This window comes from Mauremys reevesii, linkage group 16 (assembly GCF_016161935.1).
Source record: "Mauremys reevesii isolate NIE-2019 linkage group 16, ASM1616193v1, whole genome shotgun sequence".
NCBI classification, from domain to species: domain Eukaryota; kingdom Metazoa; phylum Chordata; order Testudines; family Geoemydidae; genus Mauremys; species Mauremys reevesii.
Genome location: NC_052638.1, coordinates 24,883,087 through 25,171,444, shown reverse-complemented (window position 1 = coordinate 25,171,444; position 288,358 = coordinate 24,883,087). Strand labels below are relative to the sequence as shown.

General features: G+C 41.6%; 6 protein-coding genes, 2 long non-coding RNA genes and 1 other non-coding gene across 32 annotated transcripts; 3 read left to right on the top strand and 6 right to left on the bottom strand.

The window, feature by feature from the left end:
* Nucleotides 1-29,307: 29,307 nt before the first annotated feature.
* On the bottom strand, nucleotides 29,308-29,381 carry TRNAT-AGU. The gene has a single exon. It is a non-coding gene; the product is annotated as a tRNA-Thr (tRNA).
* A 3,693-nt stretch (nucleotides 29,382-33,074) lies between these two features.
* On the bottom strand, nucleotides 33,075-63,439 carry WDR88 (WD repeat domain 88). 2 transcript variants are annotated; one of them, XM_039503438.1, is made up of 11 exons: nucleotides 63,264-63,439; nucleotides 61,019-61,129; nucleotides 57,218-57,306; nucleotides 50,422-50,485; nucleotides 49,748-49,886; nucleotides 45,095-45,224; nucleotides 41,963-42,147; nucleotides 39,140-39,222; nucleotides 35,868-35,936; nucleotides 35,319-35,411; nucleotides 33,075-34,375 (listed from the first exon to the last, which is right to left on the bottom strand). In XM_039503438.1, the coding sequence occupies exons 1-11, from the start codon at nucleotides 63,369-63,371 to the stop codon at nucleotides 34,238-34,240; spliced, it is 1,209 nt and encodes a 402-aa protein (XP_039359372.1). In that variant the 5' UTR covers nucleotides 63,372-63,439; the 3' UTR covers nucleotides 33,075-34,237. The 2 variants fall into 2 exon arrangements, with proteins under 2 accessions (XP_039359372.1, XP_039359373.1); XM_039503439.1 differs by lacking the exon at nucleotides 61,019-61,129 and having other exon boundaries at nucleotides 63,264-63,438.
* Nucleotides 63,178-80,545, top strand: LOC120384566. 2 transcript variants are annotated; one of them, XR_005588953.1, is made up of 3 exons: nucleotides 63,178-63,386; nucleotides 65,319-65,391; nucleotides 80,428-80,545. It is a non-coding gene; the product is annotated as an uncharacterized LOC120384566 (long non-coding RNA). The 2 variants fall into 2 exon arrangements; XR_005588952.1 differs by lacking the exon at nucleotides 63,178-63,386 and adding an exon at nucleotides 63,490-63,915.
* GPATCH1 (G-patch domain containing 1) lies at nucleotides 66,041-94,727 on the bottom strand. 2 transcript variants are annotated; one of them, XM_039503436.1, is made up of 20 exons: nucleotides 94,572-94,727; nucleotides 91,017-91,151; nucleotides 90,568-90,653; nucleotides 89,698-89,858; nucleotides 89,245-89,342; nucleotides 89,005-89,063; nucleotides 88,300-88,545; nucleotides 86,567-86,714; nucleotides 85,299-85,378; nucleotides 83,849-84,053; nucleotides 80,175-80,453; nucleotides 77,678-77,856; nucleotides 77,280-77,407; nucleotides 76,735-76,871; nucleotides 76,202-76,368; nucleotides 73,704-73,917; nucleotides 72,046-72,153; nucleotides 69,671-69,795; nucleotides 68,676-68,824; nucleotides 66,041-67,139 (listed from the first exon to the last, which is right to left on the bottom strand). In XM_039503436.1, exons 1-20 carry the CDS (start codon nucleotides 94,648-94,650, stop codon nucleotides 67,109-67,111), a joined length of 2,814 nt encoding a protein of 937 aa, XP_039359370.1. In that variant the 5' UTR covers nucleotides 94,651-94,727; the 3' UTR covers nucleotides 66,041-67,108. The 2 variants fall into 2 exon arrangements, with proteins under 2 accessions (XP_039359370.1, XP_039359371.1); XM_039503437.1 differs by lacking the exons at nucleotides 66,041-67,139; nucleotides 68,676-68,824 and having other exon boundaries at nucleotides 69,677-69,795; nucleotides 72,046-72,103.
* Nucleotides 94,728-110,108: 15,381 nt separating this feature from the next.
* Nucleotides 110,109-159,164, top strand: RHPN2 (rhophilin Rho GTPase binding protein 2). Of its 2 annotated transcripts, XM_039503509.1 has the most exons (16): nucleotides 110,109-110,420; nucleotides 127,539-127,654; nucleotides 134,354-134,410; nucleotides 135,639-135,767; nucleotides 140,630-140,705; nucleotides 143,461-143,538; nucleotides 144,829-144,953; nucleotides 145,814-145,980; nucleotides 146,725-146,912; nucleotides 148,526-148,682; nucleotides 149,205-149,324; nucleotides 149,897-150,088; nucleotides 152,090-152,166; nucleotides 152,253-152,399; nucleotides 153,528-153,683; nucleotides 157,099-159,164. In XM_039503509.1, exons 1-16 carry the CDS (start codon nucleotides 110,352-110,354, stop codon nucleotides 157,351-157,353), a joined length of 2,109 nt encoding a protein of 702 aa, XP_039359443.1. In that variant the 5' UTR covers nucleotides 110,109-110,351; the 3' UTR covers nucleotides 157,354-159,164. The 2 variants fall into 2 exon arrangements, with proteins under 2 accessions (XP_039359443.1, XP_039359444.1); XM_039503510.1 differs by lacking the exon at nucleotides 134,354-134,410 and having other exon boundaries at nucleotides 110,111-110,420; nucleotides 157,099-157,353.
* A 51-nt stretch (nucleotides 159,165-159,215) lies between these two features.
* Nucleotides 159,216-178,991, bottom strand: FAAP24 (FA core complex associated protein 24). Of its 10 annotated transcripts, none has more exons than XM_039503518.1 (5): nucleotides 178,887-178,991; nucleotides 170,396-170,539; nucleotides 164,313-164,452; nucleotides 163,679-163,831; nucleotides 159,216-161,627 (listed from the first exon to the last, which is right to left on the bottom strand). In XM_039503518.1, exons 2-5 carry the CDS (start codon nucleotides 170,505-170,507, stop codon nucleotides 161,379-161,381), a joined length of 654 nt encoding a protein of 217 aa, XP_039359452.1. In that variant the 5' UTR covers nucleotides 170,508-170,539; nucleotides 178,887-178,991; the 3' UTR covers nucleotides 159,216-161,378. The 10 variants fall into 10 exon arrangements, with proteins under 10 accessions (XP_039359452.1, XP_039359457.1, XP_039359454.1 ...); XM_039503523.1 differs by having other exon boundaries at nucleotides 164,313-164,391; nucleotides 178,887-178,988; XM_039503520.1 differs by lacking the exon at nucleotides 178,887-178,991 and adding an exon at nucleotides 171,880-172,006.
* On the top strand, nucleotides 171,987-285,301 carry CEP89 (centrosomal protein 89). Of its 7 annotated transcripts, XR_005588956.1 has the most exons (20): nucleotides 171,987-172,120; nucleotides 174,161-174,267; nucleotides 177,080-177,238; nucleotides 177,912-178,113; nucleotides 182,624-182,729; nucleotides 188,467-188,495; nucleotides 198,181-198,235; nucleotides 202,237-202,455; nucleotides 203,882-204,024; nucleotides 207,527-207,577; nucleotides 209,248-209,331; nucleotides 211,217-211,320; nucleotides 217,691-217,806; nucleotides 220,729-220,909; nucleotides 222,817-222,984; nucleotides 224,509-224,650; nucleotides 237,908-237,997; nucleotides 258,871-259,040; nucleotides 281,522-281,698; nucleotides 283,058-283,191. XR_005588956.1 is itself a non-coding variant. In XM_039503504.1 (19 exons), exons 1-19 carry the CDS (start codon nucleotides 172,082-172,084, stop codon nucleotides 274,506-274,508), a joined length of 2,190 nt encoding a protein of 729 aa, XP_039359438.1. In that variant the 5' UTR covers nucleotides 171,987-172,081; the 3' UTR covers nucleotides 274,509-274,632. The 7 variants fall into 7 exon arrangements, 6 of the variants coding, with proteins under 6 accessions (XP_039359438.1, XP_039359439.1, XP_039359437.1 ...); XM_039503504.1 differs by lacking the exons at nucleotides 281,522-281,698; nucleotides 283,058-283,191 and adding an exon at nucleotides 274,484-274,632; XM_039503505.1 differs by lacking the exons at nucleotides 281,522-281,698; nucleotides 283,058-283,191 and adding an exon at nucleotides 259,448-259,541.
* On the bottom strand, nucleotides 228,962-241,221 carry LOC120384585. 2 transcript variants are annotated; one of them, XR_005588961.1, is made up of 4 exons: nucleotides 240,704-241,221; nucleotides 230,360-230,484; nucleotides 230,037-230,152; nucleotides 228,962-229,334 (listed from the first exon to the last, which is right to left on the bottom strand). It is a non-coding gene; the product is annotated as an uncharacterized LOC120384585 (long non-coding RNA). The 2 variants fall into 2 exon arrangements; XR_005588962.1 differs by having other exon boundaries at nucleotides 230,037-230,149.
* On the bottom strand, nucleotides 247,264-258,950 carry LOC120384582 (E3 ubiquitin-protein ligase RNF182-like). 4 transcript variants are annotated; one of them, XM_039503514.1, is made up of 3 exons: nucleotides 258,728-258,950; nucleotides 255,831-256,184; nucleotides 247,264-248,944 (listed from the first exon to the last, which is right to left on the bottom strand). In XM_039503514.1, exon 3 carries the CDS (start codon nucleotides 248,926-248,928, stop codon nucleotides 248,203-248,205), a length of 726 nt encoding a protein of 241 aa, XP_039359448.1. In that variant the 5' UTR covers nucleotides 248,929-248,944; nucleotides 255,831-256,184; nucleotides 258,728-258,950; the 3' UTR covers nucleotides 247,264-248,202. The 4 variants fall into 4 exon arrangements, 3 of the variants coding, with proteins under 3 accessions (XP_039359448.1, XP_039359447.1, XP_039359449.1); XM_039503513.1 differs by having other exon boundaries at nucleotides 256,003-256,184; XM_039503515.1 differs by lacking the exon at nucleotides 255,831-256,184.
* Nucleotides 285,302-288,358: the final 3,057 nt, after the last annotated feature.

Below are 288,358 nucleotides of genomic sequence, written 5' to 3'. Positions count from 1 at the left end.
CATAGGAGTAGTTGATCCAGACTATGCGTTTCATCCAAGGGGAAAACCACTGAGGGGAAGAAATCCGCCAATAAGCGCAGGACCTACTAGAGGAGAGGAGGAACTTTGCCACAACACATAGTTTTGGCTGCCACAAATTTCTTCAACACACTGCTCTCTCTCTTGCTAAATCAACCCGAGGGAATAACACATGTTGTGTTCTGCACATAAGACACAATCTGAAAACCCAAATGTGTTTTAGTCATGATTGCTCCCTTTTAAACACTTGGTACGTATTAAAGACAAGTTGGTTAGTTTATAAAGTAATAAACACTATTTGTCTCAACCTCACACAGTACGTTGTTGTCTGTTTTATTACTACAGACATTTATGGGCCCCCCCACTTACCACAGTATAGTCATGTAATTTATAACATTTACGTTTAGTAACAGCCAACCCATCCCTAGAAAGAAAGCAAATTCTCTATGACCCTCTGCAACCAATAGTTTCACACTATTCCTATCACGCATAGGTCATTACCAAACTATAGATTATTCTCTTGTCCTAGTTCAAGAACTGAATTATCCATGTGTGATAGAATGAATTGAAACTCTAATAATTCACGCTCACTGTGTGAAACAGGTGGAGAGTGGCAAAGAGTCCTGTGGCACCTTATAGACTAACAGACGTATTGGAGCATGAGCCTTCGTGGGTGAATACCCACTTCGTCGGATGCATGTAGGTGGAGAGTTAACGTGATCAAGTAGGTATGCCAAACAACTTGGTCAAGATGACACATAATTCATGGAGAAATATTATCACCGAGGTCAGCAATTTATCTGTATTTTTTGTGAAGAAACTAGACTAAAAAGCTTGTGTGATATCCTGAATATTCAATCTAGGCTAGAATTTATATTAAGCAGGCCAGATTTAAATTAGCAATTACTTTAGGGCAATTGCTTGAAAAAAGTTTAATTTCTCTCTTGAAAGGTTTCAATTGGCTTTATTAATTGTTATCCAGGCAGCATAAATCAATGTAATTTTTAGTACTTCTGACTTACCTAATCTTTATACACTTGAAGGCCTGTCTAGCTTGCTCACTATCTATGTACATCATGCTAGATTCTGATTTTAGTACAGAGTAACTCCACTGAAGTCAGTGGAGTTGCTTCAGATTAATACCAGTGAATGCAGATCAGAATCTTTTCCGTTTCCTCACTGTCTCATTTTGAAGTGTGTACAGCAGCGTGGTTTGGTGAGGAACCAAGACGGTCTCAGATTCTAATCCTGACAAAACTGGATCAAGGGATTTACACAAGATTACACAGAGACAAAATCAACTGAAGAACAGATGCTATATTGGAGCTATTTTGGTTAATTTTTTTTAATCCACCTGATAGTAGGCAAAGTGGAGCCCGTCTTTCGTCTCTCCTCTCTTTACTCATCTTTAAATTTTACAAGCACTAAATTCATTTAAAAGGTAGGGACTAATCGCACTGGTTTATGCCAGGAATAATGCATATTGTTTTGCAAGCTTCCATAAATACCCCGCTGCCAACATATATGTATCCTGTCCTGCAATACACTCTGCAATTCCAGTTCTTGGTATCATTTCAGCAGTGTGCCAGTCATGCCAAATTATGCAGTAGTCCTGTGACTTACAAATAGGATGAGCTCTTCATCATTAATTTTACTTGTGACCTAGAGGTGAAAAGCTAGTTCTACCCACTGAACCTCCTACATCCCCTGTCAACTTTTAACATTTAATAACTGTATATTTGGATTGATTTATACCATGGTTAAATGTTAATTTTTATTATCAACATATTGGAAAAGCATAATATGACAGTATTAAGAGACCCTGATCTACTAAGATGCTATATTGATTTTTAATTCTCTCTCTTCCCCCACATCTAATGGTGAACAGACTTTGGACAATTTAATTTAGTTTATGATAAAACCTTTTATTCTTCAGCTATGTAAATGTTTACTCTTTCTATTAGCTGGAGTCACTGAAAGATTTTCTATGGTCCTTGACATATAAAAACTGTAATAAATGAGCGTTAGAAATGACTCAGTAGCAATTCTCATCTGCTTGTAAATCAGAAAATAAAAAAAAATAAAAAACAAGAACATGGTTTAATTGGGTCTGAGGCATGTGTATATGAGAATTATCCTATACACAATAAAAATTCAAGCAGATAAGGATAACTTATTTCATAGATCTTAGGTCTCACTGAATGCATTATTGTTTTCCTGCTTTTAAGTCAGAAAAGAAGTTAAGAAGAAGATGTCATAGACCAGGGGTAGGTAACCTATGGCAGGCATGCCGAAGGCGAGCTGATTTTCAGTAGCACTCTCACTGCCCGTATCCTGGCCACCGGTCCAGGGGGCTCTGCATTTTAATTTAATTTTAAATAAGCTTAAGACATTTTAAAAACCTTATTTACTTTACATACAACAATAGTTTAGTTATATATTATAGACTTACAGAAAGAAACCTTCTAAAAACGTTAAAATGTATTACTGGAATGCGAAACCTTAAATTAGAGTGAATACATGAAGACTCGGCACATCACTTCTGAAAGGTTGCCAACCCCTGTCATAGACACTACCACCCACATAAACAAGCATAGCCAAACACCCGCTAATTGTGTGAATTACTATACATTTATTTTAAAATGTAAGTCAGAAACTAAACAGCTCAGGGTTTGGAAACAAGACCAAACTTTTCATCTTCAGGTCACAGGATGAACCTAGCGAATGCACATTAAAATGGTTCCTTAAGAAAGGGGGATATATTTTATTTGCTCAACATGTAAATCACTATCAGAGCACATGAAAAGTATCAACATCAGGTTGCTCAGCCGTTTTTATAAGAAAAAAAGGGAGAAATAAAAAGGTTACTTGCAAACAGAAATAAATAAAACTGAATATACCCAAAAAGCAAAGAAATATATAATTAAGACTTACAGCCATCTTTAAATATTATTAAAGTCCTCAACTAGTCAGTAATGTTACATATATACTTCAATCCCTTGACTCAATAGGGTTGTTTAAAGTCATATTCTACCATTATCATTACTGTATGCAGTGTTGTTGTAGCTGTGTTGGTCAATGATATTAGAGAGATGGGTTGGGTGAGGTAATATCTTTTGTTGGACCAACTTCTGTTGGTGAGAGAGACAAGCTTTCGAGCTTACACAATATACAAAATACTACCTCACCCACCCTGTCTCATTATATATCACTGAGAGTCCTCTGCAAAGGTTGAAATCTGTGATGCATATTGGTCAATAAATGAGGCACAACAGTGTAACTCTTACCAACCTGGAATTCAATAATTAAAAATGATTTGGTGCTATGTGGGGGCCAAATTTAATCTGGTATAAATAGGCACAACTTCTACTGAAGTCAGTGCTCAATTTGACTCTTAGAGTGCTGAGAATGGTTCAAGTATAAACCTGCCAAGAATAAGTTTAGGCTGGAAATTGGAAGGTTTCTAACCATCAAAGGCGTGAGGTTCTGGAACAGCCTTGCCCTAAGAGTAGTGGGGGAAAACAGCCTAACTAGTTTTAAGATGGAGCTTGGTAAATTTACTAATTAGATGATATGAAGCTGCCTGCAATAGCAGGGGACTGGACTCCATGACCCAAGAGGAACCATTTTAATATGCATTCACTGGGTTCATCCTGTGACCTGAAGATGAAAAGCTTGGTCCTGTTTCCAAACCCTGAGCTGTTTAGTCTCTCACTTACATTTTGAAATAAGTCTATAGTCCTATGTTCCCAAATGTAAGTTGAAGAAGAGGCTGCTTTATCTTGCATCCTATCATTAGTTCAGCAAGAAAATGAGGACACTGGATGAATACTAACCCCATTTTTGTTTTTTTTTTTTTTGTTTTTTTTTTTCCCCCTGCAGCTTTCCCCCAACAGCCCGCCGGAGGGAGGGGGAGGAGGGGAGGGAGGAGAGGTAGCCCGGAGTGGAGGAGGGAGGGCCCCGGCCGGCCTGCCTGCCGTCTCTCCCCGCGCGCCCCGGCCCCGCCGCCTCCCCCGCGCCCCCCCAGCCGCCCGCTCCCCCGCCGCCCCCCCCCCGCGCCCGGCCCCCCCCCCGCTCCCCTCCTCCCTCCCCCCCCCCCCCCCCCCCCGTCCCCCCTCCCCCGTCCCCCCCCCTCCCCCTCCTCCCCAGCCGCCCGCGCTCCCCCTCCCCCCCCAGCCTCGGCCCCCACCCCGCCCCCCCTCGCCCCCCCCCCGCCGCTGTGCCCCCGGCTCCTGGGGGGGGGGGGGGCGGGGGGGGGGGAGGGGGGGGGAGGGGAGGGGAGCCGCCCCCCCCCCCCCCCCGCCCCCCGCCCCCCCCCCCCCCACCCCCCCCCCCCGCCCCCCGACGCCCCCCCAGCGCCGCCACCACACCGTGTCCAGACCGCCGGCAGCAGGGGGGGGGGGGGGAGGGGGGAGCGCGGGCGGCTGGGAGCGGCTGCCCCCCTCCGCTCCCCTCCGCCCCCCCCCCCCCCCCCCCGCCCCCCAGCCGCCAGCCCCCCGCCCCGGCCCCCGGGCCGGGCGGCTGGGGCAGCGGGCGGGAGCCGGGAGCGGGCCGGCCGCCCCCCCCCCCCCCCCCCCGCTCCCCCCCCCCCCCCACCAGCCACCGCAGCGCCACCGAGACGGGGCCGGGGGCGGGGGGGAGGGGGAGCCGGGGAGCTGCCGAGCCAGGGAGCCCCTCCCCCCCCCGCCCCCCTCCCGGCCCCCCCCCCCCCGCAGCCCCCCGCCCGGCAGCCCCCGCAGGGCGGGGCCGGGGGGAGGGGGGCGGGAGGCGGGCCCGGGGGGGTGGGAGCTGCCTGCCTGCGCCGGCTCCTGCGGCCCCCCCCCCCCCCCAGCTGCCCGCCCCGCCCGTCCCCGGCGGTCCGCGCGGCGCGCGCCCACCCGCGACGGACCCCCCGCCCCTGCCCTGCCCCCCGCCGCCCCCGCCGCAGCCGCGGGATGATAGCAGCGCCAGCAGCAGCAGGCACAGCGCAGGGGGGGGGGGGGGGGGGTGGGGGAGAGGAGGGGGGGGGGGGGGGGGGGTGGGGGGGGGGGGGGGGGGGGGGGGGGGAGAAGGAGGCTTACTTCGTCATATAAGACTACTCAATTTTTAGGGCTAGGATTTTAGGAAAAGATGTTGTCGTCACTGATGAGGCCCAGAAAAAGATCATCCTTGTCGACGTCACGGTCTCCTTTGAGAACAGGACCCCGGCCTTTCGCAAAGCCCAAGCTCGTAAGCTGGAAAAGTACACTACCCTAGCCAACACCCTGAGAGCAAAGGGCTACCAGATGTAGATGGACGCCCTGATCGTCGGAGCCCTGGGCGACTGAGACTCCTGCAACGAGTGTGTGCTGTGGACCTGCGGGATAGGTTGACACTACGCACAGCTCATGCGGCGCCTCATGGTCTCAGACACCATCCGATCCAGGGACAGCTACACTGAACACATCACCAGCCACCGACAGTACCAGTAGGTGTGAGCCGGAGTGACATCGTGCATTGACTGAGACAGGGACCGAGAGACTTTTTCCATTGGACCATATGAATGAGAACCATAAACTCACTAAACATTAAATCTCACCAAAGAAGGGTTAATCCACACCTGAACATAGCCATCATATAAACATACCCTCATATCTCAATGTCTGTACTTTGACCCATTAATCTTTTGCCCCCAATCAGGAATATTGCAGATTATGTATTCCTCATGCCATCTGATCTTAAACCGAATGTCGCACCCCTTGATAATCTGTACATTATTCCCTGATAACCAGAAACTTCTATGCTTAAACTCTGTACCATTCACTTTTTAAAAACATCATCTTAATAAAATTTTTAAATCTGTTCTTCCTTCCCACCCACACCTACCTCAGGCCATCACTGGTATGTACATAAAGTTATTTTGCATACTCCTTCAGTGCCAAATCAGTAAAACTAACATTACCACTTACACCCAAAGTGTGGCTTACAGAGCCATTTACTTCTTCATTTAGTTTGGCCCAGAGACTGATTTACACTGTGGCTGCATTTGGTCCTAATGACAGGATACAGCTTAGCCTAGACCTACTGGAATGGATATAGTATAACACAGATTTTGTGATTTAGTTTCCTTTGTTTTTCCACATTCCACTAAAATAATATATTTTTAGAAGTTCCATTGATGAGTTCTGGGCTACGAGGCTCCTTTGTACCATTTTTCTTCTTGTATAAAGAATCTTGTGCTTTACTCTTAGGAGTATCCTCTATGGCTAGAAAGGAGTCCATTAAGTATATGCTATTAAGATGCCCTTTGCAGTTTCTCCATGTTTTTGTATTGTTCTCAATTCATATTCATAGCTAATTAATACTTGGATTCTTAACAGAGAAAATTGTAACTCATTTCCTAAACATATGCAAAACTATTAATATGCATAGAGAAGTGCTCAGAAATCTGGAACAATGCTTCAGTGACACTGCTCTACAGGGGTTAAAAAAAGGACTTCAAGGAATACACAGACTCACCTGCCTTTTACCAAGCACCTACAAATTCTTCACAAAATATTGGGATTTTTTTCACACATGTATAATACACAAAGGATCATGGCATAGACAATTTAACACCCAGCACATAAGCAGGACTTAGTGTAGTGTCCCATCAACCTGAAAATCAATCTGTTAATTTATATATTGAAAAAAAGGAATCCATAAAAAGGCATATGATGATAGAGAGTTAGGGGCTCTCATGAGACTATTAGGCCAAAAGTCACATCACGCTGCAGGCATCATACCAATACTAAGAATGGCTGGGACATAGGGCACACAATGAGCAACCACCATTAAAATGTCCATGAGGTAGAGTGCAGTGATATAAAAACCTTACCACCTCTGATGTTTCCTATTTCAATAGATAAAAGCATCACAGGATATGCACACTAACAGACATTTTCAGTGATTGTACCATTTATTATGTAAATATTTATATTACATAAGCAGTAAAAGGCCCCAGTTGAGAATTGGGACCACATCATGCTAGGTGCTGTGTAAATACAGAGAAGGGATAGCTGCCCTGAAAGGCTTTATCATTTTGCTTCTGTTCTTCATGGCGGAGGCTATTTTTGCATGTTGCACAAGGGAGAAAGACCTTACCAGAGTAAGAGTGGACCATTTGAAATTTGTAGATGACACTTAATATCAAAATGAGGGGGAAGAGAGAGACAGGCTGACTATAATAAAGAGAAAGATGAATGAGTAGTTTAATTATTAATATACGGTAGGCTAGTTATGACAAACCTGTATGATAAATGACAATAAATCACTGAAAGAACTGGAGAAAATGGGAACATTGGATAAGCACGAACCATGGAACAAAACTAATAAAGAGATTTACAAAACAATCAAACTCGTTGAAATCTTTCAAGGAAGCTTAAAAACATGAAAAGATGGCTTTTTTCTGCTTAAAGAGAACCATATCAATCCAATATACTCTTCTAACTATGAACAGACCTATGGATGCCATCCATACACACAGAGCAAAACATGCAAGTAATAAAGAATGGTGTGAATTGAATTATATGAAAAACATGGGGGAAAAAAATCACAGAAACAAATAACTGAGAGCGCTTCTGAATGAGCAAAATATTTATCCAGCAGGTACAATACACACTTAGCTCATACCAGATGAATGGCTGTATTCCCTCTCTGCAAACAGAGGGTATAAGGTTGTCATGTGTCCAGAGATTTACAAGATCAACCTCATATTAACAGAGCAATCCTATGTGTTTGCAGAGAGCTAGGGGGTGCCTATGATCACTTTCTGAGGCCTGTAAAATATACTACAATGCTGCAAAGCAACCTTATCGTCAGGTAAACATATCAGGTGGGAGAAACAGCAGCTTAGGTACAGGAGATAAAATAAACATTTTGACAAAAACGGAAGGAGGAAGATGCCATTGCCACTGAATAGTGGGTCTTCACCCATGCATGCCATTGTCATTGATGATGAGCAATATGGAAAGATTACTAACCTTGCACATCCGCTTTTCTGAAGATATCATCTTGCAGGATCCTCGTTCCTGTACATTAGCTCCTTAGCACAGGACTAGCAGTACTCCTTAAGGTTTACATGTATTTATTTACCTTTCAGTATAATTGTAGTGTCGTAGAATGCACTATTGGCCATTATATGCCACCCTTTCCCCATGTATACGAACATTCCGGTGTTTTCCCCAGAATGAGTGGGAGGCAAAGCTCCCAGAAAGAAAAGTCAATCTAAAATTATCTAAAAATACCCCTTGAAGGAAAGGAGAAAATAATGTGTGGGTGGGGAAGGGAAAGCACCTCAGAGAATGTGTGGGGAGGTGGGCACATGAGAGAGTCCTGTAAGACAAAAACCTTCAGAGAAGCAGAATTAGAGGTAGGTAATTTTCCCTTCTCAAAAGACATCCATGCAGGATTCTCTCTTCCTGGAAACTAAAAAACTCAACAGATGTTCCAAAAGAAAAACAAGAGGAAAGCTGCAACAATCAGCAACAATAACAAAAGCAAACAACAACAGTGAGTACAGTGAAAAGTATCTATTTTTAAGAATTCTCTTATAAAGGCAACATAAGACTGTAGAAAGAAACAGCAGTCAGAGACAAAATTCCAGTAAAAAGTAACTAACTGAAAGGAACTCTGCTCTTCATGGAGGTTTGAGAGTGGCACAGTTTTAGAGTAATGTAGTTCTTTCTTATACTATATACATACCAGTGATATCCCCATGGTACCCATCTTGACAAATGCATTCACAGTGATCAGTATTCAAATATCCTTTGTTGAAGCATATTTTCCTTGACAATACATTCTTGCACTTGTCACATTTTTAACAGGTGCTGTGAAGATTAAGTATATTTAAATTGATAGGTCAAAATTAAAGCATATATTTATGTTTGTATTTACTTTGTCAAAAGTATTTGGATACTCACTATACTTTGCTGTTTCAGTTGCTAAATCAAACAAGAATCTGCTTTGGGAAATTTTTATAAAGAGCTTTCATAACTTCTGCCATTACTCAAAGACCACCTTAAAAGAGTAGCCAACCCCCCCCCCCAAATATATGCATATATGCCTGTGTATATTGTGAAATGAAAAGAGAAGCAGCCTGTGTGTAATATACGTGGCTTTAGGACAGTATGCACATTCTAATATATTATTCTATTAAGACGTACTTGTTAATATTAGAAAGTAGAGAGACTATTATGACAATTACAGATCTCTTTACTAGTTAAATCAAATAACTGTCTTCCACCAGCTTTACAAAAGGCAGAAATCCAGAATGAATTTTCAGCTCCATAACAGGGGCATTATATTAACTTGAAAAAACAAGACTGAAGAGATTTCATTTAGTACTGTTGTTTCAATAACAGTACTAAATGTCAGCAACATGACATTGATCCATTTCTGTAGCTCTATTACAGCTAATTCTTCTCATTTCCTTTATCAGCATCAACTTTTGAATTCCATGAGTAGTTCATTTGGGGCTTGATGCTACACTCATTGAAGTCAGTGACCAACCTCCTGCTGACTTTAATGGTGCAGGATCAGAGACATAAATCACAGAGATTTCCTACTCCTTAAAGATGAGGCTCTGGTAAATATTTACCGGTAACTGCCAAGCAATTTTAAATATTTTATTCCACGTATATATATTTACATAAAGTACAGTAATCCCAATTGGAAACAATCACAGTTACTTACTACTTTGCTCATATTTAGCTCTGCACCCTTCTGGCTGTATTTGTGGACAGTTTACTTGATGCATCCCTATACAGAAGGTCTCCTTAGAGTTTCCACAAGCCGCTGTAACGTGTCCATAGTACACTGGAAACAAAATAGGTATGCAATAAAACATTTGTGATACATAAATCTTGGTGCACAAAAGCTCACAGCACTTTCAATTTACAACATAACTTTACATTAACTATTTATTAGTGTTTTCTTAACAAAGCCAAAGAATAATTTTCTTAAGCTCTGCCCTTTTCAGGCAATTTTTACCATACTAGACACACACCAATATTTTCACTGAAGTATCTAGTACTGGAGAAGATACATACAGAGTGGATAGATTTAGATCAACTTCAGCTTCACAGTACCTACCAATAGCTCTCCAGCCAAATTAGGCATGATCAGTATCAGGCATGAGGTCAATAATGCCAAGATAGAGCAGAAAAATAGATTTGGTGCTCTCAGGACCACCTTGTTCACGGTTGCAGAGCTATGGAAACTGGCAGCAACTATGTCATCAGTTTGAGTCTCTGATGTAAAAATCCCATGAAATTATTAGATCAGAAGGTCTACAAGATGGTACTAAAAGAGATGGCTAAATTCTGCTCTCATTTCCACTGGTGTAGATAAGAATTTGGCTCACAACATCTAACTAAAACATAAGAAGTTTTACTAGCATCTTACCAAAAGACAAGCTAAGACATAACAGTTTAGGGCACTATTCAGTCCAAATTTACATCTTCAACTGCTGGTCTACAGAGGCTCCAACATCCTCTCAGACTATGCTTTCACAAACTCTGACCCACCTGAGTGCCAGCATATATCGCAGTTAACCTCACGAGAATAATATTGAGAACCACAGATTTTTCCCATGGCAGCCAGGAAAGAATATTCATTTTGACCTACTGCACTGAACTAACTATTCCCCTGGACAGATTATTCTTTTGTGTAGTCAATATACATAGCACTTCATGACCTCAAAAGTCCACATATCATTTTGGCTGACTAGAGGCCTTAGCATCTTGAGATTTTGCATCAGCTAGGATAGCTTGATTCTCACTTTTTGAAAAGGAACATCACTTCTAAGAGGTACAACCTTATTGTAGCTTTAATGCAAGAGTTTGTAAGAAACAGCTTAAATAACCTTTATTTCTCAGCCAGTAGAATGAGAATCTTATGTAATCAAGATTTGTTGTGAATATATCTTTATTTACTTAAACCATAAAGCTGTAGCTGAACAGTCTGTATAATCCCATCCTTCATCACAGGCACATGTGCAATTATCAGGGGTAAGGAGCCACAATTCTTACATTTTAAAGGACATGCTATTAAAAAGAAGGGAGAAAAACAAAATGTTAGAACTCAGCTAGTGCAAGGAAAGCTGCTGTTTAAACTGAGCCTTTTTTGCTTTAAAGTTATGGAAATAATGGAACTCCAGTACTTTGGGTAGGGAATATTTGCCTAGTTACAGTAATGCATTCATGTACATCTTTTATTACATGAAATTTAGCAATTCAAACAGCCATGAAGGATTCAATACAACAGCACAACCCATGCCAGCAAAAGAAAAAACTTGCATTTGGACTGAGTAATTAGTTTTTGACTGAGATAGACATACAAATTAAAACAGTCATGAAAAACAGTGTAGTAGTGGAAATAGCAAGAGACCCTTCTCAATAACTAGAGTGAGCAGAATATTAGTTCTTTAATACATTATTTGACAACCTTTGCTGTTATTAATAGTCACATTATTTATTTGAAAATAAATTTTTGCAGGATTTGAACAGCTCTATATCTGGTTGAATACCCTTTGTCAAATGATTTAGTCAACAAATAAAAAAGTAAAGTTAATTGAATAATTTATATAATGAGTATTTTTCTGATATTCAACCAAATCAATAATATTTCATTACCAGCACTTATTTATAATATATTCTCTGTGCTAGGAATTTCCTGTACATAAATTCAGAGGGAAATATTACAATGAATTTAAAAAATGTAAATGCTCATAAATTATTTGCGCTTACCAGGGTTTTGATTATTACATGTTACTTTCATGAGGGGAAAAAAGAGAGGAAAAATTAAATATGAAAAAGTATATTCTGTTTAAGAAAAAACAAAGCATCAGAAAGAGCTATAATTTAATGAAGAGAAAAGTTTGAACTATTAGTTCTATTAAAAATGTTAGGACCAGATTTTCAAAAAAGCTCAGTACTCAACAGCTTTAACTGAAAATAGTGAAAATTTGTCCCTTAACATTTTCTTATGCACTGTGCAGTGTCTAATTGTTCTTGGTCCCATGTAACTAAAAAGTAATTATGAACACTACAGTAGATAGGATAGTTGTTGCTATCCTGAGACCCCTGCACAACTCACATGGACAAAAGTCTACCCTGTGATATAGGCACATACCTTCTGTTGACTCTGCTTTCCCTCCCTCAATTATTATACAAATTCTTTATCTTATTTTTATTGTGTAAAATCCTGGCCCCAGTACAGTCAATGGGAGTTTTGCCACTGTCGTCAATGAGGTCAATTCTGTTTTATCTTCCCAACTAAAGTTGCAGACATCCCCATACATGTATACCTTGACCACGACCTAACTACCATTATATAGTTTGAAGGAGTGAAAGTATCCATTGTAACAGAAATGGAGGAGGATTCCTTTTTCCTAATTCTTCAGCCATTATCTTCTGAATTCTGTAAAAGCAGAGATGGACTGTTCGTTTTTCTGTTGTTGCTGAATAAATTGTGGTCTGCACATTGCCCCTTGTAGGGTTCCCAGACTCATCTTTTGAATGTGTTGTGCAGGTTTCCTTTGAGGACGAGGACTGAGAGGTCAGATATGGAGTGATTGTTTTGTGAAAAGTGTTCTCCCATGGGTGCTATGGCAGTTCTGTCTTTTATCATTTTTCTGTGCAAGTTCATTCAAGAGTGTAGTGATTGTCTGGTTTCACCTACATAGTTATTGGTGCATTTGTTGTGCACTGGATGAGGTACACCACAGGCTGGGAGAGGCATGCGTAGGACCCAGATACCTTGAAAGGTGCATTGTGGGGATAGAACTTTGATCATCATAGCAGTGTAGATAGGTCTGCAGGTTTTGTGTCTGTTGTTATGGCAGGGTCTGGTGCCGCTTTGAGTTGTTGCGTCCTGGTCTGCGGGTAGTTTGTTTCTGATGATAAGCGTGGCAAGGTTGAGGGATTGTTTGAAGGCCAGAAGAAGGGATTCAGGAAAGATTTCTTTCAGGATGTGGTTCCCAACAAGTATTGGTTATAACTGTTTAATGATACTGTTTAATGGGTTCTAGTTTGGAGTGGTAGGTGACCAGTAGGGCTGTGTGGTCAGAGGGTTCATATTTCCTGTATTGAAGCAGGTTCTCTTGGGGTATGTAGTGGTCCCTCGCTTTCAAGTGGGGAGGGAGGCCACTCTGCCTCACTGCGTCAGTCAGCAGCACTCACACTCAGGTCCCGCTGGCAGGGCCAAGCAGTAAGCAGTTTGTAGTTCGTAGCCTCCTAGCAGGGACAAACAACAGTTAACAGTCTGGAGCTCTAGCCCGCTTGGGCAGGGCAGAGCAGTAAGCAGTCTTTAGCCCTGACTCTCACAACTAGGGCTGCCACCATTCAAGAGTCTAGGGCTCTGGCCCTCTAGGTGAGGCAGAGCACAAGCAGTAATTAATGGGGCAGACAGTAATTAACAGTCCATAAGGGAAGCTCTGGCTTTTGGGGAGGGGCAGAGCAGGGAGCAGGAGTTAGCCTAAGCTTCCTGGCTAAGGCAGCCCACAAACAGTCTTGGGCCTGCAGTCTCTGGCTGGGGCAAGCCACAAGCAACACACAGGCCTTCTGGCCTAGGAGTGAATGTCCCACCACACGGGGTAGGGTTGGTGGCAGGGGGTAGAAGGACCAGGGCCCACCCTACTCCACTGGGTCCCAGCCCAGGGCCCTAACAGTGGCAAATGGCAACAAAACCAGACTAAAGTCTGGTTTCCCTGGGCTACTTCCTACTACAATCTGGGGAGGGAGTCCCTAGTCTAAGTCTCCTCTGTCTCCTCTGGGTACACTGTGGACAGCAGTCCTGGCAACTCCTCTCTGGAGACTGTCTCCCCCAGGGGCAGGGCACTGCACAGCACAGGTTCAGCTTTGGAGTTCTGCAGTGGGCTGGAGACGTCTGTCTCTTTCCCTGGCTCCCGCTCAATTGATCTGCAGGGATCTCCCTTTATACTTCCTGCCATACCCCGGTACTTCCAACAAGGGATGTGGGGTGGGTTTGGCTCCACCCATCAGGGAGAGTGTAGTAGTCCCTCACTCTCAAGTCCAGAGGGAGGCCACTCGGCCTCACTACAGGGTATTTGGGTGACCTGTTCCATGATGTGATATACTTCTCTCCTCGGAACATATTCTATGATAGCTGAGTGCCTGGCTGTAGATAACAGATTTCTTGGTGTGTTTGAGGTAGTTACTGGATCTGTGAAGGAAAATGTGGTGATCCGGGGGCAACTTGTATACGGTTGTCTGTAGAGTTCCATTGTTGAAGTTGATCATGGTGTCCAGGAAGTTGATGCTGGTGCAGTGGTATTCTAGAGGGAGTTTGATGACTGGGGGGTGGTGGTTGAAGTTGTGATGGAAATTCATGAGGGAGTTTAGTTCATCTGTCCAGAGGATAAAAATATAATCAATGCATCTCAGGCATTGGTTTCATGGTGCATTTGTCCAGAAATTCTTCATCAAGGTAGCCCATTAAGAAGTTGGCATATTGGAGAATCATCCTAGTACCCACGATAGTTCCCATGGTTTGGACCAAGTGTTTGTTGTTGAATGTAGAATTGTTATGAGTGAGGATGAAATGGATGAATCTGGTGATGTGTTTGGGATGGAGATCAGAATATTGTCCATTGTCATGTAGATATCTGAGGCAGGCAGCGATGCCATCCTTGTGAGAAATGTTGGTGTACTGGGAGGTGACATCCATGGCAGCAAGAATGGTGTTCTGAGGGAGGTTGATAATATTCTGGAGTTCCTGGAGAAAGTCAGTTGTGTCCTGGAGAAAGCTGGCCCTTTTTTGTGGTGAGTGGTTTGAGGATGGTTTCTATGAGTCCTGATCTTCCTGGGAGCTTAAATTCATAACTTTGCTAAACACTACAAATCTTGGTCTTAATAAAGACACTGAATTTATGGCTTATTACAACAATCTGTAACCTTCTAGCCCCTTTTTTTTTGTCCTATGGCTCCAGAGGTTTTCACCTTGAACTTATGCTAAACAATCTGTTCCACTTTCTATTTAGCTCTGACACTCTAAGGCCAGGTCTACACTACAGACCTATATCAGTATAACTACGTCATTCAGGGGTGTGAAAAATCCACATCCCTGAGTGACACAGTTATATCAACCTAACCCCCCCCATGTAGACAGTGCTATGCCGACAAGAGAGCTTCTCCTGTCAGTACAGCTACCGTCTCTTGGAGAGATGGATTAACGGCATTGACAGAAGTTCTCCCGTCGGCGTAGGAGCATCTTCACTTGAGTGCTACAGTGGTTCAGCTGTGTTGATGCAGCATTTTAAGAGCAGACCTGCCCAAAGTACCTTTCCCAGACCTGAAGAAGAGCTGAGTGTAACTCAAAAGCTTGTTTTTCTTCCATCAACAGAAGTTGGTCCAATAAAAGATAATACTTCACCCTCCTTGTCTCTGAAACATTAATAACAATAATGACTGAATGCACACAGGAAACAGATCTTCTGAATAATAAGGAACAGGGCTGAATTAAGCTTTTGTGGGCCCTGGCACCCCGACAGTGGCCCCACCACCCCCTCTCCGCCCACAGGCCGCAACCGCGCTTGGCCTCTTCCCCCCTGAGGCAGCGTCCGCACTCCGCCCCAAGGCCCTGTCTCTACGTGGCCTCCTCCCTTGAGGCCCCGCCCACCACTCACACAGGGGATAAAAGAGGGAGAAGAGCAATCAGGGACCAAGGAGAAGAGAGGAGTGAGTGGCCGGCGGGGCCTGGGGGAAGAGACCAAGCAAGGCTGGGGTCTTGGGGGGGAGCACAGACTGAGCAGGGTTGTGGGGCCACTGTCTGGGTACCAGGGCCCCATCTGAGTGTGGGCCCAGTGCCACGGCACCACTGGTGCCATTGTTAAGGAACCATTTTTTACAGTCACTTTCCTGTCCATAACCACACTTTAATACTATTGTTTTACTTTGTAAGACAATACTCTGGAAACCTTGTAACACATCCACAAGTCATTTTTAACATTCCCATTAACAACATTCAAGTAGCAAACAACCATTTAAACTCTTTTCACAAACAGTAGAACCTTATTTTGTATGTTGACACCAAAGCAGTCAATGCAAAAAGACCTTGTTTTCTCAACTGCAAACTATGGGCTACAAAAAATTATTTTTTTCCCCTCTGAAGTTCAGAGCTGACATATTACATTCCAGCAAATCTTTTCATGATGTGTATATCACATCAAATTATATAAATACGACAATGTGTAACTGGACATGCCTGTCATAGTATGACACTTCACAAAACGGCATGCCAGGGAGTATGACCGAGAAGTCTTATAAACTGGGGTTAATAGGGGAAGAGACTTCAGTCAATATTTGCATCAAATGTTCTTACCCAAACCTCTGTGAGCAATAAGTGTGCAGCAACATTTGCTCTCCTAGGCAAACAAGAAAATATCCACCCCGACAACCTACAATCACTGCTACAATAAACAGCCACTAAACATTAGACTGGCCCTAAGACTTATCTTCTTTAGGCAGCCATCTGTATGACAAAGATGGCCCCAATGTGCAGATCTGTCTGCAGGAACTGTGTCACTTTTTTGCTACTCCTAGAAGCAGAGAGCTGAAAAATCAAGTTTGATCTGGTCCATGTTTGAGAGTTCAAGTGATGATGCACTTACAGGCATCTTCACCAAGCAAGGAGCATGAAGTCACCATACTGGGGTAAGTTTTGGATAAAGTTTGGAAGGACAAGATGGGCTTCAGTACTGAAAAATCTTCTGGGCAAATGTATTTGATATTATAATCTAGGATCTGAAGATCTTTTGGAGTAAATCCCTGTGGATGAGCATTTTCAAAAGCTCTGGCTGCATTTTTATTTATTTATTTTTGGCAAGGGCTACACAACATGAGACCTCACCTCACTGCTATGCTCTGCAGGCCATTCTTGGGAAGAGGGAGAAATTGGCTATGAGACTGTATATTTGGGACCTGGGAGAATGCTGAGGGCATGAGAGCAGCAAGAAGGGTTTTCTGGCTGCTGTCCCCAAGCCAGAGAGCCAGGGCTGGAGAGGGCTGAAGGAACTGTGGATGGACTTGGACCCTGAGAAACTGCGAGATGACCAGGGAGAGTGAAGGATGCTCCAAGCAGAGAGGCTGTGGGGACTCCTACTGTGAAGAGCAGAGTTGGCAGATCTGGAGTGTCTGTGCTGATAAAGGACAGGAGAGGGCTGCACTGGAGACCTGGGGTGTGGTGAAGACATCAGGGCTGCATGTTGCATGTACTTTTGGGACTATGAAAGGGAATTTTAAATTATGGTTGTGGGATTCTTATGATTTATCTGCATGGAACTTCAGTAATAAATGAACCCCACAAGGGTTATATTTATAGTTGAGAACACTCCATGGGGATTCAGAGAGAAACTGAGGCAGGCCTGCTGCAGGAGAGCACTCTGGGTGCAGCTGACCTATGACAGGGCCAGATACTCAGGTGGTATAAATTAGTATAGTTCCACTGGCTTCCCCACAGTTCTCATAAGTGATTATATATAATCATTAGGACAGAATCATCCCTGGTGTAATGCCACTGAAATCAATGCCATTACACCAAAGGTGAATTTGACGTAGTTTCTATATTATAAGTTATATATGAAAACGGTTCACTTCTCCTTTTCTCACCTACAGAAGCTAGACATTGCTAAGGCAAAAAATAATTTATCTGCACAGTCTTGCAAATTGTCATGAATATTTAATAGCCCAGGCCCAAATTTTATTCATGATTATTGTACTTAGTCATCCCACATGAATTTTGAAAGCTGCTACAAAACCAATAACGTTTGCCCCTATCTATTCCAGATGGCAAGCATTTTATCTATACATTGTATGTTATAACATTTTCTTTTAAACTCTGGTTCCATGAGTTCATGAATAAAGATTAAATAGGTTCATGCCAGAGGTACACTTGACCAAGTTGCTGTAATTTTAAGCAAAGCTTTCACTACTAAACAAGTTAAAAACTAATTATATGCAGGTGGCAGGATAATAATAATTATATAGTAATTAATACATCTAGCAGTGTAAAATGCAAGTTTCTAATTATTACAATATACTGTGTACTACTTACAGAGGACTATAGTTACAAACACCAGAGGTGAACAATCCAGGGCATTGCATACCATTCACATAACCACATCCGATATGCTTCATCCTTGCCCAGACAAGAAAGATATTTTTTTTAAATGTAAAAATCCACAGATGAGGACCAGGAGAATAATATGTACTTTATCAAATGTTAGAGAAGGACATTATCACATTACCTCTGTGTAATGTCTACAGAGAGGACCTGAGCAGTCACTGCTTTCAAAATTATACCAGCTTGCTTCATCCCACCACGTCTCCAAAGGTAAATAGATCCAAGTATCCAGCTTAAACAATAAGAGTGTATTTCTTCATTTCTGTACATTTCTTGGATATTCTATCTGTACATAACTTTAATGCGTCATCATCATTCTAGAAATGTTTATGTGAATGTTGTATATTCTGAGGTAGCCATCTTGGCCAGAAACAATATTTCTTAATATTACTCAATAGGCCTTTATTCACCATTATGTGCAGTTAAAAGTATCACTGTAGAATTTCCAGTCCTTACTATCCTGCTTGTACAGTGTCCTATATAGGCTGCAAGAGGGTCAAAGCTCTCAATATGGAGGCCAATTACACCTTGGTATGCATGAACAGATGGATCAAGTAGTCAGTATGATGCCCTCACAGATGATCATTGAGAAAGGTTAGTCAGTTCACCGTCTCTAAGTTAACTTTCAAGAATTACCTATCCTCAACCAAGCATTAATTTGTTCCATTTAAATAAGATTGCAACCAATCTAGGAAACTGTCATAAGAAATTGGGCATTTGTCTTTCTTGCACTGTGTCCACAGCCATCTTTCAGTGTGCTGGCTTTCAAAAGACTTGAGACATTTTTAAAGCAGCTTCTAACTATGCCATCACATGCTACATCCATTATATTTTTCTCTCCCTGTCAATATCAAATATATTTCACTAGCCCTTTCATGTAAAACTTTGAAATATTTTGAGACACAAAAATGAAAAAATTCCAGCCTGCAAAATATTTAAGTGTAAAATATGTGGTATATACATTGTCAAGCCCAATGCTCAATGAACATCTGCTAGTGATGTATGGAAAACTACACAGAATAAAAATCTTTAGGGCTAAATTTTCAAGGGACCTTTTCAATTAAGCCTCCAAAGAGTTACATTGCAAACAGAGGCGCCAATCCTGCAATCAGATCCAGGTGGGTAGACCCTGAACCCATGCAGAGCCCAAATAAACAGGTGGATTTTGCTGATGCCGATGAAGAGATGTGGCCTTTGTTACATGAGTACTGGGTTTATTAATAATACTTTGCACTAAAAAAGAGCTTTTATCTCGGAGCTCAGAGTGCTTCACAAAATATTAACTAACTCTCACAGCATCCCTGTGAAGTAAGATTATCGCCATTTTACAGGTAAGAAAATGCACTACAGAGAGTTAACTTGCCCAGGATCAAACAGCATGTTAGTACCAACCCTGGGACTAGAACCCAGCTCTTCTGACTTCCAGGGCTACTGTCTGACTATACAAGACCACCTTTCTAGCAGTACAGGTCTGTTGCATCTTACACACATTTAACATGCATGATTTCAGCTTTACGCAGTCGGCAAAAACAAAAACAAACAAACAAAAAAGAGAAAAATAACAATTTTAATACTGTACCTGTAGTACAGGCGATTCCGCCCGCCATTCAAGTCAATGTAATTTTGACTATACACATTTTTCGCTTTATGCGCAAACCGCAGAATGGAACCCCCGCGTAAGATGAGACTCGCCTCTATGTTGAAAAATCAAGCAGGTCTTGCTTGCCTATATCCTTTTTAAATAACACTGCTTGGCAGAACACATTTAACTTAATGAACACTTGCAAATGTTCATTAAGTTAAATATCTGGGTACACTGCCCTATGAGTAGGGCCCTAGCAAATTCATGGTCCATCTTGGTCAATTTCACAATCATAGGGTTTTAAAAATCGTGAATTTCATTATTTCAGCTATTTAAATCTGAAATTTCACAGTGTCATAATTGTAAGGGTCCTGACCCAAAAAGGAGTTGTGTGTGTGTGTGTGGGTCGCAAGGTTATTGGGGGGGAGGGGTTGCAGTACTGCTACCCTTACTTCTATGCTGCTGCTGGTGGCGGCTCTGTCTTCAGAGCTGGGCAGCTGGAGAGAGGCGGCTGCTGGCCGGGAGCCCAGCTCTGAAGGCAGAGCCGCAGCCAGCAGCAGCGTAGAAGTAAGGATGACATGGTATGGTATTGCCACCCTTACTTCTGCACTGCTGCCTGCAAAGCTGGGTCCTCAGTCAGCAGCTGCCACTCTCCGGCACCCAACTCTGAAGCACAGAAGTAAGGGTGGCATGGTATGTAATGGTATAGTATGGTACCTTCTGACCCCCCCGCATCTCCCTTTTGGGTCAGAACCCTCAATTTGAGAAACACTGGTCTCCCCCGTGAAATCTGTATAATATAGGGTAAATGAACACAAAAGACCAGATTTCACGGTCTGTGATGCATTTTCCATGGCCGGGAATTTGATAGGGCCCTACCTATGAGCACCACTTGCTGTAACCTAGAGCAATATAATGGTATAAACTGTACAATTTCTTTTTAAGTGACATGATGTTGCAAGTGCTGGGGGTGGGAAAACTCTACACACTTGCTGAAGTCCCTGTAAAACAAAAATGGAAATATTTGTAGGGAGACAGCTGCTCCAACCTGCTACTTGGCAGATGACATATGAACTTTAAGGATGTTTAAAAACTGGTAACTACACTCTTATGTTAAATATACGTGGCCTTCAACAGGCTACAGCAGTCCCCAGAGTGTTAATTAGCACTGCCACAGAATTTGGATCCTTTTTAAATTAACCTTTCTTTCCTCATCCTTTTCTGTTCTTTGTTCCCTGTCCCTTTTGCTGCTCCAGACTCTTTAAACTGTGCAGCAGGGAGGAGGAACCAAAGAGAAAGGGGTTTGGGGATGAAGGGTCCGAAAACAAACAAAAGCCCCAGAGACTTGGGAGTCAAATAACCCTATACAAATATAAAGAGAATATGCTCATACACATGCACACAAAAATGATTAAGATTAAATGTTAGCATTTGTTTCACATTTTCTAATTGCTTTATAAAACATTCTTCCATGGTATTTTACATGGCATAATATTTTTATAGAATCATTTTAGCATGAATAATTTTCCAAATTTTTTAAAAGAGAATATCAATTTTATGTTTGCATTAAAACACTTCAGAGTCACGCTGATTAATTCATTTCTTGAGGTTTGCTTTAAGTCCCAAGATACTGGCTAAATATTACCTAGATATAGGAAATAAATACTAGGAGAGAACTGGGATACCAATCCGGCAAACACTTATGCATGTGAGCAATTTTGAGCATGTGAATGGCCCCACTGAAGTCAATGGAACTACTCATACAAGTCAATGAATCAATGTTCCTTGGCACTGATCCTGCAAACACTTCTGTACATATTTAACTTGGATTTCAGTGGGCCTGCTCACAATTCATGTGTAAGTATTTGCAGAGTCAGGGCCTGGATATACCATCACATGGGTGTGCCCATGTATTTGATCCCTCTGAGACAAGGCTGAGTCCTGAATGATTTTTTGGATTTCAAGTCACCTTTGTCCCTCACAAAGTTGCACAAAACTTGGAAACAAGTGAATAAGAAATGGTTGTCTTCTTCAAACATTACAAATTGGAAATGCTTAATTCTTCCTTTCAAAGCAGAGTGGTTGCAAACCTTGGAAAATATATTGGATATGGAAAGACTGATACCGCAGCAGAATGGTGACTGAATACATCCAAGCAGGTTTCATATTATTTCAGGAATTTCTTTATAGCATTTAACAAATAGACCCATCCATACAAGACTCTTGACCCCCCTCCCACCTGAAGTCAATGGGAGTTTATGTACAGAGAGAACAGTTTGCCTGATTGGCTAGATTTAAAACACAGAAAAATATGTATGTGATGTATTTATTTTATGTTAATCTATCTATGGAAAGAAATCAGTGCCATGATTCATTCCAGGAGCATCAGCATTTTATAAACATAGTTTTAAAATATTAGTTATTTCTCACATAACATATCTGTTACAGCAGGCTGGGCTTCACTACTCTGGGTAGCCAAATTAAAAAAAAAAAAGAATCATTCTTACGGAGTCAAGACAAATTGGATCTGTGCTGCTGAATCTATTCAGATTTTGCCCCATTTCCTCAAATGTGTTAAAGTGTCTTTCAGACTGACCATGTTCAAAAGTGCATTTATCAGCCCTGAGCCATGCTGGCAAACTCACCATGCCATTCCTGTTGGTAAATTGTAAAAGAATATTCATTATTGGTTTTGATGTAATAAATCAAATACAACATACTTTACTGGTACCTCATCTAACAGATTCACTCTCATGTAGAAAGTGTTCATAAATGTCTGACTCACATAAGGATTTCTTCCTGTGTGCAGCATTTCTTCAAGCTGCGGGATATGTGTATCGACTGCACCACATTTAGCAAAAAAGATCCTGAATAATCATGTCCCCATAAAAGCAACAGTGCAGAGATTGATATAACACTTTATCCAAAACAGATCAACACAAAACCAACCTCCACTAGGGTTGCCAACTCTAACTGAAGTTATTCCGGGAGGTTGTTTTCCCCCAACATGACATAATGTCATTTTCTTAAAATATCCTATTAAAATCTCCCGGATTGCCGCCCCCATTGGCCCGGAGTGGCGAACCCGGCCAGTGGGAGCCGCGATCGGCTGAACCTGCGGACGCGGCAGGTAAACAAACCGGCCCAGCCCGCCAGGGTGCTTACCCTGGCAAGCCGCATGCCAAAGGTTGCCAACCCCTGGTGTAAGAGCTAGGAGCAAGTTGGTTTAGTTACATACAATATGTGAGAGAATTGCCAAAACACAGGATGTTCGTGCTCATTTTCCTAGTGCCTGAAAGGACTACTACACAATCTGGTGTAACACCACTAATACATTCCATAATTAAGGTTAAGATTTTATCACAATTATTTTTAGTAAAAGTCATGGACAGGTTGCGAGCAATAAACAAAAATTCATGGGAGTCCATGACCTATCTGTGATTTTTATAAAAAAATAGCCAGGAGGGAACAGGGCAGGGGGGAGAAGGGGAATGACAGCTGGAGTCCCATGGGGGAGGCACTAGCAGCCCAACCTCTTCTGTCAGGGGCCACACACCCCTGGCCCTGGCTGCAGCCAAGGGGCAGAGGTGCACACAGCTCTGGTTCTGGCTGCACCCACACAGCCCCAGCTCCAGCCATGTCCAAAGCCATGGGGCGGGGGCGCACACTCCCAGCTCCAGACGCAGCCACGGGGGCACACAGTCCCGGCTCTGGTCACAGCCACAGAGGGATAAGGGGTGCACAGCCCCAGCTCTGTCCCTGGCCACAACCACTGACAGCTGACGCTGAAGAAGTCATGGAGGTCCGGTAAAGTCAGGGACTCTGTGACTTCCAAGACCTCTGTGACTAAATCGTATCCTTATCCATAATAAAATTTCCTCTGATGTGGATTTGTGACCAGGGTTTTAGTTCAGAACCGATTCTAAGAAGTTGTGTAATTTTGTTCTTATCATACAATAAGATCAAAGAAGTAGAAAAATGCTTTATACAAGATTTTACTTTTTGTAAATCATTGTTTTCTATGCAGCTATGGATCTATACTCCAATAGTTAAAGATCAGCTGGAAGCATTATGGGCAGGCTCCTTAGTAGTTTCTTTTTCTTGGAGTTTTCTTTACAATACTAATCAGTAAACTATTGAAAAGTATCATAGTGTAATATGATAAATATGGACAATTTATTCTTTCGTTTGAATTTTTTCATCTTATAGTTCTTTTGTTCTCCTCCATACAATGTTTATATATAAAGTCTGTTCAAGGAAGTTTATTTCCAGGATACCCAGATGCTCCAAAATACATTTTTTCAGTTTTCAGTATAAAATTTGTTTAATGTCTGAAGTTTTCTTTTTGGATTATGCTTACTTTTTATATTGCTTATTATTAAATATTATTTATATAGTACCTTATAAATAAATACAGCTGAAAGATCCCTGTTTGAGCATCTTACAATCTGAAGCTCTGATCCTGTACATTAGATGCATATACTCTGCCCCAAAGGGATTTATCTGTATAGGCACAGGATTCTGCCCATGCAGATCTGATAGCCCTAGTTCTGCACACATGCAAATAAAGAACTTAAACAACCACAAACCAGAAGCTGACAATATGAATAAGGAACTGGGGGAAAGGAACCAATTTCAGTATCTTGTAACTTTATTCACACCAAGAGTGGTAATAGCTTATAGAATTTCACACATGACTACCGTTACTCACATGTATAAGCATGTGGATGGAACCTTAAGGCTCTAATACTTTACTTAGGGTGACCAGATAGCAGGTGTGAAAAACTGAGGCAGGGGTGGAGGGTAATAGGCGAGTATGTAAGACAAAGCCCTGACTATCGGGATTGTCCCTATAAAATCAAGACATCTGGTCACTTTAACTTTACTCCATTGAGGTTACTCACTACACCTGGTAATGTTTGCAGGATTTGGCCTTTTGCCATTAGATTTAGGGACAAATTTCTCTCTCATTTACACTGGTGTAAGTCTGGAATAACACTACTGAAGTCAATACAATGGCATAACTGAGGGCAGAATATTTTTGAAGGTTCAGATTTAAAATGTTACTTTTTTCCCCTATGCACCCAGCATTACTAACGGCACAGAGAACTTGTTTCTACTTTACACAGGAAACAGACAGTGATTTATTTGTGAAATCCTTCAGTAGGGGAAGCTAATAAAAAGTCCCAAAGCTGTTCAGTGATGTCAATACTTTTCTGTAATACATTTTACAAATATAAATGCCAAGTATAGGAAAAAAAGAGGAGAAAAGAATAAGTTCATTCCCTAACTAAGAAGCTATTGAAGATTTAGAGCAACGGAACAGAGAGTTTTCAGATGGGAATTTCCCTACCTTTTTGTAAATGAAAATCTCAAAAAACTGTTGAAAGGCTGAGGCCTTTGATACTATTTTCAACTCATCAAGGAATAGGCACCTCAAAATTCTGTTATAGAAAACTGAAATTGTCAACAGAACTTAAGCAGCCCAAACATACACCACCACAACTTATTTAACATTAAACATGGACTAGGCACTCTAAGCCTTTATAGTAAATATGATGTTCCTTCAATTTGATTCAAACTAACGTGCGCTTTAGCTATCTCTAAAGCACTTGTTTAAACATTCTAAAATACTGATTAAACCTACTATGAGAAGATATAGTAGGTTTATATTTTCAAAATATAAAAATAACCAATTACTCTGTATAACTTCAATTACAGCAACATGGGTCAACACAATATTCTATAGGACAAGAATAACCACAGATTTACAATGTGATAGGCATTGTAAATCTGTGGTTAAATAAACTGCCTAGTAGAAAACACCCTATTGAAATATTATTAAATCCCCACTATTAATCATCCTCAGGCTGGCAACGACCCAGAATAATGTATAACATGCACCATAAATAATAAGTAACCACTCTATCCATTACCCATTTGATGTTAAATTGATGCATTTAATAATACATGCTGCTTTGAAATTACTGAAATGGCACTAAACAAAGAAAACCCTGTTAACTCATTTAGACACCCTCCGGCCTCATTAAAGGCACTCTGGGAAGCAGTGTATAGAGGTAACTTTTCTTTCTATCCTTTTTTTCTGAACCTTGCTCTTCCGATCAAAAGAGAAGCTTAGTATCTCTTGTTCAAACAATTAGAAAAGTATTGAGTTCAGGACATATAAAACACATCAGCTAAATTTAATATGCTAAAATGTCATTTTTATTTGACCAAAAAAAAAAGGATCATGTCATACTCTCTAAACAGTTTGGTTATAGATACTCAGGATGGTTAAAATAAGCCCACTGGTACAAACCAGTAAATACTGAAGAACCACCACTACAGACTTTCTGCTAGTGAATGCATTAGCTCCTTCTCCTATAAAGGATGGAGCTATTGGTGGGACAAAAGCTTCCCAGAGAGCAGCTACCTACCAGCTTGAGCACATTGGCAGCTGGAGGATCCATCTTCTGCCTACAGGAGTTGTGTATGTTCAGCATCACAGCGGGAAGGGGGGTGCACTACGCAGGGCGCAGTACAGCAGGGAGGAGGGACCCACTACGCAGGGCGCAGCACAGCAGGCGGGGAGAGGGAGGGGGAAGGCACTATGTGGGGCACAGCAGGTGGGGGGCAGGGAGAGGAGAGGGGCAGGCAGGGCTGGTGTAACCACTAGGCGAACTAGGTGGCCGCCTAGGGCCCCAAGATTTGGGGACGCCAAAAAGCGGTGCCCTCAAATTTTTTTTTACACTATTGCTCCCGGCAGGGGGACGGGCCGCTCGCAGCAGCATTAGCACCTACCTCTGCAGGCGTCCTCTCCAACCACAGGCCCCGCCGTGCCCCACATCACTGCCCACCCGCATCCCCTGTCAGTCCACAGCTGCCTCCTCAGCAAGCCCCCAGGCTGCCACATCGCTCCCTAGCCCACTCCCTCCGGCTCTGGCAGTCCCAGACTCCCTGCCGCAGCAGTGGCTGCTGCCCAAAGCCTGCTGGCTGCAGATCAGAGCGGGTGAAATCAGCTCGCCTGCAGCTGGCCCTATTGACAGCAATGCAGCGGCGGGAGGGGGGTGCAGGGGAAAGGAAGAGAAGACCATGGCTACCTGCGGGAGTGGATCATGGCCCTGCGAGAGGATACAGGGTTTAAGAGCTGCAAAAGTGTAACCGTCCTCAGGATGTGCCACTCTCCAAGCATGTGCCATCCCCATCCATCCCTGCAGCCCTGTGGAGCTGGTAAATAGAGCTCCATTTTGGGGAAACTGAGGCAGAGAACAGGGACATGACTTGCCCATGGTCACCCGGGGAGTCATTGTCGGAGTCCTGTTTTGAACACAGGAGATTGAGACTCCTAGTTCTGCACTGGCTCAGACCATTAGACAAGAGGCCTTCAAGCCCCGAGCTCTGCATCTGCGCACACAAGGTATTAATCTGGGATTCAGGGGCAGCACAGTGCAAGTTTTCAGTGAAGAAACATGGCTGTCTCGAGCCCTTACGGCTACAAGGAAAATCTTCCAAAGGTGATGGGCGTCTAGCCAACACAGTTCTGTCTGCCTGAGTCTGCAGCCAGCCTGGGACAACAGCTCTAGGAAATGCGGCAGTAACTGTTAAGTCTAATTACGACACTGTCAGAGCCAGATTTTCACGTAACATGGGTGACCAGTTGCGTGGTGCACAACATTAGGGCCATATCCTCCCCACTCCCAGCATTGAGCCAACTGCCCCTCATCATTCTCCTGATTGCTTGTATTGTTATTGATGGGAGATCTACTGTGGATTGAGAGGTGTATATGGACCTGCCTTTGCAGGCTCGGTCCTGGCCCAGCATTCGAAATAAATTATCCTGAGTTTCAGAAGTACTGAGTACCCTGGAGTTCCCACAGAGATTGGGGGAACCGCAGGTGCTCAGCAGTTCTGAAAATCAGGCCCAGAATGACACTGATGCCGCTGCCCTGGGCCAGAGCTGAGTAAGGGGCTTCAGCAGCGACTGGCATGGGGCAGAGTAAAGCAACCAGGACGATCATGATGGAGGCTGGAACTCTGTTCTCACCTCACACCTGTGGGGAAGACAGGCCTTCGGACACCCCCTTCTGCCTGCATTGCACTTTCCAGCCCAGGAGCAAGGAACCATTTCACACCTTAGCACTGGGGGGAGCTGTAGCCCAGAACGGGGAAGTAACTTGCCTGAAGTCATCCAGTGAGTTGGTGCCAGGGTGGAGAATAGAAGCCAGAGCCTGACTCCCAGCTCTGTGCTGTGATCCCCAAAACAGCCCTTTCCAGATCCGAGGGTGGGGACAGGAGGGACTCTAGCCACGTGCAGGAGACCCAAGGCCATTTATTTTCATTAAATATGTAAACTAAATAATGAAATTAATAAATTTTCAAGCCAAACGTATATTAATTCTAATAAACAATGCACATTATGCAGTATTCATTTCTGAAAGTTTATCATAAGCGATGCTCTGGGGGTAGGGGAGGAGGCACCAGGTGGAAGTTTCGCCTAGGGCACAAAATATCCTTGCACTGGCCCTGGGGGCAGGCACTACGTGGGGTGCAGCACAGCGAGTGGGGGGGCAGGCGCTATGCGGGGGCAGCACAGCAGGGAGGGGGCAGGTTCTACGCAGGGGGCAGCACAGCGGGAAGGTGCTACGAGGTGGGGCAAGTACTACGCGGGGGCAGCACAGCAGGGGCAGGCGCTACGCGGGGGCAGCACAGCGGAGGGGCAGGTGCTACGCAGGGGGCAGCACAGCAGGAGGAGGAGGCGCTACGCGGGGCGCGGCACAGCGGGGAGGGGGCAGGCGCTACGTGGGGGCAGCACAGCAGGGAGGGGGCAGGTGCTACGAGGTGGGGCAAGTACTACGCGGGGGCAGCACAGCAGGGGAGGCAGGGGCTACGTGGGGGCAGCACATCAGACTGGGGCAGGGAGGGCAGGCGCTACGCGGGGGCAGCACAGCGGGGAAGGAGGGCAGGTGGTACGGGGGCAGCACAGCGGGGAGGGGGCAGGTGGTACGAGGGGGCAGCACAGCGGGGAGGGAGGGCAGGCGGTACGAGGGGGCAGCACAGCGGGGAGGGCAGGCGCTACGCGGGGGCAGCACAGCGGGGAGGGGGCAGGCGGTACGAGGGGGCAGCACAGCGGGGAGGGGGCAGGCGCTACGCGGGGGGGCAGCACAGCGGGGAGGGGAGGCAGGCGCTACGCGGGGGGGGCAGCACAGCGGGGAGGGGGGGCAGGCGCTACGCGGGGGGGGGCAGTACGCGGGTGGGCAGGCGCTACGCGGGGCGCGGCACAGCCAGCGGGGGCCAGGCCCTGTAGGGACTCTGGGAAGCGGCGCAGGGGCCGGGGAGGGCTCTAGGGGCAGGGCTCGGGTACCCGGGATCATGGCTGCGGGCAGGGCGTTCACTGGCTCCGGAAGGGGAGACCCGGCTCCATTGGCGGCGGCGGCGGCGGCGTCTCCAGCTGAACCACTGGCAGCGGCGGCCCCGCCGGACCGCGGCTCCGCTACGAGCCCCTGCCCTGGGGGACAAGCAGGGAGCGGAGATAAAAATAACCCGGGGCAAAAATACGGTCCCAGCCGCGCAGGCACCGCTGGGATTCGAACCCAGGATCTCCTGTTTACTAGACAGGCGCTTTAACCAACTAAGCCACGGCGCCAACTGCTCCTTTGTGCCGCGAGGCGGCCCCATCCCTGGCTCGGCAGCCCGGCGGCTGCTCCCCTCACACAAAAGGAGCTGCCCGCAGGCACCGCGTGGGGCTGGGGTGCCAGCGACACCCCCTAATGCCCTAGCGGTGCTGCGAGCCCCCGCATAATACTGCGCTCACTCCCCTCTCCCGCGCCTCAGCGGCACCCCCCCGACGGGGGTGGGGGCCTCATGCGGCTCTCACACGCTCTCCTCGCCTGCCACGCAGGCAGAGGCGCCCGCTCCAACCCGCACAGAGCGGGGGAGGGGGCCACCTTGCCCTTGCCACCCGGGGCTGCGGGACACTTAAAATGTAGGTCACCCTAGCTAGGGCCTTCAGGGGGGTGGCAAGTCCAAGGCCCGAGCACGGTAGCCTGCCAGGGTTTCCTGTGGCTGTCCAGCTTTGAACTGCACCTTTATGCCACTGTCCTGGCTGAAACAGAACATGTCTCACCTTCAGGGCCACCTGGTTGCGGAGAGGAGACAAAGGGGGCAGTTGCCCTGGGCTTCCCCACGTGCCAGCTTGCAACGTGTCACAGGGCCAGTCAGCCTTGGCCCGGCTGCCCCCCATCTCAGGAGCAGCAGCCGCACCAAATTTGAGTGGTGTTGCGACCCCATGTGCTACCTCTCGCCGCCAATCAAATTTGGGCTGGGTGGGAGGTATGCCGAGCCCATAGCTATGCCAACCTAAACCCCGGCATAGATTCAGCAAGGTTGATGGAAGAATGCTTCCATTGATTGGGACAGTCACTTGGAGAACTGGTGTTCCAACTGTGACAGAAAAAGACCTTTTGTCGCTGTAGACTGCATCTGTGCTTAGGGTTGCCAGGTGTCTGGTTTTCGACTGGAACATCCGGTCGGAAAGGGGACCCTGGCGGCTCCGGTCAGCACCGATAAAAGTCCAGTTGGCACAGGACTGGCAGGCTCCGTAGCCGGTTCTGTGCGGCTCCTGGGAAGCAGCCAGTGTAGTACCAGCATGTCCCTCTGGCTCCTCGGTGTAGGGGCAGCGCTCGGGTCGGGGGCAGTGTGCGGAGCCCCCATGGCCTCACCCCATGCCTAGGAGCCGGAGGGACACACCAGACACTTCCCAGCAGCCATCTGAGGTAAGCGCCACCCAGAGCTCACACCCCTCACCCCCTCCTGCACCCCAACTCCCTGCCCCAGCCTGAGCCCCCTCACACACCCAAACTCCCTCCCGGAGCCCCACCCCGTCCTGCACTCCAACCCCCTCCTGCACCCTGAACCTCTCGGCCCCAGACCAGTGAAAGTGAGCGAGTACGGGTGGGGGAGAGCAAGCAACAGAGGGAGGGGGGATAGAATGAGCAGGGATGGGGCCTTGGAGAAGGGGCAGGGCAAAGGTTTTCAGTTTTTTGCGATTAGAAAGTTGGCAACCCTATCCATGCTACGCGGATATGGCAGCATAGCTATGGCACCAGAGTCAGAACAGCAGGTTGGCAGGTCGCAGACATAGGCTATGTCTACACTACCACGGTAAGTCGACCTATGCTACGCAACTCCAGTCAATGTACCTTAGGTCAAGTTACTGCAGGGTCTACATCGCGAGGGGTCTTTCCCATCAACTTACCCTACTCTTTTCATCGGGGGTAGAGTACAGGGGTTGACTGGAGAGTGATCTGCAGTCGATTTGGTGGGTCTTTACTAGACCCGCTAGATCGACCGCTGGTGGATCGATCCCCGCTGTAGTGTAGACCTGCCCATACATGCAACTCACTGAGATGCACGAGAGTGTGTGCATGTACATACACTTTAGCATTGGCACAAAACGTTAAAATTGCCAGGGCAAACTTATTTAGGCCTGTAAAATTATACATGCTTAAGTTCCAAAACTTCCTAGGCACACATTCATACAGAGTCCCAGTGGGCACAGAGTCCATGCTAGCAGATCTCTGTAGAGGATCAGGATCCTAACATTTTAATTTAATTTTGTTTTAGACATTTGTAGTAAGTCATAATACCACTGATTATGTATTTGTGGGTATATGTATATTGTGATTTTTGTGTAGTACACACTATCCTAATGACTGAAAAGATCACATTACATACACAAATTTATATCATTTAAATTTTTTTCTAATTTAGATCTAAGTCTGATAAGCCCTCCACATGCAGAATGTCCATAGACATCAGTGGGAATTCCTCTCTCAGAGAGCTAAAACTTTACACTGTTAGCTTCTTGGGGACAAACTGTTTTGTGCTATGCCAAGCAAACTGATTACTTTAAAAATAGAAACAACAGCTAATGAATCTGTGGCTCCACTCCTGCAATCAGATCTGGAGGGGTATAAAGGTCCTCGTTTCCTCAACAGTAAAGCCAGGGATCACTATGCCAATTTACCAGGAATCCATGGGCCATGCTTAGAACCAATTCATGGCTGTCAGTATGCCTTTTCTTCTCCTATAGCAGACCCATAAGAGCAGACATAATTACCTGCAGAGAAATGCAAAAACACAGGAAGTCAGGCAGCAGTGCAGATGGTGCTAGTAGCTTAAGAGGGACAGAGTAGATTGTTTTGGGTAGTTCTTGAGCCGTTATTCATCAAACAAGTTTTTTTATGTAACTCTTGAATGCCCTATCTCAGGGGTGGCCAACCTGTGGCTCTGGAGCCACATGCGGCTCTTCAGAAGTTAATATGCGGCTCCTTGTATAGGCACCAACTCTGAGGCTGGAGCTACAGGCACCAACATTCCAATGGGCCAGGGGTGCTCACTGCTCAACCCCTGGCTCTGCCACAGGCCCTGCCCCCACTCCACCCCTTCCCCTGAGCGTGCTGTGCCCTCCCTCCTCCCCTGCCCCAGCCTCAAGCACACCACAAAGCAGCTGACCGGGAGGTGGGGGGAGGGAGGGGGAGATGCTGATCAGTGCTCACCATGCTATAAAAACTCCACTGGGGCACCTGGCATTGGCCTCTGTTTGAAGACAGGATACTGGGCTAGATAGACCTTTGGTCTGACCCAGTATGGCTGTTCTTAAGGTCTTATGTTCACTGCGCAGCTGTGTTACAACTGTTTTTCTGAATATAAAAGCCAGGGACAGCATCAGGGGGTAGCAAGCAGAGTAATTGCCTGGGGCCCATGGCACAGGGGCCCCTGCGAAGCTACATTTCTCAGGCTTCGGCTTCAGCCCCATGCAGTGGGACTTCGGCTTTCTGCCCTGGGCCATAGCAAGTTTAGTGCTGTCCCTGCTTGGCGGACCCCTGAAACCTGCTTGCGGCCCCCTAGGGGGCCCCGGACCCCTGGTTGAGAACCACTGGTCTATGATATAGTTGTCAAATTTCCTGTTCTCTCTATTCTTTGTCTTAATATATCAAATTGATTCTGTTAAATAAGCATTAAAATACAAACTGATTTAATAAGACTTATGTTTGCTAGAGCAAAGTATCTTTTTGATTTGTCTTTCTTAATTTGGGAAATAAAAGACCCTTTCAAAAGAAAATTTCCAACCTATTCGTCTCTGAATGTCACACTATTTTATGCACAAAAAAACCCTCTATAGAGTAATTGGCTTTGCTCCCTCAATGGAAAATCTTTGAGGTTTGATTTTTCAGCTAAATGGGACAGGAAGAGCAAATAAAGGACAATCCCAATCAAATATTATAAGATTATTATTTAATTAAACTGAGATTATTTTTAAACATGCAGAAATTAGTTCATTATTATTATTCATATTTAAGGGTAATTACTCCAACAATAAGACAGGCACATTTTATGTATTCTCCAAAAATAATTCCAGCACCATACAAACTGCATTTTTTTCAGCTTTTTACTGCAAACCAACAATATTTAATAAAGAGGACAGTGTCTGGGATATGTTGCAACTTGTCACCTCATGTTTTATTCAAAGCAGTAAATCTGGATAAAACATACTATATCTTAAAAAATCATTTTCTTTTCACCTTGGAGTCAAGTGCAACTGTAGCTACCAAGGCTAAACAAGTCACATGGCGTAAAAGAGAAAGACAGACCCATAATAGATTTCGATTTTATAGCTTAACATATTTTTTCTCCTTATAAATCCATTTTAAAATAATATAATCTGCTGAAACATGTTTTTGATGAATGAGGCCCCTACATCTTGAAACACTAATCTCATATTAATTGACATCCTCACAGAGCTAGTGCAGAGGTATAGACTTTTAGGGACCAATCTTGAGCGGTGCTGGAGTTGAGGGTGCACAACACCTTGCAGGATTGGGTCCTGAATATACGAGACTAGTTTGCCATATGTCATGTCAAACACAAATAATAATGTATTCTTGTGATTGAAAGTTCCTAGAAACATTTTGTAGGGGATGTTGGAAGCAAAATACAAATCTCATGGTCCAAATGCCTTCTCCACATTCAAATTTCAAAACCCTGTAGGATTTCAATTGAGGCAAATGTTTTTAATATTTCCGGTATACTCCACTCCAGAGTAGAAAAAGGAGGGTTTTATTTTAAACAATTTAAGGACAACTATCAGCAAGTTACATAGTCACATATTTTCTTTGTTACAACAACCTTTATTAAGTGCATTCACTTAAAGGGGATGGATGTAATTTTATTTTCTTGTACAATATGAATAGATTTAAAATCTTAGGACTTGATCCGGTCATCTGTTACACTGTAAAACTCAGTATGTATATTTCACATGTGTACAATGAATCAGCAGATTATTTTTTTAACATAGACATCACTGTATGGCACAGGGGTATGGAGGAAGTCCTTGCCTCTGTATGTATATGTAATATAATATACTGATAATCACAATTATGTATAGGCATATGCTTAAAAACTCAAATGTATTTGCACAAATAGTCTGTTGGGAAGACTTTAGAGATCAGGCGCTACAATAGGTGGTAATGGCAAAATATTTCTCGAAGGAGAAGCCAGTCGACAGAATACACACTTGGTTACCGCTTCAGAGTCATCACACTGTAGGAGTGAGAAAGGTTTTTCACATTCTTCACACTGATGTAAACATAAAATTAAAAAACAACAAAAAGGATGTTAGTTAATCATATGTGCCAGACATGAATCATTTTACCACTGATGCTCAACTATAAATATGCAGCCCTGATTTTCAGAGGTGCTGAGTACTTGCAGCTCTTATTAGCTTCAAATGAAGCAGTGGGTGCTCAATACTCTTCAAAATCAGGCCCATTCAGTCATTGTGCAGGAAGTTTTCCTAAATTTACTAGTATATTTTTGTAGTTTGATATATTGCCTTAGCAAATTTATTAGTAGTAGTTTATACAGCACTGGAGGTGTGATGAGTTTTACAAAACAAATAAAGATGGTTTCCCTTTCCCAATCTCACATGGTTTAGAACAAATTTTTTAATTGGAATTAAAACTGAATTGTCATCAAAATTTCTCCCTTCCCCCTCCTCTTAACGTCTGGCAGTGATTTCATACATTTTCTCTTCCTTCTTTTGTAAACTCAATATTTTTTATGTTTACTAGGGAGCCAAAAATGCCCATAAGTGCATGAATACCACTGCCTGAGGCCAGCAGTATTGTATGCACCCAATCATACTACTAAGCATCAGGTTTGGAAGCCAAAGGATTTTTTTACTTTAAAAATGTTTTATTTGGTTTGCTATTGTTTCTAAAAATACAATGGCATCTTTACATGAACTTCTGCATCCTTACCAAATACTTTTTAAAAAAAAGAAAGAAAAGCATTGATGCATTTGTTCTGAAATTCCCTCTTCTCCCTCCCCAACTCGCATATAAATAATTACATGAATTTTGCGAACAAAAGAGAAAAATAAGGTAAATCAATTTTTGAACCCAGCAATCTTGTTGACAATGTCTCTTCAGCCATTCATATTTTGATTTTGAACAGAGTGAGGTATAACTTGGAGACTAAAAGGACAGACCCATCAGCTGTAACTCCACATAATGCTTACTTGAGCTATTTTTGAGCCTCTTGTATTTCTGCTTTCTATTGCCGCATGAACATGATCAGCCTTTTCAATGTTCCATAATCTCAAAGTAGCATCCTAAAAGTCAGAAACTACAATTAGGACATGTATTTACATGTTATCACTGGTCAAGCACCACAGCAAGCTACAGTATTTGTCCAATGGATAAAGGCCTCATCAGTTGCACAAAGCACAAATAACTCTATTTATAAGCCAGGAAAACTTCTTGAATAAGAGATGGGCATTCTTTTTAAATCTGTCATTACTTTAAAAACAAAAATGTGTTTTACTTACCACAAATATTTAATAATCTTAGAAACTGAGTTTATGGGTCACACCAAACATGTACACCTACATATAAAATGCCTTTTAATATTTTCTGTAATTGCTTTTCAACTAATCATAAAACTAAAAATGAAAGACTGAGTCAACTGATACACTAAATTATAATTTTTCTAAAATAAAGATTGAAATATATAGTGAAATCTGTTTCCAAATTAGCTTCCTATACCACATCTGTAAGTTAGTTGTTACCTTTGAGGAAGAAAGGATCCATTTCTTGTTGTTGCTAACTGCAACATCCATCACCCAGTCTCCATGGCCCTGGAGCAAAGCAAATTGTAACTGTAGACCAAACGTAATAACTTTATTACTTTTATAATAAAGGAAATAGCTGTCTTCACCACAAATCCATTCTGGCAGCCCTTTCTACAGTAAGCAAAATCTCTGTGCATGCTCACTCGTCCCTGGTCAGAAGAACAACTGCTATTAGGTTAATCTTTTTCTACATATACTTGACATGGCCTGATCCTCTATCCAGGATTTGTGTAACAGCAGCATCTCAGTTAGAATTGTAGTTCTGGTGGATGCAGTGCTGGCAGATAGTGTGGTAGTTATTTTTGGTTCCAGTCCTCCTTGTGTGTGTTTGTGATTGATTGATTGATTGATTGTGTGTTTTCCTTTCTACATTTTAAAATAATTTAGCTAAATATATAGAGAGAGAGAGAGGGAAGGAGGGAGAGACGGAGAAAAGAAGACACGGAGAGAGTTGTTTTCTAGTGCACATAGTGTAGAGCAGTTTGAAGATGTGGGTCAGATGGCAAGGGGGAAGAGCTTTGAGGGCAGCCACCAGCCTTTCCCCCACTTCAAGGGAAGGGAGATGATTCAGAAGGCAGCCAGTTGCATTGGGTGGGCTGCTACAACAAGAAGAGAATCAAGCTAAAACCAAAAATGAAGAAGTAACCCACACAATGAGTGTATTAAAAAATTAATAGAATTAATGAGAAAACTCCTCGAGTTCAAAAAAAGGATGTTTTTCATTTTGATAGACAAACTTCACATAGGAAAAGTATGCATTAACATTTATCAAAAAGAAACACATTCATATTTTCTAAAATACAAGGAGAAAGGCAAAGACGTATTTAATAGGATATATGGTAAATTTGCCATTTTAGAGTCATGTATTTCTTTGATGCAATCGTTTTCATTTACAAAGCATGTTCACAAAGTCCTTGTTTCCCTGAACACAGTGGGTATCAAACAACAGGAGACAGTTTCTTTGCTCTGTGTTCAAAGCTTCTTTTCAGCTTGCACTCTACCCAATAAACTTCCTTTCCTTGCTTTCTTTCCCAGCAACATTTCCAGGGCTTCTCTTGCTGTTTGCTTGGCTTTTTGGCTGCTTCTCTCTGCCTGCTTCTGCCCACAGATGTGCACATCTACATCAAACAATACCCAGAGACCCACCCTTCTCCCCATACCCTCCTCCCACATAGCTCAGTTCCTGACTAGCCTTGCATTTGACCTGTGTTTTGGGGTGGTGCTCCTATTGTTTCAACTATCTTACTCCAAAAAGGAGCTTACCTGCTCCTTAGATTTATCCTGAATGAATGGCAGTTATCACACCCACCAGCTTCAATGAATTTTTACCCAACCTCCATCAAACCAATATTATGGCCCAACTTTATGCATATTGTGGCTGAACTTTACAAAATTGCATGTAAAATTACTATTATTGTGCATACAGTCATAGTACCTGCATGTGTAAATAATACAAGCACATCTTGCACACACAGATTTGAAAAGATGGGATTATAAGTATGCCAGAGGTACAAAAAAATAGCCTTACTGTCAACACCACTAATATTCTAAATTCACTGCTAGGTTCTACTGAAAGGTTTTAAAACCTAAATGCATTGGACACTAATATCAGATACCTAAATAACATTGGAAGTGACTGACTTATTGAATCATACTCTAGATCATAACAGTAACTTCCATATCAAAAGCAGTCCTTGTGGCGATGATAATCGGTCCTCTCAAGCTCTCTTCCACACCCAATCACTTGCAACAAGGATAATTCTTATTTTAGATTCTGGGTTCAGAGTGAGTTCTTTAAAACCAAAGAGTCAGTTCCAAGTGAGATGAACAAAAAGAATAGGACTGAAGAAACAAAATTCTGAAGGTAAATGTTTTAGCTAAATGTCTTTTTCAGCAATTAAGGTAGTTCACTGATGTTTTTTGTCATCAGAATTTTATTCAGATTTATAATACTGATCTTTTCTCATTTACAGTTCCAAAATGGGAACCCGAGCACAAGGAAGGCACCTGTAAGTTTCAGTCACTGTCTCTGAGGCCTTTTGAAAATGATACAGCTTACCATTCAAAATAAAACCTTAAACTCAGTTCTTGCACCAGCCAGCCAGCAAACTGCAGTGACTAGAGCAACAAATACCCTGAATCTCTCTGACCTCCCACAGTAACTGTGCAGCTACTGTATTCTTCACTTGCTACAAGCAAGGAGTGTGTTTCTTTGGCAGTCAATGTACAGCACATGGCAGCAGACCAACCTTAATGTCACCAAAACTGGATTAAGGACATCATATCAGAGCATGAAATTAAGAGCTGTACTCTTAAAAGGTAAAATCCATCATGTCCACAGTTAACATCTGGTCATTTCAAGTCAATAATCAAATTTTAATGGTACATTTTGGAGGGCCTTTGAAAATTTGTACCTAAACTTACTAGCTCCCATGTACCATAATGTAATTCCTCCACAGATGTACCACCTTGTTGCCTCAGGTATGAGGCAGTCGTACTGTGTGGAGTGAATGAGGAACAAGGGCTAACACTGAGTGATGAGGATAAAGTAACTATCACACAGCTGGGAGCTGACTCATTTACTAAGCACCATCTACCCCGAATACTGAATAAGAGAGTGGTTAAGCATGCACCTCTAACTAAAGATGTATTATAATACATATGAATGGGGAGCAGAGTTAAAGTTGAATGGACAACCTTAACTTCAGCATTTCCTGACTTTTGAGTGCATCTCCTTTGTGATCTTAACATTTTTTTTAATGTAGACGATTATATTATATAGATACATACATACATACAAAAGGGTATAGCATTTTTTAATTTATACACACACTGACCAGTCTCTTACTGGGGGAAAGTCATGATCTTCCAAGGTAAATATGCTGTTCTACACAATGCAGTTACTAACATAGCTGATGCAGTAAGATAGAAATCTAGTAGTATGTTAATAACACACCTGACAAAGAAAATAGTCGGTAATTATAAAAGAATAAATTGTCTCCAGGAAAATAAAGTCACATACAGTACATGACAGATTCTTGTCTATGTCTATGAGTGTTAGGGTGCGGGGAAGAGAGAGAAAAAGACACACGTCAGTTAATGTATTTGTCATCATCGGATCGATGGACTACCAAGATACACAATACTCATACTAGCTGTACATTTGTATAGCTTCTCACTAAACTAGTGAGCAAATAGGAATTTAGTACCTTTAACGCTAGCTTTTTATATCCTGCTCCTGCATCCCACAGAGCTATAGTTTTGTCATATGCTCCAGACACTAGAAGAGATGCTAAAATACAAAATTAGATGCCATATTATTTCTCTGGATTTTTTCATACAGACTAACAGAATAAGCCCCATCCAGACTTGAGTCAGACTGTTAACAGAATTTAAATAATGCACTGGTATTTGTTATGCTCTAGTAAGGTATGAAGGAAGGCTGAAAGAATTGGGTTTGTTTAGTTTGGAAAAGAGAAGACTGAGAGGGGACATGATAGCAGTTTTCAGGTATCTAAAAGGGTGTCATAAGGAGGAGGGAGAAAACCTGTTCACCTTAGCCTCTAAGGATAGAACAAGAAGCAATGGGCTTAAACTGCAGCAAGGGAGGTTTACGTTGGACATTAGGAAAAAGTTCCTAACTGTCAGGGTGGTTAAACACTGGAATAAATTGCCTAGGGAGGTTGTGGAATCTCCATCTCTGGAGATATTTAAGATTAGGTTAGATAAATGTCTATCAGGGATGGTCCAGACAGTATTTGGTCCTGCCATGAGGGCAGGGGACTGGACTCGATGAGCTCTCGAGGTCCCTTCCAGTTCTAGAATCTATGAATCTATAAGGTAATGAAAGTCCCTGGATTTTTTAAATGAGTATAAACATAGGCATAAAATTCAGTTATCAAAAATACAACGGAGCTTACAAAGTAAAAGAAAATGCTGATGACATGAAATTTGATGAGACATTTTATTTTAAAAGAGTTAAAATAGCAAAAACTTATTTTTAAAATTACTAAGCTTTGGCTAGCAAAACAACTACATTTATTCATTACTATAGCTTTTCTTTTACTGGTAAGTTTAGTACTTGCTGCAGTTGAGAACCAGTGGCTAAATTACACTTCATTCACTAGGACAGAGGTGGGCAAACTATGACAGACTGCAATCCCTGTGGTGCCGCGGGCCCTGCGCTGCTCCAGGAAGCGTCCAGCACCACATCCCTGCAACCCCTAGGGGAGGGGGGGGCAGAGGGCTTTGCTCACTGCCCTTGCCTGCGGGTACCACCCCCAAAGCTCCCATTGGCTGGGAACAGGGAACCGCGGCCAATGGGAGCTTCAAGGAAGATACCCACATGCAAGGGCACCACGCAGAGCCCTCTGGCCCCCCTCCCCAAGGGCCGCAGGGATATGGTGCCGGGAGCAGCGCAGGGCCAGGCCAGACAGGCAGGGAGCCTGCCCTGGCCCCGGTGTGCGCCGCTGCCACCCCAGAGCCGCTCCAGGTAAGCAGCACTGGGCTGGAGCCTGCACCCCGAACTCCTCCTGCACCCCAACCCCCTCCCACACTCCGTACCCCTTCCTGCACCACTGCCCTGAGCCTCCTCCTGCACTGTGCACCCCCTTCTGCACCCAACTCCCTTTCCCGAGCCCCCGCATACACCCCGCACCCCACATCTGCCCCAACCCCTTGCCCCAAATCCCTTTCTGCACACTGCACTCCCTCTTGCACCCCAACCCCCTGCCCCAGCCCTACATTCATGGCCCTGCAAGCAATTTCCCCACCCAGATGTGGCCCTCGGGCCAAAAAGTTTGCCCACGGCTGCATTAGGAGCTTCTCCAAAACCTTTCCTGAGGTAAATCTATTTCCTTAACTCCAAAGTAGAGCATATTCTTCTAACATGGGGCAGAGATAGTGGGAAAATGTCAAGAAAACTTTCTTGTAATGTTCTCCCTATCAGATTAGCTTTGAACAGAATGAACCACAATAAAGATTTTTGAACTAGAGGTGATACTTCCAAACACCAATATTTAGAGGTCTATCTGCAAGTTAGCTACTATCCCTATGAATGCTACTGCCAAACTACTTGGTACTACCACCTTCAACGTTTTCATTCCCAGAATTTTTTCCCCCCAAAGTGTGTAGTTTAGGATTGAAGTCACTGAACCGAGAAGACTGGGTTTAGATGGGATCACAAGGTGAAGAGGGGTCAGTACTTTAAAAGGCCATGTTTGTTATGGGTATAAAGATGGGAAGTTCTGAGAGCCAATGAAGGCATAAAGATTTGTAGTAGCCAAGCACAGCAAAGAAGCTAGATGCCATTTCAATATAACAAGTTGATGGTGTTTTCATTAACTTTGCAATAGCAATATCACAGGCAAATTAACATCTAAGCTTCAGCTTCAGAGATTATTTAGTCCAGGACACAGTTATTACCTGGGATACAAAAGTATTAAAATATCAACCATTTTATACAGAGGAGTCATAGTGCTCTTCTACTGTATCTCACAAAATATCACAAAGATGTTTTTTTGAAATATCACATTATTGGAAAATGTTAATTGAATCATGCAGAAACTTTACTCCTGGAGGTACTGACTAAAGATACAGTGACATCCTCTCTCTCATTCAATATACTTAACAATAATAATATATATCCTTATACTGTATATAGTGCTTTATATTTTCAGAGTGCCCTACAACCATTAACTAATACCAGGTGAGTAATAGCAAGCGTTCAGTCCATGAGGTGGCTCAGTAGTTTGTTTCTACTATATTCTCTCAATCATGATCTTTTTACAGAAAATCTTTAATTATATCAATTAAGCAGCATTTCAGATGTCTGAGTAAAGCAAAATACAGACCATCAGTTTCAATTTACTTACATTATGTGTGTAGCCATTTAATCAGAATGAAAAACCATTTAATTTTGGAATTGAGAAATAAATTAGTCATATGGTTGGCATGTGACCCCTCTGACTTATCTGAAATGTCCTACATGTATATACTTAAAGATGTGTATAATGGTATTTAACATAACTCACCATCTTTGCTAAAAACACAGGAACTAACAGAACCTTCATGACCTTGGTTTAAGCAAATAGGTCCATGATAACGAAACTCCCCTGTTTTTATATCCCATATTTTTAAGGTTTTGTCCCAAGATGCTGTGCACAAGTAATGACCATCTATGGTAAAGCAGCAGTCTGAGATGACATTGGTGTGTGCCCTGAAATACAAATGAAAATGACTGCACCAGGATACTGTGATTTTCAAAGCTATTAGAATGCTGTAAGGGCTTGATCTTGCAAGGTCTGAGCACTCTGGCCCCATCTAGTGAAGCACTTAAGCGCATTCTTAGCTTTTATCATCTGAGTAGTTCTGTAAAAGTCACTGGGACTGCTCATTTGCCAAAGGTTAAGCATGTGATTAAGTGCTTTTCTGGATGTGGTCAGAGTGTTTAACATCTCACAGGATTGAGTACTAACCGAGTTTTAAGTACAGCTTATCACCTGCATCTTGTCACCCACAGGGTAACAAAAAATCCTCTGATTACTACACTACACACAAGTTTAATTAAAAGCCAACATTGAAGGGTGAGCTATGGATGCCTTCAAATAAACAGTATCCATCTCCCTCTATATATGTCATGAAACTATATAGTGATTTGAATTCTAGAATGAACTCTAATTTTGAGAACAGGGGGTGGACTTCAAGAAAGAAATCTCAAAGTTCCAGAACCTGAAAGGACTTTAGCAATTCCTGCAATCCGCAATGGGGAAGGGATTACAAGCATCTCTGCAGGAAACAATGCTATATCCATTGCAATTTAAAAGAAGGATTAGTAAAATGTTCCAGCTCTGTGTCTCCCATTCTAAGTAAATTCCTAATCCTTTTAAGGGTAACTTTAATAGTACTTTTTTATACAATTTATGATTAATGCTTTTATGATTTAAAACCAGAAGCACTGAATTTGTTTAACGACATTGTTAATGTTTTTCAGTAGCTCATCTGATACCTTCATTTGTTGCATACTCCCTTCTTACACAGACAATAGCATTCTATCTTTATATAAGGATTTTCATGTATTATTGACTTCAGTGGGAGTTGTGGGGGCTTCTCTCAGGATCAGGATACATGCACATACACCAATAAAATGCAGCAACACACTCAATAACAGAAAGGTGGCCTGGATATCAGGGAAATCCCTAATATTAAGAATAGTGCTATAGGAACTTCACAGTCACTATGATCAGAATGGATGTCAGGTGTTATGTTCTCATCTGAAATGCCTCCAGCCAGTGCACAGAAGTCAATCTATTCACCTCAGAATGATGAAGGGACAGTTTGAACCTCTCAAGATTTGACCTTTTGGTTCCACCTGAGTTTCAGATTCATAAGCCATCAACTCTAGATTGTGAATTACCAGCTGTGAGTTTTCTCTCCAGATAAGTTTACTCTGATTCCACACTCAGATCAAGACCTATCCTTCTCCAAAAATATATCCTGTACTATGTATATGTTCCATTTTGCAGTCCTTTTTGAGACCTGTATCATGCTAAATAGTGTTTCATCTTCTTCACATTTGTTAATGTTATTATCTAGTGTTGCTAGTCCTGAGAAACATCAGCAACTAGCTTCCAGTTCAACAGCACATTCCCCATGCTATTGTTCTAGAAACTATGATGATTAGCTTTAGTTAATGCTTACAGATGGACAGATGCAGCTCATCTATCATTCACATCAAGAAGCTTGTATATAGCATATTATTTAACCTTTCCATGTGTAAGTGAACTATTCTCCCCTTACTAAAACTCAGTGGGGGTGTTTTGGTTGGCTAGCTCCCAGTACCAAAAGAAAGGGGAAGGATCGATGGGAAATCAGGACAGTCCCCAGGAACAATGGGGAGAGGCCAATGCTCCAGGTCGGCGTGACTGACAGGACGGGGAGGCTAATCAGGGAGTCAAGAGGCCAGGGGGGTCCGTCCTCCTGGTGAACTGGAATTGCCTGGGTCGACAGCGTGGGACCGAGCTAAGGAGAATGCAGGAGCCCAAGCTGAGCTGGGCAGCAGAGCTGTGCCAGATCCAAAGGGGCCAGAAAAGCAGCCCAGGAAGCAGGCCAGTGCTGGGAGCAGAGTCACAGAAGCAGCCCAAAGAGCAGACCTATGCTGGGAGCAGAGCTGCAGTAACCAGAGGCAAGGGGGCCAGAAAAGCAGCCCAGAGAGCTGGAGGCAGAGCAGCAGCAGCAGTGCTGAGGCAGAGTGGAGCTGGGGCTGGAGCAGTCTGCAGCCGGGTGCAGTGAGCAGCTGGCGAGAGCAAGGGGGACCCTGGGCAGCAGGCCCAGTGCAGGGAGACACCCCCAGCCAAGAGGCCTTGCAGGTCAGACTTGAAGGGGGATCATAACCCTGACAGGGTGGGGGCTACGCTGGGAAGAAGGGTCCTGCCACCTAGATCCTGAGAGCGTGGCCACTGCCAAAGCAAGCGTCTGACCTGCAGCATCCCTACAGCACAACCAGGGGCTCAGAAGGGGCCTGGGACTTGTGAGGAGCAGACTGAATTTCCCTTACATTCCAGAGAGTGCTGGTTGTGATGTCCCCATGCCACAGAGCAGCGTTATATGTTTTCCTTGGGCCTTTCCCATTTTTTCCTTATTTTTAAAAATTGATTGCTGTTTAATAAATTGTATTTGCTTTGAACTGTATGTAATGATCAGTGGGTCAGGGAAGCGTCCAGTGCAGAGAGAGCACCTCGGAGTGGGGACACCCTAGCCCCTGCCCTAAGTGACCACAACAAGGTTAGGGGTTGAGCCCCCCAGGAATCCTGGGCCTAGTCTTGTTGGGGTTACGAGGACTCTGCCACACAGGAGAGTGGAAGGGGAGCCCTTGAGGTCAGGCAGGCCTCTGGTAAAGGAAGTGGGAGCGAGGACTCAGATCCTTTCGCTAGCCCATTTCAATGGGGTAGTGTATAAACCAGGACAGTTCCCCATAATAGCGGGATCATTCCCCACTTACACATGTATTTAGATGGTATGTTAGTCAGCCTTTCCATGAGTATTATGCTATTTGGTTACATAATTACTGTTCATTTTCCCAGTATAAGTTGTAACACAAATTTCACTGATACTTTTTAAAAGTACATATAAATCTTGCCTACTATAGATATACTATTTTTTCTTACTCATCAATTGTGATAGTGGTAGATTGTGCTATAATATCCCAAAGCTTGATGGTCTTATCAGATGATACTGAAGAGACTCTCTCGTTATCAGGGTCAAAACAACATCTTGTGATTGTGCTTCTGTGATGACCTATAATAAAAACCAAAACAAGAATATTACCTACCTTGTAATTCTGCTTCCTTGAAGATGCTATTTTCAGGATTCTCACGTATGGGTCTCAGCTCTGTAGTTCAAGAAAGGCAGAACTCCTTAAATTCTTGATGGTTTTTTTCCCCACCGAGGGCAGTGAGTAGGAGCACAATCCCCCTTTCCTCCCCAACTGGTGTCATATAAAACACCTGAACTAACTTACTGCCCTTCAAACCATCCAGTCCTGATTAAGTAGAAAATGAAGGAAAAAAACAAACAAAAATTAGCCAATAACAAAACAAAATGTTTGAAAATGTAAGCTGGCAAAAGGTCGGACAATAAAATATCAAAGTAAGAAAAAATTCCCTTCTGAACTCTGAGAGGAGGTAAGTAGGTTGAGTGAATAAGAATATCATATAAAATGATACCCTCAGAGAAGCAGGTCAGTATTCCCCCTTCTCTAATGATATCTTCTAGCCAAGATTTTAATTTGTGGAGAGTAAGCAGCTCTAGGAATACCCCAAAAGAACAACCTCAACAGGCAACAAGAACAAGTCCAATAACAATAATGTGAACAAGCAATTAAACCTTGGGCATGAAACAACAGTGGAGGTGGTGCCTTGGATTCCCTACCTTTTACCACTAACCTTTTGTCTTAAAAACCATCAGACCTTGGGGAGATAGTTCCTCCTATTTTACACTAGGAGCTGGAGTCCAAGAGTGAGAATCCTGCACAAACATCATATTTTAAAAATACATTATTTCATGACATGTACTCCAAACTGATTTTAATTGGTAATTTATAACAATTCTTTTAAATATCCTAGAAAGAATGTCATGTCAAAATAGTCACTGATGACTTCAGCTAACTCACTCTAAGCCATTCTGGCTAACTGCCTGTGAAAGAAGTGAATTAGATTATATGCAGACAATCCAAATTTGCAACCCCTGGCAGGTCATGAAGTTGATATGCTAGTTCTTTAGAGGAGGGCACAACTCTTTGCTCCTTAAGTGCTGATTTTTGGCTAATATGAGGAATAGTGTAGGCAGCAGCTATCCTATTCTCCAATCAGGGAAAAGGGTGTTGTGATGCTGTCACTACATGAGAGAAGGATTAAGAGCCTATATCTAAGACAAAAGGAAATTTTGAAGTAAAAAGGTAAGCAATAATCTTGCAGACATCTGATTTAATTTGACGACATGCATTCCTCACGGATCTGGAGGGATAATTATACTAGACTGAAATATCATACAATAGAATGATTCATTAAGCAGTCTGTGATAAACGTACAGCTCAGGGTAGCATAAAATCCCTTCTTTACCTGTAAGGTTAAAAAGCTCAAATAACCTGGTTGGCACCTGACCAAAAGGACCAATAAGAGAAGAAGATCCTTTCAAATCTGTGTGGGGAGGTTTTGTTTGTGCTCTCTTTGTGTGCTCTCTCTCGGGACAGAGAGAGGGACCAGGCAGGGAAAAAACCTCTCCTAAAACCCTACCTGAAATGAGCATCTAAGATTACAATAATCGTAAGTAAAGCAAGGAAATGCGTTAGATTATCTTTCATTTTAGCTTGTGAATTTTCCCTATGCTACGAGGGAGTTTTATTCCTGTTTTTTGTAACTGTAAAATTAAGTCCAGAGGGGAGTCCTCTGTGTTTTAAATCTTTTATTACCCTGCAAAGTTACCTTCCATCCTGATTTTGCAGGTGTGATTCCTTTACTTTTTTCTTTATAATAAAGTTCTTCTTTTAAGAACCTGATTGATTTTTAGTGTCATAAAAACCAGGAATTTGGTCTGTGCTCACTTTGTTAACCTATCAGTTGGTATATTATTCTCAAGCCTCCCCAGGAAGGGGTGTGAAGGGGCTTGGAGGGATATTTTGGGGAAACAGGAACTCCAAGTGGTCCCTTTCCTGAATCTTTGTCTAACTCATTTAGTGGTGGCAGCAATACTGTCCAAGGACAAGGAAGAATTTGTGCCTTGGGGAAGTTTTTAACCTAAACTGGTAGAAATAAGCTTAGGGGTCTTTCATGCAGGTTCCCACATCTGTACCCCAGAGTTCAGAGTGGAGAGGGAACCCTGATACAGTCCTATGAAACTGTAGACTAGCAAATATAAATCTTATATTTACTATCAACATATTACCAATGTGAAATGCTATTATGAAAATATTGACTCCTCATTGTATTTGTTATATTAGTTGTCAGCTATTCTGAAATGAGAACGTGTAAACATGACACACAGTAAAACTTCATGACACATAGTAAAACAATTATCTTTGTAAATACTTCCTATCAACAAATAAACATCTATAGATGTTGAAATCATATTCAATCAATAGATTAAAGTCATATTAATCTAAACATTAATTTGCAATAGTCTCAACTATGGGATTAGAATTTGCATGAAAAGTAATAAATTGGAAAAAGTTAAAGGACATTTGAAGTACATGGTACAACTCAAAATCCAGTATATCATATGTGGGATTTTTTTTAGCCACTGTATCATCCAGTTTGTATACAAAACAAGCTCATGGAAGGGTCTTTTTTATAACAACACAAAAGTCCCCAACACACAGTTCAGTTGAAAGGATACAATAAACTCCAGCAAAAGCAACAGAGTGCATTGGAAAAGTTATGGGATACATTAAGTTTTCCTCAGTTATGGATAAATCTCAGCCATATTGTCTTTTGATCAATAACTTTATTAAAACATATCCTTATACTGTGCTTTAAATTAAAATTTAAAATTCAAAGGAGTAGTAGCTTTGTAGATTTTTCTTTTTTTGCTAATGAATCTAAAAATAAGCCACTAGCTCACCATTCCATTGATTTTTAAGCCTTCAGGCCCTAATCTAGCAAAGTACATGATTAAATTTTAAGCATGTAAGTAGCTCCATGAAAGTCAATGTAAACCAACTCTGATCTGACAGTGTCCCTTTAAAGAATAATGGAGCTGTTGTCCATCTTGAAACTACATTCAGCTGTAGTGTATGTCTGACTTTTAAGAACAAGCAGTTTCAGCAAAGCACTTAAATACATGTTTATATTTTAATTTATGAGATTGCTCATGTGTTTAGGGTTTGATTCTGCAACATGTTGAGTGAGCATCTTCAACTCCCAAAGGCTTCAATGGGAGTTGAAGGTGCTCTGCATATCCAAGAATCAAGTCCTTAAACATGTACTGATGTGCTTTTCTGGACTGCAGTCTCAGCACTGAAATTGCTTTCAAAGGGGAATTGTGCTTAAAAATCAAAACCACTGTCAGGCTAATTTTGGTCCACAACATAGTTTTTATAAAAACAAGTTCTTACAATGTCTAAGACAAATAAAAGATTTTCCATGAACTTTTTAAAAACAAACACAAAGTCACGGAAATATTCTTTTAAATCAAATAAACATGCCCTTGCAGTGTTTGCATCCCAAATATGTGTTACTGTGCCAATTTATGAAAACCAGAAACTGACTATAAACCAAAGTGATATTAAATCGTTGATTTTTTACAGGCCAAAGAGATGAAATTTAAAAAAAAAAGAAAAATTGAATAAATTGTGAAAAGTAAATTAGATTGTTAAAAACTGTAACAATCTGAAGTGATATTTGTAACAAATAATTGTAGTTAGTTTAGTTTGACAAGACAATACGTTTATGTACATATGGAGAGAAAATACACAAGCCTTCTTGGTTACTGCAAAGCAACCACTGGAATTCAGTCTTACATGTTTATCTATGCACAATGTTATCATTGATCTATCTCTTATCCCATCTTCCTCCAGTTCCTGATGCTTTTATGATAGCATAGTAGTTATCTCAGAGGTTTTGGGAAGAAAACAAAAGGAAATATTAACTCATGTCACTGGACTTGGGATACAACTTACCCAGAATGCACAGAGCCCATCCAAACCCTTTTACACCACTTAAAGAGCGCATAAGGCTTGTGCAGACCCAGGGGATTACATGGGCCTTATGTAATGCAGGAAGCTTAACCAGTTCTAGTGAACTGGGATAAATTCCATCATCAGTGCACCTCAAATTCAGCACTCACACCAGACAACACCAATCTACTGATCCTGAAAAAATCTAGAATTAAAAATCCTCTGAGGAGTCTATTACAGAAAACAAACTCTTCAAAAGGAGAGGAAAAAGATGGGAGAAAAGGAAGGGTGATATGCAAAATGCTAACCAACACATCTGGTTAAGATTCTTGCACACACTCATTTGAATACACATTGACAAAGCTGAACAAAGTGTAACTGGACAAAAACATCCTATAGAAATAAAATCCTGATGTTCCATATTCACTGGCACGTGGAGGGCATGTCTGTGATATGTCTTCTTAAATTCTGCTTCCCCTCCTCACACATTGGTTTGTTTCCCAACCTCACAAAAGATTGTTTGAATCCAACAGGTCTTGAATTTAATATTAATCTAGTTTTTATGACTTTCTTTATGCAATCAAAAATTATCTCATCAGATGCAAGACTCAAGAACGGAACTAAACAATGTGAAGTTTTAAAGTCTTACCTTGGACATATGCCACCGTTGTGGCATTTACTGCATCAGTAACACATATAGCATTTTCCATGTCCAAGCCAGATACCACATATTTACCATCACATGAAATATTACATGAAGTTACAAGGCCTTCTTGGTCTACAGTCCACTGAAGAAGAAAATAAACTGTTTTGAAAGTCATGCTTTTTGGGATTAGTTATGACATAGTTTCTTACCAGTTCTTCTATAATCAGTAAACAGGCTCAGAAGGAATAGTTTTTGCTACTGTTTGATATTTTAAATGAACTCTAATAGATGTGTATTTACAGTATTTCAATTTTTTTAAACCTACTTAACATTTTGCATTAGCAGGAAATTTAAAATTAGATAGCACCGGCCAGCTGAGTCATAAAATTGGCCAGAAATATTAAATGAATTCAACATCAAGGTAGCCTTCTGGGGTAGGTAATCATTCTTATATTATTTTACAGATAAGGTAACTGATGCATATCAAGAAATTCATTTGCCCTAGGTCACACAGTTAATCGCTCTCACAGCTGAACCTACAGACTCTAACTAGATCACATTACTGCCCAACGTGAGAATTGCATTTTTTATTGTACCTCCAACTTAAAAATCTTTATGAATTTGATGTTACCAATTTCTGCTAAAAGCTAAACTCATTGAAAAAAATCAATACATACAAGCATTTTTCCTGTTTCCATATCCCAAGCCTTTACTGTTTTATCATATGATGATGTTATCACTCTAAAAATTAAGCATATTAACAAAAACAACAATCAACATTTCCATTAAAAGAACTCAGACTTAAAATGCTGTTAGTGTAGAAACAATACAAAGTTGTCTTTGTGGGGGGAAAAGCAAACACCTTCAGTTTTCTGTTAAATTATTTTGTTCTCCCTACTTCCCAACAATTTAAGATAAATATATTTAGTTTTTATATTTTTGCAAAAACTATTGCCAAAAAAAGGAGTTAGTTGGAAATTTTGAAATAGAAGTTGGAATTTTTTGCACTAGAAATTAACAAAAGAATGCCTTCTATGTAATTTGGAGTGCAGACAGCCTATTCATTTTCATTTCATCCTATTACAAGTTATTTAATTATCACTAACTTTAAAATGCATGTCAAGCAATTATGGTGGGTTTGCTGTTATGAATGTGAAGTATCTTCATTGCCAGTTATTTGCATTTTCAGGAGTTGATATTGCTGCATAACACCACTGACCTTGCTATGCACAAATACAAAGCCACATTACACAACAAAGCCATTTAATAACGTTTACTGGAAACTGACAGGTTTTCTTAAAACATTCCCACATATTTGAAATACATTTATTCTGAATGTTAAAGAACATGATAATTATTCTTTATTACCATAATGGCTTTTCACTTGTTCAGTTTTTGACCAATTTATTACAGTGTCACTGAATATCATTTTATACAAGTTCAACATGAAAATGGATTTTAAATATATTAAAAGAATAAAAGGAACCTAGATGGCAAGGAATTTCATACATTAATCTTCTGACAATTGACAATGTATTTTCTGCTCTTCAATAGACATCATCTAATACATAAAGGCCATATCTAGTTTATGTATCAATGCTATTTTTGACTGGAAACAAACTATGAAACTCTGCTTGTCTGTTTAGCAATCTTCAAAAACTCAGGCAACAGCAAAAGGCACCATTAGCATATTTAAAGTGTGGTGACCAAAGTTTTTTCACTACTTAAATTTTTTTTTTGTCAATCTTCCAACTTGATTGGAATTGATCTAGACTATGCTCCACTGATAGCAAAACCAGGAATAATACCCTGAGAGACATTGCTTGACCTACACATTCAACTGTTTGTGTATTCCACAGCTCTTGTAGTGATTAATGTCCATGGCAGGACCTTAGATAAGATGCATCTCCTGACAAAATTATAACAGTTGACTGCAGAGATATAGAATGCTGATAAACAATACAGACAAGACAGAACTTTTTTGAATATATAAATTCCAGTGTCAGAAGAAACCCATGATCATAGGCTAGTTTACAAATTATTATTAATTTATACAATGACAAACATTTACATATCTCTAAATACATAGATCTTACAGTCTAATCTAGAAAAGTTGTGTGTCCTGAAGAGCTTGCTCTAACACTCACTGAAGTCAAATGAAAGGTTCCCATTCCTTAATGTGCATTGCATCAGGTTCTAAAATAGAAAGTTTTAAGAAGTGTAGGACAAGTTGTTGATGAGAATAAGATCAGAAGAATTCCTGGAAGAAGTGAGTTTTAAGGATCTGAAAGTAGAGAAGGAGCTTTGTAGACATGAGACTGTTCCAAGTGTAGGGCTAGCATGAATGAAGGCGCAAAAAAGAGGGAGGAAAAGAAAGAGATGCAGAGGATAAAGAAAATAGAGAACAAGGGGGAATGAGAAGACATAACAGCAGGGGCTAGTTTATGTTGGACCTTTAAGGTAAGGAAAAGAAGTTTGAATTCACTATAATAAAAGATAGGAAGTCAATGAAGAGACTCAAGGAGGGGATGATACAACTGGAACAGGAGGCGGCAAGATGAGTTCATCCACTTTGGCCTGGTCTACACTAGGCGTTTAAACCGGTTTTAGGAGCGTAAAACCGATTTAACGCCACAACCGTCCACACTAGAAGGCACCTTATATCGATTTTAATGGCTCTTTAAACCGGTTTCTGTACTCCTCCCTAACGAGAGGAGTAACGCTAGTATCGGTATTACCATATCGGATTAGGGTTAGTGTGGCCGCTGATCGACGGTATTGGCCTCCGGGCGGTATCCCACAGTTCACCAGTGACCGCTCTGGACAGCATTCTGAACTCGGATGCACTGGCCAGGTAGACAGGAAAAGCCCCGCGAACTTTTGAAATTCATTTCCTGCTTCCCCAGCGTGGAGATCTCATCAGCACAGGTGACCACGCACAGCTCATCAGCACAGTTAACAATGCAGTCTCCTGAGAATCGTAAAAGAGCCCCAGCATGGACTGCACGGGAGGTACTGGATCTGATCGCTATCTGGGGAGAGGATTCAGTGCTAACAGAACTGCGTTCCAAAAGACGAAATGAAAAAGTATTTGAAAGAATTTCTAAGGCTATGACGGATAAAGGCCACAGCAGGGACTCAGTGCAGTGCAGAGTGAAAGTTAAGGAGCTCAGACAAGCCTACCAGAAAACCAAAGAAGCAAACGGAAGGTCCGGGGCAGGTCGAAAAACATGCCGCTTCTATGCTGAGCTGCATGCAATTTTAGGGGGCTGCGCCACAAGTACCCCACCCCTGATCGTGGATTCCGAGGTGGGGGTTGTAATCTCTGCCATGGCTGAGGATTATGCAGACAGGGAAGATGAAGATGAGGAGGAAGACCTAGCAGAGAGCACACAGCACTCCATGAGCCCCAGCAGCCAGGAGCTTTTTATCACCCTGACGGAATTACCGTCCTCCCAGCCCTCACAAGCCACTATCCCAGACAATGACGCCATGGAAGGGAGCTCTGGTGAGTGTACCTTTGCAAATAGCAAACATTGTTTTTTAAGCAAGCCTTTTTTAATGATTGATTTGCCCTGAGGACTTGGGATGCATTCGCAGACAGTATAGTTACTTAGAAAAGTTTGTTAACATGTCCGGGGATTGAGAGGAAATCCTCCAGGGAAATCTCGATGAAGCGCTCCTGTAGGTACTCCAGAAGCCTTTGCAGAAGGTTTCTGGGCAAGGCAGCCTTGTTCCGCCCACCATGGTAGGACACTTTACCACGCCATGCATGTAGCAAGTAATCAGGTATCATTGCGTGGCAAAGCATAGCAGCGTATGGTCCCGGTGACTGCTGGCATTCAAGAAGCATCCGCTCTTTATCTTGTTCTGTTATCCTCAGCAAAGTGATATCGTTCAGGATAACCTGGTTAAAAATCAGGAATTTAAGTAAGGGGGGTGGCCATTTTTCTACTGGGTTCGTGGACTGCAGCAGCTTAAAAAAAAAACTTTCCTGCACGTAGCAAAGCGGGGGGAGGGGAGGAGTGAAATGCCGATGATCTTTTCTGTGTTTGGTCACCGGCGATCTTCCCCAAGCTACCAGACACGCAGTGGGTGGGGGGGTGGGAAGGTTGTTGATTAGCAGGGAGCTAGCGTGGTATTAGCCATGCGTTGGGGGGGAGGGGTAAATCACTACAGAAGCCGAAAGAGAGTGGCTTACCATGGCCGCATGCAAGCTGAATTCTGATCCCTGGACCTGTGTCTGTGAGATCCGTAACTCCAGAGCTGCAAGCACTCACTATTAAGATGAAAAATGCGACCTTGTAGGGAAATCACATGTGCTAGGTGAATAGTGCTGTTCACTGTGAAAGAGTATAACCATTGTTCTGTAAAATGTATCTTTCTAAATATTTATCTCCCTCATGCAGCTGCAAATTTTCTAACATCCCTCCTCCATCCCAAAGGCTAGCATTGATAAGGCGGAGGAAAAAGAAGACGCGAGATGAGATGTTCTCGGATATTATAGAAGTTACACGCAATGAAAGAGCTCATCTGAATGAGTGGAAGGACGTGGTTTCAAATTACAGGAAAGAGGCCAGTGAACGTGAGGACAGGAGGGATGAACGTGAGGACAGGAGGGACAACCGAGATGAGAGGTGGCGGCAGGAAGACCGGCAGGAAAATCAGCGGTGGCGGCAGGAAGATCAGCGGTGGCGGGATGCAACTCTGGGGCTGCTGCGTGATCAAACTGACATGCTCCGGCGTCTTGTGGAGCTTCAGGAACAGCAGCAGGATCACAGAGTGCCGCTGCAGCCCCTGTATAACCACCCTCAACCCTCACCATGTTCCACATCCTCCTCACCCAGACGTGTAAGAACACGTGGGGGGAGGCTCCGTGCACCCGCCCACTCCACCCCCGTGGACAGCCCAACCAGAAGGATGTCGTTACTGTGAATTTTTTATTTTTATGGCCTTCTCCATCCCTCCTATCCTCCTCCCAAACCACACCCTTACTTCTCTCCCTCTTTTTATAATGAATCAATAAAGAATTCATGCTTTTTAAATGAGAGTGGCTTTATTTGCATAAGTAAGCTGTACTCGAAGGGGGAGGGGGAGTTGCTTACAGGGACTGAGTCAATCAAGGGGGTTGGGTGTTCATCAACAAACACAGCAGTCAAACTGTACCCTGGCCATTGATGAAGCTCGTTTTCAAAGCTTCTCTGATGCGCACCGCTTCCTGGTGTGCTCTTCTAATCTCCCTGGTGTCTGGCTGCGCGTAATCAGCGGCCAGGTGATTTGCCTCAGCCTCCCACCCCGCCATAAAGGTCTCCCCATTACTCTCACAGAGATTGTGGAGAATACAGCAAGCAGTAATAACATAGGGGACATTGGTTTGGCTGAGGTCTGAGCGAGTCAGTAATGTCCGCCAGCGCGCCTTTAAATGGCCAAATGCACATTCCACCACCATTCTGCACTTGCTCAGCCTGTAATTGAACAGATCCTGACCACTGTCCAGGCTGCCTGTGTATGGCTTCATGAGCCATGGCATCAAGGGGTAGGCTGGGTCCCCCAGGATAACGACAGGCATTTCAACATCCCCAACTGTTATTTTCTGGTCTGGGTAATTCCCTTGCTGCAGCCGTTTAAACAGAGTAGTGCTTCTGAAGACGCGAGGCCATGAACCCTCCTGGCCATCCCACGTGGATGTTTGTGAAACGTCCCTTGTGATCTACCAGTGCTTGCAGCACCATTGAAAAGTACCCCTTCCGGTTTACGTACTGGGTGCCCTGGCGCTGCGGTGCCAAGATAGGGATATGGGTTCGATCTATCGCCCCCCCCACAGTTAGGGAATCCCAGTGCAGCAAAGCCAGCCACTATGGCCTGCACGTTTCCCAGAGTCACAACCTTCGTAGCAGCAGCTTAGTGATTGCTTTGGCTACTTGCATCACAGCAGCCCCCACAGTAGATTTTCCAACTCCAAATTGATTCCCGACTGACCAGTAGCTGTCTGGCGTTGCAAGCTTCCACAGGGCTATCGCCACTCGCTTCTCTACTGTGAGGGCTGCTCTCATCTTGGTATTATGGCGTTTCAGGGCAGGGGCAAGCAAGTCACAAAGTTCCATGAAAGTGCCCTTACGCATGCGAACGGTGCGCAGCCACTGGGAATCTGCCCACATCTGCAACACAACGCGGTCCCACCAGTCAGTGCTTGTTTCCCGGGCCCAAAATCGGCGTTCAATGGATAGAATCTGCCCCATTACCATCAGGATCTCCAAAGCGCAGGGGCCCGCGGTTTGAGAGAATTCTGTGTCTACGTCCTCATCACTGTCATCGCCGCTGCCGTATCCGCCTCCTCCTCGCCTCGGATTGAAGGTCCTGGTTCACCATAGACTGCACGAGTGCGAGGTGTTTAAAACATTCACGATTGCGGTATGGAGCTGAGCAGGGTCCATGCTTGCTGTGCTATGGCGTCTGCACAGTTCACCAAGCAAAAAAAGGCGCGAAACGGTTGTCTGCTGCTCAGGGAGGGAGGGGTGAGGCTGTACCCAGAACCACCCGCGACAATGATTTTTGCCCCATCAGGCACTGGGATCTCAACCCGGAAATGCCAAGGGGCGGGGGAGGCTGCGGGAACTATGGGATAGCTACGGGATAGCTACCCACTATTGAAATCATTCTTGAACCAGCAATCTGACTGTCTGCTATCTACACAGGGGGTTAGGTCAGAATAACTACATCGCTCGAGGGTATGGACTTCTCAAACCCTTTAGTGACAGTTATACCGATACAGGTCTATAGCATAGACCTGGCCAAAGTTTCTCTCCTTCATTCTGTCAGAGGAGTTTGCCACAATGTGACAAACACAGTTTGGCTGCTAGTGAACTTCTGTAGGGTCTCATAATTTAGGAACCTTTTGTCCAATTCACATCAAATTTGGAAGAAAAATTCTACTTTGGCCTCAGATCTAACATACCAGTTTTGAGGTAATGCCTTTTTTGTGGATTTGAGAGAGGAAACTAATACTGAGCTTAGAATGAGTGGACTGGAACTTTAACTACGTAGTGTAATCATCATAGTCATTTCTGTAAATGCTATTGCTCTAAATATAACAACAGAATACTGTTCCAATAATTTTGTGTCTAATTTCAAACACATCTGTTTACACCAAAACAATCATTAATTTTACTGCATTATGGAAGTAATATTAAATAGTCAAAGATAAGCTAACTAGCATAACAGTTTTTCTATCTGTACTTGTTTAACTTCTGTACTTCAACGAGCTGATTTCAGTGTATTTAGAAAAAATTAATTCAATTTCCTCTCTAACAAACTATCTATATGGAAGCATCAGAGCAATACTCAGTTTATTTGTTCTGTGTTTCATTCTGTTTTTTTTTTCATTTGCTGTAAAAATGTAACACCTAGCAGTCAAATAGCACCACTTTCTCCTCTCTATTTATACTTACATATGAACTACAAATGAAAGGTCACCTTTTGTTATCAGGAGTCAAGCTGCACTCAGAAATGGGAGCGGTGTGTTCTTCTTCAAAGACTTGAACAGGAACACCTTTTTCAACATCCTTAAATAAATCCAAAGGAGCTTGATTAATGATTTTGAAAAGATAAAATACAACATATAAAAGATCTTAAATCAGTGAACTTGGTCTCAGTTGTAGCATCTGATCTGAGAATTAGAATGATTATTACCTTTATCCATGAAAAAAATGACCTTTCACCTGTTCCACAAATCAATCATCAATATTGGTGTCCTGAGACCTGACGTGGTCCTGAGACCACCACCTGACATGCTGACCAATATTGTCTCATTATGTCCTTTTACTCCACTGTCTGTTTGTATCCACCTGTTGTCTCTTTTCTTATATTTTGACTTTAAGCTCTCTGAGTCAGGGAACACTTTTTGTACAGGGCCTAACACAATGAGAGCCATGAATCACAAATTTCTTCCCAGAGGAAATTGACAAAACACAATTTGACTTTCCCTCTCTGCTTAGCTCACCTTCTCATCCCCTCATACAAATTTCTCCTCCTTCTCTCCCTCACAGACATTTCTAGTCTGCTCTCCTCCTCTAAATCCTCCATTGCCCCTGTGATGCCATCCCATCCCCTACTTTCCCTTGTGCACACTCTAATCCCCTCCCTTCTCTTCTCCACAACCTCTCACTCTCCTCTAGCTCTTTTTTCTTACTATGCAAGCATGCTTTAGTCTCTCCTATCTTAAAGAAACCACCTTTGATCCCACTTGCCTCTCTAACTACCACCCCATCTCCATTTAATCTCTAACCTCATTAAACACACTGTTACAGTCACTGTCTGGAGTGCCTCTCCTCCAATTTCACAAGGTCCTCTCTAGCCCTCACATCCAAGCTATACATATTCTTTTTGCATAACTTCTCTGAAATACGGCTTTTCCTATCCATCCACACAGCTAAAACATTTATCCAGGCTCTCAGACCATCTCATGTCTCTTTTATTATAACATTTTTTTCTCTGTCCTTGACAAATGCAATCTGGCCCTGCTCATATCCATTCAGAATTCTGCTGCAATCATCTTCCTAGCTTTATTGCATCAAACATAGTTACTTGTTTCACTTTCAAGGCCCTTCATGTCCTATCCCCACCCTACATATCTCTCATAGGGTGACCAGACAGCAAGTGTGAAAAATTGGGATGGGAGGTGTGTGTGTGGGGGGGGGGGGGTAATAGGCACCTATATTAAGACAAAGCCCCAAATATTGGGACTGTCCGTATAAAACCAGGACCTCAGGTCACCCTAATCTGCTCCAGGCCAATGGGAGCTGCTGGAAGCAGCAGCCAGTAAGTCCCTCAAACCACACCGCTTCCAGCAGCTCCCATTGGCCCGGAGCAGCAATCCGTGGCCAGTGGGAACCGCGATCAGCCAGACCTGCGGACGGGGCAGGTAAACACACCGGCCCAGCCCATCAGGGGCTTTCCCTACACAAGTGTCGACCGCTGTTTGGGAAACCCTGCACTAGGCAAATATCTAGATGAATTGATGTACCCACTGGAAGAATCTCTGCATACCTTCAGGGTACATGTGCCTCTGGTTGAGAACCACTGATTTAGACCATGTGTACTGTGCCTTATTAATTTGTGTTTTCCAAAGGATGTGTGCACTGCCAGTGAAATACTTGCTAGTCACAAGAGGAATTCAAAATACTTTCTTAGATACACATTTGATACCTACTCCTTCAAAAGAAACAAAGAGACTTCAAAGTGGAATTGACAGTTTCCCTAGCTCTTTGTTATCAAACCCGGTCTTTTATGAATCCTAACTGGCCCAGCTACTCCTACAGAAGAAGGAAATCAAAGTTGTCCTGACAAAGTGTAAGTTATCAGGATAAATGAACCATTGTCTCTCTTATTTGTTGCTTATAAGGAAGCCCTCAACATTCAGGTAGATTCTCTTAGCTCCTGGCAAAAAATAATATCTCAGGAAGCGCTGAATAAAAATTTTCTTACACAACTATGCCCAAGATAAGCAAGTCACATCAGACAGTACTAATCTTCCATACTTGAAGAAAAAATATTCAATACATTATATTCTCTTTTCAATGAAAAGGCTTTCATGTGTCCCCTCCATCTAGTTTACTTAAGGAAGATTCCACAATTACCTTATTATTTTCTTGTTTTGATTTAAATCTCTTGACATACAAGTTTGATACCATAGGTTTTCACTAAAAATAGAAGAATCTATACTTTACAAATTCCAATTCTATGATAGGATGAGGAGTGAGTATGTAGTTTTGATAATGTGATGGAATTATCAACATTAAATTGTGAACATCTTAACGATCCACTTGGTTGGACACATTTATTTACTGTCTTGCCTCCTACAAATATTTTCTTAAACATCATCATTGTAATCATGATTATTTGCTTTGAAACCTATCAAAAAGGGAGCGGCTCTTCAGTTGTTTCATGGGAGGAGCTAAGGATGGAACGAGTCCTGTCTCTTGGATACTATGGAAGTGCTGAACACTGTGGATGCCTGAGCTGACCCCAAGTTAAGCTTTGTTCTTCATCTGTTCCCAAACTTTCATTAGAAAATTTCTTAACGTGTCATAATGGAAGCTAAGCATGATATCTGGATAAAAGTGCAGCACTAAAGATCTCTTTATAGCACCATAGCCTCTCCACCTGTATTCACAACATTAAGGCATTACCATCCCTTAATACCAGCTTCAGTAGGAAGTGTTTGAATCAAGTTACAAAGCAGTTCATATATGCCAGGCATAATGAATTGTCAGCTGCTCATATGAATGTCAGGTATAGTACTTATCTAAGAATAAGGATCTGGGCCATCTTTTAGAACAGACAGAAATAAATAACCTTCACATCACATCAGCCAGGGTTCCTGTGTGCCTCAGTTCAGGTAACCCTGGTTGCTGTAACCAATCTGGTTGGAATTTTGTGGAAACCCTAGGTAACTTCATAAAACTGGCTAAGGGCATCAGAACAGATAGACTCGACTTCATTGCAAACAAAAGGCAACGCATGAAAAGTGTAAAAAACATTACGCCCTTGCTGATAGCTAAATCTAGTGCCTATAGTGCATAACCCTTGATTCCCACTATTCTCTAAGAAAGACTGTACACATCAAACAATGTGATGGTGAGCAAAATGAACCTCCGGATCAAAAGAAACCAAAAATTGTGTAACAAGCCATTGTTGTGAAGTATTTTATTCAAAGAGCTAGAGCGCTGATCCAGCAAAACTCTTAAGCTTAAGTCCACAGCTATTCAGCACTTTAAATGCATGTCAAAGTCCTACTGAAGTCAATAGGGTCTACATACATACTTAAGTTCTTTGTTGAGTCAGAGACTAGGTTCAGGCAATTAATGAGGAAAAAACATGACAATTAGGAAAAAAACTCATTAACACTATAAAAGCAGCACAAGATGACATTCCCACTGAAAAAAGTCAAAACGGAATGTTTTTTTTCCAGAAAGAGTTGACATATTATATAATATTGTAGTAGAGCTCTCCTTCACTAGTGTGTAAGAACATTCATCTCCAGGTGCTTACATGGAGCACTGCTGAATGTCAAAGAATATGTTAAAAGTATGGAATAGGAGCATTGCCACTGTAATTGTACCTGTGAAACAGTTCAGTTATTTTACAGACTGAATAAAAAGCTGTTTAGAAGGTCAATTTATGACTCACTCAACCGCCATACTTATATGACATTTCTTGCTTGGTTTAGACATTATTATGGCGTGACTATTGAATTGTTTTAGATTCATAACATACCCAGAGTTTCACTGTTCTGTCATAAGAGCAAGAAAGAATTTTTGTATCTTCAAAGCAGAAATGGCAGGAGCTCACAGTATCACAGTGCCCTCTCAAAATTTTAAAGTGGATCTGTAAATGAACAGAACAAAGATAAAGTACGTTTTATCTTATATAATAAATCCTTCTTGTTGACAAGTTAGTCCTCAAGAGATAGTCTGAAAGTAATAACCCGATTAAAATATTTTAGTTCCTGCTGTTTGAGAGCATTCACACTCATCTTTCTCTGTTATTAGATTGCAGTTGATTTGGCAGATCACAGCAATACTTTTTTTAAGCACCTGTTTGTACATGACAATGATCTTGCTCTTCTTTAAGTTTCAAAAAAATCTATTTTGATTCTTGAAGTACCTTGTGTATGCTGTATGACTGAAATATGACCATTTATATAATTAATATTGCCACTGTTAGACAACTGCAGGAAACATATAAAGTATGTCATGTAAGGTATCAATGGAAAAGTTATAATCTATCAAATATGATTATCCTGTTTGTTTGCAAGTATCATCTTTGCATCTAAAAGTATGAATATTGACTAGTATCAGAGGGGTAGCCGTGTTAGTCTGGATCTGTAAAAGCAACAAAGAATCCTGTGGCACCTTATAGACTAACAGACGTTCTGCAGCATGAGCTTTCGTGGGTGAATACCCACTTCTTCAGATGCAAGAATATTGACTGTATTTCAAATGTGTTGATGGCCTATTAAGGAACAGTTAACTCTTAATGAGCCACAGATGAAGCTTGTCCCCATCCCATGAGCCTTTCTGTGGACACTTTAGCCAGAACATGGGTAATAGCCATTCCTATGAGTCATCGAAGCACGCAAGGGCATGTGACCAATGGTGGATTAGCCACTGGGGCTCTGGTGCCCATGCCCAAGGGCCCCGGAGCCCCAGACGGTGGGAAAAGCCCCACTGCCCTGACCCTGCTCCCAGGAAGCAGCACCGGGGGAGGCAGTGGGGGAAACCCCCAGAGCCCACCAACCCCATCAGCAGCCAGGAGCAGGGGTGAGGAAAGTCCCAGCATCAGGACTTCTGCTGCAGCCCCAGGACTGGAGTTCTCAGAGAGCTTATCTGGTTTTGGGGCCACAGTGGTGGAAGAGCAGAATGGGGAGACCCTGAGTGGAATAGGGGTGGGGCCCTGGGGGAACGGGCAGAAAGGGATGGGCCCATGGGCAGGGTCACATGTGGAGGGGGGAGGAACAGGGACAGGACCACAAGTGGAAGGGGTGGGGAGGGGCCCCCCACTTGCTCTGGCCCAGGACCCCAGGAAACCTTAATCTGCCTCTGTATGTGATCCTGGACTCCATCTTGTGCCTGTAATTTTCCACAAACTAAAACTGAGAAAAGTTCCTTCCACATGGGAGGAGGTATAAAAACCCCTGCTCTGATCTTTGGACTATGGACTTACACTAAAAGGAGCATTCCAACCAATGGACTAAGGACCTTCCAGTCTTTTGGAAGTTACCAGAGTCTTTACAAACCAGCAGTCTGTAATATCACTGCTTCAAACCTGATATAAAAACTTTGAAGATAGCATATATATTTATCTTCCTTAACCATTTTAACTCTGCCCCCTTCTTCTCTCTTACCTTTAGATATTAGATACTAAAGGATTGGCAACAGTGTGATTATTGGGTAAAAACTGAATTATACATTGACCTGGCTGTGTGGGCTGATCTCTTGGGAATAAAAGAACCCTTAAAGGAGCACATGGGCAGCCTGCTGGTAGCAAAGAGGGGTTAGGTTGGCGATACTTTCCACGGATAGGGGAAGGTGGTGGAAGAAAATATCTAGTCCCAGCTGTCCCCAACCAGCAGCCTCTGGCATGTATTGGCCCTATATGAACAGGGCAGTCTGCAGCTCATCCCAGTAGTGCTCCTACTGATTCTCCCCAACTCCTGAGGCACTGAGATACCCTCTCTCCCCCGCCCCCCAGACCTGCCTCTCCTGGCTCTCTCATATCCCTGCCTCAGGCACTGAGACACACACATCCCGTCTCTCACTCACCCTGCCCTTACCCACCTCCCCGCAGACACCCCGCCCCCAGCTGTCACACACACCCCCAGACACTGACACTCTCCCCCCGCCTCTCACCCACCCCCACCCCTGGGAGCCCTCTGGGCGGCCGGCCCCCGTCCCTCCCGGTCTCTCAGCCACGGCACCGCCTTCCCCCGGGCAGGAAGCCGTCCGCTTCCCGCCCCCACCTGCGCGAGCCTGTCCTGGCCGCCTAAGCGGCTCTCCGGCTGGGAGGGCCTGGGCTGGGGAGGCTCCTCCAACGCCAGCGGGTCCCCCCCGCCGCTGGCCCCGGCCATCGCCCCGGCTCTGAGGTAACCGCCGCTCACGGGAGCCCCTAGCGGTCACGCTGCCTCTGCGAGAGCCGGCAGCGGGTACCGCTCGCGCGCCCGCGCCTCGCGGGGATCCCGGCGCCTCCCCAACACTGACGCAATTAACCCACAGCCAGGACACCACGGGCCGCTTCTCGCCCCGCCCGGCCTCTGACCCTCAGCAGCGGCTGCTGGCCCCAGCCCGCAGGGCACCGGCTTCGACTCTCCCACGCAGCCAACAGCAGCGCCGCAGCCCGCCCGGCCGTCCCGCGTGCAGTCAGCGCAGTGCAGCTGTGACCTGGGGCTGATAGTCAGGGCAGCTGGATACGGGCTGGCGGCGCCGGGGGGGGGGGGCGCAAACCAGGCTGTCAAGGGGCCTCTAAACGGCCTGGAGCTCACCATCTCGGCTCTAGCTGTAAAGTCAAACCTTACAGGGCGAAGGGTTCCCACATACGCACCTGGGTGCTTGCTGCCTGGCTGGAGCCCTGGGCTTGAGCCGCTCACATATTCAAGAGCTGTACTGTTGGCCACGGTAACTACAAGCATCAGGCGTTACAGCCGCAAGCACTAAACGGTGCTATCCTTGTAAATAACTTCTAAATAAATATATATATTTTAAAGTGGGGAGTATTTAGATGAAGATACACAAAAAAAATGATTACATGGAGCATGGGGCCTAGAAGCTTTGTTGGCATAAATTTAGGATCGCTGCATAATTCACTTGTCCTCACCTCTTGGGTAGGGCATGTAACATCCCAAATTCAGTCCAATAACGTTCTTTCATCACACCATCATCTATTCTAATTTCTCAATAACAGGATCACAACCTCAATGCAGGCTACACCTGGATGTTGCCCAAGATCTCCCCCTCCTAAAAGGGCTTCAGCCTACTTGGTAAGTGGCTTCCTCTAGGACACTGTTTCCCAAGCTTGGTATGCCACTTATGTAGGGAAAGCCCCTGGCGGGCCAGGCCAGTTTGTTTACCTGCGCCGTCCACAGTTCTGGCTGATCGCGGCTCCCACTGGCCACGGTTTGCCGCTCCAGGCCAATGGGGGCTGCTGGAAGCGGCATGGGCCGAGGGACATACTGACTGCCGCTTCCAGCAGCCCCCATTGACCTGGAGTGGCCCACGCCGCTTCCAGCGGCCCTCGTTGGCCTGTGGGAGCCACAATTGGCCAGATCTGCAGATGCATCAGGTAAACAAGCTGGCCCGGCCTGCCAGGGGCTTTCCCTACACAAGCGGTGTTCCAAGTTTGGGAAACACTGCTCTAGGACTAGGGAAGCTCACTCCATCCCTTTTTATTGCTGTTCTGCCCTGCCTCCACTGCACCTTTTATACTCTCACCTGCACTGTGCTCTCAACTTTGGAAAAGTGCTGTTTAGAGTGGAGTTGGCTGCCAGGACCCACTGCTCACAACTCCCTGCGAGCTGCTTTGCCTTCTTTAAATGGAATTTCTGCAGACATAAGGAAAGAGGTACAGGGAAATGCATCAAGGCTCCCTTCACTTCTTATCTTGCAACTCCTTTCATCGTTGGGCATACTCATTGCTCCTTATTCAGAAGCATTTATTTGCCGTTAAATTTTTACAATATACTAACTAGAAATGTGTGGCCACAAAAGGTTACAGGGTTGGAGTCAGGACAAGCTGGTTTGGGGGTCAAGGGAAAAGAAAGATTGAAATCCCTGTTCTACTAATGCACTGTTGAAAATAGCTTCTTTGATTTACAAAGATGTACTTCTGCAAGAACAAGTTGGATATATAATGATTTAAGAAATTAAAGGGGCACTGTTAATTTGAAAACTCATTAATTTTAAAGACATTTAAAAAGTTTCAAATACCACACCTGCTCCTAAATCTTTCTGTCAATTTTCTACGATAGCAATCAGATTTTCCTTTCTCTTAAAATATTCTTCTCCTATATTTCTATATGTAGAGACCCACATGAACAAAACTAGGAACGGACTATACAGAGAAAGTAACTATACAAAGTGCTGTCAAATGTACAGGTAAACAAATTGAAAAAGTTTATATTTTTCTCTAATCCAGTCAAATTATACTAATCCAAGAAATTGTGTGTCACACTGGTGGATTAAAGAGACAGAAACAATGACTGTTTATCTTCATGGCCTTTTTAATTTTTTAAAATAATAAGTGAGAAGTAATTCTAAATGGAAAGGATTGAGAATTGGTGTCTGATTTTATAGGAGCCATTTTTTCCCCCTTCTGAGAGAAGCAGATCTTGAGGCACTGATTTTTATAACAATACTGTACTACTGGTAGTGTACCAAAAAAATCTGTTTACTATAATTAGGAGTTTACGTTACTTTTTAGTTAATTTTTTTTTATTCTGCTGCTTCATTTACCCATTCTTGTAATCCAGACAGCATTCCAAATCCACATTTGTTACTAACTTTTCTCCTTTCTATAAAGTTCCCTCTGAATTGCTAAATTTAAATTACAAAACCTAAATCAACACCATACCACCTTGCTCTAAATCCAATGACCTATTAAAAAGACTGAATGCTGAAAATTTACTTTATTTTTAGCTAGCCCAATACAACATCATCTACAACCTTGAGCTTGTTTGATTTTTTTTTGTTAGCAATTGCAAATGGAGAACATTCTTTTAGTCTCATAATAAATCATGATGAGCTGGTTTTAACAGCTTGTTCCATTCAAGGAGGTCAGAGACAGTGATGTGGTTCAGTATTATTTTATAGTTCACATCATAAACAACCCTGTAATTGTAATAGGACTTTACAAACTTATTTGGACTTAATGAAATTTTAACCTCCTTTTAAGTGTACAATATAGCACAGGTTTGTACTCAGAGCAAGCAAGAAAATTTTGAAGAATCTTTGGGTTTTTCAACATAATGTTTGTGTTAAATATAAACATGAATGTAGAATAATGCCGATACTGATGATGAAATTTTTTATGTAGGTAGTGTTCAAGATAATCCAGTGCTGTAATGCTATTTTAACATGCATCATGCCATTTGTTAATTTATTGAAAAAGCCATACTATGGTGATGGATAATATATAAAATACTAAGACAGAAAAAGTCTGAAAAGCAGATTAACACATTTAAAAATACAGAGAAATTCTGTATTCTGAATATCTACATGAGACACAGAATGACTTGTTTTCATGTAAATTATGCCTTTTTAACTTTCTAGCTTCACTTCTTTCAGCATTGACTTATATTCTTGTATATAATATTTTAAGAACTTTCACACAATGATTTAACACACCAGAAATACCATTTGTAATATACAGTTTATTAAAATATCTAAAGTCTCGTTTAAATTAAAGGTAGCTCCAACCAAACTATAATGGGTTCCTCAAAATAACCAAGAATTCACCGTTTTGAGCCTACCTTTTAAGTAGAACATTGGGGTGTAAAGGAGAAATCCTACTCTCATACACATCCATGCTTGCTACAGATAGCTCTCACATTAATTAAATGTAAAGCCTGAACTATTACTTTTGATAATGCATGCTAGCAGTTAAAAAAAAAAATAGAAAGATCTTTCCAACATTCCACAATTCATATAGTTTAAAATGGTAAAATATCACAAAACAAATGTATACATTTATGATTTCAAACATATATTCAGCATAAATACAACATTTACAGTGCAATCTATACATTACTGATCTTCCATCATGGAGGAGATCAAAGTTTCAGACCAAAAGTAATACAGTATTGAAGAAAGCAAGTTACTGCTTCATTGCAGGAAGATGTTTCAGTCTGGAAAAAAAGGCCATATTTAATAGTTATACACACCACCACCAGGGACATTTAATCACTTTAACAAGAATGAAAAGGTTTCTCAAATCCTCAATCTGAATTTAACCATAATGTGTTTTTGCCCTTTTAATAAAACAAAATTGGCAAATCTTCTAAGAACCTCCAACATGTCAGTTTTCACAAACAAGACAGGTCTGCCTGCAAATTTTGAGCTACCTGTTTGGAAGCCCCTTAAAAAGTACCCTTTTTAAAAAAAAAAAAAGAGAAAATGTTATACAGAAACAAAGCTTAATTTTTAAAAATAATTTTTAAATTGCGCTCATCAGGTTTTTGTTTGCTTGTTTTTTAATGAACAAAGGAGGGATGGGAATAGTCCTTTGGAATGCCTAGTTTTCCTATTTATATTCCCTTGTCCCACTAAGGTCCTATACCACAATGAGTTTCCTACATCAAGGAAGACAATGTGGTTGCTCTGCAGAACATGTTGAAGCCACTCCTTCAATCAGCCAGAGGGGTTAACTGGAGTGTGATGCAGTGATTCCTCCACCCAGAGCATGCTTGGAGCTGAAGTTACTTATGTTTAATTTGGCTGGTTTTTTTAGAAGTGTATGGAACATACTTTGAAAGGAGAATGAAGTCAGTGTTCTCTTCTACTGTTCATGGGCTTAATACTGGTTTGTTCAAGTCTATGGTTTATAAAATATTTAAGAGCACGCTGTCTAAAATTAGACCTACCACCTTCACTTCAGCTTGCTGAACAAATGCGCACTTGGTTCAAGCAGTTTCTCACTGTCTATTCAGTTCTGCCTGCCTGCTCCATATTTGTGAGCCAGCAGATTACTGACTTACAGTAACCTTCTATTCAAGCACAGAATGCTCTTAAAACTTCAATAACTTGCCATCTCACAAGAACAGAACCAGCAAGCAGTGAACGGTGTGATATTGACAAGCCCTGACTGAACCAAAATAAGCCCAGCAACCTGGGTCTGCTGGAGCTGGGTCATTCAGCTATGAAGGATTTTAGCCAGATTACAGCATTTATTTTGGATACTAAAAATCTATCAGGCAATACCCCATAGTTATCAGGGGAGGGATAAATTTTGTTAACCTTAACCACGTCTTCTGAACAAATGTAGTGGCAACACTTCTCACCATTTGCACTTCTCTTACCTACTCAGTATTTATTCCCATTTCTAGTAATTTACAATGACACCAAGATCTCACCCAAATTAACTTTCATTATCTAGTGCTTGCAAAGTTAGCTGCTCAACGCTCTTTTCCCTGGAGCACTTCATCTTAAAACTAGTTCTTATCTGGCACATTTAGATCCAAAAGCCTAGGATAAATTATCTTTTCTGAACTTGATTAGCAAAATAAGATGTATTCTAGGCACAAACATATTGTACCAGATCCACAGCTGATTTAAATTGGCGTAGTTCCACTGACTTCAGCGGAACTACACCAAGTTACACTAGCAAGGATCTGGCTCATTATTGCTGCCAGAGTTACCAAGATTTTGGTAAATTATCTGTTTACCTTCTTAGAAGTTCCTGGGATGACAAATTTGTGATCTCCTCTATGTCACTAAGGCTGTCACTGCTCTCAGCAGTGTCTGAGCTACTGTTTTTCTCTGATTTTTTATTCTTGTGTTTGCCTTTGTGCCCGTGCTTCTTATGTTTCTTTTTCTGTTAAAAAAAGAAATAGTTGAGTTTGCTATTCATGTATTTTTTTTTTTTGATTTTACAAAGAGAGTTGGTCAAATTAAAACAGAAGGTCACTAAAAAAGAGCAACTGGGATTACAGGAAACATATTTCAGTGTAAATTCCAAAGCTAACTGGAGCAGAGCAGTAACAACCGTACTTGCACATCTTCAGTTGTGTAAACTTTAAATAATACAAGCCACGGTCTTTAGGAGACAAGGACCAAATAAATTAAATTAACATATATTTAGAAACTTTATTATTATATTATATCATGGTTTTCTACAGCATTATGCAGTATCTAAGCAAACTATGCATACGGTCCCTAAGCACATAAAGAACAAGCAGCACCCTGTTCAGCCAATGTATCTTCTGTTCTAAGCTAGAAGTGCTAAGTGAGTCTAAGGCCTGGTCTACACTGGGGGGGAGTTCGAACTAAGGTACGCAAGTTCAGCTACGCGAATTGCGTAGCTGAACTCGAAGTACCTTAGTTCGAAGTACTTACCCGTCCTCATGGTGCGGGATCGAAGTCCGCGGCTCCCCCGTCGACTCCGCCACCGCCGTTCGCGGTGGTGGAGTTCCGGAGTCGATGGGAGCGCGTTCGGAGTTCAATATATCGCGTCTAGATGAGACGCGATATATCGAACTCCGAGAAGTCGATCGCTACCCGCCGACCCGGGCGGGTAGTATGGATGTACCCTAAGGGAGGGTGTCCACGCAGCCCAACTCTATTTCTGTTTTCCATAATCTAGCATATATCATGGTAGTTTTCACTTGACTGAGGAAATCAGTCCAAAGAAAGAAAGAACCAATTTATTTAAGTTGGTCACCTTTTCCTTTTTGTGTTTGTGCTCTCTCTTAGCCTTGTGTTTTTCTTTGTTCTTTTTAGGTTTCTCTTTCTGATTGGCTTCAAGAGAACTTGCTAGTGGTACTGGCTCATGCTTCTGAGTAGTGTCTAAAGCAAAAATCAAATATAGAGAAATAAATGCATTACCAAGTAAAAGACAAACACAATATTAAACTACACAAAAATTTAAATTCCCTAATATTCGGGCTGAGATTTCCAAAGCTACATAAGGGATTTGGGACTCCCAATTCCAATTCATTTGAAACTTCTCTACTCCATAGACATACCTTTGTAATCAGAGATAAAAAAACCATCATGCCAACCTTGGCCCCGATTTTGCATCAGGATCTGTTAGCACTGACTCTTGAGTCTGTGCAGAGCCCCAGTGAAATCAGTGGGAATCTTAACAAGCACAAAAGTCTGTGCTAGTGAATCCCAATGTAGGATCAAAGCTTTTGACGATATCACTTTAATTTACACAGGTGTATGGGGGGCTGGAGGGAAGAATGAAGGACCCCAGTGCTCTGATAGTTTCCAAGAAAGGGACCTGGATCTGAATTGAAATTATATGACATAAGAACACATACAGTATCTTTAATCTGTGCGCAAAAATTTCCACAGATGAAGTAACAATGCCTTGTTATTCACTCTAAATCTGTTGAACGTGGTTAAACAAATGGGATTAAAAACAACAACAAAAACCCTGTCCGTTCAACATTCAAGAGGAAATAGCAGCAGCATATGTTCTTCTACTGAAAGATCTGTAAGGTCTGATTCTGGGTAGAGAAAAGACAGTAACTACACATGAGTTCTGATTTTTAGTGACTTGAACACAATTTTACAGCCAGATTAAATGTATGTATGTGTATATATATACACTAATACACAAACATACACATTTATTGACCAATAATATCTCTGTACCAAAAATACCTTCTACTTGCATGGGGACAGCTGCTTAACAACTGTAGGCTTTAAGCTGGTGTAACATTCACTTGTATATCTATCTCTGCATAGTACCTAATTGCAGATCAAAAACCAGTCAATAAATTGCCCTCTCAAATACAAACAGTATAAAAAAAATGAAATTATCCTCATCTACATTACTGTAGCACCTAGGAACCCTAGTCATAAGACCAGGACCTCATTGTGCTAGGCACTGTACAAACACGGAACAAAAAGATGGTTCCTACCCTGAGGGGCTTACAATCAAGTAGAGCTCTGTGTAGGGACATGCTGGCTGCTGTTTCCCACAGATCCCATTGACCGGAACGGCAAACCACGGCCACTGGGAGCTGGCGGGGGGGCGTGCCTGCGGACGGTCAATGTAAACTAAATGTCTCACATCCCGCCATCTGATTACCCTGATGAGCCGAAGGCTGCCAACCCCTGGTATATTGGGTCTCAAAGGTAGGGAAGCATCTGTCTGCAGCTCAGCCTCTGAGGCTGCTTCCCCGCCTTCCAGATCCTCTTTGGCTATGAGCTGCAGACAGCTGCTTCTGATCTTTCCTCTCCTTTCTCTGTATACTGAGGAGAGGGAATATAGGATCTGGAAGGTGGGGAAGCAGCCTATATCCCTTTCCCCCACGTATATAGAGAAAGGGGAGGTGTTAGATCAAGACAGGCAGCAAAATTCACCATATTCCTATCGCTACGGTTTAAGCATCCAAGATATTTAGGAAACCTCTCCCAACTTCAAATTGCTGTGTCAGGTCAGTTAGAGAGGAAGGCAGCTGCTTCTGCAAAGTAAGTAAATGGGTGGGGGGGATATAGGCTCTGGAAGGTGGAGAAGCAGCTTCGTAGGCTATGAGCTGCAGACAGCTGCTTCCCCACCTTTAAGATCCTATATTTAGAGCCCTGCGTGCATACAAAATTTGTAGCCACATCCAGGAGTGCTGGAACAATTTTTATAGTGGCGGGTACTGAGAGCCATTGAACCAAACTGTAAACCCTGTATATAATGGAAACCACTTCAAGCCAGGGGGTGCGAAAGCACCTATGTCTGCATCTGATCTGCGATCTGCAAAAATGGTCCGCAGATATCTGCATCCAATATCCACGGATATAAAGCAGATATCCACAGATTTGCAGGGCTCTAACTATAAAAGACAAGAGACAACAGATGAAGGCAGAGAGACCAGGGACTACCAGGAAGTAATAAAACAATATTGGTTAGCATGATAGGCAGTGGTCTCAGCACACCAGATTTTTGTAGGCATCATGACAAAGGAGAGTTTTGAGAAGGGGATTTGAAGGTAGATAGGGAGGTAACTTTGAAGATATTTGGGGGAGCATAAATAAAATAACTGCAAACAACATACATTTTCAGTGTAAAAATTTAGAATCTTCAGTACTTACTAGAAAAGAAAACTGGAGGCAACCTCGGTCCAAATTCTTCTTCCTTATCCAGCTTCTCCTTCAAAAGAGGTGGCACACGGTCAGGCTCATTTGTAACAGCCATACATTCTAGAAAAACAAACATATGGGTAACTTAAAAGGAAAAAGTACTTCCCATACCCAAGACCGATGAGAATATATTCCATTAAAAAGGAAATATCAAATAAAGACAAGTTAATGGATTTTGCATCCTTGTTTAGATTTTGCACTTACTAGTTTTTCAAAGCAGAAGGTGATTCTCACCCTTTTCTTTTTTTATTAAAGAGATCCTCAGAAGCCCCCAATAATTACATAAATTCTTTAAAAAGGACTTCAGTTACATAAATATATGATTTCTTAAGCTTTTTTTTTGTACACAACCTTCTTAACTTTTAAAAAAATCTATATCAACAAAGAGAAGTTGATGCCTTTTCCTTTTGCACCCTCCTGTGCATTTCAAAGATTGGTTGCACTGGCTGGGATCACCAAATATTTGATCACAGTGCTACTGATTTTTAAATTAAAATTAAAAATGGCAGGCAACACAAGTATAAATATTAACAAAATAATCTATAACTTAAGGGCAAAAAACAATTCCCCCTTGCAAATTTTTCAAGAATTATGCAAAATTCCAGTATTGAAGATATGATAATAACCTAAAAGGTGATTTTAGACCTAGCAGTTTGAAAAGTTTCTCCATTAAAAAGTATATATACATTGGTATTTTTACTATGAAATAAGGCTACTTTACATTTGAATGGGGGGCATTAGCTTATTTTTATTTAGGAATTTATTACTCCATCTGCCATTTGCACTAATTAGATTAACTGGCACTAATTACTGGGAGAGCCACTGCATATTGCCTTTTTTTCTAGTTGGTAAGTAAGCACACAAAAGTCAATTTAAAAATTAAAGATACATCATCCCTAAATGTCAAAATAAATGTTATTTTGCTTACTAATATTTCCTACTAAACTATTAAATGTATTCTAGTACATTGTTACTTTAATTTCTAGTATGACAACTCCCTATAATACTCTGCTATTAAATCTTGCTAAATAATAGAACAAGACTGCTTTCCCCCCGCCCCGTGACTTTATTTGCTTTGTAGACCGATAGTGAAAACTGATGAGATACAGCTATATTACTATACTATTTAAAAATCCATTTCAATATTATATTAAATGATATCAAAATACAGAAAGGAAATTCCTTTTTCAAATAAATGCAAATTCTACTTATTTCCAGTCTGGTCAAAATTTCATCATTAAATATATATACTTTATCATATATCATACACCTTATTACAGGTGTATAAAATCACCCAATTTTGGGGCTCTCTTTACAGAGTAATACAGGATTTGTCCTCATCCCTCACTCTGTTTAGCAAACAAATGCATCTGACAGTGTATCTGTAAAAACTGTTATTGGCCTATGGCTATGTAGATAATATTTAAATAGCGAGCACTTAATTCAGCATTTCATTACTCCAGTTTTACACTGATGTTACTCTATTGAGAACAGTGTAGTTACACCAGTGTAAGACTGGTGTAAAGCATTTTTCTACTAGGCTCATAATGTTTTAATTTATTATAAAATTACTAGAACTTCATGAAACTGAACAAACTGTTAACTATTACCTTGTACATCAGCTGAGGAGGTATCTGGTAGATTAGCAGGCTTTGTACTTTCTGAGTTTGGCACAGAAGAAGGTGTCTGATGTGCCTCTTCATCACTATCTTCCTCAGATGAGGATGATTTTTCATCTGAGGAACTGGCAAAGATGGCTTTAAATAAGTCCATAGATGGTCTGCTTTCTTCTTCTTTTTCTTGATCTGTGCTTTCATTAACTGCCTGCATAACAGTGCCCATAAGGAAAAAAATTTAAACCCTGACAGAGGAAAGAAGTGTCTCTCCATTAAGATAAAATATTGTGACACTTTTAATGGTATTTTCCATTTTAAAATTACCAAATTTTACAGTAAATCTGAAGTCTATAAACTTGACAATGTTGATGCACAGTAGTACAGCTCAGATACTGCTAAATTAAGTCACTTTCCAATACAGGACACTGCATCCTGTGCCTTTTTCACACAGGCCAGAACAGCTCACTTGAAAGAATATAAAATATTAACACTTTATTTTTAAGTCAATAGACTCTAGATACTTTTTCCTTAGCTTAAGTTCACAACAAGCAAATCTATCATCTTCCTCAGAATAATATGTATCCGTCCCTGTACAAAGCAGAGAAAAGTGAACTTTGTGCAGGAAAATCAGTGGGTGTAGTAGATGGAATTAAACCTACCCATCTGCTGGAAGGCATCACAGCCTCTACAGCCATAATCCCAGACTATACTTGCAATCCTTGTGTCCTCTATGTATGAGCTATAGTCATACAATTCCTGTAAGCACAGATCTCATGTTTCCCTTTGCTCACCATGAATTGCACCAACTTCTTCTAGACTGTGCAGAACACTTAGGGATTACAAAGACTGTAGGGTGATTCTGTCTGCAACCTAGCTCCCCCCACAGTCCTTACGTGGACCACAGAGAGGCTTGCATACCCTTTCCAAAGAGTAAATTCCCCCCGACCCCTTTATTAAATGTGCCTTGTTCAAGCCCCCAAGTCCATTCACAATAAAATCAAGGTCAAGTGTGTGAGTCAACCAATGTTAGTTAATGCAAACAAAAGAACTATCCTGCTAACCTAAAAAAAAAAAAAAAAAAAAAAACTGATAACCCTTAACAAATTTCACTGTTAGGGCCAAATTTTCAAATGGCCTCCACCAGCATATCTGCTAAAACTGCAGAAGCAAAAGGGGTATTGTTATTTATGATAACTACCCAATTTGTGCTCTTTTTGTTAACCCCTGTAATTTCTCATGGTTGGAGCTACAGAAGGTCTCCACAATTTGTCCCCACATGTAATAGAATCACACTGCTCTCTATCGCAGATAGTACTCAAACAAAATAAATTTCCTACTTCGTATCAAGATCTACATGCCTGCAGAGTTTCATGTACATCAGATTACTGTTTTGCTTCTTCAGTAAAACAGCAAGAATTAGAAGTACAAGTGTTTTCCTTCATCTGAACTATACATTTCTCCATAGAAAGCAAGGATTGAGGTTCCCCCCACCTCCCCATTGTTTGGACTACTTCCCCTCCAACTTCTAGAAATGGACACAACCTTTCCTCAAACTCATTATCACATATTCCTGTGGCAACTACACCGACTTGCTTATGAGAGATCTGTTTTCAGCTGTCTTACTGAAACAAAGACTGCCAACACCCTGAGATCAGCCAGCTCTTCATGTACCACCAGCAGCACATGACCACAGGCTGAGAACCACTGATATTAAAATTATGTGCTTTATGTAGGAAATTCTAGGGCAAAATGATGTGAATAAAAATACAAAGCATTTCAATGCTAAATACTGTCATGGCAATATCCCAGATTCCCCATCAATGTATATGTTTCCCCATGCAGAAGACTAAAAATTTAATAGTTTACTGTTGCAGAATTTTTTCCCCATTTTCTGTCTTAGCAGGGGGGAAAATTGGTGTTTTTCCTCCCACTGCACACAATAGGGAGATTCAGGCCAAAGAACTCATGGAACTCCCAAGATAAATGCAGTGCCACTTATAGTCAACTGGTGCCTTCACACTGCCTCCTGGTTTCCTCATCTTCTTGACAACATGCTGCTGCAGGAACTATGGTGACCAGGACCCCGCCTCCCACTGCTCATCTTTCATGGGGATGGAAGCTTAAGTTCACAGTATGGGAACCTGAGTAATTTAGAGCCCATAGTGTACATTTGTGAATATATGACACTGCAGAGCAGCAAGATCTGCCGTGGGCCTGCAGCCTCTCCATTTGAGGAACCCAGTGCTTGCAGAGCCCCAGTAGAGGAGCTTCCATAGGAGACATATTGTGGAAAAGCAGCTTTCTTTCCCACAGGTGGAGGGCATAATTTGGCCTCAAGTACAGACATGTCTTTTCTACCTTAGCATGAGTTGCTAATACTGACTCTTTCCATGCACAAGGAAAGGCATTTCAAAACAAGATCAACAAAGAGAAGAGCAATATGCAATAGCATGAATGTTACTGAAAATGTCAAACCTTTGGAGATCATATACCTTATTGGGAAGGGGTTCATTTGTTCTACTTCTGTCTTCTATTACTGATTCTGGTTGTTGCTGCTGAATATCAACTTTTGATCTAGCAAGACTTATGAACTCACTAATAGAATCCTTTTTCTTCTTCTCTTTGTCAGATACATCCCATCTTGATGGTTTCTTTGGCTCTAAAAAAAAATGGTACAAGATCCCAAGCAGCATGGTTAATTAGCTTTATATTAACTACTACAGCATGTCATGGTCAGGTCAATTATTTACTAATACTTGCTTTACCATTACTGCCTATATTTTAAAAATAAAAAATCTTAAAACTAGAAGCTCTCTATTGGCCAGATTCTCAGTGCTATAAATCAGTATAACTCCACTGATTTCAACTGCTCTGGCCTTATATATGTAGCTCTGAGTTTTCAAACAGTTCCCTTTTATTTTTAAGGAAATTGCATCTTGGTATTATACATTCCATGACGAGTACATCAATGTTTTTTAAATTATTAATTACTGGGATTACACTAATAAAATGCTGACCCACTTACTGTTAGGATTGATATTCTGTTGTATTTTTTCATTTGTTGTTTGAGTTATAGTTGTTGTGGTAGACTCCGGTAGAGTTAAGAAATTGAATACAGAATACTTGTCACGTTTCACTTTGGGTAACCCAACAATCGATGAACTAGAGAAAAAATGAAATTATTTGTCAATCGTTGTTTTTAATGATGGGATGGATGGACAACATTGGAAAATGAAGTCTCAGATTATCCACAAAACAAGCAGAGTCCATGAATACAAACCCTAACAAAGGAGCATCCACTATGTTCTGGGGGGGGATCACCTATTTCCATTCAACGTATCTCTAATGAGGTGATCCTCCTAGTTTAGGTAAAAAGCAAATTGGCAAGTTATCAGAAGGAAGCCTGCCTGCTGTTCTACCTGGGTTGCATCTATTCTGAAGATAAAGAGAGGGTTTCAGCCTTCAGAGATATCAAGCTGGCATGTTCCCCAAACATTACACAAACATACATTTCAGAACAATTAAAAAAATTCTTTTGAAAGCATTAAGATATTTGATTAATCATCTTACTCAGAGTAGGGATCAGGAACATTAAATCTTTTACACAGTAGCTTCTCAGGATGCCACTCAAACTTATCTCTTGTGAGCTTGCCAAACATCTTCATCTTCACTGCAGATTCTTTGTCATCAATATCCATCTGTAAAATTCAAATGTTGATTATATACAGAATATAATCACCTTCTTAAAATGCCTGCTATTATGGTAATGGTGTCAACATTCAGTGAACTTAAAGGATAAATACTTTACAATACTGCTGTGCCAGCAGTATTGTATATTTCCTTTTGATTTCTTAAGGCAACAGAACACTATTATATTTATCTTCTACCATGATGTTTTAAATAAATTGGACTGTGCTACTGAGTGTTAACACAGGTAATCACAATAAAGGATTATTAACAGCATGAACCTCTTGGTCTCGAGGAACTTCCACTTTGTCGGTGTCATCTTCATGCTTGGCTCGAGTAAATCTTGATGACAGGACTGAGTTGGAGGATTTGTAAAGCACTGCTGCATGGAAGAACTCCTCTCGTTCCCTTCCTAGCTCCCATTCTGTCATACCTGGATCTGAATGACTCTCTGGTGTATCTATTGTAAGTTAAAGGATAGAAATGCTTAGCAGCCCTTAAAAGTTACTTTTAAGTATAAAATACACTTGTACGTTCGTTTAACTCATTTTGTGATTCTTTCACACAATGCCAGAAGTCAAGCTCATCTCCACAAAGGTCTGATGAATATGTAGTTGAATATAAATATGCCAAAAAAACGTCAGAAATAAAGAATAGGGGTAACCCCGGGTGTCTTGCTGGATACACTATTCTTCAGTAGCCAAAGATGATTGCCCAATATAGTGTCAGAATGACAATCTTTGACAAATGAATGGTGGCTACTTCATTTACCTAACCCATTACTGTACCATTGACACCTAGCTCACTGCTCTGTAATGCACACTGGAATATACAAAATATGAATTGCTCCATAGAAAACAAAACATCACACACAACTCCAACAAAATGCTTGAAATGTAAAGGTAAAAAACTCAATATGTGAACTTGCTAGTAAAGTTTAGATTTGCATTTGAGTATTCAAATTGGCTTTTTGGATGCATAAAATGTGCATGCTCATAAATGCAAATTCAGATATGCCAAGTAGCTTTACAAAAAAAAAATCATCCTTTCCTGTTTACAGATTTTGGTTCATATTTGCTTCTAGAGACAGGAACAAAATCAATACCAAGCCGAGCTTCTGATATGAGGTTTTTGACCTTCCACATTATTTCAAGATTTCCTGCATTTTCATCCTGTTCTACTAATAACTACATTTAAGTTGTTCCATTTTATACAAAGCAACAATCTATGTCCTAAGCAGATAAACTACCGGTCCAAAGACAGAGCTCAACATCAACGAACAGCCAAATGCACCTGAAATAACATAAAAAAACCAAAGTAGTAACATGCCTCCATCTCAGAGACACAAGGTGGGTTAAGTAACATCTTTTATTGGACCAACTTCTGATTCCGGGCTTTCCTTCATCTTAGTAAGAGACCTCATGGACTCCATAGATATGGCTTTTTTCAAAAATACCTCAAAAACAGCATTTTTGCCACAGAATTGCCCTTTTGCTGCAACTGGGCATCTGACATTTGTTTTCTGTTTCCCTGTCTTGTTGAGATCTGTCTCTCATTATCCAGTTTTCCACACCAAATGCAAGTCAACTGGATTACAGTACCTGCTCCCTACACTGATCCATGAAGCCCAGCAGAGCTGAAGCCCAGTTTGCAGATGGAAAGTGGGGGGAACCCAGATGCACAGGCTGGGTAGCTGATTTTCCTAGAGAACAGCACAGCCACTGAAGAACAGGGAGCCCTGGATATTAACTGATAAAGCCAACTACGAGCTCCCCATTTCCCTGGCATATTTGGGGAGCAGGGGGGAAGGTTTTAAGCTGGACCTGAAGAGTGGAGCAAGGCGGCCTGGAGAGCACAGCAAAAATACCCATCCTTGAAAATAATAACTATTGAAAATCATCATATTTTACATCAATGGGTATTCTGGAACATGAAACTGTTGTGTGGGGGTAGGGAATGAAGGATACTTCCTGGTGACAGACTAAATTAACATTACTATGGTCCCCCTGTACCCAAAGTACATATGGTCTTAATTACAAAAGAGAGATGAGTATTAAAAGCAGGTTGAAGGTATGGAGCTGGAAGGTAAACAAGAAGGAAACAAAAAAAAAACTGCAAGATCACAGTATGGTCCATGACAGTTGTTCTCAACGAGAAGTCCAGGGCCTCCCAGGGGGCCACAAGCAGGTTTCAGGGGGTCTGCCAAGCAGGGCCAGTGTTAGACTCTCTGCAAGCCAGGGCAGAGAGATGAAGTCTGACACCGCATGGGGTTGAAGCCCAGGGCCCTGAGCCCCACCACCTGGGGCAGAAGCTGAAGCCAGAGCAATGTAGCTTGGTGGGCAGTTGCCCTGCTTCCTATCCCCTAGCACCGGCCTTGGCTTTTATATGCAGAAAACCATTTGTTGTGGCACAGGTGGGCCGTGGAGTTCTTATAGCATGTTGGGGTGGGCCTCAGAAAGAAAAAGGTTGAAAACCCCTCATCTGTGAGGTTGTGAGCTATATTATGAGGGATCAGAGAAACTAAGATGAGTATGATCAAAGCCCCCAATCTTGCAAACATTTAAATTAATGTGTAGTCCTATTGACGTCAATGGGATTACTTATGTGCCTAAAGTTTGTAAGATTAGGGCCTCAGGAAACAGAAGGAAAAGTGCTATATATGGAATTCTGGAATCAAGCCTATGAGAAGCTTAAAATGAAATACTTAATCAAAATTGCAGAAATAACTTTTTCCAAATAAAAAAATGCAGAAGAGTTTCATGACCATTTGCTATTTACCTTTTTGTCCTTGTTTAAGACTCTCTACATAATCTTCATATCTTTTTTGTTTTTCTGGATTTTTTGCAAATGGTTTGAAGTCACTAGAACCAGGGGTGGCTAACTGCCCCCCGAACGCCATTTGCCATTTGTGATGAACACCATCTGAGGAAGATGACATATTCAGGGATTGCCGAGGCAAAGTTTGTGTTTTCATTTGTTGTTCAGCTGCCTGTTTTGCTTCTCTGATTCTCTCTTTGTCTTTCCCTGACAGATACTCCAAAACAGAAGGACATGGACCTGAGGATAGGAAAAAGCAATAAGGAGATATTTGAAAAAGAAAACGTCTTTGTAACTATCTCTACTGTCATGAATAAAACATATTACATGTATATTATTTCCCTATCTAAACAAAAATGTGTCTAAATATAGGATGTACATACATTCAGATACCCAAGCAATCATCAAAAATCAATACTCTAGTAGTGGTTAATTTTAAATGTCACAATTTTGCTGGAAACCCTGAGGAATATTTTTAAATGGTCATTTAAAGAGAGATTTCTTTCACCAAAAGTGGCTCTCACTGCAATTTTTACACTAGAATAAAAAATTATAGACAGACACACATCGTTTTTACAAGTTACATCTTTGGTGAACCTACTGCTGTTTGAGTGGATGCATCTTTTATGAAAGGAGCAGGATAGCGCCTCACACTCATTCATATGTATTGTGCCCCACCAGATCTCTGTACTGATAGATATATAGAGATACATATGATGAAAAACAAATCAACTGGCATACTATAAACCAGGGATGTCTACATTTGATAGTATAAAGATCTAGACTTCATAGAAATCTGGAATGTAAAATTTTGTAAAGCATATGTATATGCTCCATTTAAAAACAAAACAAAACAAAAAAAACCCCTTCAGAATCTAATACAGTAAAAGCTTTGTTATCGGCATGTTGGGGAAATGCACTGGTAAGTCAAAAACTCCGGTTAACTAAGAGGGAGGGAGTTTGGATGGGGGAAGAGGGCTCAGGGCGGGGGCGTGAAAGTGGGTGCAGGGCACGAATTCTGGTAGGGAGTTTGGGTGCTGGATCCGGGCAGTGCTCACCTCGGGTGGCTCCCCACAAGCAGCAACATGTCCCTGCTGTTCCTAAGCAGAGGTACAGGTAGGTGGCTCTGCGCGCTGCTTCCACCTCCAGGCGCCGCCCCTGCAACTCCCATTGGCCTGGGATGGAGTGGAGTCAGCGCGCAGAGCTGCCTAGCTGCATCTCTGCTTAGAAGCAGCAGGGACATATTGTGATGGATAACATAGCTTTTACTGTAGTTACATTAGTGGTTTGAAAGTATTGGACAATCCCATATATTTTCTTCTTTTATTATATAAACATGTGCATTATTATTAACTGCATATAATTTAGCTATTATATTAATCTATTATGCTGTTTTCAGTTATAATTTGCGCTTGGTTAGCCCAGTGGTCTCAGTGCCAAACTCTGCCATGTACAGTGCAACTCCTGGTCCCTGTCACTTGCTTCCCAAGTGAAGAAGGGCTGGGGATGCTACAGAAGTGTCATGCTCAGCCCTCAGGAGCAAGGGTGAGGGAATTATTCATATTACCCAACAACAACTATTCCTGTTGATTAAAAGTAGTACTGTTAGTTCGGAGGCTATCTCCAGTTCTCACGAGCCAGACAGTTAAAGGCCATGCCATGGAGCTTTGCCAGGTGGAATGCTTTAAAAGCTGACAAAATAGCATTATTGTAGCTATTATACAATCTTAATTTCTGTCTCAGCTATTTAAGAGAGACCTGTAATGGATATTTTTTTAAGTTATGTTTGTGCCATATGTTGCTTATTTATGATGTGTGGAAAAGGCTTGAAAGGCTAAAGACAAAAAGGAAGCGTTCTCCTTGGTTTTTATTGAGAAATGTGAAGTCTGACCTTTCCAGGTTTTGCGGGGGCCCCTTCTTCTGGGGGGGTCTCAGAGCAGGGTGGATAAAAATCTATTATTTAAAGAAAAAAATCAAAACAATCAGATGGCTTTTATTAAAATCAGATTTTTTTATTTAAATAAAATGCAGGTTTATTTTTTTTTTATAAATAAACCTATTTCAAGTTAAATTTGAAATGATGACAACCTATGTTAAGGCCTAAACTTTTTATAGTCTATTAAAATAATTTAAATTAAATAAATATTAAGCAGTACATGTTTGCTGCCAAGTTTTAAAGCAAGTCAAACCACTGCACTGGCGGGAAGTGCACTGGCTAAGCATCTGGAACCTGAGATTGTTCAAGTGCTAAATCAGCTTCTGGCAAGAGTAGCCTCTTCTGCATGCAAAGAAATAATGTTTTCTTCATCTCAGTTTATTCAACTAATTCAGTTCAATGACTAGTTCACTCAAAGTAAAAAACCCAATGGCTTTTCTTCTAATCTATTAATAAAACTATGTGAGAGAATGAGGCCTATTAGTTCTAAAATCTTGAAGGACATGATGATGAGAAACAAAGTTCAGTAACTACATATAATACTTCCTTTGTTTAATAAGTCAGTTTTAAATGAAAAACACATTTTGATAAACTAAGACTTGGGTTTTTTTTAATGTATCGCATACATTTGATAGTTTTATTTGTCTAATAAAATTTAAAATGCTTGTTTGTGCATTTTTAATTAAATTTCTATTCAGAGCTTGATACAAATCAAGTAAAAAATGAATAATCTAGTAAAGAAATGCATCATTTACCATATTCTAACAATGTAAATGTAAAAATTAAAAATCTGAATAAATGTAAATTAAATGATATACTTGCTTAAATAAATGTGTATAAAAATAGAATATCTTGATTAGAAAAAAAGGACCAAAATAAGTACAAAGGCTACATTTAGTTGCCAATCAACATATTTTAATGGTTACCAACCAATGAGAACCAATCTTTCTTTAGCATAATAACTCAAATGTACAAATACAAAGCAAGATTAAAATAGATTATTTTACTAAAGGTTACTTTCTTACGGATTAAAATCTGTGATTTAAATCAATTCACCCAGTTTTGCAGCATGAGTATTGTGGCCTCACAACTTAACTGAAGGGAAAGGCAATTAACCTGTTCTTTCTCCAGTATCCTTTACTGGTTGACATTAAACAGATGTCAATCCAAAAAAAAAAAAAGTTTTAAGAAGTCTAACATCCCCCTTCCCTCTTATTTGCTATTTTCTCTAGACTCATATAATGTCACAATAACACTAGTGACTAGAGAGCTATAAAATCTTCCAGGCTACACAAGATCTGAATTTCTAAGGTTTTAAAAACAAAAACAAAAAAAACCCCACAAGCAGAAATTTAAAGAAAAATAAATTTAGGCTTCATGGAAGTAAAAAATGAAATACCTTTACACACACACACACTTTTCTCCTTTAATTAGTGTTAGGAACTGAAAACACCTGTAGGTATTCCCAGTAATTGACATTTAGGGATCATATTGTCCAATATTTTGGCTAACATAAGGGGTGTTTTAGTTTTAGTTTTATGAAATTAGAAAATATATATATTCAAGATTGTAAACATTCAAGTCTGTAAACAAGTATTTCCTGTGCTAAAAATATTATGGGGATAACCATAGTCAGTGTTAAGTGAATCTACGTTATAATGAAACAAGGAGAAGTATGGTCACACACTATGTCACATACCTTTTAGAGCAGTCTCTCCTAGCAATTCCCTCCTCTGAGATGCATTCAGTGTGTGTCTGTTTTGCTGTGGAGTATCAGTCTCGCGTTTCCCAGTTGATTCAACTAATGCCTGAAGTAAAAGGGGGTTTTCATTTCTAGCTGTTATCACTGGTCGAAAGTAATGGACTGGTCTGTAATCCCTTGGCAGGTCAGGCGGTAGATAAGTCTTCCAAAACAAACAGAAAAACACAGTGAGAGATGTAGTTTCATATTTGTTATTTATAGATGAGATGTCCTTCACTAAAACCACTGGGCAGCGTACAAAAGTTAGTCTTACTATAGACTACTAGTATATACTGCTCAGACTTGCAGAAAAGGACATCCACAACCTGTATACTCCTTTAAGTACTGTCAACTTAATTTGTGAACATTAACAATAGAAAAGTAAGCTATATAACAAACAAACTGGACAGGCTCAATTAGTCTGAGTCAATAAATAAATGGCATTGTAATAAACAGGAACATTTGAAACTTGAAAAAAATAATTACCAAATTGTCAGTTTATAAACATTATACCATAGATCAAACAGCAAATCAAGAACTGCTTTTTAAAAAAAAAAAAATTTTCAGAAAATGCTTTGGATATTGCTTAAGAATTTACCTTCCTTAAAATGGGAATTACATGCACTTTCAAACGTTACATTTTAAAAGTTGAATAGTTTCCCTAAACTTCTAAAATACCTTCGTATCCTCCACTGAAATTCTGTTTTCATATCTCTTAAAAGAATAGTCCTCAATGAACAACAGATGTCCCAATGCCTCCTTATGGTAAAGTATACTAAGTGGATTTTTCTTTCTATTTCCTCTTTAGGAAAAGCATACTGTCACAAAATTTTATATATGCCAGGATTTTATCCCATTCTACACTTATACCAATACATCTTATACTTAAAATTAAGTCCTAAAAATAGGGTTAAAACAAATTTGTCACTATGAGTGAATTTGAGAGGTCTTGGTCACTAAGAAAATATGAGGTTATGTTTGAACAACAGACAAGCAGAATATATACGTTATTCTTGCTAAAACCAATTTTCCAAACTGCTGCCAAACAGTAGTGAGCAGCTCTGAATGCATTTAGTATGTCTAGTGGATGGACAAACTTCAGGTTTGTATTATCAACTTGAAAACCTATAGTTTTGACTATTTAGGATACCTTTGTTGCTTACCAACATGTTTTATTCCTATTACAAGACACAATATGAATGCAGTAGAATAGAGAAATAACCAAGCGTGCAGTCAAATTGCATATCACAGTATAGATCTATATTAGGCTTGTTTACATCTTTCCTTCATAAATTATTTGATTATTATTGACATATGAGTGATTACTTATTGTCTATATTTAAACACGTAAAGATGGCAAAATTATAATAGTTGTTTTTGCTAAGAGAAAAATTTATGTTTTATTTACCGTCTTTGGAGCTGATGATTTAGAAGCCAAGGAAAAGCCATCCAGAATTTTGCCAATATATCTAACTTCTTTCTCTATTCCTATAAAATTATTACAGAATTAGTCATAACTTTCAAAGCCAACAACTATAGAACTAACTTCATAGACAGGGATATTCAACTTTAATTTTTTAACTAAATAATTTCAAACAATTCTATTTTCTTATACTACATCCTTTAATTAGTATATCCTGATATGTTTAAATTCCTTATTAAAAACCTTTACAGTTTTCCTCAACTTGTGAATAATCAGCAATAACTAATATTACTATGCATTGTATAATATAAACAGAATATGCAAAAGTTACCACTGACTTTCATATCCTGCATAATTTTTGCTTAACAACAATCCCTGAGGCATGCCTATCCCATTTAGAATCCATCGAAGCCTCCACGGCTGTGACTGGTTATACACTATGTATGCTGATCGAACCAAATTCAAGCCAATGTTGATGGAATCAATTTCATTTTGAAAGAAATTCAGAAGTTTATGTATGTACATTAAACTAAATCCAAAGACTACCCATATTAGTAAGGGCTACAAAATCAGGCCCTATATTTGCAAGTAAATTACTGAAGGATTCTTAAATATTCATGCATCTTTTCTGACATTAAAACTACTGTGTAAGTTATCACAGCCTAGTATTAGTTCTAACCTAGTGCACACAGTATTTCTGAGATTTTTAACCATAACCACTAATGTTAGTGCTGAACTATTACCACTATTAGTGGTAATTATTTTCCTCTTACAACTGCCTTCTTTCATAGTAATTTTGAGCTGTATAAAGCTAACGTAGTTTCATATCTATTGCATTGGCAACTTTCATCCTGGCATTTCCTAACTTTTGAGTGCTTTTCAACCATGATATTTAACATTTTTTCCATATAATATTTTATACCTTGGCCACAGACACCTTTGGAATAAGCTCTCTTAATATCATCTGTATTTTTATAGTGGTGTTGCTTTTTATTTACTATTTTTTCTGCAGCAGAAAAAAAATGTTTTCAGATAAATACATGACTAAACTGAAGAAAGCAGAAGTTTTCATTTAATCTGCTTTTGAACTACAAGTAATGGTAATGGAAGAGACTAGGTGAAATATTGAGATCTCAGGGCTAGAAAATATCAATCCTTTATAAATGAACATATTTGGGAAATAGAGGTTAACATTCTTATATACATTTTAAGTATAATTATACTGAAACTTCAGATCTATCTATAATTCTTACCTTTCTTGTTTTTATACTGCTTAGGTGCAGTCCAACCATATAGCATATCTCCAGGTTCCTCATCTTTCAGAACTGTATCATATTTTGACAATGTTTCAGTAGCATATATATCGTCGTCTTCTTCTTCCAAAGCTCCTACACCAAAAGCCTAGAAAAAAATTTTAAATTACAAATGGTTAGAATTCTACAGTGTCAAAATATAACAGTTCTGTCTTGAAAAAAGTAACATGTCAGAATATGTATATTTTGTCTCTGAAATTAAAATTACATGTTTGGGACCAGTTTGATAACTTTCATGTAGGAAGTACTTTACCCTGCCAAATGGGAGACCAATGATCAAAACAGCAAGCGTGTCCTCCAGCTCCTCCAGCAGAGAGGGACTGGGACCGCTATGTCAGAGGCATGTTTGGTTTATAATTGGCAGGATTAGCTATATAACACTGAACAATGTATCCTGCCATCTAAATACGAACAGCACAAGTTGAGCTCTAAAGGAAGAAAATAATTATGCTGGCAGGAGGCCTTTAAAGAGGAGAAGAACAACGTAATGGGAATAAATACAACCATATTTGACCATATTTATTTTTTCCCAAAAATCACATAACTTGACAGTGTTTCTCTGTGTGAAAACATGAATCACAGGGGCATAGTGCTAAAGGAAAATTGAATGTGGCTGACAGAACCTAGAGTTGGAAGGAAATGGCCAAAAATTAAACATCTCTGGTTCACAAAAAGCTCATTTTACTCCAACTGGAGAAATTTAATGTTCATTTTCATTTTTACTTACACCACACTCATCATGATATTATTACATTACACTCATTAACTTACTAAGCCATATAGAAGCTTCATGGACTCAACCATGGCTTCATAGCAAGTCTATGTTAGCAAGTCTATGGGAACAGAAGCAAGGTAGCCTGCCTGCCTCCCAGTCCTGTTCTCAAACCACACTTAAAGTTTCTTGCGATCATTCTATCAGGCCTCATGGAGAAATAAATGTAGAAAGCTAGGAACAGTAGAAAAAAAAGAAAGAGACTACTTTATGAAAGGGAACATTTAATGAAAGCATTGCTTCACATTGATAAGGTAGTGTCATTTTTTTTCCTACTGTTCCTGGGTCTCTGAGAATGTGAAATAACACTGTAATAACAGAAATATCTATATTTACAGCAAAAATTGCCATTGACTTAAACAGAAGTGTTGCCTGATTATGGACTAGGAAGCATAGCATTTGGCCCTTGCAGATTCTACTGCAATTTTAAGAGTACTTTCAATGTATTAAAAAAAAAAAAGTATACGTTTGTTTTATTCCACTCTCTCACAATTTATTTCAATCACAATATTAATATTGGAATGTCATGCATATTGTAAAAGGAACCAATGATCCTTGCCTCTTTCAACCAATAAAAATATATTAAATTCAAGATTCAGGCTGACCCTGTTTATTAGTGTTTGGTCATTTTACCTATTTGTGCCTTAGTTTTCCATCTCAAATTTGGTATATTACTACTATCCCACATCACAAGGTATTATTAAGATTTAATTCATGTTCTCTTTCAGATTCTCAGAGAGAAGGGAGCAGAGTAGTACAAAGTATTATTTTTAATAACAGAAATGGTATTTTCAATTTGCGTTAAAACTTTGTTTTAATTCCATTTTAGAGAGATTTTAAGACAAATATATTTATTTCCTATAACTGGCACTTCAACACAGTATATACAGTAATGCTTTACCTGGCCTGAGATACCCAATTTTCTTCCTTTACTATGTCTCAGATCACCAAGTAGATCACTTGTCTTTTCAGAACCATCAGTAAAAAGACTGGGGTGTTCTCCTCCTGAAACCCCAAACAATGCTTTGGTGGGGTCTAGACCCTTGTAACCAAGTCCATGGACATTCTCTTTAGGAGTCAAGTCTACAGGCATTACATCTTTGGGTGCAAACGTCACATTCTCTGGCTGATATTCATCCTCTTCATCCTTTTACAAAGTTAAGTACATTACAATAAATAAACATTGAACTCTGTACAGCAGTATAAAAATGTAAGTTCCACAGCAACATTTAGTTACGATGAAGTCCAATTCTGAAAATGTTTAAGAGTTCTCTAAATACATACGGATATCACTGCACATGCCTGACTAGAAAAGGAGCTGTCCTAGGTTTACCTTAACCCAACCATTAATATTCAGAAAAAAAGCTCTGAGTAGCTTGAAAGCTTGTCATTTTCACCAACAGAACTTGGTCCAACAAAAGATATTACATCACCCACTTTGTCTCGCTAATGTCATGGGACCAACACTACAAATATTAGTATTCTAGAGTCAGATAATAGATTTTTTTTTGTTATACTTTTTTACATATATTGAAAGTTATACTTTAAATATAACTTACAAATACTGCTTTTATATAAAAAACAGAAACTTTTGCCTGCATAATACCTCAGATCCCTCAGATCCTTCAGGTGGTAGGGCACAGCCATATACTTTTACTTCAGGATCTGCAAAAACATAACAGCACCATACTATAAAGTTACAATTCTTCAGTAAGTTTCTCTTAGTTACCTTAAAAAAAAAATTTAACCACAGAGCAAATAAAAGGTTTTTACAAGATCTTCTCAATAGCACAGAGAAGACTAGAAACTTTTCATTTTCCATTACTCAAAACTTAATTGAACATACCAGGTTTTTCTTTGCGTGGCTTTCTCTTTACTCGAGGTCCAACTCCTTGTCCTTCTTTCCAGCCCATTTTTCGCAATAATTCAACACCAATAGTTATTCTAAGAGAAAATTAAGAACAAAACATTTATGCTGACAGACTAATTTAAAAGTATTCATGGTGAAGCTACTGAAAGCTATAAATAAATTCATAACAGTATGGGCCAAATTTTCCTAGTAGCTTTTTGTAAGCACAATTCTTCACGTATTATCATTTGTATATGTAGTTTGTGTGCAGAACTGCAAATTCAGTGCGCGCAAATTTGCATGTTCAAAACAAGAAGGCAGGTGGAGGTCCCTTTGAAAAGGCAATTTTATATATTTTGCAGTAATTTGCATTGACTGCAGTTGTCAGATATTCCTTTATTTGCTAATTCATCATAGGTGTTTTGGGGGTGATGCGCTATATCTACTCACTTTGCTGGTGCTATTAAATCATGCAGTGCAGTGGCTCCTGGAATGGATGCAGTTACCCCTGCAATCTGCCTAGCTTTTTCTTTTATTCTGTCTTTGGGTTTGGAAGCAAAGTCATCTGTCGTTGTAATTTCTTTAGGCGCTATCCCATATTCACTTAGATCCTGAGAAACACACACACAAAATGGAAAAATTCTAATTAGAAATAACTTTTCTTCAAATATAGACTAATATTAAAGATGATCATCCAAGGAAAACCTGGAATTTATGCCCTTTATTTTGGCTGGGTTTTCAAAGGCACCTACGTGAGTTAGGTGTCCAGCTCTAATTAAATTTCAATGGAATTGGGCACCTACCTCCCCTTATGCACCTTCAAAAATCACAGTCTTTATTTACATATGCTTCTTTATAATGGAGACCTAGAAAGTTTTGTTTGCTTTCTGTTTTTCTTTTTGTTTGTTTTAAACAGGTCCTACCTAGAAGACTCTTAGTTAAACAAAATAGGGTTTTTAAATTGCCTACAAACATTCAAAGGCTGAAACAGCTCCCAACTACACCCATCAGCCCTCAAAACTATGCCAGCAAATCTAGGAAGCTCATATTTTACATCCTGATATTCCCAAGCTCAGAAGTAAACAGAACCCACCACCACCAAATGCACACTTGTCCCTGACAAGATTAAATCAGTTATTTGATGAAAAATTAAAATAATGGATCATTCTTACAAATTTCTTATTAGTACTATCTACAATAAAAGTGATTTTATTATCTATATCTACATAAATTCATGCAACAATATACACAATGATAAAATGGCCAAACATCTGAAGTATTGTCATGCCGCAACTTTTTGTATATTTTTTGTAAATTTACCTCTTCATCCATAAAGTCTTCTGGTCCAAGGACTGTTTTGTCTGCTCTCTTCTGACGTGATGATACAAAAGTTGAAGGGGCCCATCCTTAAAAGAAAGCAAATCTTTAAGAAATGTATAAAAAGAAACTCTAATATAATGTATGAATGCAGCAAGGAAAGGTTATGTGTTTCCATTTTGCCATTCTATTAATCAGAAACACATTAAGGACACACCAACACAACGTGATGCATCCATAAGCAGAGCATTCCAAGGGTAACAGCTTCAATGATGTTCATTTTAATTGAAAAGTACTGTATAACTATTTACAGTGAACATCAGCAGAAAAAAATACATAATACCAATTTACATTTGTTTTCCCACAAATAAATGTAGTAGTGCTATGTTTTGATAAAGTATTACTGCAGTTCTTCTCCATGAGAGGAACTAGTTTCAGACACAATCTCTGACCTTCCTTTGAACCAACAGTGTTGAAATAGCCAGCAGAGAAACCACCACTAAATGCTCCATGAAAACGTTTGTATCGTCCCTTTTCGTCTTTAACAGTCTGCTCTTGAAGAGGAATTGGCTTCTTAATTCGTTCACCTACAATTATCAAAATACAAAAAAAACAGGAAACTGAGTTAACCTGAACAGAGAATCAAATCCCCACTCTTCTCAGTAACTATTTGTTCCCCACAGGAATAGCAACCAACTCTGAAGAGGAAAGTGACAGCAGTTCAACTGTGCATGCCAGTACTACATGCTGCTATTTCAAACAGGAACTGAGAGAATAAGAAAATAAAAACAGTGATGAAGAATTTCTAAATCCTAATCCCAGTTCTTACACCGACTTTTTCCATGGCTGTGGGCAAACCACAAACTGTCTGTCTCCTTAATGTCCCGATCTGTAAAATGCGACGAATAATATTTATTTTCCTATTTTAGAGGGTGCTCTAAGCACTGACTGTAAAGCATTATGAAAATTGCTAAGTGTTATTATCATAACAGAGGGCTTGCATAAGGGATAGCTCAGCAGTCTGAGTATTAACCTGCTAAATCCAGGGTTGTGAGTTCAAGCCTTGAGGATTTGGGGATTGGCCCTGCTTTAAGCAGGGGGTTGGACTAGATGACCTCCTGAGGTCCCTTCCAACCGTGATATCATCATCATATCCAACTGAAGCTTTAGGAATTTGGAAGGAAGAATATAACTATCCAATTTTGAAATTAATCAAGACAGAGGTTAACTAACAACACTATCATTGCAAACAGTCAACAGGATCTTTAAAAGTCAAGGCTATATTTAAGTGGTCAGAACCTCACTTGCAATAGCACCATCCCCCTAAGAGAAGTCAATGAGGCTCCATACAGGTGCAAACATCTGCTGCATGCAATCTATTGCAGGATCATGGACCTTGAAATATTTCATACAGCTGACTGTGCCGAAATCACGTAAGACGACTTCAAGGGAACAGGCGGATTTGCATAATAAGAAATTTTAAAGTGTATATATAATCTCCTTTTTGTGTAAACTCATTGTTGTGTGTAAACTCATTCTTATTTACTGAAAACCAAAAGTGTGCTTGGCTTGGCAAAAACATGTAAAATACTGTCATTTCTCCAAGAGATTTATAATCTCAGGGATAGACAATTGAAACATTGCTGTATGCAGTGCTTACTGCCCACTGATTTCACAGCAGTGAGCACTAAGCCCCACCATGAAGTGCTTGCAGGATCAGGCCTCTAAGGCCTCAAAACTCTTGTCCTGGCCTTTAAAGGGCAGGATCCTTACATTATGCAAATATTGACCATTGAAATATAATACTGTGCATATATAATACATGGCATGAAGGATAAACATTGTGGCCAGTGCACCTGTGCATGTACACGCATGCACACCCACCCACCCACAACTGGTTACATGCACTCTGTGCTTTTGATGGTAGGATGTATATTTACATCCAGCTGCAGGGCAGTTTTATGAAACTGGATATAAAAGAAAAAGTATTGACCCTGAACCTTGTAAGGCAATAAGAAACAGTATTAAAATGAGCAACATTGTATTTAATCCTTGGGTAAGACGCACTACAAACCACAGGGGGATTTTACTGTATAACTATAGAGACTAACTTTTACAACAATTAATTGCTTTCTACTTTTATCTAAGTAAATAACAATGAGGGCTTCCTTTGTTTACTTCCATCAGTTCTATTCCAACATTTATGAGAAATATAATTCTGTTATAGCAAAAGCCTTGTATCAGCCATGCACAGTGTTTTTGGTTATCTGAGTACAGACGTGAAAAAAAAAAGAGTCAATTTTAATAAATATAACTTCGCTTTATTTTTAAAAATCTGAACACCAACAACAAGGCCTTACAGAAATGCATGGAACTTCCAGGTTGCTGAAACAGTCTGAATGTACTGAGAACTGAAGCCTTAGTGCTTCAATGGTGCCAGGATTTTTCATGTTCCATTTAAGCACAGTCATTTGAGAACTTGGCCTAGCAATGACATTGTTAAAAGAGATATTGTCAACTTAGGCCTTGTTTACAGACAAAATTTGTACAGCTTTAACAACGCTGGTATTATTAAAGCGGTACAAGTGGTCTAGCTTATTCTTGTACATGAAGGGAAATAAACTATACTCACAAAAAGCATCTTTATACCACCATAACTCTGTCCACACTATGAGTTGCTCTAGTATAACTATTTTGATAAACAAAATCACAACCGTAATCGAATTTGTACAAAATCCTCGTGCAGACCCAGGCCTTAATCACACTTGTGTCTGAAAACTAAGGACCACCTACTGCAACAAGTAACACCTGAGATTTCAGTAACTGAGGGCTTGTCTACACTACTGTGCGGGGTTGATCTAAGATACGCAACTTCAGTTACATGTATAGCATAGCTGAAGTCGACGTACTTAGATCTACTTACTGTGGTGTCTTCGCTGCGGTAAGTTGACAGCTGACGCTCTCCCGTCGACTCCACTTGCACGTCTCGTTCTGGTGGAGTACCGGAGTCGATGGGAGAGCGCTCAGCGGTCAATTAATCACATCTATACTAGACACGATAAATTGACCCCCACTGGATCAATCGCTGCCTGCCAATCCCATGAGTACTGTAGATAAGACCTCAAAGATTAGAAGGGAATCCCCTGCACTCCCTCCAGTTTGTTTGTTTTGTACATTTGCCAGCTCTTGGCCTATCATCTGTACTACCCACTTCCCTCTAAAGCTATGTCTACACTACCGTAGTAAGTCGACCAATGCAACCCAACTCCAGCTACGTGAGTCGACGTACCTTAGGTAGAGTTACCACGGTGGGTTGACAGGAGAAACTCTACTATCAACTTATCTTACACTTCTCCTCAAGTACAGGGGTCGACTGGAGAGTGATCTGCTGTCCATTTGGCGGGTCTTCTGTAGACCCGCTAAATCAACCGCCGGTGGCATCCCAGCTGTAGTGTAGACCTGCCCTGGTACTGTGTTGACTGTGCAGTGTGCACTAATTGCTGCTACATCGAGCCTCCCCAACCACCAGGCCAAGCCCAGAGGTTTCTTCAACGCTGTCCTCCCCTATTAACACCCCGCAGCGCAACAGCCTCGGTGCGTTAGTATTCGCCCACCCAGCCCCGTCTCTCCCTCGCGGGCTAGGCGGAGGTGGCCGTGTTTACTGGGCCCTGACCAGGGAGAGCCGGGCGGGTCTCTCGCAGGCGCAGGGCAGGGACAGGCACTCGCGGGAGACAGGACGAGAAGGAAGCCGCAGACCAGGCGGCGGGCATGGAGAGGCGCTGGCTCGTCTCGCTCCCTGAAGCAGACAGGATGTGCGGCTGCCGAGACGGGGGCTACCCCGCTGGGTCTGGCTTCCAGGTGGCTCCCCCCGCCTCATGTGGGCAGAGCGCTCCGGGGAGACAAGGCCCCTCGCTCACCGCCCGCCCGCGGCGTTAGCCGGGCTACTTAGGGGGACACCTCCGCGCAAGCCGGGATTGGGGCGGCTGTGACCCCCCGAGCTCCCTTACCCTCCGGCAGGGGCTCCAGCGCGGTGCCATAGCCCGCCAGCTCCTCCTCCTCGCTGTCGCTGGCCTCCGGCGCCGCCATCTTCTGACCAGGGCGCCTGGCGCCGGGGCCAGGCCGCTGTCACGTGAGAGAGGCGGGGCGCTCGGCGGGCGCCGCCATCGCCGCATGGGGATGGAGCAGAACTACCTGCGGCCTGCTCGGACTTAGTCTGCTCTCGCCTGCTGGGGGTTGCGCTCAGGTGCCCAGAGCCAACAACCCCAGGGGGCTGCTGTAGCTCAGGGCCCGTCCCCCATTAAGCCCTTGGGGTGCTGAGGGACGGTGTGAAGTATCACATATTGTTTTCTCGGTTTATATTTCTGCCACCCTCAGGCATACAATGCAGTCGTCATCAACTTTCAATGTAATGGTTAAAATGTAACTTGTGATCAGTTTTAATACATTTCAGTACATCTTAAAATAAGGGATGGGTGGGCATCATACGGGACAAATCATTGACATACGGGACAGTGTCTTGAAATGAGGGATGGGTGGGCACCCTAATAATTCTAAACCTAATAATTTTAAATGTACCATTCATTGGCTCCTATTTTACATCTTGATATTTCCAAGTTAAGAAGCAAGCAGAACCACCACCAATACACACTTGCCCTTGACAAGATTAAATCTAGATGGGGCAATACAATAGAAAACATACTCAGAAAGAAACCCTGTACTTGCGGAGGGAGTAAGACTGCATTACCTAACAGGGCTTTTCCATTTCTAACGTCTGTGACCACATAAATGTTTGCAGGATGTAGGACTGCCACAGCAAAATCACAATGAACTTGGACATAACAGGACAGGTGTTTGAGATCCCTTTCATATTCCTGTGCCTGTTCTGAAATGGTGTGCGAGTGGGGTCAGGTTCCTCTGGGATTCCATCTTCAATTTCTTGTAGCTTCATCACACAGCAACACTAACACTTCCTCCATGAGGATGAATAGGCAGGATACGACTTTCTTCAGAGCTACATTTACTGGCCAAAAGAGGTCACTCAAGAGCAACTTTATTGATCCCAGTAGCTAGCCCCTTTGCCTTTACAGACCTTTTAACCTGGGGAGCGTGAGATGTACCCATATAAAAAATACTACAGTGTATTGTTCCAAATGAGTGGTCTGAAACACTGTAGTTAACCATGTTTAAGCATGATTCTTGCAAGAAAGGTGGTAATAGTTTCCAAACTCAGAGTTAACAAGGCCAACAAATCCCAGATATGATCCCACAACAGACATGGAAAGAATCTAGCACAGGGTACTAGTATTACTACTGCTGTCAGGATTGAAGAGTAATGGATAATAGTAACTGCAATTTTGTGAAATAGATCCACTTCCAGAATCAAAGTGTAAAACATACTCCATGTGTATTCAATGTGGAAAGGGGGAAACATGGATGTTACTGACTTACAGCTGATAAAACTCACAGAGCCAAATTTGGTCCAGTTTATTTAAAGTGCTGCTCTACTCAAAATGTGTTTGTGCAGAAACTGCATTATGGTACTTAGCAGAGCTGTTCTCTATTTTTCATTGAGTCATATCTGCTGATAGTGTCAAAAATAAGCTTTTACTACTTTTTTTTTCCTCTTAGCCCCGAAGAGTCAAACTCTAGCCACCCATGACAGGTCTAGACTGTTCTTAAAAACCTCCAAGGATGGGAATTCCACAGTCTCCCTAAGACCTTTTCCAGTGCTTAGCTATACTTAGAGAGATTTTCCTAATATCCAACCTAAATCTGCCTGGCTGCAAACTGCAATTGGTGGACATGGAGAACAACTGATCACCATCCACTAACAACCTTTTACATATTTGAAGACTGTTATGTGTATCCTCAGCTTTCTCTTCTCTAGATTAAAGATGCCCAGTTCTTTCAATCTTTTCCTCATAGGTCACATTTTCTAAACCTTTTATCATTTTTGTTGGTTTCCTCTAGATTCTCTCCAGTTTATTACAAGTTACATTTAAACAGTGGCATACACATTTTCTTAACATTCCTAGATATTTTACCATTAGTGATCACTCACATTTGCCTCCTTTAACCAAAGGACAGAAGACAGCCATGGGTGAATTAACTTGGTTCCACCCCTTAATGAAGGCCTACCAGGATATACTACAGATGGTCCTGAGCAGCAAAGTTTGGGACAGGGGTTTTACTTCACAACCATCTATAATATTAAATGAAACCCGTACAAGAAACCACCATTATTAGATAACCTTTTTCTTAAGAAACTGTTCCAGAGTATCACTAAAATGTACCTACAGCAATTCTGCCCCATCTTCATTAGAAGACCACTTCAGCTAAGCAACCAATTTTTGTCAGCCCCAAAAGTGTATTTTGTAGACTAGGTCTATTCCAGTGTTCCTTAATGAATGAGTTGACATGGTGAAAGAAGGGTGCCTCTACACGTCGGCTCAAAGAAGAAACCACTTTCAGAAACTTTCATGTTTTTCTGAAGAGTACCATATCATAGAACTAGTTCTCTAATGTATTTTGTATAAATATATGTTTAGGGTTTGTGAAAGGTGTCAGTTTCACAACCCTAGAGACTGTAGTCCTCTTTCTATGCACAGAGCTTCTCCAGTACAGAAAGTGGCAGTACAAATATCTCTGTTGTGGCTTGCCAGTATTCCTCAACCCTGACCTGAAGGGACAACTTCTAGGAGTAAGGGGCCAGTTCAGCTTCAGTGTCCATTTAGTTCTTGACTTTGGGGGAGACTCCCCAAAATGGAATCAGTATGAATTTGTAATGTGGATGTCTGTCCACTAAGAACTGGACTGAGACCACCAAATTTCATTTCACAAGACACCAAATTGCCTTCCAAAGACTCATTTAACTGAAACCAGGAAGATATAAGTTAAAGGCTCTAGGTGCTATTACTGGTCTCCTGAGGTATCCAATTACTTGTACAGACAGTTTTAAAGGAATTAGTGTACATGGTTAGAAGGGATGTCCAAAATTTTTTTTTTACTAAAAGATGTAGGGGGAAATAATTAGTTGTGATGTCAATTTTTTTCTAGTTCACATATGAAGAAGGTTTACTCTGTAAGGCAGTTATTGAGGCAGTGTTAGAAACAATTGTGAACTGGAAAGTCATGTCTGTTAGCTGCTGCAAATAAGCTCCACTTTTATAATATATACCCTAGGAAACTTTGAGCACATTCACATATGTACACAGGTTTTCTCTCTTTTTCTCTCAGTAAGTTTATTTCTGCATTAATAATTATACAAAGGAGAAAATACATTTTATTAAAAGAAAAAGCTGATGTCAACTCAGTCACCTTTGTTTACCTTTCATGTACAGTCTATACACAAGGTGTGTTGATAGGTCTTACCTGCCCTTTGGACCAGCACTGGGTGTGGCTCATTAGGCACCAGGTAGGAATCTAAAATGGTAACATCCACCCAACCTGTTCCTTCACTGTAGTCAAGGTCAACAAGCAGGGTTTGATTACGTACAGTATTTACCTTTCACCCTAATCATACCTAGTCACAGCTGTGTGATCAATTATTAGAATGTAAGTGGACAGCAAAAGCACTGCTATATGTTGTATGAGAGCTCAACTAGAGCTGTGCAAACCTGCCATTTTTGGTTTGTATGGGTGGAAACAAATGCTGGGCCTGCCCCAAAACCTTGGACCCAAATACATCCAGATGTTGGGCTGTTTCTGGATCCAGTTTTTGCAAACTGGCCTTTATATAATGAATACAAACAAACCTCTAGATCTGAAATCCTGCAACTTTTAATCTGTCTCTGCATTTTAATTTTGTGGCTTTACCCATTATTATCAGAGAGAAACTTTTATGTACATTTTGATTCAAGTGGTTTCCCAAACTTGCATTTTTCTTAAGATTCAGGTTAATTCAAGGTCAAGGTGCTGAATGCAAAACTTTATTAAAAACATCTGATGGTAAATTCTGTGCTGCAGGTGGGTTATTGAGGTTTCTTTTGATCCAGAAGATTTACCATATGAGCAGCTGTCACAAGTTTCTTTAAAACACTGAAAGGAAATCACAACACTCAAACTTGAGAAATTCCATTCTAATCCTAGATTGTAACATGTTTTGCTTTGAGTTTAAATCAAGTGCTCTTAGGACCAACAATATTTTGCACAGAGCTCAGCTGCTTTGATTTCTGTGTTCAAACTGAAACTAGCTGAGTTTCATATGGTTTCAGGCTTTCATGGGAAATATTTACACAGCTTTAAATAGAATCCTCCCTATCTACATAATTTGTGGCTTTAATCCAGCTTTAAAACTGTAAAGAAGGGAACAATGGATATTTACATATATTATCTTTTTTCTCATCATTGCTAATTACTTTGAGCAGTTGGCCAGAATACCTAATGGTAAAATGAGCTGTTAGTCATTAGTATGGTAGGAGGTTTCCTTTGATTCATAAATAATTGATCCTAAAGACTTTATAACCATCAAGACACATACACACAAGCTTGATTTTGCACTAAATGAACATTAATAACAAATCTCTTCCATGTCTTGTTTGGTACATACAGAGAGATGGGGTAATAAAGTCTCCAGCTCCTTCTTCAATCATACTGACTTTCCTTTACCAGATGAGAATTACATCTTGCATTATAGAGTTGCTCACTTTGTTCATAGTAAACTGTTATCTCCTCAAATCAATAAACAATTTGCATTCATTATATAAGTTGGTGGGAGAATATGTGATGATTTTGTTACATTCTATATATTTTTTGATACCACGCTCATCACATAGTATCTGAGCACTTTCCGGTAGTACATTAAGTAACATGACTACACATCTGTCACATGTTGTTTGTTGTCTCATCCTCTCCCCAGGTGGAGCAGCATTTGTAGTGGAATGTCTTATTTTTGTAGTTTTTTTATTATTAATAAATAAATATACATGTTGCTAATAGTGCCAGTTTTAAGGCAGGTAACCCACGCGACCACCTGGGGTGCCGGGCTTGGGGTGCTGTTTTTGTTGTTATGACAAAAGAGAAAATAGAATGTTTGAAGTAACATGTTTCAGGTACTCCATATTTGGATTCATTTTTCACTAACCTCCTAGAATGTTCTAGATCTTTGTAGAATCTTGTGGAACCTGCCAGACTTTCTGAGAACATTTTCCTCGAACCGCCTAGAATGTTGTCAGCCATCCCCTTGCAGGTATACAAGGGATGGGGACTCACCAGTCAGACAGTGAGATATAAGAATGAACTGAAGTGAAGTGAGTTCACAGTTGCAATATTGTGAACCTTGTTTTATTGTGTAATTTGAAAGTGTGCTTATGTTTTAAGACTTGAAGAGTGTAAGTAGTGACTAATAAAGAACATATTTAATGAGATGCCAGAGATATCTATCGAACTCCTAGCTATGGAACAATATAAAAGACTGAAATCACTTGTTATTTTATCACTTGTAAATGTCATTGGCCACTCTTTGAATCTCTTAGATGCTGTGGTTCAGTTCGCAAGGGTAAAGGCAAGAAAAGCAACTTTTTGAACTAAAAGACTAGAGTTAATATTCTAAGGCTGTTACCTACTGAGACACTATTTAATACTAGTCCACTCAATGTTGGTGCACAGTATAATTTCTTTATGTTAGTACATTTCAGATATTCTTAACATTAAAGTTTCTATAAGCTTAGGGGAAATGAAATTTTTTATTTGCTTAGATACAGCATGAATAAATACAGATTTACAGATCCTAGCATGCAAATTTATCATCTTATGTGACAGGGATAAATCATGCATGCAAATCGTGCATCAAACTCATGAAATGGGCTACAAATGCAATAAAAAATAAGGTATTCAAAGTTTAAGAAATGGAGGAGGAGGAGCCAAAAACGCTCCTTGCCTTGGACACCATTTGGCCTAGGGCCAGCCCTGGTTACTGTGTATTTATATTAGAGAAGGAAAGGCACTGGAATCATCACAAAACTCACAACTTTCCACTCCATTTGCAGGGCAAGGTCAAAGAAATGTGCCTTTCAACTGGAATGGAAAGTTGTGAGGTTTGTGATGACTCCAGGGCCTTTCTACAACAGTGACACATTCAGTGACAATGTGGCTCTCTAGATTCTACAACACTGAGGATCACTGATCTAATATATTACCCATCAATTAAGTAGTTCATTGTTAATAATGTAGGCATATATATTGTGAAAGCTTTTTGCCACAGATAGGCTAGGCTAGCAGAAACATCATAATTTTTATATGAAAGCTCAAATAGAGGAGGATACATCAAAACCAGGAAGAAGGCCCCAAACCCACAGACGGATTTAATTTTTGTTATAATTTTTAAGGGCAGAGTGAAGTTTGCCAGTACTTGTCAGTGCATTTGTTTTTAATTAAACATGTTAAAAGGGTGGACCAAATTAGGCTGCTTATTATATCTTTTGTGTAGAAGTAACCTTTCAAATAGGTAGTGTAATGTTTGGTTTTAAACTAAATGTGAGTCACTGACATGCCATGGTAACAAACACATTATAAACTTCTTAAGTAAATACATAAAATTAGTTGATTAATTGATGGGAGTATTTTAAACACGGTAGCAAAGAGATTAAAAACGTATCAACAAGAAGAACAGAAAACAATATTAAATCAACTAAAATCTCTTATTTTACCAAAATTATAGAAGAAATAAAGGCCTTGACTTAACTGCTGGTGCTTAACTCAGGTTCCACTGAAGGTTCTCTCTTACTACACTCCACATTCACACATCTACACTGTACCACACCGCAAAGCAGCCATCCCGCCCTGTGGCTTAGGACCAATTTTGCATCTTTGTCTTTACTGACACAAAGGGAGCTGTATGCAATGTAGTTATAGCCATGTTGGTCCCAGAATATTAGATAGAAAAGGTGGGTGAGGCCATATCTTTTATTGGAGCAACTTCTGTTGGTGGGAGAAAGAAGCTTTTGAGATAAACAGAAGTCTTCTTCAGGTCTGGGAAAGGTACTACCAGCAAAATGCAGGGTGGAACAGATTGTTTAGCATAACACAGACACTGGATTTATGGCTTATTACAACAACCTGTAATCACTAACCCTCTCTTTTTATCTTATGACTGCAGAGGTGATAATGGGTCAGTCTACCTTGAATGGTCCCTTACAATATGTGCTAACTACTTATGCTAAGCAATCTGTTCCACCTTGCATTTAGCTGTGATGCTGGGAGTACCTTTCCCAGACCTGAAGAAGAGCTCTGTGTGGCTTGAAAGTAGGGTGACCAGACAGCAAGTATGAAAAATCAGAACAGGGGATGAGGGGTAATAGGAGCCTATATAAGAAAAAGACCCCAAAATCGAGACTGTCCCTATAAAATTGGGACATCTGGTCACCCTACTTGAAAGCTTGTCTCTCTCACCAACAGAAGTTGCTCCAATAAAAGATATTACCTCACCTCCCCTTATCTCACAAAGGGAGTTGGTTTTTTACATCAAGATAACTAACATGCAATAGCTCTAGTGCTATGATCCTCTCTCTTCCCCCTTCCCCCATTTGTGGTTGACCTCATCTAGTTTGCCTTGCAGTAAAACTAAAACTATCCCTGGAAGAGAACGTCTTTACAAAGCTTCACAAAAGGCAGAAGTTTGCTAGCCAAGTGAATCAGCAAAGAGAACTGTTGTTCTTTTAAGATAAAAGTTGCTACTTTTTGATGCAGCTGTGTATGCTGAATAGGACATTGTAGGGAGTACTAGGCACTCCCAAAAAGTGAAGAAAGGAAGATAAGGAGTGTAAAGAGAAGCAAAGGAAGAAGGACAAGGATCCAAGGAAAAGCTGCTGACAGTATCTCTGCCAAGATCATGAGATAAGGGAGTGAAACATGGAGTTCAACGGCTATGTGTTTGAAAGACTGTATTTTGGATTATCTTCAGAGCACTCTGGCCTACTAGACAGAGCAAGTCACCCTCTGTGACTCAATTTCTCCATCTGTAACATGCAGATAATGATACTGGCCTCCTTTGTAAAGTGCTTTGAGATCTACTGGTGAAGAGTACAATATATGAGTTAGGTATTATTATTCAGGCTGATGAGCTGAGTGATCCATGAGGCAGATGAGCTGTGTGGATTTGCCTTTACCCTGTCCTACAACCTATGGTCATAAATGTCTGGATAAGTTAGTCAGTGAGCCATGGAACCCCCACATCATCAGTGGTGTCCGATGCACTCTAAACCTGCTCTAGTACAGGGGAAGAGAACTGATGCAGTCATGAGTGGCGGGTATCATAGGCTGGGGAGGCTAAGCCTCCCCAAACAGCCAGGTGTGGCCCTGCCCACACTCTGCCCCCAGGTCCCCTCCTGCTTCCCACGCTCTGCAGGCAGCTCTTCCCCTATGTCATCATGGCCCCAGCGGGCGCAGGCACTGGTCCATGCTGCCAGGCCTCCTGACATTCCGGGTCCTGGAGAGAGGAGCAGGGGCCAGCAGCCATGCGGGGGGTAGGGGTTGGGCTCTGGGTGTGTGTAGAAGGGGTGGGGCTGAGGGGGATTAGCATCCCTGAACCTACGGCTCACCCACTGCCCATGGATACAGTGATGATGTACATTTTCCTTATTTGTGACAAGGGTTTATATTTTGTCTTATGTTTGCACACATTTGAACCATGTTAGGGCAGCTGGTCTGCTCACATTTTTAGTGTCAATAAACTTCAATAAAGGTAAAGAAAAAGGAATATATATTGTTTTAATACATGCATTAAAAACTTCATTTAATTTCAAGTCAATAGTCCAGTGTGTAGGGTCACCATATTTCCCAAAGTGAAAATGGGACATTGCGTGAGGCTAACCCCAGCTGTTCACCCGAACCCCCCCCCTACTCCCACGTGAGGCTGGTCCGAGTCACTCGCCCATGCCCTGCCATGAAGGGCTGGCTTTATTGCTTATTCCCCAAAATGTTCCTCTGCACCCCCATTAGGGAAGCACACCCCACGTTTTTGGCAAAACTGGGTATTTGTCTCATTTGCTCTTGCCAATAGGACAAATGCCCAGTTCTGCCAAAAAAGGCAGGATGTGCAGGACAGGACTTAAAAAGGGGACTGTCCCAGCCACAATGGGACATATGGTCACCCTGCCAATGTGCCATGAAAAATAGCATTGGCTAGTCCATGCCTCCATCTCCACATGGTCCCATTTTATTGTGCTTCTGCTTGTATGCTGCTGCCTTAATGAAAAATTACATCTGTTATTAGGAAAGAAGGAATAACACAGTATAGGCAGGGAACTGTACAGCCTAGAAAACTTGGTCAGGAGGAAGAGAGGCACAGGTCTCCACGCAAGAGAGGTGATGGCTGAGGACTTGGGAGCCTAAAGTGTGTGCCCTTGATGGACCACTGAAGCAGAAAGCAGGTGCAGTTTCTCTGAACTATGACAAATGAGACATTTGCTCTTGACTGCAATGGAAGAGGGATCGCAGACTTTTAGACCAAGTTGTCTTCTTTTAAGTGCTTTCATCTCACTGGTATTCTACAGGAATAATAAAACACAGTTCACCAAAAGGCACCGTGGGGGGTTATCATTAAATTGCATTAGTGTCCATACTGAAATATAACTGACTCAATACCTTTTTGGTTAGAGAAAAATCAATTTAGGAGCTTGTTTGTAAATATGTTAACAGTTTATTGTAAGCATTTATTGTCATGGATTGTAATGTGTTTAATGCTGTGATCCATTTAAAGTGATAATTTACAGTAATTACCTCGCTAACTGTAACTCATTAACTGTTACTACTCCTGTAAAGTTAATCAAGATTAACTAAGGGCATATCTACACTTACCTCCAGAGTGATCGATCCAGCAGGGGTCGATTTATTGCATCTAGTGAAGATATGATAAATCGACTGCCGAGCGCTCTCCTGTCAACTCCGGTACTCCACCAGAAGGAGAGGCGGAGGTGGAGTCAACAGGGGAGCATCAGCAGTTGACTTACCGCAGTGAAGACACTGCTGTAAGCAGGTCTAAGTACGTCGACTTCAGCTACATTATTCACGTAGCTGAAGTTGCATAACTTAGATCAGTGGTTCCCAAACTTTAACAGCCCATGAACTCCCTTCATGAAATTGTGAAATTTCGTGAACCCCCTCCTAAAAATTAATATTTCCAGGGATTTAAGTTTAAAGTTCCTCACTGTGATGGACGCACTTGCTTTGCTCTGCATAGCTTTTGGAAGTCCGGAACCACTGGAGAAAGATGAAGTCTCAGGTCTGGTAACACAGACTGCTAACAACCAACAAACTAGAAAATGAGAAGATTCACTCAAGCCTCACTGAAGCAAAACAGCACTCCAGAGAGAATGACAATTACTGAGGCACCTTAACACTGCTACGCTGGCTACAACATGCTTCTGGCTGTTTTTGATCACAAACAACTTTACTTCCACCACAAGGGTTCCCTGTGAGGGACAAATTAGCTTCGACCATCCCACACGTGCAGCATGGCCCCTGCTCACTCTGCCCTCGATTCCAACTTCCCCTGTCTGACAAGGACAGGTGTCTGAGCTGCCACCTGTGCATCTGGGGTCTCAGCTGCCGCCCTGCTCACCACAGGGCTCAGGCTACTGGCCCTGTGCCAGGGTCTGGGCTGCCGGCTCTGCATTCCATCGGGCTCCTGCTAGATGACCCCATTGACCGCTCCGGTCCACTGAGCTTGGGCTGCAGGTCCCACTGACTACCAGACCTTGGGGGAGGGATAGCTCAGTGGTTTGAGCATTGGCCTGCTAAACCCAGGGTTGTGAGTTCAATCCTTAAGGGGACCTAGGACAAAAATTGGTCCTGCTAGTGAAGGCAGGGGGCTGGACTTTATGACCTTTCAAGGTCCCTTCCAGTTCTAGGAGATTGGTATATCTCCAGTTATTACCTTTTTTATTACCAGGCTTCTGGCCCCAACTGCCCAGCCCAGCCCAGCTCTTCCTGGGGCTCAGGCTGCCAGCCCCGCTCGGAGCACTGGGGTTCGAGCTGCCGGCTCCGCCGCTGACAGGGGCAGGGTTCGGGCTGCCGGCCCCAACTGCCCGGCCCTGCTCGTCCTGGGGCTAGGGCTGCCAGCCCCACTCGGAGCACTGGGGTTTGGGCTGCCGGCTCTCCCGCTGACAGGGGCAGGGCTCAGGCTGCTGACCCTGTGCGGAGCATTGGGGTTTGGGCTGCCAGCTCCCCTGCTGAGAGGGGCGGGGCTTGGGCTGCCGGCCCCAACTGCCTGACCTCGCTCTTCCTGGGGCTCGGGCTGCCAGCCCCGCGCAGAGCGCTGGGGTTTGGGCTACTGGCTCCCCCGCTGACGGGGGCAGGGCTTGGGCTGCCAGCCCCATGCGGAGCACTGGGGTTTGGGCTGCTGGCCCCAACTGCCCGGCCCCACTCTCCCTGGGGCCCGCTTGGGCTGTCTTCCCTGGAACTGGGTCCCACCTGCTGCCTCCAATCCCACGGTCCTCTGGCTGCAATTAGTGAATTTTTTCCGGCAAACCCCCTGTAATATTCGGCGAACCCCCAGGGGTTTGCAAACCCCAGTTTGGGAACCACTGACTTAGATTGACACTCCCCCCGCAACTGTAGACCAGGCCTAAGATGATTGAACAGGAAGGTACCCAGCCCAGAGAGTAAAGGCTAGAGCTTCACATATTCATGGGGCAGATGTTCAGAAAGAACACATTGGGCTATTGGGTGACACCAACGTCACAGAAGAAAATTTGACCTACTATATGTAACGCACATAGGATTTTGTGTCTGTGGTGATGTTGCTCAAATCCTGGTCCCATTACATAGACTTCAGTGAGACCAGGTTTGGGCCCTTTGTTTTAAAGCTTTGCAATTCTGTGCCTATTTTTCATGTAGACTTTGTTTTGATTAAGTGGTAGGTTCGTCTGTAAACATAAATAAAATCAACTAGTACAGTGATCTTTAAAGAGACAAAGGGGAATATTTATTTTGATTCAGAGCTAGATTCAGTGCTTTCTAGTTTTTATTTTAACCAAAAGATACCAAATGTTTCTTTAGAGCCAAACCTGTGAGTAGCAAAGAAATGTTGTTTTGGTAAAGAAAGCCCAATGTCAAGTGTAGCAGTTTGCTATAGTTTCTCTCTCCTAATAATAGAGGTGGCCTTGAACCAAGATCCTACATCCATACACCCCAAACTTTGAGGACAGATCCATACTTTACTCTTGCTTCTATTTTTATAATGGAGCAAACCCACAACATCGATCACTGCCTATTTGGAACCCTGCAGAGTTTGTGGCTTGGGTCCACGTCTACCTAAGATTTCTAATAGCAAGGAAACAGATATAATAATGTGTAGCTGGTAATAGATGAGGGATGCTTGGCCATCTGGTTCCAAGAAAGATCAGAAATTTGACTATCTGAGAGTAAATCAGCTCTTGGAAAGTACAAACTTGTGATTTACATTCCATGGGCATGGAGCTTTCCTACCCAGTCATTACACAGCTCAACTATAGCTACTGAAATTATACAATCAACATGTTGCATGTTCTTGGGGAGAAAAGTTGCTAAGGGCTTGATCATGTACTCTTTATGTAGATAAAACTCCCATCGATTTATGTAAGGAATATATGATCAAACCCTACACATATAGTATGTTATTATGGTCAAGTAGCCTTTATCAGTGTCAGGGATCATTTTAAAGTAGTCTAATCTAGTAAATAAAAGTGCCCGGTAGGAAACATGCAGGACAGTGAGAATGGGATAAAAGTCCCTCAGATTTAAGAGAATCAAAGCTGGTATATAATTAATATCTATTTCCAATCTCCTCTGCATGAATGTTTCACCAACTTCCTGATCCAGATTCTGAAATGCACTGCTAAAAATTTCCTGACTGATACCACTGAAATCACTGGCGTCAACTCAAAATAATTTTTTTTCTGAGTTTGTTTCAACAAAAACTCAGTGAAAAAAAGATTTCAGTTCAAATTTAACTGACATTTTTTTGGGTCAGGAGACTCCGAACTGAAAAATCCATTATTTGCTCAGCTCTACTATCCACTGGATAACATATTAAAACATCAGAGGGGTAGCCGTGTTAGTCTGGATCTGTAAAAGCAGCAAAGAATCCTGTGGCACCTTATAGACTAACAGACGTTTTGGAGCATGAGCTTTCGTGGGTGAGCTCATGCTCCAAAATGTCTGTTAGTCTATAAGGTGCCACAGGATTCTTTGCTGCTTTTACATATTAAAACAGTGATCCCCAGCCTTGCAGAACTAGAAAGTAATTTTGTCAATGAATGGGGTCTCACAAAAGCTACAGGAAGGATTATCCTGATTATGCTGCAATCTTTGCATATTGATACTGCATTGTCATGACACAGTATCATCATGTACTGATGTAATACTATGACAAACTTCTGAAAATAATTCCCACACATCTCATCACCATTATTTTATGACTGCCTTTGACACAGGCTTTGTTTTTTCTTTTCCCTCTTATCTTTTGTTGAGAAAGTGTGATGGGTGATTCTCCAAAGGTGCACTTTTCAAATTTGTGACCTCCACAAGAAATGCAGACTCAAAAGACTTGCAGAGCTCAGAGATTGAAAATTACTATATTAGTTATATTCATCATTTAAATTTGTCACATTCCAGTAGTAGTCAGTCAATTGAATGGAAAGTGCTTCTGGAAGTCACACACATTTTAAAAGCAGCAAAGACAGTTAAAAAGATTAAACAGCTGGGTCTGGCTTTGCTTTTGACTTGGATGGGACCTATAACTGACAGATTAGTTTCTAACATACCTCAGTTCCATGGGAACAGAATAGATGTGCAGCCTTTCAGACTACAACTCATAAATAACTCTACAAACATTGGTATCTTAAAAAAATGCAGCTGCAGTAAAAGAAGAGAGAACGCCAAAGATATTTTCTCTAGATAATGGGGAGTTGCCTCCACAGATTTTCTTTCCTCTTTCTGAAGACTGTGGTTACCAGACACTTTAAACTTACAGAGCATTTCTTGGAAAAAAACAAGAAACACCAACACTCACTTCTACTAATGGAAAGTTAATTATAAAGTATTTTGATATATTGCATCTTTAATCAGTACATTTCCACAGATCTCTTTAGGTCAGGACTGCGCAGTAATGAGCACATTATTTTGGTATCTAATATTTAAACTTCTTTATATGATTAACAAAAATACCTACAAAACCAGTTATACAATGGAACTTTTTTTGAAGGATGAGAGGTTTTAATTTAAAGCTCTGCAGATTTGTGCAATTTTGAGGAAAACTTTCTAAAATATTTTGGGTCCAATCTTGCATTGTTTACTTAGTTTTTTTGTCATTGACTTAAGAGGACTTTAGTCTGTGTAAAGCCTGCAGAACTAGGCTCTTTGAGTAATACAGATTTTGTGAAAATTGTTCCCAGACTTCTGCTGCCTCTGGGTGATAAAGGGCTGAGATGTAGGTTACAATTTATTATATCGATTGGGAAGAATTTTTTTTTAAAAGTGTAATGTGTAACCATTTCCAAAGGTGTACTAAAACTAATGCATTAGTCTAAATAGCGAATAATAATAAATAATGGAGCCTGATTGTACAAGAACAAATAAAAACAGTTCCTTCCCCCCTAGCTGCTGAGTTATCATTTGTATTATTTTGCTGTACAATGGTCTTTAACAGGAAAACAACAGAGTGCGTAAGTGCACAGCACATACAGTAATTCTTTCCTGCTATTAATTATCTTGACCAGCATTTTGTAAATACTCCCCCAAGCGCTGAAGAATGAATCACTCATGGAGAAGAGTAATGAGCCATGGTGACCATATTATCTCTTGAGTTGAAAGCTTCAAATACAGAGAAATCAGAGGAAATAAACGGCCTCAGGAAGACTGGTATGACAATGTGTATTTGAAAACAAAGACAGCACCTCCCGGCGCCAGAGAGAGAGTGCTCCCTGCAGGGACAATTTCCAGGCAAATGGAAGGCATTGTCTCCAACTACGCGAGCTGATGAAATAGACGCACCTGCAAGCTTTCAAGGCTGGTATTGAACACGATTGCATGGGAAGGAAAATGCACCAGGGGAAATACATCAACCATGAATAAAGTCTTCTGAGGCCACATAATAATATGCCATCACCACAGATTAGTCGTTTGACAGCAGAGCTGTCCAGACAGCAGCAGACTGAGTGCCTGTATGCAACTAGTTGCAAAACGGGAGGGTTGCACAATGTGTCGTCACACCTGCCATAAGGAAGGTTGAGGGGGGGCACAAAGGGTCCGGGGTTTTACTAAACAGAATCACAGGAGCCTGCTTCTTACTAGGGGAAGAGGGGAACGAGGCAAACGGCACCCACCGGTCCAGTACAACGAGGCAGCGGGCTGGGCGCTGCCCTGTTAATCAAGCGGGAGGGAGGCTCTGGGAGAGGGCACTTGTGTTGCCCGTTCCCTATAGCCTGCGTGCACACAACGCGCCCGGGGTAGGTGTGGCGGCACAAGGGCACACGCAGAAAGTCGCAGCGAAGGAAACCAGGGGGCAACGAAATGAGCAGGCCGCGCCCACAGCCCCTCAGGGCCTCCATTCCGTCCCGCCCTCAGGGCACCACTCGGACAGCCCGGGGCAGGGCGAATCCCGCGCCTGGAGGGAACAGCGGCTTGTCGCGGCCCCCGGCCCCAACACACCCTGGGCAGGGCAGGGCGGCGCGGCGCGGCGGCTGGCTCGGGGGCTGACTCAGCCGCCCCGCCCCGTGCGGGGGGTGGAGCTGGGCTGCGGGACGGGATTCACTCCGGCCGGGCATCGCTCCGCGCACACTGCCGGGCGAGCGCGGCACAGCGGGCGGGACATGACGGACACCTTGGTGCCCCGGGGCTGCGGGGCGGCGCGGCAAGCGGAGGGCGGCTATTTCCGAAAGGTAAGGGCGGGCCGCTCCGCGGGGACCCCGAGCCTGCAAGGCGGGAGGAAGAACAGGAGGACTTGCGGCACCTTAGGCGAGAGAGCGGCAGCGCAGTTAAATAGCCCCTTAGCCCGAGCCCGCTGTCTCGGTACAGCCGCCGGTGAGGTGTCCAACCAGACGTACCCAGAGAGCGGGGCCAGCGGCAGCCTTCTCCCACCCAGCTTCTGCTGGCGGGACGGGAGCCTCCTCCCCCCCCCCCCCACCTTGCCAGGGGCTCCTGCCCCAGGCTCAGCCTCTCCCGCACCAATAGGGTGACTAGCAAGTGCGAACAACCAGGACACTTTTTTGGGGGTGGGGGAGGATAGTTGCCTATATAAGACAAAGCCCCGAATATGGGCTGTCTTGTCTCCCTACACACCAGTCCCCTTTCTTTACTGTAAAACAGACTGACTGTAATGGTCTGCGGCAAGTGCCCCCCCAGGGCCAGATTGATTAACCTTTGGTGGGCCCAGGGCCAAACATATTTGTGGGCCCCCATGGGGGCAGTGGGGCCTGGTGTGGAGGGGCGGGGTCCCTGGAGCGAGGCGCCGGCTTGGGGCAATGGGGCATGACACAAATGCCCAGCCCAGTGCGAGGTCACATTACAAACCGACAGCACCCGACGCACACTGGGCTGGCCTGCTGCGTTGCCAGGGTGCCCCTTCCCCTCGGGAGCAGCCTGCGCTGTCACAGTGCTCCCCACACGCCTTAGTGCCCTCCCACCCCCTGCCCAGAGACCCCCCCACAGACCCCTAGGCCCAGCATCCCCCTGCCTGGAGATCCCCCACAGACCTCATGCCCCACTGCTGAGACCCCTGTTGACCCCATGCCCAGCCCCCCCTAACTGCAGAGCGCCCTGCACACCATCTCCCCACCCACAGAGCCCCCAGGGCCCTCCCTCTATAGCCCCTCCCACAACTGCACAGATCCCCCACTGCCCAGCACCCCAACACACACAGACTTCCTCCATGATCCCCCAACGCCCAGCACCCAAAACATACAAACCACCTCCACTACCCAGCATCCCCTATCCCCTTACTGCCCAGTGCCCCTCTACAGACTCCCCAGAGACCCACTCCTCCACACCCTGCCCTCTCCTCCCCCCACCTGTCTGCTGGGCTGAGCCAGCAGTGCCTCAGGGCTGGTCTCCGGGCAGGGCGGGTTTTGCATAGCACTGCTCCTGAGGGACCAGAGCAATCAGCCACACTGGAGCAGGATCCACTTGCCTGGTGGGACCTGCCTCCCTCCCCAGCTCTTCCTTCCCCCCACTGGCCAAGACCAGCCCAGCCTCTGCACAGGTCCCAGCCAACTTGGCCCCCTGGGGAGGCAGCTGGGGGCCCTGCAGGTGCTGGGCAGCAGAGACCGCTGGGAACTGGAGCCACACTGGGGAATGGGGCAGGTCCCTGGGACAACTCCCGAGAGCCCACTGGCCCTGCAGCATGGTGAAGCGTGGCTGCTGGGTGGCAAGTCCCCCATAGGCGAGCAGGATCTGCTGGCTGTGAGCCACTCACACAGCAAGACCTGGTGCTGGACTGCCCAGCGTGAGGGTCCAGACCTGGCCTTGTGGATGGGTTAGAGGGGTCCATAATAAGCCCCTTCCCAGTGTGGACCTGGTGACACTTGAACTTTTGTTAACCCAGTACTAGTGCCTCCAACCCTGCATATCTTCTGTCTTTTACCACCAGTGCAGAGGATAGGGCATTGAAAAGATCTGGAGGGTCTCCAAGACTCCCCCTATCTTTAATATTAAACCACATTTGTTATTAATGTTACTTCAGATAGTACCTGCAGTCTGTTAATCCATTTAGGGTCTACATTTCATGAATACTGGTTAGGGTCTAACTTATTTACTTCTCTTTTTACTCTTTGCAAAACATTGTGAGCTGTTTCCTTACATATAGATGATCTGATTTAAAGCTGAGTTAACGTTAATTAAAAGCAACCGATAAAGGGAGCTGGCCCAGGAACTGCAAAGGAAATGTGATAGGGGATTTAGATTAGAGCTGAGCATTTTTAGCTTGCCAAAGACTTGACAGTAGGACCAGTGCTCAAAACTAAGCAAAGCTCTTTCTGGGTATTAGATTACATATTGAACTTAGGGCACCTTTTACTTTGAGAGTTCTTTAGAGTGCTCCCATGTATATAGGTTTCATCGGGTGCCTCTTCAGAAAGTTCTGATCCTGCCTATTCTGACCAAGCTTCCTGGCAAGGCAAAATTCTCCATGGAACGTTGGCTTCCTCACAGGGCTCAGCCATGAACACTTCAGCTCTTGTGCTGTTTTTCTTTAAAATAATAGAATACACTGTCACCGTGTGCATTAATGTAAAAGCTCAAAGCTCTTTCCCCATTGCATGCCCACTACAACTGCTTATCCACATTTTAATATTTGTTCTAATTTTGTTATGTATGTATGTTGCATCTGACTGGAAATAAGACACTCATCAATGGCTTCATACTGGAATATCTAATACACATCTCTATAACTACTTTTTAAACAGAGTGGGTGGTTTATGCAGTGATCCACACCTGCATTACTTTTACATGGCAGAGGTTCTAATATTAAAATGTCACTGAGGATTCAGTCCTGTAAGGTGCTGGCTCCTATTAACTTTGATGGCATTCAGGGCCATCTTCAAGCAGCTGTGATTCAGTTTGTAGTTATTAAATCCCATCCACTCACTCCCCTCACCTCCTCTCTTCTCTGTGGAGAAACCTCTGTGTCTCTGTGGAGCTTCACTAACTTCAATGCGGGGGCATGGGTGCAGGGATGCATCACTGCGGTGCTCAGTGCAAAATCAGGGTCTAAGGCTGTAGCCATATTTTAAACAAATTAAGGCTCTGTCTAAAAACTGGCATGTTAACCACCTTGTAGCCCCCCTAGTACAACTGTACACACATCACATCCACCCATGCAGAAGTGTCCTCTACAGTGCATTTACAACCACCATTTGGACTAGATTGGCTTTAGGAGGTGCAAATACCTTGCTCTGCCATGTGCCGTGAAAGAGCTTTTGTCTGTAGTAGTTCATCTCCACATCACTAAAGTTCCAGATTAGATAGGATTGGTGGTTTTTGCTCAGGAAAGACTCAAGGCTGACATTATAATAATGTTTCAGGTGCATCTTCTAGCACAGGCATGGGCAAACTACGACCTGGGGGCCGTATCTGGCCCTTCAGACGTTTTAATCAGGCCCTCGAGTTCCTGGCAGAGAGCGGGGTCTGGGCCTTGCCTCGCTCCAGTGCTCCAGCCGAGGAGTGGGATCGGGGGCTTGCCCCGCTACACATGTGCCATGGCTCCGTACGGCTGCTGCAGCTCCCATTGGCTGGCAGCCGCGGCCAATGGGATCTGCAGGGACAGCATGCAGAGACGCCTGGCTGCACCTCCGCGTAGGAGCCGGAGGGGTGCGGACATGCCACTGCTTCTGGGAGCTGCTTGAAGCAAGCACTGCCCAGAGCCTGCACCCCTGGCCTCTTCCCATGCCCCAACCCCCTCCCCCAGCCCTGATCCCCATCCCGCCCTCCGAATCCCTCGGTCCCAGCCTGAAGCCTCCTCCTGCATCCCGGAGCCTGCATCCCCAGCTGGAGCCCTCCCCCCTGCACCACAACCCCAAATTTTGTGAGCATTCATGGCCCACTATACAATTTCCATACCCAGATGTGTTCCTTGGGCCAAAAAGTTTGCCCACCCCTGTTCTAGCACCATGGGGATGCTCATACTGCCATATAAGTAGCTAGACAGACAAAAAACAAACTTTGGCTCAAATCCTGTTTGCTGTTCTAATTTGAAAAGTGTCACTGAAGTCACTGGTAAGTGATTGCCCTTTGGTTTGTTTTTTAGTGTGGCTTGTATTAGATTTGCTTAGTTCTCCAGCAACTTTTCTACAGTATTGCACATCTGGTTATCTCATGGGCTGTACTTTAATCGAGACTGCTAGAAAAATGAAGCTTAAGAACTTGAAGAAAGGTTACAAATAAGTCAGGCAGTATTTTTTACAAGTTAAATAAAAATAAATGTGTTAGAGTAGTGCCTGATTTATCTCAGTGTTTCAGTTAGCTCTCAACCTTCTTAAGGAAATATATGTTCTTTAGGCAAACTTTAAAAAAGTGGAACTGATTTTTCTTTCAGTTACACTGGTGTAAATCAGGAGAACTCCCCAGAAATCAGTGGTGTTACACTGATGTAAGACTCAAGTAAAAGGAAAAATATAGTTTACTTTAAATATAAATAGGCATAATTTTAATTTGTTACTTCAGATTTACGGTTAGACCAAAGTCTTGTCCATTGTTTCAAAACTAGAAAGAAAGAAGTCTGATCAGTTTGCCTTCACTTTGTCCACGGTACATTTTGATGGACCAGATAAGATATCTTTTATGCACCCAAGACTTCCACTTACGCCAAAAGAAGTTTGGGGTTACAAAACTAGGGTTAAAACAACAAGGAGTCCTTGTGGCATCTTAGAGACTAACAAATTTATTTGGGCATAAGCTTTCGTGGGCTAAAACCTATGAAAGCTTATGCCCAAATAAATTTGTTAGTCTCTAGTCTCTACGGTGCCATAAGAACTCCTCGTTTTTGCTGATATAGACTAACACGGCTACCGCTCTAAAACTAGGGTTAGAAATGCAGCTCAAACAAAACCTGGATTATACATTTTTGGCTGGGTATCTAGGTTTGGAATGAGCTATTACAATGGCGCTTCCACCCATCTACTCTAGATTTTTTGAGGAGTTTAGATTAGTCCAATAAACAAGTTTTTGAAAAACTGTCAACTTTAACGTGTTTGGCTGAAAGTATAAAGTCTTCAGTCCTCAACAAGTATGTAAATGTAAGTGAGGAAACAATACTTCCTGTTATGCATTGGTAGATAATACTGTCAAAGATCAGAGCCTCAGTTCCACGAAATCATTACAAATAAACCCTCCTTTTAGATTTTGGAACAGGATTAGGCTCTAAAGCAGTCAAGCCATGGAACCCTGTGGCTGTATATATGGTCTGAAGTGTGGAAATCAAATTTCAGCCTGAACAGAGCCCTAGAGGACTCTACATAATTGAACTGGCGATTGCATTGTTTGTTTGTACCCTTAGGCTTATCCTGAAATGTTTAAAGTAAAGATCTTAATTTTACACAGTGCTTTTTTCTTCTAAGGCTTTAAGGACTATTTTACAAATTTTGTTGGTGTATGCACATGTACATTCCCAAGGATATCTTTCAAGGATACTTCCTTTATGTTAAGATCAGAAAACCACTTAATTAAATAGCTGACTTTTAAAATCTCAAGACAGTGGAGCAAATAGGAACATTTATTTTCTGTTCAATACCACCTTTCATGAATGGATCTCAAAGCACTTTTCAAACAATGAATTTAGCCTCACACTATCTTTTTGAAGTGCAGAAGTATTTTTCCTTATTTTAAGGTACAGATTGCTTCAGGGACCTGCCCAAGAACACCCAGGAAGTCTGACAGAGCTAGGAATAAAGATCAGATCTCCTGATACCAATCAAAGGTCTTTAATCATTTTAAGAACAAGTTTACTATACAAACAGTGAAACTTTTAATATAGATCAGTTTACACCCTACGTAAACATTTGTGGGGTTTCTGATTTTGGCAACTCTTTTGTCATTACCACAGAAAGCAACTTATTTGCATCATTTGAGAGAAATTGATATATCTTATTTTAATATGGACAGTGTCCTTTTACTACTAACAGGTATAAACTTAATCCTGCTTCTCTCAGGCTATGGCTACATTAGCGCTTCAAAGCGCTGCCGCGGCAGCGCTCCCGCGGCAGCGCTTTGAAGCGCTAAGTGTAGTCAAAGCCCCAGCGCTGGGAGAAAGCTCTCCCAGCGCTGTCCGTACTCCACCTCCCTGTGGGGAATAACGGACAGCGCTGGGAGCCGCGCTCCCAGCGCTGGGGCTTTGACTACACTGGCGCTTTGTAGCGCCGCAATTTGCAGCGCTGCAGAGGGTGTTTTTTCACACCCTTCTGCAGCGCTGCAAATTTGCAAGTGTAGCCATACCCTCAGCCTACCAATGCTAATCTAGCATTCTTGCTTAATTAATATTTTGTTCTATGGAGGGTTCTCAGAACCTCTCTTAGCTCTGAGGCTTCTGTTTTGTTTGTTTGTGCTACCTTAATCTTCATTTGTTGACAAAACTTTCTTAAACCAAAGTATTATTTATTTTACAGTAGGAACAAAGCATTTAGGGAGAGGATTTTAAAGCAACAAACTGCCCACACACGTCTATTTTACCTAAAGATCCCTTGATGGTAATGGTACTTCTTCAGACACCCCAATGGGTGCCTTGTGTCCCACTCTAGTTTCCCCAAACAACAACACCCCTCTAGAGAGAGTATTTCCTCTTAAACCTACCTCGCTTCTTTTGATCTCCTGGGTTCATGGACCTTTTCCTCTTCTCACAGCATCTCAACTCTCAAGTTTTTGTGGAGAAGTGGCTTATCTTGAGCCATTCTTTTTCCTCCTGCTTGTTTTTCCTTACACCCCCCTATTAAACTACACCAATATATTCAGACATCCCAATAACCATGTCAGTATACAGTATTCATGGATTATTACAGAACAGCTCCAATTCAGTCCCAGACACAACATCCTGTACTTGCAGAGTCAGTTATCTAGTATTAGGACTGGCTAAACATTTTCTATTAACTGTTTTTCATTGGAACATTAATTTTTCAGCCCCATTGCCCTCCAGAACAAAAAAAATCTGAACTTTCCACAGACATTTTTTTCTGACCAACTCCATCTAGTAGACCTTTCCCATCCACAATTTATAATAATCTTACTCTAGGTGGACTATCATCACTTACTCCCAAAGCTATCAGGAAGGTTGAAATAGAGTGATTTAAAATGCTTCTTTAACCCATTTACTGAGCATACCACTTTTGCAGCATTCCAAGCTTCTGCCGGCCTGGGAGTGACTGACCAACCTTGAGTCTTGAATTTAGATTCCTTTGTAGGATATATATTGTGCTATGGCTGAACTAAAAGGGTAGCCAGTGTAATGAATTTGTAAGTCCTGGTCAGTTTGATGTGTTCATCCTGCTTCTCTCTTTCTTAGCATTATGTCTCTGTAAACTACTCTGGCTTGATCTGATTGGATATTTGCCATACAGACCAAACAGCTGGGTCAGCTCATAAAGAAAAGGGTGCTGCAGACCAGTCAGGGTAAAAGAAATCAGAACTTGTTAATCCTCCCTATTTTGAGGAAAGGGACAAAAACCAACCAACCAAAACTCCATAATAAAAAAGTTATTGTCAATAAAGATATTAGGATCTTGATCTAAAATATTAGGCTTATTATTTGTAAGGTTTGGGGTGTTATCCTGTTTCCTGTGCCTAAGGTTTCCATTTGCTAACCTGCTACAGCTGTGCCTCCAGCAGGGTTGGTGGGGCTCTTCCAGTGATTAGTAGTCAGGCAACCATCATTACCTTTTACATAGGAATATTCATTTGCCTGTTTGTCTTTTTTTCTTCTTTCTTGGGAAAGAGAGAAAGAATGTTGCAATGATTAGACAGAAAGAATTTACTACCTTTCACATTCTGTATCACAGTCACTCACATGCTCATTCCCCTATGTCAGGAACACCCCAACAGGAAAAAGAACTGAATCTCAAAGAGTGAACTAACCAACCCAGACTGTCTCTTCGAGAAACTGACTTCTGTGATGCATTATTACTATTTTTGGTTTTGTTTGGCAAATATTATGTTGTGGCTGGTTGCTACAGTATAGTGTAGATCAGTGCTTCTCAAAGTCGGGCCACTTCTTGTTCAGGGAAAGCCCCAGGTGGTCCAGGCTGGTTTGTTTACCTGCTGCATCCGCAGGTTCAGCTGATTGCGGCTCCCACTGGTTGCGGTTCGCCGCTCCAGGCCAATGGGGGCTGTGGGAAGCGGCACGGGCCGAGGGATGTGCTGGCCGCCCTTCCTGCAGCCCCCATTGGCCTGGAGCGGCAAACCATGGCAAGTGGGAGCCGCGATTGGCCAAACCTGCAGACACGGCAGGTAAACAAACCGGCCCGGACTGCCAGGGGCTTTCCCTGCACAAGCGGCGGACCGGCTTTGAGAAGCACTGGTGTAGATTATATTATAGCTATTTTAAAAATCTGTAACTAATGTATTAACTTTTGTATTAAACATTTGTTTCACTTTTTTAAAGTGCCTGGAGTTAAAAAAAAATTAACTAAAGTAAACAATTATTTGTAAGTGCCATAACTGTTCATGTGCAATTACACTAGATCTTAAGGTTCCCTTTTTTCCCTGTTATAGACTTATAACAGTCATCAATAGGTTGGCTGGAAAATTCTAGTAAATAGTGTGAACAAGAATGTAGTCTTTTCTTCTCTTGAAAGGGAGTATATTATTGGTTTGATGTTTCTAGCTAGCTCTGTAAAACAATTATTCTGTCTTAACATTTAGATAACAATACACAATCACTTGCAATTGGCCATTTCTTATTTGATAGCAAAGCCTAGAAGCAATTGACAATTGGAGTATTGTGTCCAGTTCTGGGCACCACATTTCAGGAAAGATGTGGACAAATTGGAGAAAGTCCAGAGAAGAGCAACAAAAATGATTAAAGGTCTAGAAAATATGATCTATGAGGGAAGATTGAAAACATTGGGTTAGTTTAGTCTGGAGAAGAGAAGACTGAGAGGGGAGAAAATAGTTTTCAAGTACATAAAAGGTTGTTACAAGGTTAAGGTAGAGGGAAAAAATGTTCTCCTTAACGCTGAGGATAGGACAAGAAGCAAAGGGTGGTTTAGGTTGGACATTAAGAAAAAACTTCTTAACTGTCTGGGTAGTTGAGCACTGGAATAAACTGCCTAGGGAGGTTGTGGAATCTCCATCACTGGAGATTTTTAAGAGCAGATTAGACAAATACCTGTCAGGGATGGTCTTCTAGACAATACTTAGTCCTTCCATGAATGCAGGGGACTGAACTAGATCACGCCTCGAGGTCCCTTCCAGTTCTATGATTCTATATTGTCAACATGAAGTGTTAAAAAAAAATGTGAGCCTGGCCCCAAAAAGTCATGATTCATGACTTTATAGAGAGAATTATTTGTTTTTAGTTCTCTATTTTCCTACTGTCTTTTGAGCTTTTAGAGTTCATATTTTTCAGCTTTTCTATGCAACCTGCTTTTTTAAAATGAAAGCTGAGATTCTCACGACTCTAAGAACTGTAGCTTCAAGAAAAACACCAAGTAACAAAAGATACATATAATAAAATCACAGAGTTGACAACACTGAACTGATAAAATATCAAGAGAAACTTTTGGTATTTTTAGCAGGACAAGATATTATATTTATGATGTTCATTCTGGCAGACTTTGGTCTGAGTGCTACAAATACTTACTCAAATTAATAACTTTACTCAGAAATGTAGTCCTACTTAAGTCAATTAAACAACTTGTGTAAGTAAAGTTACACACATGTGTAAGTATTTGCAGGATCAGGCCCTTTGCCTCCACTATGGCTTCACAAGCAGTACAGGTTACACTGGGTGGAGAAGAATGTTCTCCTTTAAGCAAGGACGCACACCCAGTTTCAACTCTGCATCACCATCTCTAATTAGCATATCATGACTCACCCTCAGTTCAAATACCTACTATGCATCATATTCACTGACATTAATACCTCTTCTGATTGCCAAACAGTTGAGTAATCATTATTTTGTGTACGTCACAGCTGAATTTCTGACGCTGAAAAAGAAATCTATTTTTAAGTAAAGTGCTCTGGCGTCCAGCCAAATGAAGGATACGATCTGCTTTTTCATTTGGGGACCAGACCACATTTTCCTTTCTGTGCTCTGGACAACTATTTTCCATTTGTAAGGATGGGCTATGTATTATATCTTCCTAGTCTACAAAGAAACTACCAGTATCTCATAGATTGGGGATCAAAAGGGACAGCTCACATTTTTTGCTCCAGATATCCAATGTCTTTTCCTGGTGCTGTGTTAATAAAGCCATATTATGCATGGACTACCAATATGGGCAAAGGTAGTGTTACAGGGATTCCCCATTTCAAGATTATCATGACACTAGGCAACCACTTAATGCTCAGGATATGAGTGTATTCAGCCTGAGTGCTGTGTTACATTCAACATCAGCTTCTCTAATTTGGCATAGTTGCTTTAAAGTTGATTTTTGCTGAGTCATTCTGGGCCAGAAATATAGTAATTGGCAGTGCAGGGCATCAAGGGGAAGAAGAAAAGGCGTGAAGAAAATTGCTAAGTGTTTGGGGACATCCAATAGGGACCCTCCAGGGGAAAAGAAATAAAGTAGATTGTTGGTATTTGGTTCCACCAGTGAAGAGCAAGAGCATGCCACTGTCAAAAACAATATGCCATGGCACTTTTGTATGAAAATAATGTGAACCCGTGGAAACAATGCAACCTCAAATTCCTTTTCTGGTGTTAAGCTCCCTTTTAAAGCCTTTTGTTGTTCAGAAGAACATTAAGATCACGACTTTGCTGTAAATTGGGATTTGCTGCTAGATTTTTATATTAGGGCTATCAAGCAATTAAAAAAAGTAATCACGATTAATCACACTGTAAAACAATAATAGAATACCATTTATTTAAATATTTTTGAATGTTTTCCATATTTTCAAATATATTGATTTCAATTTCAACACAGAATACAAAGTATACAATGCTCATTTTATATTTATTTTTATTATAAATATTTGCACTAAAAATGAGAGTATTTTTTAATTCACTTAATACAAGTACTGTACTGCAGTCTCTTTATCATGAAAGTTGAACTTACAAATGTAGAATTACACACAAAAAAAACTGCATTCAAAAATAAAACAATGTAAAACTTTAGAGCCTACAAGTCTACTCAGTCCTACTTCTTGTTCAGCCAATTGCTGAGACAAACAAGTTTGTTTACATGTGCAGGAGACAATGCTGCCCACTTCTTGTTTATAATGTCACCTGAAAGTGAGAACAGGTGTTCACATGGCACTGTTGTAGCCGGCGTTACAAGATATTTATGTGCCAGATGTGCTAAAGAGTCATATGTCCTTTTATGGTTCAACCGCCATTCCAGAGGATATGCATCCATGCTGATGATGGATTCTGCTCAGTAACAATCCAGAGCAGTGCAGATCGATGCATGTTCATTTTCATTATCTCAGTCAGATGCTACCAGCGGAAGGTTGTTTTTCTTTTTTAGTGATTCGGGTTATGTAGTTCCTGCATCAGAGTGTTGCTCCTTTAAGACTTCTGAAAGCATGCTCCACACTCTGTCCCTCTCAGATTTTGGAAGGCACTTCAGATTCTTAAACCTTGGGTCGAGTGCTGTAGCTATCTTTAGAAATGTCACATTAGTACCTTCTTTGCATTTTTTGTCAAATCTGCAGTGAAAGTGTTCTTAAAATGAACAACGTGCTGGGTCATCATCCGAGATTGCTATAACATTAAATATACTGCAGAATGCAGGTAAAACACAGAGCAGGAGAAATACAATTCTCCCCCAAGGAGTTCAGTCACAAATTTAATTAACACATTATTTTTTTAATGAGCATCATCAGCATGGAAGCATGTCCTCCGGAATGGTGGCCAAAGCATGAAGGGGCATATAAATGTTTAGCATATCTGGAATGTAAAACTTTGCAATGCGGACTACAAAAATGTCATGCGAATGACTGTTCTCACTTTCAAGGGATACTGTAAATAAGAAGCGGGCATCTCCCGTAAATGTAAACAAACTTGTTTGCCTTAGCAATTGGCTAAACAAGAAGTAGGACTGAGTGGACTTGTAGGCTCTAAAGTTTTACATTGTTTTGTTTTTGAGTGCAGTTTTGTAACAAAATCTACATTTGTAAGTTGCACTTTCATGATAAAGAGACTGCACTACAGTACTTGTATGAAGTGAATTGAAAAATACTATTTCTTTTGTTTATCATTTTTGCAGTGCAAATATTTGTAATAAAAATAATATAAAGTGAGCACTGTACGCTTTGTATTCTGTGTTGTAATTGAAATCAATATATTTGAAAATGTAGAAAAACATCCAAAATATTTCATACATTTCAATTAGTATTCCATTGTTTAACAGTATGATTAAAACTGTGATTAATCATGATTAATTTTTTAAATCACAATTAATTTTTTGAGTTAATTGCGTGAGTTAACTACAATTAATCGATAGCCCTATTTAGTATAGATTGTTTTAGAAATTATGATAACAGCTAGAGTGTGGATTAAGTGTTTTTAATATATATGAACTAAAATAAATAAAACTATAGCTATCCATTTCCAGTGTGGTTCTCCAAAGGTTTTAGGAGACACAGTCAGACAAAAGCTCTTCACTTATTGTCCAACTTTCAAGTCAAAACATTTTTGGTAAACCCGAAGTATGGGTAGTCTGGTTAACAGATTCAGATACTCCATAACAGAAACTGATCATGTGAGTGCCATTGTGTATATTAAATACATAAATATAGTTAAATAAATCAAAAATATATTTATTTTAACTTTTTTCATATTGCTGGTATCCAAACTATTAGTTAAGTACTAGCAGTGCTGTGACTGCTCTGTTTGCTTACATAATCTGCATACTTTCAAGAGTAGTTCACACCCTAGGTTTGAATGTTGGAATCTATTTTGCAGAGGGAGGTATTGTACCATCGACCAGGACATTAGGGTTATCCTATACTGTTAATGAAACATGCCAGAGAAACTTTAATTTTCATTTGGGCAAAGGGCAGAAATAGGAAGATGGTGGTGCAGGTGTGTCCTAAAACTGAACTGCAAATCTGGGTCCCTGTCATGATGTGGAACTTGAATGACGATCTGGCCCGCAGAGGAGAGTATTATCAGCTGCGTCACCTTGAGACTATTGACTGTCAAGTTTTATGTTGAACCAGGTAGTGCGCTGCTTGCTTAGAGGTCTCACTGCCAACACAAATTGTGTGTTAAAGGGACAAAGTTCTGAAAGCTAACTGTTTTCAGTTTCAAAATCAGCCACGTCAGCGAGTGCCATGATGGCCTCAACACACAGAGTAAAAATGGTGTGTCTCAATTCATGATCATCTCTCAGGCTGAATATTTCTGTGTGCTGCAGTATGTTCGAAGCCACAACCTATTAGCTCTCTGCATTTCCTTCATTCTCTTACTGAAACAAGGACATGATAATCAGCTTTCCCAAATGTAGAGAGAATACAATTTAATCTGGGATCATCTCCACAATATGCTCTTATATCAGATATTCTTAAACTTTGATAAAGCTGTCTGGATACAAAATTATGCAAATTGAGACTAATTTATCAACAGGTGATTAGGCTTGTATTCTCCTGGATGTCATGAGCAACAGGAGAGACCTGCACAATTTTTAGGAAAATAAGAAAAAAGGGGTTCAGCTCTTCTATCCCTACTCCCCTTAGTCTTACACATCCCTGACAGAGCACTGAGGAACCCCCACTTTCCTCCTTTAAAAGTCTCCTAAATCATAAATACAAGAACTAGACAGAAATCTGTCTGCATTGTTAATTAATTAGCCAATGGATTGCTATCAAACAAGCTAGCAACCTGCACTGGCATACTGTAATTAATTAGCCAATGGATTGCTATCCATTGGCTAATTACCAACACTATTCAACCAAGCAGGAAGTTACAGTTTCAGAGCTATATGTTGGCTCTGCAGAACCAACAGGAGTACAAGGAAGTTATGTAACACATCTAAACAGATATGACTATTGCCGGTACACACAAGGAACAGATCTGTTGAATAAGAAGTTTCCATTTTTATGCAGCCACTTTTCTAATCAGTTGCACTTTAATGAACATCTATTGAAAAGGAAACATTTGAGAGTAATTTTCATAGTTACTGTAAGACATGAAGTATTGTGCATTAAGACCAGACAGAAGCGAAAGAAGCAGGTGTGAAATTCACATTGAGATCTGGATCCCAGCTATGTCATGAGCATTAACAATGTTCTTGGCATTTTACAAACATGGAACCAAAGTTTACTTTCCTGCAAAAAGACCTGTTTGTGAATGTGTGAGACATGGTGGAGGTGGAGATCTACAGGGAGTAAAATATAGTTTAGTTCCCTTCATGGAGATTTATATGCCCACCCACCTTGCAGATGGAGAGGAAATTCACCCCAAACTGCACAGATCCCCGACATCTGCTGGAGATACAGGTTATCCGCATGAGGGCACTGATCTCCATGCTGACTCCTGTGCACCAGTTCTCTGGCATCCTGATTCTAGTGGAGCCAGCTTGCCAGTGAATCCTACATAGGGCTTGTCTACACTTAAAATGTGGCAGCATTTCAGTGAAGACACTACCTATGCCAGTGGGAGGAGTTCTCCCATTGGCAATGGTACTCCACTTCCCCAAAAGCTTGTAGCTAGATTGAGGGGAGAATTCTCCTGTCAGCCTAGCGCTGTCTACACTGGGGGTTTGGTCAGTTTAATTGCGTCGCTTGAGAGTGTGGATTTTTTACACCCCTGAGCAACATAGTTATACTGACTTAATTTCCTAGTGTAGACCAGGGCATAGTCAGCTACCCCAGGACTCTGTACAGAAGGGGTCCTACAGCAACTTTCCCCAGAAACAGACACCTGGTCCCAAGAGACCCCTCCATCAGGGAGACAAAAGTGCAGAACAGACAGAGAGGAAGCACATCCAATCCTAAGTCTTGTATTTACTGGAGTAGTTAGATCAAGTTAGTACACTTGAGCTACTGCAGTAGTTCTCAATCAGGGGTACGCGTACCTCTGGGGGTTCACAGAGGTCTTCCAGGGGTGCATCAACTCATTGAGATATTTGCCTAGTTTTACAACAGGCTACATAAAAAGCACTAGTGAAGTCATTAAAACTAAAATTTCATACAATGACTTGCTTATACTGTTATATATACTATACACTGAGAAGTAAGTACAATGTTTATATTCCAATTGATTTATTTTATGATAATGAGCAGCTATAGCAGAGGCAGAGATTATACAATACAAAATGGAATATAGGCAGTGCAAGAGGAGAGGGGACAGCATAGCAGGCTAAGGGTAGATCAGCATCAAAGAGATCAGGGAACCATTTAGACATAGAATCATAGGACTGGAAGGGATACCATGCCATCCTGTTGGGTATATGTTATGATTAGGAATGGATGGGTGAGGTTCTATAGTCAGCAATGTGCAGGATGTCACACTAGATGATCATGATGGTCCCTCTGACCTTAAAGTCTATGAGCATAAGAACCCTCCACAGATATCTCTGAATGCATATAAAACAGTATAGAATTCTCCAGAACTCTTCCTCTTCCTGGCGCTAGGCTGCAGATATCCAGAGATAACTATCCTACTGTCCTTAAATTAATGCACGAGTCTGCTACATATGGCTGCTTTCTCCAGTAAATCCCCCACTATACTTGACAAAGAAGGACATTTACTATGCACCAAAGCTTTGAATTTCAGGCCTCCACTATAATTGGCTTCAGTGCCGAAGCTCATCAGTAACTAGAGAGTAATGTAACTTGACATGTTTTTCAAGCAATCTGGCAAACTTTGTGCTGCTGTAGATGGTTACACATGTTCTCCTGCTACTTTACCTACTTAGTAGATACCGTGTAAAATGTAAACTTTTCAAACTTAAATATTGCAATGAGAACTTTTAAATTAATTATAATAGGCTAGATGAAATCATAACATAGGCCTTGATCCAATAAATGCTGAACAAGTTGTGAAGACAAGATACCTAAGAAATATTAAATAGGTATGGTTGGGTTAGGTTACATTGTGCTAAGTGTTGCCCCTACTTGTTTCAAAATCAAGTAGCTAAGGTTGCATGCGTATATCGGTGGTGAGAGTGCATATTACCGTCAAGAACATATGAAAAAAATAATTAGAAACCCAAGACATCCATAGATAAGGTTGCATTTCTCAAACAAGGCACTCAAACAGCCTTACTTCTGCCTCCTTAGAAAAGCCCTGTAAACTTCAGAAAAACGTACTTATCCATCCACAACAGTTTCATTTTATCAGTGACCACAAAAACCAGAATGGCTCAGTCTTAATCATATACTAGTTGTGCTGTCTTATGGTCTGCTTTATACTCCTATGCAGAGCACATACAAAAATTTTAGATATTGCTGGCTGGACAAATAACATTGAAGGCAGTTATTCCATACACTTTTATAACGGCCAGACCTTGTGAGCTGTTGAAGGCACTCAGTGTCTCACAAAATCGGGCCTGTCATTCCACATGGTAGCCAATTTTTCAAGTGTCATTTGATGCTGAGCTAGCTAGTATCTCCATAAACAAACATCATACAGCCAGCTCATGCTATTAAATCACTTCCATTAAAAGAACAGAAGTTAGTATGATGACAAACCATCACACTTAGTACTGGAGACACGTACATGTGAAGCAAATTATAAAATCCAGTGTTTTATGGTGCACATTTTTAGTATTTTGTATGGAAAGAAGATAGTAGTGTGGAATTCTACAAGGTAGATTTCAAGAGCTGGGCATCCTTGCTATGTGTATTTGGCACATGCCTGAAACTAGGGCCTAGACCTCTAGACAGAGAAGACTAGGGAATAAGTTAAACTGAAGAGTCCCAGGCCTTTTCAGTTACCCTTAAAAATCACTTTTGTTCTTTTAAAAAACAATTGATTTTAATTAAAAAAACCCTGGCCATGATCTGTGACTTTTCATTCCTTTTACCATCATATTAGGATTTTTATCATAACAATACAACATCTCTTCTCTCAGGCACACTGTTGTGTAACTTTGGAGTAACTCTATGGACATCAGTGTAGTTGCTCAAGATTCACACAAACTCTATTAACATCAAGGAAGTAACTGTAAATTTACTGCAGGGTAACTGAGAAATCGTCAGCCTGAGCTGAGTTTTTTTTTTTTTTTTTTTTAAATTTGGGAATAAATTTTCTTAGGTTTAAAATAAAGAACACTCTTTAATCAAATGGCTTTATGTGTCATGCTTTATAGGTTAAGATTTTCATATCCATGTCTTTGAAATCAATGCTATTCACTTTTTTCTTTTGCTCCTGTTGTAAGCTTCTTAAAAATAATTTGCTTCCTTTATTCTAGGGATGTAACCCCTTGGCTGAGACTGGCCGAAGCAAACTGCAAAATCAAAGAGCTGCCCTAAACCAACAGATCCTGAAAGCAGTAAGGTTGAGAACTGGTGCTGAAAATCTTTTACGGTATGTTCCCATCACTTTACTATTTTTCTGTCTAAAGCAGGGGTAGGCAACCTGTGGCATGCGTGCTGAAGGTGACACGCAAGCTGATTTTCGGTGGCATTCACACTGCCTGGGTCCTGGCCACCGGTCCAAGGGGCTTTTAATTTTCATTTAATTTTAAATGAAGCATCTTAAACATTTAAAAAACCTATTTACTTTACATACAACAATAGTTTAGTTATATATTATAGACTTATAGAAAGAGACCTTCTAAAAACGTTAAAATGTATTACTGGCACGCAAAACCTTAAATTAGAGTGAATAAATGAAGACTCAGCACACCACTTCCGAAAGGTTGCCGACCCCTGGTCTAAAGCAACAAAATGTTTTTTGTTCTTTCAGCAGGGGTGTCCTTCAGTTCTCAGATAGCTGCCTCGCTGCTCCCATAATTTGCTGAATAAACTGCAGCTGGATGTTCTGCTAACAGCCTTATGTAATGCCCCATCTCTATAAAGTCATTAACTGTTATACAGTAACTCCTCGTTTAACATTGTAGTTATGTTCCTGAAAAATGTGACTTTAAGTGAAACGATGTTAAGCAAATCCAATTTCCCCATAAGAATTAATGTAAATAGGGTTAGGTTCCAGAGAAATTTTTTTCACTAGATATATATTTATATCTATCTATCTATCTATATACACACACACACACTATTAAGTTTTAAACAAACAATTTAATACTGTACACAGCGATGATGATTGTGAAGCTTGGTTGAGGTGGTGAAGTCAGAGGGTGGAAGAGGGTGAGATATTTCCCAGGGAATGCCTTACTGCTAAATGATGAACTAGCTTTTGGCTGAGCCCTCAAGGGTTAACCCATTGTTGTTAATGTAGCCTCACACTCTACAAGGCAGCACTAATAGAGGGAGGGGAGACAGCATGACAGAGAGACACCCTGTGTGTGAGAGAGAGATTGCCCCTTTAAGTAGGCTGACCACACTCTAAGTAAACTGCCTTTTTAAGTAGATCAGAAAGTTGAGACAGCAGCTGCTTTCAGGAAGCTCTCTCCATCCTGAGCCCTTTCATGTCATGTCCTATCCTCCCTCTCCCCATGGAGATGGGGTAAGTGGGGTGCAGGAGCAGGGGGGAGGGGGACACCCTGACATTAGTCCCCCTTTTTCCCCCCCGGATAGCAAGCAGGAGGCTCCCGTGAGCAGCTCCAAGGCAGAGGGCAGGAGTAACACATGGCAGTGGGGGGAGGGACAGCTGAACTACGGGCAATTGATAGCCTGCTGGGTGGTTGCTGCACAGGGAACTTAGAGAAGCAGGGAGCGGATAGGGGGGCTGCCATTCCACCCTGGTTCCACGCCCCCACCAGCTATCTCCAATGGGCTGCTCTCTCTGCAAGCAGTGGACAAAGCAGGTGGCTGCCAAACGATATTATAAAGGAGCATTGCACAACTTTAAACGAGCATGTTCCCTAATTTATCAGCAATGTAACAACGAAACAATGTTACCGGTAACTGGGAAGACTTTAAGTGAGGAGTTACTGTATTATGTTTTCAAAGTGAATTTTGAAAGCCACTGTATTGCAGAAAAGGGCATTGCACTAGACTCAAGTTCTTAAATGACTTTGTTTGAAGACTGTTGAAATTATCCTAATTCAGTTTTTCCTGGAGTCTTTCTTTAGATAGTGGTTGTTAGCATGATGCCTGCTTGTAAAGGAAACAAGTGAACATTTTTCTGAATATTAATTGTCTAAGAGTGAGATTCCCACAAAACAGATCTTCCCAAGATCCTTCAGTTCTGTGGCCCACTGGCAGAGGGGCTCACCAGCGGAATAGTGAGTTAGTGAGCAGCAGGCAGTGTGGCACATGGCTGATTGCTGCTAGCTGTTGCTCATGCAGGACCTATGCCATTGTGCCCCTTTTAATTCCTTAGGCTTCATTATGACATGACCTGAAAGAAGAGGGTGGAGTAGACTGCATTTGAGAGGCATGTGACTGACTTGGTCAGCAGGCTGGATGTCGCAGTGGGCCAGATTTTTTGAGGGTTGAAGGCAAAATTTTCCTGGACCTGGGCCCCATGGTAAAATTTTCAAAAGTACCTGAATGACTTACCTAAGTCCCGTTTTCAGAAGTCACTTAGATATTTAGGAGCTTAAGTCCCATTGACTTTCAATGAGACTAAGGGCTTGTCTACACATAAACCACTCCAGCGGTACAGGTGCACTGCTGCAGCACTTGAGTGAAGATGCTGTCTATGCCGTTGGGAGGGGTTCTCCCATTGGTGTAGGTACTCCACCTCCCAAGAGGCAGTAGCTAAGTTAACAGGAGAATTCTCCCTCTGACCTAGTGCTGTCTATACTGGAGGTTAGGTTGGTTTAACTGTGTCACTCAGGGAAGTGGATTTTTCACATCCCTGAGTAACATAGTTATACCAACCTAATTTCCTAGTGTAGACCAGGCCTTAGACTCCTAAGAGCGTAAGTGACTTTTGAAAATTGGACTTAGGAAAATCAATAGGAGCGTTTAAAAATTGTACCCCATTACAGACTTAATCCACTTCTGGAGTTTTTGCAGGTGCGTGATATATAGGCTCACTTGTCTGTAATGCCAGTTTCTGATTCTGAAAGGAAAAAATGCTTCCTATCTTGATGGCATAAAATGATCTCTGGATCTCTGGGCTTCCTCTGGTTTGTGTGAAACCCCATGTGCTATCTAGAGTAAAGTGTCAGGTTGCCACAGAACTAAAACAACCTCCCAACTTCACATCTGTAAAGCATGAACTTCCTTCCTTTTGTGCACTTGCTTTTTGAGATTCTGTCTTTCCACTTTGGTATCCTTTAGTTCTCTGAGTTATTTATCTTAAAAATCTGACCTTGCAGTGTTTACGGGGAAACCCCATAGCTGGTCTGTGGTGGGGAGGGGATTTCTCTTTCATTTGCCTGCTGCTGAAAGGCTTTTTTACGTATTAAAAAAAGAAAAAACAAACAAACCATTTATGTAGACCCCTACCTCTATCTACCTTGCAGTATAAGCCTTATATTGTCCCACAATAAGGACCATCTAACCCAGAGGTTCTCAAACGGGGGGTCGGGACGCCTCAGGGGGTTGCGAGGTTATTACATAAGGGGGTCGCGAGCTGTCACCCTCCACCCCAAACCCCGCTTTGCCTCCAGCATTTATAATGGTGTTAAATATATAAAAAAGTGTTTTTAATGTATAAGGGGGATCGCACTCAGAGGCTTGCTGTGTGAAAGGGGTCACCAGTACAAAAGTTTAAGAACCCCTGATCTAACCCTTACCACTTAGTCGCTAATTTCCCCCAACAGCTCTCCCTCCTGTTATTTGTGGATGTGGATTTCTCCTTGGTATTTAAAAGTGCTTCATATGGTGTCTTTAATCTGCCATGACTGGAGAATCTGTGGGTTTGTGGAGAGTTTTCAGTGTCCAAGAGCAAGAATCCAGTCAATGTGATTTCTTCAGAGAAAATTACTCATGTAACTTTACTTCTCTGAAGCATGACTTCTTTGACTAGATTCCCACTTGCCTGCGCACCTGCCTTACCCCTCAGATGTTGGAAGTGACAGACACTCAGGGGCATATTCTTAGCTGATGTAAATCATCCTAACTCCTTTGACTTTCATGGAGCTAGACAATTTACACTAGTTGGGGATTTTTTGCCTCTCAGTGACTGACTTTTATTTTGGTGCTCATCTTGCCATAGAGATATTTTTTGGTTATTTATTTTGCTTAAAATTTGTAGATCTCTCTGTTTCATGCTCACCAAAGAGCTGTTCTATAGGCCACTGAGGTAAGGGCATTGAGTTGCAGAATGGGGCTCTCTGACTTTACATGTTATATGTAACCTGCACAGCTCCTGAGTGTGGTGTTCTGTCCCCTCTAGTGGCACTGAGACCACTTAGAGATTAATGAGTCTGCTACAGCCTCAGCAAAGAGCCATGTGACTTTTAGCTCATGCAGTAGAGCAGTGGTTCCCAAACTTGTTCTGCCGCTTGTGCAGGGAAAGCCCCTGGTGGGCTGGGCCGGTTTGTGTACCTGCTGCGTCTGCAGGTTCAGCTGATTGCGGCTCCCAGTGGCTGCGGTTCGCTGCTCCAGGTCAATGGTTGCTGCTGGAAGCAGTGGCCAGCACGTCCCTCGGCCCGCAGCTCCCATTGGCCTGGAGCAGCGAACTGCGGCCACTGGGAGCCGCGATCAGCAGAACCAGCCCGGCCCACCAAACCAGCCCGGCCCACCAGGGGCTTTCCCTGCACAAGCGGCAGAACAAGTTTGGGAACCACTGCAGTAGAGGCTCATGCATTTAGCTCCAGAAGTCCCAGGTTCAATCTCGCCCACAGACAATCGGGGTCTGTCTGTGTTACATGTATATACAAATACCTCCATTGAAATGCACTCACTTCATGGGAAATATTAACCTTTTGGCTTCCTGGCACCTCTCTACATCTCCTTGGCTAACCCCCCTATTCACTTTGGGTTGCACCTCCTTTAAAACAACCCGGTGGGTGGCTGACACTCAATGAGCCAGGAGTAAATCTGTCTCAAATTAGGGCTTCAGGGAACTCACTATGTTGATCAGGTGGAATGGTGGCCGCGTCTTCCTCTGAGAAGAGGATGACAGTGGATCCCAGAAAGGACATTATTCCCCCTTACAACAGGAAAAACCTGCATTCACTATGGAGCTCAGGAGGCCTGTGATGCACCCATTGGGCGGCAGCCATGCTGGCTATTTCCTGCTGCCCACAGAAGTAACTGTTTCTAAATATATTTGAAAAGAGTTTTATTAAAAGGGAAAGAATCTGGGATCAGTTACCCTGATAGAGACATTCGGCAGAATAATTAAAATATAGTTTCCTGTTTACTTTTATCTATAAAGAATCCTCGGTGAAAATTCAAATCTAAAGGGGACACAGTCAGTACTGACAGGCTGGCCCAACATTTTATCTGCTCTTTTTTGTACAGGTTTTGAAATGCCATGTAAATCTTCGAGTCTCTTTCTTCCAAAGCAAAATGATAAGAGAAGCAGTGCTAGAAGTCCAGCCTCACACCTAATGCAGTCTCACAGCAACAAATTAACAGCACAGGCAGTGACACAATGGAGCAAATGATTTTTAAGTTTTAAGCTTACAAGTGTTAAGAGCTCTGTGTAGCTTGAAAACTTGCCTCTTTCAGCAACAGAAGTCCACTAAAAGATATAGAAGTCCAATAAAAGATAATAGAAGTCCAATAAACAGATATACAAGTTCAATAAAAGATATTACCTCACCCACCTTATCTCTCTAATATCCTTGGACCAACATGGCTACAACAACACTGCAAAGAAGAGTTACTAAAAAACAACAGTGAGGAAAAGTGATTGTAAAATGAGGGGAAACACACCTTTCAAATACTCTGGTGGGTCTGAGCAGGTTTCCCTTTAATTTTTTCCACGCATGTGCAGAATGGATTTTGTTATGTGCACCAATAAGGAGGTGATGTTATTGGTGCACATAACAAAATTCATGTGGTGGAGGTGGGACCGAGGGGTTTGGAGTGTGGGATAGGGCTCAGAGCTGGGGCAAAGGGTTAGGGTGCAGGGGGGGAGGGTGTGAGGGCTCTGGCTGGGGGTGCAGACTCTGGGGTGGGGCTGGGGATGAGAGGCTCAGGGCTGAGGCAGAGGGTTAGGGTGCGGGGGGGGAGGGGGGTGAGGGCTCCGGCTGGGGGTGCAGACTCTGTGGTGGGGCTGAGGATGAGAGGCTCAGGGCTGGGGCAGAGGGTTGGGATGCAGGGGGGTGAGGGATTTGGGGTGGGGCCAGCGATGAGGGGTTTAGGGTACAGGCTGCCCCGGTGCTATGGCAGGGAGAGAGAACTTCCCCCAGCTCTCTCTTGCCGCAGAGGCACCTGGCCTTGGGGGGAAGGCGCCTCTCCCCATCACAGCAGCTCTGGGGCTGGGGCCACGGGACAGGCGCTTCTTCCCCAGCTCCGGCAGGTCTGGGCTGGGGCTGGGGAAAGGGCGCCTCTCCCCTGGCCGCAGCAGGTCCTGGCCGGGCTGGGGGAGAGGCATCTCTCCCCACCGCAGCCCTGAGTGTCTGCACGGCACTTAATAGACTGCTGCATGGCCACACAGCTTAGAGGGAACTTAGGGTATGAGTTTTCATCCACTTTCTTATACCACCCTCTTCTTCACCGTGGAATCGGATTGCTTAATTTCTCTTAATTCTATTGCTTAATAACCAGCCTTATAATTTGCAGAGTCATTTAAATAAAAGTTACAAATTTGCCACATTTCTTTTCTGAATTAAGATGTGTTAAATTGTTGTTAATGCTGATTTCAAAGTAACATCTCTCATATTTATTAACATGAGTAATTGAAACCTTACTGAAAAGGACCTGGGCCTGCATTCCTTACCCAAGCAGAACTCTTAGGCCAATGTCTTTAAAAACAGCCACTGAATTTGGTTGTGTTAATTTCTGGGTGCCCAACTTGGGGCTAATTTTCAGAAGAGCTGGGATCCCAAAAAGAGGCACCCAAAATCAGTGTCTACTTTTTGAAAATGCAACTGCTGCTGACTTCAGTAGGAGCTCTGGCTAAGTAAGGAGTGTAGGATCAGACCTAATTCTGGTGTGTGTGCGCCATGTAATTAAAGTCCAAGTACATCTCTAAAATCAAATTGCATCAAAACATATTCAATTAAACTATTTAAATGTATGTCATTTGTAGGTGCTGTGAAGTAAACAACTGCTCCCAGGGCAAACTGTGTTTCAGACTCATTTCTAGGTATGCCGCTGGGTGATAGATCACATAGTTGGACTAACTCAAAGTACTCCTCAAGCGAAAAGAAACGAAATCAAAGATTGAGATTTTATTTGCATTTCAGCAGACTCCAGAAGCAGCAAGCCAGTCTTTTGTCCACAGAGAGCCTCTCTTAACGTAGTTTGAGAAAAACTGGAAATGCTGGTTCCTTTATTACTGGCTGAAACACAAGTAAAATAATGAGACTTATACTTCCACAGAGAATTATGGGTTAGCAGGTGTGTCCTAATCTAAGTTGGAATGTTTATATAGCAAATACTGATCTTGTTAACTAATAATTCTATAGGGCTGTTGACTATTTGGTTATATGAACCAAAGTTCAGAGTATCAATCCATAAGCAAATAAGCAATTGTTCAATCTTAACTTTTTAATGGACTTTTGTGTTGCCAGCTAATTGTTTATCTTAAAACAGCATTTACGATAAATAACATGAGATTTCTAGGTACCACACAGTATTGGGTTGCTTATATGATGATTCATGCTAGAAGCAGGTGTTAATATAGTGACACCCAGAAATACTCAAATAGAAACGTGCAGAAATGCTTTTGGGGCTACATTTCCAGACATATCTATTATGCTAAGGGTATAAAAGGTGCTACACCTATACATGAATTGCAAATGGAAGAAAATGATTATCCAGACACATCAGGAAAACAGAACTAAAGGGACATTCTACTTGTGAGAAGAAAAGTGTCTGGTTTTTGTTTTTAAAGAAAATAGTACTAACAGTAATCATACCAGATGATTAATGAATTGTCCAGTGACCCTAAGGGCATGGGGGAGGGGGTTTAACCAAAGTTAGACATGTACTTTTTTCTTTACAGCTCATTTTAGTAGAAAGCCCTGTAATCAACTCAGATTTTTATTATCAGAATATAATTAAGATGTAAACCCGTCTGTTTCACTGTTAATTTGTCCTCAAAGTTAAATCTTAAAATCAGTCCAAAAAGATCAGCACATAGCAAACCTGTTAAGTTTGTCTGCATGCTGTTTTGTATCTGAAACCTATTCCAAGTTCTATCTTGGCAGCAAACTAAGTAAATTCTGAAACTTGAGTTCTCATATCATCTCTTAAGAAAAAAATCTTAAAAATGATGGGAATGCCAGTAAGGGGGCTCAATGAAGCTGGTGTACAATACAGAGCCTGTTCTCTGGGAAGTCACAGAGGTGCATATCTCTTTCTCTTTGCAGAGCAACCACCAACAACAAAGTGCGAGAGCAGGCACTTCTGGAACTGAGTTTTGTAAACTCAGACCTACAAATCTTAAAGGAGGAATTAGAAGGACTTAATATCTCAGTGGAAGTTTATCAGAATATAGAGTAAGTGAAAATCTATTCTATTATCAACCCATCTTTTGTTTACCAACTGGAAATAAAACTGGTGCTGGATGAACGTGAATGCTGGTCAGTAATTACATGAAAAAAATAGTGAATAAAGAACATGATAGAAGGAGAATATACTGTTAGTCAACAGTCTGACCACATAGTCTGTATATTAGTCGCTCTTTGTGCATCCGCCTGAGCTGCTGCAGTACTTTATGGGAGTTATAGTTCAAGGTCCCTCATGCCTCCATTCTCCAATATGGACCTTGCTCCAGGCCTGACTACATCTCACATGATGCATCACTGTCTCTCCCTTGTAGCTAAGCTGCCACTGTGGTGCATGAGGCACTGCAGAGGTTCAGCCCCAGGTAGAGAGCAGGGGAGCAAGGCCCACAGAGCAGGGTTTCTCAAACAGGGGTTGCCAGTAAGTCCCTCAGCCGCGCCGCTTCCAGCAGCTCCCATTGGCCTGAAGCAGCGATCCGCGGCCAGTGGGAGCCGTGATCGACCGGACCTGCGGACGGGGCAGGTAAATACACCAGCCGGCCCACCAGGGGCTTTCCCTACACAAGCAACGATCCCTGTTTGAGAAACCCTGCCATAGAGGAAAATGGGGGCAGCTCCCATTAGACACCGCAGCAACTCAGGCGGACACAAAGATTAATATTGTCCTGATGTGAAATGAAACATTGTTTTTCCCAAAGGAAAATTCTGCCAAAAACAAGTTTCCCATAGAAAATTTTCACACACAAATCTCATTTTCTGAGAAAATGTTTTGTTCAGAATTTTTCCACCTCTCAAACATGCACAGGGAGTGCAGTAGGGAAGATGAAAGTGACAGCTGCTGTAGTGACAGAAGGGGAAGCAGGTTTGTGACAGTCTCCAGAAGCACATACGTACCCCACCTCTCCAACCTCCCTACAAGTCCTTGAGAAAATAATTTAAAACATTTTGCTCTTTGATGGTGAAGACCAGTGTTACTTCTAATTTTTCCCACCCATGTGCAGAATGAATTTTGTTATGTGTGACACATCACCTTCATATTGGTGCATATAACAAAATTCATGTGGTGGGGGTGGGGACAAGGGGTTTGGAGTGTGGGAGGAGGCTCAGGGCTGGGGCAGAGGGGTAGGATGCAGGGGTGTGAGGGCTCTGGCTGGGGGCATGGGCTCTGGGGTGGGGCCAGGGATGAGGGGCTCACGGCTGGGGCAGAGGGTAAGGTGCAGGGGTGTGAAGGCTCCGGCTGGGGGCGTGGGCTCTGGGGTGGGGCCGGGGATTAGGGGCTCACGGCTGGGGCAGAGGGGTAGGGTGCAGGGGTGTGAAGGCTCTGGCTGCGGATGCAGGCTCTGGGGTGGGGCCGGGGATGAAGGGTTTGGGGTGCAGGAGGGTACTCTGGGGCTATGGTGAGGAGAGAGGGCTCCCCCCAGCACTCTCTCCCTCCAGCAGCATCTAGGCTGGGGAGGAAAAGTGCCTCTCCCCGCCATGGGAGCTCTGGAGCTGGGGCTGCAGGATAGGCTGGGTCTGAGCCGCTCCGGGGCTGGTCTGCCCTGGCTACGCCTGGGTCTGGGCTGCACTGCCCTGGCCAGGGCTGGTCTGGGCTGCGCTTCCCTGGCTGTGGCTGGGCCACTCCAGGGCTGGTCCGGGCCGTGTTGCCCAGGCTGCACCTGAGGCTGGGCCCGATCCGGCCATGCTGCCCTGGCCATGACAGGTCCGGGCTGCAGACTGAGTTGGGGCTGGAGGAGGGGCGCCCCTCCCGTGGCAGGCTGGGGGTTGTGGGGGGTGCCCCTCTCCTGGCCGCAGCAGGTCCCCGCTTCTGGCCACACAGCTTACAGGGGACTTAGGTGAAGATCCAGGTTTTGGTGAAGATCTTGTGGCTGGAGAGTGTTGGAACAGTGGCCCTTGTGACTGTCATTTTAGTTGACCGCCTTTGAACTATTTCCTACATTTCCAATGCTGTTCATATAATAAAGAACCCAAAACTGCAGGTATTATGTTATGTACAGTCTAACCTAGTCTGCATAAAGGACACATCAATATTTTCTGTGTCAAAGAGTGGCACTCTTTCTCCATATCTATAGACCGTATACTCCCCTCCATTTACGCAGTGCAGAGAAAAGGGGAAAGTCCCAAATAGTGTTAAGAAGAGGGAAGCCATATAGGGGAAAAGGGGGTTTAGGGATATTACTACCTCAGTGACAACCTGTCTCCCCGCAGTGATTGCTACAGAGAGAGAGAGCAGAGCTCTGAGACCTGTACTTTTTAGGAGGGCTATATGCCCTTCTCTCCTGTTTTAGGCATGATGTGAACCATATGTTCGCCAGTTGACAGGGATCTCCTGTTGATCAAAGGATATAATAATGTGTCTTTATACAACTCTGGTAAGACCATCCTTGAAGAATGGATACAACTTTGGGCACTTTTTGACACTTTTTTAGACACCAGAAAGTGAGATAAGACAGATAAACCTGTCAAGCAAATCTGCTTCTAAACAGAGGGCCATATTCTCCCTCCACTCAGACCCGTGCAACCCTCACAGCAAAAACTGAGGGCAAAATTTGGCCCAGAAAGTTTCTGAGGTGGAGACAGGAATCCTGAAAATGCAAATACCACTTGTTTCTTTTGTCTTCCTATTGAATATTATACACTTATTCAGGAGGTGGGAGGAGAGTTTGCCCTGAGCATGTACATGACAATAATCCTGTAGCCATAAAAATACTCCTATGTGCCTGTGGGCCAATCCTTACGGCGTGGTCAAAGGATATTTTTCAAAACTGAGTGTTATACACCCAGTATATAAGACTAGAGAAGTCTAGTACTTAATCTGTGGGTTTGGCACTTCAGTAGCTAAAAATAGATACTGAATGTCTTTACATTCATCTTAGAATTGGCAGAAACACTGGTGTCCATGGAAATTGTACACAAGCTTGGCTGCTTAATGAAGATGGATCATGAAAGAACATATTAAATCAATGTATAGTATTTTTAGTACCTTGGCTTTTATCAGATTATTTTTCAAAGGTAACTGCTGTAAAAGCATTGAAATAACAGTTCTTTCCAATATTTGGTTGCATTAGACGTGTTGCACCCTCAAGTGTGTGTATGAGTGTGTGTGGGTGTATTTGTGCCTCACTACCAGGAAGAATAGTTTTAACTCCATTGGGGCTCCACAGGAGCCCCTTGCAGAGGCTGCCCAGTAGGTGAACTGAATAAGCACTGCTCCTTGGGGCCCTGGCTCTTCTCCTCCTCAACTGGCTCGGCCTACTTTCTGGATTGCGCCAGCCAGCTCTAGGGACCTTCTTATGCTAAGCTGGAGTTGTGAGTAGATTGCACTGCTGCTCCCCTGGCAGACTTTTCACCACCAGGGACATGCATCCCAGGTTCTGCTGGCTTTGCTGATAGAAACCTGTGAGTGAATCACTCCCACAGTATTTCATAGTGAAAATAGGTCACTATGAACAATTATTAGAAAGTCATTTAAGTGTTTGCTGGAAAAAGAAAATATCAGATAAACATATCCAGCTGCCAAGGACACTTTTTTTTTTTTAAACAAACAGACACTATTCCATCTTTCCCACTCAACACGTTGTAAATAATAACTGGAAGAAATCCTGACATCTCTGTTTGAAATGTGACATTTTGCTTAGGAAAAGAGTGGTACAGTCAGATTTCAGAGTTGGGACCAAATGCTCATGATCTCCTTATTCATATGAGTAGTCCCACTAGCAAACAATAGGATTACTCTTATAATGTGATCAAGAGTTGATCAAGAGTTTTATTTTCCTTGTGGATCAAGGGTTTTTTGCTTTTGTTTTTTTTAACATTGCCATCTTTTACCTCCTCACCCTCCGTGGAGATGCTTCTCAGGGTTGAATTCTTCCCCCACCCTAACATTTTCTAAAAGTTAAATACACATGATGCAGTGGTTCTCAAACTTTTTTACTATCAGGCTCCACTTATATCAAAACCAGTGAGCTCAGGCCTTACTTTCCAATGTGCTAGAGACAATTTATATATATCAGACATTGATGGAATACTAGAATATTGAAGCATATGGAATTATCATAGCCCTTACCTGTGTATGTCTCCCTGCAGTGGCTGGTTTCTGCACATGTGGTTTATCCAGATGTGGAAAGATTGATACAGACAAGTGATCTGTCAGTCCCCACTTTCTGTTTCCTTGGCCCCCTCTTCCTCTGGGGGAACAATGGCTCAAGGGCAACTCTCATTCCCTTCAGACTCTTTCCCTTTGAGCTTCCATCCCTATGCCTATTCCCCGATTCTGCCCCTCTCACCACACTGACAAATGCAGCTGGTGTCTGCCTCCTCCTCCCCCAATGTCTCATTCTGGCTGGGCACCAGCAGGGGAGCTAGAGGAAGGAAGAAGAGACCAGACAATTTTCCTTCACTCCTTACTCACATCACAGAGGCCCCTGGTGGCCAGAAGGAGTAATTGTACATTGTAATTGAGACTTGAAGGCAGAATAAACTCTTGGGGAATCAAGAGCTCCCTGTCCACAAAAAAAGTTATTGGAGTCTCCTGATAAAATCTCTTACACTGCAGCTGTTTACTTCACTTCTGTCATTCCTGAAATGGGAGCATTCATTTTTGGGTTTTATAATAATAATTATTTTTTTTAAATATGGAAAATAACTTGTGTGGGACAGAACAGTTTGTGTAAAGGGAGCGTTACACAATTCTGGAATGCTTAAAGCCTCCTAGTGCAAATAAAAAGGTGCATGTTACATATGCTGTCATCAAGAGACACAGCTCCTTCTCTCTATGGTCACATGGAACAACACAGGTAATTTTGCCAATAGAAAATAAGGAGTTAAATTTCTGTTTGTCTTTTCTTTTGCCACAGAGAGACTTTTAGCATTCCCCTGATACCACTTGGCCTGAAGGAGACTAAAGAAGGGGACTTTACAATCCCTCTTAAGGTAAGTTTCGAAGATACAGATTTTAGAATCAATATTTAACATGTAACACTGCTGTATGGTTGAAGGTGCGCAGCACTGTGTGCAAATTCTAAACATATTTTTATGCCTTATTTGCACTAATCTGATCAAGAACCAAGAATTTAGCACAACAAGAATTATCAAGGATTTGAGATCAGTTATGTCCTTCAGAAGATCTTTCCCAGAGACTTCAATGGATTGACTGTTGATTTACATTTGTGTGAAAGCGAAATCAGGCCCACTGTCATGGGCGGTGGGTATTGAAGGCTGGGGGTGCTAAGCCTTCCCAACCCAGGCAGTGACCCCACCCACGCCCTGGCTTGAGGCTCCACCCTTGCTCCCTTTCTTGCCCAAAGCTGTCAGGGTCTCAGCCAGAGGCGGCTTGGGCTGGCTGGGTTAGGGCAGGCTGGCATGGGGCGGCTGGAAGGGGTGAGCCGGGGCTCCTCTGGTCGTGCTGGGGCAGGGCCTCGGGCAGAAGGGTCAGGGCTGGGGGAATATTGGGGTTCACCCACTACCCATGCCCACTGTTCTATGGCCCAGCTAGTGATGATGATGACGACGACGACGACAACCACCACCATTTATTGTTTGTACACTGCCCAAATTTGTCCTTGGTGCTCTACAATACAAATTAAACAAGGTCCCTGTCCAGATGTTACAGTCTAAATAAGGACTAATTAGATATACTGGGTGTACTCACCTTTTTCGCCCCCTACCACGAGGGCAGTTGGGGGATGGTTTGGCACCCAGGAAGGTAGTCCAAGTGTATTCAAGTGATTCTGATTTAGACTAAGATTTTCTGCTGGGGAGGAAACGTGGCCAGAGCATGCTATGCCTGGGGGCAGGAAGAGGCTATGGTGCAGAGGCAGCTATGGCAGCTCTGCACTAGGGGAATACCCAGCTAGGACAGAGGAAGCCCCAGTTATCTCTGTGTGCCAGTTTTAAGGGGGCTTTAATGGTGCAAAATAGTTTTATTGGGTCCAGGGATCAGACCATAGAGTGGATCCAATTTGCTCCCAGTTACATAGGTGTAGCTGCCAGTGCAGTCACATGAAATTGCATTTGACAGAACTGAGAGCAGAATTTGGCTCCTATAGAAAATGTAGTCTTTAACATTTTTTCAATTAAAAGGTCTTTATTACTTCTATGTTTTGATTAATTATGTGATATAATTTTCTGTGAACATTATAAAGATCATCCTTGGGGCACGCAAAGTCTATGCCTGTTATGGATATTTATTCAGGTGAGCTCAGCTGTGTTCAGCATATTTGTATTTGAATTAGATAATAAAATCCATGGAAGAAGGCTTTCTTTGCCAGAGGCAGGGAAATAAAACAATCGGGAATAATTCTCCATCGAGCAAGTAAACAGCAACAGTTTTACCAAGCCAAGAGCCACTTGGATTCAGAGCTTCACAAGGGACTTTAATCTGCATTCTTTCAAGCAAAACTCTTACTGACTTTAATGGGAGTTCTGTCTTAGAAATGAGTATATGTTTGGAATCAAGGAGAATTCTCTTTGGGTTTTCATTGACAGCTACTGTACAAGTTCTACATGCTACTTAGTGGGAAATAGTGAGAAAGAGCTTTCTTCTGATTGAAACAGCTACTACTTTGGATCCTTTTTTAACTTTATAGCTCAAATTCAGAGGATGAATTGTAAAGCTGCTGTAAGCAGGGCCGGCGCTTCCATTTAGGTGACCTAGGCGGTCGCCTAGGGCACCAGGATTTGGGGGGGTGGCATTTTGCCACCCTCGGCGGCAATTTGGCGGCGGGGGGGTCCTTCCGCGCTCTGGGTCTTTGGCGGCAATTCGGCGGCGGGTCTTTCACTCGCTCCGGGACCTGCCACCGAAGTGCCCCGAAGACCGGGAGCGCGGAAGGACCCCCACGCCGCAGAATTGCTGCCAACGACCGGCAGCGCGGAAGGACCTCCGCCTAGGGCGCCAAAAACCCTGGCGCCGCTCCTGGGTGTAAGCTAAACTCCCTTACACTAATTGAGACTCCCACATACAGACTCCCTTAGCTCTGTATACCCCCTCATCTCCTACTTTGGGAGTCTAAGTTGGTGCATCTAACCATGACAAGGAGCCAGAAGAAGGTGTACGTTGAAAAAAACCCACATCCTACTTTAACTTACCCCTCGGAGTCAATGGAGTTACACTGAAGTAAAACGAGAGAATCAGCTCCCCTTCTACTAACTTATACTCCCTTAGACATCACTTAAGAATTTGGTCCCACTTCTTCATCTGTAGGTTATTCTTGATTGGCGATATTCTGCTGCCATTTATACCAGTGTAGTTTCATTAAACTCAGTGGAGTTTCACCAATATAAGTAAGAGCAGAATTTGGCACAATATCTCTATTAATGAATTTTCATGATCATTTGATTCCCTTGTTGTTTTGTATTTAATAGGTTCAGGTGTCAATTTCAAAACTATTAACTCAGTTTGAAAAAAAAGCAGAAAAAATATTATAGCTGTTTAGATTCCGCTATGCAAGATTGGAGTTTCTTATATTTGATACAAGATGAAGATATTACCTTGAAATCTTGTCTGTTACAGTTTCCCCCCTTTTTTGCAAATCTGACATATATAAATACAAACACCATTTATTACTACTGAGTAGAAACTTTGCAAATCATGAGATTTTTAAATATTCAGGACACTGTTCATATTTGCAGAGAAATCAAAAACTTTGACCTGGAAGAGTAAGGGTATTCCACATTTTATTTTGTTTAGGACTTTATCCTGGAACATTACAGTGAAGACAGTTCTGACTATGAAGATGAAATAGCTGATCTTATGGATTTGAGACAAGTAGGTTTGATTTTGCATGTTAATTCTCTTTGTGACTGTGCCACCATATCCAATTTTAATCTTGCAGATTTTTATTAATAATGTTCATATATGGTTAGATTGTGGCACTCTTAATGACTAATACTTTGCTCCAGGTTACCTTTCTTCCATTGGTTTTAGCTCCCAAGATATATAAAATGACAGCCTCCATATCCCAAGGACTCTATAATGCAACATTTCCATCAGTGATTTGTAAGTCTCACTGATAAAATTTGCAAATGACAAAGATTGGCAGAATGGTAAATAATGAGGACAGGGTAGTCATGTGGTGTGATTTGTATCACTTGGCAGCGGGGGCTCATTCAAACAAAATGGAAGAGTACAGCTGTATGCAGAGTTGTACATCTAGGAATAAGGAATGCAGACCATACCTATAGAATGAGGGGAGTGGGAGGACTGAAATATGGAAAACAGTATCAGAGGGGTAGCCATGTTAGTCTGGATCTGTAAAAGCAGCAAAGAGTCTCAGCAAGATTCTTTGCTGCTTTTGATGGAAAACAGTGACTTTGAAAAGGATTTAGGGGGTCATAGTGGACAAATACCTCTGTATGAGCTCCCAGTGCAGTGGTGTGGGGAAAAAGGGCTATTTCTCACATATAATCCTGCATTTTGGCAAGGGTTTAGACTAGATGACCTTGTGGTCCCCTCTAATTCTATGATGCTATGATATAGATAAAACAGGTGATGAAATGCTTGGGGTGATAAAATGATGTAACAGGAAAGCAAAGTAACTGAGCAGTTTAACACAACTTGTAAATTCAAAAGTATTGTTTGTTTTTTAAATATTATTGTTTAAATTGTAATGGGGGAATAAACTAAAGAGTTTGAAGTGAGGCATGAAAGCAGGAGTGGAGTAAATAGTAGGGATCTGTAGCACAATACTAGTAATTTCTATTTACTAGATGTTGTTTGTTCAAATGTTCTTCTATAGTTCACACAATACCTACTGTCCAACATTGTATTTCAACATGTGAGAGATTTTCCTGTCACACACTGTCTCCCATGTGTCTCCTTAGGGCCACGTACAGCCTTCTCTCCAGCACAACTCTATTATTCAGAGTTGGGTGCACATATCAAGGGCAGGCTATGCCCCTATGCTTCTAATTCCTACATACCAGACACTTATATTATGCGAAAGTCCCGTTGATTTTAGTTGAGCAGAACTGTGTTCTCAGTGTGTTACATTATTCACACTGAAACTAAAAAGAATGCATTGTGTGAATGTATGTTTTTACATATCTGAACTTTAAGGCCTGCCGTACTCCCAGCAGAGATGAATCTGGCATTGAGATGTTGATGAGCTATTTCATTCAACTTGGCTTTGTAGAGAACAGATTTTTTCCACCTACCAGACAAATGGGGGTTTTATTTACCTGGTAAGTTTGGTTTGTTTTTTTTAGAACGCTGTTAATCTTGAACTAGCTCTATGTAACTTGAAACACATTTTTCTTGGACAGTGTGCTTTCATATTTATACTGATATGCACTCTCTTTAGTTTGTACAGTAAAGTTCTAAAGAGTTTCTACACTGGGAGTAAGGTCTATGAAGGGCCATAAGAATTCTCTTTAAAACATCTACACATCCTACCTGGATTTTGGGTCTTGGTGCACATGAGCACATAGGAGCAGGTGGGGAATGAGCAGAGCCTTGACTACATCCTTACTACTTGCTAGGCAGCATGATGAAAATGGGGGGAGTATTGTGATTTGCTGCTGATACTCCTTGGGTGGTGCAATTTACACCTCACCCCTTGCTCGGGTTGTAGTATGGAACACAATCTAGTCCTGTGTTATTGGAACTACAAAATTTATAGGCTAAGAGTATCTACTACTGTCTATCTTAATTTGTAATGAATAGGCAACACTACATAGTTGAAAATATCAGAGCACTGTAGAAAGACTTCTGCACTGGCTCAGAACGGCAAGTGCTATGATATACTGCACCATTATCAACGGGAGAAGAATGTGACTCAGTGAATTTAAATCTTGTGTTTGTAAATAGAACAGGAAACTCCTACCATTTGGTCAAGAAAAGCTATTTGAGTTCCAGTCAAGCATTGCAAGAAGGGAAACATTGCTTTTAAGAAAGCTCAATAAATCCACTCACTAGCTCCTGGAGCTCAGGGATATATTTGCATTACATGAACAATAAAATGAAAACATTGGTAACTCTGTGCTCGCTTGTCTTTTTATGCTTATTTCATTTTGCTTTCCTCTCCCTTCCCTTCCCCCCTCAGGTATGATTCCTTCACAGGCGTCCCTGTCTGTCAGCAGAATTTGTTGCTAGAAAAGGCCAGTATTTTATTTAATATTGGAGCCCTCTACACACAGATTGGTACAAGATGTAATCGGCAGACCAAGCCCGGACTTGAAAATGCTGTTGATGCTTTTCAGAGAGCTGCAGGTATATAAAGAGAGAAGGAGCTGTGGTTCATTTGCATATTGAAAATAGGGGGGAGGTTATTTCTGGGGAGGTCTCAATCTGTCTCTTACATACAGAGCTATACATTAGATATTGACTTTTCGTTTTATTAACACAGTCTAAATAGAAAAGGAGGTGGATTGAAACCCAAAGGTCCTAACAAGGATCTGTACTAGGCTTTAATTAAACATTCCTGTTAGCCGTAGTTTAACATTTCAAAAACCTGGAGCTGCTGTCTGAACAACATGTTTGGTAAAGACAAAGTGAATATTGTAGTTAATGATTAATTAGCTGTACATTCACCTTTTCTTTGCCTGTTCTCCATTACATCACTGTAACTGCATTGACTTGTGTAAATGTGTGTGATGGGAGTGGATAATCAGTCCTATAGCATCCACATTTTAAAAACATTTTAAAACTATCAAATCTATTTTGATCCCAAACCAAGCTTATTGTCCAGTTGAGGTCAATGGTAAATTTGCCTTTGACTCCGAATAGGAGCAGGATCTATGCCCATAATGAATCATTGGAGTGTCTATTCTGCTGTGTCTGTGGTAGTTAATGGGAGCTGCACCCCTTGAGGCACAGGTGAAAGTAAAGCTGAAGATTTACCGGTACGGGGGCTGGAGCCGGCCCCTAGAAGGGACAGGGCCTCGGGTGGAAGGGGCAGGGCTGGGCGTCAGCCTTTTCTGTTGTAATAATTAGAAAAACTTTTTAAAAATTCAGGTATTTTAAACTACCTAAAGGAAACATTTACTCACACACCAAGTTATGACATGAGCCCGGCCATGCTGAGTGTACTGGTCAAAATGATGCTTGCTCAAGCTCAAGAGTGTGTCTTTGAGCAGATCAGTCTACCTGGAATACGAAATGAATTTTTCACACTAGTGAAGATGGCTCAGGAAGTTGCTAAGGTAAGCCACCATGAGACTTATTGTTTTTAAACCCACACCAAGTTTGTTTCCAGTGCCAAATCACTAGCTTAAAACTCTACCACAGTGCCCATTAAACCTTTAAAGCATTTTTGTGACTTTGGTTTAAAGAATTGAGTGCAAAATGCTAATTACTGTTAATGTTTTTAATACAAACTGAAACTATGAAGTTACAGGGACTCATGTCAAGTTGTTGGCACAGTATGAGAACCTAAAATGTAAGCTGTTTGCAAGGTTGTATGTTCTAACAAATACAGCGAGTTATGATGGAAATACTGGCACATCCTCAACAGTGCCACTAAAATAGGAACATAGGACCTCCTGGATCATTAAGTCCAGTCCCTGCTACTGCGGGTAATCTTGTCACATAATAAGAGCTGTTCCATTAAAAAAAAGTATCTAATGGAAACAAATATCAGAACAGCAACTGGACAGTGAATAATTTATTTACTGAAGTTCTGTGTGGTTCATTTTAGCAAATTAAAGTACACAACTCCTTGTAATTCTCAGTGAGAATTAATAAGATTCTTTCTGACAAAAATGTATGAGTAGTTATGACAATAGCATTTGATTCCATAAAGAAGATGACCAGCTCCTGCCCCTTGATCAACATGTGAAGGAGGTGTCAAGTGCTTATGTGGCACCATTTATGCCCCTCTTCCATTAACTGCTGCCAAACGCTGATCTAGCTTTACTTCTGCAGCTGGAGACTGGGGTTGGCTATATATCGTGCCCACCACTAATGATCCTCCTCTTCTCTCCCCCCCCCCCCCCCAAAAAAAATTCACTGATCCCTCCCAGAGTTCTGTGTATTGTACTGGCAGCATGGTGGGCAAGAGTTAGTTATGGTTTGGTAGTGATGGGGTTGCAAAACTTTCACAGGTTTACTCGCAAATCAGAAGGCAGGCTCTGACGTGGAAGATAATCCACCATACTCAATGGAGGGTGGTGACATTTGAACACAGGTAGCAAAATGAGACATGAAGGTTCACTCAACCAATTCATATTATCAGATAAAGGTCATACAGTGCCTGACTCTAAATAGGATGGGCAAAACTTGTCTTGCCAACCTTAAAGAGCCTCCACGAACCAAACTCATTTCACGTGTAACCTAATGTCAACTTTGAATCCAGCTTTCCTGAGCTGACAAATGTGTTAATTAAACCACTGATCTGCTTTACCCTCCTTTCAGTTGCATTTGTAGGCCAAGATTTGCTTGCAAATTATAGAACTGTGTGGATACTTATATTGTATAGGATATTTATATTATATTTCATATTGTGACATCATAGAAATTAGAGACGGAAAAGACCAAATAAATGATTTAGTCCAATGCCATATAGGATTATTCTATACAATATATTTTACAGTGTTGTGTTCAGTCTGGTTTTAAATATCTCCAGAGATAAAGCTTCAATTTTCCTTTTAATTTCATCCCTCCTAGTCCTGGTGTCAGTGTAAAATTTCCTCTTGCTCTCTGTGGTGTAAATAAGCCTTCAAATATTTGTAAATGGTTATCATATCCCCTCTTGCTAATAAAAGAACTCCTAGTTTTAAAGGTAACTTCTCATATCTAGATGTGTGTTTTATTTTAGGTTGGAGAGGTTTACACGCTTGTTAACACTGCAATGAATCAGGCACCAATCAAGGCGAACATCCCTTATTCCTGGTCAAATATGGCAAAAATAAAATCAGACCATTACAAAGCTCTGGCACATTACTTCGTTGCTACTCTACTGAGTGACCACCAGTGTAAGAATCCTTTGGTTTTCTTTATATATCTATATAAACAACTGCTATTAAGAAAGGTTTGTACTGAGGCCAGGACCGGGAGCTAGGAATTCCAGCTCTAATATGGACTCTTTCCATGGAATCCCTTTATGGCCTGGAGTTATTCTGTCATTTTAACATCTGGAATATGGAAATAATACTTTCTGCCCTTCTTTCCAGGAGTATTGAGAATGTTTATTAGCTAATACTTACAAAAAGAGAGTTGAAAAATGTTATTTATGAGCTAAATAATATTATCACTAAGTTAATCAGTTCTCATGAATAGAAAATTAGAGTTCAGGCAGCATTTAGTAAAATTAGTTCTTGATTTAAAAAAAATAAAGTCAAAATAATAAACTAGAGTGAAATCATATATTTAGAAGAATGTTTCCAAAATGTTATTACTTATTCTCTCCCTGCTTCTCCATCTGCACTCCACCTGCCTGAAGGTACCTGGCACAGAGACACATTAAAGTAGCTAATATTTTATGTATGTTGATATAGTGCATCCCAGCGATGATGAAGACAAACAGGAAAAGGTCTGGTCCCAACTGCATGACTACATGCCAGAAGGATTGACGTCCCTAACCATTTTAAGGGATAAAGTTCAGCGAAAACGATTAGGTAATTGCAGACTCCATTCAGCGAGTGTATAACTGTTCTAAATTACAATACAGAGAAATATTGTCTGATACAAATAAATCTAGTTAGCGGTATATATACAGAATTCAAGCTGTGGCAATAATGGGATTAATTGGGTTCTGTTACACCATGTAGCTTATTAAAATCAATTGAAATGTGGCAGAACGTAGTCCAACTTCTTGTGTTACAGTGACTCAGAATTATACATGAAGATGACTTACCTTTGCAAACGTCTCTATGTTAGGAATACATAGGCACTAAAAACACTGATGTTATCAAGTTAATCTTAAGCCAAGGGTTTGATTCTGCAACACTTAAGTGAATAAGTAATCTTTACTCATGCTGTTGCTCCCACAAAATCAGTGGGACCCACTCACATGAGAATCACTTAGTTGATCGAGAATCACATGATTGGGCCTTCAGCCTTGCCTTCCTGTGGGATAAAATGTTTGCTGAGGATTGTTAGAAAAATCATCTTAGCCTTATGTATTGTTTACATTACAGTTAAAATAAATAAAAGGCAAACAATTGCTAATGGTTTCTACTTTCTTTAGGGAAAGCACATTTACGCAAGGCCATTGTTTATCATGAAGAAGCACTGAGGGTTTGTGGTTTGTGCAAACAGCTTCGGAATATTAACATTCTTCAGGAGATTCTGACAGTTGCTCACAAGCGTTCACTTACCAAGTATGAGCATGAGCAGGAAGATGACTTCCTGAGTTTAATGGAAGCTTCCCCTGTCCTTCGTAAGTATCCCCAACTGAAAATCAGGGTTTTCTAAAGGGACTAGCAATTTTGGGTGTCCAAGTTAAGGCATGTTAAAAGGGGCCTAGTTTTCAGAAAGTGGTGAGCACCCACTTCTGAAAAAACCAGCCCCCTTTAAAGGTGTCTCAAGTTACACACCAAAAAATTTGTGGCCAAACTGCATGGAGAAGCATGTTTTGTACAGTGAACTTAGATTCACTGTTGATTAGTCCCTAAGTAACAGTGAAATAATTGTGCAGTTTTTCTACTTTGGTGCCTCTAAACACATTCATACATGTGGACGTCCGGTGTCGGGGCTCGGCCCTCTCAGGCGCAGCTGGGACCCAGGGCGCCTCACTACAGACAGCAAGTAGGTCAGGGTCCAGACCCTTCAGCAGGGGTTGAGCAAACAAAGAGTCAATAGGAAAAACCTCCTTAGGCCAGCGAGAGGGGGAGTCTGCCACCCGCGGAAGGGTGGCAGGGGGGACGCAGGCCCTCCCACTCCACTGCATCCCAGCCCGGGGCCCTAACAGCGGCAGGCAGTCTGCTGCTGGGTCAGTGGGGATCCAGGCCGCAACACACTGACATTGGTTCGGGGTCCCCTGGAGCCAGACTGGTGTCGGCTACCCCCAGCCACTTCCAATCTCTCCCTCTCTGGGTACCTGTGTCTCGCCGGCGTCCTCTGGTGGGTCCCAGACCATGGGTTCCTCAGGATACCAGGCAGGGGGAAGTGCAGGCACTCCTCAGGATACCAGGCACGGGGGAGCTCAGGCAGCTCCTCTGGATACCGGGCACGGGGGAGCTTGGCCACCAGTGTCTGCTCTCTTTGGCGACTGGCCTCCAAGTGAGCGCCGGGGCTGCGCTTTTATACTTCCTGTCCTGCCCCTTGACTTCCAGGGGGCGGGAACTGGCGGCAGTGGCTCCATCCACTTTGGCGGAGCCTGAAGCTCGGCCCTCTCAGGCACAGCTGGGACCCAGGGCGCCTGCTACAATACCATATAGGCTGGTTGCCTGAGATCAGATTTCAGGAAGCCTTCTTTGTACTTTCATATTTAGGGGATAATTGTAAGAAGGCCTCCTTAAAGTGTGTCAGTCTTCAGTGAATGCATCTTCCAGATATTGTGGGCTATGGTGGGTGAAGAAAACACCTTCTATTAATTAAAATCTCTCTCTGGCTACAAAATGTGGTTTACTTTGCATTATATTTTTAATCTCTTCCCACAGTTATTGGCATAAGAGCTGTACTATAGGAGATCATATAGGAAAGAGAAGTTAGTTGACTGTGAACTTGAATGCAACTGCTTCCTCCTGCATCAGTCCAGACCATCTACCCCTCTAAAAAGCATAAACAGACTGGGTTCTTTTCTTTGGGTTTTTAGTACATACTCTGAAGAAACCTTGTGGAACCTGACATTTCATCTTGCTAAGATAATGTCTGTCTCCACATGTTGATTTATCCTGAGGCTTGGAAGGATTAGATTTTTAATTGGCAAATGTTGATAAATGTCAGTTTTGCTGGAAATATTTGTGTGCATATGCACATCAATAATAATCAAAATTTACAAATTGGCAAAGTAAGAAAAATACTGCTTGAGAACTTATTGGAGTTGAAGGATATTTACTTTGTATATTTTGATATATGATATTGACAATTTGGGTTTTAATAGTTAAAGTTTTAAGGTTTTGAATCTGTGTCTGTCATTAAATAATTGTCTGGCCCCCCGTTTCCCACAACTGTGAACATTTAAATTGATTTAAAAAAGCCCTTAAAAATAAAAAAATTATATTTGTTAAAATTGTAAAAAAACAACAACAAAAGTTGAGTTCTGACAAGCTTACTTGTCCTACAGTCTAGTAGTGGTGTAGGAGAAACTAACAGCTTAAGTGTAAAAAGGGGTAACATGTGAATCTTCCTCTGCCCATCCTGCCAATTGACAGCCAGAGACTGAAAGCTTCTATCTGGAACTTGAAAACGAGTTTATGTTTTTTCACTTTTGTTTTAGCTAAAACAGAGCATAAAGTAGAAATGATTGTTCCTCAGTTCTCCAAGGTGAAAGTGAAAGACTTCTTTGAGAGGCTGGTAGGTAGCACTTTTATAATGCCTAATACTTGCTTGTGAGCCATTTTGCTGTTAATGACTACATTCTGCTACTCTGCATCCTACAGGGCCCATTGCCTGTGTTTTCAGCCAAGCAGAGATGGACAGTCCCACGCACTATTAATTTCCATTGTCAAGAAAGGGGATTGGGATTCACTCTTAAAGGGGGCCCACCCGTGCAAGTTCACTGTCTCGATCCAGAGTGTTCTGCAGCAGTAAGTAGAGATTGGAGTTTTAATAATTTTTTCTTTAGGTTCTTCCAAGTTTGCTGTGATTTCTCAATCTAGCCAAGTCATATGCAACAGTAAGGCACCCAGATTTGCGCAAATAAAATATTCTTTGTACCAATCACATCAGTGTGTTTTTTAAAGAACTAAATGTAATACCAACATTAGCCATTTATCCATTTTAAATGAAAAAAAGACAAGATAAATGCAGTGATAAGTAATAATTTGAACACCTGAAGTCAGGAAATGCAGCTCACCTGTATTGGCATTTCTGGATTTTAATTAAGCTGTTAAATGCAATGCCATACTACATACAGCGTCTGCAATTTGAGCAGGTTAACAGTGCAGTGTTAACTTTAACATTACCTGACTTTAATGTGAAGATTACAAATTTAAAATCTAAACTAGGACTGATTCCTTCTTTTGTGTACATTTAATAAATAAAGATGACCTACACATGCCATAATCAAATACATTATTCACCATCTATTTCAGAAGGTTGGAAGGAGAAAAGCCACGAGAAAAAGGGCAGTGCAGAGAGCCAAATATCAGGAAAGAAAGGAGAAAGAGTATGGGAGGGAAAAGAATATACTGGTGCTCCCTAATATGTAATCCTCTTTTGTGAATGAGAGTAAATGGAAAAGGAGGGATACAGAGAAGAGAGAACATTCACAAGAGAAAAGAAGAGGCATAACTAAAGCACAGTAAAAGGCAGAAGCATAAGACTAAATAATTTTATATAAAGTACAAATTAAAAAAAAGGGAAGAGCAAGAAACGAAAAGGAAAAATATTACAGAAGGATAAAACATCTAATAGTAAAATGATGGGAATGCCAAACTAAACAACAGTTTTAAATATTTAAAGATTTTTATGAATGAAAAATAGAAAGGTAAACACCACAAACAGGAGATAGGAAAATGTAATAATTATACTCTAATCAAATTAATGTATGGCCGTTCACAAAAAAGGGCAATTTTGTGTGCATTAAAATGGTGCTTGGGTGTTTTGTCCTGTGCTGTCTGATTGATGAAACCTGGAAGGGGAGAAAAACACCTTTGGAGAAAAATGTTTCAACAACTCCAGCTGATGCTAATTTGCACTTCATTATTTTACAGTTAAAGGGTCTGAAAGAAGGAGACTATATTGTTTCAATTAATGGCCTGGATTCCAAATGGCTGGGAGTGAATGACGTCTTGGAAAAGTTCAAAAGCATGGGAGAGAACAACATTGAGATTAAGGTTATTAGTTGTCAGGATACGATGGCTTCTGTGGTAAGTAATGAGACAGCTACTTCTCTAACCTGAAGAACACTCAGTAAATTGAAAAAAACTGCCTCAGTTTGGATATGCTATCTAATTTGATATAGCCAGATGTCGTGGATTGCTGGTGAATCTAGGCCTAAATCTAGCAAAGCACTTAAACATGTGTTTAAAGGATTCCATTGCGATAAATGGGTCTACTCACATGCTTACAGTTAAGCCTACGTGTAAATGCTTTGCTTAATGAAGGCCCTAGGTGATTCCTATATATGTAGGGCCATCTTGCCAGATTTAGCAGTGAAACTCCACAAAGACTAATCCGACTGGTAATTCCAAGAGTTACATCAGTTTTCTTTCCAAATTGACCATGAGGGTGGAGATTGTCTTCTGTAGCTCCTCCCTTGACCCAAAATTGGTATGGTGCTCTGCCCCGAAACTCAAGGGCGGGGGGTGGTGGTGGTGGTGGTGTCTTGAATTCTGCAAGGAATTCCTGTAGCTGTTGGGACATCTAGCTAGGCTCATGGACCCCCCTCCCTGCTTCCCACTCCATGGCATCATGCCTTCCTCAAGAGCCCTACTTCCATGAAGTGCCTGCTGTGCTAGAGAGAGCGCCTGCGGCCTGGTGCAAGATGAGAGTCAGCAAAAGCCATGCTATGACCAAATGTCAGGCCCTGTCATCAAGCAGATGCTCGCTTACAAGTTCACTGTCTGGTACATGAACTTAGCAAAGGCATGGCAAGCATTGCTAAAACTTAGGCACTTCTAAGAAGTACTAGGTACTCATGTAAACACATTCCAGGTTAGTATACGTACACCCCAACGTAGAGGTATAATATAAACACTATCATAGGAGATGGTACAGGAACACACCAACCCTAAGTAAGACAGGGATAGTAGAACAGGATAGAGAACGAGGAAGCTTTGTTCAAACCCACAGGTACAAGGCATAGGGTTGGTAACCTACAATATCAGGAATGTAATACATAACTTGTTTGTATCAATGGATGAAAGGAAAAGTCATAGAAGGGGCACCTTTGTCCAGCAGAGGGGGCAGCAGAAACTTCTGCTGCTGACTGAGCTGGTCCATTGTCACAAGCATACATGTATTAGTGCACCTGTAACCATGGAGCCAGGGCACTAGGACCGTGCTTTGATGACGAGAAACCTATCTGAGTGCCTTTACCATCAAACCAAGTCTGTGGTCTTTCTGGGTAGTGCTACTGAGGTCTGTTGAATCAGCTATCTGCGCAGGGGTGGGACCGCATATGGAGAGAACACTCATGCATGCCAACTGACAACACCTGCAGTAAACAAATCTGAATGCTCCCGCAGAAGGACCAAGAGCGGAAGTTTCACTGTGTGGGAACAGTTTACTACTGTGTCAGAAACCATGGTAGAGATTTGGTTCTAGCACTTAAGCCTTTTGGGAAAACTGTTGCTTAAAACCATTTTCATTAACATTTGTTTCATAGCATAGGCAAGACTGGAAAGTAGCGGTTGTACTTTAGACTTTCCCCCTGCAAATATCATGCCTACCTCCCATGCATATCCACAAATGGTAGTAAAGGCAGACAGTCTAAAATGCCAGCAGCCATTTTTGTCAGCATATTGTATAACAGATGGTCGACACTGCTGCTTTACCATTACTAGCACTGGCACCAGACAAATTAGACAATATCTTTAGTGCAGAGAGAGGCCTGTGTTTGTGTCTTCCAAGTTTTCCCTCTCCCTGAACCTTTAAGTTGAATGGGGGAAATTTACACTATTTGTATTGTAGCACAAACCCCTAATACAGGATTGAGACTCCCATTGTGCTAATTACTGCACTTGCATCTAACAAGAGGACAATTTATGTCCCAAAGAGCTTGCAATCAAAATAATCACATCTCTCAGTGCTATTGTTCAGACTGTCTGGCTGCAAACGCAATACTTAAACTTAAAAAAAAAAAGTTTCTGGTGTATACAAAAATTGAACAAAAAAAGTTACAAATACTGTAACATCACCACTTTCCACCATGCATTTTCATGTATACATCTCAGAGTGATTTTAAAAAGGTGGGGTCATTTTCACTTGACAAGTGGAGCAACTCCTGAACAGAAAGAAGTGAATGGACTTGCCCCTGGTTATACATGATGTTTACTCTAGGAATATTTGTAAACATTTTTCTCTGCCCATGCAGCTCCATTGGTGGAAGTAGTAGTGTAGACAGAGTGCACTACCTACTCAGTGGTAAAAAACCACCAGCCTCCCCCACCCCCACATTTGGTAGCACTAGACAGAAAAAAACCTTGTATTTTCTCCACATTGAGAAGCACACACACCGTCAGTGGCAGAGTAGAGAAGAGAACCCAAGTCTTTCAACTCTTAGCTATGTGCTCAATTCACTATTTCTATGAACAGATGGGATCAGCATCCTGGACTTATGTATTAGATATTCAGGGGTTAAGGAACTATTTTAACCCTGCCAATCAAAAATATATAAATCCAGTTACTTAGTTGCTATAGAAATTTTAGACCCAGGGAAAATGATCACAAGATTTAAAAAAAAATGTTAAACCCTAAGTAACTCAAGAGAAAATAATTTTTGTAGTGTGAGCAAAATAAAGAACGTGTAGTTCAGCTAAGCCTAATGCTGCATACCTTCCCGCATTCCCCAGCAAGCTTTAGGCACATGCTATTGCCATCCTGTATTTTGACTTCATAAATTGATCATTTCCGCAGGTTTAAGCCTCTCTTTTATGAATATAAGTCAACCACAGTATAAGTAATAGCCAAGAACAATCTGGCACCTCCCCTCCCCAGCCTTTTGCCACCACAGAAGGCTGGAATACAATGGAATCGCTGCAGGATGTGGCTGTGAATAAGCCATATAGGGGACTCTACTTTATGAGCTTCTTAGAGGAGTGTCCCATTGCAGCTCCCCCTGTAGCATTGGGGAGAAGAGCTGGGGGCCAGCCTGGTGAACACTCACTAGGCTACAACTAGGCAAACCCTACAGTCTGCAGTAGCAGGCACTCTTGTGCCCTGATGCCCAAGAAAAGAGGATATCCGTGGAGATCTCTTTGCAAAGCCAATTTAGTCACACAATTATTCCATTTCCCTTGACAACTCTTATTGGGATCTAGAATTATATTTAATACTTTTCAGACAATCTTTGCAGAAAGATTCACCAGAGGACACCTTCCATTATGATTTATTTGCCTTTCGTGTCACTTGTATCCAGACATAAGCAAAATACTTCGATCTTCAGCACTCTGGATGGGCTTGTATTCAGTTAGAATGTAATTAATGCAGAAGAATACTGCAGTCTGACTTGGAAAATGATTCACACACTGTGCAAACTTTTAACTTCGGTATGTCTAACCCTCATGGATGATTAAAAAAAATAAAAATCAATGCTTCCTCTTCCCATTCCTTTTCCTACAGCATAATAAGAGTGCCACTTACTCTGTGGGAATGCAAAAGACATATTCCTTGATCTGCTTAGCTATGGAAGAGGATAAAATCAATGAGACCAAGAAAGCCACTCCAAAACGGTCCTTTCTAAGTTGGGGAACCAAAAATAGGCAGAAGGCTGCAAGCACCCTGTGCCTTCCCTATGCTGTAGCTGGAAGTTCTCAGACTAAGAAGAAACTTGATTCTCGTTTGACAGTCCTGGACACTGAAAGTTCATTGTACTGAGTCTTTAAAGAGAAGAATCTGTTTAATGTGAAACTATTTCTAAATGCAGAAGAATTTTTGTGCATGTACCAGAAATGTGAAACATATATGGAAGGGGCTTGATACTAATCTTTTACACCTGTGTATATAGAGACTAACTCCACTGACATGAAGTTAGTTACTATGTAGTTACTATGCATTTACACCGATGCAACTGGAGGCCAAACGGTGCAAAACTGTAACTTTGAAAACTAATTGTTTAGAGTCTGAACTTGCATGTAGTATTTGATCAGAACCAGAAGTAGTGTGTGGGGTGTCGGGGAATCATTTGTAAAAAACAAAACTTACTTTAACTGAAACTGGACTCTCTTGGAATTTCAGTATGGGAGTGTTTCAGTTCTTTTGTATGCACACGTTAGATGACAGTTATTTATTACAGATGATACTGTATATAGAGTAGTACTGGACATAAAATGAAGGATTTTTTTAAATGTAAAAGTTTAGTACTCAACAAAAAATTGCTAAGCATCAGTTTAAACTAAGGCTAACTAAAGAACAAATGACAAGAACAGACCAGTTTGTTATGATAGAACTATTACTCACTTAGGTGAAATTTACACTGTGCAAAGGAACAGTACAAGGCCTATGTACCCTGTAACTCACACTTTGAGCCTCTTGAGTGTTTTCCTTCTACATAAGTGTGAATTTCACTGTAGGAAAAGAATAATTTCAATAGCTTAACTATCAAAAGGAGATCACATTTCAGCTACAAAAGACTAGGACAGCACTAATTTAAAAAAAAAAAACAAGATTCACTTTTAATATCTTACATCTTGTTAAATTAATTAGAAACAAGGTTTGCTCCCAACTTGAAATTATTTAACTCAAAGTACAAGCTTTTTGTAGTATTAGCCTTGTTAAAATGAGTGAAAGTTGTGTATAATTTCACACTTCTACAGCAAAAATAATGAGTCAAAATACACAATTTGTGATGACACTTTAAAAGTGTGTAATTTTAAAATGGTCTTTAAGTCACTCAGCAATAAATCATTATTTATTATATAGTGCCAAATGAGAGCTAGGTGCTTTATGGACATATGAGAACAAGGGCTGTGCTTCAAAGAATTTACAATGCAAGTAGCTAAATCCACCTCCATATTGAACTGAAAAGCAAATTAGGAAGCCATCTAAAGTGTAATTGTGTGTTAATTTCCTTATGAGAGAAGATTTGTTTATATATTTTCTGATTGTTTTAAAGTTGCTAACACTGTAGTGTTAGATTAAGATGCTATCTACAGAGTAGATCGATGCTGTTTGATACTCAAAACACTAAACAATAATGGAAAAAAGTGTGTACCAAGCACATTTTGAGACACTGTGGGTACAATCTTTCACTCGTGTTTGGTTTTGTGTTATATGATAGATGTAAATATGTTAAATTTAAAAGCTTATTTAAGAATAAAAATCATGCTGCCATTTAGTAGTGGCTTTTTTCATTCTTGTACAGATTGGATGAAACAGTATAACTTACAAAAGTTTCACTGTTGACTTCATTTTGAAGCTATGTGCTAGCAGACTCATGTTCATATAGTTTCTTCATAAAGAATAACATTGAATTAGCAGACAACTGTCTCAAGTTAGACTTTCATGTGCAATATTGGAACTAACCCTATAAAACTAGCACCATTACAAGATAAAGTTTTCTAAAAATTTTCCAGAGTTTTGAGTTATTTTGTAAAGGGTTGTCATCTTCAATTTTATTCATTTACATTTTTACAAGTGCTGCAAATCACTTATTGCTTTAAATGTTCACTTTCTCTACTCTGAATTAGATTGCCATCTTGTGGCAGTCAAGGAAAGACTCAAAGGATTTCCAATGGACACAGGTAGTAGAGCTTTTTATTTTTATGCAGGCTGCAGTCACTAGAGGGTGATAATACAAATTGTTGAGGTCTGACATTCCATGCAGTAGAATTCAATAATACTCTGTTGTAGGAGGATACAGCAATAACCCTCAGCATGACAAGATAGTGCTCACGTAAATCTTCCCCTCTTTCAGGCTTACTTTGTCTTTTATAATTTAAGCCTATTACCAGGGTAAACAAAACAAAAAACCCAAACCAGTCCTCTTGAAAATTGTTTTCATCAAATTTTTGACCTCAAAATGTACTTTCACTCACATGGCTAAATATCAGAGATCCCTCCCCCTAAATACCAACTAATTTTTAATAACTTTTACAATATTTTCTGGCAACTCACAGGAGACTCATTATAGCTTATCTCAGATAGCTTATTTTTAAACGACCAAAATCATTAGGGTTTACATTATCAATTCCACAGCAAATTGCATTTGAAAAATAAAGTTGTTTGTGCAGCACAAAAACTGTGTCCGACATATGTTTAAAGATTACTTTAGGGCTAAGTTCCTTAGAAGGATCACTCACAAGGAATGTCTATGGCTGTTACCAAATCTTGGAAATACAGGTTTGTTAATAGATTAGCAGCTCAGCCCATTAGCACTAATAGTCACTGCTCTAATTACCTACCTTCTTGATTTATTTAATCTACTGAACAGCCAGCCATTTGAAATATTTAAAAAAGTGCTTGTCCTGCAGTACCAATAGATAAAAAGATTGCCAGGCAATACACACATCACAGCGTACAACAGAAAGGTTTTATAGCCCCACAGTTTACTTAAGGAAAGTGTGTATGTGGGAAGGAGTGAGAGAAGGGACAATGAACATGTATTTACATGAAATTTAAACTCGCAGAGGCAAGCCCCAGGAGCGCAATAGCTCCATAGTTTCAGGACTCATTGCCTTTCAGTAATTTGAACATTTAGGGCTAGAATGGAAGTTTACTCTCATCCACTGGTAAGGAGTCCATACCAGTAATTGCTTCCCCTCTGTACTAGATGGTGCCTTGGGTGGGTGTTAAGGGGTCCATTCCCTGCTTCTTCCTCGCCACTCTCCACCCATCTGAATGAGGGGGGGAGCAGCAGCCCTGCAAAGGCTACTTTCCCACTACACAGACCTGCAATGCAAGTAGCCCACCTTAGATAGACTTCATAACTGGTGTCTAGGGCAAGAGACAATTTTGCTCTAAAGAAATGGAAGGACAGGGAACCTCCATTGACAGTTAAGTCCAAGGTAGCCAGGAATGCACAGTAACCCTTTCCTTTATAGGAAACTTTCAGAAGGGGCAGTAAAGGGGAAAGGAAGTTGGACTGTGAAATTTTATATTTGTGGCAGATGTTGTTGGCATACCGATAAAGCATTATAGTTATCTTAATCCAGAAAAAACTAAAAGGTATGAACAAACGTCCTAGTTTATTGGACATCTTGCAATAAGGAGGAAGTACGTATGATAATATCCAGCAGGTTATTAGAAAAGGGCTCTATTCAAATGAGCATGGAAATTTAAAGCCTAAGAAACTGCAGCTGAACTGCTCAAAGCAGCCTCCAAAGTAATAAAGCATAGGATCAGTACTGCAGCTCATACTAGTCCCATTAAAGTGAACAGAACAAAATGGCATGACCAGGGGCTGTAGGACTGGGCCCTAAATGAGGTTTATGGAAAAAAAGCAAACCAGCTCAGACACAAGGAATAGCACACAACTCAAATGTTCATGCACAATGAGAAACTCAAATAATTCCCTGACAACCACCATGAAACTGCACTCAGAACATGAAATACAAGGGGCCAGATCACAACTTGGTTTAAATGCAGCTACATCCACATACATCTGCTGAAGATCTGGCAATGCAAGCAGAGTTTGGGGGTGGGGAGAAGACAGAATACGTGGTGTGTGTGAAGCTGTAACATAAATAGACGGCTGAAATCTCAAGATCCCTGCTCATCTCTTTAGTTGCTGATTGGGGGTGACAATGATGCCTTCAGCATAGACACTAGGTGGAAATGGAGTCCATCCTTGAATTGTTCTTTAAAAATATAAATCAATTCCACCTAGAATAGGACTCAAAGATTACTCTCCACTTCCAAAGGGGAAAGTCCTCATATTTGTCTGAGATATTAATGAGCGAATGTCACTTTGTCTGTGTAAAGAAAGCATGAATTTGTTGTGCTATTGTTTGTCCTACTACTAGCTCGAGATCCTTGACAGATGCATTGCAAAGCTGGTGGATGCTTACAAATTGCTGTAGTAGAAGCAGAGCTTTTGTTTTCCCAACTCCTGGAATCTGCTGGACTGTCCGAAGTATTGATGCCTCCGCTAGCTGGGAACATTTTTTATGAAGAAAGGGGTTACTAGTGTGATCCTTACTTTGCTCATGGACCTGAAACAAAAAGGAAAGTAGAAGCTGAGCTTTTATTTAGCGGAGCCCTAGTTTCTGTTTTTCTTAGAGAATTTCATTTAGGTTAAAAAGGAAATTCTGTAATCACGTCCATCCATTTACCAGTTAATATGCACTTTTCCAGAGTAACATGTAATGTAACTAAGTGTAAATGCTAGAACTCAGCTGAGAAAGACAGAGCCATGAGAAATATTAAGGGAATAAAAGTGGAGTTATACAGTCTATTAGCTGGGCTAAGATAACAGGTACAGGAGGACAAAAACAGGGCAGACCAGAGGAGAGTAGTGACACCTGGCAGCCAGTCTCAAAGCATAGGTCTCAACTTTGTTATCTGCATTACTGTAGCAACTAGGAGACTAGTCACCTTCTTCATACTCATCCATTCTTACTTCTCTGATCATGTTGGAAGGATGGAACAAAAACAGAAAGTTACTGACACTGATGCTGCAGACACCACCACAACCCTGGACTGAAAATACAAACTTTGGGCTGCCCTCCCCTCACACTTCGAGCAACAGATTTTTAAGTGGTCAGTCTGCAAAAGACTCAGAAGTCAAAATTTAGGTGTATAGTTGATTTTACAAGATATGCAGTGTTGAGAGTTTGAGGGCAGATCATGTATTATTTGTTGGATTATCTATTCAAAGGCTTCATCTGCTATAGATAGAATGTATGAAGTTTTGCATGAATTAAGGGGAAAAAAAGGAATGTCACTGGTCTATGCCTCAGTAGGACACTCAAAGCAAATACGCAATATAATTGTTTAAAATCTATTTTGAGTGCTGATCAGTCATCAGTTCATGTTGATTAAAATGCAGTCCTTCTCTTAAAGAGGACACAAAAGTGGCATTTTGGGGTTTCATATTTAATGTAGTCCCAAGATTCCCAATTAACTGTTCAAGTTTACAAAAAGTATAACTGTTGGCCCTGTAAGCGCAATCTGAGGTTTGAAGGAAGACATGTTCTTTTCATTTCATTCAGCACTTTTAATAAAGGTTCTAAAGCCAAACTACATTCTCACTACGCCTGTGTAACTTTATTGTCTTCAGATTTCTCATTGATAACTGCGCAAACTCCATGGTCTTCAGTTGGTTTTCACAAGGGTAACTGATTATTCTGTAATTCAAGATTAGTACATGTTTCTGTTGATGTGCACAAGAAGGAATAGAATCCAGCTTACTCTCTCCAATACATTGGCTTTGAAATATTAGAAGGAGCAAAAACCAGTATAAATGATTATCTCAGACACAAAGGGAAGCAAATGTGACCCTGAAAACACACTGGGAGCAGTCAGTTTTCATAGTAAAACCAAATTTTACGTACATCAGGTCAGTGTTGTATTTCCTCTGTTGAGGCTTTCATTTCTTGGGCTCTGCTCTGAAGTAACTCTTTAAGCAGAGCTTGGTCTTACCTGATCTTTATTACCAGCACTTCAGTTTTCTCAGCTGATTTCCTCACAATAAAATGCCTTTGATTAATCAATCATTTTGGTAAGGCAAACATATTTCCCATTAGTTTAGATGAAGGCCTGCCAAGTCTTAGAGAAAAATCTATTTGTTTCCTAATACAAATTAACACTCTGATTCCACCATCTGCTGTTTCCCAGTACATCAGATAAATGAGCAATTGAGCAAGTGGAAATATAGCAGTGAGAGTACCAGATCTTAAAGACAACAAATATAAAGATAGATATAGTACTCCTAGGCTGAGAAGACCTCAAAGCCCTAAACACGCACATACTGGACAAAGAAGAAAGCTTGCTGGCATATTCTAATGGCAGCTCAATGCATGCCCACATGGGGAATCCAAATTCAGTTTCCCCCAAGTTTGGCCCCTTGCAACAAGGACGGAGCGATATGTTATTTTTGAGTGACCACTCTATTCCACAGTCAATCCGCAAAGCAGAGTTGAAAATACAGGAGAGGATCATGTGTAACTCTTAACTTGGAATACAAGTTGCTGAGACATGAAAAAAGCAACACATTTTCAGACTTAATCGATGTCTGCTCACTGGCACAGACGCTAGTACTTACTAGCTGAATAATAAGTTGAGATGCTTCTCCCTGATTGGCCACCGGAAGCAATGTCATTCCAAGTTCTAGCACAATAAACTTCTGCACTGCCGGAAAGTATTGATCACTTATCTGGGTTTTTTCAACTATCACAATCCCATGAAGACTGCTGGCCTTTAATAAAGAAAAACAACAGTGAGGGGAAACAAGTTTTACATTTAGCGATACTTCTCCAAATGGTTAAGCAACAGCCCTGCTCATCAGGGAGTCAATACTGAAGAAGGTGGGAAGGGAAATGTACATCAAATCCCCTTTTACACCAGCCTAAAAAGGAGTCAATATGGGTCTAGAAATGACCCACAGTATTTGCTGCAATACTTTATTTGAAAGTCTAGAAAACAAGTGTGCTTGAACAGATTTAGTGGATGTTTAAGTCAGTTTTCAGATGGAAAACTTGAATTAAAGTCCAATAGGATACAAAATATTAATCAAAATCTGATTATTAGAATGTTTTCTATTTTTGAAGCTTAGGATAATGAATTGAATGCATTATTAATGTGGATTCTTCTATTAAGGGGTAATAACCCCAGGTTTTCTAATAGGAGCTTTTCCTCCCCCCCACCCCCCTTTTTTTAAAACGTTGTGTAGGACTTACATTTCTAAACCGAACAAGACGTCTTTTGAAGCCATTTCCTGCCACCAAATCTGATTCCGAAATATACAAAATGCAAGATCTGTTTGAAAGATGAAAATCCACAAATCCTAAACCATCTTCAAGAATTAGCTTAATTTTCCCTTAAAAATAAGATTGTAAAAAGAAAATTGTAAGAATAAAACCTAGTTTTATATTGCCTTGACAGATATTTTTCATTAAAATACAAGAACTTAATGCTCCAGTCTTGCAAATACTTATGCATGTGGTTAAGTCCCACTGACTTCAGAAAGCTTGTTTGACTATATATTGTATGCCTTAGAAAAGCCTTCATTCTCTTCTGACTACATATTTTGAAAATTGGTGTCAAACTGTTTCCCTTAAAAAACGGAGGCCCCAATCCTGCAAAAATGTATGTTATTTGCATTACTGTAGAGCCTAGGAACCCTAGCCATGGACTAGAACCGCACTGTGCTAGGCACTGTACAAACACAGAACAAAAAGAGAGTCCCTGCCCCAAAAAGCATACAACCCAATATAAAACGAGAGATGGATACAGGAGAGTACAAGGAAACAGTGAGACAGCGTTGGTCAGCATGACAGGCAGTGCTCTCAGCACACCAGCAACCTAACTGCCATGATTTTTGTGTAGGCATCACAGCAAAGGAAAGTTCTAAGGAGAGATTTGAAGGAACACAATGAAGTGGTTTTGCAGATAATTACCAGAGCATGAGGGGCAGCACGAGAAAAAGCACAAAGGTGCTTGTTAAAATTTCAAACAAGTGGCTGGCATCATGGGCTGACTGGGGGCAGGAAATGACATATTGATAGTGAGATATGATAGGTAGGGTGGATAGGAGGAATGCAAAGAGCAGTGACGCAGTCAAAATGACAGGCTAGGAAAATGATTTTTGCAGCAGCATTCTGAATGGCTATCAGAACGTGAGACTGCATTTCTCAAGGCCAGAGACCAGAAGGCTGCAGTAATCAAGACACAAAATGTGAGACCTTGGATGACAGTTTTAGTTATGTGAATGAATAGGAAAGGGCATAACTTAGAGTTGTTATGCAGAAAAAAATCTGCAAGATTTAGACAATCTGAATTTGAAGACCTAGAGAGAGGTACTTACCTCTCTGGTCTGCGGTCACTAGATGCTGTAGTTTGCATATGTACATATATTATAGATAAATAGTATGTGCTAGATCAGCAGCTGCTTGCTGACAACTGATGGAGCTGCAAGTGAAGGACAGGTTATGTAACCTGGACATGACGGACTGATCCCACAGCTACAGGTACTAAGAAATACTCAGCTGGGACAAGCTGAGCCCTCCATACAAGGAAGCAGACTATACTGACGAATATTTGACCGTTTTAAAAAGGTTATGTGAGGTACATAAAATTCCAGAGGACAAGAAAGTCCCAACTTTGATTACTAAGCTCTCAAAGCTTTAAATGTATTTAATGAAATGCCAACTGAACAGGCTTTGAAATATGCTGAGTTTAAAAAGATTTCAGATTACTCCTGAAGCATAGAGTAAAACGTAGAGGTCCCAGAATGAATGACAAGATGAGTCAGAGGATGTGTGTATAACTTGTGTGATCTGATGAGAAAATGGGCCAAGAGGAAGGGGGCAGAGAATTATGACCACATTTTTGATCTCTTAGCCCAGGAACAGTTCCTGAGCACAAGTTCTGAAGAGATCAGATAAACTATTTGGGATAAACCCCTGGATTCAATCCAAAAAGCTGCTGATCTAAACTGATGCATATATGCAAGCTAAAAGCATCCGTGACCACAAGCTACAAAGGGAGGGGCAGAAGCCCAGTGTAAAAGGGGGACCCTGTGTTATCCCTAGGAAAAAGGGCAGTTGGGAGACCACGCACTTACCTCCCCACAAAGGATCCCTTCCTAGAATCATACTCATAGGCCCTCTGTACAAGAGCACAGTCCAAGAAGGTGTTTCATATGTGGTTCCACCGAACACGTGAGAAACTGTCCTAAACTAACATGAATCTAAGCCCACATCCCATCCAACCCAGGTTAAGGCAGCTGTCATTAGCACAGAGGTGCCTCCAGGGCCTTTGATTAATTTGGTGAGGTCTGATCTGTTGGAGGTGGTCATGGAATTTATTAAAGTTGCCCAAGTGAATGGCAAAGAATGCCTAGAGTGGAGAGAGACTGGTGCCCAGATTTCTCTGGTCAGGGAAAGAAAGCATGGTCAAAGAGAATGACATGTTACTTGGCCAGTAGGTAGAGTTCCTGGCACTGGGAAGATATAAAATTCCTGTGCCTTTGAGTAAGGTGCATCTGGAGTGGGAAGGCTCAAAGGGTACCTTAGAAAGCTGGGGCGTCAGATTGTATTCTCATGGAAATGCTGGTGGGAAGTGACATCTTAACTATGTCTAAAAGTGGTTAATATTGTAACCCAGAGTAAAAAGGACTACTGTTCTGTGATGCCAGAGGGGAATGGTAAAGACACAGAAACTACTGTGGATGGAGAGGAAACACTTCCAGCTCTGGCTCAGCAGAAGGAAGCAGTGTGTTTTCAAGTATGGGTGAGGTTGATTCAAACTCCTGCATAGCAGACAGAAGTAGCATGAGAGTGGGACTATGTGGGGAGGAGTTAACCCCCGTTACTGCAGAAGCGGTCCCTGTTGTCAACTGCCAGTGTTTTGCAGCTGAATGAAGGGCAGATCCCACTGTGGAGTGCATAAAGGGACATGTCCTTGAGGGAACCTCAGTAAGGGACAACGCAGAAAGGTTTTTTGAAGAAGGAAAGCTCCCATGGGGAAGGACAAAAACCTGGGAAATCATACAAGCAACTAGTTGTGCCTGCCCTGCACCATGGGGAGTTAATGTTGCTAGCCCACAACTGTCCTTTTGCTGGCCACAATAAGTTAAAGAAGAATTTTACTGGCCAGGGATACAGAATAGTGTGAAGGATTATTGCAGATTTTGTGAGTTATGTCAGAAGAGACCTGCATGACTCTAAAAAGTTCCTCCTCACCCCTTGCCTGTGATACAAGAGATGATATGTAGGGAAGCAACAGACATTTTGGGCCCTATCTCCTGTCCAACCCAAAAGGGGAAGAGAGATCTTGGTTGTAATGGATTTTGCCCCTAGATATCCAAAGGCAGTAGCTCTATATAACACAGAAGCTGACCCTGTGGCAAAAGCCCTTTTCACTACACCTCTACCCCAATATAACGCAACCCAATAATAACACGAATTTGGATATAACACGGTAAAGCAATGCTCTAGGGGGTGGGGCTGCGCGCTCCGGCAGATCAAAGCAAGTTCGATATAACACGGTTTCACCTATAACACGGTAAGATTTTTTGGCTCCCGAGGACAGTGTTATATCGGGGTAGAGGTGTATTTTCAACACAGTGGGTTTCTCTAAAGAGATTTTATCAGAATGTGGGGTCAAATTTCATGTCCCAGCAGCATGTTACAGTGATGTAGTTGGTAGGATTTATACATAGCTTGCTGTTTTAACTGCGGTTTACGCTTCAAGCACTGGTAAAATAGTTTTAAGTGATTCTCAAGTGGAATCACTGGCTGGAAAAAGGTTATAGTTTTATTATTTTCTGTTTGTTTATTTTGAGTGAGGAACTAGAACAAAAGGAAGTGTAAATATGAGTAAACATGCTAAAGGAAACAAAGGCAAAGACGTAGCCCCCAGTGATGCAGACACACAATCCAAACTGGCTGAGACAGAGTTACAGAAGTTGGATGTGGCTGAGTGGACCAAAAAGATGGAAATGGCTAATCTGGAGGACTGTGACCACCAAAAATGGAAAGCACACCAACAAGCAGAAAAGCTGATCTGAGAGCCAAGGAAAGGGAGGCAGAAACCTGTAGCACTTTACAGTGGCACTGGTAAAATAGTTTTAAGTGATTTTCAAGTGAAAAGGCTGGGAACAGTCAAAGAAAGGTTACAGTTTTATTATTTTGTTTCTTTTGGGAAAGAACTAGAACAAAGGAAAGCATAGTGTTAAGATGAATAAGGAGCAGAAAAGGCCAGAGACTGAACCCCAAGGGCTCAATTTGACTCTAGAAACAAAAGATTACTTTAAGATACAAAAGACTTTTTGCATGTCCTTAAGTTATCCTTCACCTAAGCAGACAAGGAAAACCAACACCTTGGACCCTGCTGGGATCCTATCTAAGAATTGGCCAGCTATTGAGAGGAAAGGAAGATGGGTGAAGAAGCTACCTTGAACAGACTGTAGCTTGTTAAGGTAGGTTTTAACCATGAGAAAGTGTATTTTTACTTTTGCTTGTGTAACCAATTCTATCTTTATTCCTTCTACCTGGTATCACTTATGTCCTTTCATTAATAAACCTGTTTTTTTTTATTATAAACCAACTCAGTGCAGTGTTTGAAGGGAAGGATGTGTTAACTCTAGTTAAGTTAATAAGCTGTAATGTACTGACTCTTTAAAAGAGCAGAGAACTTAATATCTTCTGCAAATGTATAGTGATATGTGCTGTGCCTTGCAGAGTGACATCTCTGAGGAGCTCAGGGGCTGGAATTCAGTGATTGTTACCTGCTAGGCAAGGGTTAAGCCTGGTAGAGTCTCGAGGAGTATGCTGGTAAGGAAGACAGGCTGGTGTGGCAAAGAGCTGACAATCTAATCTACAGCAAAGCTCACTCTTAGTGAGGCAGAGAAAAAACAGTGGCTCACAGCTCTGGGTATCCCCAGCAACATGTTACAATAATCTGAATTTGAGGACCTAGAGAGAGGTCCGAGTCGAAAAGGACACCCAGGACGTGGATCTGAGTGACAGGCAGGATGGTAGTGTTGTCCACAGTGGTCAATAAATGAAGTAGCAAGGAGATGTATGCATGCGGAGCTTTGCTTTAACCGTGTTGAGCTCAGTCAATGACTAGACATCTGCAAGATGTCAGAGAGTCAAACAGAGTTTTTACTTTGGACAGAGAAGAAAAATCTGAAGTAGAAGTGTATCTGTGAGTTGTCAGCATAGAGATGGTAGTTGAATTTGTGTTTGTGGGTAAGACTACCCAGAGATAAAGTGGAGAAGGAGAAAAGAAGGGGACCAAGGACAGAGCCCTGTGGAACCCCCACAGAAAGCTGGCGGGGAGGGAGGGAAGGGGAAGAGAAGGATCATCTGAAGGAGTGATTATAAAAGTAGAACCACCAGGAGAGGACAGAGTCACGGAAGCCAAGAGAGGACATATTTAAAAAACATCACAGTCTACAGTGTTCGAGGTAGCTGACAGGCCAAGGGGGATGAGGATGCAGTACTGATTCTGAGATTTGGCTAAGAAGAGGTAATTAAAGAGTTTGGGAAAAAAAGGGGTTTCAGTTGAGTGCAAGGAGCAGAAACCAGAACAGAGAGGGTCCAGGATAGAACTGGAGAAGAGAAGCTTCAAACAGCAACTGTAAAGAGCTCCATTCAATGAGCTTAAGAGATAAAAGGGAGAAGTGGTGATAGATGGATAGGCACGTGGGGTCAAGGGCAGTTTTAAGACGGGAAAGACTGAAGCATGTTTTCATTGTGAGGAAAAAGATTCAGAGGGGAATGGGAGGCTGGCATTACTCGTGTTAACTTCCAAAATATATAGTCAAAGAATGAGAGCTCTCGTCAGTAAAGCACATTTTGAACAAAAAACAAGGTTTTTATTATGACTTTCCACTAACTTCTATGAGATTCGAAAAGTATCTCCTAAATATGACTTGATCCTGAACCTAGGCTCTATACCCAGGTACAGCCCAGGGACTTCAATGGGGTCTACCCTCATGGATCCATTTGCAGGATGTGGGCCTATGTTTGTAAAGAATAGAATTCTAATACGGGTTACTGGCAGCTTCTCATTCGTATTGCACGGAGAGTAAGCGTGACTGGACTGAAGCTAGGATATGGAAAACAATGCTATGATGGACCAAAGGGAACTTTTAAGCCAGTAGAATTGCAGTTTACTTTATTTTAAAATTCAATACAAGACAAAGCAGATTGTTTGATTAGCTGGAATCAGTATTAAAACCACTTTGAAAAAAGAGTTACTCTACATGTAGACTAATTTATATATTTTTGTGCTCTATTTACATGCTTACCTTGTAATCCTTGAGCTATCTGTGACCCTCTCCATTTCTCATTTCCAATCACATGTCCGTAAGGGACACTGACAGCTCCTGCTTCGACAGAAGTGGTTTCTTTTGCTGTCATTTAAACTCCTTTTACATGTTATTTACCAGCAGCTATACAGGGGAATGTGAAAAATGTTATTTCATCCCTTACCACCCAGGCCTCAAAATCCATCCAACAGTCTAGTCTGGCTGCAATCATCTACAACAGGTTCTAGCCAGTCCTTCAAAATGCACTATATTAGATGGTTAAAATAATAAAAAAGGAGAGGAAGGATATTTTTGTGGTTCAGACACAGGCCTAGAAATCAGGAGAGGTAGGTTCTATTCCCAGCTCTGCCATCAATTGAAAACAAAAAAAAAACAAAAAAAACCCCAACCAAATTTAAAGTTCAGCCCCACAATTTCATTTATCAGCCTTCAAAAGCCCTTTCAATTCCTTCAGTTGTCTCTAAACATTTTTTATATTTTTAATAGAAAGGTCACTGAAGAAATATTTGCCAATGCCAAATGGTCAAAAATCCAAAGTCAGGCTCCCAGAAATGAGATTAGTTTAAAATATGTTTTTTTAATTTTGTCCTCTAGTTTTGAGACTTTAGGGCTCAGCTCTCCAAGCTTTTCTCTGCAACCATGAGGGCTAGCACCATACTTAGATTCCCCTGTAATTACATGACTCCGAGAGACAAGACTTTAAGAAAAAGCACCAAATATCCCATGAGTCAGTGATGTTGGGCAATGGGAACTGGCAGCTGTGCCAGAGAAGCCAACCAGTCTCGCAGACACAGACATCCACAGCACATACATTGCAGGACCCTTCCCGAGTGCCTAGCAGTTCACACTGGGAGTAGAGTGACCAGCCAGCAAGTGTGAAAAATTGGGATTGGGGGGGGGGGGGTAATAGGAGCCTATGTAAGAAAAAGCCCCAAATATCGGGACCGCCTCTCTAAAATCAGGACATCTGGTCGCCCTAAGTGGGAGTGGCTGTGCCTCAGTGAGGTGACGCCCACAGCACCTGCTGCCCTGAGGAATCACGGCCTCAGCCGTGCGGCAGGGCAGGGGCTGAATAGCGCACAGGGGCCCCGGGCTCAGTCCGCCCCATCGGACAGGCGAGAGCAGCAGCAGCACAAGCCCCGGCGCGAACCGTCCGAGAGGTGGAAGGGGGCTGGCCGGCCCCGACGCGGGGGTTAAAGCGCAGTTACAGGAGCGCCGTGGGATTATCACCCTGCGTGGGAGATCCGCTTTCGAAGCCCCCGCAGCTGTTTAGCGTCTCAGAACCCCTGGCCTCGCCGTCCCGTGCCGCCAGAACCACCGTCCTCGGCTTGCGCGGCAGCGAGCAGAGCAAACCAAACCGGAGCGCACGATGCACCCGCGCCAAATGTCGAAGATGATTGACACAGGCAACCACCAATGGGAGTCGAGAGACGCCAATAGCAAAGGCGGGCGGGAAGGCAGACCTCAGTAACGGCTGAGGGTTGCTAAGGGGAGCGGAAGGATAAGTAAGGCCAGCGCTGATTGGCTGCGGCTTTCCCTTTCTCCAATCAGGCACGCGTTTGTTGCAAGGCCGGTTGTGAAGGGGTAGCGACTGTGAGTGGAGATGGCCACGGCAGCGGGGCTGGTCCCAGTCTGGCTCTAGTCTCCTCTCCTCAGCCTGCGCTTATGGCGCTTAGTTTCAGGCGAGGCCGGAAGGGCCCCTTTGTGAGTATTATCCCGCTAGTCCGAGGGGGTCACTGGGAGGGTCGCTATCCAACGGAGGGGACCCCGGGGGCGTGGCCGGTGCGCGGGTGGACGGCCCCCGCAGTGCTGAGCAGGAGGCGGCCGAGCTCCGTACAGTCCGGCTTTAGCCTGGCCCAGGTGGCCCCAGAGGCTGGACCTGCCCCTTCTGCAGAGACCGTGGTCAACGTGAAGCACTTCCCAGGCCCGTGGCACCAAACGCGAATCCCGTTACATGAGGGTGGCCAGGAGTCCCACGTAGGGGAGTCCCAGGCGAACCGTCGTTATCCCTTTTCTGAGAGAAAAGTTTAGCAGCATTTTCGCTTGTCTCTATCTGCTGTGAAAAGGGGAACCGTCTAAACCCTGCAGATTAGCTGTCTCTCCCCCCGCCCCCGGCAACGTAAATCTCATCATGCCTGACGTTGAAATGGAGGGTTGGGTGGTTTGTTCAAAACCAGAAGACTCGCCCCAGGTGCACTGGATGATCAAGGGGCGTTCTGCGCAGGAGCGGTTTGGCAGCTGGGAGGAGAGAGTAAATAAGGCCCACTCTCTCTTCACTCCGTTCTTTAACTACCTCTTCCGTCTCCTGCTCCCGCTCCCCAAATGCCACACTATGTCCCCACGGCCAATCCCAACCTATAATTCACCTTTGGGGCAGGGGAGAATTGGGGATACCAATGCAGGCTGGGGCAATAGCACTTGTAGAATGTAGTGATGCCTATAGACTTGTCATGATGCCTAGACTTGTCCAAGAAACACATGTGCACTCACCTAGCTTGTGCTGTTTCAGCAGCTCAGTTAATAGAAATTTAGATTACGAAGACTGCTTGAACTCACAAAAACCCAGCCTGTAACTTTTTTTTTTTTAAACTGATTCAGACACATGCATTCTTCGGTTTCAGAGAACATTTAGAATGCACATTAATTTTTTTTTTCATTATGAGAATAAAAAAAATGAATTGTTCAGCTTTTTGTTGCTTTCTTGCTGCTCTGGGTGGAGTATTAGCCTGTTATTCACACTGTTACTTTTACCTCTTAATAATAATAGGAAGACCTCTGTACTAATTACCGGACCATTAAATGTTTCACTTAAAAAATAGGATGAGTCATGTCAATTCAGAACATTGTCTATTAAATCCAGGATCTGGAAGCAGTGGTTCAATGAAGGAGAGAGTTTCTATGTTGCACCAACTCAGGAGCTAGTAAATTAGTACAATTGCCTGAAAAGGCAAAATTCCTTCCCAATTTGTTTAGTCAGTTTACTCCCACACCAAGATAAGAAAAGGACATTTAAGGATCAGAACAAATTCCCTTCAGCTGAAATCTTAAATACGTACCCCCTTGTACTCCCTAAAGTAGTGAAATTTGCCCAAAGGGTTGGGCCCTGGTGCAGCAAACTTCCTTGCAAAAGAGTCACTAGTGCTAGCTCTACTCAACTAGTACTAAGCGTTATGCAAGTCTTAGGGGCTACTTCATAATATTTTTCCCCCATTCAAACTAAACTTTATGACTGGTTTAATTTTAATTTCTTTCCCCATCTCCTTATGTTGCTCTGTCTAGTGATCCCCTGTGACTGAAGAGGTAGTACTGATAGACCCTTCAACTAGTGGCCTCTATGTAGTCATCTTCACTAGAGGAAGGATCACATTGTGGTAATGTTGGGGAGGCAGAGTTTAAAAAATTTGGAAGAAACACATTCTTTTTTTGGCACCACTACCCCTACACGTGCACAAAAAGTAGTGGTGGTAGCAAGTGTGCAGTTTAGAACCTTACCTTTGTGACTTGGGAGTAATGAGAGAAATACACCTGTGGGATTTGAATGAATCACAAACTGTTGTCTAGCGGTAACAATTACTAATATAACTTAAAAATCATATCTAGAAATTCTTGAAATCATCTATGGACATTAATTTGCATGCAAGTGTTCTCCCCTTTTGTGTTATTTTGTATAGTGAGTGTACATGTTCAATTTTGTGGTGTTATCCTTCAGATCATTGCCAACTAACTTTATTTTAAATTGTCTAGAAACATATAGCTCATGGCCTGGTCCCTGCTGCTACCATAGCTCCTAAACCTGCAGTTCCCCGCACCCCTCCCCCTCGTAGTCCAAACCCTTCTCCAGAAAGGCCCAGGTAGGTTTTAAAGTTACTTTTTTCCTCTCTTAAGTATCATTAGTTACAGTGGAATTACAATAATCAGTGTAGTAGAACTGCATGATTAGAATAATTGCATATCTATACTGTACCTCTTTTACGTAACCTTTTTCTCAAGCGGAATATATTTTCTGTATAGGACAATTTGTTGGAACTACTAAAATTTATATTATTCTCCCCTTCCCCCAAGCATTCTTAATACCAGAATAATGCCAAGGCCATACCCTGTAGCCTTTATGTACATGTAACCCCTATTGAAATTACTAGGAATTGTTACATGCAGAAGGTCTACTTTAGACTATTTTTGTCTAAGTGGAGCTTGTGATAAGAATGGCCCTACTGGTTCAGACTAAAAGTCCATCTGTCCCAGTATACAGCCTTCCGACAGAGGCCTGTGCCAGGTGCCCCAGAAGGAATGAACAGAACAGGTAATCATCAAGTGATCCATCCCCAGTCGCTCATTCCTAGGTTCTGGCAAACAGAATTCCTTTTATTTCTTATAATCAAGAATTAAATACAGGTGTGAGAAGCACTGTAATTTCTTGACAATTCCAAAAGACATTTGTTTTATGTTTTGACAGAAGTTAATTAATGTGTTGTTAGAGTACAGCAATATTAAGTGGCGGTTGTTGAGTTTCCATTTTTGTAGTTAGTCTAGCAATACAAAAAATCTGTTTCATGAAAACTGAGCATCTGGATATTCAATATTTAATGAAGGCCAGCAGCATATCAAGGATTCTAAATGTAGACAAAGGTCCCTGGCCCAGCAGCTTTAAGTTTAAGAATGTGATGCTGCTGCCTCCACACAGGCAAGATTCCCATTAGTTTGCTTACAGAGTGACTGCATTATCAGGCTCTAAATAAGACTACCAGTACAAAAGAAAGCCCCAGTCCTGTAGTTCATCGCATGCAGACAAGTAGGCAGCGTGACCCTGTGAACACGTGTACACGAAAAAAGTTGAGTTGAGTTCATAGGGGCTACTCGTATGTATGTTCGCAGGATCAGGCCATTTAATGTTAAATAAATCTTGAACCTTGCCTTTTACAGAGGCAGATTGATTAAATAGCCTAATTTTTTTTGTTTTGTTTTAGGCCAAGTTCATGCTAAGCAGTCACAACTCCATAAATTCAACTACGTTGCTTACATTTGTGCTGTGTTTGGATGAGTAATTGATTGAAAAATTAAGTTTAATTATAAAATCTTTTTATTACCTGGCTAACCCAGGTAAAACCACTTTTATGGTTTATTAATTATTACCAAGAGTGCCCAGATTATGAAACACTTATTACTATATGTCTTTGCTTCATCACTGACATAAAGTAAAGTAGTTTCTGTCTAGTAAACAACTATGATTATTTTGTTACTGGAGTTTTCAGTATAATAGTACAATATTTTAAAATGGCAGATTTAAAAAAAAAGAAAAGTCATGAGACAAGTTCATAGGGTGTTTATAACTGCTTTCAAAATTTGACATACCTAGAAGCTTTCTTTAAACTGCAAGCACTGATTGAAATGAGAGGTATATGATCAAGTAGTAGGTTTTTATTTGGGGAGAGGAATTTGTCATAAGGGGTGGAATAAGATTATTTAAAAGAAATATTGTTAAAGTAACTGCAAAAAAATGCAACCTCAGTTAAATCAGAATTTAGAAACCAAATTAAAATCTAAAAGAAAAAAATGTTGCATGACTGAATTAACACCAAAAAGCTGTTTTGAAGGAGAAAAAAAAAAAAAAAAAGCTTTCCTACTTCACTATATTTAGGTGCTGTCAGGACTAGCTTTAGAAGTATTGGTCTCCTCAAGCGAAGAATGCATTAATATCCCCACAAAGAAAAAAAACTTTACAGTTTATTAAAGAATTATGTAATTAAAAAAAATCACCCCTTCAACAGGTGCTCCTAAAATAGGTGTGAAAGTAAGAAAATGAATAAAACATCCTTTGAGTTAGCAATGCGTACCCATGGTACCATATAAATGTTAAGTTATTTTTCTGTTCCTTTCCATTTTTAGTCCCTTACTGTAGTCCACTCTCTCCTTTCTGTACATTTTCCCTCACTCCAGGTAGTTGTTTTTCAGTCTTCTTTCTGTGGCAGTCACCATCTCTTTCCTTCCTGTGTCTAGTATGTCCTCAGTCAACTCCAGTTCATTCTACCTTCTCTTTGGCCCTCAAGTTCTCTCTTTTCTTGTGATTTTATTTCACAGTTTTTACTCTGATTCCATTGTTTTTTTTTTCTCTCCACCTTCCTCATCCTTCAACTCCATCCTCCCAAAATACACTCCCTCTCCTTTATCCCAGTTCACAATCCTATAGCATTAGTTGCCAGCCTCAAAGTCAACAGCAGAAGCAGAGTAGGGAATATAGGCCCACCAACTACATGGCAGGACCTGGGGCACTCCTTACAACACATCACCTGGAGACAATACTGGGTACTGTGGAATGCTTGAGGCAGATTCTGCCCTCCGTTTCTTATGTGCAACTCCATGAAAGTAACTGAAATTTCTGTGCATGTGTTGTAGGAAAGTGGGATATGGAACACATTTTACACAGAATTCTGCAGTGCCTAGTTATAGCTGAGTTTATGCCTTAACTATCTTTGTGGGCTGGTGGTTTAAATCAGTTGCCTTAGTATTTTAAGATTTTTTTTTTATTATGTGATTGTTAAATCTTAATCTTTGTGCTATTGCCTAATTAGTGAAGGTACTTCACAAAAGGTACAGATACAAGTTTTGAGCCATAGAGAATACATCACAGTCTGTTTTATTTCACTGTTTTATTTTCCTTTCTTCTAGATCTGCCCTAGCAGCAGCTATTCTAGTGACAACTTTAACTGGGCGTACCGTTGCTATTCCCCAGCCTCGTCAACGATCACTTTCTGAAAGTGATACCAGCTGTTTGGAACAAGAGTGTTTTATTGAGCCCTATGCCACAGTCACTGAGCTCAAACTGGGGTAATGTACGCTTCCTGTTTTAGCACCTCACATTGGAAATAAAATCTGAAAGTGATATGGTGGTACTCATAATAATCCCTAGCACTGAAGTTACTCATTTAAACTTATCTTTTCCCTTCAATGTCCTAGATTGAGTCCAGAGTGCCCACCCATTCCCTTTTCCCCATTTTCCGTTTCATGTATGGCAGTATTATAACCACAGACTCGAGAGGGGAAAGACTGAATAGTGCAGCAAGGCATACCAGTAAAAATCTGCATATGAATGTTTGCCAACTCACTCCCATTTGCACAGTTATTCTTAGGGAATCATCTGAGTTGCACATAAGGTAATTCCCTTGACCCATACTATATTCTCCACAGACTACTCCATATGTAGAAATGGTAGACCTCTCTTTCTCTGTCCCCAATCTGGCATTCCCATAAAAATACACGGTTTCATGTGTCTAACTACCAGAAGCGGGGGATGCAAATTTCCAGTTTCACTGGCATAAACAAGAGTGTGAACAGCTGAAATTCTGGACCATTGTGTTTGCCGCTAAAGAAATGTAATTGTCTTTTTTGGGCAGCTGCTGTTGCATCTGATATATATGTTCAGTGTGACCCTTTCAGCTTTACTAGCCTTTGTTCTTTGGAAAAGAACAACTTTGTATTTTAAAGTGTTCTCCATTTGCAGGCCCAATTGGAAGCATGATGATAGTGAAAGATCTCCTGTGCAGTCACTGGAAGTGTCAGGCAATCTTTGTGAAGATGAGGACATGGACACATATCTTTCAGAGACAGAAAAAGAGCCAGAGCACAACTATCAGGGTACAGAGAAAAGAGAGGAAAGCTTCAGCAATTATGCTATTTATGCTGTTCCCTATAAAAATAAAAAGGTTGGTCACTTAGTTTCTTTTGCACATTTTAATACAAAATGTAAGAATCTGAATGTCTGAAAAAGGGTTATTACACCTTTTTCTGCTATTCATACACATTGTTTCCAGTTTGCATTTTTCATTCTTGCCTCATGCTTCACTTACCTCTGATTGGAGTTCTCCAAGTTAGTTTCATTCAAACATTCACGGTCACCCACTTTTCTGATGGTTTGGGGTTTTTTCTTATCAGAATGATTTAGAAGTTGCCAGGAAACAAATGTGGGGAAAATTTGTCCCCAGAGTTTCACTGCTGGCTTATAGAGCCAGTCCCCAGTCCCCTCAGCTCCTCATTCAATCTCAGTGCTCCCTCCCTCTCCAGCCATCTGGCTTTGAGTCTCTCCCCATCTCCAAGTCAGTCTCCTTGCCCAGCCCGTTTCAGCTTCTGTATTTTGTCAGCCTCAATTGCCTCCTCCTACCCCATTGATGATGCTTATTTTTATGGGCCTGCCTATAGCTGGAGGGACAGTAAGGATTGGTAGCATAGTTTTAGCCATTCAGATCCCCAAATATTAAAAATACCCACTAAGGACCTGTGATTGTTCCCAAGTTACATTAAATCAATATAGCTTCATAGAGCCTTTATTAACCAGCAGAAAAAATAAAGCATCCTACTCTTTTAAGGACACCATATACTCACAACTGGGAATTCTCAGCCCTAATCAAGGGTAAAGGCATCTGTCAAGACTTCCCTTAGCCATATCCAAAATAAAAGGACAAAACAGTTTCTCACTCACTGTTTTCCCCACAGCAAAGAACAGCTTTCTCCTGGGATCAAGATTTTCTGTACAGAAGATTTTCTAGGAGAGTTTTGGTCCAGTCCAGGAGCCTCCTCAACCTCCTTTTCCTCCTAGAAAGGAATAAGTTCATTTACTAATGCCTTCAATTTATTTCTTCCTGTTCTAATGAGCCCCAGCTGGAGGATCCACCCTTCATAACTGGAAGCCCTGGCAGTTTCTTTGGTGTGAGGAAGGCCCCTCTACCATTCCCTCCACCTCAGGCTGTTAACTTTTTCCTTGCCTGATTAGATTTGGAGTCATTCCATCTTGGAAAAAAATAATTCTGTTTCTTGCAGTATTTTCTCAAGACATAATAAGAAATAACTTGTTACCTTGAATATAAAGGCATTTCAGGGAGCGTAATGACCCGTAACAACAAAACTGCTACTTTTATTAATCAAAATATAAGCTAAACAATTCATTTTGTTCCTAATGTATTAGAATTGCCTGAATTTCTAGTAAATTTAAAACAGTGTATGCATTGAATATTATGACTATGTTATCTCTAGCAACCAAGTGGCTCTTTTGTGTTCAGATACGTTAGGAACTGAAAATATATATGTTCAGCTGGAAAAGTTACAGATACCTGCTATAGAAGGAGTCTCTCATTCACCAACAAATGTAAAAACAATCTTCAACTTAACTTGGAAAACTTGTTTGATTTACACATTAGATCCCATTTCCTGATTCTGCTTTCAGACCTGTTTTACACTAGTCCGTCCCTATTGACGTAAGTGGAATTAATCCTGAATGACATTGGTATAACAGAAATAGGAATCAGTTCCATCACCTTTGCTTTATGTAAATGTTGACATCATTTTATGTATATTTCTTAATTCAAGAAAGTCTTGATTCCTGAACCAAAGGATGCATTCACTGGCCTTACTTCAGTTACAAATAGATAACATGGTCATAAGGTGGAGCTGTTTCTATATTTCATGTTTTTTAGGACAAAGTATAGGGCGAAATCAAGTTTAAAATAAAATAATTGCAGTTTCAAAGTAGTTTTCAATATTTTTACATTTATTTGAAATATATTTCCTGGCAGGGACACTGTAATGGCTGGCTGGCATGAAAGTTGACCTACCAGGTTTTTATTGATGCACAAAGATAGTTAAAATCTACAAAACAGCATACTGGCAAAATTGGACATAAAAAACCTATATAATGATTAGAAATAGCATACCCCATTTCTTTAAATTTGTCCAACTGAGTGAACATAGTACCTATTTGCTTATTATTTACCAAGATATATTAAGAGCATCCTTCCAAGCTCTATGCACATATACAGACAAAAGGATAAATAAAACCAAAACCTCCGTCACCCAAAGTCACTTAATGATATAGCATATTTTAATACCACACTAAGCTCATTTAATAAGTTAAGTCTTAATGCAACCACCACCACTAAATAATAATTTGCGCTCAACCATTCCCAACCACATGCTTCAACCCACTCCTCCCTGAAAAGCCTGGGGGGATAGAGGAGTGTCTGCAGCAGGCCCTGAAGGCCAAAAATCTGGCCTTTGTCAGACTAGGTGGGAGGCGAGTTAGAGTCAAAGGTCCATCATAGATATGGAGCTGTTAGCTTGAGTGTCTTTGCAGATGATCACAGTGTGCTTCAGTATTACCTGGAGATACAGGTGGTCCCTCTGGTAGTCTGGGCCCAAACCATGGAGCGTTTTACAGGTGACAAAACACTTCAGATTCTACCTGGAAACTAGTTGGAAGCCAGTACAGATCTCAGACTGCTAGTATAATGTTCTCAGGGCCTGTTGCACCACTTAATATACAGACAACTATGTGCCACATCAACTTGTTTCCAAATACTTTAAAGTTTAGCCCCATGGACAGTACATTAGAATAATCTAATCTTGAGGTGATGAGTAATTGTAGCAAGATCCAATAGTTTGTGTGTGGGATGCATAGTTCTCAGAATCAAAATCTCTTTGGGGTTATTGTTTCAGCAAGTCAGGTTGAAGACTCAAGTGTCTAACCATTACTGATTTACTGTATGTTATAAAGATTACTTTTTAACCTAGAAGTACAAGAAATATCACTTTTACGAATATTGAAAGCTTAAACATTGCTCCAATATCACAGTGATGAGCAGATAGATGCCTATGTGAGGAAGTGGAAATTTTTTGTAATATGTTTGAGTCCTATATGTGCCTCAGTTTCCCTCTGTATTTTGCATTCCCACCCAGTGAGGGGCAAAAGGGTTAACACTGTTCCTGGAACAGCACAGGAGATATGAGGTGTATGTGTCACTTCCTTGTTGGGGTGAAATGACTGGGTTGTTAAGGAACTGGTTGAAATCAACCCAGATCAACAGAGGGTCCAGAAAGTGAATGATCTACACTCAGCAGGAGGAAGCACTGGTAGGCGGGGGTTGTGAACTCAGTGTGGCCCTGTCTGGAGAACAAATGACTGGGAGGTGACCAGCCAAGGGATAAAGGGTTGGTTGCTCTCACCTGGGGTGAGAAAAGAGAGAGAGACAGGGACAGAGATGGAGTCCATCACAACTTGGCTGGGATGGACTATGGCTTACCTTTGCCTGTCTTTGCTAACCTAAGGACTTTCAGATTCTGTAGGCTGCCTGTTGTCTCTGGAAGTGCTCACTGGGAGCTGAAGGGGTACAGTACAAGCCTCCCATGGGAGTCTGGCTTGGCTGGATGTGCTGCAGGGAGCCATGAGAAAGACAGGGTTTGCTGGTGCCTGAAGGCCCAGTCTTGGAGGTTAGGGGCCTGCCTATGCAGAACCATGTGGGTTCTCAGGGCCTGGCACACTAAAGGGATCACTCCCAAGGGATGGGTTACAAACTGAGCATTCACCAGATCTGTGGATCCATGACAGCATGCCTAAAGACTGAGGGATTTTGAATCATACAGCAGTTATCAGAAAGACCCTGTATCTTTGATTCCAGTAGATTTTTCCATGTTGTGGATTTGGATTCTCTGCCTGTGAGAGAAAGAGAGAGCCCTTTAACACTTCTAGGGCACACGTAAAGTGCAGTTTGGAGCTTTGTGCCAAAATGATATTAAAATTTTAACAGACAGAAAGAAAAGTAACAGAGTAGATGAGAAGCAGAAAAATGCTATGTCTGTGAAAGGAAGCAAAAAGTACCCTTAGGTGAAGAAGAGAGAGGGTAGTCAGTGAAAGGGCAGAGGAAAAGAAAAGAGAAAGGAAGAGAGAAGTGTATGGGGTGCTGGTATGTAGTTGACAGGTAAAACAGCTCAGACAATACAATCTTAAGGTATATTATATTCTTGATTTCCTAAATATGAACACAGTAATTTTATTGAACAGACTGAGACATATCGTATATATGTTTTATGTATAAACAGTGAGTTTAGATACTGTATGTAACTAGTGAAAGGTAAGGTGCTTTTACAGACTTATTAACTGGGCAAAATAGAGGGACCATTACCTTGTTGTAAGCTAAGAAAATACCATAATTCCTTATCTACAGTTAAGATTTTCATGGATGTAAATCTAAAGGGAAAAAAGTAGAAAATATGAACTTAAGTATTATTTTAAGACATTTCCTTGCAACGATCATTCTAAGGACTGGTGTGAGCATTAATGCTATAAATGTGTTGCTTGCACTTGCGTGCCTGCAAATTTGCATGGACTGTTTTTAGGATGTTCTCTGAATTTATATAATACGGTTACTTTGTGATATTTTCATCCAGGTAAAACTTCCAGTATCTTCTAGTGTTGATCTTGATGAGAATGAAATTTCATCCCATGAAGCTGCATTTCCGATTTTAGTAGACCAGTCAAATATACAAGTGGAAGGTAAACAAACATACTTTTAAAGTGATTTTTTTCTACTTTTTAACCTCCCAGGGTAACTACTAACTGTGGTATGCAACCTATCGATTAAATCAGCCTCAGTACCAGGTGACTGGAGGATCACTAATGTAATGCCTATTTTAAAAAAGTCCCCAGAGGTGATTCTAGCAATTACAGGCCTAACTTCCATGCCAGGCAAATTGTTTAAACTATAGTAAAGAACAAAATTATCAGACACATTGATAAACAGTGTGTTGGGGAAGAGTCAATAGCTCTTTTATAAAGGGAAATCATGCCTCACCAATCGATTAGAATTCTTTGGCCAGTCAGCAAAGATGGACAAGGGTGATCCAGTCAATATAGTATACTTGGACATTCAGAAAGTCTTTGAGACAAAGTCCCTCATCAAAGGCTCTGAAAAAAATTTAGCAGTTATATGATAAGAGGGAAGGTCCTCTCATGGCTCAGTAACTGGTAAAAAGGAAACAAAGGGTAGGAATAAATGGTCAGTTTTCACAATGGAGAGAGGTAAGTAGTGGGGTCCCCCAAGGATCTGTACTGGGACTTGTGCTCTTCAGTCTGTTCATAAATGATCTGGAAAAAGAGGTGAACCGTGAGGTGGCAAAATTTGAGGACAATACAAAATTATTCACAATATTTAAGTCCAAAACTGACTGCGACATTACAAAGGGATCTCGCTAAATTGGGTGACAAAATGGCAGATAAAATTCAGTGTTGATAAATGCAAAGTGTAAATATGCAAAGTGGGGCAGGATAGCTCAGTGGTTTGAGCATTGGCCTGCTAAATCCAGGGTTATGAGTTCAATCCTTGAGGGGGCCACTTAGGGATCTGGGGCAAAAATCAGTACTTGGTCCTGCTACTGACGGCAGGGGGCTGGACTCAATGATCTTTGTGATTTTCTACTAAAGTTACTACAAAATAAATGAATCGTAATCTAAGTCAGGCCTAAAATACAAAAGACTTGTGAATTAAATTATTTGGCAAATGTATTTTAGAGAAGTAATTTTATTTATTAATAAGTGGGCTTAAGAGTGACTTTTTATAGCACTTAGAGTAGAGACATCATCTAGTTAAAAAAATATTTCTGTCTCACAATATTTTAGCTGCTATTGTTAAAACAAATTCCTAAAATTATACCTTGAAAAGATTAGAGGAAAACATCTTCTTTTCCCCTCCCCAAGTTGTTTGCTGTATGTGTTTGGCAGTACTTTGTGTACAGTCATTTTCACCATTTACTCTGTTATAGTCCATTTTCTCTGAGTATTCAACGTGAAGAGAGTAGACATTTTTAAAATAGATAAACGTGACTGTAAAAACTTCAAGAAGTGGCAGAGAAATTCATAAGCTAGTGTAATACTTGAAGCTACTCTTAAATCATATTTTTAAATGGACTAGATTACTAGTTGCAAGTTTTCATTTAACAGCAGCTGTTCCTATATTCCTCTCCAGTGATTTAAAACTGCCCAGTTTTGAACTAGGTTAATCAATTCCCATCCTGCTTTTGAGGCAGTAGCTCATGCATTTAGCCTAGAACCAAAACACAACAGAACACTAAAATGCTAGAGTACCAGGGAAGATTTAGCATATATACAAGATCAGTTAAAATGAATTGAACGCTCTCCCAATGTATTTTCATTATCTTTGTAATTGTATTCTTTGCTTTCAAAATGTATAATACAATTATCATAACCTCTTAGAGCTTAAAATAAAAATTTAGCTTTCTTTCAATGTAAGCAAATTATGCTGCCCTTCAGGGGATCTCAGTTCAGGTTTTCAGGTTGGTCCCACTCTTCTTGGACTGTCAGAGTTGGGTATCATTGGGGCAGCACGTTTAGAGAATCTGGCTGATGACTGAAAAAAGACAAGCCATTGCTTGAGTGCACTCTCTTTTTTCAATTCAAGAAGCAGCCTGTTAAGTCTCCTGATTCTGATAAGGGACTCCTACTTTTCCCTCCACAATCTCATATTCTGAATTCTCTAAATCTGCAGCTCCTAGTGGTCACAAGGTGCTGAGTCTCCTCTACTCAGCTGGCATGTCTATCCTACAAACTACGTTAGGTTGACTTACAGCCACCGCAGTAATTGCTGCAGTGATTCGTGTCCACATTGCCCTTCTTCTTTTGGTGGGGTGCGTCCTCACCAGGAGTGCTTTCGCTGACTTAAGAGGGGTCAAGTGCGGGGCTGAGAGCCAGGGCTCTCAGCAATGTGTGCAGCTCCCCCGCGGCAGCCTGGGTCCCCACTCCCTGCCGAGAGCCCAGCCGTCCCCCTGGGCTCTCAGCTCCCTGCTCCCCACCGGGAGCATGGCAGTTGACTGGACTCTCGGTGCGAAACTCCTCACCAGGTGCAGCCATGCTCCCAGTGGGGAGCTGAGAAGCCTGGTGCAGCTGCCCTGTTCCCAACAGGGAGCAGAGAGCCGAGAAGCCCGGTGCGGCTGCCCTGTTCTCGGCAGGGAGCAGAGAGCCTGGGGGGCAGCCAAGCTCCTGGCGGGGAGATCTGCACCTAGAGTCCAGTTGGCTGCCGTGCTCCCATTGGAGAGTCCAGGTGGCAGCCTGGATTGGAGCTGGGAGCCCGGCTGGCAGCCCGGGTTGGAGCTGAGACCAGGCAGCAGTCTGTCTGGGGAGACGAGAGCCAGCGTTCTTGTCAATTTCACAGCTCCAGCCAAGAATGACAGCCAATAGATATAAGTAACACAGTATCTACAGGGGCACTGCATCACCCTAACTACACCAACTTAAGCCCTGTGCGTCTCGTGGAGGTGGAGTTATTATGGCGGTGTAGTAGGGCACTTACATCAGCGGGAGCAAGCCTGTAGTATGTATACTGACATTACGTGCCTTACATCCACCTAACACTGTAGTGTGGATCAGGCCTTAGCATAGTTTATCTGTCTGAGGTACCTATAGGGACCCATTACTATTATATCTACGGCCCTCACAATCTTATTTAGCCTCAGAATCTTAGACTGTCACAGAATTGTTTAGGCCCTGATCAGAGTAGCAGTAAAATCAATGCTCAGTGAAATCAATAGGAATGTAGTGGGTTAGCGGTGGGCCCTCCCCCTCTGGGTCAGTGGGAGGCCACTCCACCTTACTACATTAATGGGGGTCAGGGAATTAGAATTTCAGTGTGGAGTGGACTCAAGGCTTGTCTACAGTATCAAGTTTTGTTGACAAAACTTATGTCGACACCCAAAAGTCAACAAAACAAAAATCGCCAAAGGGTGTTCACACTTGCTCCCTTTGTCGACAGATCATGTCCACACTGGGGACACCATCATTGACAGGGTGAGCAGTGCACCGTGGGTATGTATCCCACAGTGCAGTGTTGTGGGAAGGAAGAGCTGATCGCTGCGCATCCTGGGATTCTCTCCCAGTTTTCCCACAGCCCCCTCAGCTGCAAAGAGCAGCATCATGAGTAGCTCTGTGAGCTCTACGTGCTGAGGAATGGCAAAGCAGCACAGCAGTCTCTCCCCATCTCCCTGCAGCAGCAGTCTGCCTGCCGCTGTGTTCTTAGTGCAGGGCAGAACAGGAGCATTCCAATGATTTGCTCTTTGTTTGTTCCCCAAAAGGAACAGCACACAGATACTTCCTGGAGCTTTGAAAGGTGAGGGGCGCATGCCTGCAGAGATAAAAACACTGAACAGAGCAATCAGGGCAGGCATTGTGGGATACTAGCGGGAGCCAGTTCTGTCGACAAAACAATCAGCAGTGTCTACACTGGCTCTTTGTTGACAATAAAGGGAGGGGAAAAGACAAGTCACCTCCCTTGGTTTTCACACCTCAACTGCTAGAACAGGGCCTCATCCTCCCTGATTGAACTAACCTCGTTATCTCTAGCTTGCTTCTTGCTTGCATATATATACCTGCCCCTGGAAATTTCCACTACTTGCATCCGACGAAGTGGGTATTCACCCACGAAAGCTCATGCTCCAAAACATCTGTTAGTCTATAAGGTGCCACAGGATTCTTTGCTGCTCTCTTAGGGGTGGAAGTTTTGTCACCAAAACTGGGTGTTTTTCGCAACAAAAGTCCCATTATAGAGTGTATGCTCTTGCTGTTTTGTCGCCAAAATGCAGTTTTGGTGACAAAACTTGCCAGTGTAGACAAGCCCTCAGTCTTAAGGAGATCTGGCTTTCAGGCCGGGTAGGCTATAAGCCATCTCTATGCTCTGGCAGCAACAAACAGTCTAGAGCTCAGGCCCTTAGGCAGGGCAGAGCAGCAAAGGTTTAGGGCTTGGGCCCCTAGGTAGTGTCGAAGAAAAACTTAGTTCTTGCTTTTTGTTTGGGTGCAGCAAAATTAAATACTTTATTATTTCTCCAGTAATTACAATGGAGGGAGAGAGTGCCATAGGACACAGGGTCCTGGACAAGTCTCTCAACTGGTAAACAATCACAGCAAGCCTTTATACCTTTTACAGACAATTTCTAACAATAATACAGACAGTAAAAAGCAACAACTACATTTTGTTTATACATAGCAAAAAGGCTTATCTTATTTGTCTCAATCCTAAGAAAAGCAAGCCTGCATTTTGGTTAGTGATTGCAAGGTGGTAATAACTTTGTACACAGTTCCTGTCCTGTCGCCTCGCACTATCTTTGCTCCTACAAGTCTTACGTCATTAAGGTTACAGTATGGCCTGACTCTTGCTAACTAACATTCATTAAGATCTCTTTAAATCCTTGTTAATTATTTACTGGCTTCCACAGTAGGGCAGAGCAGCAAACAGTCTAGAGGCTTCTGGCCCTCAGGCAGGGCAGAGCAGCAAGAAGAGTCTAAGGGCTCTGGCTTTCAGGCAGGGTGGGGCACCAAACAATTAGGGAGCTTGGAAAGGGAGTTTCTCTGACCCCTAAGGTGGAGCAGAGCATTGGGCAGTCTATTGCCTGATGTCTCGGCTCCGGTAGACTGCAGACAATTGGAAGCATCTTGGCCCATGGTTGCCACCCAACTCCAGTGGGTCCCAGACCAGGGCCTTAACAGTGGCAGAGTGTTCCACCACTGGGTCAGCGGGGAATCCAGCCGCAACACACTGACCGCATTTCAGGCAGCAATGCGGCCAGACTGGAGTTGGCTGTCCCTGGGCCACTTCCTCCTCTCGGGGTGTACCTGTGTACCCACCTCTGTGGGTGTTCTCCATCTTCTCAGGGCAGGTAGTCAGCGGCAGTCCCAACAAGTCCTTGGTGTCTCAGTCAGCTGGCTTCTCCAGCAGCTCTGCCAGTCCTCAGCGTGGTGGGGCTCCTCTTCGGTCTCCAGGCTCAGAAGGGGTCAGAATGCATCTGTCTCCTCCAGAGTCTACAGCTCAGCTAAGCTCCAGGACCTGCCCTTTATACTTCCTGTCCTGCCTTTTGACTTCCAGTGGGAGGGGCAGGCACAGCCTGGCTCCACCCACCCAAGCTCAGAGTGGTTCCGCCCCCTCTGGCTCAGTGGGAGGCCACTCCACCTCACTACAGAGTATTTCATTTGTGCTTTGGATGAGGTCCTAAAAGAATAGAAAGATAAGCTAGAGGAAGACAGCAATAAAACTTGATTTCTCCCACATTTCTCTCTCTGCAGTATTAGCTAAAATAAACGCATCATATCAATATTATAATAAAATATCTGGATTATAATGGAAGAGGAGTTAAATTATCTAATCTGCGCACTCATTTGGGAATATTTATGGATTTGTAAAGATTTTTGTTTTGAATTGATTCAAAGACCATGTATTTTTTTTCCTTAACAGATGATGAACCTCCTGTTTTGAATTTAAAGGTAAGAGTATGGTGAAGGTAATGATTACAATGCATTTTGAAAAAAAATGTCATCGGGGCTGATGACTAAGAATTGATCTGATGAAAGTTATTTTGTTGTCACCAGGGAGCCTTTTACAAGTGACCTACAGGTTAATGAAGATAATCATTTATTTTAAAAGATCCCAAAGCACATTATATGGATGGGCTCTATAACAGGATCACTTCACCCTTTAGTGAAATGCAACCACTGTTGAGGTGAAGCATAGCAGCAATGCATGATGCAGAAACACTACATAACAGAAAGATTCACACAAGCACTGAGGAAGAAATAAGTGGAAATGCAAGGGGAATTTAGGGAGGTAGCATATAAAAACAAGAGACATATGTAAGTGGTAAAGTTCAGAATCTGTTCCAAGCTTCATAAAAGTTAAGGGGATTTGGTGTTCCTGAGCTAGAATTTAGCCAGGACACTGAGTTTAACACTTCCTACTCTTGTGAAAAGTAATGTAGGCTTGGTGTCCCATAATTACCTTGCTGGGATATTGGTTTAGTACCAGTGGAGGAAAAGAGTGCCCTATCAAGCCTCCAATTTAATAATTTCTTCTTTGGGTGCTTGTCCATATATATTCCACTGTTGGGTGCACATACACCCAGTGCACTTGAGATGGATTCTTTTGGTCAGCAGTGTTGTTGGCTGTTACAATTGTGCTTTGAGTGTCCGCATGTCTCCAACTCAGTGCACAAAAGATGGGGCAACCCCAGCCACCTTTCATTCCCTTCTCATCACCACTGGCTACAAGTCAGAACTGGCAGGGTCCAAGTTTCTTCATTCACTGTGCTGACTATTCTTTTCTATGTAAATGTAAATATAGGTGCTCAGCAGTTAATCAGTCATTAGTGTTACAGAGTTTTGATAGTGTTTCCGGTCTTCCTTTTAGAAGGAAATTCACTCCTTTGTTTACCTGGGAGTTAGGCCCTGTTGTGGGGTACATCACTATGACTGAACACAAATCTCCAGGTTTTAAAAATTGTCCTTCATATTAGGCTGTAATGCCTCTCAATGATGAGCACACCATTTGTTGATTGCGTCTGGGTGAGAGGCACTTTACAAAAAAAATGTGCTCTCTGTAAATTACTTTCTAAAACAACCAAAAGAGCTAGGAAGTCTTATCTGAAAATGCTCCTGCTGAAAAGGTCAGTGCATCATGGGAAAGTATCAGGAGTAAGGCCCTGCAGCTGTGCCTGCTCAGTATTCCCTTAGCCTACCGAGTCAGCCAGGCTGCCTAACGGACAGCCCTGCTTGATTGACTGAGGAACCTAGCAAGCCGGTTCTTAAGCCAGCACCAGTTCGCTGGCTGTTCAGCACACACGTCTGTGGATTCTCTGCAGCTGTGGGGAGCCAGCATGGAGTCATGGATTGTCCACCTGCCCTGGACCAGGCAGGGAGATTGGGGGTCAGGGACACAGGCTCTCATCCCCGCTGCAACCCAGGCAGGTGGAGGGTCTGCCACGGCTCCCACAACTTCTCGGGCTGCCCGGGTGGGCTCCACACTGGGCTGGTTGGGGAGTGGTGCCTCCGGGCGAAGAGGAGAAGGGGGTGGGGTCCGTCACAGTGAAAAGTGGGAGGGCCCTGCCTCCCCACTCCCCGGTTCTGGCACCATTGTTCCAGACCTTCCCACATACACCTTCCCTTTCACATTTCAGGGACTTCTCTCACAGGAGATTGCTGCATCAAGAGGTGCAGTCATTTCTAAATGTCGGAGCTGTGGAATAAGTACCTCAGGAACTCAATGAGAATAACGTCCCTTCCCATTTCCTTCTGATTCCCAAAAAGAAAGGTGTCCAGCACCCTATTCTGGTTCTGAGACAACTGAACACTTGCACCCACAATTTCAAGTTAAGGATGGTAACTCTGGCCTCAGTAATTATAACTCTAGTTCCAAATTACTGGTATGCAAATCTTGATCTCTAGGATTCTTATATTCATATAGCAAATTATCAGCACCGGACAAATTAGTTGAAACAATAGTAAGAAATATAATTGTCAGGCACATAGAAGAACATAAATTGTTGGGCAAAAGTCAACATGGTTTCTGTAAAGGGAAATCATGTCTTACTAATCTATTAGAGTTCTTTGAAGGGGTCAACAAACGTGGACAAAGGGGATCCAGTTGACATAGTGTACTTAGATTTCCAGAAAGTCTTTGACAAGGTCCCTCACCAAAGGCTCTTACATAAATTAATTTGTCATGGGATAAGAGGGAAGATCCTTTCATGGACTGAAAATTGGTCAAAAGACAGGGAACAAAGGGTAGGAATGAATGGTAAATTTTCAGAATGGAGAGGGGTAACTAGTGGTGTTCCCCAAGAGTCAGTCCTAGGACCAATCCTATTCAATTTATTCATAAATGATCTGGAGAAAGGGGTAAACAGTGAGGTGGCAAACTGCTCAAGATAGTTAAGACCAAAGCAGACTGTGAAGAACTTCAAAAAGATCTCACAAAACGAAGTGATTGGGCAACAAAATGGCAAATGAAATTTAATGTGTATAAATGTAAAGTAATGCACATTGGGAAAAATAACCTCAACTATACATACAATATGATGGGGGCTAATTTAGCTACAACTTATCAGGAACGAGATCTTGGAGTCATCATGGATAATTCTCTGAAGATGTCCACACGGTGTGCAGTGGCAGTCAAAAAACCAAACAGGATGTTAGGAATCATTCAAAAAGGGATAGAGAATAAGATGAAGAATATCTTATTGCCCTTATATAAATCCATGGTACGCCCACATTTTGAGATGAGGAGACAGATAGGGTCTCCTCATCTCAAAAAAGATATACTGCCATTAGGAAAGGTTCAGAGAAGGGCAACTAAAATGATTAGAGGTTTGGAATAGGTCCCATCTGAGGAGAGATTAAAGAGGCTAGGACTTTTCAGCTTGGTAAAGAGGAGACTAAGGGGGACATGATAGAGGTATATAAAATCATGAGTGGTGTGGAGAAAGTGAATAAGGAAAAGTTATTTACTTGTTCCCATAATATAAGAACTAGAGGCCACCAAATGAAATTAATGGGCAGCAGGTTTAAAACAAATAAAAGGAAGTTCTTCTTCATACAGTGCACAGTCAACCTGTGGAACTCCTTGCCTGATGAGGTTGTGAAGGCTAGGACTATAACAGGGTTTAAAAAAGAGAACTAGATAAATTCATGGAGGTTAAGTCCATTAATAGCTATTAGCCAGGATGGGTAAGGAATGGTGTCCCTAGCCTCTGTCTGAGGGTGGAGATGGATGGCAGGAGAGAGATCACTTGATTATTACCTGGTAGGTTCATTTCCTCTGGGACACCTGGCATTGGCCACTATCAGAAGACATGATACTGCGCTGGATGGACCTTTGGTCTGACCCAGTATGGCCATTCTTATATTCTTAATTCTGGCCACAGAAGATAACTGACATCGCAGGTGGGCAGTGCCTACTATCAGAATGCTATTATTCAGCCTAGCAACAGCACCCACGATAGTCACAAAATGCTTAGTCCAGAGACAAGGAGTAGAGGTGTTTTCACGTATGCATGACTGTCTCATTTTTGGAATATTGCATAAAAAGTAACAGACTCCATTCAGTGTACTCTGCATCTTTTTGCCTCTTTAGGCCTAAAATTAAACAGAAAAGTCAATACTGACTCCAACTCAAAAAGATAGACTCTATAAGAGCAAGAAGACTCCATGTTGCCACAAGAAAAATTTGAAGTCCTATACTACACCTATCTGCCCACCTACACACTCACTCTAGGATATCGTCGAGAAATTGTCTAAGTCTGAGAGCTTACATGGCCTCTTGTACCTATGTAACTCAGCATGCCAGACTTCAATCTCATTGCATGCAAGGGTAGTTAAAGTCTGTGTATCGGCCAAGCACACTTGGATATGTTAGTATGTGTTCCATCAGAAGGCCCATAATCATTAAATTGGTGGAAGGAGCCCCTGAAATTCTGTGAGGGAGTTCAAAGATGTTAGTGATAGATGTCTCCATACTAGGATGAGGAACCCATTTGGACAATCTTCAAAACACAGTATATTTGGACTTCTGGGGAAATATGACTCCACATAAATGTCTTTGACACTACTATAGCCATGTTTTATATAACAAGCAAAGGGGAGCAAGATGTACTTCTCTATGTCAGGAGGCTGTATATCTATAGAACTTTTGTATCCACCATGAAATTACTCTGATAGCAGTACATTTATCAGGATTACAGAACATTATGACGGATCACTTCAGCAGACAATTTTCAAGTGCCCACAAGTGGTCAGTAACAGCATAATCAAGACCTATTTCTAAAGTGGGGTTATTGCACCACATACCTCTTTGCCACCAAAGAAAATGAGAAATATCAAAAGCTCTGCTCCAGAGAGGACATAATTAGGGATTCCTATCTGATGCATTCATGATAACATGGTCCCTGGGCTTTGTCACAGTTTCAGGGCAACTGTACCTGTAATCCTCCTTTTGATCCACCAAGGGCACACGTTTTAGGCTTTTGGCTCTCAGACATTGTCTCTCATGGGCAGAGACTTGTCTCTCACTCCTTCCTGACCAGGAGTTTTAAGGCTGCACAGATCCATGCCTTACACTGTGATAGCCCGAGTAAGCAGACTGCCTAAAAAGTTGGCACCTGTGCTTTGCTTTCTCTCTGAGGAAGCTCTGACCCATGTATTGCCTGCAGTTGTAAATTATCATAAAGCTCCTTCTAAGCAAACACATTTATTCTTAACGTAAATGCATTACAGAGAAAATATGTTGAAAACAGTAAAACAACCTACAAGCATGCTAAAAAGCTTACCTGAGGTCATCCCAATCTCAAGCTCTGGTAGGTGCCAGTCCTTCAAAACCTACAGCTGGGTTTTCCCATGGTTACAGGTTCATCTATCTTAGAACCAGAACAACTGGGCTGATCAGCCATTTCTTTATATAGCTCAGGTCTTTGATCTTGGCCTTTTATATTAAGTAATCACCAGACAATGGCACTCTCTTCAGGGCATAGTTACAGAAGGCTGGGTTTTTGCATAACCGTAGTTGGGGAATTTGCTTTAACTGTTCCCTAGGGATTCCTCAGGAAATCCACATAATTGTCCCAAAAGTTCATACCTGTGTGGCACATTTTCAGTATATTCTTTTTGAACTCTCAGGTTCTACATCTGTTCACATCTCCCCCTTCAAGAGGTTACGTATAATCCTGGCCCACAATAATATGTAAACTTAATACAATAAGGTCTTTCAAGAAATTGCCATATCTGTCACAGGTCTGATGTACACTTATCCTCCCGTTCCATTAATCCTGAGTGTTCTCAGAAGGCCTAGGCAGGATTCAGCCAAAAAGATCATGGTAGCTCCAGCATGGCTGAGACAGTTCTGGTACTGGGACCTAAACAATCTCTCCATCCAAATACGGATACAGTTGCCACTCCAGGCAGACATAATATTGCAGAGATTCAGGCAAATCTTCCATCCCATTCTACTCACTCTGAACCTCACAGTATGGATGCTGTCTGGCTGACCTCCGTGGAAAGATACTGTTCATCTGAAGTACAAAGCATCCTAATCCATAACAAGACTCAACAAGGTGTGCTTATGCAGCTAAATGGAAGAAATTCACTGCCCAGGTGCAGTAACGGTAGCATCCATATCCCCGTCACAAATACCAAACATACTGGACTACCTTCTCTCTTTAAAGAACTCAGTGAATTTACTGAGATCACCTAGCAGCCAACTCACTAGCAGCAGTTTTCCACTCTCCAGTTCAGGAGTATTTCACATTTTCACGCCCTATGCTAGCTAGATTTTTGAAAAGCTGTATGTGGGTATGTCCCCTAGTCATTGATGCTCACCCTCCTTGGGATCTAAATATTGTACTAATGGGGTTCATAGGCTCACCTGGAGAGCCACTGGCAACATGTTCCCCGTTTTATCTTTCCATTAAAACAGCTTTCTAGTAGCAATAACATTGATCAGAAGGGTAGAGGAGATACAGGCAGTCATGGCAGGACCCCCATGTGATGGGTTACCCCCCACTCTGGGGTGCCACCTGATGTACTGGAGTCCTAGTGAGCCCACCCATTCCACCAGCCTGGGCTCCCTCACCCTTTCCTGCTGTGCCAGGCCCTCAAGCCTCCTCTAGCACATACACAGGTAGGGACACACTTCAAACCCAAAATTGTATTGTCTTGCACTGCACAGAAAGCTGTACAGCATAAGCTCATGAAAGTCGTGCTCTCACTCAATGTGGAAGAAGATATGCACAGCTCCCCCCCCCTCCAGAATCCCACAAACGGTTTTAGCATAAACAAAACAAGTTTATTAACTACAAAGGTAGATTTTAAGTGATTATAAGGATTAGCAAACAAATCAAAGTAGATTACTGAGCAAATAAAACAAATGTGAAAACTAAGCTCAATACATTAAATAAACTGGTTACAAGTAGTAATTTCTCACCCTAAGTGTTGTTTTAGGCATTTCTTTCAGAGGCCAGACACCTTTTCCAGCCTGGGTTCAACTCTTATCTCTCCCCCCCACTCTTGTTTTTTAGATGTTCTCAGCAGTCATCCTGGGCGGGGATTCAGTGAAGAATGAGTTCTGATTAACTCACTTCCCTGTCTTAATCAGGATTTACATATGGTGGGAATCCTTTGTTTCCCAGTTTGATCCCCATCCCCTATTAGTGGAAAAATACTAGTAGGCCAAGCTGGGGTCCAGTACCAGGTGACATGATCACATGACCCTGCAGTGCCAAAGCAGCATCCCCAGAAGCTTCTCAAGAAGTTGGGAAATTAGCATCTTCAAAGTTCTATTCTCCCTAATGGCCCTTTGACTGACCAGCCAGACTGATTGCATTTTGTCTGGTGGGCATTCCCCAGGTGCAAAATTTTTTGTAACTGATACATAGTCCATATTCCTAACTTCAGATACAGAAATTATACATGTATAAAGTAGGATAATCATTCAGTAAATCATAAACTTTCCAGTGATATCTCACATGGCCAATCTTGCATAGAACACGTAGTTATGCCATATTCATATCATATCTCTATGAATAATACGGAGCGTAGGGTCACACCCCATATACAATTTTTCATAAAGAGAAGGTGTCTTTAAAACACCAACTGCAGTCATCCCTGACCGTAACTTAAATCTAGTCATCCATCTACCTATCCTTCCCCTAAAACTACATTCAAATAAAAGGCAAGGTGTAGCTTTTCACCCTAGATGGTCTTAGAGCCCTTGCTTTCTATATAGATATAACTAAGTCACTGAGAATATTCCCCAGATTTTTCATAGTTTATGGATACAGGGCTAAAAGGTCATTTCAACACAGTTTCTGACTGGATTTCTGCTTGTATCTAGCTGTATTATGTATGAGCAAGATAGACCCATCTAGGAGACTGACAGCTCACCCTACTGGGCACAATAGAGTGAGCACTACTACCAGAGCACTGTGTTGTTCCTGTAAGAAAAGTTCCCATATTGGAGATAGGTAGGGCTGCTGTTTGTGGTGCAGTACATGTATTCACCCAGCATTATCCTGTAGTGGAGGTGTCAAGATTCAATGCTAATTTTAGTGGAGCTCTCCTACAACTGCTATTTAGGTAGACTCCTAGCACTCACCTCCAGTTATCTAGGTCACTGCTTCTGAGTTACCAACTGTGGAATATATATGGACAAGCACTGAAAGAAAAGGAAATGTTTACTTACTTGTAGTAGCTGTGGTTCTTCAACATGTATTGTCCATGTATATTCCACAACCCATCTCTCTTCCCCGCTGGTATGAAACCTGATAACACCTTGATTCTGTATTGGCGAAGGAACTGAGGGGCTGTTGGGATTGCCCCTCCCTTTATGTCCTTGGAAGGAGGCACGAGGACTCTCAAGTCAGCCCCCAAAAGACACTGCTGGCCAAAATAATACAAACTTGAGTGCATTGGGTGCATGCGCACCCACCAGTGAAATATATATGGACAACAAATCCAGAAGGAACACAGCTACTGTAAGGTAAGTAACTGTTATTCCTGCAGAATCTAAAGGCAGTCTCTCGATCCAGCCCTATTCTGCTTTGCTTGACAGGATCACAGCATGACTTAGGCTGTGGCTACACTTAGCGCTTCAAAGCGCTGCCGCGGCAGCGCTTTGAAGCGCTAAGTGTAGTCAAAGCGCCAGCGCTGGGAGACAGCTCTCCCAGCGCTGTCCGTACTCCACCTCCCTGTGGGGAATAACGGACAGCACTGGGAGCCGCGCTCCCAGCACTGTGGCTTTGATCACACTGGCGCTTTGCAGCGCTGGAGAGGGTGTGTTTTCACACCCTGCTGCAGCGCTGCAAATTTGTAAGTGTAGCCAAGCCCTTAGTGAGGCTCTTGTACCTTCACCAGCACTTTGTTGAGTAAGGGAAACAAATTCAGAGTTTTTAGCTTCCTTCTCTTCCCTGTATAGGAGTTCTCCACTCAGAGTACAGTGAAACCAATTTATAATAGCCACCAGAGGACTCTAGATGTCTGCCATATGACAGAAAAACCCAACTGTATGCCTTGACACTACACTTTCATTTATACACCTTTAAGTATTATACTGATATTTAAATGAGCAAATAAACCATTATTCTCTATCAACAATTAAAAAGTTTAACATATTTAATCTTCCTTCTCATCTGAAAAATATCCCTAGTTTGGCAGCAGTTCCCATTTCTGATTGCCTTAGCAAATTGACTATAATGCAATTTACACAGTTGGAAAGATTTGTGTGGGTGGCCAGAAATGAGTGAAACAGCTGGCTACTTACTACTTTGTGAGTTATGAAGGAGGTGGGAACTCTCACAGATTTTGCCAGTAAATAGTATTTTACCAGGTGACTGTGGATAGAAGCTGGCCTTTAGCATTGCTTTCTTTGTAATTTAAGTGCTCAGATACTACAGTGTGGTCGTGGTCACTATATAATTATCTAGGTAGACAGGTAGTATATAATGAAATGTTTGTTTATAGCTAGATACAAATTACTTACACTACCACAGATCAATATAATTTAGGTCCTAATCCTCATAGATGCTGAGTGCTCTCAACTTCTTTGAAGTCAGTGGGCCAACAGACATTGTTGTCTAGAAAATTCTAAGTTTTGAGTCCAAGGCATGTGCATCATGCACAGAGTGTATTCATGTAGGCAGTAATCTCAAAGGACTGTAGCCACTATTGTAAGTAACCATTGTTTCTCTCTTCTTTTTCTTAAAAAACAAACAAAAAAACCCAACCCCCCTCTATCTTTTATCAATCAAGTAGTGAGGAGAAATGTATAAGTGGCTATACCTCAGCCTAACTAGCCAAGCACTGCTAATACTTAGTTTTACAAATAGGTAAACTGATGCACAGAGATATTAAACTGACTTGCAGCAGGGGTAATGGAGGCAACGACAGAGTCTGTCTTTATCTAAAAGACCACACTCCTCCCTTATACTTATGGTTTCTTTTGTCATCCATTTAATGAGACAAAATATTCATTACATATAAAGAGACTAAGGGCTACAAAATTGTAATGATAAAACTTAGATCTTAAATGTTTGATAAATAGTGTAGTTTCTGTGTTGATGGTGAGGTTGTTAAAATAGAAAAGGATAACCGTTACAGCAAATTATCTCACATAATTTTGTTTATTTGCTAGGAGCAAAAACTGGCAGTTGAAAATCCACTAAGCGAAAAGCCTCCACCATCCCCAGGTACTACTCTGTTTTTGACATAATACCTAAAGTGAAAGGTTTAGAATAAAGTACATTAATACATTTTTCTGCTTTTACACGAAAAGCAAAAGTTATATATTTGAGGTACAAGAGATAGAAAAGGTTGAATACTCAGTGACATGTACAAAAGCAGTAACTCCAGGCTTTTCTTCACATGAATTATTTATATTTGTTTTTATTTTCCAAATGTGAATGCATTTTGGCTGAATATGATTCATTTAGGTAACAATCATAGGCACTGAAGAGAATTTCTTTTCATAGCATGTCTGCTAATAAATTAAAGATTATTGTTGTAGCCATGTCAGTCCCAGGTAGGAGAAAGACAAGGTGGGTGACGTAATACCTCTTTTTGGACAAACTTCTGTTGGTGAGAGACAAATTTTCGAGCTACACAGAGCTTTTCACAAAGTGATCACTCTGTATCTGACCTATCAGTCCTCATCCCCAAAGGAAACCTGCACAACACTTTCAAAAGATGAGACTTGGAACTTGAATTCAAAGCTTTGCTGGACACTAAAAATAATGGTATTAATAAAGACACTGGATTTATGGTTTGTTACAGTAATCTGTAACCCACTAACCTCTCTTTTTGGCCTATGTCTCCAAAGGTGTTAACAGGCCACTTCACCTTGAATGGTGTCTTAGATTATGTGTTAACTACTTATGCTAAGTATCAGAGGGGTAGCCGTGTTAGTCTGGATCTGTAAAAGCAACAAAGAATCCTGTGGCACCTTATAGACTAACAGACGTTCTGCAGCATGAGCTTTCGTGGGTGAATACCCACTTCTTCAGATGCAAGACTGATGAAGATGAAGAAGTGGGTATTCACCCACGAAAGCTCATGCTGCAGAACGTCTGTTAGTCTATAAGGTGCCACAGGATTCTTTGTTGCTTTTACTTATGCTAAACTATCTATTTGATCTTGTATTTAGGTGTGACACTCTTAATACCTTTCTCAAACCTAAAGAAGAGCTCTGTGTAGCTCAAAAGCTTGTCTCTCACCAGCAGAAGTTGGTCCAATAAAATGTTACCTCACCCCCCTTGTTGCTCTAATAAATTAAAGAGTCATTGTAGGTGTCAGGTATAAAGCATGATATTTGCCAGACTTCCCAGTGAGAGGTCAGGTACAGAAATAGCCATTAACAGAATATAAAGCCAATAGTGAAATATGGAGAAAGGAACTTGGAATTAAAGAAATTCATAATACCTAAGCATCATTATTTATCTCATGAGTCTTGGGAATCTTCATCTTTGTGACATGGTCTATGAGATCTGAATGAAAGGCAATATTGTAACATTTATCCTTCCCCTTCTCCCCAGTCACTTAAGTTTTGTGTACACTTGAGAATTTTACCAGTGCTACTTGCACCAATGTGACTTAAGTGGTGTAAATTGCAGTGATGCAGAACATCCACACATGGCATTGCCTTCAGCTATTGCCGAGTCTGCTGTGGCTACACTTAGCGCTTCAAAGCGCTGCCGCGGCAGCGCTTTGAAGCGCTAAGTGTAGTCAAAGCGCCAGCGCTGGGAGAGAGCTCTCCCAGCGCTGTCCGTACTCCACCTCCCTGTGGGGAATAACGGACGGCGCTGGGAGCCGCGCTCCCAGCGCTGTGGCTTTGATCACACTGGCGCTTTGCAGCGCTGGAGAGGGTGTGTTTTCACACCCTGCTGCAGCGCTGCAAATTTGTAAGTGTAGCCAAGCCCTTAGTGAGGCTCTTGTACCTTCACCAGCACTTTGTTGAGTAAGGGAAACAAATTCAGAGTTTTTAGCTTCCTTCTCTTCCCTGTATAGGAGTTCTCCACTCAGAGTGGATCTCCTAAAGAGGTGTATAATGTCTATGGTATATTTACGCATGTTCAAATTTATGATTTTTTTTGTTTCCTTTCAAAGGTTTTTCCTGTATAAAAAGCTGTTATGCCCTCACACTTGCATATGACATATGAGAAGGTTAACAACTCCCAACACACCCAATACCAGATAAACTGGCTGTAATATAGACAAGCCTCTTGTGTTTTATTATAGCAGTGGTCACCAACCTGTAGATCGCGATCGACTGGTCGATCCTGGAGACTCTTCCATTCGATGGCAACCTCCGGGCACTTAAAGGCCGGCAGTGCAGCTGGGCTGCTGCTCAGGCAGGCCCCCTGCCTCCCACCACTCTCGGAAGGAGCCATCTCACCCCTGCAGCCCCTGGTTAGGGGGCAGAGGGGCATATGGCTCCACATGCTGCTCCTCTCTGCAGGCATCGCCCCCGCAGCTCCCATTGGCTGGGAACGGGGAACTGTGGCCCCCCTTGAACAGGTGCCACAGGGGCACATTGGCCCCTTCCGAGAGCGGCGAGGGGCTTGGCAGGCAGGGAGCCTGCCTTAGCCCCATTGCACCGCCGACTAGGAGCCACTTGCGATAAGTGCCACATGGCGGGAGACCACACCCCAACCCCCAGCCCTGAGCCCCCTCCCAGAGCCACCACCCCAACCCCCTCCTGCATCCCAGCCCTGACCCCCCTTCTAGAGCCAGTACCCCATATCTCCTCCTGCATCCCCACACTGTGCCCAAGCTCTGAGCCCTCTCTTGCACCCAAACTCCCTCCCAGAGCCAACACCCCATGCCCCCTTCTGCACCCCAACACTCTGCCCCAGCCTGGGTCCCCCCCTGCACCTAAACTTCCTCCCAGAGCTTGCACCCCTCAGCCCCTCCTTTGCCCCAAGACTCACCCCAGCCCTGAGCCCCCTCCCAGAGCCATCACCCCATGCCCCCTCCTGCACCCTGATCCCACTTCTGCACCCCAAACCCCTGCCCCAGCCCTAACCCCCCTCCTGGAGCCAGCACCCTGGAGCCCCCTCCTGCACCAAAGCCCTCTGCCCCAGGCTCAGCCTGGAGCCCCCTCCCACGCTCTGAACCCCTGGGTCCCAGCCCAGAGGCCGCACCCCCTCCCAACCACTGTCCCAACCTGGTGAAAGTGGGTGTTGGGGGAGAGCAAGGGATAGAGGAGGGGGGATGGAGTGAGCGAGGTGGAGTTTCAGGGGAAGTGAAGGGGCCTCGGGGAAGGGGCAGGGTAGATCCTGGGTTGCACTTAAATTCTAAAAGTGATCTTATGTGTAAAAAGGTTGGAGACCCCACTATATTATAGCTATCTGATATCTAGACAGATATAGATAACTAACTCCAGGTTCCCCAAGCAGCTCTTGGAATGTATATCTATACTCCTGAAGCCCCCTTCTACAGTTGGCCTAAGCAGAGCTGGATTCAGGCATAGGCACTGTAGCCCCAGCCTCTTATACCTAGGACTCCAGCTTCCGGAGTCTGTTGATGGGGATAGAATCTCAACTTTCATTTTTTTAAAAAGCAAGTTTTCTAACTCATATGGCTACAGAGAAAAGTTTGAAAACGTGATCAAAGTATAACTGATGTAGTGATATCTGCCTGATTCTGCAGACAGCCTGAAACTGTAGCTCTGCGAGGTATGAACGACCTCATGCTTCCCAAGAATGTGTTAACTAGAAGACCAACGGTGTGGGGGGGAGCCTCCAACACCATCCCAACAGCGGACTCTATATGTGGCAGGAGAAGAGAGCAGCAGGTTTGGCCTGCTCACCTCAGCAGATATACTGGGGGTGGGGGAAGCCTGCTACTACCCTTGCTGGTGGTAACTGGAAGCACTTGAGCAGAGGTGATGGTCCTTTTACGCAACGCCCTTCCTCACTCCATAGTTTTTTCTCCCTCTTGGCCTCACAGGCCCATCAGTGCCATGATTTGATTTGTGTCCTACAGATCCTTCCCTTAAAATAATTTAACATGCATTCTAGCTTAGTGTACTCTTATTCTACCAGCTATAGATACTTATTTTTCCGTAATAGAATGCTAGTAATTTGTGAAAAGACTGATATTCTTTTCCCCTCTCTTGGAGCTAATAATGTAGAAAAGTCTGAATATCATGTGAATACTGTGTGTTTTATAACGTTTTCTCTATCATCTGTAGATGTATCTGTTCGGGCAAGACAAGGACAGATGGAGACAACTAAAGAGAAGTTCCAAGAACTAAAAAAAGAAAATTGGTCTCTAATCAATGCAAATCAGATTATGGCCGTACAACTTGAGGAACTAAAACAACAAATAAAGGAACTACAGTTAAAACTTAAGACACTGGAAAAAGAAAATAAAAAATGTAGAAAAGCTGCAGAGAGTTCACATAAGGAAGGTGGGATACAACTTTAGAGTATCTTTTATTGAAGGGAACTATATCTTGCTTTATTTTCTAACTCACTCAAAACCTGTCCCCTCAGTAATTGAGTCCCCACATTGGGTGACCTCAGCATATATCCAGACAGAAATAATTCTCCAAGGGTAACAGAATATAATCAGCTCTGTTCTTTAAATAGCTTATGGAATGCTAAATAAGTCTTGGTCATAATTAGTCTAATAAATCTGGAGGTGAACTTGATGTCTCAAAATCCCACAAAAACTTCAGTGCTGGAGTGGCACCTTGGAAGTCCCTTAGCAATGCGTCAGAAGACATTAAGAAAGTCTTTTTTGAGTCCCTTGCATCTTTTTAGTCCACTGAATGGTGGGTTGTTTTTTGTTTTTGTTTTTTTTTGTTTTTTTTTTTTTCTGTGTGTGAGAAGTTCACTACAGCTGAAAATCCCTGCATCCCAAAGCAATATGGTAGCTCTACTACTTGAGCTAAAGGAAAATCTGCAATAAGTAGCAGCTATAATAATGCTTTATATCTGTTTGCAGGCCTTTGGCCATTGAAGGAGAAGGCCAACAGAATATGTTGCTAAATAAAATTAAGTCTATTACAATTTAATTCCACTAGCAGTCCCTCTCCCTTGCAACTTTAAGTAAATCATGTTAGCACCTTGACAGTCCTGGTATTGGTGATTCAGACTTTGGCCCAATCCATTGCAATCAGCAGTAAAATTCCCATTTAGTGGAATGGGAGCAAGATTGGACTCTTCTGCAGTGCTTTGCATGTTTCTTAAACACATAATCTATTGAAATTTTAATACTGATTTTGCAGTATGTGGTACAAATGGAGTTCCCCATCAGTAGAAAAACAGCATGTTTTCATTTTCTTTGTAGTCTTTTTGGTGCATAGGACTCCACTGAAATAAAGTCTCCTTTTGGGTAAGAGAAGGCATTCACTTCCATTACTTGAAACTAATAAAGCCATCTTCCACTATTTTTTAAAACAGGCACTGCATATTTCTTCTTTGTTCCACATCCATGTCATTTTTAGCATATAAGATATAAAAATATAGTTTGGAAATGTTTACATAGAATGCAGAAGTCAAAACCCACATTTGTCATGCAATAATAGTTTATAAATTATGTTATTTAAATTGTTTGATAGTAATAAGTATTAAATGTAGGAATGTTAATGTTTTTATGTGACCCTTAACTAACTAGTTATTATGCCACAGAACACATGAAATGGATCTTCCTTCTGTTTTTTCTTATTCGGAGTTTAATAATTTTTGTGTGGTTACTAATGTGTCAATAGAAGATATTTATCCTGTAATTTTTCCATTCCTGATTAGGGAATTTTGACAGCTAAGTTAATATGCAGGTGTCACGTGTTTGTCAGACTGTTATGATTTGGTTTTACTTTTTTTAAAATATAGAGGAAGTTGCAGAATTGCTTTCATTGAGACAACAAGCTCAGGAACTGGTAGATGAAAATGATGGTTTGAAAATGACTGTCCATCGTTTGAATGTGGAATTGAGTCGCTATCAAACCAAATTCAGGCCGTTGTCCCAAGATGAGGTAATATTCCTGGTTACTGGTGCTTGTAAAGAAATATTTGGGGGTTTTGGTAGATTTTAAGGATCTGCATACCTATAGATTGCTTTAGTACAGGGGTCGGCAACCTTTCAGCAGTGGTGTGCCGAGTCTTCATTTATTCACTCTAATTTAAGATTTTGCGTGCCAGTAATATACTTTAACTTTTTTAAAAGGTCTCTTTCTATAAGTCTATAATATATAACTAAACTATTGTTGTATGTAAAGTAAATAAGGTTTTTAAAATGTTTAAGAAACTTAATTTAAAATTAAATTAAAATACAGAGCTCCCGGACCGGTGGCCAGGACCCGGGCAGTGTGAGTGCCACTGAAAATCAGCTCGCGTGCTGCCTTCGGCACACATGCCATAGGTTGCCTACCCCTGCTTTAGTATCTAGGCAGCTAGCTGATATACCAGTGTATTTTTCATGTTTTTATGTGGTTTCCAGAAAAATAAGAGATGATGTGACTATAGTACATTTATCTGACATTACTGTAATGAGACTACTCAGATATCAAAGTTAATTTTTTCCTGTGCACAGCAGGTCCTCCCGGAGGTGGGGGGGTGGGCGCAAGTGGAGCTATTTGCCCTGTGCCCCACAGGGGCCCCCACAAGAGTTTTTCGGGGGCCCCAGAGCTTCTTCTGCTCCGGGTCTTCAGCGGCGGGGGGTCCTTCCGCCCCGGGACCCGCCGCCAAAGTGCCTCTAGGCGGCCCTGGTGCACAGGAATACTGTGTTATCTATCTGCTTCATTTGTTCTATCATTTCAGAAACTGTATAGTATGCAGCCATCTCTTAGGTACAAGGGATTACTTTCCCCAATGCATAGTACAATTCATGGAAAAAGGGGAACAATGCATTTTTATTTTTAATATCTCCAATCTGTAATGTAGGGAGTGTATAAATCAGTTACTGAAAGCCCGATCCCACAAAACCTTGTGAATACTCCTTAAACATATAAGTAGACCAATTAACTTCAGTCATTTGGCCCCTGTACTGCAATCAGATCCATGCCAGCAGCCCCTTGTGCAGAGCCTCACTGACTTCATTGGGACTCAGCACAGATATAAGGATCTGCCTGCACAGATAAGATTGCAGGATAGGGGGGGCCTTAATTAGTAATGATAAGTGTATCACCATGTTACCTACTGTAGGAAGAACAGATTTAAAAAAATCCCCACTGAATTTTTGGCAGGGCCAGGGCCTGAACAGCTGGAGAGAAATTTCAAAGGAAGCCAAGACTAAGCAACAAATGTTTTTTCTTTATTTCTAGTTTATTTCTAGGCTTCAATTCAAACACTATTTCCTTCATCCATCTTAACAATTTGTAAACTCCAGACAGGCAGTATAAAACCAAACCAAACACTGTGCCTCTCTTCCCTTCTCTTCCCAGATCTTCAGGCATTAGAGGGCTCAAGATCTCCTCTGAGACTTAGAAGGATTTTGCTCCCTTCCTCCCTCTTAAGACCTAGTTCTCTGCAAGTAAGATGTTAGTTTGACACTACCACCTGCCCACTTTATTGTACTAGCTGTAGAAAGGATGGATTGGCTGAGTAGAGATTCACATTTAAATTCCAGGTCAAATGTCATCTATTCTTTCTTTTGAAACATATGAATGTAAGATCCGAGTAGTTGCATAACCCTGATTTACAAAGTAAATGTTGATACAAGAAGTCTTTTGGGCTGGAAAAAAAAAGTCTGCATTTAAAAAATATTATCCAATTGAACGACTTGACATGGTTAGCTACTCTGCTGTTCAATATACCTAATTTAAGGAAACAGTAAATTATATGCTTGCTGGCATTTCTTGTTCAGATACTTCTTCTTTATCAACTAATCATAGCTATCCATCTTTTGCAAATGCTGTAAAGCTCATTGAACTATGATTCAGACATCTATTCACTAAGCTTTTTACAGAAGAGATAAAGGCCATTTTGCAGCAGAACCACCTTGCTACCTGCTAATTCTTCCTGACAGTAAATCCTACACCTTAGCTCCCTAGAGATACTTCCATCCTTCTTACTATTTCTCAGCTAAGTCTTTTTTTTTATTGTTCATTCAAAGGATATGACTAGAATCCACTATGCATAATTTATAGCTGGTGGCAAAATCCTCAGAGTTTTTTGGTATTTGTGGTCTGAATTCAATGCTTTTGAAAGGAGGAAATAGCAAATAGATGAAAGTGGAAATAATAAGCTTTAAATATGAAGCTTCTGACAAATGTGTAGCTTTTTTTTTGTTGTAAATGGTTGTTCAATATGTGGCCTCTACTGAGACTACTACAGGAATGAAAACTAATGCTAGCTGTAATGGTAGTTGTCATGATTCACAATGTTTTTCTGTAAGTCTATAAATACAATAGTGTATTACCACTTTAAGCAGTACACAATATAACTAGGCAAACATTTAATTCCACTTATTGCTTAGATACTTAGAAAAGTGAAAGACATTGATATGGTTAAATTAGATAATAGGTCTAATCATAAAGCCTTTTGAGAACCTTTGATTGGTGCTGAGCACCATGGAAAGACTTATAAATAATCAGAAGTAAATTACAACTATTTTTTGTAAATCACACAAGCAAGTGTTAACATGGGGTAACTGAGCAAAGAGAAGTTTCACATTTATCCTTCTCAGCAGTTAGAGCACTAGCCAGGGACTTGGGAAGCCTGGGATCACTTCCCTGCTTCACCACAGACTTCCTCTCTGAATATAGGCAAGTCACCTAGTTTCTCTGTGCCTCAATTCTCCATCTGTCAAAGGGGAAGAATATTACTGTTAGGATGCAGCCTGAATGTTTATGAATGGGATGATACAACGGGGTTGCCTGCGATAGCAGGAGACTGGACTCAATGATCCAGAAGGTCCCGTACAGTTCTATGTCCTTATGTACCTCCTACCTTGTAAGGATAAATACATTAAAGATTTTGAGATTCTCAGTTACTATGATAATGGGGGCTGTATAAATTTCACGGATACATCAAAATGGCAACTTGATTTTATGCTTAATTGAAACTATGCGTGTGCTTCTGGTGGAAAATATACCCCTTTGCCTTCAGTAGAGTTTTTTTAATCCTTTTCTTATTAAAATAAACTCATGAAAGGAATGGTTTCCTCACCATGACCCATTTATGTAATGGTTCTTTTCGCACCAAAATTTACCAGTATTCCTACATTCTATTTAGAGTTCCTTTTATAATACCATACTCTTCAGACTTATCTGTATCAATCTGAGAATTTAAGATATTTATGAAAATTAAATTGAGAATTTACTAGTAAAACTAGCCTGGATTAAATTATGCTTTACATTATTTCAATAAGAATAGAAAGTCTCAGTTTTGGTGACTCTGTAAGTACTATACGTATTATCTACTTAGAAACATATGTCTGAGTATAAAGAGTCATATGGTTTGCAAGTGGACAATGCTTGAGGAATCAAAAAGCAGAAACAGTTTAATTTGAATTCCAATTTTCTAAAATTATTTTAGAATATAAAAATTGGAGGTCTGCCAGCAAAAGGGCCACCCCCTCCCTGGCTGGTAAGTAAATCAGTATTTTTACCTTTACTATATATTGGTTAATTGTTGTATTTAATCTTAGCTTTTTCTAAAATTTGTATAATTTCCAAATAAATTTGAAACAGAAATATTTAAATCTACAGAATATTCTTTGGATACTGTGCTGAGCTACTAGATGCTAGCACTTATGAGATGATGGGCATTTATTAATGTTTATACTATGATTTAAGATAGAGGGCAAAATTCAGCCCTGCAGTAAACATGTACATCTGCTATTAAAGTTATTGTGATTTATGGCCTTCATTCAAAAACACATTAGTGAGAAGTGGAAAAAATTGCTATTGTTTGATATTGTCCAATATATAATGGAATTGTGGGAACTGTTGATTAACTGTATTTTTTAAATTATTTAAGAGCTACAAAAAAGCACAGCTCAAATGACAACAAATGGCATATTTTATCCAGGTACTGCAGAGAGTATATCCTCCCTAAAGAAGAACTGCAAAATTTTATGAAAAACAATATTTTAAAAGTTGGTAAACTTAAAAGAGGAACAAAATACTTAAATTATATTTTATAAAATCTGTATATCTAATATTTAAAACAAAATGTCTCAATTTTCCAGCCAAATCCTAAATTCAAGATTTCCCCCTGAATCTTCTATATTTAGTCAAACACTTTAAATAATATAAAAAATGGAAGAAAAGTCCTTCCTCCAACTTCTTAGATGTATGGACCAGAATGCATTTATGCAGGTGCTTAATTTTAAACACATGAATAGCCTCATTGACTTCAATCCTGAATTTAGAATTTGGCAGGATAGTGAAAAAGATGCTCTTAGTTTGTAGCCATAGCACCTTGGTGTGTGGTTTTGTCAGATCTCAAACTAAGCAGGATCAAACTTTACCAATACTTGGCTTAATAATGTCCAAGGAAAACATGGACATTCTAGTTGGCCTGTGAATGCTTGCATAATCCCTGCACCATCACCTGCGCAGTGTACCAAGAGCACAAGTAATTCAAGCAAGGTGAGTGCATTGGGGTTCACTCAGTGGGAATGTGCTAAAATGGACCACACCCCTTCACAATCAGAACCCTGGAGGACTTGCTGAGTGTGAGGTCCGTTGTTTTTTAGGTAGCCAGAACAGGTTTAGGTTCACCAGTTGAGCAGTTCTTTCTCAGCTGTGGCTTTTCCTACTTACAAAAATGCCTATGAGAGCCAGAATTTAGCACACAGGCTGAACTTGCAGTGCTGAGCCATCTCCTGGGAGGTACTAAGCACTCACATTTCCCATTGAAGTTAATGGTGTTCTGAGTTTGTGAATCAATGTAAAGTGTCTTTTATAGTTCTCATTATAAGGAATTCTGTGAGCTAGTGGGTCCCTTGAAATCCCATTGAAATCACCTGCAGATGCAGTTAATGGGAGTTGAGAGCACACATCATGTAAAATCAGGCCTTTATTTTCTGCTTATAAAAATTCATCTTTTCATCAGTTTTTGCACAATCTATTGGCCTGTGTATTGTGCGGAGATCTACATTTTCAGTGTATTCATTCATTTTACTTAAACTCTGGCTTGAATCTGACTACATTAAAAGTTAAATATGGAACTAAAAAAGGAACCTAAAATATTTATAATATATTTTTGAATATATTTCCATGGATTAAAATACATTGGGTTTTTTTCTTCAGCTGGATATGAAATACTTGTCACCTCTCCTATTGGCATATGAAGACAGAATGCGAGAAAAGGAGGATTTAAATCTTGCACATGAGGCAAGTTGGCAAATAATTAAAAAAATTAACAGTAGAGTGGAAATAAATAGGAACACATCACAAACTGTTGAAATCCTTAAAGGGATCTTGTCAAAGCTGTTGGAGGCCTAAAATTAGAACTAGCTTTGCTCTGATTTTTGGCCTGCATACACATTACACCATCTGTTTTTTCTGCCTGCTTTCTCTGTTTTGTTTTTGTGAGCTGGCAGAGCATTGAGATGTACAAGAATTGTCCTTTTCAGGGTGAAAACCAGAGTAAATAGACTTTGTGTGGAGGTCTCAACCGTAGTTTGGGAAGGAAAGAATTCACCTTTGCAACCAATAGGGAAGACTGTAAGGTTGCATTGCAGCCCCTACTATTCAAACCAGAGGTTTTAATAGTGACCACTGCCTTCTTCCACCCTCTCTGGTAGGGTTGCCAGGCGTCTGGTTTTCGACCGGAATGCCCGGTCGAAAAGGGACCCTGGCGGCTCCAGTCAGCTGCTGTTAAAAGTCCAGTTGGCTGCATCAGCCGGCTCTGCATGGCTCCTGGAAGCGGCTGACATGTCCCTCCAACTTCTAGGCGCAAAGGTGGCCGGGGGGCTCCGCTTGCTGCCCCTGCCTACAGCACAGGTGTCACCCTGAGCGGTGGCTCCACAGTTCCCATTGGCCAGGAACAGCAGCCAATGGGAGCTGCGGGGGCAGTGCCTGTGGACGGGAGCAACGCGCAGAGCCCCCTGGCTGCCCCTGCACCTAGGGACTGGAGGGACATGTCGGCTGCTTCCAGGAGCCTCCTGAGTTACCGGTAAGTGCTGCCTGGAACCCGCACCCCAAACACCCCCTCCTGCATCCCAACCCCCTGCCCCAGCCCTGAGCTCCCTCCCACACCCAAACTCCCTCCCAGAGCCTGCACCCTCACCCTAGCCCTGAGTCCCCTCCCATATTCTGAACCCTTCGGCCCCAGCCCAGAGCCCCCTCCTGCACCCCAAACCCCTCATCCCTGGCCCCACCCCAGACCCCGCACTCCCAGCTGGAGCCCTCACCTCCTCCTGTACCCCTACCTCCTGCTCCAGCCCAGTGAAAATGAGTGAGTGAGAGTGAGCAACAAAGGCAGAGGGGATGGAGCGAGCAGGGATGTGGCCTTGGAGAAAGGGTGGGGCAGTGGGTGGGGCAAGGTTGTTCATTTTTCTGCAACCCTACTCTCAGGGAGAATTCTTGGCCACTGAATCTATTGAAAACGGTGACTGGTTAATTTAGAGAGAGGACAGAACCCACCTCTGCAATGGACACAAGTTGCAAAGCTTTCCTGTGCATCTGCTGTGTTCATTCCTCTCTACAACAAGATATTTTGGGTCATCTGCAAGGAAATAAATTTCAGCCTCAGAGCAAAAGTCTTGTATCTTTCAATATTCTTCTTCCTCACAAGGATGAAGTTGTTAAGCAGAACAGAAGATACCTAGGGCTCTGTTCTTGTAAATTCACCATAATATATTTCCATAATCAAGTATACTGAAAATTAATTAATAGCATCATCTGGTAACTCCAATAAACCTCCATTATTCGGGAGGTTATAATTTGGCTATTTCATAAGACCTGAAGCCAAAACCTCTCTCTCAGGTTTTTTTGTTTTTATTATTATTATTTTTTAACAGAAAATGCATGTATTTTATACCAAATTATATTTAAATCAGTTAAGCAATTTTCAATGTAGGTATGGATATGCTTCCTTCAGCAGCACTGACACTAACAGACTGAGTTAAAGATGGGCAGTCAAGTAAACTTGCTATTCTTACATGCATGATATAAACACACTCAGATATAAGTTAATAAAATATTTCTTACAGCATGAAGCTAAAGCAAAATATGTATATTTTGATATTTTTATGTGAATTTATTTGTATTTCAGGAGGACATGAAGAAGTTTAGGATACGAGTTGAAGAATTGGTGAAGGAGAATGAACAACTGCACCAGCAATTAAATAAAAATAGTTCCATTACCCTGAAGGAATGGCAAGTGGATTTTGTTTGTATTTATTAGAAATTAGTGAAAAAGTACTCTTATTATACTACTCTTATACAAACAGACTTTTAAGAGCATATAAACATGACGGGTGAAATCCTGGCTCCATGTAAGTCAATGGGAGTTTGATTTTGAAACGTAGTGCCTTAATGTCAAATGCTCAATACCAGTAGGAAAGATTTTGTACATTTGATACATGTTAGTTAAGATCTGTCCAATGTACAAATCTTCATGATATCTGTGAACTTTCTAGGACAATAGATCAGAATGATTTTTAGTCTCTTTGATCTAATTTGAAGTAAACTTCATATCCCAAAAGAGAAGAGAGTCAGTGTACACTAACCATTTATCTATAAAACTCTCAAATGTTTTAATCAGTTAATGTACTAATCTTAAAATCAAGTAAAGTACGTTTAATTAAAAAATTATTCAACTTTACCAGAATTGACCATTTCTGTTGCACTGCTTCTGTCCTCATTCATTACAAATGCTCTCCACCTGTGGAATTTGGAGGCTATCCCGCGTTGTTGCTGGTTGTTCCCCGACTAAGCTCTGCCCTTCAGCTCAGGCCACCCAGATTTTCTGTCTTTGGTGGTAGAACAAGTTTGCGATTCAGTTTCTTCCAACCATTTTGTTTTAAAACCTTTTATTTTGTTTTGTGCAGTTGCAATTTATATCCCCTCAGATTGGGTAAATAGCAACATGGCGATTATAACCATTTGGATCTGCTGCTTCAGCACCTACTTTCTGGACTTCTCTGCTCCCACTCAGGCATGCATGTCAGAACTGTCCTGCAAACACCTGGCTTAAATCCAAGTGGTGTTCCCTGTGTGAGCCAGCATTTACAGGATTTACAGAGGATCACTTGTGCCCTTCCTGTACCCAGCTAGCTGACCCTCATATTGCACATTGCCAGGGTATGGTGCTCAGAGTCAGACTGGCATGTCAGTTCCCCACTGCCCCAAGGAACTGGGACTCCAATGCAAACAAGCCTCTTCAGGAGCTTCTGAGCTTTTGGTAAAAGAGTCTAAGAATGAAGAAAAAGTTATCTGGCCAACTCAGGGGGTAAGTCTCACAACAAATCTGGAATGGAATGGGAATCATGGAAAGGATCCAGAGTCTGTTTCCTGTCCCCTCCTCCAGAAACCAAAGTGGGTCTCCCACTCCCTAGGGGAAGAAGCAGGACTCCTCCACAGCTCCTCTTCCTCCCACTGGAAATTGGGGGGTTCTCAGGATACTCAAGGGGAAGTCTTGCAAATCCCAGAGAGTCTGGGTCCCAAAGAGGAAAAAAACAAATGTGTCTTTTGCAAGGCAGCAATTAATATTGTTAACGAATAAGTGGGATGAAAATTAGGGGTTAAATCTCTTCTCTATTCCCTTCTCCCCCTCAGGGAGTGTTTGCTGGGGCTTTTGACTCCATTAACAGAGAGACTCTGTAGAAGGCACTCAAGTGATATGGTTTTATCAGCAAGTTGATTCAGATACTGCAGAGTCTGTATGGCAATATGTCAGTGGTTCCCAAACTGGGGTTCGCGAAATATTACAGGGGGTTCTCGGGAAAAAAATTCCCTAATGGTGGACAGAGCTGTCCCTAGGGACACTGGGCAGCATAGGGCCAGCAGCCCGGAGCCCCTGGACTTCCAAGAGCTAAGCAGATCAAAGAAAGCATATCTATCACACTGAGGAGATTTAAACTTCAAGACTCCTTATAGGAAACGGAAAGGGAGGTGAATATTTTTTGCTGTTTTTAAAATTAAATAGGCAGCTAGTATTGTTTTTAAAATTATTATGAAGAACAAGTTTAAGCTTTGTTGTAACGTGCACTGTTTGCCTGGCTGCTCAAGACCTGAATGCTTGTGTAGGAGGAACTCTGAGTTGGCTTCTTAAATCCCTTCCTGCTGTTTCACATCTGATACTCCTTGATGAAACATAGGAGCCTTGTCTTATAACAGGCTCATTCAAAGTGATACAAGCTACGAAAGTGAGATCTTGGAAGAGTGTTGCCGTTTTCATAATGTAATAAAAATACTGTAATGATAAATAATAATTAATACTGAATAGTGTATAATAAGCATGTCATAAAAACAAATTTTATATTTCCAAGATTACTACTTTTATAATTTATACTTAGGTATAGGAGAAAAACCCTGGAAATATTCATTTTTAGGAGGGGGTTCGCGAGACTTGATGTGTTAGTGAACGGGGTTCACAGGCTATTAAAGTTTGGGAACCACTGCAGTATGTGTTAGCGGCTGATATGATATGTATTAGCAGGGATATGTACTCAGTCCAGTACTTTTTGCTCTATATGTAGAAAAACATTTTGTCTAACTCCCTTAGTAGCATTTGTGGAGGCTGCAAAATGTTGGGGCAAATTATCAGTCAACTTGACTTTGCAGACAATATATTGATAATGCCTGTGGAGGAATACAACCAAGAAGCAGCAACTAACCTGTACATAACAGCCAGAGAATGGGGATTAAACACGAATGAACAAACCATCAAACTAATGGTAACATCAAGAAACAGGCTAAACTAGACATTATGGTGTAGACATTAAACAAGTAGACAGTTTCTCCTACTTGTGTTCCATCATAACCTATGACAACTGCTGTGAAGATGAATGACATCAAAAAGCAGATAGCTACTTCCAGCAGAATGTTTGCATTCCTGAATAAAAATGTTTGTAACCTTAAATGAGTATCTAGAAAAGCTAAAGACAGATAATATTCAATTCTCATTGTACTCACATTACTTTATGAGTGTGAAACATGGGTACTGACAATGCATCTGGAGCAGAAGCTTCAAACATATTTTAGGTGTGACAAAGGCTAGATAGGCTAAGAAATTATGACATCTATAGAAGACTAAAAGTGCAGTGTGTGACTACAGTCATTACAAGGCAACAACCACAATGGCTTGGCCATGGTAGGGGGTTATTCTAGCAACAACTGCCTAAGACTGTTTTCTGTGGAAGAGTGCAAGGAGAGAGAAGCAGTGGACATCCAAGGAGACAGTGGTATAATATGGTATATAAAACCATCCAGTCAGCACCCCAACAAGCTCAAATCGTGGCTCAAAACAGATATGGATGGAATCTACTCATAATATCAGCCCTACTGAACCTTGGTGTTGGGAGAAAAGAGATGATGATCTATACAAGAACCACACTGCTTTTATCATGAGGGAAAGAATATTCTTATAGCTCTAGAAACCTCTCTGTTTAAAGTAAGTTCTCTCTTTCTACAATTCTTGGAATCTCATCATTTTGTTGTACCCTTGAAAGGTTGTGGCATAAAATGGGCATTCCTAGAACTGTAAAGTGGAGTACATATGCTAACTGTACCCTGTTCATCTCATTTTATCCAAAATGCCAAGGCCCTAAGTCTCAAAGTTGCTACAGGCAAGATGTGAAAATCCTGCACCAGTTGGCATTCTAGGTATCTGGGAAACTATTCACAGCAGTCCCTAGAGGCACTGATGGAGAATGTATGAGCCTCATCTGAAAAAGTTTGCAAAGTTTCCATTCCTTTGGAGATTCATCCTTTTGTAGGAAGTTGCTACTGGGTTGGTTCCCACATAACTCCTTTGCTTACGAAGTTCTTGCTTTATTGGGGGGGTGGGGGTGGGGAGAGACTTCCATGCCTGCCTGCAATTCTACTATAAAACTCTACTTATCCTTTCCCTCCCTGCTTCTAGGATTTCTTGCTTGCTACTTCCCTTTAGTAATGAATGAGGAAAGAAACTGTGCAACAAAATGAGAAATGTCTTACCTGGTAATTTTTTCCCCCCTGTTAGCAGCTCTCTCTGAATTCAACCCACTCTACTAGTCTGGTTAATGACCAGAATATAAATTGTCTCTAAAGGGAGACATAGACATATATTGTCTTAAGGCTAATTTAATACATTATATCAAGTTTTCTTAATGCTAATAATTAGTTGTTGGAGTGTTTTTACCACTGTGGAAGAACTCTTCTGGTGGCCAGAGATGAAGGGCAGAGCTTAGTCCTAGAACCACCAGTAATAACATTGTACCACCTCCGAATTCCACAGGTGGGGGGCACTAGCCCATTAGCAGGGACTTCAGAAATGTAGGGACTTTAGAAATCTCAAGGGATTTGGCTGTTCCCCAAATTTCAGAAGTCGTTGGAAAAAAACTGCTAGCAACATAATCCCACCTTCATATGAGTAGCAAAATATTGGGGAGAGGGAGGCAATTTTTATTATCTAGATTTCCCCACCAGATTTAGAATGATTTTGTCCACCATTGGTCTAATTTGCCAATCACAACTGTAGGAATCTTGAGGACAGCTATGATCATTGGTGCATTCTTGTGTGGTCAGACCCCAGCTTCATATTTTAAGGTCAAATGATTAGTGGCCACCAGGATGTGTTTCGGGCATCCACAAGCAACCTAATCCAAACATGTTGCAATTAAATTCATGAACATTCACACTACATTTATATGATATAGTTAGACAAGAATGGGAGTATAGAATATATCTACACTGAAATCAGAAGTGTGACTGCCACGTGTGTAGACATATCTGACCTAGCTTTGATTTAGCTATCTATCTCAAATAACAATAGCATTGAAGCTGCAGCAGCACTGTCTAGCCGCTTGATTACATACCCAGGTCCTGTGTGGCCTTCTACAGCCTGTGTTGCTGCGTACTCATAGTCTTTTTGACATAGTCATTTTGCACACTCTGCTCGTGTATTGTAAAAGACAATATTATCAAGCTGTGCATACTTCAACACTCTATATATGATAAGGCTACATTTTTCTTGTTTTGGTCACATCTATAAACTTTTGTTAATATTGATATCATTGATAACTGTTAGCCCTCTATCTTATGACTGGGTAAAGTTAAGCTAATTGATTTGGTGGTTGCTTTAATCAAGATTTTGTATGATATCAGGTGGTCACAAACAAATGAACTGCATCTTATTTGTCTTCAAAGTGTCCACATTTCTTATATCTCTGCTTGCATCCTGGACAATACTTCTCTACTTTTCCAGCTATCACATCAGAACACAAATAGTTCCTTAGACTTTTCCTAACAGCAAAAAGACTTGTATTTGCTTCCTAGAAGGCTATATTAATGCCTAGTATAGAGCAAAGGGTCAGTTGTATGCTAGAGGTAGCTAAGATTAGACGGCTTTCTTTTCTGAGTCCCATAAATAGCTTTTATATGACTAGCGCTGGCAACTATTTCTAGATCTATAAGCTGTGAACTGATGACTTAGCAAGTCCTAAGAAATATGTTATGTGATCCAGTATTAAGCATTTGGCTATCCCCTCCTTCATGCACTTGGCACAAATGAGAGCCCTCTGGCTTTAATTCAAATATACGTTATCACAGTTCAGGGCAACTGTACCTTTATACCCACTCTGTGGTCCCTCAAGGGCACCAACAAGCTCCCACATAACTCTCACTAAACATTTATTCTTAAGGGGAAAGCATTACTGAGAAAACTTTAAAACAATAAAAGAACTCACATGCATGCTGAAAAGCTTACCAGAAGTCACACCAACTCCAACCTCAGGCTCTGGTAGATGTCAGTCCTTCAAAACCCATAGCTGGGTTTTCCTGTGATTACAAGTTCATAACTGTTTCAGATTCTGAACAAGAACAATCATGAATAGGTCAGTCTTTCCTTTATACAGCTTGGGCCTTTGATCATGGCCTCATGTAGTAGGTGAACAGCAGACAATGGCTCACTCCTCAGGGGCATAGCTTCAAAAGATTGGGTTTCTGCATAATCGTGGTGAGTGTGGAGAATTTGCATTCACCGCCCCCTAAATATTCCCCAGGAAAACCACTTACCATGTTTTCTTCCAAGAGTCCATTCTTGTCTGGCACATTGTTCAATATAGTCCTCTGAGCCCGCAGGTCATGCATCTATCACATCTCCTTTGAGAGGCTACATACAATCCCAGACCACAATACATAAACTATCCATTTAATATAATGAACCCCAAAGATACTTACATTTAATTCAATAAGGTCTTTCAGGGATATTCAGGAAATTACCATATCTTTCACATACACATTTTTTTTTCTGCATTGTCGTTGCATTTCCCTCTTCATTCATATTTTGTTTCAACATTCTAGAAAGTAAAACCTACTTTTAAGGAGGTATTTTCATATGAAAATGACATTGTAATGTAATAATTTCACTCTAATAACCTTAAAGTAATCTGGGTTCAGTCATTATCTTCAGTAAGCTTCTTGAACAGAAGGCTGCAAATACCAGTCTAAAATTAATGTAAGGTTCATTTCATTGTCTTCTTTTAATTATTTAACTTACTAATGTTTGAGTGGTACATTATTTCTAAATCAATCATCATCATAGGCAGCAGCTGCAAACTCAGGCAAAGCTGGTTTTGGAAGAAAATGGAGTGTTGATGGAGCAACTTGAAATTCAGCAGGCTAAAGCAAAGGAGAGTTACAACCAACATCTTCAGGAAGGTAAGATACTTCAATTGCTACTTACTTTGACTGTACTATTTGAAGTACTGGGGATGGGCCGGCATAGGCCTGCCCAAAACTAAAGGCCCCTCCCCGTCAATTAATGAGGAAGATCCACTGGACTCAGGCATCAGTTGAATATGGAAGACAGCAAATGAATCAACAGGAGTAGAGTGAGGTCTGAGGTAAAGAATCAGGGATCCGGAGGAGGATACCGAGCAGAGAACCCTGGACAGTGCTCACTGTTCCTCAGAGGCATCTAGGGAGTCAGTGGACACTGTCCAGAGGAACTCTGCCTGGATTTGTGAATGGACAAGGGAATGGAAATAGACCCCACAGTTGCAAAACATTACCCTGTCCAGCTTTCTCCTGGTGTAATGGATGGCTGTCTTGGCCAGCACTGGAAGAAGGTTAATGAGGAGGTCTTGCAACTTTGTGAGGCCATGACTGGGGTGTGAGTGGATTACTTGGATTGTAGCAGAGATAGTACTGTAGCACTATTTTAATTAATACATGCCTAAAAGCACCATTAAGTCAAAATAATATAATTACAATCAATATCCAAGTTATTTCCCTTGCAGACATTATGTAATACATACTGTCTTGAACCAAAATGTGTTAATCAGAAGTCACTTTCTCTACTGGAAATAGTGACCAGAAGTGTAAAATAATGTTTTATTTATGTATAAAAGTATGTTTTGTAATTTTAGAATGCTTTTAGCTTTATGTAGTATTAAATATGTTAAACACAGTCTGATCTTATTTAAACATTGTATAAGATAAATCATTTGGAGTCTGTGTGATTTTATTTTCTGTTTTGTTGGTAATGTTCATTGCTTTACAATAGTTAATTATCTAAAAAATAACATTATTGATTCCACTGGTTTTTATAACTTACCTTGCTTAAAATTTCATGACATCTTTTACAGTCGAGGAATCAAGCCCACAACATACACAGTTTAATTCAGATTTGTTCTCCTTAATTGGTGGTTGATTTCATAACATTAATTACATGCAAGGAAGAAAACAAAGTGTAAGAGCGAAAAGATTCTAGATAAAGAATCATTCTGCTACTTTTGGTGTATTATTATACCAGCAAAATCCTATGAACATTTAGAAACTTTTAACAGGATCTAAAGGAAAAAAAACCACCTTAAAATATGTTGTAGTTTAAAACCCGAATATAAAAAGCCACACTTTTAAGTAAAATCATTTTGAAAGTATGGAAATTCAGTTTAATGCACCCAGAAAAATCTTAACTGTGTTCCACAAACCCTACATTTTCTATTGAAGGTATGATTGCAAAAATGTGACAAGTATCCTAGTATAGTAGCTATTTGCCATGTATAACACAACTTGGATGTGTCACTGAGATTCCTTGAACCTAGGAAGGAATCTTGTAGGTGAACACAGATGACCATGTAATTTACCTGAGGATATTAAAGGATATTAATTTTTGGCTATGTACATTTTAAGGAACACCCACCACTTACATTATAGGGTAGGGATGGGCAAACTTTTTGGCCGGAGGGCCACATTGGGGTTGCAAGACTATATAGAGGGCCAGGTAGGGAAGGCTTTGGCTCCCCAAACAGCCTGCCCCGCCCCCATCTGCCCCCTCCGACTTCCCATCCCCTGACTGCCCCCCTGCGAGCCCCTGACCCATCCAATCCCCCCTTCTTCCTGTCCCCTGACTGCCCCAATCCACACCCTCGCCCCCTGACAGGCCCCCGGGACTCCCACGCCTATCCAGCCCCCTCATTCTCAGTTCCCTGACCATGCCCCCCCCCCAACATCCGCCCCATCCAATCGCTCCCTGTTCCCTGACTGCCCCCCAGATCCTTGCGCTCCCCCCCTCCTTACCATGCCAGAGCCAACCATGCTGCTGCGCTGCCCAGCAGGAGCGGTGGGCCAGAGCGCTGGTGGCGCAGGGAGCTGAGGCTGCGGGGAAGGGGAGACAGCAGGGGAGGGGCCGGGGGCTAGTTTCCCCGGCTGGGAGCTCAGGGGCCAGGCAGGACTGTGCCACGGGCTGGATGTGGCTCGTGGGCCGTAGTTTGCCCACCTCTGTTATAGGGTATATATTACTGAAGTTAGAGGCCATATTGGTGTTCCTCCTTTGACTTCTCAGAGAGCCATGAGAAAAGTAAAATCCTAAAGTCCCTTGGCTTCTGTGCTTTAGTTGAATTGGCTTTCAGAAATCCACAGTCTTGGGAAATTTGTGTGTATACTGGTAACATTGAAGAGGTCTTAACTCATGGGCTACAGTACTAACTGTATAAAATCTGCACCTGGCATATGAAACTTTTGAAGTCTCCATGCAGAGTTTGGAACTCCACAGGGCTGCTAATATTCATAGCAAGTGTTTTTAAATTTAAAAAAAATATCATTCATTCCATAACTCAAAGTTACTAAAAAAGGTACCAGTCCTCACCAAGACCAACAGATTCAAACTGATTTGAAGTTTCTAGGCCAAACTGTTCTGGGGTTGTGACGAGCCAAAATACATCAAGAAAATATCCAAGAAGTGAACAGCTTTTATATATATATATATATATATATATCCAGGAAACTAACAAATAATGCCCCCCTCTGCCCTGACATAAGAACATACACATGGAATTTCAGGTGGGTTGGTTGAGGTTTAGTTTTAGCCAAGGCAGAAGTTACTGAAAACTCAGATATAGAACAAGGATTTTCTCTTTGTTCTTAACTGTGGATAAGACTAGTATCTTGATAAACTGCTTGACAGATAGCAGAAGCCATAGGATAAAAGTGCAATACTTAATTTGACAAGTCAAGCAACGGTTGGTCCAGTGCTTAATGCAGCTATTAAATTATGTCCTATTGTTTTAATTAGAATTTTGACTTGATTTGTGGATTAGTTCTGTTGTGTCAACAGTTTTTTTTTCACCCCCCATGAAGTTTCAAAATTGACCAAACAGCTAATGGTTTTGGAAGCTAAGAAACAGAGCCAGGAAGAGGAGATATCAGAGAATCAGAAGCAGCTGAAGTCTTTATGCTCCACATGTGAAGAACTGAAAGCAAATCTGAATGGCAGAGTAACAGCAGAGGAGCATGTTGCTTTGGTAAATGCATTAAGAAGGTATGGGTCTATATACTGTATACAGACAAGTGGTGTGAAAGGCCCCAATCCTGCAAAGTATCCACACGAGCAGGCTCTTATACCCATGCAGATCCCTTTGCTGCACCAGGACCCAATCACCAGTGTTCTTTTCCATCAAGATCCATATGTTATTAAGGTAGCTGGCAGAGTACAAAGAAGGTAGAGCAATACTATTTTAGAAAACTGTTAAGTTAATTTTTTAGGCTGATAAAAACATAGGGGGAAATCTGGTTCCATTAAAATCAATGGGCATTTTGCCATTCAGTTCACAGAACCAGGATTTCACCCATATTTATACCTAGATAAAACAGCATGTAAACTAAAACAAAAAACGCACCTTAGCCAAACAAAAAAAAAAAATCCCCCCCAAGAGGAAACATTTAAAAATTATATTTTTAGAAAACAAATGTCATTACCGGTAACACTATGGACAATTAAAACTGAATTTAAAAATCCTAATGTATTTTTGACTATTCCCATTGCTTGATTATATTTTAAAAATTCACTCAGCTTAGGTTCTCATGCCCTAGCACAAAGATGCAAATTTGCATTGTAAATACTGAAGTCTTTTTGTTATAAGAAAACTGCTTTATTGGAAATAAGATAATTCATATTAACATTTGTAATAACCTTAAAAGCTGTTTTCCTTATTTCTGAATTGTTTTCAATTTCTTGTTCCCTTCTTTGGTGGCAAATGTATAAAATATACTCAGATCTCAAACTGAAAACACTATTGTTCTCCATTTTCCACAATTTCAAGTATGAGAGATCAGAACAAAACACTAAGCAATGCCAAGCACTACAGTACAACAGATTGGGAAAAACAAATCTGATGTGTCAATTAAATGTCCATTCCTATTTATAAAATCTTGAAAGTCTAGCAAGATACCACATAAAGAATAAACAAAAGTTAGCAATAAACGTGTCATGCCCAACAGTCTATAATATTTCAGGTAGCCAACCCATACTCTAGGGGAAAGATACAGCTAAACTTAAAAGGTCCTAGGAGCACATCACTTTGATAAATCCAGTCTGATGAAACAACATGTCTGAATCAAATAAGCCTCTGGTGAAAAGTAAAAAGCTTTTACTTTTTTCTTCTGGTGCAGAAACATTTCTTCTCCTTCCATTCACTAAGATTTAGTTTTTAATAATAAAAATGAAATATATCAGAACTTTAAACTACAAGACAGTGAAGGGATTTAAAGTGGATTGTAGCTAACTAACCATCAGTGTGTTTTAAATTTATGTATCTCAGTTTCTTATAAAAATGCATGCTAAGCTATTTTAATGAACCGAGAACGGTTTTACTACTTCCTGCCTCCACCATGAAAATATGTTCTTTGCTTGATGGCCTGTGATATTTTATGGCATGATTTGAGTTTTAAAGGACATATTTAAGAGAGAATGTTAACTTTCTACCTCAGATTGTCTAGAACTTAATTCATTATGTTTTATGACATTCAGCTGAGTTATTTTTGCTCAAGACTAGGTATGATGGAAATGTATTAATCTCTTGGCATAGCACATTTTTACCTTTGAGAGTAATCCATTGACAGGCTTCCTGCACTGCTGGTCATGCAGTTTTAGTGGTGGTTATTTGAGTTACCAGTAAAACCAAATACCAGGAAGAGGATACATTTTGACTATATAGCATACATATAAATCCTATTTAGGGTTGCCAGTACACGTCTTTCCATTGAGTAATTGCATTGGCATTATGCTTTGTTGGCCATCTGACTTGTAGCAAAGTTTTTAACATCCGTATCTTTGACACCTAAGTAAAATGTAAGCTAAAATAATAATATACTGTCAAATATGTAACTTGTCCATTTTCTCAGTGAAATAGATCTTTGATACCCATTTTATATTGTGTTTTTCTGCAGTCAGTTGCAACAGGAACAGGAAAAGCAAAGTGCTGAGCTGCAAGATCTAATGGAAAGACTAGCATCATTGCAAGCACAGAAAAAGAGCCTGCTCTTAGAGAAAAATGACCTAGTTGCTGAAAACAAGATCCTGGAAGCTGAGCTGAAAATGGCACAAAAGACAAATAGGTTTATCTATTTCCTTTTCTTCTTCATTGGGTATCTCCTTCCACCGACACTAAAATTTAAAAAAACAAAGTAATATCTCACTGAAAAAATATTCTTGGCCCACGACCCCTACAGCCCACTCCAGACACATGAAGTCTTATTGCTGCCAATTAAGTATATTCTCTAAAATGTGTGCGTCTTTCCAGTGAAATATGATTTAACTTCTGTATTACCTATACAGGCCTGATGTTTAATATGTTAGCCAAATAATTGTAATGTATAATTTTCATGCACAATTACCATGACTGCACTGAGAAAATGCATGTGAAAATTATAATTAGCCAATTATCTGATTCAGGTAAGCAATCACAGTAATTGTAGGCATATTGTAAAGCTAGAAATTAAGCCCAATATTCAAACATTTCACAAGTAAAAAAGGAATATTGTCATAGAATGTAAGTACCTACCTCAGTGCAGCAGGTATTATGCAGAACTATAAAAAACAACAAAAGTATATGTGTATCGTCAACTTATAGTAGACTATTGTGGCGGACTGTGTGTAATGGACTGGACAGAATGTCAGAGAACCTAGGAAAATAATAAAATCTCCAGGATGTGAACAAATGAAATTTAGGAAAAATATGCAAGACAAATATGGGTCAGATTTGCTGGGTCACATGCCGCGATGCTTTTTGCAAGCACAACAGAACATGCAAAAATATGATTGGAATAATGTTATTTTGAAATGTTCATATTTTTTGAACCATCAGCTAAAAAAAAGTGTTGTAATTATGCTGGATTACCCTTGTATTGCACCGTGTGCAGCATGAATTTCTAGCTATCATGTGTCACAAGATATTTCTCGGAATGATTATTTGTTATGATCACATGCTCCATCAAATCAGGAAAGAATACAAGGTGGTCACAGGCCATGATGCTTGTGGTACCCAGGCATCCTGAGCCAGTTCATATCTGAAAAAATATTTGATTATTTTTTAGGTCTTTAATAAAAGTAGATAAATTGTCAGATTGCATATGATGAGTTAATGAATAATAAACACTGGTAAATTATTCAGTGTTATGGAAGAGTTTATTGTTCCATACTGAACAAACTTCTTTTATATGATACCCATGAGATAAAGCTATTTCAGTGAACAAGAATTTTTTAAAATATTTATAATGCTGGGAGCATCTTTTTATATCCATGTTAGAAAGTTTTCACTGTATTTGCTAGTCATTCAGATAGTTCAGTAGTACTCATTGCTTGAAACAAAACAGCCAAAAATGAGAGGATATAGAGGTTTGGTCTTCCTGTAAACTGACAAAGATGATGTAAGATTTTTTTTTAAAGGTCTAAGGTTAGATTATTGACCTTTTATATTTAAAATCATCTTGTTTCAGAATCTTTCCTTACATGTGATTTGACTCGTAAGACAATACCGTTTAAAAGCTAATGTATGCATAAAAACAATGTTTTAAAATTGTTATACAGTAGTTTAGTGCTTAAAAATAAGATTTTCCTGTTTTTATCTTTATATTTTGTAGGAAATCACAGAAGAAAATATGTCTTCTGAAACAGCAGTTGGGAGAAGCAATGGAAAAGGAAGTGGCAGCTCATCAGTACTTAGCAAATCTTATTAGCTTGGCAGAGAATATAAGTCAGGAACGTGACCATCTTATACATTTGGTAAGTTCTTAGGGGTATTTCAGGCTTCCTTGTTTTATTATGAAAAAAAGAAATCTACTAACAATGAGGATTAATATTTCAAAATGTAATGGTTTATATCAGTGGTCACCAACCTGTCCATCGTGATGGACTGGTTGATCCTAGAGACTCTCCCAATTGATCGCAATATCCGGTGGTGCAGGGGGGCTGCTGCTAAGGCAGGCTCCCTGCCTGTCCCGACCATGCCGCTCCTGAAAGCGGCCAGCATGCCCCCACAGCTCCAGGGAGGAGGGGTGTCCACGCAGTGCTCTTGCCTGCAAGCACCTCCCACGCAGTTCCCATTGACCCGGAATGGGGAACTGTGGCCAACGGGAGCTGCGGGGGCGGTGGCTGCAGAGAGGGGCAGCGCGCGGAGCCATGTCCCCCCGCCCCTCTCGGCCAAAGGGGCACGGTGGCCCCTTCTGGGAGCGGCGTGGGGCTGGGGCAGGCAGGGAGTCTGAGATAAGTGAGCCGCCTGAGATAAGTGCTGCCTGGCGGGAGGCTGCACTCCTGTCCTGAGCCCCCTCCGGAGCCAGCACCCCATACCCCCTCCTGCTGCCCAACACTCTGCCCCATGCTCAGCCCGGAGCCCCCTCCCACACTGCGAACTCCTTGGCCCCAGCCCAGAGCCCACACCCCTCCCGAACCCCAACCGCAGCCTGGTGAAAGTGAGTGAGGGTGGGGGGAAGAGTGAGCGACGGTGGGAGGGGGGAAATGGAGTGAGTGGGGCAGGGCCTCGGGGAAAGGGTGGGGTAGATCCTGAGTTGCCCTTAAATTCAAAAAGCGATCTTGGGTGTAAAAAGGTTGGAGACCACTGATTTAGGTGTGTAAACAGATTTGAGCACATGGATAGAAAGAGCAAAAGAAGAGATTTTATAGATCAGTGTTTAAAAGCAAGTGTAATAATCCCCGGGACCATGATTAGAAATAATATAACAGACTTAATTAGAGTGAGAGTGGGGGACTGTAACAGTGTACAGTTAGTCTGAGAGAGAGTTGAATTATCCCAGTCAAGGACTTGACGGGCCCAGTTTTGTAAACTGTGCACACGGAGATGAACCCACAAAATATGCATGCAACTGTGCACCTACTTTTCACATACAGCATAATTTCTGGACAGTTATGCATTTCACTATCCATTTACTTTTAAAGTAGCAGAAATTTGTGCTCATTTGTATATGCTCAGTTTAGAAAAATCAAGACATTGCTGTTCATCCAAACCTCCTCTCTTCCCCCTCAATTGGATTTAGTGTGTTTGAACTCTGAGGCAGTGTTAAAGAAACTATATTTTTGAAGGAACTATCTGTGCAATGAATAAAAGCTAATATGGCACTGTAGATGACCTGTGTCCAGGTGGCCTGTGAGTCCAGCTCTGGGCAAGACCCTGAAAACACTGAAAACTTGATGAGCATTAGGACTCTAATGGTCATTAAGAGCTCCTGATGATTTTGGTTCCGAAAGTAAAGAACATAACATCAACCCAATAAGGAAAACTAAAATGACAGTCATCCTAGCCGATTTACTCAGTACAACTATTCTTCTATCCAAACCTAACTCCTTGTTACATAGATTTCCTAATTCCTGGAAGAGATGATCAGAGATTAAAAGTAGTTGGCTCAAATTTAACTCAGGAAAAACAGGTGGTTAGCAGAAAGGGAAAAACACTATGGAACTTGTCAGTATTCTGAAGGCAGCACACCACAGATTATCTGGTGACAAGTCTCAGTGTCATGCTGGGCTTGTTTCTACTCCTGGATATAGAGATTGCCACAATGATAGGGAAATAAACCTGTAACCGGAGTTCTTAGAGATTGACTCTGTCCATTCACATTCATAGGATGTGTTGGCAGTGCAGCTCACATTGTTGGTGCATCCCAGGAGTGGGAACGTGCAGTTCAAACAAGAACGCTTCCTTTCATTTTCAGTTTGGCCAAGAAACTCTGCCCCTTCCATTCAGAAAGGGCCTAACCACTTCTGAGCTAGATTACTGCAGCAATAAAACTGATACAGCCTCTGTCAATGCACAAACTAATTGTGATTTGCAGCAGTGCACACACCTGATATGCAACAAAGATTAGTGTGAATACAGCTAGGGGTGACCAGATGTCCTGATTTTATAGGGACAGTCCTGATATTTGTGGCGTTTTCTTATATAGGCTCCTATTATCCCCCTACCCTCTGTCCCAATTTTTCACACTTACAGTCTGGTTACCCAAAATATATCATTCCTTTTGTTTTTTTAACTCCATTTACTTCACACCAGAATTAAGTTCTGATTGTACTCTAAAATGTTCTTTATGAATTGGGACCAAGATATTCTTTGACTACTTGCTCAAGACCATTCCATGCTAGGTGTTTGCGTGATGCATCCACTGTTGCTGGAGATTTTTCCCTTAGTGGTATACGTTGGGCCAGCTCTAGTGCCCTCTGGAGTCGTGCGCATATGCACCAGTGTAAGGGGTGCCACTGGCCCTGTATCCTCTCAGTTCCTTCTTACCGCCCATGACGGTTACTGGAATGATCCTTTTTGCTGTGACAAGGGTTCTTTAACAGTGGTTGGACTCTTCTCTGTTTGTAGTTATTGTAGTTAGCGTGTATAGTTCTTATTGTTAACGAATAGAGTAGTGTGAATAATTAGCCCCTGTCATCAAGGGACTCTTTGCCCCAGGGTTCTCAGGGCTTCTTGCGGCAAACATATGCCAGTGAGTAACCCACACACCAGCTGCTTAAAGTGTCTGTGGGAAACCAAAGTAAAGGACAAGGTGCCAGATCTGCACTAAAAAAAAAAAAAAAAAAACCACATTCGCCTGAAGACTTTCCTTTAGAGGCTGACAGCTCTCTGACCTGTCTCGGAGCAGAGATGCTCCGAATTGGTACCAAGCACTTTGACATCTATATGAAGCGCTTCCTCAGCACCATGTTCTTTCTGGCACCCTTCTCCATCTCTGGTGCCAAGGAAGAAGCACAAGAAGCAGCGCACCAAGAGAGGGTGCTCGCTGGTGCAGAAGAGGGACAAGCCAGTGTGCCGGGCCGTTCTTCCTCCCCTGAGCCAGAGATGGCACCGTCAACTGTGCCTAGAGTGTTGAGTCTAGTGTGAGATCCTCTGCTGACCCTGAAAGCTGCTGCGGTGCCAGCAGTCCAGTGGTCTCCTTGGCCCTGGAAGCTTTCCAAGCGGTGAATAACCTCTTCTCTCTTCTAATCCCATTGACTCCAAGGTGGCACTTGCCAGCCCAGGCAACTGGAAGTGTCGGGCTCCTTCCCAGGCACTCCCGGCTCTCTCTAGGGTAAGCCTACCATGATCCTGGCAACATGGTCATGGACTCTTTGGCGTTCCCCATAATCCCAGAATCATGTGGAGACAGAAGTGGGTATGGATCCAGCATGGTCCCTGAGAAAAGACTCCTCTCCAGAGTCCGAAGGAGAATCTTTTGCTCCACTCAGGGCATATCACCAGTATCCAGCCTACGTGCCACCGGAGTTTGGTGCCAGTACCTGGTCAGCAGGTCTCTGGCGGATGCAGTGGCCATACCGTAACCCTCGGGGTTTCCCACAATGCGGGACCCCTCCTCCCACTGCTCTTATTCATAGAGCTCTGCAAATTTGCAGATATCAACTTGATATCCGTGGATCATTTTTGCAGATCAGATGCAGATACAAATTTTGTATCTGTGCATAGCTCTATACAGTAGCTTTGGAGAAACAGACTATCACTCCTTCCTACTCGGCACCAGATCCCGACTCTGGCACCGATCCCAGGAGATGACTCCGGTGGTCAGGGTTGAAGCGGAAGGAGCCCCTCCTCTGGTGCAAGCCTCCTTCTCCTCTGACAAGGCCGTTGCAGGGCCCAGTAGCTTCTGCAAGATTATTTCAGGTTCCATCAGGACCTTTTCAAACAGGTCATGGCAAACCTGGGTCTAGAGATCGAAGAGCTCAAAGAGTCAGCACACAGTTTCATTGACATCCTGGATGCCAGCACCCTCCAACATGGCCTTGCCCATCAATGAAGTGATGATGGGAGCAGTCAAAGCCCACCTCAAAGAAGGAAGAGAAAAAGTACTATGTACTGGCGAGTGGGTTTGAATACCTGTACTTGCAACACCCCATCCCCAGGGTCCCTGGTGGTCACTACAGCGAATGAATGGGACAGGCAGAGCCAGTCGACCACTACCCTGAAACAAAGACGCAAAGAGACTAGATTTTTTGGAGGGAAAGTTTATTCATTGGGTAGCCTTCAGCTATGTATCTTCAACCAGCAGGCGTTGCTGAGGAGATACGATTTTAATCTTTGGGACTCCGCATGTAAATTTAAAGACTCACTGCCACATGTGTTGAGGCGGGAGTTCACTGCCCTCCTGGAAGAGGGTAAGAATGTAGCCAGGACCTCCAATCAGGCAGCTCTGGATGCAGCCAACTGGGCAGTCAGGACAGTGTCCTCAGCCATCACCATGAGGTGATTCTTGGCTCCAGTCCTGCGAACTCCCAGAAGAGGTCCAACAATCTGTCCAGAACCTCCCCTTTGAAGGCTGCTCTTTTTTTTTGGAACAGACACACACGAGACTCGAGGGCCACCCTGCACTCCTTAGGCCTTTATACCCCCATCAGCTTCCAGGAAGCACTTCAGGCCCTAACAGCCTCCTTGGTTCTCTGCACCTCCAAGACAGGAGCCCTACAAGAGAAAAGGGAGAGGTTACAAATGGCACCAACCTCTCCTGTCCACGTCAACCTCCCAGTCAGGGTCTCAGAGATACTTGGGTGGGCCCATGCATGCCTTTTGAAGGTGTGCCCGAGGGCACAGAACCAGTCACATCTCAAATCTGTCTCCCCTTTTATTTTCAGACTGTGTTGCTCTTCAGCCCTGCATGATAGTTCATAATGTCAGATCATTGGGTCCTGCACACAGTGACAGCCGGTTATACCCTGCAGTTTCTTTGCACCTCTCCCTCCCCATCCCTCTTCAGGGACCCTTCTCCTTGTCCAGAGGTGCAATCCCTTCTATGTGTGGGGGCTGTGGAGGAAGTTCCTCAAGACTTGAGAGGGAAGGGATTCTACTCCCAGTATTTCCTAATCCTGAAGGCCAAAAAGGGGACCTCTGGCCCATCTTGGACCTATGTTGCCTCAAAAGATATCTCAAGAAACTGAGGTTCCACATGATCTCCCTGGCCTCCATCATTCTCTCCCTGGATCCAGTAGACTGGTACGCTGTCCTTGACTTAAAGGATGCTTATTTTCACATCTCTATCTTCCATGGCAACAGAAGATTTCTCAGGTTTGTAGTGGGTCAACACCGTTACCAATTCACTGTTTTACCCTTTGGCCTACTAGCAGCCCCTGGGCCTTCACGAACTGTATAGCGGTCATAGCAGCCTACCTCAGGCGATGGGGTGAGTCCACCTGTACCTCAACTGGCTGATCAAAGGCCGCTCATAGGCCCAAGTACAGAACAGCATCAACACAGTCCAAGCTACCTTCACAGCGCTGGGCCTGCTGATAAATGAGCAAAAGTCAACTCTGGTCGTGGTTCAGAGAGTAGAATTTATCAGGGCAGTTCTTGACTTGACCCAAGCCAGGGCCTTTCTGCTGGATGTCTGATTCTGGATCATGTCAAATCTGATATCCAAGATCACGGTCCACCCAATCACAAGTGCTCAGGTCTGTCTCAAGCTATTGGGACATATGGTGGCATGTACTTACATGGTACAGTATACAAGTCTGTGCCTCAGGCCCCTCCAGATGTGGCTAGCATCAGTTTACTCCCCAAGCAGACACCACTTGGACTCAGTACTCATGGTCCAGCCTCTGGTCCTTGCTTCCCTGGACTGGTGGAAAGACCCAAAATCATTAATGAGGGGGGTATCCTTTATTGCCCCATAACTGTTAGTAGCCTTAGGCTCAGACACATCAGACCTAGGGTGGGGAGCCCACCTCAACAACCTCAAGACTCAGGGCCTCTGATCCCAAGAACACTCCCTGCACATCAACATCAGGGAACTTGTTTCAGAGTAGTAGCTGTGTTAGTCTGTAACTGCAAAAAGAATAGGAGTACTTGTGGCACCTTAGAGGCTAACAAATTTACTTGGTTAGCCAAGTGTTTCTTCCCCAGATCTCAGGCAAAGTGGTGCAGGTCCTGACAGACAACACTTAATCCATGTTGCTTGCTCCTCTGTCCCCTTCCCCACACTGGCCTATTCTTTGCTCAGCAAATAAGAACTCAGGGGTGTATCTGGTAGAGCCAATAGCAAGGCTGGGAGCTTCTGCAGCACTTTTTCATTCCTGAAACAAACATGCTCAGGAAGCGGTGGGAGGAAGGAAGCTCTCAAACTTTGTGCTTAGGGTGGAAGATGCTGCAGATTTCATCATGATCTGCCCCTCACCTTCACATGTTGACATGTAAAAAAAGGCCTTTTGCTTGTAAGGCAAGCCCTTTGTGACACCAATAGATAGGAGGCTGCTCAGGTGGGGAGAGTGATGCTGCCTCAGGCATATTCAGGGGATAATTATCCTCACAGACAGCCCAGCTTTGGACGTTTCAGGCTGCAAGAGCAGCACTTCAGAATAGACCACCTGTAATCTTTTCCTGCTGCGAAGAAACAAATGTGTGTTATCACCACCACAAATATTGTTTAAGTTACACTTAAAATGTTCACAATTATTTTCCAAGTCTCTAATTTTGTAGTGAATTAGCAGTACCCCAGTGTGGCCATTTATTTTGCCATTTAGTGCCACTAGTCTGTGGGAGTCTCTCTTTTGCCTACACTGGTTTTTTGCCTACACTGGGTCAGGTCTATAGGCTGTGATACAGAAACACTGATTCCTCTGTGAATGCCTGGATTTTACCAAATCTCCCCAGAGTGGGATTGCACTTTTCTAGGACTTTTTCCCAGAATACTTTGAGGAGCTGCGTCCCCTCAACTGCAGCCCTCAAGCAGCCATTTTGCAGCTGTCTGCTGTATCTCCTTCTCTTCCAGCAGGTAAGTATTCATATCTCCTGTTATACTTTCACTTGTACATTTCTGAGGGTACGGCAAAGTCTCTCAAGCTTGAGTACCATCTGTGAATTTCATAGCAGTGATGTTTACTCTCACCACTTCTTACAGCAACACACTGGAAACCTCCTTCCAATTTAATCCTTTGTATTTATTGTAACTATTTGTATAAGCCCTTCAGTGAACATAAACCCAAGCCATTCTAAACAATTTGTAAGATTTGGCTGCCAAAATTTGTTTGTATAGATCCATGCTGCTAACATCCAAACTTGTGTATCTGATATCTGTGTCAAGGCTCCAAAACTGATGCCAATCCCAAGCCTTGAGGTATTATCTTGCTGTATTATCTGTGATTGTTCTAAACGTACATATAAAACTTTAAAATGTGTCTTTAATTGGTGTTTGTATATATATTTTTTCTTTCTTTATATAGGAATTAGATACAGTGCTCCTGCTGGCTATTTTCCAAGTTATTATCTGCAAAAAAACCTAGAGTTTTCAGATGCCTAAGTAGCCCCTTAAATCATAGTTAAAGTTGCCCCTCCCCCCAAAATCTGAAATAGCCCCCTTGGCCTGCTCAGAACAGGTTTGACAGGTCTTGCTAGGCAGTAGAAAGCCTTCCACCAGGGCTTCCTACTTGGCTACGTGGAAACGTTTCACTTGCTGGGCCTCCGAATGGGATCTCTCTCCATCCCGTTCTTCTCTTCAGTCTATCTTGGACTATGTTTTCCACGTAAAGCAGCAAGGCCTGGCGCTCTCATCTATTAAAGTTCATTTGGTAGCCATCTCAGCCTTCCACCCTCCAGTGGATGGCAGATCAGTGTTCTCTCATGAGATGATGGTCCAGCTTCTCTAAGGGCTGGAAAGACTACCCTTAGGTTTGCAAACCAACTCCCCCAGGACTTAAACCTGGTCCTGTCGAGGCTCACTGTGCCCCCGCCCCCTTTTGGAGCCATTAGCATTGGGCTCCCTACTGCTTCTCTCCTGGAAGGTCTTTATGGTGGCAATCACCTCGGCCAGAAGGGTCTCTGAGGTCAAGGCCCTTACGTCAGAACCATCTTAGATGGTGTTCAAGGACAAAGTCCAACTGCACCCTCATCCGGCCTTCCTACCAAAGATGGTGTCACAATTCCACAACCACCAGGTCATTTTTCTACCTGTCTTTTTCCTAAAGCCTCACGAAAGCTTAGAGGAACGTCAGCTTCATACATTGGATGTTAGGTGGGTCTTTTATATTGAGAAAATTAAGCCCTTCCATAAGTCCACACAACTCTTTGTAGCAATGGTGGAAAGGATGAGAGGGCTACTTGTGTCAACCCAAAGAATCTCATCCTGGATAACTGCTGGTATACAAGCTTGCTACAAGCAGGTGAATGTTCTGCCTCTGGCCATCTTTTCTACACATTCCACAAGAACCTAGGCTTCATCATCAGCGTTCCTTGTGCAGGTAACAATACGGGACATCTGCAGAGCCGTAACCTGGTCGTCAGTTCATACTTTTGCATCCCACTACGCCATCACCCAACAGGCCTGTGACAATGCCAGTTTCGGGAGAGCAGTGTTGCAGGCAGCACATCAATGAACTCCGAGCCCACTTCCTGGGATACTGCTTGTGAATCACCTTGCATGGAATGGACACGAGCAGGCACTTGAAGAAGAAACAGTTACTAACCTTTTGTAACATTTGTTCTTAGAGATGTGTGGCTCATGTCCATTTCATGACCCACCTTCCTACCCTTCTGTTGGAGCTACCGGCAAGAAGGAACTGAGGGGGTGTGGGGCCAGCAGCACCCCATATACCAGTGAATATGCGCACGACTTCAGAGGGCACTCGAACCAGCCCAGTGGATACCACTAAGAGAAAATTCCCAGGCAACAGTGCACGCGGTGAACACATATCTATCGTGGAATGGATAGGAGCAACACATCTCAAAGAACAGTTACAAAAGGTCAGTAACAGTTCCCTCCTCCCCACCCCCAGAGACTGTCTCACATTACACAACACTTCAGGACAACTACAACTCTACATGGACAAAGTGGCCGGAAAGGCCCCTTCTTAGATTACTGGGCATTGAGGTTAGAGTATTCTTGGTGACAGGACCCCAGCTATGGACATTAAACAATATGAGGTCACAAGGTGGAGACCTACATATGAGAGCCCTTAGGGCAGATCAATTGCTTGATACTACTCCCTCTGATAGTTCTCAAGATCCCTTCTCACAGTTGCTAGGACCCTTTGCGACCTTCCACGCCCCTTCCTACATAATGAAATGGACGTAACTGTCACTTCCTGCCCCTCCCACCCCCCCACCCCCGTTTTGGGTCACCAGTAAATTCTGCTGACATTTTAAAAACAAGCATTGGAAATGTATTTTCTTAATAAATTGAAGAATTAAAGTTACAGTTACAATTAAAGAACAATTCTGTGCCTGCAGCAAAAACTGACAATGAAATTCGCTATAGAAAAGTTGATTTGAGTCTAAGTCTGGATATCAACTTTAAGGTTACTTAACAGCTGAAGACTTCTCTCTACAATATTTAATAGTTAATTTAAGGTGGCCAATGGAATTGTATGTGTGAAATTAAAGTTGGTTTTATTTATACATACAAATATTACTTTGGTTACAGTAATTCAATTTTTTTGTCCTACAGGCACTTTCATAAAAAAAGTGTTTTGATATTTATCATACTTCGAGTGGCAGGAAAAATGCCCATACTAAAAACTATTTCTGATGTTTTATCACATTTGACATGAGAGCAATTCAAACAGTTAATAGGAAAGCAATCTTGTAATCAATGAATATTTGTTTGGTCCCTATTGCTCCTTCCCATGGAAGAGCCTTTGGGGAGAGGAAAAAGGTTTCCCTTGCAAAGTTTTCCTCAAATTGTTCTATTATGGAGACAGGTCTCTTTGCTCACTCATGGAACAAACAAGGTGGTCTTCTCTAGTTTTCCTGCTGATTCACTATCCCCTCAAATAATAGAACTCTGTGCCTCTATGCTCTGGGATCCCTAGCATTCACTTCTGATTCAGAAAGAGTGGCTCCATTGGAGCTGTGCTTCCCAGGCTTCCTCCACCTGCAGTTGCTCCTGGAAATGATGATGAAGTGGGATTCCACAGTGCCAAATAGGAGCTACAGAAAAGCAAATGTAGTTTGGAGGTTGTGTTAATGGTTTTGCAGATTTCCTTCAGCAGTTATGAGTGTGTGTAGTGGTCCAAAGAGTTACATTTCCACTAGCTTGTCCCATTCCCACACATAGAAAGGAAGAGATTAATGTGCAGAGGGATCTAAGGGAAAACAGGCTCCCCCACAGCATTTGCCCGATGGCCCCAATCCTGCAAGTACACACACAGAGTTAGCTTTATTGTTTGCAGGATCAGGCCAGTATTCTAATAAAAATCAAATTGTAATATAAAAGGGTAGTAACAAATTATTTAAAACAGTTTTGTCTGGGTAATAGTGGTAAGCTTTAATCCAGTGTTAGCAGCTGTCAAAAATCATTCCTTTATTTTATGATGCAGGTGCCATATACTAAGTCAAAATGTCATTCAGTGACTGAGCACAAAGCTCATATTTTTGTGATGCTGGTGAGTTTTGATTTTCTCTGAAGGGAGTTGTTTCTCTGGAATAGACAGGAGTGATGTGTATACTTCACATGTAGTCAAGCATCACTAATTCTAACCCAGTTATTTCTCTTTTGAATACTGTCAGTGGATTTAAGAGTTTATCTTCTTAAGGGGTTTGAGATCTTTTCATATTTGCAGTCTATTCAATTTTTGTTTTCTTTTAAATCTGAGAGTGAACTTAGTGTTTACAAAAGTGATGGATTCATGATAGTGAACTGAGCCAAGCATATAGTATGAAGGCAATGCATAAGCTTCCCCATGCATCTCTGTACTTCAGACCTGACTGCTATTTCAAGGGCTCTTTTCAGTTCAAGCAGTTCAAAGTGCCAGTAAGGAGTCTCAAATGTTTTCCAACCAATACTGACCATTTAGAGTAGTGGTTCTCAAACTTTTTTTTTTTTTTAACTGGTGACTCCTTTCACATAGCACGCCTCTAAGTGCGACCCCCCACCCCTTATAAATTGAAAACATGTTTTTATATATTTAACACCATTATGAATGCTGGAGGCAAAGCGGGGTTTGGGGTGGAGGCTGACAGCTTGTTATATATTATAACCCCATATAATAGCTTCATGACCCCTTGAGGGGGCCCAACCCCCAATTTGAGAACCTCTGATTTAGAGGGCCGTACTGGCTGATTTTAACTCCTCAAGGTAGCAGAAGTTATGTACCCTTTATGCAACTGGACAGCTCTCTCGGTGGGGCTGGGCCCCAGATCTGTACTATCAGAAGCTGGCAGATCCTGCATGAATCAAGCCCAATCACTACAAATATAGAATTAGTAGAGTGCTAGGGAGTTGTTTTTCTGCATCTCCTGCTTTTCTCATATATTATTAATTTATTCCAGTAGTTTTGCATAAATATTAAGTCTGAATATTATAGGAGGCCTTTACATTACATACGACTACAAACTCAGTTCACTGACATTTAGACTCCCCTCAGGATGAAATATGAGCATGAAAGCAAGTAATCCTTTTGAAGTCAATGAACTGAGTGCACAGGATTTTTTTTTATTCACAGAGCAATAATGAACTACTGCCATAGTTAGTTATTTTCACTGAATTTTGGGGCATGGTTGGTGCCACAAATGTGTCAACATTTTCATTAGAAATCTGTATTTTTCAGAGGATGTAAAAACTGAGTTAAAAACTTCCTCTATATAGGTCTCAGCCTAAAACGATTTTATAAAAAGTGATTTTAGTAGAGCAGTGCCAATTTACATGAGCTGATGATCCTGCCCAGTATTATTTTAAAAATAGGTTCCTCTTTGCATGGCCTGTGCACATTTCAACTCTTGTGCTCACTCTGAGAATGTGAAGGGTTGGAAGAAACTTGAGTGTGAGAATGTGCACAGGTCATCTCACAGAACTCTGGTTACAGGTGAGTAACCTTCATCTACTGAATAAAACACATTTTCCTACCATTTTTATTGTGTGTACTATATATGAATATTATAATAGCAGTATAGTCTATTTAGTGTGACTAGCTCTGAAGAGGTATTCTGAAGGAAGGGTAGTGATTCCATAGTCAAGGTTCTAGCTGTTTTTTTCCAGTTATATCAGCCTGATTTTGCCCTTAGCCTCCATCAAAAAAATATCCTTTGTACCTGGAATCCCATATATCTGATCTCTAGCCAGAGGAGAATTTGGGGAGGGTGTAAGGAGGTGAATTTCGAGGTTCATTAGTCATGACACTTCTGAGAAACAGCACCTTGAAAAATAAGATACATTTCACTTATAGATTTGTTTGTAGAAATCTTTTTAAAAGGTGGTGTAGAAACTTGACATATATTATTGTCAATAGTTGTGGATGAAACTTATTAATTCTTATTTCTCAAGACTCAGAAAAGGCGTAAGGATTGACACAGAGATACAATCACTGCCTAGAAAACTGTCCAGTCCTGATTTAACATGACTGCACAAGTGCAGGTCAGAAACAGACCAGTGTGGGGGAAGAGGGAAGGGAAGGATAGGGTGACAATAATGAGGCACGTATGCGTTTTGATAGTTTGGTTCTTTCCCCTTTTAATTACAATTGATTGGTTACCTCTCTTTTTTGCTTGTAGTAGTCTTCATAGAAATAGGTCTGTAAGAGAGATTTGAATGTGGCACAGAAAGTGGCTTGGTGAATAAGTTTCAATAGGGCATTACAAACATAGCAGATAAGATGGATAATAGCATGAAAATGCTTGTGGAGCATGCAAGAAAGGGAAATAATATTTACAGATACCTCCCATACAAGAAAGTAATGAGAAATTACTAATACTTGCGATGTATTTTGACAGCCTCAGTGTAAAGTAATACAAGGAAAGAATATATTCAAAGAAGTCCCTTTTGGGTAATTCTGTCTCTTTGTAGAACATTGCCCATTTTATCAGCATCTTAGGTCTGCCTCTCCTCTCTCCAAAAACTGCAACTGTAGGCTTTGTGAGACATGCTCCCTTTTAGAAATGCCAGCAAGACATTTTCAAGTTAGGTATATGATAGACTTGTATAGTAAGAGCCATTCATACCCAAAAAAGGTGTCATGATGGCAAAACAGCACTTTAAAACAATATTGGGCTCTTTTTCCTTTCCTTACATATATCAGAATACAAAACCTACATTCATCTACCTATTATGTTTGCAGGCCAAATGCTTGGAAAGTGAGAAGCATGGAGTTCTGAACAAAATAATAGAAGGGAATGTACGCTTAGGAAGATTAGAAGAGAAGGTTCGGGTAAGTAGGCTTTGTAAATCAAATATTAATTACCATTCCATATCTATTACAAGTTAGTTTTAAAACAAACAAACAAACAAAAAACAGTACTTAATCCAATACGGCAGTATATTTTTTGTAAGAACATTTTATGGATATTTTTTAGAATGGATTTTAGAAGATAAATGGGATTTTTAGCATATTTTACACAACACTGCTTTCTATATAGGAACATAATGTTCTGATGATTTGTAGGAGCTATTGCAGGTTGTAGAATGGTAAAAGCATAGACATTTTATTTATATTTATGTTATAGGATATATCCCAACCCTTTTCTTTGTACCTTTTAAAAAGTCTGTAATAATGGGGAAAATTGAAAAATATTCTCAATGTAGAGTTTATTAATATTAGAATTACAAGTATTGAGATGCATATACAACTACTGTCAAGGTGCATTCAGATGACTATAGGGTTGTACCTCAATTTTAGGGAATTTGGACATATCCCAAGATTTAACCTAATTCCAGAACAGTTACACTCTTATCTACCACACTGCTCCATTTGTAGAGTAGCTAAGTCAGAAATCTAAATAACTGGGTGCCCCAACTTGGTTGTATTTGTAGTGAAGACAGGTCCTAAGTATGTTGTCTAAAGTATACAAAGAGTCAGCTATAAAAGTATATAGTCTTTACCATGTATATCTTAGTTTTTGCATTTCATTGCAATTTAATGGCAAACTTGGGTGAATTATATTTTAATTCTTTAGTACATTCACAGTTTTAACCTATCTGATGCTACAGAAATTCTGTTTAAATATTTATACAACCTAATGTTTTTTTCTATAGCACATACAGTTTCTTAACAAGTTTCTTCTTATATGTACAGTGAGATTTGATAGGATGGGATCAAGAATCTGCATTGTCAAGTTAGTTTTTTTGGCAAATCAATCAGTGGTAAAAAACAGAACCCCAAGACCCCAATGTTTATCTTAGTAACACATCCTGTTACTTATTGGGTTCTTCATTGGTAATTACTGTTTTTCTTAAATAATTGAAAACTTCTGTTGAGCTTTTAAGTCTTTTCCAATCTATTTTAAAATAAAGTCCACACAACCCTTCCTGCAGTTTGACTTTGTTAACAAAGAAATTAGCAATAACAGAGCAGAGTTCAGCTTAGCCTTCTCCCTAACCATGGCTGCTCCTAGGGTCTCTATTTCAGGCTGTTGAGCCCATATGCTAGACCCTTAGGTCTGGTCTACACTGGGGGGGGGGGGAGGAGGGGGCTTGGGGAAGGGGAGGGAAATTGATCTAAGATACGCAACTTCAGCTACGAGAATAGCATAGCTGAAGTCGACGTATCTTAGATCGAATTAAAATTACTTACTTGGCATCCTCGCGGCGCGGGATCGACGGCTGCAGCTCCCCCCTCGACTTTGCTTCTGCCTCTCGCAGAGCTGGAGTTCAGCAGTCGACGGGAGAGCGATCGGGGATCGATTTATCGTGTCTAAATGTGATAAATTGATCCCCGATAGATCGATCGCTACCCGCCGATCTGGCAGGTAGTGTAGACGTGCCCTTACTCTGCTAGTTGCCTCTACTGTGAGGGAATCTGGGTGTTAGCTCTCTAATGCCACCAATCTGTCAGCCCCTCAAGCACTCTCCTCAAGGCTATGTCAGCCTTGTCTTTACCTTGCAGGTTAACAGTAGGTGCAGCCCAGTCCCTGAGTCCCCTTGAAGCATTCTGCTGTGACATCCAGCCCCTGACACTGGCTACTCACAGAACTCAGAGATCCTCCGCTTCCAAATGAACAGTGTATCCCTATTTAGTAGTGGCTCTCACTCTTTCCAGACTACTGTACCCCTTTCAGGTATCAAGTATCAGAGGGGTAGCCGTGTTAGTCTGGATCTGTAAAAGCAACAAAGAGTCCTGTGGCACCTTATAGACTAACAGACGTTCTGCAGCATGAGCTTTCGTGGGTGAATACCCACTTCTTCAGATGCAAGTGGTGGAAATTTCCAGGGGCAGGTTTATATATGCAAGCAAGAAGCAAGCTAAAGATAACGAGGTTAGTTCAATCAGGGAGGATGAGGCCCTGTTCTAGCAGTTGAGGTGTGAAAACCAAGGGAGGAGAAACTGGTTCTGTAATTGGCAAGCCATTCACAGTCTTTGTTTAATCCTGAGCTGATGGTGTCAAATTTGCAGATGAACTGGAGCTCAGCAGCTTCTCTTTGAAGTCTGGTCCTGAAGTTTTTTTGCTGCAGGATGGCCACCTTAAGATCTGCTATTGTGTGGCCAGGGAGGTTGAAGTGTTCTCCTACAGGTTTTTGTATATTGCCATTCCTAATATCTGATTTGTGTCCATTTATCCTTTTCCTTAGAGACTGTCCAGTTTGGCCGATGTACATAGCAGAGGGGCATTTGACACCATCAGCTCAGGATTAAACAAAGACTGTGAATGGCTTGCCAATTACAGAACCAGTTTCTCCTCCCTTGGTTTTCACACCTCAACTGCTAGAACAGGGCCTCATCCTCCCTGATTGAACTAACCTCGTTATCTTTAGCTTGCTTCTTGCTTGCATATATAAACCTGCCCCTGGAAATTTCCACCACTTGCATCTGAAGAAGTGGGTATTCACCCACGAAAGCTCATGCTGCAGAACGTCTGTTAGTCTATAAGGTGCCACAGGACTCTTTGTTCCTTTCAGGTATGTGATATGTCTTGCGTACCTGTGATAGGGTGTGACTCACCACACTAGCACCTCCTGCTGGTCATCCTGCAGATCAGCTCCACAGATAGGTATGCCAACTCTCGGTGGTGTCTCGCCCACCACCATTTCCAGTCCTGGACCCATGTTGCTCCAAAGACCGTGGCGTCCTCTTCAGGACACAGCCCTCCGAATGTGCCACACTTTGTGCTCCCCCTTTCCGGGGGAATGTACTGCAGTCCAATGGTCCAGCACTTCCTCAGTGGCAAGTGGGAGTGAGGGGGAACCTGGGCCTGGCCATTACTCGAGGTCCCAGCCCAGGGACCCTGTAAATGGCAGCCACGCACTGCGTGGCCTCCAGCCTCCCAGTCTACTTCACTGGGCCATTTCCCTGCAGCCCCAGTACCTTCTCCACCCTTATCTCAGGGCCTCAGCATGCCATCTTAGCAGTCAGCCAGGAGCTCGCTCTCACTCGCTCTCACTCCTGCTCTGTCCAAGGTGCTAGCTTTCCTCCTCCTACAAGGCAGTAAGTTCTCCCTCCTCGAGCCCCAAGGAGCAACTGAACTCGCTCTGCCCTGCAGCTCTTCTTATATGGGCCTTCCTGGCCATGATTGGCTGCTCCTTGCAGCCTCTTTCCTATTGGCTGCTTTTTGCCTAGCCATCGTAGGGCTCTATTAACCCCTGACAGGCCAGTATGGGGGAGGTGCCCCATCACAGTACCTGCAAGTTATACCTCACTTAAAAACTATTTACTTACAAAATCAGACACAAAAATACAAAAGTGTCACAGCACACTATTACTGAAAATTTGATTATTCTCATTTTTACTATATAATTATAAAATACATCAACTGGAATATAAATAATGTACTTACATTTCTGCGTATAGTATATACAGCAGTCTAAACAAGTTATTGTCTTGTCATGACATTTTGGTTTGTACTGACTTCACTAGTGCTTTTTATGTAGCCTGTTGTAAAACTTGGCAAATATCTAGATGAGTTGATGTACCCCCTGGACCTTTGCATAACTCCAAGGGTACACATATCACTGATTGAGAACCACTGCTCAAAATTTACATATTAATTTAAAATATGGCTTTAATTGGTGTTTGTATATATTTTTTTTTCTTTCTTTATACAGGAATTAGATACAGTACTCCTGTCAGCTAGTTCCTAAGTTATCTGCAAAAATACCCTAGAGTTTTCAGGTGCCTAAGTAGCCCCTGGAATCATGGTTGAAGTTGCCTCCCCCCTCATCTGACATGACATGCCTGGTGAACCAGGAGTAGTCAGAGGGCTGCGGGATGACCATGGGCTCTGCCAAGATGCAGCCTCTATTTGACAGCACAGAGCCCACCTTGAGCCGCAGGCTGAGCACCAGACACCATGAGCCACAGAGCAGCACAGAAGTAAGGAGGCAATACACCATATACCTTGCCACCCGTACTTCTGCGCTCCTGCTGGCAGAGGTGTTGCCTTTAGACAGCTGGGTTCCCAGACAGCAGCCACTGCTATCTGATTGCCCAGCCAGTGCTTAATTTATGCCAGGACTGAGCTCTGACACCTCTTTCAATACATATTCAGCATGTGAGGGCGGCAGTGCGGCCCAGAGATGATAGGCAGTGGGGAGTCTGGGGAGCCATGAGGGCAAAGGATGATGGGGGGTGAGGAGCCTGCAGGGGTTGGGGCAGTGGTGGTGGGGCGCCCGCAAGGGCCCAAGTCACTAAAAAGCAAGTTTGCCCAGGGTGCCATTTTCCCTAACTTAACTAAATACTTCTGGCTCTCACTAGCTTAGGCATAGTACCCTCCTCAGGCTCTGGTTCCTACCTTAACAATCCAAGGGTGTGTCTTCTTTTAGCAATCATGAGTTACATGGCTGTGTTTGGTTTCCATAGACATCTCTATATTTACCATATCCATGACAGTGTGCCAACAAGTGTCTACCTAACATTGCATTTTTGCTTTTGGAATGTGTGCAGAGCAGGCACCTGAATTCCTGCCTTAAATGAGATGTTTGGATTTTTTTTAAATTCACCTCCATTTTGAGTCAAATGTAATGTGATGACATTTTAATTACAGCTTTCAAATGCTATTATAAAACTAGTTTATGCTTTTATATCATGACAAAAATGTTAAATAATGAGGATGTTGTAAAAAGCCATATAATGCTGTATGCGTCATTTTAATTTTTCCACAGTAATTACTACAGTGATAAACATGATAACCCTTTACTATCAAATTACCTCAAACTAGGATAGTTTTCTTCTTTCTGTTTCATAAGCTTGTTTTGCCTTTTGTTTTTTCTTTAGCTGTAAGTTAAAGATTTGATTAAATGGAAGAGCCACAGAAGTGCATTGGCAGTCAGTCTAATTTCGTTGATCTTTTCTGCTAAAATTAAATAGCCTTTTCTAGATTTACAGTACCTTTCACCCAATCAAGATGCAATATTTTTCACCACTTTTAAATATATTGAGCAACTCGGATTTTTAAATATTTTCACTTACATAGTTAATTTTCTAAAACGTGTAGTAATGTGCAAAAATCACTTTTCATTGGAGTCAAAAAGAAAGGAATTACATTGACAGATACCATTCTTCTAGTGAAAATATAAATAAATACATAAGAGCTGTCAAATCTGAAAGCAAGTTCATCCATATTTTTCTTTTATTATTTCAATCCATGCTGAACATCACTGTTTAATAACAGTAAAGGCTGATTGGCTGTACAGGAATTCTTTTCAGTCACAGTAGTCAATAACAGTTATACTGTGCAATCTCATCTAAGTCACACTGACAGTCATGACTTTATTACACATGTACAAGTGACGGCAGAATATTGGGCCCTTTATCTATCAAAGGAGATTTATGGAATTATACTGTATTCAGAATCTATCCCTGCCCCACCTCAATGTGCAGTGCTCTGCAGGGTCTGAGGCAAGGGCAATGGTTCCTCAAAGGAAGATCACTTCCTCTGCAGAGCAGAAGGAATGAGATCCAGTCAAGATAGGGAACAATCCGCCCTCTCGTAAATGTATGGCTATAAGGACAAATCTTTCCCCATCTTCCCCAGGTCCAGAGGTCCCCCTTGTGTCAAAACCATTTCACTATATGGAGGAGAAAGAAGATTTAGGGAGGCTGTCCAGGGCCCAGGAGTACATATTCCCTGGGAAGCACATATGTAAGCTTCCTTCTTCAAGTAGTGTCCTTATGGGTGCTCCACTTTAGATGCGCTAGTAACCCCTGTGCCTTTTACTGGAGATTTCTCATAGCAGCCTCCATTCAGCCCACATGTACATGTTAGTCTCATGCCCCGTGACATTGTTGTATAGTGCTGCATGGGTGAACCACCCTCAGCTCCTTCTCAACTGCCTCAGCCTGAGACAGAGCTCTGGCAGTTGTCCTGTTGAGATTTCCTCAACTTTATCCTCTTTTCTTATTAATAGTTTATAAGTAGTAATAGTATAGCTTCTTAATTTTTTTTTCTTTCACTCATATTGTATTTAGCTAGATACTAGTTAGTTTGTAGTTCTTTACTGCGAGGTTTTGCTTCAGATGATGTCTGTCATGCTGGGAGGTGGTCCAAGTCAGCGATGGGTCTCTCATGCCTCCTTCTCCATCCTTGACAGATATTTTAAGCACGTCTAGAATTTAGTCAAGAGAGTTGTGGACTCCTTGAGCCTCATCGTAAGCTGCTCAATATCCTCCATTCACCCTCATCTGCCTGCCTAGCTTTGCCTATCAACTAAGCCAGGAAGATCAGCTGGCATGTTCCATCTTCTATTCTCCCTACATGCAAGAGAGCAGATAAAAAGTATTATGTCCTGGCAAAGGACTCAGAATTTTTATTCTTCGAGTGATTGCACATATGCATTCCATTCTAAGTGCACACATCCTGAGCATGATCGCTGGAAATTTTTCCCTCAGTGGTACCTGTTCGGGCGGCTTAAGCACCCTCTGCTGCCATGCACCATTAGCACCGATATAGAGCACCCAGCCAACCTCACACCCCCTCAGTCTTCTACGAAGAATTATTTTAATAAAAGGGACAGTCACCTTGAAATCTAATCATTTTCAAAAAGGGAATTAAAAGTATTTGGTTACCATGCTTTCATCTGGATCCCCTTAAGTTTCTACAGATTTACCACTACATTTTCCTATGTTTTCTCAGCATAGATGTTCTAAATAGAGACTCACAGATTCAGCAGGGAGGCTGATTGGCTGTACAGGAATTCTGATTATATATTGAACAAATACAGATTCATTTTATTTTGAACTCTTTCAGGTTTATCATTTACCAATGCTAGGTTAAAAAATGAAGCAGTGCAGTTTTTAGGGGAGGTAATCACAATCAAAGCATCACTGTAGCAATTTTACACAACTCTACAGTTTTACCAATACAGTTATAAAATGCTTGAGCCATGCTTTTTCTCCCATTCATATGTATCCGAGCTTAGTAAATGCATCCCTTAAAAAGATGCCAGTTTGTAATCTTCTAATGTCAGAAAATCTGCATTTATTTAACTGCATTTCTGTCATGTTATGTGACACTACTGAATGAGCTGGAGAAAACATTTTCAGAAAAATTAGCCAATAATTTAGGTGCAATACACACTACCAACTTTCAGTGACAAAGTCTCTTATTTTCAGAAGCTTGTCAAATCCAGAGCACAAGATAAACTTTAAATACATTAGTACCTTGAATTATTAATGCAAATTTGAAAAAGCTGACTGGGGATTACAGCAATAAAGAAGGGAAAAGCATAAATAGGAACTAATAAAAAGTTAAAAAAAATACATAAGTCTTTAACAAAGCTTTCTTAAACAAAAGACTTGCAAACGAAAATAAAAATGTTAATTAAGCATATGACATAACCACTCAGAAGTAAGTTTATGGCAGCATATTCAGCAATCATGATTATGGTGTTATCTGAACTATGATCTTTAGGTCTTTCTTACAAGGCCTTGTAATTTGTTTACACCCTAATCATAGATCAGCTAATCCGGCCTATTAAATAGCGATTGACAGATAATTTAACCACAATATACTAGATACAGAAAAACAAGTCATTGAGTGTTCTCTAGAGAGTCTGATTCTTGTATTGATTTAAAACTGGGAAAAAAATTAAAATAAAGCTTAATTTTTGATCAAAGCACAAGTATTATCAAAGTTATTAAATATTTTTATAGTTGCAGTACCTTTTTAATCCTAACTAGTAGCACAGTTTCTCACATAGAGCCATATTGTATTCTCTGCTTTTGCAAGTAGAGGTGACAAAGATTCAAGAGATCCCAGTATAAGGAGTGTGGAAGGAGAAAAGGATGTTTCTTCTTTGAAGTTTGCTTGTGTGGATCTTCCACTGTAAACATGCTTTGAGTGTACAACCTTGGAATTTTTGAATAGCAGTGTCTGTTGGGACTACACAGACCCTACTTTATGTGGGATGGGAAAATGCTTAGGAGCCGGTCAGTGCTGTCCTTAGATCATTCATGGGATCACTGCAAAGCAAGATGAGGTACAATATATTCCTTCTTTCCCAAGAACTGAGCCTCTTATGGTCACAAAACTATCAGCCTCTGCTGGATTAGATAGCAAGAGACCAGAACCTGAATAATCAAATCAGTGTTTTCTGAGTTATAGGAACCACCTGTGAGAAGGTGGTTTGTCAAGGCAGAGATTGTCTCTTACTGTGCATTTATACAGTGTGTAGCACAATGGGGGATCCAGCCCTGTGTTGGGCTTTTAATACTACTAACAGTAGTAATTAACAATACACTTATTTTATAGAAAGGATGACTGAGTGAAGTTCATGTTTTGGCAAACCCTACAACATTTAACTTTGCAGACTTGTGACAACCAAAAAGTAGTGTAGTGGGGGCAGTTCACCTGCATGTTGGAGAAGGGAAGGGTGCTGGGAGACTTCGTGGAGCTCCTCCCATAGCACCAAAAAGGTTATTTGGGGGAAAGGGAAAGGAAGGAGCAGGCTGAGGTTGAACAGTCATTCAGTGGCTCTGTACAGCGTGTATCCCCATCACTGAGGGTGTACACAAGCCGGGCAGAGAGAATGCCAGCCCTCTGTGAAGCCTGTTTAGTTAGCCTTTGCGCATGAGTGGATTTGGCTTAGTGGCACACAGTTCCACCTTTTTGTATGCTCTTCTGGAGAAAAAACAATTTTGTACATTCCTTTTGAGTTGCATACAGTACAAGTTAAATGATCTTTGATTTTGAGGCCTCAATGAAAAATAAATCAGGAGCTGATATTTAATCTGTGGGCATATTAAACAACATTTGGGATAGCTATAGATTGCTTTAAAATGAAATAGTGCATGACCACTTAAAAAAAGCATCAAAACATTGTTTTTTTATATAGAATGTTTATTACATTGATTTGTAAGCTATGCATGTTTATTCTTAATTTGCTACCAAATTTACATTATTCTTCAGAAGTCTTACCCATTGATAGTTTGGGGATTTACTAGATACTTATTTTGTACAAATCTTTATATAAAAGCCCTTGTGCATACCATTTTTCAATTTAGATTCTGGTTTACACTAGAACCATACAAAATTCAATTACCTTTTTAAAAATAAAATTTAATGCAACAATATCAAGTAGGTTCAATAAAAATGTTCAGAAAAATGAATCGACCATTTTTGCATGTGGAATTAACATTAATATAAAATAAAAACTCGTTTCTGTATTTTTTTTAAATTGCCTGTAATTAATGCCTTGATTTTAAGGCACCATATATATTAGTAGGCATGTTTTTATTGAACATTTTGAAGACAGTTCTTAAAGCCATTTCTACTCTGATGTGCTCTGACATACACTATTCAGAGCATTATATTTCAGAAATAGTCGTCGTTTCTGAAAAGATTCTGGAAACGTCTCTTTCGAAAATACTTAATTTGTTTTTATGTCCCTTTGAGATTTAGTTTAACTATAAATTGCTTTCTCCAAGGTTTCAACAGTACATGAGTTCTTAATTTAAAAAAATTATTGCACTTGTATTTTGCTTTTAATTCTAGATCCTGTATTGGTTCTCATCATCTGAGTATTTAAGTGTCCAATCAAGTACCATACAGAATCTGAAAAAGTAATTTAAGGTGATGTTTGAAATATGTTTTTATAGCAAGTTGTACTCAAAATATTTCTGATCTTCATTCTTTTTTAAAAAATAGTACCAGCATAATGTAGAAAACATCAACTTCATTTTTATCACTTTCACCTGTGAATTCTTGACACGATGAGGTGTTTATGAAATTATACATTGTTCAAGGAAAAGGTGATATTAGCTACCACCTATTTAATAATAATATTACCTTGCCAATTTTCTAATGTTTACACAAATGGTGGTGGTGCTTTTTGTTTGTTTAAACATAGTGCTAGTTATAGCTAAGAAATGGGACCACGAAAGACTTAAAATCATATTGCAATCACCTTAATAGTCCATAATATTGGAAGTCTGTAGTTATCATTCAAAGTTTAATTAAAATGTACAGTTTGATAACGCAATTCCTCTCAGCTTCTTGAAGAGCAGTCACACATTCCCTGGCAGAGGCATTGACAGAAACCATACACAAGACATACAGTTAGACTTGAGGGAACAAGACTGACGCACACAATTCCTAGGGTCACTTTCTGAATCACTAATAAATAGATTCCAAGAGGCAGTGAGCCAAAGTAGAAAAATCCTAACAGCCATACCAGTATTCTGGGTACATGATTACAAAGCTTAGAAAAGAGATCTTGGTCTAGCTGACTGTGAGAACTGACAGATACTGAGTCAAGGCTATGGTCTGCATAATAATCTGAGATAGTGTTTTGGCTTGGAGTCCTAGTAGTCTCTCTCTGTACTTCCATAATTGTTATTACTAAGCAATTTGAAGATCCATGAGAGGGGCTTGAGGAAGCCAAGTTCTTTGGTGTTAAAATTACTTCTTTACAGTCGGAATTCCATATTGTTTTGTCTTTTAACATGAGTTTGGACATAACGTTTGTATCATTAGGTAGTCCTTCAACTTCATCTTCATGCAACTGTGTCTCATGGCGGCAAAAGGGACAACTAATGCAAGCACAGCCATCTCCTATGTGAAGTATTTTAGTCAGACATCTAGCACATACTCTGTGAAGACAGTTCAGTATTTTGGGTTTACGACTATGAATGTTAAATCTCTGGTAACAAATTTTGCACTCCAGCTCATCATTTGGCACCTTTTCTTCCCCTTCAGTGTGAGGGTAACTCATCTTTAATTTAGGCACACTGTCAAAAGAAGAAGTCAGAGAAACAACAAGTTACCGTATACCTCTAAAAATCTGTTTGACATTAATTTTCCCAAGAATAAATGCTACTGTTGGTTTTAAGGAGTAGGCAAAGGAGCTGGAAGCAAGCCTCATATTAAAATCGCCTAACATTCCACTATAACCCCATTTGTTTTCAATTGCATATAACTTGCCAAATTTGAGCTGTGTTGGCTCAAATTTTCTCTGCGTGGTATCCGGCTCAGACTGAATGTAAGCTGCAGAAAAATTGCCATTTGCATATGGGCAGTAGTACTTGCTAGAGGCTTGCTTCTTACATTTTCTGAGAATTCTATCTGCAGTGCACGTTTTCGTGGATCACTTTAAAGCAGCCATGAAGACCAGAACATCTGGATGAGAGAAAAACAAGGATGTTCCCCCCTTTTCACTGCCATATAAAATACTTTTTGATCTAGGGGAAGGAAGGTGCATTGGGCCAGGAGGCAGAAGACCATGAGTTTAAGTCTCACCTCACGTACCATTTCCCCTCCCCATCACTTCTCACAGGATCCCTGCCTTTTAGAATTTCATTTTTTCCTGAAAACACAAGGGCTGTTTTAAGTGTCTGAACCAAGCATCATGTGGGTATATATAGGCAAGATTCTCTATCCAGCTTTACCTGAATACATCAGTTCTGACGGGCAGCAACCCATTTTTTCTGAGATTGCCAGTTATTGAATACTGTTGATATTTTAATGTTCACCAATGGAACAAAGAGTTTTAAAAATGCCATCAAGTTAAGTTGCAAAAGTACTTTTACATTATCTGTAATTCAATGTATGAGTAATATAGCCCAAAACGACTACTAAGGCACTTCCTACAATCTAACATTGACAAGTGTTTATAGTTTGCTTTGCCTTGGAGATGAATCTTATCAATCATGCATACTCCTGTAACACTGTTCTATATGTCTGAATCCAAAAAGGAGGCATCACAGTTGCTCATTTTAGGAGTGCAATATATTTAAAGTTACTGAACAAAGACATGATTGTTTAACTATAGTGGTTTCCCTGTGACACGTTTGTATTAGTCATGCTTTGGGATTATACAGCTGTTTGTGAAACTATAGCAATTTCTGACCAGTGTGACACTGCATTTCTCAGCAGTGTGTTTTTCCTCAGCTTTTTTCCAGAAAAGTTAATTTATTTCCACTCTGATTTGTTAGTAAGTAAAATTAGTCCTTTCTCAGAACATCAGGCTCAAATTACTATACAGCAGGTTGTGTTAATGGAAACAGGCAAGATATTATAATGAAAGCTTTGCCATTGACTTAAAGAGGTGCATGATGGGACCCAATCCCCGCTTGCATTAAAGTTGCACGTTCTTTTAAAGTAGTAAAAATTAAGATCTCGATCCTGCAAACACTTGCACATATAAATAACTTTATTAAGATAATGTTCCTATGGAATTCATGTACATGAAGTTACATGCTCATATGTTTGCAGGATTGGAGCCTAAAGTATTTGAATTCATGGATTGAGTCAATTCACCATTTTTATTTTTGGGACTGTCATGATCTTGAGTCTCTTTACTCTCTGTTTATGTTTACCATTTTGGGTGTACTATCAGACCCTTTAAAAGGTATAAATCACCTTGGCAACTGAACTACTCTAATGGTACCTATGACATTGGTATCTAACAGGCTTCTTCATGTTGGCAACAGCTGTAGGAGTCTTTGACCTGGGAACCATGTACTGTATGACTACTGAAGTGAGACTATATATTTGGTAGAGATAAAAAAAAGTAGACTTAAGTGAAAAACATCTTTCAAGATTTAAACATCAATAATTTCAAATTGTTTACAGGGGAATGCGCAGAATGCTAAATTATTCTAATGTTTCCTTCATGTGTGCAGTTTGAAATATATTTCAAAGAAGCTTGCTGTTTACTTTTTTAATCTTCCTTGTAAGTTACATTTTAAACTCAATTTTACATCCTCAGCATGGGAACTAGTATTCTCTCTCTGTAGAAAGTGTGTCACTATTTTTAGAAGAAAAAATGTTGGTGTTTTACTGAATTTTTACCTTTTTTTTTTTAAAGAAATCTCAATGCACTAGTTTAACTCAGTTATTCAATTCTAGAAAAATAAATTTATGGCTGAAACATAATTCATTTGCTTTCTTCCACTGACTCCAGTAAAACAAGTTTAATGTGTAATTTGTATTGCAATTACCATTATTATTGCATTCAACCTTCAAAAGACAAGATTATGGAAATCTGTTCTGTATGCTATGTCAGTTTCTTCATCATAACATGTCAATCTATTCTTAGTATACCCTGTGATTAGAGACTGAGGACAGTTAAAACCGGTCAGTCAAGGCTTGCCAGAAAAGAACCCAGCCTCCTAAAATCCCTCAGATTGCCATTTTTGACCTGAATGTTTTAATTTTCCTTTCTTCTTGAGCAGTGGTCACCAACTGGTCAATCATGACCAACTGGTCAATCCTGGAGACTCTCCCAGTCAATTGAGATCTCTGGCCACTAAAAGTCCAGCCGTGGAGTACTGCCACTAAGGCCCCATGCCACTGCCGGAAGTGACTAACGCAGCATGCCCCCACGGGGTCGGGGGCAGGGGTCTCCATGCGCTGCTCCTGCCTGCAAGCACTGCTCCTGCAGCTCCCATTGGCTGTGAATGGGGAACTGCGGCCAGTGGGAGCTGCGGGGGCTGTGCTTGCAAAGAGGGGCAGCATGCGGAGCCATGTGCCCTGCCCCCAGTAGCCTGAGGTGTGTTGGCCCCTTCTGGGAGCTGGGGCAGGTAGGGAGCCTGCGGTGCTTAGCCCGGCTGCACTGCCAACTGGGAGCCACCTGAGGTAAGTGCCGCCTGGCAGGAACCTGGCCCAACCCTCAGCCCGGAGCCCCCTACCAGAGCCAGCACCCCATACTTCTTCCTGCACCCCAACACTCTGCCCCAGACCAGAGCCCCCTCCTGTACCCAAACTCCCTCCCAGAGCTTGCACTCATCACCCCCTCCCCCAGGCACAGCCTGGAGCCCTCTTCCCACTCCAAACCCCTCGGCCCAGCCCATTCAACAGAATGTGACTGAAATTGATCTGTCTTAGGTACTACTCTGGAGAATCTACACCCTACCAAGTTATTCAATTTAATTCCTCAATGCATGTGCACATAAAACACAAACTATTATAACAATGAAATTGTGCATTCATCCTATTGATCAAAAATTAAATTTCATGTATTAAAGAGCAAAAGCTTTTTCCCCCAATTTGTTACAATACATATAAGAGAGAAATTTCAGTAATAGCATTACAAGCATCTATGCCTGTATTTACTCAGGCTTTTTCTGAGAATTGGGATGGGAGTTCTCCCTTTTCATTTAGTAGACATGGGAGTATTTAGTGTCTTGAAATATTATTTTAGATTATTTTTATGCTTTTTAAAATATGTATGTTGAGTATTTACTTTAGGCACTCTATAAATAAACATTACAAACATTAGAATTTAAAATTTTTTTCATTTAATGTCATAATTTGCAATAATATGATAAGTCAGTGGCTACTACTGACATTTAAATATGTATGACCCTTAATTCATAATAAACCATACAACTTGGTCATCCAGAGTATATTCCTTTATCCAGTGCTACACACTACAGACCTCATTTGCTATCTAAGGGAGCCTTTCAATTGACTTCAGTGGGATTTGGATCAGGCCTGTAATGCATATGTGCCAAGCAGCACTTCTAGGTGTTGCAGGAGCCCAAGCTCTGAATTTCCTGATGTGTAGCTCTAAATCACAGCCTTACTTTCTCTTCATATAGTTTTTGCATTGATGGCACTAAGTTATGTGGTGATAATCTCCTGCTAACCTCTGCAATTTTAGATATCATTGACAAAAATTCCAGAGGCCTTCCATGTATATACAACACTTGTGGATTTAAACACAAAGCATGGGTCATCTCATACGCTTCTGGAAACTTCAGAGCTCATTGCCAACAAGAACCTTTAGCAGTGGGGAGCATGCCTGAACAATCTGACTGCACAAGGCCTAAGGAAGGAGAAAACCAAGATGCTGGAGCTTCAAGTGGTCAGACTAGCTCTTCTCAAATTCTAAACTCAGATTATCAGATGCTACCTCATAGTACTGTTGGGCACCACCACAATCCTGGTTTGTCCAATAATGGTGGGACCAGAAGCCCAAACCTTGTCCTTGGAAGAGGTCCAACTTCTTTCAGTCAGAGCCAAAGGAACCCTGAATCAAGAGGCAGATGGGCTGAGCAGAGGCTCTTTAGAAGTCCACAGATTCTTTATGACAGCCCTCTTATACATTCTAATTCAGACCATCTGCAGCTGACTCTGTGACTATAGAATAGGAAAACCTAAGCCAGATCATCTTCTCTATGAGAAGGGAGAGACTTTTAAGGTAGAAATCTACTGTCAGAGTATTCAGCAACCTGGTCAAAGTTTTGCTTCTGGTGTGAAGAATGGCAGACAGAACCAGGAGACTCAGGCATACCAGTGATTATTGATTTCTTACAAGATGGAATGGCTTGGGTTGCAAACCACCCAATATAACTAGGCAGGTATTGGTCATCAGTCTATTAAATCTTGAGCAAGTTTTCCAGGTTCATTGACAGATCATTCCCAGGTATCAAGTAGCAAAACCATCAAAAACAGTGAGCCCCATCTCCAAAAAATGGGTTCTGCCTTTTTCCTGACAACTCAGCCATTTAATTTATGATGTTCATTCTCTCTCTCTTTTAATAAAAGCTGCTTCTTAGCCATGGCTTCTTATATATCCTTTCTGTGTACATACTTATGTGTAATTAAGAAGACTTATTCTTTCCTTAGGGAGATACCATTTACTACCTTAAGTTAAGGCTTAGGTTGAAGTCTTGGTGCAAGAATCAAGCCCTATTATATTTAACACACAGAACAGCATTGACAGCTTGTGTGTGATAGGAAAATGATTGAAGCCTGGTGATGAAGTGTAATGGATAACCTAGAAAAATTAATATAGATGTTTACTTTTAACTTGTATGTAGCTTTTGAACTCTGGTCATAGCATGAAGCAGTAAGGTGACAAGGGCAAAAAGTGACCCTAATGACTTCCTATTACAGCTGTTTTAGATACCTGTCCTGCTGTTGTGGTGGTGCTCAGTTTCTATGAAATGAAAATCAGTGGCTAGCCATTTGTGCAGACCATCTCCTCCTTCTTGCGGAAAGCTTGAAAACATGACTTCAGTGCAACCTAAAGACTCAAATGAGAAGGAAAATGAATGCCACATTATTGGCTTAAAAATTTCATGAGTTGTAAGCCAATCTCATGAATTTTGGGGTCCTGACATGATATTTGGAAGCTTGGGTTTGGAAATATTAAAATTATTTCTGTTCAAATTTATATCTGCACTTTTCCAAGAGCCTGCATGAGGACTATAGTATTTGGTGCTTAGTGGTTTGATTTTCAGAGATATTGAGCAAGGAGACTTCCATTGAAGAAAATAAACATAGCACTTCTGAAAATCATTCTACAAAGCTGATTATAGCATAGCACATCTCATAAAAGACACAAGGATGAAGTTCAAGTGACTACTGTAGAAGTACAGTAATTCCTCTAGAAGTCCCCATGGCTGTGTTGATGGTTGCATTATTCCTAAAGGGACTCAGACTATACATTTTCCAGACAGTGTCAAGAGGCCAGTGTTTCTGAAAGCTTGTAAAACACTAGTTTTGTCCAGTGTTTTAACACCATTTCATAATACTGAATCAGTTTGCAGAGTATTTTAGCTCTACAGTGTACATGAATTTAGTAAGTCTGAAGTAACTAATGAAATGCAGAATTTTCATTTATCTTAACATGCCTCTTCGATGCACAATAGCAATTCTTTTTACTTAATGTGAAACTTAGTCAAAACAGATTTTATATTTTAGATTTTATTTATTTTATTTATATATAAATAAAGGATCACAAATGCATGGCATGTGCATGACTGTGATGATCATACACACAATATTAAAGCCACCTCAACATTAGGGTAACCAGATGTCCCAATTTGATAGGGACAGTCCTGATTTTGGGGTCTTTTTTCTTATACAGGATTTTATTACCCTCCAGCCCCTGTCCCGATTTTTCACATTTGCTGTCTGGTCACCCTACTTCAGCATAACCTCCCTCATTCATGGTTTTGTCTCAGCCAACTGCTCCTCATGTATGTGCTGATATTAACCAGGCACTAAGATATCTGAGTGATTGAGGTCTTTGCATACGTGAATAATAGAGTTATCTGCATATTTCTGGTATCTAAGCCTGTGATGAAGTCTCACCTTTTCCCCCAATGGCTATATATAGATGCTGAGTAGGACAGAAGAGAGAATTAAATCTTGAGGTATTCTACAGGCAAGAAGCCTAGTGATAAAGGAGTATTTGCCCATCACTATCCTGTGTACAGCCTTTGAGGAAGGATTCAAATAGTTTTAGAACATTTCCATTGACACCTGCCACATCTCTTAGGTAGAGGAGCAGCAGTGTATGATCCACCATATGCAATGCTACCTAGAAATCCAAGGGAGATTTGACACCAGGCAGCAGATGTCAAGTTCCATTGCATCTAGTGAAGGTTTCTTCAGAATTCATAGGTTTAAGGCGTGCTTTAAGGAGATGGAAAGAGTTAATTTTTCAAATGGTGCATTGACCATATTTCTCTTGGAAGAAATCGTATTTATCCTTCGCTTTCCTTTGCCAGCTAGGAAGGGCAAGGATTGGACCCAAAGAAGGTTTTACACTTCCTTCAATGTGTCCCGGACTTACTCTTGCATGAATGGACAGAACTTTGAATAGGAAGGTGTCAAGATACTATGTTTGTGTGGTTTCTGGTTCACAGTATCCTGAGATACCTTGGATGTGGGTGATCTCCTCTGTGAAAAGAGAATAGTTCCTCCCAGCAAATGATACAGGGTTCAGGTGTGGATTGCAGACAGACTGGGTTGATAAGTAGTTCTCAATCTGAATTGTTCTTTTAGGTGTGGTTAGGAAGCCAGTATGGAGGAGGACAGAAAGGATGTCTACCTGTAACCTGTCCTCAGAGTAGATTTGTAGAAACTCTTTGCGTTCCAATCTGTCTGCCTCTGCCAGAACTTTCCAGTTACTGTCCCAGGCTTTGTCTAGGCAGAGAGTAAGTCTTGTAGAGAAAGGATTGGTCTTCTGCAGGCCCAAGAGCTACCAATCTAGCTCTAAGAAAGGTGGTGACTCTGTAGGGGTTTAAGAACCAAAGAAATGTCAGAATAGTGAAAAATGGATGAGGGGCAAATATTTGATATGGATCTATCACCCAATTGTGTTGATTCCTCCCCAACTGCAAGAGTCCTGAAATGCAGAACATTATTTAACTACATTAATGTAAATCAGAAGGATTAAAAACTGGAATGACTACTGCCAAGTTTGTCCCATTTTTGTCCAGTTTATGAGCTATTTTTGGGAGGCGGTTTGAGCATTGGCCTGCTAAATCCAGGATTGTGAGTTCAATCCTTGAGGGGGCCATTTAGAGATCTGGGGCAAAAATCTGTCTGGGGATTGGTCCTGCTTTGAGCAGGGGGTTAGACTAGATGACCTCCTGAGGTCCCTTCCAACCCTGATATTCTATGATTCTAAAGCCACATCTGTGTTGGGGTGTGTGGATGTGTTCCACACCAGCAGGTGCTGCTAAATGAATTCAGCATATGGAGGGGAAAGAGCGACAGGATGTCTTCTCTGGATATATTTACACAGCCTGTGGAAGCAAACCTTTCAGCCTGGGTTTGTGGGGCTCACGCTAGTGCTCTAAAAATAACTGTGTAGATTACACTTTGATGATGTGGCCCAGAATGGAGCCTGGGATCTGAGAGCTAGCGAGGGATTAGGCTTCAGAGTCCAAGCTGCAACTTCAAAGTGTTGTCTGCACAGCTATTTCTAGAGCACTAGTGCAAACCCCACAAACCAAGTCTGCGCATCTGGGCTGTGAGGCTTGTTGCCACAGACTGTGTAGACATACCCTCTGAGGCTGCTTAAAAGGACTTAAAAGAGTGGAGCTTGTGTTAGCTCTAGGTGCAAGTGAGTGGGGCCAGGGCCATGCCTTGACTAGGTGTTTGTCACACTGGTACACTAACACTCCTTTGCCTTCCATTCCGTTATGTAGTCATTTACACCCATTTACACCAATGCAAAGTGGGCATAAAATACTATCAAATTAGAACGGTCATGTTTTATGCTCACTTTGCACAGCTGTAAATGGCTACAGAATTGCAGGGCAGTGGAGAATCAGGAAGCACAAGCCCAATTTGAATATCCCCCTTTAGTCAGCAAAGCATTTAGGCACACAAATAGTTCTATTGACTTCAGTGGGACCACTCACCTGCTTAAGTCCTTTGCTGGAATGGTGCATGGTTCATCAGCACCTTTCAGGATCAAGTTCTAAATCCTTTACTGGATAGGGATGGACTTAAGCACTATGGATGTAAATACCGTTTAAATGGTTAACCGATTAAGCAGCTGGGGTTGGGGCCCCTCCAGCCAGGGCCGGCGCAGCTAGGGCTGGGACAACTCTGGCCAGCACGGGGCTGCTGGGGTCCACTGGCTGGCCCAGGGGTTAACGGTTAAGGCGGGTTAACTGGTAAAACTACTGCTTATCTGGTTAACCTTTTACATCCCTATTAAGCACTTGTTTAAACGCTTTGCTGAAAACTTTAGCTGCTCCGTGTACCGATGTACAAGGGGAAGGGGGAGCTCTCTACAGCATCCCTCTCCCCTAGGGCACCTATGTACAAGCAAGCAGAATCTGTCTTTTTAAGACTACAGCCGTGTAGGCATATTTGAATTTGCAACAGTTGAAGATAAATATTTTCAAAATTTCAGTTCAGAGAATTTCCAGTCATACTGCATGAGCTGCTTCCAGCACAAGATTCTATTTTCAGATCACATGGATGTAGTGAGGAGAGTATCAAAATTACAGCCTATGATGAATTATTGTATCCCATTTAGGAATCATTAGCAGAAAACCACCTTTTAAAAAAAAAAACAAAAACCAGAAGTGCATGGGGCTTCATGATGCTAAGCTGACAAGCCATATACTCCTGGGGGTTCCACACGGTGACATGCAATGTAACAGAGAAATTGATTCTAAAAGCTGAACAGATACATTTTATCAAAAATATTTTAAAAAAATTTCTAGGGTTCAGACTTACATAATTGGTTATTTTATTAATAGGAAGGAAAAAAGTCACTAGGGCATTCATTTAAAAAAAACCCTACTAGCTGAAGTGGCAAAATATTTTAAAATGACAAATGTATTGAGCATATTTTCTGGCAATATATTACTCTGTGAGCTGTTTTAGAACAGTACCCTTTTTAGGAGAAAGTGTTCATGTACAGTAATTCCAATAAAATATTTTTCATATTATAAAAAACCATTATACACTTAATTTAATAAGGAAATCAGTCTAATTTTTTCTCATCGTAGTAAGATTAAAAATAAGCCATCCAATAGTATTTACTCCTATTTCTTTGTGTTGTAGACAGATAATTAGACTTGACTGTTACATTAGTGGGTAAGCAACATGTGTTGTGAAGAGCAGCTTTACACCCAGAAAAGTAAACCCATTTTGTTTTCCTGCTTTGTCATTTTCACTCAAAATAAAAACATAGGCATAATATGTAATATTCAGACTGTACACATCTCTGATATATGTAGTGGAAAGTACATGCATCATACCTATCAATTAATAAATATTCTAAAAAAGATCATATCAGTGCACCTTACCTGATTTATTTAAGCAAGGCATCAGTGAGTAAAAGATCAAACCACAGTAAGAAAGGAACATATTTAGCTGGTTATTTTGTCCATAGTAATTATCCTTGAGACTGCCATAACCACATTTTCCCCATGATCTTCAACTCTCATAGGTATACAAAAAGAAAGCTGCTGGGAAGCTTGGAGACATCAATCTCAAAATGACGGAGCAAGAGAAGGAATTTGCTGGGAAGGCTTCTCAGTACCAGCGTGAAATGAAGCACCTCCAGCGACTGCTGCAAGACAAGCAAGAAACCCTTGATGAAGTGCTGCAGCAGAAAAGGTAAGTCAGTCACAGTCAAAAACAAGCCAATTGGATTGAGTGGTAAAAAGGGGGCAGCTGCACAGCTGCAGGCAGTTGCTTTTAATCACAATTCCATCTGGTATGCTCTGGGAGCCTTCTCTCACTCATCTCTGAGCTATCTAGAAAATACTGAAATGCTCCTTATTGTCTTCTTCCCTCCTCCAAAAAGTAATCTTACAAGGAAGGAGTTTTCCATGGAAGACTACAGCTGTTCTTAATTAAAAATCCTCCCAATGGCTCACTGCATCTCAACAAAAAAGAAATATGTAGCAAATATCAACTTGAATCCAGCTTTTAATTATTTTGTGTGTCTATACATCACTAGGACATATGATAGTAAATAAATTATCTTTCAGTGAAGACTGAAGTACCGTTTTTGCTGACAGTTTTCTGACAAATGGGAAGTGAAAGCAGTCAGAGAACCTTGTCAGATGAGTACACCGAGAGAGGACTGGTTTTGGAGTGATATATAATGACAACATCTTAATATTCTATTATCCACTACTGTAGATTGCCACCATCAAGAGCACAAAAGGAAAATAAAAATAGTTTAACAGATTTTGACAAGATTATGACTGTCAGTGTGGAAATAGCCTATTAATATAAATAGTTCCTTAAGGAGATTTTTTCCCCTGGTGGTGGAAGACTTAATAGCACATTCCCATTATTGGCATAAAAGAAGCACAGTAAGTGAGAGTTAATTAAGCAGTCATATTGCAAGTCACCTCAGCCATTGTGGGATAATATGGATTTAAAAATGATGGAAGCCAGAGCTCAAGCAGAGTACCATCTACGTCTACAAGATCAGCACAGTTCTGTTTCTTGTTAGTGCATACAGTGTCATTAGATGGCATTAAATTGTCGGTAGATACATAATAAGCATCATTTTGCTGCATCTCTGAAAACTGGCAGAAAAATAGAGTATTCTGATCATTCTTGATTTGTCTGGGAAATGGTTACTTAGGATTTTTACTTATTTAAGTGACTCTTCTCCACGCATGCCTGTGCCAACTGTTTTAAAAAATAACTAGTTAAAGGAGGAGAACTATGAGATATACTTTGGGGTATAAAGCCATCGTGCCATCATACGAGCTTCTTAAATATTGGCTTTATGTCCCCAAGAAAAGGAGGTAAAGTTAGCCAATCTAAACCCCACAGTTGAATAATAATAGTATTTGTATCAAACATTATCTTCCACAGATACACTGACTATACTTAATCACTTTCTTTTCTATACTCTGAATTGACTATTTCTCCTTGATAAAAGACTCTATCAGTAACTTGAATTTTACACTTTTAAGAAGCTACATTTTCACTTGGCATTGTAACATTGTTAATATTACTGGTTTTTCTTTGATTTACCAATATAACAGTAGTGGAAAGTGTGGTTTGTGCAAACAATCATACTAATGTCACAAAGAACTATGTTTACATTCAAGCAGTCCCTTTCATAACAGTGTAGTCACTGACTGAATTTACTGATGGTTGCTCAGTCTTGATCATGTTTACTGGAGCATAAAATGATGCATACAGCTGATAGAAAGTAAAGTATTGATGTTAGGTTCTGATAGCTGCTTTCCTATTCATTTTCTAATTCTCCTGTTTTAGTTCAACTCATCTTTTGTATTTTGCTATGGCAGTTATGTTAAAAAACACTAAACTGAAACAGATAAATACCTATAGCTGAAAAGCCAGATTAATCCTATTATTATAAAGCTAGGACTATCCTTTTTATTTTTAACTATAAAGATTTTTTTAATACAATATGGTAAGTATAATACCTCACTTATGTTGTTTCATTCACCTCTGAAACACTGTATTGTCAATAAATCAAGATTCCTCTAGCTCTGATTGTCTCCTGATAACATATTTACTAGTCATCCCAAGCCAAGCATTTTAAAGGAATGTTAACATATTATAGTATGTCTGCCATATAAAAATTCATTGCTCTTGTCATGTCAATTCAATATATTTCTACCTTTGTAAGGTTTATCTTTATCACTCTCCCCTAACTGGCAGAGGAATAAAGTGGAGGGAGGAATCTAACTTGTAGGTTAGATGTCACTAATCATCTGTAGCTTGGCAACCAGCATCACTAGTGCTAGGACAGTAATGGACTGTTATAGATTTATTTCCACCAGCACTGTTCAAGGAGCAAAATTTGCAGAACAGAAAACTGTTTTCAGCACATAATTTCAATTATGAACTTAAAATAGTTGGTGATAAAGATAAAAGTATTCTGAATACTAAATAAGATGGGTATAAAATAACTTACCACATGCAGGCTTCATGTATTAGACTGTACATTTGGAATATCGATTTAATTAAAATCATACTATGTTCAAGAATTTTGAATCAGGAAAGCTGATGTGATAAAACTTGCTTATGATTGCATGCATTGTTCTAGTTGCTAACAAATGTGGAGGATATGCCATAAACTCACCTGGCTTTGAGGGGTTGATTGCTAGAAGATGAGCTAGCTTTGAGTGCTATTTTTAAAAACAGACATTCCTGTTGAGCAGAATTCACAGCTCACAGACTCCTGCAGGGGACCATATTCAGTCTGCATTTACAGTGTCAGAAACAGTCTTCATGAAAATGACTTCCATTTTAAATCTTTGTATGTTAAAAAACACTTAAATGGAGTCACATGTTATTATTAAAATATATTATTAAATAAATATACAAAGCTTTCATGGAGCAACAGGGTCTTTAAATAAACAGTTTCTAAATGGCCAACCTTCCAATTCAAGATGTGATATTAAAAAAGGGTAAAGGAGAGCATATTTAAACCATGGTGCTCTAACCTGTGCAAAAATAGTTTTTTCTCCAACACACACATTTTTAACACCTCAATCAATGTAATTAAAGGAACCAAGATCATTCAAAATAGCCATACAGCATAGATAGCTAAGTGTTATGCCTTTTGCAAGATGGTCACACATTTGGCAGTCTTACGACAGATACTTGTTCAGAAAATTCCTTCTAGCCTAGAGAAAGGAGCACTGGACTGGGAAGACTTATGATTACTAGGCTCACTCTTACAAAGATCAATATTAATATTTCTGCCATTCATAAATTGAATAAGTCCTTATACCCCATCTGAGAATAGAACCCATACCTCTAACGTAACAGACTCACATCTTCTTCCCTTAACCACACTTTAAGAATAAATGTGCCAAATCTAACTGCTTAGCTATACTTCCTGCAACCCTCTCTACCCATTGAACCAGAGTCAGTAAAGCAACCCTGGTATCCAGATACCTAACATTCCCCTGCTGTCTCACCAATAGCAATGTAAGCCACTAACGAAGAGTATATCACACGCCGCGCTCTAGGGTCTGGTCCACATACACAACAGTTTGTTTCTGCCACGGGTTATCCCTTTAGCTCAAATAATAGAGGATTATGCTGTGGATCTGAATGTCCTGGGCTCAATCCCTGCTGACAACTCACGTTTGTATGTCAGTTTTGCCTCCCAGTCCATTTTTGTGTGCGGTTTGAAGTCCTTGCAGATCTGGCAGCTGTCCCCTATATGAGTCTCTCCCAGACAATTCTGACAACTGGAATGCAGGTCACTCAGGGGAATTGCCTCGCCACAGGAGGGACAGGGCTTGAAGCCCAGTGACCGAGGCATGCCTCCGCATCAGGTAACAAATGAGCTCCAGTAACTGATGGAGAAAAACTCCAAACACTTACTGACTAAAAACTAACTATTTACAACTAACTCAACTACATACACTATAAAAAACAGCGGAAAATCACTTGGAAAGTTTGCTGAAGCAAAAATTGCAGTTCCAGCAACTGCTGTGAGCAATAAGAAGGAACTGAGGGGGTGCAGGTCAGGCCCTTTATATTGGCTCTATGAGCCCATGGCACCACAGGGCGCCAGAGCCAATCCGATGGATACAACCGAGGGAAAAATTTCCAGCAATTGTCCTTGGGGTGCACACAAACCTACATTGGAATACACATGTGCAAGCACTTGAAGAACCGATTGCTTCATAGATATCAATGTATAAGTAATAGTTTATAGTATATAAATGTTGATATGCACATGGTTTATAAATACACCAATAGACTAATGAAAAAGATAAACATGAAGTGACAAACGATGATGTGTGCGAATAAATATGAATATATTATTACCATACACATATTATAAATGTATAAGCCTTAACTGTGGGTAGAAGCATAAGAATATACAATTGCCCATATAAAGTGATACAGGTAGTCACAAATAACATACAAGTAGTTATGAATATATTACCATAATGTATGTATTAAACAAATAAACCTAAATCTCTGACTGCCAGAAGCTAGGACTGGATGACAGGGTGAATTACTTGATACATTTAATTCCCTCGGAAGCATCTGGCATTGGCCACTTTCAGAAGACAGGCTACTGGACTAGATGGACCATTGGTCTGACTCAGTATGGTCATTCTGAAGTTATTAGGGTCTTATGTTAAATAGACTTATAAATAGAGATATAAATATAAGTAGAAATAAGGAGATAATGATAATATAGTTACTATGAATATATAGATATACATATGTTGGTGTATCAATATATTGAAATATTATACTATCATGACTAACAGTACTGATTATACCCTATAACACTATTAAATATAACAGATGTGTCAAATATATGTACATGAGTTTCCTGGTTTTTGAAGTCACAGTTCCTTGTTCTTCAAGGCTTAAAGTCTCCTCTTTCTTTTCCTTTGAGAGAATCATGCTGTTACCCGTACAGAGATCTGATCTCAGTTCCTGTAGTGCTTGCTGGGGGTACTGAAGTATTTCACAATGTCTGTCAGCTTCATTATGAAACTCAGAGGATATCTGAGCTGTATTAATATCTTATCACCTGAGAGCTTGTTTGATGCCATTAAATGCTTCTGTCTTGCTTAAATTTACCGATCAGTCTAGATACAAAGAAAATGTAAAATCCCTGTACTTGAATTCCTTTTTTCCTACCAGCAGATATCCTCTTAACTTTGTTATTAAACCTTAGCATTTTAAAGGTGATGGGTCTAGGATTCTTGTTCTCTCTCCTGGCCTCTGCCACTCAATGAGCCCTTTCAATCTCCAGGGGTGGCAAGCCGGGATCTAATTCTAGTATCTCAGAGACTGTGTTCTGGAGAAAGCTAGTCATGTGTTTTTTCCTTCCAGCCCTTCAGGGATCCTCACTAACCACAAATAACTCCTGTGTCATCTGTTTTCAAGTCTCGCTTTTCCTCAAGACTGGGTTAGTCCATGCCTTATGGAAGCATTCTCCCTTTTAACATCCTTCAGTTCAATGGCAGTTTTTCATAGTTCTCTAAATAGGTCAAATAAGCCTTGACTTCCCCCACATCTTTAGAGAGCCCATGTATATCTTGAGATAAAAGATGAAACTTGGTAGTTTGAAAGTCCTTCATAGCTGCAAAGTCCTCTCTGTGAGACTGCTGGATTTTCTCAGCCGTACTTTTCTTTGGAGACTCAGGGTATGTCTTCACTATGAAATTAGGTCGATTTAATAGAAGTTGACTTTTCAGAAATCTATTTGATACTGTTGTTTGTGTGTCCCCCCACTAAGTGTATTAAGTTGGCAGTGTGCGTCCACAGTACCAAGGCTAGCGTTGACTTACGGAGCGTTGCACTGTGGTAGCTGTCCCACAGTTTCCGCCCCCCATTGGAATTCTGGGTTGAGCTCCCAATGCCTGATGGGGCAAAAACATTGTCGGGGGTGGTTCTGGGTACATTTCATCAGACCCCCTCCACCTCTGTGAAAGCAATGGCAAAAAATCGTTTCTCGCCTTTTTTCCTGGGTTACCCATGCAGACGACATACCACGGCAAGCATGGAGCCTGCTCAGCTCACTGTCATTGTACGTCTCCTGGGTGCTGCTGACAGATGCGGTGCTGCAGTGCTACACAGCAGCAGCTCCCTGCCTTTTCAAGTTGGCAAAGACGGTTAGCAGTCATACTGTGCCATCTGCTGCTGTCTCCTGGTTGCTCCTAGCCGGCCTCGGTGAGGTCGGTCAGGGTCGCCTGGGCAGACATGGGTGCTCCTGGTCGGCTAACTTCAACGTCTTCCTCCTCCTCGTCCCCTAAATCTGCATCCCTGTTGCATGAGAGTCCATTGATGGACTCAAAGCACAGGGGTGGGGTAGTTGTAGGGGCACCCCCTAGAATGGCATGCAGCTCATCATAGAAGCGGCATGTCTGGGGGTTTGCCTCTCTGGTTTTTTTTGGTAGGCTTGCCTCAGCTCCTTAAGTTTCACGTGGCACTGCTGCGGGTCCCTGTTATAACCTCTGTCCTTCATGCCCTTTGAGATTTTTTCAAATATTCCGGCATTTCGTCTTTTGGAACAGAGTTCGGATAGCACGGATTCGTCTTCCCATACAGTTATCAGATCCAGTACCTCCCATTCGGTCCATGCTGGAGCTCTTTTGTGACTCTGGGACTCCATGGTTACCTCTGCTGATGAGCTCTGCATGGTCACCTGTGCTGATCAGTTGATGATGCTTGGCAAACAGGAAATGAAATTCAAAAGTTCGCAGGACTTTTCCTGTCTACCTTGCCAGTGCATCGGAGTTGAGAGTGCTGTCCAGAGCGGTCATAATGGAGCACTCTGGGATAGCTCCCGGAGGCCAGTACCGTCCAATTGCATCCACACTACCCCAAATTCGACCCAGGAAGGTCGATTTCAGCGCTAATCCCCTTGTCGGGTAGGAGTACTGAAATTGATTTTAAGAGCCCTTTAAGTCAACAAAAATGGCTTTGTCGTGTGGATGGGTGCAGGGTTAAATCGATCTAATGCTGTTAAATTCGACCTAAACTCGTAGTGTAAACCAGGGCTCAGGCTTGGGTCATTTGGCATTTCTATTTTTCCCAGCAGGATCCATAACACCACAACTAGAAGGGTCCCCCTCACCTAATTAGTAAATTTCTGACAAAGTTATGGTTTAGCTACTTGAGAGGCCTTAATTGATGAGGATTAGTGCATGAGGGTTGAGGAGACCAAGAGTCAAGCAGCCAACTTCCCTATAGGTCACATGACACCCTCCCCCCAATCCCTAAATGGAAAACAGGACCTGAATGTCTCAGGGCATTGCTAATGAGATGGAACTTTTTCACCTAAGTAACCAGTTTGAACCTAGCCTAGCCTGGTACAGATTAACAGTTATTTTCATCTAATGGGTAGTTGTAGAAGGACTAACTGAGTGACGTTCCTCAGTTTGTCACCTTTGGCAGGGAAGGTGTTATGTCTCTAACTGAAGCAAAGTTGCGATCTTGAAATTGACACAGAGATTACTAAATAGTGATATTTTATATTAAAGTACCAGGCAATTACACATACTACATACAACACGGAATAGAGGGTTAAGACTCCTAGGATTCAGAATACTACTGCTAAGGTGCTAGGTGCTGTACAGTATAGCAAGGGTAAAGATGCAGTTGGTTGACTTAATGTTGTAAAATCTTGTGGGATGGATGTATGGAAGGATCAACATCTGTGCAAACAGGGCTGTGGCTGTCTATACTAGAGACCTTACAGCAGCATAGCTGTACCGCTGCAGTTGCACCACTGTAAGGTCTCCCATGTAGCCAATCTATGCTGATGGGAGAGAGCTCTCCTGTAGGCATAATTAAACCACCCTCAACAAGCAGCAATTATGTTAGCAGGATAGCAACATAGTGCTGTCCACACCGGCACTTCTGTTGAGGTAATTTATGGCGGTTGGGGTGTATCTTTTCACACCCTTCAGCAACGTAAGTTTTGACACAAGTGCTAGTGTAGACATAGCCTGAGTACTTTTTCCAGACCTGAAGAAGAGCTCTGTAAGCTCACAAGCTTCTCTCTCTCACCAACAGAAGCTGGTCCAACAAAAGATATTACTTCACCCACCTTCTCACTCTAATATCCTGGAACCAAGAAAGCTTTAGCAACCCTGCATATTTAATTATTGTAATTCTCTTAGAATTTTTAGAAATCAATTTCAGATGTTCCATATATCTGGTTATCTTGGTGTTGTATCTGTAACTTTGTTTTCCTTTTCCATGAGCCAAGCGTCACTAATCCAGTAGTAGTATTTCCATTTGTGCAGCTCCATTCCAAGTGTAATCTGTTATTTATAATTCTTTAGGCTCTCTTCTTTTACCTAAGTTGTTTCCTGCAGCATAACGTACATCAATTTTTCCCAGAGGTTCTCATCAGATGTTGGAGTAGCTGAGCTACTAGGAGTGGAAACTCCTAGTACACTGCTCGGTCTACTAACTTCTTGACATTCAACATTTATCTCTTTGTCTTGTCAGCTTCCTCAGTTTGTCCTAACATTTACAAGAAAGTGATCACTGGAAACAACCTGGGAAGAGACAGTTTTCCCCAAAAAACAAACCAACAAAAATTATTGTTGTTTACTAAAGACATTTTGATAGCTTCTAAAGGAAGAATGTACAAATTCCATGTTCTTTCAAACTGACATTTAGGATTCCCTTTGAGAGAATTCCTGTTCCCAATATTTCTTAACTTTTACAGCCTTCTTGCAAAAATACTGGAAATTCACAGTAACCTTTTGCCCCACAAAGCTCAGAAGAATTTGGTGTGATTTTCCCACTTAATATAGGTGATATTCAATTGATGCTATTATTGTTTATAGAGCAGGCTTATGAAGAATATAGTTTCACACATCTTTCTTTAAATTAAATGTTATATCTGAAATATGTAATCTAAGTTGTGAATATAGCTGCAGGGTAAGAAATCAGGTTTGCTATCACATCTTATTTATGTTTCTGAACACTGCTTTTCCTTCCTCTATGATTTTTCTAGGTCACACCATATTATATCATATAAATCCTGTGCAGTGGTACAGTACATAGTAATTTGTCACAGCTGTTACACTTTCTGAAGAAATGGCATGACTGTTTTGTACTTGTAAAGTACGAGCCTGAAAATCTTGACTAAATTTCCTGTGTTTATCCTCAGAAAAGGTGCAGCAATACAAAACTTTGCAATGCTATATAATCAGAGGAAAGGGTCCTATAGTCTTTTGCCTTAGGTTTTCAGATGAAATTACCATGAAGTTTTCTGGTTGTGGGGTTGGTCTTTGTGATGTGGATGCATATCTACTACAGAGTGGACTGAGATAGCTAATTCACGGAACTAGAAGACTGAATTAGGATCTGAGATAAATGGAGGTTCAGTTTTGGGAAAAATCACTGAATCTGCCTTTGCTCTCCTTCCATTGCTCTCCTAAAACATCTTAGTATTAACGCTTTTTGGTAGCAGCAAGTAGGGTATTCAATCTCATCACTCTTTAGCTTAGTTGTGATTTTAATTGCATTTTCATCTTTAATAAGTTAGGCAATCATTTGTTAATGACAAACAGACAGAAGGTTATTATCTTGTACAGTCGTGTTTAGAACCGGGATATTTATTCACTGCTGGAGGAATGTCCACTTTTAAAATGCTAATTTTACATGTAGAATTATTAACTCTTGACCAAAATGAAGAGATGGCACACAAGACAGAATGATGTTTAGCACAGGTCTATGAGAGGAAATCTACTAAACTAAGGGCCTTTACAGACAGTGTCAAAACAGGATGCTAATGCCAGTGCAGGATCTGAAGAAATTTGTTCTGGAGGGGCGCAACAGGTCCCTGTGAAATAGGAGCATTACATGGAAAATATGGGCAAGGAGTGGTGTAAAAAGAGGAGAAAACCTGAACCTTTAATCATAGAACTTAAGATCAGAAGGGACCATTATGATCATCTAGTCTGACCACCCGCAAAATGCAGGCCACAAAAGCTGACCCACCCACTCTTGAAATAATTCTCTCCCTTTACTCAGCTGTTGCAGTCCCCAAATCCTGGTTTAAAGACTTCAAGTAGCAGGTAATCATCCAGCAAGCGACCCCTGCCCCATGCTGCGGAGGAAGGCGAAAAACCTCCAGGGCCACTGCCAATCTACCCTGGAGGAAAATTCCTTCCTGACCCCAAATATGGCGATCAGCTGAACCCCGAGCATGCGGGCAAGACTCTCCAGCCAGACACTCGGGAAAAAGACTTTCAATATCCCAACATTGACCCTCGGTACTAACTACCAGTGGCGGCACGTTATTGACCTATTGACTAAATAGTGTTATCCTATCAAACCATTCCCTCCATAAACTTATCAAGCTTAAACTTAAAGCCAGAGAGGTCCTTCGCCCCCACTGTTTCCCTCGGTAGGCTGTTCCAGAATTTCACTCCCCTGATGGTTAGAAACCTTCGTCTAATTTCAAGCCTAAACTTCCCGACTGCCAATTTATATCCATTTGTTCTCGTGTCCACATTAGTACTGAGCTGAAATAATTCCTCTCCCTCCCTGGTATTTATCCCTCTGATATATTTAAAGAGAGCAATCATATCTCCTCTCAACCTTTTGGTTAAGGAAAACAAACCGAGCTCCTCAAGTCTCCTTTCATACGACAGGCTTTCCATTCCTCGGATCATTCTAGTGGCCCTTCTTTGTACCCGTTCCAGTTTGAATTCATCCTTCTTAAACATGGGAGACCAAAACTGCACACAGTACTCCAAATGAGGTCTCACCAACGCCTTGTATAACGGGACTAGCACCTCCTTATCTCTACTAGAAATACCTCGCCTAATGCATCCCAAGACCGCATTAGCTTTTTTAACGGCCACATCACATTGCTGACTCAGTCATCCTGCGATCAACCAGGACTCCGAGGTTCTTCTCCTCTTCCGTTACTTCCAACTGGTGCGTCCCCAGCTTATAACTAAAATTCCTGTTAGTCATCCCTAAATGCATAACCTTACACTTCTCACTATTGAATTTCATCCTATTACTAATACTCCAGTTTACAAAGTCATCCAAATCTCCCTGGAGGATATCCCGATCCTTCTCTGAATTGGCAATACCTCCCAACTTCGTGTCATCCGCAAACTTTATCAGCCCACTCCTACTTTTGGTTCCGAGGTCAGTGATAAATAGATTGAATAAGATCGGACCCAAAACTGAACCTTGAGGAACTCCACTGGTAACCTCCCTCCAACCCGACAGATCACCTTTCAATACGACCCGCTGCAGTCTCCCCTTTAACCAGTTCCTTATCCACCTCTGGATTTTCATTTCAATCCCCATCTTTTCCAATTTAACCAGTAATTCTTCATGCGGTACCGTATCAAACGCCTTACTGAAATCAAGATATATTAGATCCACCGCATTTCCCTTGTCTAAAAAGTCTGTTACTTTCTCAAAGAAGGAGATCAGGTTGGTTTGGCACGATCTACCTTTCGTAAAACCATGTTGTAATTTGTCCCAATTGCCATTGACCTCAAGGTCCGTAACTTCTCTCTCCTTTAATATTTTTTCCATGACTTTGCATACTACAGATGTTAAACTAACAGGCCTGTAGTTACCCGGGTCACTTTTTTTCCCCTTCTTGAAAATAGGAACTATATTAGCTAATCTTCAGTCAAACGGTACAACCCCCGAGTTCAGAGATTCATTAAAAATTATCGCTAACGGGCTTGCAATTTCACTCGCCAATTCCTTTAATATTCTAGGATGAAGATTATCCGGGCTGCCTGATTTACTACCGTTAAGCTGTTCAAGTTTGGCTTCTACCTTGGATACTGTAATTTCCAACCCCGTACCTTCATTCCCATCAGTCACTCTGCCACTATTCCTAAGCCCTTCATTATCCTTATTAAAGGCAGAGGCAAAATATTCGTTTAGATATTGTGCCATGCCTAGCTTATCCTTGATCTCCACTCCGTTTACAGTTTTAAGCGGTCCCACTTCTTCTTTCTTAGTTTTCTTCCTATTTATATGGCTAAAAAACCTTTTACTATTGGTATTAATTCCCTTCGCAAGGTCCATCTCTACCCGGCTTTTGGCTTTTCTCACTGCATCCCTACACCCCCTGACCTCAATAAGGTAGGTTTCTTTGCTGATCCCTCCCATCTTCCACTCCCTGTACGCTTTCTGTTTTTTCTTAATCACCCCTCTGAGACGCTTGCTCATCCAGCTCGGTCTAAAACTGCTACGTACTAACTGTTTTCCCTTTCTCGGGATACAGGCCTCTGACAGCTCCTGTAACTTCAACCTGAAATAATCCCAGGCGTCTTCCGCCTTTAGATCCCTAAATATGTTAGTCCAATCCACTTCCCTAACTAGTCGCCTTAATTTCGTAAAGTTAGCCCTTTTGAAATCGTAAACCTTAGTCTCAGATGCAAATGTGTTTATCCTTCCGTTTATTTTGAACCGAATTAGCTCATGATCACTCGAGCCAAGATTGTCCCCTACAATCATTTCTTCAACAAGGTCCTCACTACTCACCAAAACCAAATCTAAAATGGCATCCCCCCTCGTCGGTTCAGTAACTACTTGATGAAGGAATTCATCAGCTATCACGTCTAGGAAAAGCTGAGCCCTATTATTATTACTAGCATTTGTTCCCCAATCTATATCCGGGAAGTTAAAGTCTCCCATGATCATACAGTTCCTATTAGTATTTACTGCCTTAAAAACATTAAAGAGTTCTCTATCCATATCCAGGCTAGATCCCGGCGGTCTATAGCACACCCCAATCACTATCCCAGGGGAGGCTCTAGTAGTTTTCTTCCCTAATGTGACCATTGCCCAAACAGACTCTGTATTATCCATTCCATTACTAGTTATTTCATTACAGTTTACCTCATTATTGACATACAATGCTACTCCCCCACCTTTACCTTTGTTTCGGTCTTTCCTAAACAGCACATACCCTTCCATACCTGTACTCCAGTCGTGACTACCGTTCCACCATGTTTCGGTTATTTCTACGATATCCGGTTTCAATTCTCAGACCAGGAGCTCCAATTCCTCCATTCTGTTACCTAGGCTTCTCGCATTGGTGAACAAACATCCTAATTTTTGCTGTTTGGCTTCTCTCACCTTTGTTACCCAATTTGGTAGGGACTCAGTACCACCAGTATGACCTATTGGTCTAGTATCCACCCCCCCCGCTTCATTACCTCCAAACCCCTCCCTTTGGCTATATCCATTCTTATCCTGTTGTCCTCTCTCTCAATGTTTAAATTTGGCGTGGAGAGTGACTGGACATCTCCCAACCGTCTCCCCTCAATTCCTAGTTTAAAGCTCTTTTGATCAGTTGAGCCAGCCTCCCTGCTAGAAGTCTATTTCCTTCCCTACTCAGGTGGAGCCCATCCCGTGAGAACAGTTCTCTGTCTCCGAAAGCCTCCCAGTGCCCATACATCCCAAAGCCCTCCTTATAGCACCACTGCCTGAGCCAACTATTTATCATCACAATCCTGTCACCCCTTTGTCGCCCTTCCCTAGGGACAGGTAGAATCCCACTGAAGATCACCTGAGCCTCAATTTCCTTGAGCGTCTTACCCAGCCTGGCATAGTCTCCCTAGATTCTCTCCAGCGAGAATCTAGCCGTGTCATTCGTTCCTACATGAAGGATGATCAACAGTTGATCTTTTTCAACTGCAGGTCCACATCCCGTATTTTAGCGCCCGGTAGACAGCACACCCTTCTGTTCTCCAGATCGGTCCTGGTCACAGGCCTGTCCAACCTTCTCAGTATGGAATCCCCAATCATGTAGACCTGCCTTTGCCTGGTGACAGTGCGGTCTGCTAACCTAACCCCCATTCCCCCTGGTTGCAAGCTCCTTCCATTCCTATCCTCCTTTGTAGTCCCCCTTAAGCCATCCTGCATCCTCCCGGGGCCCAAAGTTGGTGCTGCCTCCATCGACTCCTCCCCTCCTTCTATCGGACTAGCCGCTCTTCTCTTCTTCCTTACCCTCCCACCGTTGGCTACCACCTGCTGTACCCCTTCCTCATTCTCCAAACCTTCAAACCTGTTCCTTAGCTCTATTTCTCCTTCACTGGCCCTCCTTTTCCCCTTCCTGCTTCTCACGGTTACATGCTTCCACTGCCCATGTTCCCCATCCAGCATTCCCCCCTCACAGGCCTTAGCCCCTGCTTCCCCCTGTACCCCTGAGCACTCCACTTCAGCCACATCTTGCCTTTGCTCCATCAGCTCCTCAAACCCCCTTCTAAACTCTACCAGGGTTTCTACCTGCATCTCTAGACCTCGGATCTTTTCTTCCAGCAGGTCTGTTAGGCGGCACTTCATGCATACATACCTCTGTTCCGGCGCCCCTGCTAGGACCATGTACATACCGCAGCTGCTGCATGCAATCATCCTCGCTGTATCCTCTGCTGCTTGGCTCATGGGTGCTGTTGTCTCTGCCTCTATCAGCATTCTCACCTGAGGAACACAGCACCGCGCCCCCTGCCCCTTCCACCTCCCCCCTGTAAACTCCCACTCAAACTCCCCTGTTAGCAGCCCTGTTCGCCGGCTCCCGTGCCGCTGCTCGCAGCTGTGCCGCTGCCTGGCTGGGCGGCCACTTTTATAGGCCTCTCCTCCGCCTAGCTCCGCCCCCTACTCAGGGCTCGGCTGCCCGCTCAGCAGTCTGCCCCGACGGGCCTCTACAGATAGATACAAGCACTACAAAGACAGATGCAAATACACAAAGACAGATGCAAATACAAATACCTGCTCCTCCAATGGGAACTCTCCCACTCAAACTCCCAGGATTAACAGATCCCCTGTTATAGCCTTTAAGTTCTGTGATCTCCTTGGAGATTGATGAGGACGGTGGTGGCCTTGCTGTGATTAAATCCAGATTCCGGTGACTGAAAAGGGCACTAGCAAGCCAGACCCCGCCACCCTGCCAAAAAAACCAACAAAACTTTCAGGTTCCAGTAGCCTCAGAAAATTCAAGTTACCCTCTTCCTGTTCTGAGCAGTGCTGGGCTGCCATCTTGGATTGGACTGGGAGTTTGTTTTATTTATGAAGAACTTTGTATGACTCCCTATACTTTTGCATGTGGGTTCATTTATAAGAATTTAAAACAAAACAAGTATAATATCAATGGATAGAAAGACTTAGTCCACTGTTGCCAGCCACAACCTCGTGATAATACCCTCCTCTCAGTAGCTGACTACCAGAACAAATAGCTATATTACGAAGATGTGTCTTGCACCATATACTGTAGGCTACCACACTCAGACTGTGGCATAGTGCAAACAAAAGCCAAGGGCATCTATGATGAACTTCCTTACAGCAACATGCTTTGACCAAAATAAAGTCAGCAGGCAGCTTCAGCTGCTTTATTTCCAGTTTATTTAAGTTTTATTTAGGATCCTTCAAAGGCTCCCTTGCTGTTGAGGCCATTTCCAAGAGGTGCAAACCCAAATTGACTTTTAAGGTTAGCGACTTCAAATATGCTTGCTTTTTTATTATTTTAAATGTATCAATACAGCTAACATTGAACTGAGCAATGCATGAAGGAAAAGTGACACGTCAAAGAATTTATATTCTGATCTCTATTTCTTTTGCCCTCTCAGCCCCTCGTTTTGTCAGGTACCTTGAAGGCATTAAACTGCAGTTCAGAGTTGAGCCCTCCTTAATTTTGTCTCATCACTGCATTAAAACCTTGATGCCTTGAAGTTCACCAAAGCATAACCACAACCCAGGAGCGCTCTTGCTGTTGGAAATTAAAGGCTGAATGCTGAAATAATAATAAAAAAACAAATATCTACCACATTATGATCTGAAGGTTTCTTTGCCTATTTATATTCCAGCCACTGAGAGAGAAAAATCCGTTATAAGGCTGGATGGTGGCCCAATACTTAATTCTCTGCACTACCACCTGAGAAACCCAGATTGAGCTCGATTCCTGGGATAGCAGGAGCTAGGAATGCTGTGCAGACAACATGCTGAAGTACCAGTGGAGAGAAAGCACCTTGAGTGCAGACTATCCCAGGGTAGAGTTCATTACAGAGAACAAGGGCCTGTCCATGCCAGAATAAAAGGTATAGTTTTCAAAACATAATAGTTACTACATGCAGACAGTGCACACTGGATTTTAACATGCTAGCTGGCAGAGATGAATTCTAGAAGGGAGCCTAGAGTTCACCGTGACCAGCTGAAACTTGTTGAAGTCCAACCTGCCCCCCATGCCCCAGGACGTTAAAATGTATTTGAGTGGATGCAAATATGTATTTCACCCAGGTGTGTATGTGCCCAGCACACCGGAGCTGGAAAAGCTTTCTGCAGCAGTACCTGTCAGGGCAGTGCATGCACCTTGCACTTCCTTGTGGCCCCTCCAAAGATGATAAAAAGGTGGCGCCACCTGGACTCCGTTCAGTTCCCTTTTACAGACCAAGCTCATGTGGCCTCACACTGCTGAGATCTGAAGATGGTTGTACCCTTCTTAAAGGTAACGAATCCATCAAAGAGTTCTGGAAGGAACACTACCAGAAGCTTCTAAATTGAGAATTAACTGTGACTGACAACACCATCGACTCCATCCCTCAGCACCCAATCTGGGAAACTCCTGCCAACCCACCAACACCTGAGGAGGTCTGCAAAGCAATTAAACAAATGAAGAACAATAAAGCAACAGGTTGTGATGGCATACCACCTGAAGTATTGAAAACGGGAGGAGAAACGATTAACAACCTTCATTTGCTGCGCCTCAAAATCTGGAACACCAAAGAAATCCACGTTGACTTACATAATACTAACATCATCACCATTTTCAAAAAGGGAGACAGGGCCAACTATCGAGGCATTGCCCTCCTCTCCATCACCGGGAAGATTATTGCTAGAATCTTACTGAATCGCCTGCTCCCTCTTGCAAAGGAAATATTTCCAGAGTCCCAGTGACGAAGTGGATATTCACCCATGAAAGCTTATGCTCCAATACATCTGTTAGTCTATAAGGTGCCACAGGACTCTTTGTTGCTTTTTACAGAGTCCCAGGGTGGCTTCAGACCAACACAGGGCACCACCGACATGATTTTCACAGGCAGATCCAGGAAAAATGTCAACACCACCACCAGGAGTTGTATATGGCCTTTATCGATCTGACCAAAGCCTTTACTCTGTCAACCATGAGGCTGTGTGGAAAATCATGTCAAAGTTTAGCTGCCCAAGCAAATTTATCACCACTGTAAGACTCCTCCACGACCAGATGACTGTCTCCATCCTGTACAGTGGCTCTACCTCTGAACCCTTCGTCATCCGAACTGGGGTAAAACAAGGCTGTGTACTCACACCCACCCTTTTCTCCATTTTCTTAGCATCTACGAAAACACTAACCCAAGACAGTCCACCACAAGGCACTGGCATCCAATATCAGATTGACGGCAACCTCTTCAACCTCTCTCATCTCTGTGCCAGAAATAAAGTAATATCGGCAACAATAACCGGACTCCAATACGCAGATGATTGTGCTGTAGTTGCATAAAGGAAGATCTACAAATAGCCCTTAATTGCTTCTCTGAAGTTTACAAAAGCCTAGGGCTAACTGTGAACATCAGCAAAACAAAATTTCTCCACCAGCCAGCTCTTGGTCAGTCATCAGATCCAGCAAGGAAGATATACATTTGCAATGAAGAACTGTGCCAGCCTTGCCTTTGTCAGACTGTCTCGCCAGGTGTTCAACAATCACAACATGAGAACACACACTAGACTTTTAGTTTATAAAGCGGTAGTAATCCCAACTCTGTTCTATGGCTGTGAGACTTGGGTGACCTAAAGAAAACACCTGAAAAACCTGTACGCCCAACTCACCAAAGGAGAAAGGAAACAGGGAGGCCAAAAGAAACACTTTAAAGACATTCGCAAGATAAACATCAGGAGATGTGGCGTTGACACCACACACTGGGGAGACAGTAGCCCAGGATATGGATAACTGGCAAAGACTTGTCAGAGAGGAAATGTCCATTTTTGAGGAAAATCGCCTTGCCCTGGTTGCAGAAAAATGCCAGAAAAGAAAGGACGGACAACTGTCACGCAGCAATTGCAGCCCAACCCAGACTTCCAACATCACCTGCAAGTCTGCTAATGAGCCTGTGGTTCAAGGATCAGACTCCTCAGTCACCAAAGGACCAATAAAAAATAAAACCTGTGAAAGATCGTCATCGACCTTGAGGGATCAACAATGACCACTCACAGCTGAGTTGAAACTCTGAGGGTGGTTCTCCTCACACCTTTTTCTGTGATATAGCTAGCTCTTAGTTTATTTCATTCTGTACGTAGTTAGCAGTTAGTATCCTTTAGTCAGGTTTCCTTTATTGTTTTCAATTTTTATTTCTAGTTTATTTGTTTGTGTAGTTGGTGGTGCTACGCTCCAGGGATATGCAGCACTCTCTGGACTTCAAGCACTGACCTTTGTGTGAGGTATCTATTCCCAGTAGCGATCCCTACACACATTGTTTGCTGCATCTTGAGGAAGGACATATCAAGGAGAGGAGCTGCATTTGCCACTCCTTAAAGAAACATACTCAAGTTTCCAGGGATCTACACCTCAAGCTGCACCTCTTAGAACAGGCCAGAGGCCTACCTCAGCACTGGCACCAGATCATTCTGTCCATGCATAGTCAACTGTTACTATGGCAGAGAGTTCGAACAGACCTTTGGACTTGCACTCCTCTTCATGGAGAAGGAGAGGTCAATCTTTCTCTTGTAGGGTCCCTCTAGGGTGACCAGATGTCCTGATAAAATTGGGACTGTCCTGATATTTAACTCTCTGTCCTGTGTCCTGACCGATGTATGATCGGGACACCGTTTGTTCCAATATTGTAGGGTTCCCAGGTGTCCAGCTGGGATGGGGCTGGCAGGCTCCCTACCTGGCTCAGTGCAGCTCCCTGGAAATGGCGACATCTCCCGCTGGGTCCTAGGCACAGGGATGGCCAGGGGGGTTCCAAATGCTGCCCTGCCATGAGTGCCTGCTGCACAGCTCCCATTGGCCAGGAAATGCTGTGGGTGAGGCAGCGCGCAGAGCCATCTAGGTGCGCCTTTGCCTGGGACCCAGAAGCAGATGTCGCCACTTCTGGGGAGCCGCCTGAGGTAAGCGCAGCCTGGAGCCCACACCCCCTCCCGCACCTCAACCCCCAGGCCTGAGCCCCCTCCCGCACTCTCTTATTGGTCTGTCCCCCCTGGAAACTTAAGCAACCCCAGTTTTCTAGGCTGTGTAAGTTCCCTTTGTTCTCACTAGCATTGACACACAACTTGTATCCCTTGGTTAAGATACATGGCTGAGACAAGATGCGCCTTTACAGTATTTTTATGATCTAATATTAATCTTCTGGGTAATTTTGCGCAATATTATCACTTGGTACCCCTTTTCCCATAATGTTAGGGCATTGGGTTATTCCTCGGTCATTTATGTCATAATTCTTGCCTCCAAGGCCTAAAATAGCTAAGCTGAAGTCTTGCAGGCCTCAACCTACAGGTTTTTCTGTTTCAGCTTGTCTTACTCATGTCTAATACTTGGTTCCTCTAAATACTGATCAATCTTATACCCTTATAACCCTACAAATTAACTCTTATTAACATACAATGAATATATGTAATGTAACATATTAATTAATTATAACATCACACAATAAAATGGATAATACACTAAAATCTTTGGCTGCAGGTCTTACCCATCCACCACGGCCCAAGTATACCTCAGGTTGCTAGGTCACATGGCTGCATGCAAATATATGACCATGCATGCGGGACTCCAAGTTTGTCCTCTATAAGCATGGCTAAAGTCCGTTTACCGGCCAAGCAGGCATCATCTGGACAAGCTGGTCCAAGTTGCTCCTGTAGTCTTACATTCTGTGGAATGGTGGATGGACCAGGACAGTGTAGGAATCTCCCCACACACACGCACCTTTTCCAGTCCCCTTGCAATGAAGACAGTTGTAACCAACAATTCTACAATAGGTTGAGGTGCTCACCTGAATAGTTCATGGGTGCAAGGAATACAGACAGACCAGGAAGTGAGGCTTCACATTAATGTCCTGAAGCTACAGCAAATTTACAGAGCTTGCCAAGCCTTTCTCTCTCTTGTCAAAGATTCAGCAGTCCAGATTCTGACTATACAACTGCCATGTATTATCTAAATAGACGGGGGGGGGGGGGGGGCAGAGGAACGACCCTCTCCATACAAATGTCAGGAGGTGATAAGCCTCTGGAAATTATGCATCAAGCAGAACATTGCCCTGATGGTAGCTCACTTACCTGGTTCCCAAAACTAGCTGGGTTTTCATTCACTCACAAATAGTCTCTCAAAAACAGTGTGCTGCAATTTATTTTGTAGATATGGGGCATCCCCTCAGTTGACCAGTTTGCTACAAAAGATAACAAAGGCACAATTTATTCTCTCTTTCTCTCTCACACTCTCTCCCCACAACTTCCTGCAGGGCTCAAGGATTAAATATTTAAGAAGCAGATACCTGCTTAATGAGATTTGTTAAAGCATTTTATCTGGAACACTTTCCCTATCCCTGAGACACAGGAATGATTTCCAGCCTTCAAATCTCTCCATACAACCTTCATTTTTGGCTTAGTTCACAATTAACACAATCTCGCAAAATAATTGAGATATGAAAAGGTGCATTTCAAGGCTTGTTTTACATTGCTCTCTGTGGTATAGGGACAGCATCTACTCTCCAGAAATCCCCTTCAGTAGGAATGAAGGCTTCCATGTGTGCTCCAGAGAGACTGGAAGTGTCAGAGGAGGAGTATTTTTTTAAACACTTGGCACCCCCCTATACCAGAATGAATTCATAAACCCCCTTTTAACACACAGTTTTAATTCTAAGTCAATTTTGGGCCAAGTGGCTACAGAGCGTTTGAGGGAGAAAGTCAAAAATATTTAAGATGTGCTATTCTCCCCACCCTGAGTAGTGTCAGGTCAGTTATTTATTAATGTTTCACATTTCTACACTATAAGGCCTGTCATACTAAAGGAATTTAACAATACTTAGCTTCTTCTATACAAACACTGAAATGCAACCACCGCTAGAGAAAGCCAGCACACAGTCTTCTGCACAACAGCAAAGAGCAATTTGGCAAAGGACATTCCAAAAAGTACCAAGAGATTTCATAATTAGAGGAGGGCCATGCACATTTACCTCATTCAGAGAGCACACAAAGGGAGACACGGGTTTCTGCCTAATGGTATGAAAAATAGTCACACACAGTCTTGTTTATTAAGTTCTCATCCAAAAAGACCCAACTGCATGCTACTCACATTAGGTATTCGCTGTAGTGCAGCTTGCATTTCAGCAGGAGAGAGGACTGCAACTAGCATTCAGCATATGCAAATACCTGCATTTACCTGGAAAGGCTAAGAAAGGTCTTGATGCAACAATCCATAAACCACTAATTTTATTTCCATTCTGAGGTGGACTCAATCTCTCATAAAAGCAACAAAGGACACAATAATGGTCCTGTTGAAACTTCTGCTGTACCTCAGAGACAGCCCCACTCTCTTCACCTTCTATTCTGTATATTTATCCACCAGTGGGGTCGGGTCAGACTGTACTTCCAGAAGCAGTTCTTTAAAAAAAATAAAGTCTCATGTAGCCTTGATTGTTTCAGTTTCACGGTTTTCTTCAGCACTGCTGGTTACTGTTTAGGTTCCTGCTTTTGAAGTGGGTTTCATTGTCTAATTTGGGATGGAAAGCAGCATTATCTTATTAAAACAAGGTTTTTAACATTGTCTAGTTCTTAAAATCTGTCTCATGTAAATAACGTAACATTCTGCCTTTCTAAGCAGCTAGCACTCTTTAAATCCCTTCCAGCTCTTAAATTTTGCATTTTCTCGCCCTGGTTCAATACTGTTGGGAATGTAGTAAGTATCCAGGATCCTCTTTCCCTGTAGTCTTAGTCCCCCTCCTGAGTATCTTTGTCATGCAGTGTGAAGTTCCTACAAATGTCAATAAGCTTCTCTTTTTTACCTACCTGGCTGAATAATGAGCAGGGCCTACAACAGATCTACACAGTACAAGAGTCATTTTCACTAAGATGATTTCACCCATTTCTGAAGTTCCAAATACAAAGGATGGAGTGGAAGAAAACAGAGACAAGAGTGTAAGAAACATAGAAATGACGCAGTGAGAAGAGAGGCATGGCAGAGCAAGGGGAGCAAGAGAGATTAAAATGGGCAGAGCTGTAGGCAGGGAAGGATAACATAGTGCCTTGGTTTGGAAGGCAAGAGAAAACTAGTGAAGGGATTTCAAGAGTGGGTTTAAGGCTTGTGTGTGTGAATGGTATATACATGCTGCATGTGTGTATGTTTGAGAGAGAGGTGGTGTAGATTTAAAATGACCATTGGATCCAAAAAGAAAAATTCAGAACATCTGAGAATGGCATTGCATATCAGCATATGGGCATGTAGATAGATGCACAATTGAGTAGTACAATAAAGTGTTACGATGCTGAAACACCTTTATTGCCATATTACAGCTGGCCATATGCTTTATCAGCTGGAAGTCACACAGATCTTTATCACAAAATTTAAAAAATCCTACACTCAAATACAAGGATTCTAACTTTCACACATCAGTATTTATGCCAACTTATTCTTTTATTTACAGGCTGATCTAGAATGCATTAATCTGAGACCACATGGATATACAGGGAATAGAAGAGAGCCACCTGCTTTTCATTAAGCTAGTAGGTTGTGAGCCTATCCAAAAGCATATAATGCCAAATAAAAACCACAGTGCAGTTATAAAAGCCAGCCACTGTACAAGACCAGAGGAAGCCTTAAGGTACAAACGGATATCAAATCACAACCATTTTCATTCAGTTGCCTTCTGACAAGACTTTGTGTGTGTTCTCAGCAGATGTGACAAGAAGGGAAGTGAGTCAAATTCAGTCAGGCAGCTCTTGGAGAGTAGTTGTATGTGAATGAGGTAACTCTGAAGTGCAGGAAGAAGTCAGCTCCTTTCCTTGGTAATGGAGATATTCTAAAGATACCATCTACCAGGATTCTCATGCTTAGCATCCTAGAGCAAGTGGCAGATAATCATCATGGCTTGTTCAAAGGGTTATTTTATCAAAGTGTCAACATTAGATTAAGTTGTCCCCAAAACCAGTCAACTTAAAAAAAAGCAGTATGTGCAATGAAACGGTCAGAAGTGGCTTGATGGAAGCCTATGTATCGGTGCTCAAGAGCAGCTGGGATCTATTCTCAGGGCTAAGGGTACGTCTTCACTACCCGCCGTATCGGCGGGTAGCAATCGATTTTTCGGGGATCGATATATTGCGTCTCATCTAGACGCGATATATATCGATCCCCGAACGCGCTCATGTCGACTCCATAACTCCACCAACGCAAACGGCGGTAGCCGAGTCGACAAGGGGAGCCGCAGACGTCGATCCCGCGCCGTGAGGACGGTAAGTAATTCGATATCAGATAGCTGAAGTTGCGTATCTTATATCGATTTTCCCCCATAGTGTAGACCTGCCCTAAGTGTGCTCTGCAGGTGATGCTATTGGATGCCTAAAGAAGGGGGTTAATATCAGCTCACCGCATGAGTGACTTTTGCTGGCAGATTCTTTAAACATCCATAGAGTTTCTTTTCTCTCCCCTACAGTACAAGTGCCATGTTCATAGATGTCCAGAGAGGGAGCAAAATCAAGTATAAGTGCAGACATGGGCTTGAATTCTCCCTTCATTTACGCAAGTACAACTATCAGCAACTTAAATGGGGAGTTGTACTGGTGTAACAGGAGAAATTGACCCATGATGTTCCCTAGAAATGGTGGAGGAATAAGGAAGAACTGTTTTGATCACAGGCTAGTGCTTTGAGAGGGATCCATAACCATGTGCTGCGAAGGACTGATGCAAAATAGTGTGTTTCTTACAATATGTTATTGCATGAGCCCAGAACTCATGTCTTGCTTCTAATCACATCCTCTCTTCCTAACCTTTTTAAATACTTAATGTGTTTTTTAACCACAATGGAGTCCAATTCAATCAAAACACTTTAGGTACTTGGAGACGTGTATCATGCAATTACACTATTTGTTAAATGTTAAAGGCATATACTGTACAAATGAACTTTTAAACTAACTGAATTTGAATTTTTGAAATCAGCATCCTCTTTTTATTTTTGTTCTTTCAGAGAAGTGGAAGGTGAACTTGAAATAGTTTGGGAATCTACCTCCAAAGAGAACCGGAGAATGAAAGAATTATTGCATAAATCTCTGGAGAAGAAGAACATGTGGAGCACTGTCCGAGTTTATGAATCATATTTAGATGAAATCTCTCAGAAGGACTTTATTTCTGGATATGATTTTAGCTACTGTGATGTGAAACCATCATCACCCACAAAAAATCAAAGTAAACAGGAACCTCCGTGTTAAGGCCAAAGGTGCCTCTACGTCTTGCACAAGAAAGGATGATCCCAAAGAAACAAAACAAGAATGGCTCTACATCTGAATTAGACTTTCCTCAACCACAAAATATGTTACAACAAAAAAGCATTTATGCTCTTTGATACTGATATATACGTTAACTGGAATTGATAACAGCATATTCTCGCTCTCGTGGAGTTATATTTTTAGTATAGATTTTAATATTATTGATGTCATTTGATAAAAGGCCACTGCTAATCCAGTAGAAAAGTAGTATAGCACTAGTCATGACTCTAAAGCTGGCAGTACTTATCAAATTAAAGGGATAAATAATTGCAGAGCGTGGCATTCTAATTGCCAGACTCACAGAGCACATAAATCCTAGGGTTACTATTTCCTATTCATTTGTTTTGTAGCAGAGACTCTCCTATATGGTAAATAATGCTTACGTTTTTATATGGTTTAATTGAAATGCTAGTAGTTTTCATCTATAAAAATCCCATACAGTTGTTTAAGTATCCAAAATGTGGAGATTTAATCAAACAAAATACATAGAAAACATCTGCAATGTCTAATCTTTATTTCACTGTTTGTAAAGCACTTTAATATCCTTGGATGCAAAGTGTTACTATTAGGATTGATTGTCTTACAGAATCTCTGCCCACTACCTGGAGAAAGAGAGAGGAAGTGCCAACGGCGTAGGGAATTTGGGGACAAGGCTGGGGCAAGTTAGTGGCACCACATCCCCTGCTACCTCACAGACATCCAAGTGGGAGTTAGTCCTGCTTGAATACATGACTGCTTATGAATAGCTATAGAGGGATCCAACCAGCAGCAGCACGTTTCCTGATGGAGTTGTGCTGCCAAGGGGATGGAAAATCAGAAGAGGCATGAGTCATCCCCAGGATCAGGCGGCTTTGCCCTCTGCAAATTCAACAGCATCTGAAACCACTTCCCCTTTACGGGAAAATTTGCAGGGAACCCCTCAATTTTTTCCGCTCTAGCTAGACCCCTTCACAGAGTTCGTTGCAGCAGGGGGAAGTCTGCCCCATTAGTATGATACGTTTATTGTCATATTTGACAGCAATTGCACATTGTAGTAACCAAAGCTCAAAGTTGCTATAAAGTGAAGGGTTTTATTTCACAATTTATACAAGTATGTTTGATCTTTCTGCAATTTTTTAGCTTGCTGCCTAATTTTATTACCCTAGCTAAAGAACTGACAGCTGTTTGTGAACTGAAAACAAAAAAGTGAAAACAATACTTCTTAAATGTGTAAATCTACAACATATATAATCTCGTATTGCTTGTTGACAGGAACTAAACAGCAAAAATAAAATTAGGGAAACAAAGGTCCCTTAAAATGAACATAAAAAAAGAAAATGTACTCCAATTGGTGTGGATCTGAGAGAGTTCACTTATTTACTAGAGTCTTCTACTTCACATTAAGGGCCTCACTTAGGAAAGCATTGGTATTCAGGAAGGAGGGCTTAAACAAGGGTGAAAAGAAAAATGTACAAGCAGCAGAGTTTACACGCCAAAATAGAGATGAACCACGGACTCCATGAAGTCCAATAGCAAAGCGTCTAGTGATTTTTACACGGAAGGTGCTCAGATACTAGTGAGGGTGGACATATGGAACACTATGGGTATGTCTACACTGCCAAAAAACTCTAGGCAGCATGTCTGAGAGACCTAGTCAAGTGACTTGGGCTCATGCTATGGATCTAAAAATAGCAGTGTAGACACTGCCTCTTGGGCTGGAGCTCAGGCCTCTGAGACCCGCTCTGCTTTGCCCGGTTTCAAAGCCTGAGCAGGAATGTCTACACTGCTATTTTTAGTCCCATAGTGTAACCCCAGTAAGCCCAACTCTGTTGACCTGGACCTAAGACTTGCTATTGCAGGGGTTTGGGTTTTTTTTTGCAGTGTAGACAGGCTTGTAGCTCATACCCTAAGGGCTTGGCTACACTTACAAATTTGCAGCGCTGCAGCAGGGTGTGAAAACACACCCTCTCCAGCGCTGCAAATTGCGGCGCTGCAAAGCGCCAGTGTGGTCAAAGCCCCAGCCCTGGGAGCCGCGCTCCCAGCGCTGTCCGTTATTCCCCACAGGGAGGTGGAGTACGGACAGCGCTGGGAGAGCTTTCTCCCAGCGCTGGCGCTTTGACTACACTTAGCGCTTCAAAGCGCTGCCGCGGCAGCGCTTTGAAGTGTAAGTGTAGCCAAAGCCTAAGATAGGGTATGTACTTTGAGTCCCATTCAAGTCCATGAGAATTAAACACATGCTCGAGTGCTTTTCTGAATTGGGGTCTAAAGCATGTGCAAAATCACTAAATTGCAGCAGACTTGTTATCAGCCCAAATAGTTTTATCTTTACTATTACATTTTAGAGCTTTCAGTTACAAAGACAGAATTATTATCTCACTCCCTCTCCCACAGACACCTAACTACAAACAGGATAATTTTTTAAAATTCGCATGTTTTTGGATTCAATGGCTGTGACATAACAGTAAAATTACAAAAGCCTAAACCTAATAAGATCAAGTAATACACCAGATGAGGATTGAGAGAATGAGCTAATAATATCTAATATTTTCATTTAGACTTCCACTAGATCTTGTAGCCCAACCACTCCTGTTTCTCTGAGGTCTTGGAGGTGGCTATGTTAATTTGAGAGGCAATACTCACAGTATCAATTCAGCTGTTATACAGAGAAGAACATTACAGACTATGTACATGCATAATTCTCCATCTAATATAGTAGACAAACTTCATCAGCATGCACAAATGGACAACTTAGACATGCACACACAGTAATTGTGCATACATATCAGAGACAGCTGCACACAATTTTTTTGCATAGCCTTGTACTTCACAGGTTTTAAAAATCAGGCACTGTGTATCAGATTTTTAAAAATGGGCACCTGAATTTCCCATGCACAGCATGAGTGCTCAGGCGAAGAATAGGAGAAATTATACACTTTTCAGTTTTTAATTACCTGTTTGCACCTGGCTGGACATTTTAGGTTCCTTCTTTGGAAACCCTGCCCTTTTTGGCTTTCATTTAACAGATCAGCGAGAACTACTCCAGTAATAACTGGTTAGAAACTAGGGGTAAGATTTTCAAAGTCACTCAGTGTTGGCCTAATTCTGGTGCCACTGAGGTCAAAGGTAAAACTCTCTCTGAGCCCACCCTAGAGACACACTTCCACCTCCCTCCCTTTCCTTCTTTGCTGTGTCTCCTTTCCTCTGTATAGCTCTCATTTTAGGCCTTTAAAACAAACTTTATGTGCCTTTATGTATCTTCACAATGTAACTTTATAGCTTATTGAACATATTCATAAATACTTGCATGAACAAAGGCTGCACTATATGTCAAACATTTCTAATATGTAAAATTCAATAAAAATATTCTTTAAGAAGTTCTCATCCTGTGAAATTCTCTCAGAAATAAAATTTGCATTGTATTAAAGGAACTCAGAAAACGTGATGGCATATTCCCATGTGGGACCAATCCCGCATTCTGTACATACCAAAAGCTCCCAAAGGCACATGGGAATTATGCATGTAAAGGATTGGGCATCCCGGATTGTTTTGATGAGTATGTTGAAATACATATTTTTAGCCCTAGAAAGTATATAATATGTGCAATTAAAGTGCTGATTAGTTGAAGAGTTTATTTGAGTTTTAAAATCAAACCAGAGATGTTGGAAATCCTTGAGATTAGAGAAATTTCATGATGAAGAATAAGTAAAAGCATCTTGGCTAGAGTGCACAATATAATATGGAGTTAATACAAACAGAATTAATGATTAAAGGGATATTTCTGCTGTGAAATCTATGAGTTATGAAAGAAGCCACTAATTTTCTTCTATTTTTTGCATAGCTTAGAGTTGATTTCCCTCTATATCTCTCACCAGTGAAAAACAAGTATTAGACTCAATTTGTTTAGCTTTCATTTCAGAGTACTTTATATTTAAAGCCTGTTTAATAGGTAGAAAAATAATGTAGTTTATTGTGAACTGTTGGTCTTAGGACTAGACAGAGTGCATTTTGCATTTTTATGCAGAAAGCTATTAGTTTGAAAGCATGTTATTTTAGTTCATATCATTTTATTCTGAATATCATTTACATTCAGATGGTATACTAAAATACAGTAAAAAAGCCAAAATAAAAAATATCCAAGATCCTAATAAATAACAAAGGCTGTAACATACAGGTTAGAGTTGGGTATTAGGCAGTACAGCCAGTTAAACAAATACCGCATCCAAAAGTCCCTGACTGAATTAGCATGATAGTGGTTCACACCAGAATTAATGCCAAGTCTCAGTCAAAAGCCTGAAAGCCTTTAAAGATTTCCTTAACTTCTAGGGAAAGCAAATGAGCCACTGGAGACAAAAGCAAGTGGACAGATTCTGGATTTTTAGCTGCTCATGAGTCCCCTCCAGCGCCAGAACACTAAACAGTCATGTAATTCCCAGTGGGTGCAGTAAGAGTATTTTATTGTATCTGTTATTTCAGAATGACAGATTTAATTCATAACCAAAGACAAGACAGAGAAAAAGATCAGCACCAGGAATTCATTAATATGTTTTGTCTACAAAGTGAAGTCCTCCAAAAAGCAGGATGTATTTTTAACTCAGAAGAATAAAATATGTTTTTTTGCTTCCAGTAGTGAATTTAAAAACAAGCAAACAATATACTATTTGAATCAATATTGGCTGTGTGTATGAAGGTGAAAGGTTACCCCGTGAAAAAGGATTGCTGGCACTGGAGCAGCAACCTCTTTCCAAATAGAGAAAGAGGGAAAATAATATAAGGACATAGCGACTCACCATCGACTTAAATAACCCTCCTCAGATTTCTGGCCAGAGCACCCTACATGAGATCTGACGGCATCACTTGGATATTAGATGGTATCAGTGCACCAAGCCAGGATTAGACCTATGATCTGCATTCAGTCCCGGGACTTTGCAAGTGGCCTGGTAGATGTGTTTGGTAATATTATTTAGGTACCAATCAGGGGGCTACAGCTGTCCAGGGAGGACTGGGAGCACGCCCTTTCCTTTACT

Excerpts from the sequence above, each read along its gene's own strand:
- WDR88 (XM_039503438.1), bottom strand. The coding sequence starts at position 63,371 with ATGGCCGGGGCCAGCGGCGGGGGGGACCCGCTGGCGTTGGAGGAGCCT. Across the intron at positions 61,130-63,263 it reads GCCAGGACAGGCTCGCGCAG|ATCCACTTTAAAATTTTGAG; the intron begins GTGGGGGCGGGA and ends GTTCATTTACAG. Across the intron at positions 35,937-39,139 it reads ATAAAAAGCTAGCGTTAAAG|GGCCATGGAGACTGGGTGAT; the intron begins GTACTAAATTCC and ends GCTTTGCTCCAG.
- GPATCH1 (XM_039503436.1), bottom strand. The coding sequence starts at position 94,650 with ATGGCGGCGCCGGAGGCCAGCGACAGCGAGGAGGAGGAGCTGGCGGGC. Across the intron at positions 89,064-89,244 it reads GCCACGCAAAGAAAAACCTG|ATCCTGAAGTAAAAGTATAT; the intron begins GTATGTTCAATT and ends ATGTTTTTGCAG. Across the intron at positions 77,408-77,677 it reads AAGTTCCTCGAGACCAAGAG|ATGGATATTGATGACAAAGA; the intron begins GTTCATGCTGTT and ends TGAATTTTACAG.
- RHPN2 (XM_039503509.1), top strand. The coding sequence starts at position 110,352 with ATGACGGACACCTTGGTGCCCCGGGGCTGCGGGGCGGCGCGGCAAGCG. Across the intron at positions 127,655-134,353 it reads GGTGCTGAAAATCTTTTACG|GTGCTGTGAAGTAAACAACT; the intron begins GTATGTTCCCAT and ends TGTCATTTGTAG. Across the intron at positions 134,411-135,638 it reads TGTTTCAGACTCATTTCTAG|AGCAACCACCAACAACAAAG; the intron begins GTATGCCGCTGG and ends TTCTCTTTGCAG.
- FAAP24 (XM_039503518.1), bottom strand. The coding sequence starts at position 170,507 with ATGACAGCAAAAGAAACCACTTCTGTCGAAGCAGGAGCTGTCAGTGTC. Across the intron at positions 164,453-170,395 it reads GATAGCTCAAGGATTACAAG|GGAAAATTAAGCTAATTCTT; the intron begins GTAAGCATGTAA and ends CTTATTTTTAAG. Across the intron at positions 161,628-163,678 it reads CTCAACTTATTATTCAGCTA|GTCCATGAGCAAAGTAAGGA; the intron begins GTAAGTACTAGC and ends TTTTTGTTTCAG.
- CEP89 (XM_039503508.1), top strand. The coding sequence starts at position 172,082 with ATGGCGCTTAGTTTCAGGCGAGGCCGGAAGGGCCCCTTT. Across the intron at positions 182,730-188,466 it reads GTCAAATATACAAGTGGAAG|ATGATGAACCTCCTGTTTTG; the intron begins GTAAACAAACAT and ends TTTCCTTAACAG. Across the intron at positions 220,910-222,816 it reads TTGGTAAATGCATTAAGAAG|TCAGTTGCAACAGGAACAGG; the intron begins GTATGGGTCTAT and ends GTTTTTCTGCAG.
- LOC120384582 (XM_039503514.1), bottom strand. The coding sequence starts at position 248,928 with ATGAGTTACCCTCACACTGAAGGGGAAGAAAAGGTGCCAAATGATGAG.